General features: G+C 47.4%; 11 protein-coding genes, 2 long non-coding RNA genes and 2 pseudogenes across 22 annotated transcripts; 8 read left to right on the forward strand and 7 right to left on the reverse strand.

Annotated features, from left to right (window-relative positions):
* Positions 1 to 1236: 1236 nt before the first annotated feature.
* On the reverse strand, positions 1237 to 8933 carry LOC118723116 (L-amino-acid oxidase). Its single transcript, XM_045583834.1, has 7 exons — positions 8903 to 8933; positions 6701 to 6915; positions 5857 to 5969; positions 3714 to 3981; positions 2978 to 3040; positions 2637 to 2773; positions 1237 to 2179 (listed from the first exon to the last, which is right to left on the reverse strand). Exons 1-7 carry the CDS (start codon positions 8931 to 8933, stop codon positions 1237 to 1239), a joined length of 1770 nt encoding a protein of 589 aa, XP_045439790.1.
* Positions 8934 to 26279: 17346 nt separating this feature from the next.
* On the forward strand, positions 26280 to 27301 carry LOC118723117 (annotated as a pseudogene).
* A 6316-nt stretch (positions 27302 to 33617) lies between these two features.
* Positions 33618 to 35388, forward strand: LOC118723118 (sporozoite surface protein 2). Its single transcript, XM_036445174.1, has one exon. The coding sequence runs from the start codon at positions 33618 to 33620 to the stop codon at positions 35187 to 35189; it is 1572 nt and encodes a 523-aa protein (XP_036301067.1). The 3' UTR covers positions 35190 to 35388.
* Positions 35389 to 42362: 6974 nt separating this feature from the next.
* On the reverse strand, positions 42363 to 56162 carry LOC118723119 (olfactory receptor 2A12-like). The gene is made up of 3 exons (XM_036445175.1): positions 56060 to 56162; positions 55295 to 55342; positions 42363 to 43312 (listed from the first exon to the last, which is right to left on the reverse strand). Exons 1-3 carry the CDS (start codon positions 56160 to 56162, stop codon positions 42363 to 42365), a joined length of 1101 nt encoding a protein of 366 aa, XP_036301068.1.
* A 1753-nt stretch (positions 56163 to 57915) lies between these two features.
* On the forward strand, positions 57916 to 58860 carry LOC118723673 (olfactory receptor 2A12-like). Its single transcript, XM_036446241.1, has one exon. The coding sequence runs from the start codon at positions 57916 to 57918 to the stop codon at positions 58858 to 58860; it is 945 nt and encodes a 314-aa protein (XP_036302134.1).
* A 9258-nt stretch (positions 58861 to 68118) lies between these two features.
* On the reverse strand, positions 68119 to 69025 carry LOC118723120 (annotated as a pseudogene).
* Positions 69026 to 92559: 23534 nt separating this feature from the next.
* LOC118723672 (spermine synthase-like) lies at positions 92560 to 93918 on the reverse strand. The gene has a single exon (XM_036446240.2). The coding sequence runs from the start codon at positions 93916 to 93918 to the stop codon at positions 92806 to 92808; it is 1113 nt and encodes a 370-aa protein (XP_036302133.1). The 3' UTR covers positions 92560 to 92805.
* A 123-nt stretch (positions 93919 to 94041) lies between these two features.
* Positions 94042 to 103226, forward strand: FAM183A (family with sequence similarity 183 member A). 3 transcript variants are annotated; one of them, XM_045584699.1, is made up of 4 exons: positions 94042 to 94171; positions 96623 to 96682; positions 99117 to 99220; positions 103034 to 103226. In XM_045584699.1, the coding sequence occupies exons 1-4, from the start codon at positions 94075 to 94077 to the stop codon at positions 103142 to 103144; spliced, it is 372 nt and encodes a 123-aa protein (XP_045440655.1). In that variant the 5' UTR covers positions 94042 to 94074; the 3' UTR covers positions 103145 to 103226. The 3 variants fall into 3 exon arrangements, with proteins under 3 accessions (XP_045440655.1, XP_036302136.1, XP_036302135.1); XM_036446242.2 differs by lacking the exon at positions 94042 to 94171 and adding an exon at positions 94275 to 94534; XM_036446243.2 differs by lacking the exons at positions 94042 to 94171; positions 96623 to 96682 and adding an exon at positions 94271 to 94534.
* Positions 103227 to 109267: 6041 nt separating this feature from the next.
* Positions 109268 to 117363, reverse strand: EBNA1BP2 (EBNA1 binding protein 2). The gene is made up of 9 exons (XM_036446214.2): positions 117123 to 117363; positions 116951 to 117034; positions 116540 to 116709; positions 115858 to 115981; positions 114696 to 114785; positions 112549 to 112624; positions 112249 to 112342; positions 109639 to 109801; positions 109268 to 109511 (listed from the first exon to the last, which is right to left on the reverse strand). The coding sequence occupies exons 1-9, from the start codon at positions 117186 to 117188 to the stop codon at positions 109461 to 109463; spliced, it is 918 nt and encodes a 305-aa protein (XP_036302107.1). The 5' UTR covers positions 117189 to 117363; the 3' UTR covers positions 109268 to 109460.
* Positions 117364 to 117460: 97 nt separating this feature from the next.
* CFAP57 (cilia and flagella associated protein 57) lies at positions 117461 to 172691 on the forward strand. The gene is made up of 23 exons (XM_045584700.1): positions 117461 to 117598; positions 117756 to 117929; positions 121068 to 121384; positions 123002 to 123288; positions 124947 to 125154; positions 127084 to 127236; positions 130615 to 130754; positions 131529 to 131694; positions 133944 to 134057; positions 136916 to 137128; positions 139171 to 139344; positions 142406 to 142567; positions 142819 to 142974; positions 144504 to 144597; positions 145230 to 145420; positions 148245 to 148418; positions 149413 to 149571; positions 151843 to 151986; positions 154963 to 155079; positions 156360 to 156494; positions 156575 to 156718; positions 164685 to 164817; positions 172308 to 172691. Exons 2-23 carry the CDS (start codon positions 117773 to 117775, stop codon positions 172535 to 172537), a joined length of 3768 nt encoding a protein of 1255 aa, XP_045440656.1. The 5' UTR covers positions 117461 to 117598; positions 117756 to 117772; the 3' UTR covers positions 172538 to 172691.
* A 5254-nt stretch (positions 172692 to 177945) lies between these two features.
* TMEM125 (transmembrane protein 125) lies at positions 177946 to 181516 on the forward strand. Of its 7 annotated transcripts, none has more exons than XM_045584701.1 (4): positions 177946 to 177964; positions 178390 to 178492; positions 179984 to 180134; positions 180379 to 181515. In XM_045584701.1, exon 4 carries the CDS (start codon positions 180524 to 180526, stop codon positions 181175 to 181177), a length of 654 nt encoding a protein of 217 aa, XP_045440657.1. In that variant the 5' UTR covers positions 177946 to 177964; positions 178390 to 178492; positions 179984 to 180134; positions 180379 to 180523; the 3' UTR covers positions 181178 to 181515. The 7 variants fall into 7 exon arrangements, 5 of the variants coding, with proteins under 5 accessions (XP_045440657.1, XP_045440660.1, XP_036302897.1 ...); XR_004989479.2 differs by lacking the exon at positions 177946 to 177964 and having other exon boundaries at positions 178337 to 178492; positions 180379 to 181236; positions 181269 to 181516; XR_004989478.2 differs by lacking the exon at positions 177946 to 177964 and having other exon boundaries at positions 178337 to 178492; positions 180379 to 181235; positions 181266 to 181516.
* Positions 181517 to 190086: 8570 nt separating this feature from the next.
* On the reverse strand, positions 190087 to 193191 carry CUNH1orf210 (chromosome unknown C1orf210 homolog). The gene is made up of 3 exons (XM_036447005.2): positions 192872 to 193191; positions 190996 to 191079; positions 190087 to 190851 (listed from the first exon to the last, which is right to left on the reverse strand). The coding sequence occupies exons 2-3, from the start codon at positions 191012 to 191014 to the stop codon at positions 190529 to 190531; spliced, it is 342 nt and encodes a 113-aa protein (XP_036302898.1). The 5' UTR covers positions 191015 to 191079; positions 192872 to 193191; the 3' UTR covers positions 190087 to 190528.
* Positions 191185 to 205682, forward strand: LOC118724091. Its single transcript, XR_004989482.2, has 3 exons — positions 191185 to 191319; positions 201615 to 201619; positions 205672 to 205682. It is a non-coding gene; the product is annotated as an uncharacterized LOC118724091 (long non-coding RNA).
* LOC123652727 lies at positions 196051 to 202569 on the reverse strand. The gene is made up of 3 exons (XR_006742203.1): positions 202441 to 202569; positions 201858 to 201930; positions 196051 to 198174 (listed from the first exon to the last, which is right to left on the reverse strand). It is a non-coding gene; the product is annotated as an uncharacterized LOC123652727 (long non-coding RNA).
* Positions 205683 to 211076: 5394 nt separating the features above from the next.
* On the forward strand, positions 211077 to 231062 carry TIE1 (tyrosine kinase with immunoglobulin like and EGF like domains 1). 2 transcript variants are annotated; one of them, XM_036446995.1, is made up of 24 exons: positions 211077 to 211134; positions 211311 to 211464; positions 214672 to 214989; positions 215075 to 215185; positions 217218 to 217373; positions 217518 to 217649; positions 217814 to 217954; positions 218170 to 218298; positions 219275 to 219420; positions 219666 to 219810; positions 220876 to 221034; positions 221191 to 221328; positions 221536 to 221832; positions 222251 to 222541; positions 222902 to 223092; positions 225705 to 225915; positions 226086 to 226196; positions 226409 to 226599; positions 227760 to 227873; positions 227979 to 228049; positions 229256 to 229296; positions 229418 to 229514; positions 229597 to 229696; positions 230590 to 231062. In XM_036446995.1, exons 2-24 carry the CDS (start codon positions 211407 to 211409, stop codon positions 230659 to 230661), a joined length of 3420 nt encoding a protein of 1139 aa, XP_036302888.1. In that variant the 5' UTR covers positions 211077 to 211134; positions 211311 to 211406; the 3' UTR covers positions 230662 to 231062. The 2 variants fall into 2 exon arrangements, with proteins under 2 accessions (XP_036302888.1, XP_045440662.1); XM_045584706.1 differs by lacking the exon at positions 211077 to 211134 and having other exon boundaries at positions 211296 to 211464.
* Positions 231063 to 237516: the final 6454 nt, after the last annotated feature.

A 237516-nucleotide genomic window follows, 5' to 3' on the forward strand; every position in this document is an offset into this window, starting at 1 on the left:
GTATTGCCTTTGTTCCTTTGTCAAAGATCAATTGACTACATTTATGTGGGCTATTTTGGGGTTCTTTATTGTGTTCTATTGACCTATTTGTCCATTCTCTCTCCAATACCACACTGTCTTGATTATTGCAGTTTTATAGTAAGTCTTAAAGTTGGGTAGCATCAGTCTTCAAACTTTGTGTGTGTTTTTTCCTCAATATTATGGCAACTATTCTGGGTCTTTTGCCACTCCACATAAACTTTAGTATCAGTTTGTTGATATTCACAAAATAACTTGCTGGGATTTTTATTGGGATTGCCTTGAATCGATAGATGATAGTTATTGACTTAGTAAAGACAGACAAAAAATCATCTGCTAAGATCTATGGTAAGAACATAAAATTGTGTAGAAGGAAAAATAAATTTGTTTAAGGTTTGCTGTCACGCCTCACACTGTAACAGTTTGGACACAGTGTATGGCGAGTGCTTAGGTGAGATGGAAAGGTATTTACATGTGTGGGTGGGAGATATGAACAGGTAGAGACCACACTCACATCACTTTTTTACAGTATGTTGTCATAATTGTTCTATTTTATTTTTATTTATTTATTTTTAAGTATATTTTATTGATTTTTTAAAAATTAATTAATTAATTAATTAATTAATTTTTTTACAGAGAGGAAGGTAGAGGGATAGTTAGAAACATTAATGAGAGAGAAACATGGACCAGCTGCCTCCTGCACACCCCCTACTGGGGATGTGCAACCAAGGTACATGCCCTTGACCGGAATAGAACCTGGGACCTTTCATTCCACAGGCTGACGCTCTATCCACTGAGCCAAACCAGTTAGGGCTATTTTTAGTTATTTTTGTTAATCTCTTACAGCGCCTAATTTCTGGATTAAACTTCTCATCGCATGTATGTATGCATGTATGTATGTATAATATGTATAGGAAAAAACATAGTACAGGAGGCTTTGGTTCTATCTGTGGTCTCAGGCATCCACTGGGGGGTCTTTTTTTACCCCCTCTCAGAGCACCCTGACTCTGCTGTTTCTCCTCAAGGGCTGGCTGGGGGGAGGCGCAGAAAAAGTGATGATTTTCTTGTGGTCTCACCAGCTGGGTTCATTATCTGGCATTTGGGGGCTGCTTGAGGGCCAGGGAGACTAATGATGACCTGTCTCCTTCGCCTCCTTCACCTTGCACTTCCACCTGCCAGCTTGGGCCTGCCAGGTTCCCTTAGCGCCTTCTTTCCACGTTAGAAACTCTTCTGGGTGTTGGCATAGGTCTGCCTCCCCTGACCTCCTCTGGCCTTCCCTGGCCTCCGCTGACCTCCTCTGGCCTCCTCATCCACGGCAGCCTGGATGCTCCTGGCTGCCCGGAGGCCGGACTGGATGGCAGTGTCCAGCCAGCCTTGGGGCAGGCAGGTGTGCTCGCCCGCGAAGTGGACGCGGCCCTCTGGCTGGGAGAGGAGCCGCAGAGAGTCCTTCGACTGGAAGGGTGTGAACTCGGCGAAGGCGCCCGTGACGAGGGGATCCAGGGACCAGTGCTTGAGCGCAGAGGAGGGGCACAGGTGCCGCAGCGTCTCCTTGGGTACCCGGTGCACCGCCGCCAGGTCCTCCAGCACCATGTCCACCACCCGACCACGCTTCATGGCCGCGAGGAAGAGGGAATCGTTGCCCAGGGTGTAGGAGGCCAGCAGGGCCCCCTTGCCGCTGGGAAGGCGGTGGCTGGGGTAGAAGATGTAGCTGGAGGGCCCGTCGGTGATGGAGGCCCCGCCCTGAATGCCATCCCGCTCCCAGAAGGGCTCCGCACAAGCCAGGACCACCTTGGTCGCGCTGACGTAATGGACCGAGCGGAGCGCGTCCACCTTGCCCGGTGAGAGTGGCGGCTCGAAGGTGATGAGGCCGGTGGCGCCGGCTGAGGCGGAGATTACGACAAAGTCCGCTGTGAGGCTGCGCAGGGCAGCGCTGGACTTGCCCACCCGGTAGGAAACGCGGACCTCGAGCCCATCCCTCACCACCGTCTCCACCCTGGAGCCCAGGCGGATGGTGCCAGGCTTTAAGCTGGCACCGAGGCCTTGGGGAAGCTGGTCGAAGCCACCTGTGATCTCGCTAAAGCTGCAGAGGTGAAGAGAGAGGAGAGGGTCAGGGGGAGGGCGGGGGGCAGGAGGCCAGGCTGCCCAGTCTCCAGCAGGGCTCCTGGTCTGAAAGGGGAAGACACTAGCTTCACAGGCATACGTCATACACCATCTTAACCCATCTCTGGGAGGGAAGGGTTATCCTTGAATTTTATAGCTCGGAACACTGACACCCAGAGTAAAGGGGGTTTCCCACCACGACAGGCCCTGGATTCAGGCGCTGTGCAGTCTGCATCCGGGGAGGAATCCTGCAGACCCGGGTTTGGATCCAGGCTCCAGCCCTCGGCCCAGCTATGCGAACTGGGCTGTTTCATCATTTCGCTGGGCCTCGGAGGCCTCACCAGCTCTGAATAATATAGTACCTATCTTCTAGGTGATGGTAAGATTCAATGGGATAGCGTTTGGACCGTGCTTAGGGCAGTGCCTGGCACATAGTAACTGCCCAGTGATCAAAGCTCCCTTTCTCTGCTCTGATTGGAGGAAAGGGGAGATTTGAGTTCTGGTTTGATCAGTCTTACTCATCATCTTTGAAGAAGAGGATGTCAGATTTCCCGGATTCTAGGAACGACTTAAAGAATTCAGTATCCTCCTTCATCACGTCACTGATCATCCTGACTGCTCCGGGGTTCAGCATCCCTTCCTTCAGCAGGCGAGCCTGTGGGGAGGCAGAAACGCCGGACGGAGGGCCCCATATGTAGGAAGGGGCTTCAGCAGGGCCCAGGTCAGGCAGGGGGTGGGCCTGGACCCCAGGGAGGTACAGGCAGGGCAGCGGGAAGAGAGGTCCTGGTAGGCAGGGGACCACCTCCAGAAGCTACGCCAAACACACCCACCCCTCCATCTCTACCTCTGCCTCACTCACCTTGATGGAGTCAGAAGAGTTCATCAGGTGGCTGCAGTTGATATTTTTCAGACTTTGTTCGGTCTGCAATAGGGCAGGAAGGGGAAAGCAGCTTTAGATTAAAGCTAATTGTCCGGAAGCAGTATTCCTGGGCTCTCGGGATGTCCCTTTGAAGAGAGAGGAGACAAAAAGGTGGGGGAGGAAAGGACCCAAGGAAAGACCCTTCTGGGAGCTCCTAAATGCTTCTCTTTCTCCTAAAGTCACCCCTTCGTTTAAAGGTTTGTGGAGACTAAAAATCTTTTTAAATATATATTTTGTTGATTTTTTTTTACATAGAGGAAGGAATAGAGACAGAGGACTAGAAACATCAATGAGAGAGAAACATCAACCAGCTGCCTCCTGCACACCCCCTACCTGGGATGTACCCGCAGCCAAGGTACACGCCCTTGACTGGAATCGAACCTGGGACCCTTCAGTCCCCAGGCCGACGCTCTATCCACTGAGCCAAACCGGTTTCGGTGGAGACTAAAATTTAAGGTGAAGACATTTACTGAAACCTAGCGGGATTGATTCAATACCAAGGATTCCTTTTCCTTCTATTGCCACTGATCAAGCAACTCCTGGTCCACCCAGGGACGGAGGATACAGGGTTGGGTACCAGGGTTGGGGTGGTAACCTTCTTAGGGTGTGTTAGAAGGAAGGCAGACAATCCGGTGAGTATCGGATCAAAGTCAGGTGACTGGGTCCATCCACTAACTTGCATGGTGACTTCGGGCCAGACCCTGTTCTCTCCCAGCCCAGGGAGGGCTGAGGCAGGGGGCAAGCTGGCAGTGGGCTGGTGGGAGAGGTTCTCAGCATGGTCGCCCTTCTCTGTGGGGTTCCTGGAGTAGCCCAGAATTTCTGGGTTGGCCTTGACCTCTCTCATGCGATAGCGTTGTCCGTTGATGAGGTACCAGGTGTTGGCATTGTAATGGATGAAATTGTTCAGCTTCAGGCCCAGCTTCTTGACATAGGTGTGAACCAGCCTGGAGAAAATACAGACACTAACACGACACCCATCCCAATGGCACCGCCTTCCTGCTGTCTGCGCAAGAAGGAGCTATTTCCAGGAAAAGTAGTTTCTTCATGTGGCCCAGGGAACTCAGACAAACTCCTTCCTCATCTCTACCCCTATGTCTTCTTGCTGTGGCCTTAGTTCATTTCCTTCTGTTTTTGCAAGAACATAGACAATCATATTCTCTCTCACACTTAAGCAAATGCATACATACCATCCTCACTCTTCCCAACCCAGGCTAACACACACCCAATACACCCAGGCTTATACACACCCACACACTACATCCTATCTCACTTTCCCATATGGATTCATGTACACATTTATTTGGGTAACATACTGTCCTACAAACACATCCCCTCACATAAAATCACAGACAATGCACAATCATACAGGGCAACAATCACAAACTCAGTCACAGCAACTTATATCACAGACAAGCTCACACACAGGCACACACACCATCATAATCAGACATATTTAGTCAAATACAAATCTGTATACACTCATGATTTCCAATTGTGAAGACCCACATCCCTAGTGATTCAGGGTTCGAGCTCTAGAGAAGGGCCGCACACAAATGACTGAGACAAAACAAGAAATAATAATTTGGAAATTGGGGGCCAGGTGGTAGCCCAACACAAGAAGAAGGTGGGGAATAGAGAGGCCACCCATCACCGAATGAAGGCCCTTTAGGAAATATCAGTGTATAGGATTCAAATATAGGACCAGAGGCCCGGTGTTTCAGACAGTATTTGAAATCCCACTTTCCATTCCTAGGTGAGTTCGAGGCTGCATCTAAAGACTTCTAGTTTGGGTTAATTCACTTGGGTTTTGTTTTAGCTTTAGGTGGTGTTTTGAGGGAAATCTCAGGTTCTGTTTATACTTTAAAAAGAAGTCATATTTTCCCCAGCCTCACAGTTTTATTCCCAGTCAAGCAGAGCATGGGATGAGGGTTTGGGGCTTTGATCCCCAGTAGGGGGTGTGCAGGAGGCAGCTGGTCGATGTTTCTCTCTCTCTATCATTTCCTTTCTTTCTAAAAATCAATAAAAACATATTTAAAAAAAAAGAAGTCATATTTTTGGAGGTATGTGGGATACTAGCTGAGGGGTCTTTTTCTTAGAAGCCTCAGAATCGGGGTTCTAGGAGTTGGGTACAGTTTTAGGGTTAGGATTAGGGTGGGAAGTCAAGCATTTTCTTTTGTGTCAGTCATGCCCCTGATCTTGAGGAGCTTTGTCACTTTCTCCTGGGAGAGGCCTGGGTGAGTCACTTAATATCTCTGATCCCAGTGTCTTAACTTGTAAGTGGGAAACATCAGAGTATCAAATGGCAATAATGAAATAATACACATACCCTGTTTCCCCGAAAATAAGACAGAGTCTTATATTAATTAAATTTTTCTCCCAACTCCCTAGTTGCACCAGGTCTTATTTTCAGGGGATGTCTTATCTTTCCATGCGCTAGGTCTTATTTTCGGAGGATGTCTTATTTTCGGGGTAACATGGTAGTAAGGGTTCAACAAATGGCAGCTGTTATCATTGGAGAGCTAACTGCGGTATAATTGACATGTAAGAAGCTGCCAGTATTTAAAGCATACAACTTGATGAGTTAAAGGTAATGATCATCGTTATTCGTTTAGGATCTTCCACTTTCCCTGTGACCCTGGGCTCTGAGGATAGGGACTGGTCTCTGCCAAGTGGGAGACCAGTGCTAGTCCTGACCTGCAGGATCCAATCCGATGGGACAGTGAATCTGGACGGGCTCTAACTCAATGGCAGCAGGGCCCACCCTGCCTCCTCCTAAGCATCCCTCCTTGCCCTCCCTCCATCCCTTCCCCAGGACTTACCTGTGGGACTTGGGGATTCGCATGGGCCCCAGTTCGTGGTACCAGCCCTCCTTCTTGTTCCTGATTGTGACCACCCGGCCCCCGATGTGGCTGCTGGCTTCCAAGACGGAAACCTGGGGTCCCAAGAAGCTGCTGTCATTCCCAGGACCAGGCTCTCCCCACCCCACTCTGTACTCCTACCCCCACTCAGTCACAGGCCCTAATCTGGAACTCCAGCACTGGGTTCCTGAATGTGCGGGATAACCAACCGCGAGGGATAGGGAGCGCTCAGGGAGGGAGCGCTCAGGGAGGGAGCGCTCAGGGAGAGTAATGGGAGTGAGGCAGAAGAGCCCCACAGGGGCAGGGGACAGCATGCCTCTGGGTCTTTACCTGTTAGCAAACCCCTTCTCTACTTTTGTTTCTAGGAGAACACAGGTTGCAATTAAAGTCAAGTCTCAGGGGAGTTTTGAGAAACAAGAACTAAGGGCTGAGAGACCCAGTGGGTTATGTGCAATTGTTTTCTTTTCTTTTCTTTCTTTCTTTCTTTCTTTCTTTCTTTCTTTCTTTCTTTCTTTCTTTCTTTTTTTATATATTTTATTATTTTTTTTACAGAGAGGAAGAGAGTCAGAAACACCAATGAGAATCATCAATCAGTTGCCTCTTGCATGCCCCCTACTGGGGATGTGCCCTCAACTAAGGTACATGCCCTTGATCGGAATCGAACCTGGGACCTTTCAGTCCTCAGGCTGACTCTCTATCCACTGAGCCAAACCGGTTTCGGCTGCAATTGTTTTCTTTATCTTTTCCCACCCAAGCAAAGCAAACCCAGAGGCAAATGGCTGAGGCCCCTCCAAAGCCTGCTCACCTGGTGGCCAGCATCCTGCAGGGCCTTGGCTGCCACCAGGCCAGACATGCCAGCTCCCACCACCACCACACGCTTGGGCAGTGGGGAGGTGTGGAGGCCCTCCTGGGCTGTGACAACGATGGACTCGTACTCAGGGTCCAGGAAGCAGTTGGCCAGGTCCTCATGGTGGCCGAGGCAGCCGGAAGTAGCCAACAGGAGCCCCAAGACCAGGATTCCTGGAGCAGAGAAAGGAATGGGGGCTGTCTTTCTGGGGCCCAGGTGTTTTATCCCACCTGCCCAGGTGAGCTAGGCTGTGTGAACGAGTGGGGATGGTAAGGTCAGGCAGTGTCTGTTGAATGTGTGGTTGTAAACACTTCATGTTTGTGATTGTGTCTCTGGTGGGGTGAGTGTGTTGTGTGGGTATGAATGTGTGTGTGAGCCATGCTGGTGTTGTATGATTGTAAATGTGGACTGCAAGTTCCTGTGTTTGCATGTCATTGGATGTGGGAAGCTGTCCATGGTCTTCACGAGCAGAGAGGTGTGGACAAGGAGCCCAGAAGGCTGGTGAACCTTGAGCCCTGGCAAAGGTCAGAGCTATGCACTAACTGTTTAGTGGAGACAATGGTAGCTGAAGCAACTTCCCAGCCAGATAGTTAAGTAAGTCCTTACTGATAAGATAGTCTGTCTGTAACTGGAAATTGCCTGCCTAAGAGCTAATGGTGTATCCCAAACTGAATAAAACGATGGAAAGGCCTGAGCCCAAGTGGAGTCCTTCTTCTTGTGTTGGGCTCCCACCTGGCCCCCCTATTTCCAAATTATTATTTCTTGCCTTGTCTCTGTCATTTGTGTGCGGCCCTTCTCTAGAGCTCGAACCCTGAATCACATGGGATGTGGGTCTTCACAATTGGAAATCATGAGTGTATACAGATTTGTATTTGACTGTAAATATGTCTGCTTATGATGGTGAGTGTGCCTGTGTGTGAGCTTGTCTGTAATATAAGTTGCTGTGACTGAGTTTGTGATTGTTGCTCTGTATGATTGTGCATTGTCTGTGGTTTTATGTGAAGGAATGTGTTTGTGGGACAGTATGTTACATATGTGTACATGAATCCATATGGGAAAGTGAGGTAGGATGTAGTGTATTTGTGTATATGCCTGGGTGTGTTGGGTGTGTGTTAACCTGGGTTGGGAAGAGTGAGGATAAATGGTATGTATTGCTTAAGTGTGAGAGAGAATATGGTTGCCTATGTTCTTGTATTTAATTCTGTGTGTGCTTTTGAGTATAAGGCGGGGTGGGGGAGCCTGAAGGTATCTGTGTCCTTTGAGAATATGTATGTGAGAGGACGGTGTGTGTGTGCGTGTGTGTGTGTGTGTGTGTGTGTGTGTGTGTGAAGTACATCTGTCTTCAGGGAAAGGGAATAGGGAATTGTGACCAGTTTCTCAGTGATATCACTAGCCCTGAGGGACCTTGGTATCTCTTCCTCGGCCTCAGTGTTTTTTCCAAAGCTCTCCAGGTTTTCTAGCGTGCAGCAGAGATTGAAACCAGAATTGGTATAGAACATGCAATACATCCTATTGCCTGTTCTTAAAGGGAAAAGCCAAGAGCTGGGGTAAGGGTATATTGTGCCCCTTGCACTAGCTCAGGTGAGAATCCTTAGTCTCTTTGTATAGGTGGGACCTCTGAGGTTCACAAAAGAAAAGGGATCTTCAGGGGCTGCCCTTCAGAAGAGGCGGGGCACCCAGCTGCTCCCAGTGCAGGCCCTTCCCAATGCCAGGAGAGCCTCCTGCAGGGATGACTTCTCAGAAAAGAGGGGAGGGGTACCCATGTCCCAAGCCTCCCCCTCTTTCCCTCCCCGAGGCCTACTTCAGCCTCCCTAGCCCATTCTCCACCCCTGACACATTTTTCCATCTCCTTGAGCTGCCACAGTTCTCTCTCAGACCCCATGCCCTTCCTCTTGAATGGGCCCAGCCCCCAGGCTCATCCCTATATCCATTCTCTTGACTCACTTTCAATATCTGAAAGTAGCCCCTAGCCTAGTTCCTGTCACATCTCAGTCCCCATCCTCCTTCCCCTTGCATGGCCCTATATCCAGACTGCTCTTTGGGTCCATCTCAACTCTCTCAGCCATCCCACCCCTCAATATAGCTCTTGTCTCTGTTTCAGAGTTCAATCCCTCCTTCCTCTGCTGCCTCTCTCAGACCTAGAGAAAGGACTTCACTTACCCCTCATCTTGGCCATGGACTTGCAGCTCATGATGGGCCCTGGGCAGCTCTCCCTCTTTATGAGCAGCCAGCTCCACCTCAGCAGTAGCTGCCCTCATTCCACCAGCCTGCCCCAGGGCACTATTGGCTGGGCCAAGCAGAGAAGGAAGTGTGCCCTCAAGGCCTGGGCTGTCAGGTGAGGTGTCCACAGTGACTCAGTCCCATCCCCAGCCTCATGTGTGCATCCCCACCTTCTCCAGACCTGTCTCCCAAGGAAACCACTTCTCCCAGCCCAGATCCTGGCACCACACCCGAGTGCCAATGTACAGGAGGAACCTCGTATTTTTTCTCAGAAAAGATGTGTGGGAGGGATCATAGAGGACCAAGTCCTCGTGTGATTTGAAAACGACTTCATTTTTAACTGACTTTTTAAATTAAGTTTCATCTTGGTTTTTGTTTATATTGACTTGACTGAGTATAGAATTCTACCATTTTCACTGGAGCTTGGAAGGCTCAAACACTGTGCCCCTGGCCTCTTCAGAGAATTTGACCAGCAAAAACATTCTTATGTGCAGTTCATGTCTGTGCTCCCAAATGTCTTCAGTTTTTTTAGAATCCTGTGTTCTGGATAGAGTCTAATGCTAATTTTGTTTCTTGTTTTTGTATGTGCTTGTTTGTTTGCTTGCAGGTAATCTCTAGTCTTCCTCACAACTGGAAGCATATAAAGATTTTCCCTTTTTTATAATTCTGAAATTATATGAAGTCATGTTTGGATCTCCACCCCCCTCCCCACCCCCCCACCATCTGGATGGCAGACAGGGTTCTTTGGGTCTGAAAACTTAAGACTTTGCCAGCTCTGGCAATTATCTTCCTATTTTTATCAGTTATTTCTAGTTTTGTTCTAGAATTCCTATTGGAATCTTTTATTTTTTTCCTTATACTTTCGCTTCTTTATCATTTTATCTAAATTTTGAAAGTGACCGTTATATAAATTGTATTGTACTGGGTATATTCTACAACTTGTTTTTCTTTTATATATAACCCACTAGAATTAATAATTACTTAATTATTCATGGCCTGAGAGGGCAGTGGGGCTCCATTGTGCAGAATGATGTCTATGGAGAGATGACGAAGGGCCTTCCTTGGGTGTTCTGTGGAAGAAGGCCATGGCTAGAGCTGGGAGCACGGAGCTGTGAAATGCATGGCCCTGTGTGGTACAGGAGAGGCCAGGGCAGTGATCTCTTGTACTCATGCATGTCCCAACCACAACCCACCCCCAGATTGAGGATGAACACCATGTCCCAGGCCTCTAGCCCTAAGCAGAATTTGATCTGTAGAACTTTCTTGTGCACAGTTCATGTCTGCGCTCAGGATCACTTGAACAGACTGGTCTCCAAGTGGCTCTTGATGCAAGATAGTTCTGTCCACATCAACAGAAGAGGGGTTGATGTTGCCGGTGGCCATTTGGGAAAGGTCAAAGACTCCGGAAGCATCCTTAATGGCACCATGGAATGTACCCAGGTCCTCATGGTGCTCACAATCCCCTCCAAACACACAGAGCATGTGTGTGTAGTCCCACAGACCCGTGTCCCCACCTAATTTCACACTTCACTGGTCAGTGTGTGCCCCCAGGAACCATTCAAGAAACCAACCTGCCCTAGCTGGTTTGGTTCAGTGGATAGAGCAGCAGCCTGTGGATTGAAGGATCCCAGGTTTGATTCCAGTCAAGGGCACATGCCTGGGTTGTGGGCTCAATCCCTGGTAGGGAGTGTGCAGGAGTCAGCCCATCAATGATTCTCTCTCATCATTGATGTTTCTATCTCTCTTCCTCCCTCTCCCATCCTCTCTGAAATCAATAAAAATATATTAAGAGAGAGAGAGAGAGAGAGAGAGAGAGAGAGAGAGAGAGAGAGGGAAACCCACCCACCCCATTGTCAAGGAGGGCTGGAGAATGTACCCTGGAAGGATCCTTTGATAATATCCTGCCTGTTCACTCTCCCCCACAGCCCACCCCTACACACACACACACACACACACACACACACACACCCCTCTTTGTCCTTCACGCGGGGCAGTCCTGGAGCAGAACTGGGAGATTGGGGCCAGGCTCACTAGAGATCAAAGGCACTTTGGGAGGGAATGTCCTCAGAATGGGAGCAGCTGCCCTTCCCCCATCAACCTACCAGCAGCCCATTCCGGAGAGGCCCCCATTCCCCATCAGAGCATCCAAATGTGAGGCCAGGGACCACCCAGGAGAGCTGCTCAGGCCTTGGCAGAACTAGGAGCTATGTTGTGTGTATGTGTGTGAGTGTGTGTGTGTGTGTGTGTGTGTGTGTGTGTGTGTGTGTGAGGGTATCGGCTACCTCAGTTTTCTCATCAGTACAGTGGGGAACAGAGACAATCCTGTGACCTGGGCCCCTCCGATCCTGACTTCTGCTTTGGGGCTGACCAGTAGACCTAGGGAGTGTGTTCTTTGTGCTCACACAACCTCTGCCCGTGCAACCGGGCCCAGAACACCCGTTCCTGGAGAGGGAGTGCTGGGAGCAGCGAAGAGAAGCTGCGAGGCACCAGAGAGCCTGTGCAGCCTCCTCTAGCTCAGCCACGGAGGAGTGAGCCAGGTCCCTGCCCTGGGACTGTCCCGGCCACTGAGCAGCAGTCATCACACACACAGATCAGACACAGGGCTGCAGCCCCACGAGCTGAGGACTCAGGACTGGTGTTTGGAGACGAAGGGAAGGCTCCCCCAGTAAACACAGGCTGGGTACACACATGGCTCTCAGTACTGTAAGGCGACTGAATGAAAGCCACACAAGTGGGTGGGTGGATGGATGGATAGATGGATGGATGGGTGAATAAATGTTGGAGGCCATGCATTCATGTGGGTTGAAACCCTCTGCTTGCCCAGGCTGAGACTTCTTGGGGATTGTCCCTGCTCTGACCCTGGTGTGCATCCTTCCCCCAGCAGGCTGCAGCTCCCCAGGAAGGGGCCAGGACACCCTGTGACACAGCCACCAGGTGACCACGCTGTGCTCGGTGAACATTCCTGAGAGCGGAGTAGTGATGTCCACCTTCCCCTCAGACTGAGAACTCTTCACAGGCATCTTCAGTGTCTGGCTCAGATTTCTAAAAGATTAACTAAAGAAGGTAGCTAGAGACTGGGATGCCAGGAGACAGGCTTTTATTGGAGAGAAGGGTACCTAAGCCGGCTGCTTCCAAAAAGAAAGAGGCCTGAAGACACCCGGGGGGTCTACTTTTAAGGAGAGGATAGGGGACGGGACTTACAGTAGTAAGCACACACTGATTGATGATTAGGGACCTAAGGACTTAGGAATCGGGGGGCTTAGGATATTTGGCAGGTGCTAATTGGTGGGTCAGTGCTCAGGTATGTCTGGCCCCAGGTGGGGTTTGTGTCTGTCCATCAATTGGAGGAAGGGAGGATCTATCAATTTCTTCCTCCCTCCATCCCATTGTTCTCCAGAAGACAAGGGATTGCAGGCAGGCCGGCCACTTTCTTGTTATGTGGCCTTAGGTCATTCTTTCTGGCTCAGCCTCAGTTTCCTTATATAAAGTGCAGACAAAACTGCCTTCTTTGCTTTACTGGATGTGGGTTGTTACCATCCTAACTAGCTAGTTAATATTAATAACAGGAAGAAGGCGAAGGAGAGGCCAGACGTTGTAAGCATGCTCCTCTGGGCAGCTTCACCAGGAAGCGGCAATTTCACACTTCTCAAGGAGCCACCTGTCCCTTTTCTGCAAATCACGGGGGAAAGGGGTCCAACCAAGGGGAAGATGGGCGCATGCTCAGTGAAGTTGGGGTGATGTAGGGAAGGTTAGCTAGACATCTGTCAGTCTAGCCTGGGGAACAAAGATCATTGGCCAGCATGGCAGAGCCACTGCCAGCATGTGAAATCCGAAGGCTTAATTGATTAAGCTCCTGGTTATAACCTGAAACAAAGAGTTATCTCTCGCCAAAACCAGTTTGGCCCAGTGGATAGAGCGTCAGTCTGTGGACTGAAAGGTCCTAGGTTCGATTCCAGTCAAGGGCATGTACCCAGGTAGGGGGTGTGCAGGAGGCAGCTGGTTGATGTTTCTCTCTCATCGACATTTCTAGCTCTCTATCCCTCTCCCTTCCTCTCTGTGGAAGATCAATAAAATTTAAAAAAGGAAATAAAGAAAAAGAATTCTCTCTCTCTTGCTCCTCTGGCTTCACTCCTGCTTCCTTGCACTCACTTGCTCCATCACCCACACTAGTAGGCCACGTGGCCCTAGAAACTCCATACAGACCCCACACACAATGGACTGCAGCTGGGAACACAGGTAAGCTACCAAGTGCAGGACCGGGCTGTGCTGTGATATAGAGCAAAGTCTCCAGGCAGTGGCTTTAATTCTAGCTGTGCTACAGACAAGATGGGAATCTATGGCAGAATGGAGGGCGATGACACCATGGAGGGGAGCTCCCTTCATGTTACTGAGAGGGCAGGGCAGGGCGAGGATGAGCTCCCGACTCCGCCCCACAGGGCGAAGTTATCCCTAGCCCTCACCCAACCAATCAGGGTTAGCCGAGGCAGTGACATCACCACCGACCAGAGTAAAACCCCTGGACTGGGAGAAGTTCGCTCTCTCTTCCGCCATGCTGCCAGCATGGGTGGGAGGGGCCCATGCTAGCATGGAGAAGGCTCTTTTGTTTATTGCATCGGACTCGGCTCCCTGGTGGTCCTTGAGGATCACGAAGTCTGGGCATAACAATTAGAATATCTTTCATTCCCTTCTCCCTCTCGGAAGGTGAGGAGAGACACTTGGGGGAGGCAAAATAATCTCATTCTATATGAGGTTGGGTCAGATTTGCTTTGGTAAACACCACTCTATCTGTAGGTTCATTATCAAAAGAGGTCAATTTGTAGGCTCCCAGACTAGTGGGCTGTTTGATCTCTAAACATGGGCAATTTTGATATGAACTTCAGCTCTCAAAAGTTCTGTCAATGCTGGAGATTCTATTATCATATTTTTCACTGATTGATAGCCCCCTCCACTTTGTTAAACTTTCATGGAAGTCTGGGCATAACATTACGTCATCAATACAGCTTTCCTGGATACCTCATCCTGGGGAGGGAGGGAGGGTGCGGCGCTCAGGAAATTCTTGTTCCTGCTGCACCCCAAGAAGCCCACTTCCACCATCAACAGGCGGGGACACAGAGGGCACCTAACCCATAACAGGGTCACTACTCCTCCCTCCACATCCCCCTCCCTCAGAGCCCAGGATCTTCCTTCGCCTGTCACACTCTCACCCACTCCTCCCTTATGTCTGCCTCTATACCTGCACTTGCAGGCCTCTGAGAGCCGGAACTGGGTCTCCCTCCTCTCTGTGTCCCCTATTGCCCAGGATTGGCCAACACATGGTCCAGCACATGGCCTGGAAGGAAATGTTCACTGAATGGTTAAGTGATGAGTGAGAGCATTTGGTTAACCAGAAAGGTGTTAACCAAAAGTCTGCCACCCTGAAGCTGGTTTCTGGGATATGGATTTTTTTCAATGTTTATTAAGAAATAAATGACTCAGAATCGTTGACCCTCCCCCATTAATCCGCTTGAGGAAGGAGATCTTGGGAAAATGCCCCAGCCTAATGTGAACTAAGTATAGTGGACAAGGGAACCTCAGGCAGGGACCTGTTAGCTAGACACCCCCTGTGCCCCGTTGTTTCTGAGTTCCCTAGGAAGGATTTTCCTGCCACGTCTGCCTGCCTGCCGCTCTTCCTCAACGATGACCTGCGAATCACCCATATCCTCCTGAAATCTAATACCCTGTCCGCCGCCCCCCTTTCTTCTTTCCCCCAAAATGTCTTACACACCCAATGCTGACTCACTGTCTTTGGTATTTTCATGTATTTATTATGTCTATGTGACTTTCCCATGCACATGTATTACATTTTTATTTTCTTCCTGTTACTCTGTCTCTGTTAATTTGGTCATTAGCCAGCCAGAAGAACATAGAAGGTGGGAGGAAAAGTATTAATATTTTTTGGCTCCCTCTAGGGCTGTGCGAACATGAGGGCTTTTGTCAGCATTTTATATCATAGAAGTTCAGGACTGGAACATATCTTACAGATGGACTGAACACCCATTGCCATCAGATGAGGAAACTGAGACGATGGAACAGACTGCAGAGATCACTCATGGAGGCTGCCCTGCTTGCACCCCATCTAGAGTCTCCTGGCTCACTGCAGACAAGGGCTTCCTCCAGGGCCCCTCCCAGGTCACTCTCCTCAGACCACCCTCCCCCCTTGCATGGCTCAAGCCAGTGTACACACAGGGAAGACCAACTCCAGAGTCCCTGCCTTCCTCCTTCGGGTCACTGCCTTCCAAAGACACCTGGGAGCCATGGGGGCTGGAGATGGGGCGCTGCTGTGAGAGGCTGTGCAGTCTGAGTGCACGTGGAAGGCAGCGGCAGTGAGAGCAGCCTGTGCAGGTTCCAGCCAGAAGCTTAGCTGGGGAGTTCTCAGTAAAGCCCTGGGCAATGCATCTAGCTTGGACGTCAGAGCCAGACTGGCCTGACTTTAACTTCTGACTCTGGTAAGTGAGTTACTTGGGCAATTACCTCTTCTATGAGCTTGTTTTCTCACCGGGAATATAGGGATGTTAATCCTTACCTGATAATATAGAGATGATTCAATAAGAACATAAGCAAAACAGTCTGTTATGGATTGAATGTTTATGTCCCTCCACCCAAATTTATATGTGGAAGCGCTGATCCTCGTGTGACTGTATTTGGAGATGGGGCCGCTAAGGTAGTAAGGCCATAAAGATGGGGTCCTGATCTGATAGGATTCGTGTCCTTATAAGGCAACTCATGAACGAGCTACCCCTACTCCTATACACAGAGGAAAGGCCATGTGGAAACACAGCAAGAAGGCAGGTCTATAAGTCAAGAAAAGGACTCTCACCAGAAATGGACAACCCTAGCATCTTGAATTTGTTATCAAACAAAAAGAGCCAAACTAGCAGAGCCAAACACCAAGAATTGCAGTGGAGAAATATTGGCTATTATGTTATGAACAAGGTGCCCCATGATGAATTTGTGCACCTTGAAAGGAAATGTGGGCTGTGAGGATTCAGTAGGCAGGCACAGGGGCGGGTTCAGGTCATCCTCCATGCCCCTGTGAGGCCCTCCCACTGTGGCCGCTCTCACATGCTGATGGCACTGAGTGATCAGGACCCAGTGCCAGGCACCACCATCGGGTGTGAGCAGCAGCTCTGGCACTCACTGGGGTGCGAGCAGGGTTGGCACTGGTAGTGGTGTAAGCACTGGGCAGGACAGTGGCACGTGAGAGCAAAGTATTTTTAGTAACCACCAGAGGCTCGCTCTGATGACAGCACATGCCCCTAGTGGTTAAAGCATGTCATAGTGACCAGCTGTTTGGTTGTTCCAGTTCCAGTTCTACCATTTAGTCTATTTGCACATTAGCCTTTTATTACATAGAATGGTGCCAGCTAGGAGATCGGAAGCTAATGCTCAAAAGCCCAAACTCTCTGATGGCACATTAGACACAGCAATATAGGGCAAAAGTCCCAAGTCACCCAGGGTGAAGGCTTTAGGGTTGTGTTGTCTCTAGCTGATTGGTCGGAGGTGAGTAAGGGTAATAAATCATTTCTTCAGATCTTGAGGACAGTCTGTTCTAGAGTCCCTCTGTCTTGTCTCATGGAAAAGTAGCCAGAGGGTCATTCCACCTTGGGCTCAGTTGCTGAAACATAACTTAGGTCACCATGTCATTTTTAGCCTGCCAAGGGTCTGTACCTTGTGATCATTAGTCAGGTCTAGGCAATGTCTTCTGCTGCCTTAGGGGTTGCTGATGATCTAAAGCTAAATATAGTCAAAGTCAGTTTCAATCTCAGAGTTCTAGCCTCCAGAACTGTGAGAAAATGCATGTCTGTTGTTTAAGCCACCTGGCCTGTGGTATTTGGTTACGGCAGCCCAAGCTAAAACAGTATCTAAATAAGTAGGAGGCATAATTGTTCTCTCTCTTGACAGCCTCCTGTTTCCCCTCTACTCCCAGGAGGACCAAGGAGGAATCCTGGCCTGCTGCTCCTTCCCTCACAGATCAGAGGCCATTGAAAGGAGGGTAGTGGCGAGGGCTGTAGTAAACTGAAAAGGGTGTCCCAAAAGATATCCATGTCCATCTCCTGGAGCCTATGAGTGTTACTTTTTATGGCAAAACATGAGATTAAGTTAAGGAACTTGAGAAGAGGAGCATATCCTGAGTTGTCCAGGTGGGCCCAAACGCCAGCACAAGTACTCTTTCTCTTTCTTTTTTCCCCCCTAATGAATTTCTTTATTGATTAAGGTACTGGTATCACATATTTGTCCTCAACCCCCATTCCAATCCCCCACCCCACCCCCACTCATGCCCCCACCCCCCTATTGTCCTTGACCATTGGTTAGGCTCATATGTGTGCACATAAGTCCTTTGGTTGATCTCTCCCTTTTATCCCCACCCTCCCTTTGAGGTCCAATCTTTTTCTTTTTTTAAAAATTGATCTTTGAGAGAGAGGAAGGGAGACGGAGAGAAAGAGAGAGAGAGACATCAACATGAGAGAGAAACATCTAGGGGTTGCCTCCTGCACTCGTCCTGAAGGGGGATCTATCCTGAAATCTGGCTATGTGCCCTGCCCGATGATAATCAACCTGGGGATCCTTCAGTGCACAGGACAACACTCAGCCAACTGAGCAACCAGAGCACAGTGTGCTTATAAGAGAGAGGCAGAGGGACAAACAGAGAGAGGAGACATGTGTAGGTGGAGAAGACATGCGTATGTGTGAAGATGGAGTCAGGGATTGGACTGACTAGTAGCCACAAGCCAGGAACACCTGCAGCCACCAGAAACTGGAAGAGGCAAGGAAAAGATTCTTCCCAGAATGCTTTCAGAATTCTAAACTACAAAACCCTGAAAGGACACGATTTCTGTTGTTTTAAGCTATCCAGGGTGTGGCAATTTGCTACAGCAGACAGAGAAAACCGATCCAGGTTTATTGGTCTGGCTCCAACTCAGCCAGGCCCCTGCCTCTGTGTCTCTCATTTCTCCCTCCTCCCTTCCAAGTCCTCTCACCCTCTTCTCTACTCATTTACAGTAAGAGCTGAAAGGCCCAGAGAAATCATGCTCTCCAATCCAGGCATCTAGCAGGTGAGAAATCTCTGGGCTGGAGAGCTCAAGTTCATAGAGAGGCAAAATATCAATATATTTTCCCATGTTAGTGCTTCCTCTGCCAAGTGGTACTTGGTCCCAGCAGGCATGCCACCTCCTACTCCCACTGGGCTGAGACCCCGAGGCCCTCAGCACTAAGCCCTAAAGCCTGACTCTGGGTGATGGGACCCCTGCCACCCACAGCCTTGTCTGGGTCACAGTTGCCACCTGCTCCTTGGCCCTGCCTTCCTCCATTGGACTGCAGCACACATTTCCCTGCCCATCAGACCCCAGTGGGTCCCAGGATACAGCCAATATTCTGAATCCAATTATATTTCTATATATTGCAAATAAACAACTGGACATGGAAATTCCAAAAACACTTCAAAACTTCATCAAAGAAACATTACATACTTAGGGATACATTCCACAAAATAGATGCAAGATGTGTGTACTAGTTATCTATTGTTGCATAACAAATTATCCTACACTTAGTGGTTTAAAACGACAAACATTCGCTATGGACCAGGAATTCATGAGCAGCCTGGCTGGGTGCTTCTGGCTCAAGGTCTCTCATGAGGTTGGAACCCAGATGCTAGCCATGGCTACAGTCATCTGAAGGCTTGCTGCAGCTGTTAGCAGGAGGCCTCAGTTCTTCACCACATGGGACTCTCCATAGGACTGCTCCTAGTGTGGCAGCTGGCTCCTCCCACAGGGAATGCGCCACAGTGCTGACTATGACCCAGTCTCTGAGGTCCCACACAGTCAATTTGCTTTATTCTACCTGCTACAGCAGGTCAAGGAACTAAGTCCAGCCCATTCTCAGCAGGAGGGGAATTAGTCTCTACCTGTACAAGGAAGGTGCAACAAATAACTTGTGAATATATTTTAAAAACCAAGGTAATCTGTACACTGGAAAAGAAACATTATTGAGAGAAATTTTAAAATAGAAAGGTATAGCATGTTCATGGATGGGAAGACTCAATACTATTAAGATGTCACTTCTCAAATTGACTTGTAGGTTCAATAAAACCTCAATCAAGACCCATGCAGAATGTTTTTGTGGAATTTAACAAGCTTATTCCCAGATTTATGTGAAAATGCCAAGTTCCTAAAATAACGGAAACAATTTCATGAAGAACAAAGTTTGAGGATTACACTACTTGATGTCACGATTTAATATAAAACTGAAGTCCTTGAGTATTGGTGTAAGGATAGACATAAATCAGGAGAATATGAAAGAGTCCAGAAATAGACCCACACCTATGGAATCCATTAATTTTTATAAAGGGGCCAAGTTAATTCTATAGGAAAGGCTTTTCAACAGAAGAGGCTGTGCCCTGGCTGGGTGGCTCAGTTGGTTAGAGCATCGTCCTAATGTGCCAAGGATGTGGGTTCCATCCTGGTCAGGGCACATCCAAGAAGCAGCCAGGGAATGCATACGTAAGTGGAACAACAAACTGATGTTTCTCTCTCTAAAATGAATAAATAAAAAAATTTTAAAAGAACTATCAGAACTAACCCTTCTTTCCTTCCTTCCTTCCTTCCTTCCTTCCTTCCTTCCTTCCTTCCTTCCTTCCCTCCTTCCTTCCTTCCTTCTTTCCTTCCTTCCTTCCTTCCTTCCTTCCTTCCTTCCTTCCTTCCTTCCTTCCTTCCTTCCTTCCTTCCTTCCTCCAGAACATATTCTTGGTGTTGGGGAATGAGCTACTAGAGCCATGGGGAAAAGGGGTGCTTGGTGGTAAAAATTGACAAATACCCCAGGACTCCAGGGTCCAGATAAGAGTTCCAGGAAGGTGTTGGCTTTCATCAGACAGTGAATTGTATTTTTATTTTATTTTTTAAAAATCAGGATAAGGAGGAAAACATCACACTTTGTGCCCTGCCCCCACTTTTCAGGACTTTGCCTGGAAACAGAAAAACCACCTATCTGAAAGCTGTTCTTTCTTTTTGTTTGTTTTTTACCGAGAAGACAATAAGGCACATGTGAAGATGTAAGGTGTGTGTGGTAGGGGCACACATTTTTATGTATATTTTTTATTACAGCGGTAAAAATACTCCCTTCTTATGGATTTAAAAAAAAAGTATGGAAAATAAAAATCATTAGATGTGTTAGGACTTTCAGGATGTACAGAGATGGACTGAAAGCTATTGAAGTTTTGTTTTCCATAAATATGGCAATGTTTGTATAATCATAAGAACAGATCCGACCAGCATTTGCTTGAGGGGTGAACGCTGGGGCTGGGGCTCAGTCAGGTGACATTTCCTGGGGAAAGTGACTTAGCCTCTCTGAGCTTCAGTTTCCTCGAATGTAAAACAGACAATAACAACAGCACCGCCTCACACGGCCTGGTGAGGTTAAGTGAAAATCCCTCACAGCACTGAGCAGACAGCGCCGCGTGCACGGCAACCGCCAAGGGGCCCTGGCATTCGCAGGAGGACATGGCAAGGTGCTGGGTGAGGACCACACCGCGCAGCTGCGCAGAGCTGGCCTCAGGGCTGTGAGCAGCTCATTGGGGGGTGATGCACACACGGTAAACAGCACACGTTTAAATGATGCTATTGGGCGGTTTGACACATGTATACACACTGGAAGCCAGCACCACCGCCAAGATAAGGCGCGTATCTCTCACCCCAGAAGTCGCTTATTCCCCTCCATCAACCCCTCCCTCTTATCTCCCCCGCCCTCCACCCCACGCAGCCATGGCTCTGCTCCTGGCACCGCAGATTAGTTTGTGTTTCCTAGAACGTCACAGAAACGGAGCCCTGCACATTACGAACGCTTCTTTTGCTCTGGCTTCTTTCATCCGGCTCGTTCCCCGTCCACCCTGTTGTTGCATCAACAGCTCATTCCTTTCACTGTGCGCGGTGCCCATTGTGTGACTCTCTCCACTCACCTGTGAGCGTGAGTGTTGTTGCCAACTGTGGGCACCACAAAGAGAACTGTCCTGCCTGAGCTTCCCCTTACAGACCTCTGGGCGGACTGTGCTGTCATATGTCTTCAATTGCCGTCGTAATGTAAAGATGTCACTTTATAAGAAACTTTCTGGCAGGGAATGTGGCATTTTGAGTGTGGGTCTCCCCTGGAGAGGGTGGGAGGTGGGGGTCAGAGTCAGGGGACTCTCACATGCCCTCCTCACCTTCTCAAGCTCTTGCTCAGATCCTGGAGGTCCGGGGTTCTTTCTCTGCTAAGAGACAGCCTCTCCCCATGCCGGGGTTCCCATACCCGGTGGGCACCCGAATTTCTCGTGAGCTTAAACAGTATAGATTCCTGGTCCCGCCTGAGACCTACCACTCAGAATATTGCTGGTGGAGCCACAGAACCTGTGTTTATAAAGTCCCTCGGGAGATGCTGCCATGCAGACAGGCATAGACACTCCCACTCACTGGAGCCACTTTAACCCCCAGGCAACACACTCTGAGCCCTCTGCCATCTGAACCCGGTGCCCCTGTGCAGCCTCTCGCCTGGCCCCTCCCCCCAAACACCCAGCCTCATGGAACCGCTCCGTGGTCCCCAGACACGCTCAGGCTGCCTCACTCACGTTCATCTCTCTGCTTTCTGCCTTCTCTGCCCAGGAGCTTCTACACATCCTCCCAGGCCCAGAAAGCCCCCTGCTGCAGGAACTTCCACCCTGTCCTCCTCCCAGCCAGGCAGAGCTCGGCTCCTTCCTGTGGGTCTCACTGCTCCTCCCACCACCTTATTCAGAGCTCCTGTCACTCTGCCCAGTCGTTAACCAGTAATGCCTGCACCAGTGGCCTGTGAGAGCCTCCCAAGCAACTGCCCTCTAGGTCTCTCAATAAGAGTTTTCAGACTTGCTGAATTTAACAAGAGGGTGCTGTTCTCATAATACCCACTAGAGGGCTTTATTGCAACTTATTTCTTACTAGGGTGCTGTTCTCAGAATGTCCACAGGTGGGCACTATTGACTGAGCTACATCTCCTTAGGAATTTGTGTCTGAAATCCCGTTTCCTAAAATGAAGGCATATCCCAAATCTTTTTACTTGATTTCATGTTCCCTCCACCTCTCTACCAAAATCCAATATTTTCCCCAGAGGAGCCGAGTTTCCACTCTTGGGTGGGTTTTTCTTAATTACCTGAAACATTTCCCACTTTGATGTTGGGACTGCAGTGGTGGCAGAGTCATTGCAAAGACTGTGTAGAAAAGGGCACAGGTGAGACAATGACTGCCAGAAGGACACACAGGAGATGGTTCCTCTTAACCCTAGAGTGAAGTGGATACTATATAGCAACATATCTACCATAGACCACAGCTGCAAAAATCCAGGTCTTAGTGATGTGCAAGGACAGGAAAACATCATCTGGACCACACACCCAACACAGAGGATGGTTTTATTCTTGCTTACAGAATTGTCCAACTTCTGGGGCACGGTGGTGGTGGGCATAGCTGAGATCCAGTAGAGACAGGATGCTAAGGAGGATGTACATGGGTGTGTGGAGGTGTGCATCTACTCTGATCAGGGTGTTAACGATAAAAACAACAACATTGAAACCTGTAAAGAATTTTTTGTGAGTTTATTTGAGCCTTACTGTCGACATATGCTGGGAAGCAGAACCTCAACGGATTGAGATAATGCTCCGGAGAATGGTGGATTACATTTCTATATTTATACATTGCAATCAAAGGAAAGGGACGTAGGTTAGTTACAGAAAATTTATTGTTGATAGATTAGGGAGGTGGGACAAAGCGAAGGGGGAAAACCTCTGGGATAGGGTAAAAGGTTAAATGATGGACATGAGCTTCTTTTACAGAGATGGATACAGGATAAACGTAATTAACAGTTGACAATTAGCTTGATAACAATAACAATGAGGGAATGTCTCCAGGCCATTTGTTGTGCCCTGGAAGGTGGGGGGGGGGGGGGGGGAAAGGAAGTTACAAGTTACTCAGACATCTCACAGATAAGTTATCTCAGATGCAGGAAGGCAGAGGGCTCAGTAAAAGGTCAAAGTTGATCTTTGTCAGGTGAAATATCTGGGACATGACTACCTACTATAACCTGTTAGATATTTAATTTTCAAACTATCTTTTGTAGTTATCTTAGGTCTCTGGGTTTGCAAGACTGCCACAGGCCTTCCCTGAGCTTGTCAGGTCAGCATGTGGCTCTTTTCTTTCACAAGGGTAACAGGAATCCCATTGTGTAGAGCACATGTGTCAAACACAAGGCCCTCGGGCCAAATCCGTCCCGCGAGGCCTTGCAATGTGGCCCACACCGCGCTGTCATCACTGCACTCCGCTGCGTTTCCATCGCAATGACAGTTTATGACTGTTCAGTAAACCATTCGGCCCGCGATTTAGGCTGGATTTTAGATTTTGGCCCCTTCTCTGATTGAGTTCGACACCCCTAGTGTAGAGGAAGAGGAAGAGATTAACAGGCCACCAAGCACACAATAGGTGCTCTTCAGGCCACATTTGAGAGAAAACCAACTTGTGTATTAACACTTTTAGATTGCAGAAAGAGCATAATGTGCAGCATTGAAAATTGCCAGGTTTTATTTTTTCATAGAGAATCCCAAAATCTTGGATAGATATTGCACTGATAATGAAAATACAGTTAGCTATCTGTTTGAGTTAAAATAGCACCATGTAGCCAGCCCAGTTTGCTCAATTGTTGAGCATTGACCTATGAATCAGGAGGTCATGGTTCGATTCCCAGTCAGGACATATGCCCCGATTGTGGGCTGGAATCCCAGTAGAACCAGTGTAGGAGGCAGCTAATCAATTATTCTCTCTCATCACTGGTTTCTTTTTTCTTTTTTTTTTTAAATAAATTTTTATTGTTCATATTATTACAAATGTTCCTTCCCCCCACCACCATTGCTCTCCAACAGGTTCCCACCCCACCCTCTGCCCTTTCCCCACTCCCCATTGTCCTCATCATAGGTGCACAGTTTATGTTCAGTCTCTTCCCACTCCCCCCTCTCCCCTTTTCCCCAAGAATCGTCAGTTCACTCCCCTTCCATACCTCTGATTCTATTATATTCAACAGTTACTATTATTCATCAGATTTTTTTTTAATTTCCTTGGTTTTTAGATTCACTTGTTGATAGTTACGTATTTGTTGTTCATAATTTTTATCTTTATTTACTTTCTCTTCTGAAAGAACCCCCTTCAGCAATTCATATAATTCTGGTTTGGTGGTGATGAACTCCTTTAGCTTTTTTTTTTTATTAGTGAAGCTCTTTATCTGACCTTTGATTCTGAGTGATAGCTTTGCTGGATAGATTATCTTTGGCTGTAGGTTCTTACTATTCATCACCTTGAATATTTCTTGCCATTCCCGTCTGGCCTGCATGGTTTCTGTTGAGAAATCAGCTGACAATCGTATAGGTGCTCCTTTATAGGTAACTACCTGCTTTGCCCTTGCTGCTTTTAATATTCTCTCTTTGTCTTTTGCTCTTGGAATTTTAATTATGATTTGTCTTGGTGTGGTCCTCTTTGGATTTCTTTTGTTTGGAGTTCTGTGCGCTTCCTGGACTTGTAAGTCTAATTCTTTCACCAGGTGGGGAAAGTTTTCTGCCACTATTTCTTTCAGTATGTTTTAGATATCTTGCTCTCTCTCATCTTCTGGGACCCCCATAATTCTGATGTTGGTTCGCTTGAAGTTGTCCCAGAGGTTTCTTACATTATCTTCAATTTTCTGGATTCTCTTGCCTTCTAGCTTCTGTGGAGGAGTGTCTTCTGGCTCTTTATGTTCCAAATCTTTGACTTGATTCTTGCGATCTTCCATTCTGTTTTTAGGACTCTGTATAATATTTTTTATTTCAGACAATGTATTCTTTATTTCTTGTTGATCCCTTATCATTTCTTGTTGACTCCTTATTAATTCTAGTTGATCTTTTTTCATATCCTCATAGGTCTTATCAATCTTTTCTAGGAAATTCTTAAAAAACCTTATAAGCGTAGATTTGAACTCTATATCCAGTCACTTTTTGTCCTCCACTTCTTTCGTTTGTGATCTATTTCGTTGTCGCATTTTGCAGCTACAGATGGGGCGGGGTTTCAGGGTGGAGCCTACAGCCTTGGCTTCCGTCAGCCCCGCCCTATGTGGCTCCTGGGTCTCAGGGTCCTTCAGTACTGCTGCAAGTGCCTCTGAGAGAAAGGTGCCCTCGATTTTCGCCTGCTACCAAACAGCCTAGGCTTTCCCCCAATGAGCTCGGTATTGGGGTTCAGTTCAGTTGGAAGTGGAGTTGGAGGTGGCGTTCAGAGCAGTCTGGAGCCCCTGTCTCCTTCCCGTCAGGGCAATCCTGTGGCACAGCCAACCGTCCCTTCTCTGCGCGCAATGTGCGCACCTCCGGGACCTCCTTTCGCCGCTCTCCCAGGGTTCGGCCTTACAGCTCAGCTCCCTATGGATGAGCCTGGGTCCCCCAGGGTCTGCCTAGAACTGGGGTTCAGAGCAGTCGGAACTGGGGTCCAACACAGTCGGAGTTTTTATCTCCTTCCCACTAGGGAATGCCAGCCAGGCACTCAGCCTCCCTCCTCTCAGGCTCCATCCTCTCCATGCGCATCGCGTGTCTCCGTACCTTAGGCTTTTACAGCTCCTCCATGCTTCCTTCTGGTTTTCTCCTTGCTTCTTGTTGTAGAATTTCCAGTCAGTCGACTTTCCTGTAGTTCTGGGTAATGTCCATTTTATATTTTAGTTGTATTTTATTGAAATTGTTGTGTGCGGCTGCGGCTAGGTGTTTACCTGGGCAGCCATCTTGGATTCTCCCTCATCACTGGTTTCTATCTCTCCCTCTCCTTTCCTCTCTGAAATCAATAACACACACACACACACACACACACACACACACACACACCACATAAAGCCATGAACAGGACTCAGGCTCAAATGGATGAGAAAAATAATATTATGACATTATTACTCAGGTTATAGGCAGTATGCAATACTATGAGAGTTAGCAGGATCTGAATTTGGGTACAACCTAGGTTTTAAATATTAGTGTTTGCTGATAAATCTGAAATATATCTCCACTCTAAATCTCTTAATTCATCTATCCCATTGCCTTCTTGATAACTATATTCATGTGAATATCTAATAGGAATATTAATATTAACAGTTTCTAAAAGCAAATTTCTAATCCACTATAAACTTGATCCTCTCACAGTTTTCCTCAACTCAGTTAATGGCAATTCCATCATTTGACATGTGAAGATTGAAAAGAAAACTTCAAAGTCTTCCTAACTTCTCTCTTTCTACTTCCCCCATGCACATATTGCCAGTTTCCTTTAAAATATATATCCCCCAGGCGCTGCCTGCTGGGTCAATTGCCACCGTGCTGAGGGCGGAGCGGAGGGTACTGAGTGCCTTCGGGACTCAGGTCCCACGCGAGAGGGAGGGTGCGCCGGGCTTCCTTCTGACCCCCGGCTCCTCCCTTCCCCTCCCCTTGGTCTCCTCCCGCCCCGCTCCCTTCCACGCTCCTCAAAGATTACCAGATGTCCCCGGAATTGACAAGGTTGATGATGTCATCAAAAGGCTCTTGTTTTTGGAAATGGGGAATCAGGAGAAGCTAAAAGTCAAGAAAGAACAGTTGATGGCCGAAACCGGTTTGGCTCAATGGATAGAGCGTCGGCTTGGGGACTGAAAGGTCCCGGGTTCGATTCCGGTCAAGGGCATGTACCTTGGTTGCCGGCATATCCCCAGTAGGGGGTGTGCAAGAGGCAGCTGATCAATGACTCTCTCTCATCGATGTTTCTAACTCTCTTATCTCTCTCCCTTCCTCTCTGTACAAAATCAATAAAATATATTAAAAAAAAAAAAGAACAATTGATGAACAAGGTTGTGGCAAACCCCGAGGACTCGAATTGTTGCCTTGACTGTCAAGATCCGCAACTATGAAGAACACATGCAGAAACATCAGAAGGACAAAGCTCTCAAGCGCTATCTGATGATGAGCATTGACCAGAGGCAAAAGATGCTCAAAAACCTCCGTAAGACCAACTACAAAGTCTTTGAGAAGACGTGCAAGGACCTGGGCATTGAGTACATCTTTCCCGCTATGTACTACCAAAAGGCCCACCGCCGCTGGGTGGCCAAGAGGCTTTGTGCATTCGGGCTTACCAGGAGACTCAAGAGCCAAAGAAGCAAAAAAGGGCCTTAAAAGCAACAGCAGCAGCCAGGAAACAATGCCCGATGAACCCAATAAGCTCTTCCCAAGCTGAACCAGAGGTAATGAAGGAAAACCAATAAATTTTGTTCAAGTTTAAAAAATAAATAAAATAAAATAATAAAAAATATATATCCCCAAAAGATCACTTTTCATCATCTACACTATTACTGTTCTGGTCCAAATAATTATCTTTTTTTCACCAGGAATATTGCAATTTCTCTAACTAGTTTCATGGCTTCCATTCTCTTTCTTCATAGTGTATTTTTTTTTTTATCCTCACTCAAGGATATGTTTATTGATTTAAAAAATATTTTTATTGATTTCAGAGAGGAAAGGAAAGGAGGAGAGAGAGAGAGAGAAAGGGAGAGAGAGAGAGAATCAGTCACTGATTAGCTGCCCCCTGTATGCCCCACACTGGGGATCGAGCCCAGAACCGCTCATGTGCCCTGACTAGAAATTGAACTGTGACTTCCTGGTTCATAGGTTGACACTCAGTCACTGAGCCACGCTGACTAGGCATATTATTGATTTTTAGGGAGAGAGAGAGAGAGAGAGAGAGAGAGAGAGAGAGAGAGAGAGATGTCAGAGAGAAACATCAGTCAGTTGCTTTCCACATGCACCCCAACTGGGGATCAAACCCACAAGCTAGGTATGTGCCCTGGCCGAGAATCAAACCCTCTTGGTGTGTGGGATGACACACCAGCCAACTGAGCCACCCGGCGAGGGCCTCCATAGTCCATTCTTAGAACAGCAGTTAGAATGGTCCTTTTACAATTCACACACTGTGAATCCTCTTTTCAAAACATTCTAGGGGCTTCTTGTAGTGCTCAGAAGGAAAGCCAAAGTCCTGATGAGCTCTAAGATCCACATCACCTCCCTGGTCTTATATCCTATAGCTCATCTCTCACTCCAGCCAGCCAGACTGCCTTTTGCTATTCCTCATTTTACTTCAGAATTTTTTACTTACTGTTCCCACTTCTAGAAAGTCTCTTTCCCCAGATATCTTTATGGCTCGCACCCTCATCTCCTTCAAAAGTCATTTTTTTTCTGGAATGAGTTGAGTCTTTCTTAACCATCTCGTTTAAAACTGAACTATCTCACACTCCATATCCCTGTCTTCTGTTTTATCTTTCTTCATGGTAGCTAACATCTCCTAATGTCCTATATAATTTTTCCAATTATCCTTCACAAGAATGCAAGTATTTTCATCTTTTTTTATTTATTGTATGTCACTAGATTCTAGAACTGTGGCTGGCATATATATAGTAATCATTATAAATATTGGATAAGCGAGTGAATTGAATCCAAATGGGCCCCTGAGGGGCAAGCAACTGGTGTTACTTGTGGTGGAACTATCCTTGGTGCTGAACTTTGCTTCCTATGGAGTTAACCGTTCTGAAAACTCATTCTGAAGCTTTCCCTGAGATATACATAGCTCTGAACAGATTTCTAAACACAGAGAAATCCAGAACATTTACAATACACTAATCATAATCATCCTGAAATGCTGCCCACAATTTAATACCTACTGTTAACTGCACTTACAACTGGGAAAACTGATATTTATCAAAGTTAAATGAGGAGAGAAACCCATATGGTGGCATAGGTAAGCACCTAAACTGCTGCCTCGCACTACAATTTCAAAACTACAACTAAAAAACAGAATGGACATCATCCAGAACCACAGGAAAGTTGAATGAATGGAAATTCTACAACTAGAAGGAAAGAGGAAAGCTCACAGAGAATCAGAGGAGCTGCAAAAAGCTGAGGTATGAAGACATGCACCCAGAGAGGAAGGGTAGCTGAGTGGTTGGCTGGCTTTCTCTGGCGGGAGGGGAAAGGAAGCCCCCGACTGCACTGAACCCCAGTTCTGACCCCACTACAGTCCAGGCCAGGAGCCTAGGGCTCCTCCTGGAGTCCTGGCCAGCTTTAAATTCGTCTATCTGTACCCTTCACATGGCACCTTCACCCTCTCTCTCCTGAATGTTGCCCGCATTATTCATCGAATGTGGAATGTTCGTGGATCAAAGACAGAATTCTCTCGGGCCAAAGCAATGCTTTCCTCCAAGCTCCTCCCACCACCGAGCCCGGAAACACAGCAGCTGCTCCCATCCCCTGGGAGCCTGGGTGTAGGTTCCAACCGCATGCATATGTGCCCAGCGGGGACGGCCACTGGGTTGTGCCACTTCCGGGGAATTCCCGCCCATACAGACAGGAAATCCAGCCTTAAGGGCAGATGCAGCCCAGGAGTGCTGGCAAAATCCCCGAATGCAGCCCAGGAAGTTTGAGTTCCCTTATGACTTGGTCATTAACAAGCATAAACCACCCCTGGAACCCAAAGCCCTCAACTGCTAGATTTTGAAAACAAGTTTAGTTTAACTGTAGTGCAAAACAACTCTTTGAAGGTGCTTACCGAGACTTCCTGGGCTGCACGCTCCGGGACTTCTGATGCAGTGGTCCTGGGGTGTGTTCCTGGGGCAAAGAATTTGCCTTTCCCACAGATTCCCCAAGGAATGCCATTGCTCCCAAGTCACAGACCATTAGCGGCTCAAATGTCCATCAAGAGTAAGGTGAGCAGACGTCCCGCTTTAGAACAATTTGTCCCGCGTCCCTCGGCGTTTTAAAAAAGTTCAGCCGAATCTCCTGCTCACTGGAAACAAAAGGAACAGCTGACACAGCGCCCCTACTCACCTCTTTCCTGAGAAACCCCGGAGCCGTGCGGCCAGGGGCCGCTGCCAGCCCGACCGGCCGTGGTGGGCGCTGCCCTCCGCCTCCCGCCCTGCGGCTCCTACAGGAGCCTCCATAACTCTGTTCATTTTGTGAATGGTATTCCTTATGGCTGCCAATCTTACTTACCTTTAAGTACTTTCTGAAGTTTAACCCTTTCAAACATATTCTTCAAACAAGATAAAGATTGCCACTACCTTTTTATTTATTTTGTTTTTAAGGAAACATTGTATGCCACCTAAGTTCATTCATGTATTCTGATAAAACGTCTTAATCAGACTTATTTTTAATTAATATTTCTTAGAAGTTTTGGGACAGACTTTATGTAATCTTTCTAAGTATGATTTCTGAAGAAAAAGCAAATGCATTAGTATGTTTGCCTTAAACTTGTAGACTAAACCAACTATTGTCAAATAAACGGTGATAACAGTGAAAAAATAAATAAATTTTAAAAGTCCCGCCGAGGGACACGGGACAAATTGTTCAAAATCGGGACGCCTGTCACCTTAATCAAGAGAGCCCCGATTTAAATATAGTTCCGAATAAAGGAATACCATGCAGCCCTAAAAATGAGAGTCTTGAGTACTCCCATTTTTAGGGCTGCATGCTATTTTGTAAAAAGGGACAAAATGAGCAACCACGAGGTTAGGAGACAGGGGCAGAAGGCAATAGTTCCTTGCCCTCTGTCACCATATGAAAGCGTTGGGCGTTTACTCCTATTGACATGCTGAGCCACACCTTCGCTCAAGACACGCCTCTAAGGGGCATTCTGGTGAAAGCCCCGACCCTGCACCAACTTAAAGCGCCTGGTGTCTCCCCAGGCGCTTCCCACAGGGAGATGGCGCACTGCCCGCCCCGCGGCCCGCCCGCGGCCGCCGCGCCTCCTCGCCGCCTCCCTCGCTCCCTCCGCGCGCCCAGCGCTGGCCGGCGGCCGGGGCGGAGGCCCGAGGCAGGGGGAGAGGGAACGCGGGGCCTGTCGGAGGGCGGGCGGCGGGCTTCGGGGCGCCGGGCGCGGGTCTATATGGCGGCTGCGCTGTCGGCCTGGCTGTCCGCCTCTAGCGCTCGGCCGCCGCCCGCTCCTGTGGGGTCTTCTGCAAGGGGCTGACCCGCACGCTGCTCATCTTCTTCGACCTGGCCTGGCGGCTGCGCATCCACTTCCCCTACCTCTACATCGTGGCCTCCATGATGCTCAACGTCCGCCTGCAGGTTCATATGGAGATGCACTGAGGACCTCCCGCCGGCTGGCACCGCCGTGTCCGCGGGCCCCGCCGCAGAGGCGCAGCATGAGGGACCGGACCGGGCCCCTGGGCACCTGCCTCGCCAAGGTGCCGCGAGGGGACTCGGCCAAGCCACCGTGCAGCCTGCGAGCACGGGAGAGCCCGCGCCCACCGGGCGGCCGTCCCTGGGCGAAGGCGCCTGCGGGGGATGGCCACGGAAACGCACAGAACGAGACGGTGTCGCTGGAAACGAAGCGTGCCCCTCCGGAGGCCTGGCTTCCCGGCGGTGCATGTTTGACAGAATCACTGAGAAGAAATTCGGCTTCCGCGGTGGCTCCGGGCAAGACTGCGGACCTGTCCTTTGGGCCTGCGGAGGAGCGCCTGGCTGGGGTGCCCTGTGGTGTCGGGCAGCCCCGGTGAAGGACTGGCTGGAAGGGCCCCCGGCCGGTGCCGCAGAGGAGAGCCTGGGGGGCCAGGACTGCCACGCGGCTCGCAGTCAGGAACCGGTGTCTCTGCGGGGGCACCACGGGCCCTCCCGGAGGGGAGCGTCTCCGCGTGGGAGCCCCCTGGCCGGCTCCCGGTCCTGTCCACGGCGCTGCAGGTATGGCCCGAAGTGCTCCCGAGTGACACCAGCGCGCTTCCGCGGCCCCTCGGAGCCCGCGCTGCCTGGGCACACAGCAGAGCGCGGGGAGGTGCTGCCCAGCGCCCCCCGGACCTCCGCGGCCCGCCCCGGCCCCTGGGCCCCGCAGGCTTGTGAAGCAGCCACGCCGTGATGCCGCGGTGGAGGTCCAGGCTGCACACTAAAATAGGTTCATCTGTCCTAGAACGATTTCCTCCCATTCTGCCTGGTGCACGCAGTGCAGCGCGAGGTCCCTGCCTGGTTTCTGTCCTGACAGACTCAGCGAGCGGGACTGGAACTCATGGGAAGCCGGTGACGTGGGAGGACATTACTGATCGTGTTTTAAATTTCCTCGAAAGCCGTTCAGGATCGGGAGACCATTTCGGTGAGAACAGGATCATAACCTGCATAGATGCCAGACTAGACCATAAAGATGTGACTTAAAGTTCCTTACAAACCATCACCCGTCCTGGCTCCTGTCCGGACGCTTTCTCCCCGGCCGGCTGACCATCTCCAGGATGCTGCGTTGGTGATGTGCTGTTATCATTGCTGCGTTTTTGTAGAATCATTGTGGTCGGAGAAACACTTGATTTCTTTTCTCACCTTCCTTTCCTTCTGAAATGAAATTTTAGCAGAGGCCCTATGGTGAAAGCTGCAATATCAAGCTCACCTTTAGAATAAACCTTTCTCAAACCGGGACCCTGGCAGCGTGGCCTGAACTGGAAGCGAGCGTGAGACCACGCAGAGAGGCAGCTGGCGGGTCTCTGAGGCAGGCTGGCAGCTCCAGGAGTCCGGTGCCTCTTGGCGAAGGTTTTCCTGCGGCCACTCCTGCTTTGTTGTGTGTTGATAACTTGGACAGAGGTCACTGAGGAGCGTACATTTGTAAGGATGATGACAGCCATTTCCAGGTGACGGACTGCATAGACCAGTCTGTAATTGTGTGCGAGGTCACCATGCCATGTGCTCTCGTAGTGTTCTGGGGAAATGAGAAATAAAATCTGCTCTTTAGCTCAGAAAAATAAAATAAAATAAAATAAAATAAAATAAAATAAAATAAAATAAAATAAAATAAATAAAATAAAATAAAATAAAATAAAATAAAATAAAATAATGCAGTTTCCCCTCTCAGACCGGCTCTGGGACAAAATCCTTCCGCGTGGTGTTTTTATCTGCAAATTGGGCTCAAAACAGGTACACTTAGCTGCTGCAGTCTGGGTCCAACGCTTTGGTAAGTTTATCGTACGGAGGCTGCTAGTCACACACTCCATTCTAGCAAGACCGAAAGGATCTGACAGTAGTTATAACTTAGGCAAGCAGGAAATAATGATGTGACCCAAAAACTCGCCCCACTCCCAAAGAGAAAAGCGCAGGTCACGAGGGCATGAGGCTCGAAGGGGAAGACAGTCTTACGTGTCGGTAATCGCGTTTGGGTTATCCTGTTCTCCTCATCCAAGATCAACTCAAAAAACAACAGGAGCCACACTGGAAATCCGGCCCAGAGCAGCATGGTGGCCTCCTAACGGGATTACAAACTACAGCCTCGGATATTGGCGGGAAAGTTGCCCCCCTCTCGGCGGGGCGGGGCCTCGGACGGGGCGGGGTTTAGCCCGGAGCCGCTGTTTCTGGGCACACAATTGGAGGGTGGGTGTGGGTGGGGTCAGCACGGGCGGATAAAGATTGGAAGCGGGGGCGTTGGCTCCCACAAGCCAGACTGCGCGCCTGTGGGGCGGACGCCCAGGAGGTCCGAGGACTTGCCCTGCAGCTCTTCACCCGCCCACCCCGCCCGCTTCACCTGCCTCGCCTGCCTCCGCCCCGCCTGTCCCCGCCCCGCCTGTCTCTGCAGCCGCCGCTGAGTGACCCTCCGCGGCCAGGATGCTGGGCAGACGCCCGCTCAGCCCCAGCTCCTATGCCGCGCCCTGGTGGGAACCGCAGTCCGGGGGGCCCGGCCCTGCCAAGCGCCGCCGAATTGAGGAGCCCGCGGGCCCTAAAGACCGAATAGCGCCCGAGCCCATGTCGGTCCTGCAAGTGTGTGCGGGAGGACACACCCTCGTGCTGGTGCCCGAGGCGCTCTGGGGCTCAGGATGGGGGGCGCACTCGCCTGTGGGCCTGGAACCCCGCGCTCTCCGGGGGAGCTTTGCCACCCAGCAGGGATTCTTCTTCGCATTTGTCTCAGAGATCGCCGACCCAGAGATTGCCGTCCCAAAGGAGGCCGCCGTCCCAGAGGTGCCCTACGACCCAAAGGAGGCTGCCGTCCCAGAGGTGCCCTACGACCCAGAGGAGGCCGCTGACCCAGAGGAGGCCTACGACCCAGAGGAGGCCTACGACCCAGAGGTGCCCTACGTCCCAGAGGTGCCCTACGACCCAGAGGAGGCCTACGACCCAGAGGTGCCCTATGACCCAGAGGTGCCCTACGACCCAGAGGAGGCCTACGACCCAGAGGTGCCCTATGACCCAGAGGTGCCCTACGACCCAGAGGTGCCCTATGACCCAGAGGTGCCCTACGACCCAGAGGTGCCCTATGACCCAGAGGTGCCCTATGACCCAGAGGAGGCCTACGACCCAGAGGTGCCCTATGACCCAGAGGTGCCCTACGACCCAGAGGTGCCCTATGACCCAGAGGTGCCCTATGACCCAGAGGTGCCCTACGACCCAGAGGAGGCCTACAACCTAGAGGAAGCCTACGACCAAGAAATGCCCTGTGACCCAGAGGTGCCCTACGACCCAGAGGTGCCCTATGACCCAGAGGAGGCCTACGACCCAGAGGAGGCCTACGACCCAGAGGTGCCCTATGTCCCAGAGGTGCCCTACGACCCAGAGGAGGCCTACGACCCAGAGGAGGCCTACGACCCAGAGGTGCCCTATGACCCAGAGGTGCCCTACGACCCAGAGGTGCCCTATGACCCAGAGGTGCCCTACGACCCAGAGGTGCCCTACGACCTAGAGGAAGCCTATGACCAAGAAATGCCCTGTGACCCAGAGGTGCCCTACGACCCAGAGGTGCCCTATGACCCAGAGGAGGCCTACGACTCAGAGGAGGCCTATGACCCAGAGGTGCCCTATGACCCAGAGGAGGCCTACAACCTAGAGGAAGCCTACGACCAAGAAATGCCCTGTGACCCAGAGGTGCCCTATGACCCAGAGGAGGCCTACGACCCAGAACAGGCCTATGACGAGGACACGGCCAGCAGGTTCCTGACTCGTTGGATGTTCGATGCACTCTGCTTAGTCGCTGGAATGGGATTAGAAACCCACCCGCCTCGAGCCCCCACGCCTAGTCCAGAGAGACGCCCACCTGGTCCCTACTACAACCTGGACTTCCGCCTGTGGGAGCCCTTCCCCAGCTCTCCGCTCCACCCTCTGCCTCCGTCGCCCAGTCCAGGTCCTCAGGTGCGCCCCCGGCGCCCTCTGGGGCCTTCTCCCAAGGCCCGGAAACGGCTGTTCTAGGAAGAAACTGCTACAATCCCGCCCCACGGGCCTCAGGACCAGGAGAAGGTATTCTGGTGGCGGTTGTGTGGATATTGCACAACCTACAAGAATGGATCAAGACAGATACTCTCTTGATGCAGGCTGCTTTGCAGAATTTTCTATCAATGGTAGACTAAAACATTTGGAAGAAAGATCACAAAGCAGCAAAGAAATGCTCTTGAAATACAGGATTCTTGACTTTGGGTGGTGAGCAATGCTATATACAGATGATGTATTAAACATAATTGTGCACTTGTAACTTATGTAATTTATCAATGTGATTTTTCTGATGTCCACACTTTATTTACCATAGAAAAACGCGTTCAGTCGCAGCATTAGTTCCTGGTAAGGACAGTGTGTATTCCACAATTCTAACAACTGATCAACAATGAGAACTTTAATAAGCAGTTCGCGATAATAAGTTCTCAACAATCTTTTGTTATTATTAAAGTTTAACATTATAGAATTAACAAAAATAACATAAAACTCATATCCTGGCTAAATAGCCACAGGGCCGCAGAAAACCGTATATTCCCTCCCCATTCTCCCGCCGTTCCCTAGCTTGTCGTGCATTCTCTCCAAAAATCGGGACTTTTTTAAAACGCCTCAGGACTCGGGACAAATTGTTGAAAATCGGGACTGTCCCGCCAAAAGCGGGACGTGTGGTCACCTTATTTTAGGGGGCAATGAAATAGCAGCTCTCCATTTTCAGAATCGTTCAAGGAGTCCCTAAGGATGCAGCCAAATAGCTCCGTGTCGCCATAGGAGCCTCCCAGTCCTAAGGGATCCCATTACTCAGGAGAAGATTCAGCAATTAGGGAGCAATCAGGAGAGAAAGAAGGGCTGGCTGCATGTGCCCCGCAAGGAAATGTAGGACTTTGGGGAATGAGAACTCCATAAGGACGGTGTAAATTGGTCCTTTAACTCACATCTCCCTTTAGGAGATCTTAGGTGAGTGCAGCCAGGAGGCCAAAACCAGGACTCAAGTTTTAGCTGCTCTGCTGGCCTTATTCACTTAGGTTCTTCATAGGGAAAAACTGTCAGAATTGGAAAGCTCTTAGGTATTGATCCCCAAACTCACATTGTAGATGTGGACAAACTGAGGCCTAAGTATCCTGAAATAATTGTTAAAAGTCATACAGACAGGATTAAGATAGGAGTCAGGTATTCTGGTCCCATTATATAACATTGTCTCGCTTCTACTGTTATCGGTGTATTCCACTGAATTCTGAGCTGATGGCAAACCTGCCTTTGGCCTCTTCCCATTTTTATACCTGCCCCACCCACTTTGAGCTCTCCTTTCTGGGGCCCTGGAAAATCTCTTCCCATCTTTGCCCTTATTGACTAAAGCACAAAGTAAAGTATTTGAGCAAGGTGTGTATTGGTTAGAAATGGGGTCAGCAAAGGATGGGAGATTAGGCTGGAGAAATGATTAGGGCCAGATCATGGTGGGTCTTATAGGCCAGCCTGAAGAGTTTATAGTATATTTCGAGGGCATCAAAGATCTATTGAGCTGAAACCGGTTTGGCTCAGTGGATAGAGCGTCGGTCTGCGGACTGAAAGGTCTCAGGTTCGATTCCGGTCAAGGGCATTTACCTTGGTTGCGGGCACATCCCCGGCTGGGGGTGTACAAGAGGCAGCTGATCGATGTTTCTCTCTCATCAATGTTTCTCGCTCTCTGTCCCTCTCCCTTCCTCTCTGTATAAAATCAATAAAATATATATATATATATTTTAAAAAAGATCTATTGAAATGTATTATTTGTGGTTTAGTGGTATTTTGGAGCTGACTTATGAGAGCAAATTATGCTCATTTCTTTCCATCTCTGTATTCAGTGATATTACATTGGTAAGTTGAAATTGATCATGGTAGGAATATTTACACCAAAGAAATTGACAAAATACAATGAATTCAGAGCCTTTTATTTCCCCAAAAGCTGATCATTAAATATTTAACAGTATATCACTGGGTGGTCAGATGAATGTTTTTGAAAGATTGGTAGCCAGTTTGGCTCATAATACTAGAAGGAAGAAGGCCAGTAGGGGTATTAAAAAGAATCCAAGTAAGCCCTAGCAGTTTGGCTCAGTGGACAGAACATTGGACTGAAGGGTCTCGGGTTCGATTCTGGCCAAGAGCATGTACCTTGGTTGCAGGTTCCCCGGCCCTGGTTGAGGTGCATCAGGGGACAACCAATTAATGTGTCTCTTTCACATGGATGTTCCTCTCTGTCTCTCCCTCTTCCTTCCACTTTCTAAAAATAAATGGGAAAAAATATCCTCGGGTGAGGATTAACAAACAAATAACAACAACAACAACAAAAACTAATCCAAGTAAGTTTTTTAGGTATTGGCCAGGTATAGTGGGGATGGGACAAAGGGGATGTTGAAGAAAATTAATGAGGTTTAGTGATGTGCAGCATTAGTTGCCTTGGTTAATTGGGCGGATGGTGGCATCATTTATTGAAATGGGAAACCCATGAAGGAAACAGGTTTGAAGTGAATGGTAATACATTTCTTTTTGGGCATGATAAGTTTGAGCTGCCTCTGAGATAGAAAGTTGAAATATTAATCAAGTAGAACACAGATGCATGATTATTGATTTGAACATGAGAGAGAACTAGTATCTCTATAACAAATCCCAAAATTCAATAAAATTGGAATTTACTTTGCTTAATGGTATAGGACTATAGAATTTCCTTCCATCGACATCTCCTCGCCCCATCATACAAGATCTAAAAAAACCCCTTCTAGCCCCAGGGGTTCAGTGCTCTGTAGTGAGTATGTTTACTTTTATTAAATTTAGGGGTGGCCAGCTTTGTCCTTTCAGACAGTTTCGCTTTTCAGAATCACCTCTGTCTCTCCAACAAGGACCTCAGTTTACCTGGGTAGGTTTAAGTTGGCCTCTGCTAAGGAACTACTCATCCAGTTCCATAATGTTTACCGGGGAGCCAAGGAGAAGAACAAATTTTAAGCAAGAAGCATAAAATAGAGCTGAGCCAAAACCGGTTTGGCTCAGTGGATAGAGCGTCAGCTGTGAGCTGAAGGGTCCCAGGTTCGATTCTGGTCAAGGGCATGTACCTTGGTTGAGAGCCCATCCCCAGTGGGGGGTGTGCAAGAGGCAGCTGATTGATCACTCTCTCTCATCGATGTTTCTGACTCCCTGTCCCTCTCTCTTCCTCTCTGTAAAAAAATAAAAAAATAAATAAATAAAATAAAAATAAATAAAATAGAGCTGAATACCACAGAGAAGATAACTGAAACTCTTGAATTATCTTTGAAGCAGATCATGCTGCATCAAAAAGGTTTTCTATCAGCTGGAGACATTTGATGTTATATCTCTGCTTGTACCTCACATGGATTCAATCATTCTTAGATCTTGATATTAGTCTTGTAATGGGCTTGAGAGAAATCTCAAAAATCAAATTTCATGTCTTCCAAATCACATTTTCCATAGGCTTTCCTTTTGGCTCTGAGTCCTATTCAGATTATCTTATCTAATAAAATAGTAATATACAATTGATCATACCTCCGCTACACCCACAAGCCACCCCCATAAGCCATACCCATCATCCAATCAGAGCAAGTATGCAAATTAACCCCAACCAAGATGACTGCAGCCACAGAGAGCAGGAGGGAGGCTTGGGTTTCCCAGGCAATGGAAAACGCCAAACTTTCTGCCTGCCCTTGCTGGCCTAAGCCTCCACTCAAGGCTACAAAGTTTCAATTATAGAAGGTAAACAAATCCAAACAGAAATGACTGTTGGCCAGGGAGCAAGCAGAAGGCTTGGCTCTGCTCCAGGCTATAAAGTTTCAATTGCAGAAGGTAAATAAATTCCAGATACCAGGGCCTCCACTTAAGTTGCTGGGGGTGTGCTGGCCTGCAAACCACCACAGGACCCTCGCCCAGGCTGCCCCACACCCCAAGGGAACCCCTAACCTGATCTGGGACACCCTTCAGGGCAAACCAGCTGACCCTCACCTATGCACCAGGCCTTTATCCTATCTAATAAAAGAGTAATATGAAGATTGACTATCACTCCAATACACAAGATGGCTGCCCTCATGAGGTCAAAGATCCTTCCCACATGTGGAAGGCCTCTAACCACTCCCATGCAAGCCTGATTGATGTCTAACTGCTCCCCTGCCAGCCTGTTTGCCCCAACTTCCCTCCTCTGCCAGCCTGGTCAACCTTAACTACCCTCCCCTGCAGGGTTGATCACCCCCAACTGCCCTCCCTTGCAGATCTGGTGCCTCCCAACTGCCCTCCCCTGCTGGCCATCTTGTGGTGGCCATCTTGTGTTCACATGGGGACAGGATCTTTGACCACATGGGTGCAGCAATCTTGTGTGTTGGAGTGATGGTGAATCTGCATATTACTCTTTGTCAGGAAGGATGTCCATAAGGTCGTCCAGAAGATGTCTGGTATAATTAGCATATTACCCTTTTATTACTATAGATAGATAGATTACCCTTTTATTACTATAGCACTTGTCTTAGTGCTTCTAGTCTCTCATACACTACACTGGGACTTATGTTATCCATTTTTGCATCTACAGGACCTAGCATTAGGCCTGCCATACAGTAAGCATCAATGGACATTTGATGAATAATGAATGATACCAATATCATGGCTAACTTTCTTTTTTTCTGACAGGACAACAAATATTTTAAAGTAATCTTTATTTAAAAAAAAAAAAAAGACAAGATATGCTGATTGTAAAAATTTTACAAACTAAAATATGACCAAAAATAAAAAATTACTTACTATCTTACTACCTAGAGGTATCCAGTGTTAACATGTTAATATACAGTTGATCCTAGTCAACTGTATAACACATATGTGAACAGCATGGGTTCACTAATACATGGATTTTCCCAATAAGTATAGTACATGGATTTTTCTTCCTTATGATTTTTAAAACAACATTTTCTTTTCTATAGCTTACTTTATTATAGGCATACAATATACAATATACAATACATATAACATACAAAATATGTTGTTAATTGACTGTTTATGTTATCAGGAAGGCTTCTGTTCAACGGTAGGCTATTAGTAGTTAAGTTTTTTGGAAGTCAGAGTTGTATGTGAATTTTCAACTCTGCAGAGATTAGGGCCACTAACTCCTGCATTGTTCAAGAGTCAACTGCATATCCTTTCAGGCTTTTAAAAATGAATGTATGGCCAAAACTGTTTTTGGCTCAGTGGATAGAGCATCGGCCTGTAGACTGAAAGGTCCTGGGTTCGATTCCGGTCAAGGGTATGTACCTTGGTTGCGGGTAGATCCCCAGTAGAGGGTGTGCAAGAGGCAGCTGATCGATGTTTCTCTCTCATCAATTTTTCCAGCTTTCTATCCCTCTCTCTCCCTCTCTGTAAAAAAACAAACAAACAAAAAAAAAAAAACCTCAATAAAATATATTTTAAAAAAATGAATGTATGAATATTTTCTAAAACTTGGATTAACCTTATATACACAATTTTAAATATTGATTTTCTCCACCTAAAAATTATATCATACTTTTCAATGTAATGAAATATTGCTTCAAAGCATGATAGTACATAGTATTGGTTACATAATATTTACTAAAATTAAGATAACTTATTTACAGCTGTTTCCAATAATTCTTTGATGAACACACTTGTAGATAAAAACTTGCATTTCTGATTTTGTTCTTAGGACAAAACCTTAGAAGTAAAATTTCTGGACCCAAGTATATAGACCCTATAAAGGTTTATGGTATCAATATATACTAGAACCAATGATATTCTCCTTAGCAATGAAAGTGCGGGTGGCTCTGTCTCACTATATCCTTCCCAGCATTAAGCATCACCATTTTTCTAAATTTTGCTAGTTTGACAAATGATATTTCATGTTTATTAATAACAAAAGAAAATATTTTTCTCATATGATTATGGCTGAATAACATTTAATCCTTTTTGCTTCCTCCCCTTTTTGTACCTGCCACTACTTCCTGCGTTTTGATACACCTAATTTATCAACTCTCCACTCACAGCAGTCAACTGGATAATCATGGTCCCTGCCTCATAAAACTTGCTGTCTAGCAGAGAACCCAGGTGTTACACCTCATGTCTTTATTATTCTGAGGGAGAGGTATGGGATGGTTTAGAAGGTTAACTCACTCTGAGGGCTCACAGAAAGGCTTCTTTGAGGAGCTGCAGTTCAATCCAAGACCTGAGAATGAACATGAGTTAACAGTATAATTGGGTAGGATAGAAGTGGGATGGAGCCAAAACCGGTTTGGCTCAGTGGTAGAGCGTCGGTCTGCGGATTGAAAGGTCCCAGGTTCGATTCTGGTCAAGGGCATGTACATTGGTTGCGGGCACATCTCCGGTAGGGGGTGTGCAAAAGGCAGCTGGTCGATGTTTCTCTCTCATCGACGTTTCTAGCTCTCTATCCCTCTCTCCTCCTCTCTGTAAAAAATCAATAAAATATATTTAAAAAAAGAAAAAAAAAGAAGTGGGATGGAGTTAATGGTGACAAGAGAAGGAATAGCATGTGTCAAAGCCCTGAAATGGGAAAGAGTATGGCACCTTCAGGGCAAAGATGGAGTTCCGTTTACTTGGAATGAGGGGAGGACAGAATGACCTGAGAGGAGTCTGGGAAGGTCAGGTGGGGGCAGATTGCACCTGGCCTCAAGCCTTCCCAACTTGTTTCCATATGTGTATCTGAAGAAGCACACAAAGCCACTGCAATGACATTTCCTTGCTCTCCTCACTGGGCCAGGAATCCTCTGAGGTCAGTGCCCTTGCCCTCCTCTCCACCTAACCTAATACTATGTGTGCAGTTTCCAGAAGGTAATGAGCCTTTCTCAAGATTCAGACACTAGCCATACCCCCAATCTCATTCTCTTTGTCTCAACAAAAAATTTTAATATCTGCACACCCATTTTTTTGTTAACTACTAAGACTCTAAAAAGAAAGGGAACTGAAAGACTGGTGCACCTGAAAGACATTTCATGGTGTCCATCTAGCAGCTAAGTTATGCGCTGTTCCCCAAGGACCAGTATAGAGTTGAGATCAAGGCTAAGGGGAGTGTGTACTGGTGCTACTGAGTCATGTGAATGAGTGTTTGGGCATTGGCTGTGCATCATGAGTCTTGTTTCTCTGTCTCCAAGCTATCCTCCCAGGGCCTCATTCTGGGTCCCTACCCCAGCCTGTCACCTTGAGGAAAGCCCTCTTCACATCCTTGTTTCGGAGGCTGTAGATGATGGGGTTGAAGAAAGCAGAGATGACATTGTAGAACAGGGCCAACTTTTTGTCCTCTTCTGGGGAGGCCTCAGAGCCAGGCTTCATGTACATGACCATGGCCGGCACACAGAACATGGTGACCACAGTGATGTGGGAGGCACAGGTGGAGAAGGCCTTCAGCCGCCCTTGGCCTGAACGGATCCTCAAGATGGCAATGAAGATATTGGCGTAAATGACAAGGATAAGGGAAAGTGGAATCAGGATGACACTGAAGCCAAGAATGAAGTCTATCCGATCATTGACTGAGGTGTCTGCACAAGCCAGCTTTAAGACGGCTGGGACTTCACAGAAGAAATGGTTGATCTTATTGGGGCCACAGTAGGGAAGACGCATGGCAAACACAGTGTAGACAAGAGCAGAGATGACACCCCAGAGTCCACAGAAAATGACCATGACCCCACACAGCCATGGGCTCATGATGACTTTGTACCTAAGTGGGTGGCAGATGGCCACATACCTGTCTATAGACATGATGGCAAAAAGCCAGGACTCGGTGACACCTAGAACCAAGAAAATGTACATTTGGGCTACACAGCTGGCAAAGGAGATGGCCTTCTTCTGGCTGGCCATATGTGCCAACATCTGGGGCACAGTTGTAGTGGTGTAGCTAAGATCCAACATAGAAAGGACGCCAATAAAGAAGTACATGGGCGTGTGGAGGTGCGAGTCCAGGCAGATGAGGATGGTGATTAAGCTGTTGCCCAGAATAATCAGCAGATAGGTCATCAGGAAGGCTGAGAAGAGCAGAGGCATGAGCCTGGGGTTGAAGGAGAAGCCCAGAAGGATAAATTCAGTCACATAGGTCAGGTTAGATTTTGCATTGTGTTCCACTTCTAAAGGAAAAAGAAAGGCACAATTCAGACAGAGAGAGGTTTAGCTAAACTATGCACCAGGGTGAGGGCTACTGATGGGGTCAGGGTAGTGGTCAGTATCTGGTTATGATGAAATACCATGATCTCCCTCAGCATGGCAGCCTGTTTCACCCACTCTTGTCTATTGCCACCACTCCCAGGAAATGTGAGAAGAGAAAAGGGCTTTCACATCTAGGTTAGACTCTGCCTCTGACCCATCAGCAATTACCCATCTAAGCCTCAGTTTCCTCAGCTTGAAATAAAGGCATTGGACTAGCTGATCTCTATTTCCCCTTAATATCCTCTTCTCTGTAGTTAAGCAACCAGGTGTTCAGAGATAAATATTAGTGAACATATTCTATGAAATTTGGCAAATTTTAGTGAGATATCCTACTTGGTCCTGTTGAAGACATCAATTTATTTTTCCACTCAAATTTTACCCATCACAGGCCGTGGTGTGTTAGAAGGAATGCTGAGTTCTAAATCCTTGGCTCTATAATTTCCTGAATAAATGACCTTGAGCAAGCCCTTTACCCAGCATTCTATCCATGGGAGACTACTTCCTTGAGTACAAAATGAGAGTAATGGTTACTTTGCTACAATTTTGCTGCAAGGACTGGGTGATACTTTGGCATGAAAAGCATCACACAGAAGGTCTAACATGTGGTCGATGTGTAATAAATGTTAGCTGCATTTCTGGATGATTCTCCACACACAGGACTGAGATTCAGGTCCAAATTAGGCCAGGAAACATCCAGAGATACTCCATCATATACGATGACCACAATTTTCATTCTCTCAGGTACCCACGTTCTGTTGCTTCTCTGAGCATTTGCTGCTAGGATTGGCCTCTTACTGACTCTTAGGTCTTTATCAACTTAAGTGCCCCGCGCCTTCTCCCTTCCTGAGTAATAGGGGGAGGACAGCCTTACTGAAGAGATGTCATGTGCATCATCAGTACTTAGGGAATGGGAGCAATCTCAATGCTGTCAGTGTTATTCCTTTTCCAATTTATCTGACTCAGCCTACTTGTTCTGCAGTATGCTTGTTCTCCTCTGGAACATCATGAACGAGTCTTCATAAAAGGGAGAGATCAACCAAAGGACTTATGTGCATACATATGAGCCTAACCAGTGGTCTAGGACAATAGGGGTGTGAGGGCATAAGTGTGTGGGGGGGTTGGAGATTGGAGTGGAGGGTTGAGGACAAATATGTGATACCTTAATCAATAAAGAAAATTTTTTAAAAAAAGAACCTGTGTCTACATTTAATGCATCAGATGGTTTCTTGACTTTGGCCAAAAGACTGAATACACTTTGAACTTCCTATATATCCTAGATATTTTTCTAGGACCTTCTCAGAGATTACTCAACAGCTTTCAGTTAGCTGGCAGAAACTATTTTTATTAAATTCCTACCTTTAACCAGAGGTTGCATTGTCTCCCCGGGTTGGCATTAGTTTCTGTGAAAAGTACAGTGGGTTGGGTTTGGTAGTCTCGACAGGAAAGAAACTACCCAGCAGCATGGAAAGGGCTTGGGGTTAGAGACGGCAGGTGCTGCTAGAATCCCAGCTCTGGCTTTGTGTGCTAAGTGACTTTGGGCTGTTAGCTCACTCTGTAGGCCTCCGTTTCCTCACCTGTGAAACAGAAATAAAAACACCTACTTTGAAAGCCACATTCTTCCTGGGAAGAAGAATCCCAACCATATGAGAATCTTCTACGTGAGGTCCAAGAATCAAAAAAATGTGCTGCCATTTCTAACTTTTTTTCTTTTTCTTTTTTACACACAGCCAATGAATGGCTTGCTCTTTAAGAGTCTGATGATAAAGGTTGTTTGACCTGATTGAACCACACACGAAGACTGAGGGCAAATGGAGCACACTGTCTCTAAACCGGCAGCATGTGTCTGAGGGTGAGAAACTGGGGTTCCCTGAAGTCCCGGGTTCCCATCATCCTTCCCCCAACTCTCCTGAAAGTAAAACACTCTTCACTGGGAAGAAATTACCCGACTCTCAGGTCTAGGGACCAGAAATCCCATGTGAGGGAAAACAAAGGGTGACATCATTATCCACCCTGATGAGCCTGGCTTCTGTACCTCCATTTGGGCTAAAAATACAGAATTCAGCTTTGGGCCTGTACTTTATAATATACCTTCACACTCATTTTCTCTTTGAACCTCATGAGCAAGCCTCATGATGACTCTGTGAGAAGAATAGGGCAGAGATCATTGTCTTTATCTCACACATGGAGAAAGGAGACTCAGAGAGGGAACCTGTGGGAGAAATTGAGTATCGCTCATTCTTTAGCTGCAGGAGGGTTTCTCACGAGCAGCTAAACCATAGCTATCCAAACCAGAGCTCAGCTCCTCTGAGTCCTCAATGTACTGAATGTTTTCTGGCTTTGATTCTCAAAAGGGGGGAAAAATCACGAGGGCAAAGAATTTTTTATTGGAAGAAATTGATGGCATCTCTAAGATCAATGCAGTCATAGCAGCCAGAAACCTGGGAAAATCTCCTCATCTTCTTTCTCCCCCCCCCCCCCCCCATCCTATCTGTCCCCAGGTTCCATTGCCACCACCTCCAAAGTGCCTCTCATACCCATCCGTACCCCTACTCTCTGGTTCAGGCACTGGCATCTCTCTCTCACTCGAATTTCACCTCAGTCCTCCAGCTGGGCCTTTGGTCCAGCTCATCCTGGGCACTGGTTTGCAGAACACTTTTTCTAAAACAAAAATTTGATGGAATGACTACTTTAATCTTTCAATGGCTCCCTTGCCTACAGGACCAAGTCTGAGAAAGTTAGATCACTATCCTGGCTTCGCTCCTTAAAACCAGACCCAGTTTTGGTCACCAGCCTGCAAGGCAGGCCGGGCACTTAGGAAAATCTCCAGCTACTGCAAGAGCTGAAGCAGAAAGCATCACACCGCCCCAAGATGCTACGTGCAGAGAGGAGGCCTAGGAAGAAGATGGATCCCAGGCCAGCTCCTTGGACTCGGTCTGAGCTCCAGGCAGCAAGCCCACGTTAACTTGGAAATTCCACAAGTTGAGCACATCCTCCCTGAGCAGCTCAGCTTGAACATGCATGGTTTGATTGTTTCCCACTGTAACCTCATCACTTAACACAGAACCTGGCACTTATTAAGACCCAATAAATACTTACTGACCAGGAGACGCTGTGGGGGGAAAAAAGAGAGAGAGAGAGGAAAGAAAAGAGTATAGACATTCTCTTTTCCTATGCTTTTCTTTCCTGTGCCTCAGAGAGCTGGAGAAAATGATGTGTCTGGAGGTCACAAGTCCCAGGAGAAATCAGGGCACAGGTTGGTTGAGGGGGGAAGGTGGAGAGAATTGGCACCAATTGTCGTGAATCTCTCTAGCATTTCCCTCAACTTCTATCCAAGCCCATAATAATATAAATATAAATATTTATATTATAAATAATATAAAATATTATTTTGAATAGTAATATAAAATATTATTTTGAATAATACATTCAGCAATTTAATAACAATAATGTGCAATTATATATAATAATGTAATTACTTTAATAACTCAACACATTGTAGTATTATTGTTGCTGTAACAGCTTCCTATGTGCCAAGCACTATGACCTGCTTTACTTTATTTTATCCCCATAACTGGGGTGCTGGTTGAAATATTTAACAATAACTGTGCGCGCCCTCCAATCAGAACAAACACCTGTCATAGGAAACAGAAGTTGTACCAGAATGCCTACAAGCTGACCATGAGCCTGCACAGAGCTACCCTGCAATGCAGACGTTATTGCTGCCCCCATTTTACACGTAAGGAAAGCGGGGACACAACTAGCCCGGGGACACAGTGGTAGCCAATTGCAGTGCCTGTGCTCATAACCACCAGCTGACACTGTCTCTGAGCCTCTATGCGAATGTGGCTGGACTGACCGCCTGAACACAGGTCCTCCCTCTTCCTCTGCCACCTACTTCCTCATGTGCTTTCTTGTTTCCTGCCTCCTCCAGGGTAGAAGCTGAAATAAAAGGGGGCAAGAAGACCAGAAATTGTGACCAAAAAGCGAAGTGACAGCTGACCAGGCCCAGCAGGTGCAAAGAGACAATAACGCCAAGCTGCTGGTGCCCACTCCGTGCACAGCGACACAGCCATATGCTGGCCCTCCCTGAGGCCGCTTGCCGCCCGCTGCCCTCCATACCATGGTCTCCTTCTTCACGGAGAGCTGCATGAGGGGAAGGTCAGAGGTCAGGCAGGTGACGCCAGAGCTGGCTCTTCCCCGTGGCCTGCCATGTCCAGCAGCTCCTGGAATTCTCAGTGCTGCCTGGGAAGAGGAGAGAACATTGATTCCGGGGTAACCGGGTGTATCCTCCTCTGAGGGCCAGGGGTCTGTCTACTGGGCCAGGGGACAGACGGGGTGAGCCATGAAAGCCTGGCAGGATCCAGAGATCCTGGGAGACTGAAGACAGAGCAGGTGGATAGGGGGTCTGAGGTGTCAGATCCCCATCTACGGACAGAAAAAAAAATGGACTGGAGCATAGACCAGAGACCCAGACTGGGCAGAATAGAGACAAAGGAACACCAGGAGGGATCAATGTACACAGAAGGACACAGAGGATCAGAGCGGCAGGACAGAGTAACTAACACCAGACTGGAAAGAGATGGAAACTGAAGATAGAATCCGAGGGTCAGAGAGGGGCCTGGACCTGGGTCCAGGGAGCAGGAGCACCTCTGCCGCCTTCACTCACCCACTCCTGCCAGAGCACACGTTACATGGATTGCTGAAATGTACAGCCTCCCTAGCACCCCATGCAGATGCTGCCTTCAGAATAAGATCTTGCCCCAGTCCATGGCACCCCCAATCCTGGTTGTCACCTCCCAGCCGGTCTTGTACAGAGCTATTCGCAAGTACTGGTCTCTGTTGACATCAATGACATGCTCTCTAAAGCTCCCCCCTGCCCACTATCTGCCCCTTCACCCTCCTATTTCTCTCTTCTCCAGAATCCCATCTGCATTACAAAAATCCCTTACCTGCGCTGCTTTTCCTCGTGAGGGTGTGCGGGGTGGTCTGAGCCGCCTTCTCTCCTCTTGATAAGCCCTTCTGCCCTGATCCTGCCCATCTTCCCCAAACTGGATCCTCACCCTCATCCTCATTAAATAATATCTTTAATTCCAGGCTGCAGCCCCAGCAGACACTTCCCACTGGCAGCTCAGGGCGGCCCCGCCCTTCTGCTCAGCAAGAGCAACCTCTGGGGAAGCAACTGTGCACCAGAGACCCAGCGATTGTCATCAGACAGACCTGGTCACTGCGACATGGTCGAGTCCCTTAGATTCCCAGAGCCTCCGCGGCCTCACTGTAACATGGAGCTGTGCTCCCGAGAGCGTAATAATGCCAGCCATTGTGTTTGTTTTTATTTTTGAGTAGTTATTATGGTCCAGATATTTGATATACACTACATCCTCATAGCAGCACTATCCCTATTTTACAGAAACAGAAATGGAAGCTTGGAGCCTTAAGGAGGCTGTGCAGAGCTGGGATGCTGAACGCGGTTTTGTCTGGCCACACAGGCTGTGCTTCTACCCAGGGCTGAACCCGGGGTCATGATCTGGCATAAGTCAGACCAGAGGCCAGGAGGCCGCTTTGGTGGAAAGAAGAGAGATACATATGGAGGGGGAGGTCCAGACATAAGAGCAGCAACTTTTTTGAAAAAAAAAAAATATATATATATATATTTTTTATTGACTTCAGAGAGGACGGGAGAGGGGGAAAGAGTGAGAGAAACATCAATGATGAGAGAGATCATTGATTGGCTGCTTCCTACACATCCCACACTGGGGATTGAGCCTGCAACCGAGGCATGTGCTCTGACGGGGAATTGAACTGTGATGTCCTGGTTCATAGGTAGATGCTCAACCACTGAGCTACACCAGCCGGGCAAGAGCAGCAACTTTTGAGGGCAGCAGACTCGTTGGGGGCTTCTGCCTGATACACATTCTTCTGGGATTAGGGAAGGAAAAGGGGGAAGGGACCGGCGTTTATTACACACCTTCATGTGCCCGACTCAGGCATTATTTCACTTAATTCTCCATCTGCTCTGGGAAAGAAGCATGTTATTTCCACTGAGTGGATGGGGACACTGACGTTCAGAGGTGAAAAGACTTGTCCAAGGTCAAACAGCTGTTAGAGGCAGCTGAGACCCCCATCTAGGTCTGCCTGGTTGCAAAGTGCCTCCCACACACTTTGCTTTGCAGGGAGTAGTGGGGGGTGGGAACAGGGTGGTGTGTGGGTGACAGCCAAGACCACTCCAGTCCCTAGCCTGGGGATGGGGCCCCTCCTTCAGTTTTTCTGAGCCCCTCAAGTTGGACTCCAGTCTTTCTGGGAGTGCGGAGTTGTTCACGAGGCCTCTACCTGCAGAGTCTGAGAGAGAAATAGAGAATCACGCTTCCCAGTCTGGAGCCCATTCCCCTGTGGATTCTTTGAAACCCAGGATAATTCCTGCTGGAGTCTTCCCTGTTTTCTGAGCAAAGTAATCCATGTTCATCAGATAAAATTCACAGTGGCAGAAAGGTAGAAAGAAGAACATAATTAACCTCTCTGGCCAGGGTGGCTCAGTGGTAGAGGGTCGTCCCACTCACTGAAGGGTCTCAGGTTTGATTCCTGGTCAAAGGCATGCACCTGGGTTGCAGGTTTGATCACTGGTCCAGGTCGGGAGACAACCAACCAATGGGAGGCACATTGATGTTTTTCACTCTCCCTACTCCATCGCTTCCACTCTCGCTGAAAATCAATGGAAAAAGTATCCTTGGGTGAGGATTAACACACACAAAGAGAGAAGAATTTAATTACCCTGTAGTTCCTCAAATGTAACAAAGAACATTTTTGTTATAATTCTCTTATTTTTTTCTATACGTAAATGAAAGTGGCTGCTTTCCTCACCCCACTGACACTACACTTCACATAGAATTTTAGTGTGACAGATACTAGTTGGTTGACTATTCATTTCCCCCTTCCTTGCTGATAAAATCATTTTCTTCCTGACAACACTTGTTTGGGGTAATCAAGTGTTGAATGGTCCAAGCCCAAATGGCACTTCCATTTCTCCCTTACCCAGAATCCCTTTCAGCTGGGGTAGTCCTGGAACCTGGTCCTGTTCTGGGAGACAAAATGGGAACTCAGCTGAAGAGCTTTTTTGAAAATACTGAATTTCCTAACAAAGGGATAGAGTGACTGTGATACAACCTCTTCCCCTGAGTCCTCTTTCTCTTACCAGGAATGCAGGCGTTGTATCTGGAATTGGACAAGCCATCTCAAGTAGACCATGAGGAGACAGGCTCAGAGAATCATGGGGGTTCCCTCACTAATGTTATCCAGTTGTGAACTAGCACAAGTAATTGCTCACCTCAACTGCCTATGATGTGGAGAAAATTAATTTCTGCATACTTAACCACTGTTAGTTGGATTTTCTGTTTTCAGCAGGAAAATCCTAATGAGTTAAGCATTCTGCCTTAAACAACAACAACAATGATATTATATGATGAGCATTTCACCCTGATCTCAGGTTTCAGTCTTTAGAACTGTAAGAAATAAATGTATGTTGTTTAAACCATCCAGTCTGTGGTATTCTGTATAGTTGCTCATGTTGACAGAGGCCAAGATGATAAGAGTGCACAGAGCAAAGCCTTAGAAAAAAATCACTGCAGAGAAAGAGAGAATGAGAGCACGCTGGAGGTCTGCAGGTGAGTAGGTGAGTACTGATCATTCGGTGCATGTGTGTGAGGAAACCAATTAGAAGGATAATAAGGGAATATTATAAATAACTTTACTTCAATAAATTAGATATCTTAGGTAAAACGATCAAATTCATTAAAAGACATTATCAAAGCTTATTTGAAGAGAAATAGATAACCTGACTAGTCATATAGTTATTTTTTCAAGTTGAATCTGGAGTTGAACCTTTTCACAAAGAAAAGTCCACACCTAGATGGATTAAGTTGTGAATTGTAGCAATCTTTTTTTTTTAAATATATATTTTATTGATTTTACACAGAGAGGAATTGAGAGGGACAGAGAGTTAGAAACGTCAATGAGAAACATCGACCAGCTGTCTCTTGCACATCCCCCACTGGGGATGTGCCCGCAACCAAGGTACATGCCCAGAATCGAACCCGGGACCTTTCAGTCCGCAGGCCGACACTCTACCACTGAGCCAAACCGGTCCCGGCAATTATAGCAATCTTAAGGAAGAAAAGCTTGCAAATCTGCATTATCTCCCCTAGAAAATTTAGGAGGAGGGAATAGTTCCCAACTCTTTCTGGGAGGCCAGCACCACTCTGGTATGAAAGCCAAAGGTACAAGAAAAGGAAATTGCAGACCCATATCCCTCATGAACACAAATGCAAAAATTCTCAACAAAATGTTAACAAATTGAATCCAACCACAATTTATATATATATCATGGCCAAGAGGAACAAGGTTGAGAGGCAGAAAAGCTTGCTGGAATGAAAACAGCTTCAAAGGGCACAGGTCTGGGTTCCAGCCCCATCTGGACCACTTCCCATCTGTGTGACCTCAGAGGATGGTGGTGATGATGACCAAGGCGGTGATTTCTCCCATTTCTTGAGCACATGCTATGTTCGGTGTCATGTGCTTAAACACTTCACCTCATTTAATCCTCAGAACAATGTGAAGTTCATATTATTATCCAAATTTTACAGTTTCAGAAAATGAAGGTTAGGAAGGTCAAATAACTTGCTTGAATTTCTAATAGAGAACAGACTGGGATTTGAACTCAGATTGGGATTGAATGAGACAACTGCTAAATGGTTGGCACAGCACTGTTAGACAAACTCCCTTACCTGCGTATTTATCTATGGACTAGAGGCCCAGTGCACCAAATTCATGCATGGGGCTTGGCCCTCAAAGCCCCAGCTTTGTCTGGAAGGTCATCTGGATGTGTGTTCTGCTGTTCGGCCATCCAGTCTAATTAGCATATTATACTTTTATTATTATAGATGTGCAATCCCCTCTTGAACATGAAATCTCTGCTTCATGTTCAAGAGGTTCTTCCTTTTTTTGGGGGGGGGAGGGGGAGAAAATTACCACCACTGTTTCCTCTCACTTGCTTGAGGCATGTGTGGCCTGGGCAGGAGCCCTCCACTGCAATCCAGGCATTTGGGTTCCTGCCTCTGCTGCTGAGTGTTTTCTCCCCCTCTCCTACCCAGAGAAGAACTAGGCTGACCCTTAGGACTGCTCAATTTTTGCTGTCAGTATAGGACCTGCCGTTGACTGAGCCCCTTCTGGATACCAGGATGTGCGCTAAGCACCTTACATAAACTTTCCTAACCCTCACAGTATTGTTCTCTGTTGTGATGGGATGAAAGTTAGACTCAGAGAGGGATAATGACTTGCCCAAGGTCATATAGGGAGAAAGTGGTAAAGTAAGCATTCAACCACCAAACTGGCTTTTCTCTTCTTCTTCTTTTTTTCTTCTTCTTCTTCTTTCTTTCTTTCTGTATAGCACAACAAATCCTGGCTCTGTGTCTTGGGAGTTTCAGAACCTAAGTCTGGGTAGGGGAGCGATATAGAGAATAGACAAATAGTCAAGAGAGGAAATACAGCAAGATCTATGACCATCCTGTGAAATCTCTTCTGCCTGTGCCCACTCCCCTATATCTAGAGACCACAGAATGTCAAAACTCTGACACATTTTGAGAGTGAAGGGGAGTATTTAAAATAATTACAGGAGCTAATTGATCTACAACAGGAATAAACCAGAGCTGTTTCATGAAAATTAAGATATGAGATCATCCTACCCAATCCCATCCTTGGCTGCCCTGCTGTCTCCCCACAGTTGGGGCTGACCACCACAGCTGATACTTGTTAGACCTAAAAATCCGAGTTGCCTGAGTGAATGTGCTATGTTTCTGGGGCCCTAAGCAGGCACAGTCCCACATTCTGGGGAAGCATCCAGTCCTGCTCAGCTGAGGACTTGCTCATCTTTTTGCTCCGGCTATACTAATAGGAATTCTTTGGACTTTGCCGTCAGAACCTGTCCTCTAAAATGACTTGCTGTGGCCGAAACCAGTTTGCCTCAGTGGATAGAGCGTCTGCCTGCAGACTCAGGGGTCCCGGGTTCGATTCCGGTCATGGGCATGTACATTGGTTGCGGGCACATCCCCAGTGGTGGGTGTGCAGGAGGCAGCTGGACGATGTTTCTCTCTCATCGATGTTTCTAGCTTTCTGTTCCTCTCCCTTCCTCTCTGTAAAAAATCAATAAAAAATATATTAAAAAAAAAAAAAAAAAAAAAAAAAAAGATGACTTGCTGTGTTCAGGACCCCTCCACTTCCCAGGACTTAACCAGTTCATCTCACATCCCATCAGTAATCCTGCACACAGACACTCTTTGGCCCTTGATTATCACTTGATCTGGATTCCTCATCACTGGCCTCTACCAAGGTAAAAGTATTCCCCATTGGCCTGAAGTCCCCCAGTTCCTAAACTGAACTTCACCTTGCCTTGAACTTGACCTTTGTCACAACACCCTAAAGAAGTTAGATTCTACCTTGTTGGACTGGACCATCTCTCATAGCTGGTCAGTGCCTTCCACCCATGAGGCAGGCCCTACCCAGTGAGCTCTGTCCAGCAGCAGTTAATGAGGCTGAGCCAGTCTCCTGCCTTGGGGATTCCAGGAGCCAAGAGCGTACTTAGTTGGAGACAGTGTCCTCCAAGTGGGTCTGAGGAAGGCTGTGCATCTGTCCTGGCCTTTGACCACCTGGCTCCTACACCAGCCTTATGGATGCCCTCCAGCCTGACCATACACACCTGTAAGCCAGGACTGCACCTTGGCCATGGAGACGCTGCAGTAGAACCCTTTGGAATCTGACTGACCTAGGTTCAAGTTCAGACAACACAACGTATCTGCCATGTGGTGTGAACAAGCCACTTAATTCTCTGAAACTCTCTGTGCCTCCTGATCTAGCAAATGGCTTGCTGACCTTGTTGTGAGGATTAATTGCCTGGCATAGCCTCTGGTAGGAGAAAATGTTCAATAGTAAGTAGTTAGGCTGCAGTAATAGGTTTGGGAGCATTTATATCACCATGAGGTGTGTGGCCTTGGATAACAGATTTCAATAGTGGTAGTTATGAGGAGATTGATAGCTATTGGCACTATTTACAATATATAATCTATGGTCAAACTATAAGTGTACCTCTAGTCGGTGTGCGGCCTTGAATAAAATGCTTGAGGACATAAAAGGCACACGAAGGTGCTAGGAGAGGACACAAAGCACGCCTTAGTATTATCACTTTGTCACACAGAAACGTGCAGCGCAGCCATAGGACTCCTCCCTCCTCCAAGTCTCCGTGGGAAGAAAGTTCAGTCCCCAACGGAAACTTCACAAGGATGTCCAGCTCATTCGCTCTCGGGGCCACTTCGGAAATGCCTTGGGGACATTAACTTCCTGGCTGTGTTTTTCATCTTCCCAGAGGCTCTGTGCTGCATTTACCAGCATGGACAGGGAATCCTCAGGGCTTCTCAGGATTGGAAATCCACTCTCTAACCCCATTCTGATAAAAGAGGGCCCTGGGTCTGCCCACTGGGAGCCCCTCCTTCCAGGGCTGCTGCGCCCACCACACACAGGAGAGGCGCACATCTCCCAGGTAGGGCACCGTGCCAAGGAGCGGGGTGAACTGCTTTCTGCCACCGAGCACAGATCAAGAGAAACCAGGCTGATGCTGCCACAGGAGTGAAGGAGGTGACTCAGGCAGAAGAGCAGGGTGCTGGTCATTTGTAGGTGAGACTGAAGGAGGGGACGGGAGAGTTTCCTTTCCTGGGCATCCCTAAGAATGAACAAAAGATCCCACCCTAGACTCTGCCCACTCTCTGGGGGAGGAGAGAAGGGTGCGTCCACCCTCACTGAGCAGGAGTGGGGTTGCCAGCACACTTCCCCAAATTTGCACACACCCTTCTCAAGAGGACCCTCACCTCTGGTGCACCCTGATGAGGAGTCTGCCCCCTTCTTCTCTACCAGAACTGCAGAGGCAGGGAAGGAGCAGGGACGCAATGGCTAATGGAGAAAGGAGAGTGGACATGAATATGTCAGTTTCCTGGTGTGAAGTTTTGATGTAATTGTTTCTTCATGGGTGCCTTTAAGAGGATGGCAGAGCGCAGTGGTTAAGAGCCCACAGCCAGAGACCCAGGATTTAGGCCTGGTCCTGCCGTGCACTAGCTTGTCAGAAGGCAGAGCAGAATTTGGTGTTGAAGCAGAGAAAATTAGCACTGAAACAGGACTTCAAAAGTGGTCTGTCCATCCCTGTTAGATCTGTGGAGAGATCTAAGTGAGGCAGCCTCTGCCTACAACCTGGCAGAGAAAATAGAACACAAAATCTACAAGACCAGGCTGGTGGGTAAGGAGGAGGAAACCCCGAGCTGAGCCTTGAAGGTTGGTGGGATGTGAAGCAGAAGAAAGGATTATGGAGACATTCAAGCAGATAAATATTTTAGGGAAGAGTGGTGGAGATCTGCCTGGCATACCTGCCGGAACTGAGAAAGGTGGCTTGGGAGGTCTTTGGCTCAGAGAGGAGGCCGCCCCAGCTGCCCAGACTGGGATCCTTTTGGTGGTTGTGCTCTTAACAACATGGCTCAGAAGTTTCAGGGGTTCTGATGCATCACAGATTTGAAAATTGGTTAGAACCAGATGGGAAAGGCCTGAAATTCCAGCCTAAAGAGGCATGAGAGATGAAACAGTACCTGCTGATGGGTGCACCAGGAAGGGGGGCAGTAAGAGGCCACTGAAAAAATCCAGGTCTGGATTGTGAACTGGTGGATAGGAGGGTGTGAGCAGCCCTGTCATCCTGGATTCAGGGTTTGCCATTTGCACTGCTGACCAATCCTTATTTCTTTAATGTCTTCTCAATGTCTAAGACTCTGAGCTTCCCTAGTTCTCCTCCTCCCTTGATAAACATTGCTTCTCTGGGACATTTTTTTCCATCCAATTATTGTTTCCTAAAGCTCAGACCATCTTCTTTTGCCCATACAGCCTCAGACTGTCACAACACCCTGCAGCAATCAGTCCTCACAATCATGTTTTCAACCCTGTCTCCTAGAACCTCAGAAACTTGAAAATGCTATGACAGCTCCTCCACACTCTCTCTACTCTTCCTTCCACTCAGTTTCTTATGACCTAAATTGCTACCATTCACTTGGCACTTTCAATAAACCAGGTATATTTCATGTACTTTCTACTATGGAGAAGGTATTATAGATGGCAAACATGAGACTCTGAGAGGCTAAGTGACTTGGGAGTAGGTAAAAAGGCTTCAAGACTCGGGTGCATTGACCCCTGAATCTATGCTTGATGCACTCTCCTGTGCTCTGGTTGCTCATCTCCAGCTCCCAGAAGGCATCTCCTGCCAGCACAATCCTGTTCAGCTGACTGCTCAGCTCCCCTTGGTACTCATGGCATTGATGCAGTCATAGGTTACAGCCTGGCATTACTGCTATCAAAGAATAGCAGAGCCAGAAGGGTCCTTTGGAGTGGTCAAGTCCAACAACCTCACTTAAACATGGGGCTTTGAAGTTCACAGAGAGCTATGGAGTTACCCAAGATCACACGGCAAAATCAGGGCAGAGTCAAGACCAGCCCCCATACTAACCCTTTTCCTTGCTGTGTGTGTGTGTGTGTGTGTGTGTGTGTGTGTGTTGCAAAATGTCCTGACCTACAGTATTTCATATGCTCCTTGCCATTCCTCTGTGCCATAGATGTGTTACCTCTAAATAACAGATGGTGAGACAAGCCAATGGAGGTGAAGAGACTTGCCTGAGGTCACACAGCTGGGTAAGTGACAACCATGGGACACTCAGGAAGAGCTGAATTTAAAATGTGGTCCTGGGTGGTAATTGTAAGGACTCAGAAGAGAATCCCACAGACATCTAAGCTTAAGAAACAAAGTTCAGACAGGCCTTAGAGGCTGGAGGTAGCAAGTCTGGAAGCAGAGTCACGCTCTCTGCTGCTCAGCTATGTGAGGTCTCCTTCTCTGCTTCCCAGAATGCCTGCTATTTTATCATCAATGCAAGACCTCCCTTTTTCTTCTCTATAACTTCAGTTTCCCTGTGATTTTGAATTACCATCACACCAGCTTTGCATTGTCAGTATCTCAGCCCACCTATAGCTCACTGACAGACTTTCAGTGTCATCATTTTAAATTCTCAGCAGAGAATTTTCTTCCAGCTTGGGACAAGTGTACATCCTTAGCAGAATTCGGAGTGGCTGGGGGTTGGCTGGGTCCCCTGCTACAAACTTGGCCACCTGATGCCTTCTGTGGACGAGGGTGGTTTCCAGGGAAGGGTCTATGGGCAGTCAGACAGCCTATCTTCTATTAAGTCCGAATCCAGAGCTTCTGACTTATTTCCCAGTGCCAGGACTACCTTAACTTTCTTTCCCTTTTCATCCAATTCAACAAAGGTTTAACCAACTCTTTTTTTGTGTGCAACTTTCTGTGCAAGATGCTCTGTGTGTGATTCAACTTCTATCAACTCTGTCCTCCCTCCCGCAAGGCCAAGGACAGAACAGGGACGTTCTGTTTGTCTTTAACAAGTAGATCACCATGCAGAACCTTGGCAAAAAGAACAACAGCTCAGTATCCGAGTTCATTCTCCTTGGCTTCTCCAGTGACTCAGAGGTCAGGATGACCCTGTTCGCTTTCTTCCTCCTCCTCTACCTCACCACCCTTCTGGGCAATGGACTCATCATCACCCTGATCTACCTGGATTCACACCTCCACACGCCCATGTATTTCTTTCTCAGTATCCTCTCCTTGGTGGACATGAGCTATGTAACCACCACCATGCCCCAGATGTTGGCTAATCTGGTGTGTCCAAGGATGACTATCTCTTGGGGAGCTTGTGTGGCCCAGATGTTCATCTTCCTGGTCCTGGGCATTGCCGAGTGTGTCCTCTATGCCATTATGGCCTATGACAGATATGTAGCCATTTGCTTCCCCCTTCACTACACCCTACTCATGAGCCGTCCTGTTTGTATCAAGATGGTCACAGTCTGTGGGTCCATCAGCATAACTGGGGCCCTTATCTACACTGTCTTCACCATGCGCCTGCCTTTTTGTGGTCCCCACAAGATTAACCACTTCTTCTGTGAGGTCCCTGCTGTTCTGAAGTTGGCCTGTGCAGACACATCCCTCAATGACCAGCTGGATTTCATCTTGGGTTTCATCCTGCTGTTGGTCCCCCTCTCCCTCATCCTGGCCTCTTATGTTCGCATCTTTATCTCCATCTTGAGAATCCGTTCATCCCAGGGGAGGCTCAAGTCCTTCTCTACATGTGCTTCCCATGTCACTGTCGTCACCATGTTCTATGGGCCAGCCATGATCATGTACATGAGGCCTGGCTCCTGGTACAACCCAGAGCGGGACAAGAAGCTAGCCCTGTTCTACAATGTTGTCTCTGCCTTCCTGAACCCCATCATCTACAGCCTCCGAAACAAGGATGTGAAGGGGGCCCTTCTGAAAGTACTTGGAAGACAGATGGCTCAGTGACCTTTCAGAGTTGTCCAGACTCATGATGGAGCACATGTGGTTTCATAAAAATATAATACATCAGCTCTGAACACCCTGAGTCTTCCTGGGTTTGTAAGCAGCTGGGAGAGGGTGTGACATCCCTAAACTGAAGATCTTCCCGTTGGTTGGAAAACTTTCAGCTGCCACCACCCACTGACTCAGTTAAGTAGTGAAAGCAAAGGATTTCTTCTACAAAGATTATATCTTTATGGCTCAAGGCCATTGCTTTATTACTTTATTGATTTTCCTGGTTATTTTTCTTGCCTTTGAAAATGTATGTCAGTGCAATATGATCACAGCCAAACGTTTAGCATGTGTACATGCTTTTCCACAGGGTAAAGGATTTGGGGATGAAAATGGCATAAAGAGTAGACAGATTGTGCAGGAAGACAGTCTTGCCTTACTGTCTGCCATGCATTTACAGATAATATTTAGCATTGCTCTTTGCACTAGACGTTATAAAATCTAAGCTACAGTTATTTTAGACATAGCTGTGTAACTGTTTGGCAAATAATTTATCTCAACTTGTGAAACTGAGTCTGACCTGACTTAATTTTTAAATCTTTTTTTAAAGGATGAAATAATTACAGAGAAAATTGAAGTGGTTCTTCGAATATTACCAACCCCCTTGAATTAATCACTATGATTAAACTGAAGTTTATTCAATGTATTTTTAAGTTTTTGCTACATACAATTGTATCAATGAACAATATATAGAATTATTCTTGTATAAGTTTAATTTTCTTAATGGTAGTGTGAGGTCAGTATCACTGACAAAATTTTAATTCAACATCATGATTCTGACATCCACTCATTTGATAATAGGCCTCGCTTATTCCCTTTGACAAGCATTTGAATATATCACACTTTATTATCTACTATTGAACACTGTTTATTTCCAATTTTTCACTGTTTAAATAATTCTGCAACTAATATCCTTGGACATTTTTTCATATATAATTTTTTTCCTAGGATTTATGTATATTGAACTTTGAAGATTGTAGGAAAAAAAAGAAAATTTAAATTTACTAGATATTCCTAAATTATTTTTCCAAGTAATTGCACCAATCTACACATTTCATTCCCACCAATATTTGATATTGTGTATGTATCTCAAACATCCTAATTTTCTTGTCTATCACATAAATGGAAAGTGGCAGCGTTATTTTTTGTTTCATTTGTATTTCCCTAGTTGCTGGAGAATCTAACTTCTTTTGGTAAGATTGTTTGTAATATTGTCAAGAGTGTATAGTTAGTTCTGAAGTCAGACTTATGTGTTCTAATCCCAACTCTACCTACCCTTTAATAGCTCAGTGATGATGGGAAAGGTACCTCATTTCTCTGAGTTTCTGTTTCCTCTTCTGGTATGGAAAGAAAATACCAGGTAGTATACACTTCAGAGAGTTACTGGAAGTATTAATAAGATAATACATGTAAAGCACTCATCACAGTGAGTAAAAAATGTTAAGTGTTCAATAATATAAGATATTGTTTGCCCTTTTTTTGACTTGTAGTTTGTTATATACATTTTGGATATTAATTGTCTATTACATGCATTGAATATGTCTTCTTTTAGATATTTATTTGTTTTTTCTTTTTAATTGCAAAAGTCAGAGGCAAACAAAAGGAAGAAAATGAAAAATGACCATTACCTTAGACCTGGAGATAACTACTATTAACATTTTAGTGTTTATGTTTCAGGGTTTAAAATTTATTAAGTGTTTGTATTATATTTTTGAAGTTATATATTATAATACAATTGTTAAACAATTTATTATTTGTTTTCATGATTTTAAAAATTGAATTATAGCTGAACCAGTTTGGCTCAGTGGATAGATCGTCAGCTTGCGGACTGAAGGGTCCCAGGTTCGATTCCGGTCAGGGGCATGTACCTTGGTTGCAGGGGCATCCTGAGTGGGGGGTGTGCAGGAGGCAGCTGATGGATGATTCTCTCTCATCAATGTTTCTAACTCTCTATTCCTCTCTCTTCCTCTCTGTAAAAAATCAATAAAATATATACTTTAAAAAAATTGAATTATAAAGTATGTATTTTATAACTTGATTTAATCACTCAACAATAGGTTTGGGTATATATTCATGTTGGTTTATTTTTACTGCTAAAGAATATTTTTTATTTTCTTTTGATATATAGAATAGAATAATAACTTAATAAGTAGAATTCTTAATGAACTTATGAACTTTTTTCTTTATGTTTTTTTCTTCTCCATCAAAAATTTCCCTGAGCCCATTAATTCATGAAGAAACTCATAAGACATTAAGATTAGTTCAAGGGATAATTTGACTTATAGAAATTTATGTTTTCTACTGAACATTTGCATTGGTGTGAGTATGAATCATTTCATTACTCTAGATAGGAATAATTTGCATTGCTATAGTTTCCTATAACTTCACAACTACACCTGCAGAGCTGTTAAATGACCTAGTCCATATAAGGTCAATTAAAGAATGCACCCTTATAGGTCAGATAATCCTCAGAGGATCTGCTAGGCAACACCAAGAGGGCCTTTTTGCAAGTCTTAGATTATGTTTTTCTGACAATATTCACTCTTATGATTTAAATAATCTTCAAATATTATCCCTAATCACAAAACAAAGCTGGTCTTTGCAAACACATTTTAAATAGGATGAATAAAAAGAGAAATCTACAGACAGATACCGCAAAGAGAATCTTCAGACCATTAAATTAAAGAGACTATCCTAAGTGTAGCCAAAGGAGGGGGGTGCCAGATTTTTTTTATTTTTTTATTATTTTTTCCCAGATATTTTTAAAAGAGCTAAATGACAGCCATCATTCTTCTGAATAACAACAGTGGAAATGTGCTAAAAGAAAACAACTACCACACATGTTTTTCATTTATTTCTCTCTCTTTTTTTTTTTCTAACTTAAATTATTTTGAAAGTCATTTGAAAGACATTAAGACTCCACGGATATAGATTCCAAATTCATATTTTGTTCAACCACTGTCACTGGTCTCTGTCATGCCAAAAAGTTGATTTATTTGGTAATTCCTATTATTAGCTTCCTGAAGAAGAGATCTTTTCTCATAAGCCATCTTATTATTATTATTGTTGTTGTTGTTATTCCTTTTTTTTTTTTTAAGAGCAGAACTTAATTTCCAGAAATAGTATGTTTGTTGGAGATCAGTATTTAAAAAAATATTAAGGTAGATCTAATATGTTCAATGAAGTGAAGGTTCAGCCAGAGAAATGGAGAGATTCTCTAGTGTTTGCTTATCAACTTTTTTCTAATTTATTTATTTTAGAAAGAGAAAGAAGAGAGAGACAGAGATTTGCTGTTCCACTTATTAATGGAGTCATTGGTTGATTCTTGTATGTGCCCTGACTAGGATCGAACCCATAACCTTGGTGTATAGGGACATGCTCTAACCAACTGAGCTACCCGGCCAGGCTATTTGCTTATCATCTTGCTGCCCAGAAATATGCACATGGAAGTGGCATTCAGGAATACAGTCCTGTACCAAGTTGTTCTCTCTCTGCATCTTAAATAATCATCATTGGTCCTCCTGGTAAAGCTCATGGAGCACAAGGCTCCTCTTCTGGGCCCGATCTTGGAAGGCGGCTCTGTAAATTTCCAGTTTTATGTTGATGGCAATGCCATACAATATTAAATATATATATATATATATATATATATATATATATATATATATATATATTATTTTTTACAGAGAAGAAGGGAGATAGAGTTAGAAACATCGATGAGAGAGAAACACAGACCAGCTGCCTCTTGCACGCCCCCTACTGGGGATGTGCCTGCAACCAAGGTTCATGCCCTTGACCAGAATCGAACTCAGGACCCTTCAGTTCGCAGGCCGACGCTCTATCCACTGAGCCAAACCGGTTTCGGCAATGCCATACATTATTTTGAAAAGTGGTTTTTATTTTCTTTCTGGTCATTAAAAAAAATTATTTTGTTAATTCTCACCTCAGGATTTTTTTTTTTTCTTTCTCTCTTTTTTTTTTTTTAAGAGAGAATGAAATGGAGGGAGGTTGTTGAATTCAGGCCCTGCCACATGGAAAAGTCCCTGAGCTTTCAGCCTGGGCAGACAGGGAGAGGGTGTCCCAGTCAGGGCCAGGGAATGCTGGGAAAGGAACAGCTCTCCGGAGGTAGGCGGTTCGCTCTGGGGAGGGTCTGAGAGAGAACCTGAGATTCAGCTGGACACGGCCCACCAAGTCCTGAGCGCCCCGTGGGCGGAGAAAGGGGCCTCCACGGCCCGCCAAGTGCTGCAGCGGACTCCATGCTGGGGTCAGGATCAGAAGGGCAGGCAGGGAAGAGAGAGACCCTGCCATCAAGGAGAACGTGCCACGCCCTCAGTGTCGCCTCAAGAGTGGCCAGTCAGAAGGAGAGGGAGGGGACTTCATCCAGGGAGTGCAGCGTACAGCGAGGCTCCAGGACTCCAGCTCTGACTTCCCGCTACCTATGGCGCCCAGGAGGCCGGCCAGTATGAGCCGGGATGGCCCCGCCTAAGGAGCCCTCCTGTCTCAGAGGCCAGCTCTCACAGGCCTCTCCCACTGTGGCTCTCAGCTTCCTGCCCAAGCCCAGGCTGGGTCCTGCAGGGACATATTGGGCCAAGTTCCAAATGTAACTCCACTCCCCCCGGGGCTGGTGGTAGGGCCTTCTCACACTTAGAAAGGATGGAGCCTGAAGTTTATCCTGCCCTCCAGGCAGGACTGAATCCACTTCGGCCAGCAGTTGCTGCCTCACCGTCTCAGGACCGCAGGATGCAGGTGCTTTCTGTCACCTGTCAAGTCCTTGGTGCTGCAATCCTTAGGGAGTGAGGTGCCTCAGCCAGAGACTGGCCCCTTCTCTTCTGCTTGAGGAAAGCTTCTCACCAAGGGATTTGAAATGCCGGACAGAATACACCCTCCAGCCGAAACCGATTTGACTCAGTGGATAGAGCGTCAGTCTGCGGACAGAAAAAACCCCAGGTGCGGACTGAAAAATCCCAGATTCGATTCCCGTCAAGGGCATGTACCTTGGTGGCGGGCACATCCCCAGTAGGGGTGTGCAGGAGGCAGCTGATCGATGTTTCTCTCTCATCAATGTTTCTAACTCTCTCTCTCTCCCTTCCTCTCTGTAAAAAAAATCAATAAAATATATTAAAGAAAAAAAAAGAAAAAGAAAAAGAAAGAAAGAAAGAAAGAAAGAAAGAAAGAAAAAGAAGAAAGGAAGGAAGGAAGAAGGAAGGAAGGAAGGAAGGAAGGAAGGAAGGAAGGAAGGAAGGAAGGAAGAAAGAAAGAAAAAAGAACACACCATCCAAAGGCTGAGACCTGAGAGGCCACTGGGCAGTGAAAGACCACCATGGGCACTGTGCTTTATAAGACATATTAAAATGTACCCATATCCCACATTCAATATAATGAACCTAGCACTATGTATCTATATAGCAAGTTATAGACTTCTATATCTTATATATAATCTTACCATTCTATAGCTTATATACATGAGTTTCCATTGACTTTGAGGTTGACTGAAATTATCTTAGAAAAGGGGAAAATATTATTTCATGGCCACTTGTTTCTGTTCATTTGTGTTTTTTATACCTTTTCATTTCCCTTTTCCTCTTGTTCCTAATAAAAATCCATTTTGGAAAACCACCGCCTGTCTTGGGCGATCTCAAGGAAGAAGGACTCTACCCTGACCACTTCAGGTTGAGGAAAATTTGAGAGGGGAGAGTGGGCCTACTCTTACCCCCAGATGCAAAATTTAGGTAGTCCAGAGAGAGGTTAAAACTCAGTGGGGAGTTTTGTGCTCTGTTCCCTCTTGCTTGGAGGGACCTTCCCCAAAACTCTGTTTATTCCTAATGGAATCTTCACAAAGGTACATTGTTTTCCCACAGGCTTCACCAATCTGCAGGTTCCTGTTACTGGGCATCACCCATAGTTACCGGCTTTTGCCTTGGCTTGCTGGCGCAGGAACTCCAGCATCCAACAATGCACTCCCCATGACGTTCTCTGGACAACTCCCATAAGGTAACATGCGGCCCTTAGGTTCTTCTTACCCAGCCCCTTGCTAATTAATGCACATTCCTATGAAACTCCTTGCAAAAAAAAACACCCCTGAATTTTCCTGGCCAGAATTATTTAACACGAGTGCCTGTGCCTTCTGCAAGAAATCAAGGCTAGCCGAGACCGGTTTGGCTCAATGGATAGAGCATCGGCTTGGGGACTGAAGGGTCCCGGGTTCGATTCCGGTCAAGGGCATGTACCTTGGTTGCGGGCATATCCCCAGTAGGGGGCGTGCAAGAGGCAGCTGATCGATGACTCTCTCACATCGATGTTTCTAACTCTCTATCTCTCTCCCTTCCTCTCTGTACAAAATCAATAAAATATATTTTAAAAAAAAGAAAAAGAAATCAAGGCTACAGGTTTACATCGTCCTCAAAGGTATTATATCCTAGGCCACCGGGAATGCTGGAAAAGGAAGTCCTCCAGAGGTAGGAGATTCCCAACAGGACAGGCACAGGCCACCAGCGCTGAGGCCTCCAGCCATCGTGTTGTGTAAATAATGAAGCAAAAGCAAAAGGCAGATAACAAAACAAGGTATATAACTGCAATATGCTTGCAGACATCTGAAGAATATCGTTAATATAGAAAGGGCTTTTGTGAATTTGCAAGAAAAAGTCAGTCACCCTGGAAAACTGCCAACAGATATGAACAGTTCATAAAAGAAATCCAAGTAATCAATAGGCATATGGGGAAATGCCACCAAAGACATGAACACTAAAATACCAATGCCATACCAGCTTTTCACCTTTGAAACTGGCTAAGAGTTTTTAAGCAATCAGGGGTGACCAGAAGACAATGAATCATCGACCTTCACACATTGCCGGTGGGAGTATAAATTGATCTTTTTTGCCAGAGGATCTTGCTTTAGGTATCAAGAACCTTAAATACTTTGGCCTAATGCTTCAGTGTTAGGACATTTTAGGGACTAAATATCAGAAGTGCAGGAAAAATAACACAACAATTTTCATTGTGTTACCTAAGATATGGGAACATTGTAACCAAGTAAAAATACTTTTGTAATAGTGAATGACTTAAATATATTACTTAAATACATAACACAGGGTGGGGAAAGTAGTTTTACACTTATAATACAAATAAATAATATAATAATTAATACATAATGCAAGAATAAACTGTGTTTTGCATACTCACAACTTTAAGCCTATTTTCCCCACACACATTGTACATTGAATATTTAGCATATTTAAATTAAAAAGTCTAAAGTTTATACTACAGGTCTACTGAGACAGGTGGTATGATATTGTCCTTGCAGTTGGCTAAATCTTTGTTCTCAAACTGAAGAGTACTTAGAAATCACCTATAGAATCTCTTCAAATGCAAATTCTGATTCCATAGGTAGAGGGTGCCAAGATGGCATTTCTTAACCACTCAGAAGTGATGCTGATGATGCTAATTCATAGATGACTACCTGATTAGCAAAAGTCTAAATCACAAGGGAGAAACATTTGGCATGAACCAATGGCACCGCATCATGATAGTCATGCCCTTATAATCCCCTCCCCTAGAATTTGGGCAGGACCTAGTATTTCATTTCTCTTAATCGCAATACCCCAAAAATGAGAGGGCAGTACTTTCAATATTAGGTTGCAAAAGACCCAGGTTCAGCATTGCTCTCAATCTCTCTTGCTTACTCTCATGAAGCCAACTGCCACATGGTGTGCTGCTCTAGGGAGAGGTTCACGTGGAAGGAACTGCTGGACAATAGTCAAGAAGGAAATGAGACCCTCAGTCTAACAGCCTGTCAGGAGCAGAATCTTAGCAACAGTCAAGTGTGCTTGGCAGCAGTCCTTTCCCAGGCGAGCCTTAGGATATCTGCAGCTCCAGATGGCACCTTCATTGCAGTCTTGTGAGGGCCCATAATCCAGAGGACCCAGCTAACCACTCATATTCTTGATCCACAGAAAGTGCAATAAATAAATAAATAAATAAATAAATAAATAAAATATATATACAATATATGTAATAAATGTTGTCATAAACCATGAAATTGTGGGGGTAATTTGTTACACAGCAATAAATAACTGATGCAGAAGAACTGCAAAGAGTTATAAGGAAACTTTGAGAAATGATGATGATAATGATCTTGATTATGGTGATGGTTTTGCATATATATATATATATATATATATATATATATATATACACACACACATACATACACACACACACACACACACACACTAGAGGCCCGGCGCATGAAATTCATGAATGGGTACAGTCCCTTGTCCTGGCCTGCAATCAGGGCCATCTTCCCTGGCTGCTGGGCAGCTGGCCCCACCCCCTTCCACCACCCTCCCCTGGTTCTCCAATCACCCAAATCAGAGCCTGCTGGCTGGGAGAAGGGACCAAGAGGTTGGCTAGCAGGCTCTAATCTGGAGGTTAAGTCCTGCTGGCTGGGGGCAGCTCCTATGTTGAGCGTCTGCCCACTGGTGGTCAGTGCACATCATAGCTACCAACTGCTGTTCAGTTGATTTGCATATTACCCTTTTATTATATAGGATATATTTCAGGACTCATCAAATTGTATTCTTTCAATGTCTTTTGTTCACTGTATGTCAGCATATTTCAATAAAGTTGAAAATGCATTATGGAAGTATCTGGGTAGGATATTTTCACCCAATTTTCACTCCTTTATACAGACATCATTCCAGAAAAACAAAGCTTCTTTCTTTAATGACATGAGGGCTTATGTGCCTTAAATTCATACTCTAGTACTGGTTGAAAAATGACCCATATTTCACTTCCCTGAACTCTATTTTATATGCTTCCCTTTTATTTATCTCAAATTGTTCTTACATTTTTCTTAAGTTGAGCTACAGTGGGGTCACTGATCTAGGAGTTAGCATATGCCCACTACTTTGAATTTGTTTTATGAGTCCAGAGCTCAATCACTCAATCTCCTATTCATTTAGTAATAGAAAGATGACGATTATGCCAATTCTTGGCCAGATCTTACAAACTGGTAATTAAACAATGAATTAAATGTATGACTTGCCTTCAGTAAGTCAGTTCACTGTCTGGTGTCATCAAGCTTGAGGAACACCTACTGCCACAGCCTTCTGAGAGTTCTCCTTCATCATCTCACTGAATCTAGCCCATTCAGGTATCACATGTGCTCACTGACGTTGGGAAGAATTTGGATGGAAAAGTCATGTAGGCTGTGTCCAAGGTTTGTTGCTGGTACCCATGTTCCTGAGACTTCATTCTAGTGTTTTGCCCCCGTCTGTCACTCCTAGGAAAGCCCTCTTCACATCTTAGTTCCTAAGACTATAGATGATGGAGTTGAGGAAGGCGGAAATGACATTGTAGAACAGAGCCAGCTTTTTGTCCTTTTATGAAGAGGCCTCAGAGCCAGGTCTTATTTACATAACCAAAAATCGAATAGAGAACATAGTAACCATGGTGATGTGGGAAGCAGCAAACTTTCTGATGTAGACAATGATGATAAGGAAAAGTGGGACCAACAGAAGGATGAAGCCCAGGTTGAAGTTCACCTGGTCACTGAGAGATGTGTCCACACAGGCTAATTTGGAGACTGCAGGTACTTCACAGAAGTGATTGATCTCATTGGGACTGCAAGAGGGAAGAATTATTAGCAGATGATACCCCAGAATCCACAGATGGCCACCACTCACCCACATAACAACAACAAAAAAAAAAAGCTCAGGAAGACTTTATATATCAAGGATGGCAAACAGCCACATACCTGTCATAAACCACCATTGCAAAACATCAAGACTCAGTGATTTCCAGCGTCAGGGAGCTGTACATCCGGGCCATTCATCCAATGCAGCTAACGGTCTTATTCTTGCAAACCAGACGGACCAGCATGTGGGACACTGTAGTAGTGACATAGCCCGTATTCAGAATGGATGTGACTGAGGAAAAAGCGCATGGGTGTGTGGAGGCAAGAATACATGCACATCAAGATGATAATAAGCCCATTTCCCGGAGGGAGATGAGGTAACGGAGAGGAAGACAATAGAATAACACTTATCTCTATGTTAGTGGAGAATCCTAGCAGAATAAGCTCAGTAAGAGACCTGTGGCTTCCCCAGAGGAAATCTTGCATCCCTCTCCTATTGCAGAGAAATAACAGAACCATCATTAATCAGGTGAAATCTCCAAATCTAGTAGCAAAGTAACTGCATCTTAGGACCCCTGCAAAGTTGGGGACCAAATTTTTAAAAAGAATTTTTATTTCATATGAAACAGTATGTTCATATTAATACTATTTAACCCCAATTTATTCTGAGACCACAGATATAAATTCCACACTTCAAAATGTAGAACTTGCAAGAGGAGGGTCTAAAACTGTGCCTTGTGTTTCATGGATAGTTCATGAAGCTTATAAAAGATTTCAAAGAGGTCAAAGAAAGAATTGAGTATTTGAGAATATTTACTGTGAGTTTCATAACAAATGGGGATGTCTGCCCCCTTTGAAGATCCTCCCAAAAGGGGTTTCAGTGGGACCACTGAATAGCTTAATGGATACTCTGGAGTATACAGATAGCTGACTCAAGCCAAAAAACAACTATTATTTGTAAATAAGTTGTATTCCACGAAGAGTCAACATCATGTGTTTCTATGGATTAGAGTTGGGTGATACATCAGAGAGAGAGAGGGGGGAGGAGAGGTGAAGGGAGACAGAGAGAGGGAGATGTAAAATGCAAAGAATAAAAGAAGAGAAGAGGGAGGGAGGTAAGGAGGGAGGGAGGGAAGGAAGGAGGGAGGGAGGGAGGGAGGGAGGGAGGGAGGGAGGGAGGGAGGGAGGGAGGGAAGATGGCAGGAAGGAATGAAGGAAAGAAGGATGGCAGGAAACTTATTCTAGGATGCTATACATTCTAGATGCATATATTCTTAAGAAATGAAAGCTGTTCAGTCTCAAAGTAAAACAAACAAACAAACAAAAAAACCCAGATAATTAATAATCAAAAGATTCACAATAAAAGAAATATTAAAGAACCTCTTTAGGCTGAAGGAAAATGATCCTTGATGGAAGTGTGCAATTGAAAGAATGAATGAATACTAAAAATAGTAAATGTGAGGGTAAAACGATAAAATACTGTTTTTTAAAGCAACAAAAATAGCATTATTTTGTAGAGCATTAAATTTATACCCAGAAGTAGAATAGTGACAAAAATAGCCCAAAGAGTAGTAGGAGGAAATGGACTTAAGCTATTGGAAGATTTTTGCATTATTTGGGAAAGGATAACATAAATGAGACTGCAATAAGTCAAAGATGAATAGTTTAGTCTCTAGATCAGGTGTTAACCCACTTTTCTGTAAGGGGTCAGACAATAAATATATTAAGCTTTGAAAGCAATATGAAATTACTGTAACAAACTTTTATTTGCTTTTTCAGCCTTTAAAAAGTGCCAATCCTTCTTCCTCCTTCTCCTCCCTCCCTAGCCTTCCCTGCGAACAGATGTAGCAACGCCTCAGTCTCACTTTTTCTTATTTTTCTTCCCTTCCCCTTCTTTTTGTCTCTCTCTCCTTTTTTCCCCCTTCCTCCCTTTCACCATTTCCCAAATAAATAAATAAATAAATAAATGTCAATCCCTGTTCTGCAATGCCAAAGGAATAATAAAAAATAATAAAACTCAAAATGTAATACAGAATATGAAGGGATAATCAAAAGTTCTCAGTTTACCTTTAAAAAGGCAGGAAAAGTGAAATAAAGAAACAAAGAACACTTGGAACAAATGGAAAACAAGTAGTAAGATGATAGACAACCTAATTATAACACTACTAGAGGCCCAGGGCATGAATTCATGTACGGGTGGGGTCCCTCAGCTTGGCTGGTGGTCAAGGGCCTGCCGGTGCAGGGGAAGGACCATGGGAGGTTGGCTGTGAGAGTGCACAGACCACCACAGGGCAGCTTCTGCACTGAGCATCTGCCCCCTGGTGGTCAGTGTGCATCTGTCATTCAGTCGTTCAGTCATTCAGTTGTTTGGTCAGTTAGGCTTTTATATATATGGATGGCGGTAGAACGATGAGAGGTGATTGACACCTGTCTTCTCCAGTGGGGCAAACACATTTGTAATGTAGAACTCACACCTCTGATATATATCTTAGAGGGTGTGTGGACAAGTTGCAGCCTGTAGGAAGATATATTACAACATGGTAAAGAAATAAATCTAAGCTACTGGTGACCTTTTCTCTGCAGAAATTTCAGCTAGGGGAGATGCTGTGATCTGTATACAGAAGTATCCAAAAAGCTGTGTTAAAGAAGATGGATAAGAATTGCTCCACAAAGCCCCAAATTTAGAATTAAGTGTAAATTTCACCAGAGTCACAAGCTTCAGATTGACTAGAGAAAACATTCTGGCACTCAAAGCTGTTCATAGAGAGATGCAATGAGCTGCAGGCTGAATCTAGCTGACCATATATGTCAGGGATGCACTGGGATAAACCTGGACTTAGAAATAAAGAACTACTCCTGCCGAAACCGGTTTGGCTCAATGGGATAGAGCACATGTGTCAAACACAAGGCCCACGGGCCAAATCCGTCCCGCCAGGCCTTGCAATGTGGCCCGCACCGCGCTGTCATCACTGCACTCCGCTGTGTTTCCATCACAATGACAGTTTATGACTGTTCAGTAAACCATTCGGCCCGCGATTTAGGCTGGATTTTAGATTTTGGCCCCTTCTCTGATTGAGTTCGACACCCCTAGGATTGAGGACTGAGGGGTCCCGGGTTCGATTCCGGTCAAGGGCATGTATCTTGGTTGCGGGCATATCTCCGGTAGGGGGTGTGCAATAAGCAGCTTATCGATGACTCTCTCTCATTGATGTTTCTGACTCTCTATCTCTCTCCCTTCCTCTCTGTACAAAATCAATAAAATATATATTTTTTAAAAAAGTACTGTACTCCTGAGGCCCATCCCATCTGGAAGAACTTTTTAATCTTCTCTGTTCTCTTTATTATCTAACTTAACTTGTTCCTAATGCTTCATGCCCACAGCATTGTAGCAACCTGCCACTTGCGACTTCCATCCTCCAGTCCCCAATCACTCAGTCCTATAGCATTTGCTGGGAGCAATTTTAATGAGATAGCATTTTCGCTGTAATCTCTGTCTAATCAAGTATCCATAACACGGTGCAGGATGTAAGTGGGAAAGAGCAGATGTGCTTACAGGGGCGGAGGCGGAGGGAATGGGAACGAGGGATAGGTGAGCAGGCTTCAAAACCACACTCAGCCCACCCTCTCTGGTGGCTAGCAGGGAGCATCCCGGGACTGCAGGTATCTTGGTCCTATACATCTGCCTTGCTAACCCCTCCTCAATAACAGAGCCTCACGGGAACTCCCAATTTCAAAGTGGTCCCCCAAATTTCCTGGCAACTCCCTCTTTCCTCTCACATATCCTAATGCTGTCCTGTCAACTTTCCCCGCTTCCTTCTGCCACCCCCTTGTCTTGCCCACCTCCAAGGGTCCCACTGATTGGGAAGGGGACACCGGAGAGCCTAGCTCCCTCAGGCTCTCCAACAACAGTGCCTCCTCCTTTTTGTGTCTTCACCAGCACCTGAAGGCCAGATGCCTTGAGGGAGATGTACACATTACGTCAGATAAAAACAGAGAGGGGGATTAGGGCAGTCAGATAGAGGTAAGTAAACAAAAAAGCAAGTCAGAGAGATAGAGAAATGAGCAGAGGATCAACGGACAGAGCAGGAAGCACAGGCAGGAGGGATACACAGATGTGAGGGTTTACAGACAGTAGAGGGAGCCCCTGCTGCTCTTTACCTGCTGTTGGCTGGGCTCTGTGTGAGTGTGGGCCAGGAGTGTGAGGAGCTCTCCTTTGAAACTCCACGCCCAGGGGTCCTGATTCCCTGGGCAACACATCTGGTGACTTCCCAATGAGCTCCCAGCACCTCTGAATTTTCTGAGGTCTGAATATCAAGCGTGAACGTCATCACCTAGTACTAAAGACTGTATACAGCCAGTCTCCCGAGCCTCCCAGCCAAGCCTCAGCTGCTCCCCAAGGCCCTTGTTGCTCTGGTCAGGCCAGTCTTCTGCTTGTCCATGCCCTCCCATGCCCCCATTTCTCTGGATTCGTGTCAGACTGCATGGATCCCTGATTTCACACAGTTACCAGCTGTGTGATTTTGGGGCACGTTTCAAAAACCTGTCTTGGTCTCGAGGCCTGTGGACAGTGAAATAAAACCTGCTTAATAGGGTCTTAGGTGAAAATAAAATGAGTCAATAAGTATAAAGCTTTTAGGACTGCCTGGGTTATCAAAAGTGATCTATGAAGTTATTAATCTCCCAATTATGCACCTGCTATGCTCCCCACCTAAAGATCTTCTTCCCTCATTTCTTCAAGTCTCCCATAAATTCCAGATTCACCTTCCTCAAGAAAGCAGCTAGGAATACGTTGACCCTCTCTGCCTCCTGCTATGCATGACTCTCTATCACTGTTCTTGGGATTCCTGAGTGACCTATGAGGAGCGCTTCCCTCTAAGCCTTAGGAGTCCAGCTGCACCCTCCAGCCTAATACAACTGAATGACTTCTGTCTCAACATATATACCAGCTCCCTTGGGCACCGCCACTTTCTATCTTCCAACACACATTTCACCTCTCTCCCCTGGGCCAGATCTGAAGAAAGATAATTTAGAGCCAAGAAGAAAATTTTTCCTGTGAATAAGCACTTACAAACCAGTGTTTTCAGTGTGTTCAATGAGGTTTGTACTCAATGCAGGGGCTCTGAAGATGTCGCAGCTACGTTTTTCCAAGGGAGTGACATTTACATTAGGCCTTCAGCATGCAATAAAATATTCTATAAGGAAAGGAGTGAGAATCTTAGACACTGCAGGCAAACAAAGTCTGGGTAATATCAAAGTACACATAGCATGTCTGGGAAATAGAAAACTCTTTGGTGGGTTGACCTGAGAGTGGACATCTGAGTTGGAATTAGGAGAGAAGTTGGAGGAAAGCAAGAATAGGTTTAAAAATGCTCTTAAACCATAAGAATCTATTACCCTACTTGGGCAATGTGGAGCTCCTAGATTAAAAAAAAATAGGTATAGGGTTGAATACACATTTTTTTCTAAGAAGATATACAAATGGCCAACAGGTATATTAAAAATTGCCTCAACATCATTAATAACCAGGGAAATTGAAATCAAAACCTTCATGACACATCACTCACACCTTTTAGAATGGCTATAATGAAAAAGACAAGAGATGAAAATATTGCCAAGGATGTGAAGAAAAGATGATCCTGGTGCACTGTTGGTGGGAATATAAATTGATGTCTCCACTAAGGAAAACAGTATGGAGGTTTCTCAAAAATGATAAAAATAGAACAATCATTTGACTCAGCAATTTCACTTTTGAGTGTATAGTCAAAGAAAAGAACACAGGATGTTGAAAAGATATCTCTACGTCCATGTTTAATGCAGTAATATTCACAATAGCCAAGATATGGAAACAAACCAAATGTCCATCAACACTTGAATGGGTAAAGATGTGAGGTACACACACACACACACACACACACACACACACTGGAATATTACTCAGCCACGAGAAAGAAAAGAATCCTGCCATTTGCAACAATCTGGATGAACCTTAATGGCATTAAGTGAAATAAGATAAATAAGTCAAGAGGAAAATTTAGATCCCACTCCTATGTGAAATCTAAAAAACAAAAAGAAAAAATTTCAAAATCATAGAAAGAGAGGATAGTGAAGTGGTTGCCAGAGTGGGTAAGGGAAATAGGGAGAGGTTGGTAAAAGGATATGAAATTTTAGCTATTAGATGCATTAGGTCTGAGGAGCTCATGTAAAATATGATAATATAGTCAGTATTATAACTCAACCCAGCTGGTATGGCTTAGTGGTTAAGCATTGACCCAGGAAACAAGAAGTCACCAGTTCAATTTCCAATCAGGGTTCATGCTGGGGTTGCAGGTTCGATCCCCAGTAGGGGGCTTGCAGGAGGCAGCCAATTGATGTTCAATGTTTCTATCACTCTCCCTTCTCTTTCTCTAAAAATCAATAAAAATTTTTTAAAGATTATTATAGAATTGAAATTTGCTAAGACATTAGTACTTAAATGTTCTCGCACACACACAAAAAAAATGATAAATATATGAGTTGATGGATGTGTTAAGTAACTAGCTGGGGAAAATCCTTCCACAATGCAAATGTATATCAAATCACTAAAATGTACATTTAAATATCTTATAATTTTATGTTAATTATACCTCAATAAAGCTGAAACAAATTAAACTATATATACCTTTTGACCTAATAGTAAAAACGTGATTAGTATCATTATTATGTTATGATATCATTACATCCCTCCACCTTAGGAAAAAGAGAACAAAATTACATTTCTGTATGTCCACATTATACAAAGCTAAAGCATATTTTTTAAAAATCTGCAAGCAGACGTAACTCTGGTGTGGGGACTCGTATTGAAGGGAAGGTCAAAGGGGACTACTTACCTATATTATTTGAATGTTTATAATGAGTGTATTAATGTTTATCTGATAATTAGAAAAAGATTGTAAAGAAATTACAAGTAATAGCAATGGAAACACTTTAGGGGATTCTGATGTAACCAGGCTATCACTGTCACCTTTAGGGACCTACTAGCTCTGATCTTCAGTAACTGACTTGCATGCCAAGGTTCGTTCAAGGTGGAGGAAAACTTCTCAGGCAGTGTTGCCACCTGAATTCAAGGCCTGCCTTAAGATTGTGAATGTGGCTTTCCAAGAGCAATAGGAGAATTCCCAATGAGCTCTGTGTTAGTTTGCCACTTCCCAGGAGGATATAAGAACTATCAATTATACAGAAAACTACACTCTCCTTATCCCAATTAAGCTAGATACACTATCTTAATCGCTTTTTCTCCCCTCCACCCCCTGCTGTGAGTTTCCAAGTTTAGTCCCCAGTTACTGAGAGCCACTCTTGGGTGTCTCTGCCCCAGAAGTCCTCCTTACTGGCTATGGCCCAATTAAGCCACAGCTGAGAAGTCCTAGGAGACTTGTTAAATTCGGTGCTTAAGAATATGAAAGAAGCATCATTAAGAACTTCAGCTTATTACTCAGCTGGGACAGTATCAGGAAGTGGCTAATAACTAAGTGGCAAAGCAGGAAGATCAGAAGTGACTCAGTGTCCCTCAGAGGCATCTCAAAAAACTTGTTTTAACTTTTATCTAATTTTATCCCAGGTGTGTGCACTAGCTACTAAGCACATACCCAAAGCACCCGCACTTTCACCACCAGCAACACCCTGTTATTTTCATCATACATTACATCAGTGTTTTTCAACCTGTTTTGGGCAAAGGCACACTTGTTTCATGAAAAAAATCACGAGGCACACCACCATTAGAAAATGTTAAAAAATTTAACTCTGTGCCTATATTGACTATATATAAAGTAATTCTCTTGAATAGGAATCAAATAAACACAAAGAAAGTATTTTATAATTACTTTATTATGAAATATTAAGTAAACAAAATAGTGAAAAATTATAAAATTCTTGTCTTGTCTGCACCTACGGCACACCAGGCAACAGTGTGCCGCGGAACAGCGGTTGAAAAACGCTGCATTACATCATCATAACCTTGTCGCCCCATTAGTGTAGTCTCACTTTTATTCATCATCAGCGCCTAAGTCTCACCCTTTCTCTACTGCATTATCATTCTCAATATTACCACCTAACTCATCATCTCACCACCACCATCATCATCAGTATTGTGATTATCCCCCTTATCACTGCAAAATCATTCATGCCTTTCACCATTAAGTATAATTTCCACTATAGAGTTTTCATGGATATTCTTTCTCAGGTTTAAGTAGTCCCTTCTATTCTTACATAGGCTGAGAGTTTTTTTGAGAAATGGATGTTGAATTTTGTCAATGCTTTTTCTACATCTATTGAGATGGTCATATGGTTTTTAGTTTGTTATTATGATGAATTACAGTGATTTATTTTCTAATGTCAAATCAACTGAGAATCTCTACAGTAAGTCCCACTTGGTCATACTATATTATACTTTTGTGGTTGGCAGTTAGACAGACATGAGCAGAGTAAGGATGATAAGCCAGGTACAACAGGTCACCAGGACAGAAAGCCCTGGGTGCTCAGCAAAGGACAACTGTAGGGTGTGACCTCACCCTCAGGTGATTTTTCCTCCCCTAGTATATCATAGTCATGCAGTTTGGACCCCTGACCTTTCCTCCCTAAAGATAACATCTAGCCTCTGTTGTATTTCAGCTCCAGGCCCGGAAAAGCAGCAAAACCAGACAAGCAAAGCCAAGGCTGACCTCAGGATGAGCTGCATTGAGTAATGAATGACCTCCTACCTGGCACTCACCAATCAATCTGTGGAGACCCTTATCCTGAAAGGACACACTGGAAAGCTGCTGAATATTCTATTGAGATCTTCCCCTGGAACCTCCCCTAAGAGCTCCACCCTGAAAACCCTGAGGACGAGGACGAAGGGCAGAGAGCTCTCCCTTCAGAGAGCACACCGAGCCTTTCCCTTGTTCCTCCGTCCCTTCCCTCCTCCCCCCTGTTCCCCAGGCACATTACCATTAGCTTCCTCACTTCTAAGTCCAACGGCCCTTCCTTTACCTTTATATTTTGTTTACTAAATCCATTTCTTCTGTGAATTACTTCTTCTACCTCTGTGATTTTTCCAAATAAATGTTCTCATAAGTTGTGTGGGCTCTGAATTCTTTCCTATCGAGAACTCAAATGCCGAGGTTGCTGAGCCCAGGTCCCGTCTGACCCCACCAGTCTAACACTTGGTGCTGTCCTTCCATCCCTCAGTAGTATGATTGTCTGACCACTATGCTATACACTATATGTTAGAAAAAGAATAATAAGTGAAGAATTATATTAACTGGGAAAAAAATGAAGAATTCAGTGTGTGTCCTGAATCTGAGGATTGAGTTTTATCATTTCTGGAACAGACTTAGTTATTATCACTTCAAATATTTTTCTTCCTCATTCTCTCAAGTTGCTCCTTTTTGTACTTATTAGACATGTTAGACTTTTAAATTTTGTTCTACATACTTCTCAATATTATTGTCGTATTAAATGGTTCTTATAATCACATTTTAATATGCAGGCCAGGAGGGCCAAGGGCTGTTCACCAGCTAGATGTCCTACTGTGGAGTTAGATGGGATCAGGCAAGGGCTGGGAGGAGGGAAGACGTAGATAAGGATAGAATGAGCCAATGGTCAGAATGTGAGCAAGGTAAGCACAATGTACCAGTCAACCATGGAGCACCCTTCTCCTTGAATCCATGAGTAGGAACTAAAAGTGGGGAGATGAGGTCAAGAAGAGGTTGGCTGGTGTTTTTCTGAAAGAGCCAATAGAGGACAAGAGCAGAAAAATATAAACCCCTAGACCAGTGAGCTTCTCAGGCACCCAGATCTTTGTTACTTTCACTGTAATAAACTTCACTTCCCTTTGCTCACCCCTCCCTTTTGTCTGGGAATTCATTTTCAATTTCTCCAGACCCATGTCTCACTACCATTCAACTCAATTCTGACACTATCTGCCCGGAGATGGCATCAGATTCCACAGGTAAAGTATTCAGTCCCATAAGAATGCCTTCACATCTGATGCCAATTGCCTGTCCAGGTTGTCACCTGTGCTTCTGACCCACTGGCTATACATCAGCAGTTCCCACAACCCCCTTCTTGAGTTCAGTTAACTTGCTAAAGAGGCTCACAGAACTCAGAGGAACATTTTACTTATAAGATCACCAGTTTATTATAAAAGATAAGTAACTTGAGAACAGCTATATAAGAAAGGCCACAGAGCTTCCAGGCCCTCTCCAGACGTACCACCCTCCCAGCACCTCCATGTGTTCACCAGGTCAGAAGCTCTCCAAGCCCGGTCCTTTGGTGCTTTTATGGAGGCTTCACTGCACAGACATAACTTATTAAGTCATTGGCCATTGGTGACTGATTTAATCTCTAACTCCTCCCCCTTCCTTGGAGGACAGGGTGGGTAAGACTGAAAGTTTCAACCCTACTCTTATAATCACATGGTTGATTCCTCTGAAAACCAGCCCCCATCCTTAGGTGCTTTCTCAAAGTCACTTCATCCCTGACTACCCAGTTGTAGTGGAAAGGGTTATTTATCTTAAGTAATAAGACACCTATTTCACTTTTATGGTTCTGAAGGGATTTCAGGAACTAAGGTCAAGACACTAAATGTTAGAAAAGGTGTTCCCATTGTTCTTATTGCTCAGGAAATTCCAAGAGTTTTTAGGAATTGTAGACAAAAACTAACTACATATGAGAAATATATTTGGGTCATCTGAATGGTCAAATATATGTTTCTTTTAAATTACAACATCACACATTTTTTTCTTTTTTAAATCTCTTTGTGTTATCTCTTGATAATTCTCTCACATTTATCCTGTGGGAGCTAAAAATATTAATACTTTTCCTCCCACCTTCTAAGTTCTTCTGGCTGGGCTAATAACCAAATTAACAGAGACAGATTAACAGGAGAAAAATCAAAGTTTAATACATGTGCATGAGGAATTCACATAGACACATTAATTCCATGAAAATTCCTATTTGTTTTATAGTGTTCTATAGTGAAGCATTAGGTACATAAGACATTTTTAGACAAAGGGGGAAAAGAAGGAAGAGGGAATAGTATTAGATTTCAGAAGTGAAAATGGGCAATTTATAGGGAGAGCAGAACACACATGGCAGTAAAATCCTTGCTAAGATACTCAGAAACAATGGGACATTGTGGGTATCCCAAAAATAAAACATCCTCTGAAAATAAGACCTACTTACAGGTTTCCTTCTGAGTGAAATATAAGGCATCCCCCCAAAAATAAGGCCCTTCCTAGGCTCTGTCTCAGAATGAAAATTAATTTACCGTAAACTGGTCGCTAGGGCCGTCCTGTCTGGCATCTAGCAACCAGTGACGTTATGCGGAGTCCTGACGTCACTGCTGTGTGGAGGCGGAGCAGAGGGCGGAGTGAGCAGTGAGCACAGGGCAGGAGAGAGGAGGAGACTTTCGCAGATGCGTGAGAACAGGAGGATTAGAGCGGAAGGGATGCAGCCAAGGTGGTGAGTGCTGGTCTCTGGTGATACTACCTGATGCTTGCGGCCGCCCTCATGATGACTGAGGGTTCTCAGTCAGTGGCAGACCCTGCTCCAGCCCAGATCCAGGCCCCAGCAAGCCCAGTGACAGTCCCCAGGCAGGCCCCAGGGGTTAAATGACTGATAAAGGGGTAGGGGGAATGTCTGGTGAAGGTTTTCAGTGGCACAGGGGTTGGGGGAGGGGGATCACTTAAAATGACACAGGAGGATCAAAAGGGGTTACTAAAATGGTAATCCCCCCTCTGATTCTCCTGTGCCATTTTGATTCCCCCCTCTGATTCCCCCTGTGTCATTTTAAGTGATCCCCCTCCCCCCACCTTGATACCCCAATTCCTTTTTTTTACCCCTAGAAATGAGCACAAAAAGAAAAAGCTACTCCGTGGAGTACAAGAAAGGAATCGTGAAAGACTCTTGGGGCCAAAATCTTACTGCTTTCTGCAAAGAGAAGATGTTGAGTATCCGATTGGTCCGAAAATGGCGAGCAGAGTATGGTAACCTCATTGAACAAGTGGACAAGGGAAATGCTAAAAAGCGCCAGTGTGGATCAGGTCGGCAACCATATTTTCCGAGCTGGAAGACCTGATCTGTGAATGGGTTGTTGACAGGAGAGCAAATGCTTTGGTTGTGAATAGGGCTCAGATTCAAGAATTTGCCCTTGCAATGGCACCACAGTTTGACATAGCCCCCGAAGACTTCAAAGCATCACAACACTGGCTGGATAATTTCCTTCAGTGAAGTGAACTGTCTTTAAGAAGATCTACCAGTACAACATTGTTTAGGTTGGAAGATACTCAAGTTATTAAGCGAGCACTTGCATTCAAGTCCTTTACTGATGATGCTGACTTCTCTAAATACAATCTTTCCAACATGATTGCTATGGATGAAACTGCAGTGTTTATGGGCCAATCATCTCAAACAACAATTGACCAGCGGGGTGCCTCCTTAGTGTACATTCCCTCCACTGCTTACGAAAGTGCACGTGTTTCCTGTATTTTGGCAATTCGTCTGGATGGCACTAAAATCCCACCTTTAATCATTCCTAAGGGCAAGAAGGAAAAGGTTGAACGTGTTTTGGGTGTTTTTATTCTTGAAACTGAAAAAGCCTGGGCCACACAAGCTTTTATAAGGTAGTGGGTCGATTTAATGCTGCCGCTTGTTATGCGAGGGAGCCAAAGAGGTCTGCTAGTCTGGGATGCAGCCAGCACTCACAGAGCTAAAGACATGAAGATATTTCTTCACGAAAGAAAAATAGATCAGATAATGATTCCCGTAGAAATTTGGTCTATCTCCAGACTCTTGATATTCCAATAAACAAGCCATTCAAAGACAATTTGCGCATGGAAATTAATGACTACATGGAAAATAGAATGGAGAGAAATCAGTGTGGAAACTTTGTGAAATCTAAACTGCATGAAGTTGTGACTTGGGTGAAGAATTCATAGGAGAAAATCACTGACAGTTGCATTGCAAATGCACTGCGAGCAGGCTACCTTGACAAGAAGTACTCCATTTAAAGACAGTGCTATTGCTAAACATGAGAGATTTGGTCCACTGATTCTGAAAGAAATGGAGTCACAAGAAATTCACCAGGAAATTCAGGAATTGGATTGTTTGATGATGTTCCAGAAGATGATGACATGATTGTCATCGAATAAATGAGTAAATTCTTGATACTGTAGGATTCACAGTTTGTCTGGTTTGTGTTGACAACTACCGTACTACCATATCGTATACAGGTAATAAATCTCCTTTATTTTCATTTAACAATAAATGTGTACCGTATTCTTCTTCATGGAAAAATAAAACATCCCCTGAAAATAAGACCTAGCACATCTTTGGGAGCAAAAATTAATATAAGACAATCTTATTTTCAGGGAAATAGGGTAACAGGCACTGCCTGAGCCCACTTGTGGTTTTTAGTTTTGTTTTGCTTTGTTTTTGTTTGTTTGTTTTTTCCCCTCTTGTAAACTAGAGGGGGGAAAAGTTAGGTTAAGGCAAACATTCTAACACCTTTTGCCTGAAGCAGTTTTCTCAGTCTGAAATTTTCCGGCAGGAAAGGGAGAGAGTTAAAAGTTCTTTCTTAATCTTTTGTTTATAATAAACAAGCTTAAAAACAATATCCTGAAAAGTAGCTTCAGGGTGACAGAATTTAGGTCTCTTCAGTCTGGGCTCTGAAGTTTTAAATAATAAAATTTCACATTCTAGAAGCTAAGTTGGTATATTGTCCCATGTTTCATTGATTGGATCATTCAGTCCTATGAATAAGTCAGTTCAGTTAAATTGTTAAATCTCATTTCAGGAGTCAGTGATGCATCTAACCTCCCAAATCAAGACTGACATTGTGTAAGCAAGCAATCAGGTAGTTAACCAGGGGTATGTCTATGAAAACAAGAAAAAAGGCTAATTATCAAAGCAAATTATAAACCAACTAGAGGCCCGAAGCACGAAATTTGTGCAAGAGTGGGGCTTCACAGCCCGGGGCAGCTGCCTGGATCCCGCGGCTGCAGCCCTGGCTTCATCCCAGAAGGACATCTGGTCTAATTAGCATATTACACTTTTATTATAGATTTCTAAGTCTCTAAGGCTGTCAGTGGAGAAGAGATCTGGATGTTTCCATTTCTATTGCTGGGCTGAAGGCAGGCAGTGACTATCTGACTCGCCTGGTCTGCAATTTGAATGTCTCTGTGATGTCATCAGGTTCTCAGGGAAATTCTGCACCACATTAGACACTGAGATTGTTGAAGCATGAGCAGTTGTGGCAATTTCTCAAATCTTAGCTGCAAGACTCAGAGAAAAAAGCTATAGTTCTCAATAATTCCAAGTCAAAGGATGAGAAAATAATGAAATAGTAGTTTAAAGGGGTATAGCCAAATATTTAAGAAAACTAGAAAGATTCAGAATCCAGTCCAGATTATAGGTTAAAAAAAAATAATAATAATAATAGTAAAACTTTAAAGACAACGGACTGAACTACAATCTAATATCCACAGCTACTAGTGTATATTTAGTTTCTATTGAAACACAATTTCCCCCTAATTTTGATCAATGATGGCCAAATGAAGACTAATTTATTTATTTATTTATTTATTTATTAATATATTTTATTGATTTTGTACAGAGAAGAAGGGAGAGATAGAGAGTTAGAAACATCGATAAGAGAGAGTCATCAATCAGCTGCCTCTTGCACACCCCCTACTGGGGATGTGCCCGCAACCAAGGTACATGCCCTTGACCCGAATCGAACCTGGGACCCTTCAGTACCCAAGCCGACGCTCTATCCATTGAGCTAAACCTGTCCCGGCTAATTTATTTTTTGCATAAGCACAGTTTCAATAATTTTGGCTTGGTTACTTTCATAAATAAAATAAGTTTAATATTTGATTAGGCTTTCTTAAATTAGCTTTGCTGGAATCTCCAGATTGAATTTTTTTTAATCCTCATCTGAGGATAATTTTTTCCATTGCTTTTCAGAGAGAGTAGAAGGGAGGGGGAGGGGAAGAGGATATGAGAGAGAGAGAGAGAGAGAGAGAGAGAGAGAGAGAGAGAGAGAGAGAGAGAGGGACAGAGACAGAGAGAGAGACAGAGGCAGAGAGAGACAGAGAAAGATACGAAAGACACATCTACTGGTTGTCTCCTGCTCATGCCTTGACTGGGTGCAGGGAGTGAATCCACAACCCAGGTACGTGCCTTTGACCAGGAATCAAATTCAAGTTCCCAAAATGTCTTGAGATTCTTCCTTTGCCATCTCATAGGAAAACAACCTTCATTCTATATCTGGAAATACTGCTATGATGCATATAAGAATGGTACCAGGCTCTTTGCCCAAGGGGCTTTTATTGGCTTCCAACGTCAATCAATTCCTTAAAACTTTCTGGTGACATCCAAGTCTATGCATATGTCTCTCAAACATGATATTCCAGTCAAGCCCTGGTTAATAAAACCAGTCTCAATTGTGTCCTGTTTTAAATATATATACTTTATTGATTTTTTCAGATAGGAAGAGAGGGATAGAGAGTTAGAAACATTGATGAGAGAGAAACATCGATCAGCTGCCTCTTGCACACTCCCTACTGGGGATGTGCCCGCAACCAAGGCACATGCCCTTGACGGGAATCGAACCCGGGACCTTTCAGTCCACAGGCCGATGCTCTATCCACTGAGCCAAACTGGTTTTGGCAATTGTATCCTGTTTTAAAAAGAACCTTTTATTATTGAACTTATGCAAACAAACATTGCCATGAACATAATCATACTCATTTAGAGTTTTCTAAATTCTGAAAGGATCAAGTAGAAAGAAAAATATTACATGCTTCAATATTGCTTACAAAGGTGTAATTTACCAATTGCTCTAAGAAAAAACAACAACTAACGTTTCCTATATCTGGAAAACAAAAAAATTAAAAATCAGCAATATTTTCAACAAAAAGACATAAAATAATAATCCTCAGTTTAGTACCATATAATTAATTCTAATTTATCATAATCTTCTGCCAACATTTTATGAATCCAATTAATTCCTTAGAGTTATATAAATCTTCATCCAGCTTAAAGATATAACCTGAAAATTTATTCTCAGAAAACTCTATTTTAGAATAAGTCAGGATCCTTCCCATGGATCATTACGATGAGACATATTTACAAAAGCATCAAAGTAAAACAATGAGCTGAACCCCGTTTGGCTCAGTGGACAGATCATCGGCCTGCGGACTAAAAGGTCCCAGGTTCGATTCTGGTCAACGGCATGTACCTTGGTTGCTGGCACATCCCCAGTAGGGGGTGTGCAGGAGGCAGCTGATCAATGTTTCTCTCTTATCGATGTTTCTAGCTCTCTATCCCTCTCTCTTCCTCTCTGTAAAAAAAATCAATAAAATATATATATTTTAAAAACAAAGTAAAACAATGACAGTTTATAAATGAAAAAACTTAAAATGACACGGTTATAGTCCTGGTCCATGTTTCCCAATGGTTAGAATATTGGCACACTGAAGGGTCCCAAATTCAATTTTGGTCAAGGGCGCGTACCCGGGTTTCTGGTTTGAGGCAACCAATACATCTGTTTCTCTCTCCCTTTTCCCCTCCCTTCCACTCTCTAAAATGGAAAAAAATATACTCAGGTGAGGATTAGCAACAACAAAAGTGACATGGTTACAGATTTGATTATAATGCAATTGACAAAGAACATTGCTTTCCCATAACATATAACACTAGAGGCCTGGTGCACAAATTCATGCATGGTGGAGTCCAGCCAGCCCACCCCGATGGGGGGAATCAGGGGCGGGGCCAGCTGGCCAGGGGGAGGGGTTGTGAGTGGTTGGGGGACCGATTGGAGCCCTGATCGGGCTGGTTGACCACCGCAGTGCGTGCCATAGTGATGGGTTGTTACAGACATTCTGGTTGCTTGGTTTTTATATATATATAGAGAGAGAGTCCAAGGGGAGGGCAGGCGCTCTGCTGTGGATGCTGCAGATGGCTTGGCTCCCTGCGGATGTAAGGTGCACAGAGGACCAAGCAGGGACAGCACCCTCCTCTTCAGAAGCCCCTGCACTATCCTGAGAAGAGCAGCACCCTGGGCCCTCGAAGGAGGAGCATGTCCCATGGTTTCAAAAGAACCCCAGGTGCTAGTCTGCTTGGCCTGGTTGCAGAGGGAACAGGCCTGGGGCTGGTGGTTTCTAGAAACGAGAGGGCCTACCGAGCAGAGCAGGGCCTGTGGAAGCGAGCCGGCACCAGGTGCCACCACAGCCCAAAGCCCCACGCACCAGCCCAGGCCAGCCCGCACCAGGAGCCCAATGCCAGTTCCCCATCAGCCCCTGTAGCCTTAATAGAATATTCATCAGCATTCCTGGTGTGCTCTTTCAAGGGGTCATTGTCAATGTAGCTGATCCTCGGGTAGCCATGGGCCACCTGTCTGGTTTTGCTGCTTTTCTGGGCCTGGAGAGCTGACATATGACTAAGGTCTAGATGTTATCTTTAGGGAGGAAAAGGCCAGGGGTTCTAAACTGCCTGTCCAGAGACATGAAAGATCCAGGATCAAACCACATGACCAGTGATAAGCTAGGGGAGAACAGGTTACCCTGAGGGCAGGGCTCTTATTTTTACCATTTTGCCTCTTCCTAAGCATCCAGCACTTTCTGCCCTGGTGAGTTTCTGTACCTGCCCAATGTCCTTGCTCTCGGGTCCAGCAGGCAGAGATCAAGAGCAGATATTTCTCGGGTTTGTCTTCAGAAGCTGCTGAATGCCCTCTTTTCTAATCCTATAATGATAATTTATGTGGGAAATGACAGAAATTATTCAGAGAATTGAAGATGTCCTGGATGCACATTGCAGCAGAGATGTAAAACAGATGCTCTTAAAGCTTATAAAACTCCAGTCAGTAACTGGGGCAGAGTCCATGAAACCTCAGCATACAGAGGAGCAATACGTGAAATGATCCTATTTTATGAATGAAACAACATTTTTTTAAAAATATATTTTTATTGATTTTTTACAGAGAGGAAGGGAGAGGTATAGAGAGTTAGAAACATCAACGAGAGAGAAACATTGATCAGCTGCCTCCTGCACATCCCGCACTGGGGATGTGCCTGCAACCAAGGTACATGCCCTTGACCGGAATCGAACCTGGGACCCTTCAGTCTGTAGGCAGATGCTCTATCCACTGAGCCAAACCAGTCAGGGCATGAACCAATATTTCATACATCTGATGGTGTTCCTTCAACTGCAGCTGATGCAGATTACCAAGAGAAATATCAAGAGTTACTTGAAAGAGAAAAAAATTCTTTTTCCAGATTATGAAGAAAATGGAGGAGATTTATCAGGGGCTAGTGATCCATATTTGGATGATATTGATAATGAGATGGGCCCAGAGATCAAAGAAGCTTATGAAAAGTTTTGTTGGGAATCGGACCGTAAGCAACAACAGCAAGTTAAGTTCCAATGTTATCAGTTTTATAAAATCAGAATTTTGCTAGCAGTTTAGGTTATGGTGATTTAGGAAATGTGAAACACTTATGCCAAATTAAGGATGTTCAGTTATTTTACTAGTGTATGCAACTTTAATTTTGCTTCACGCTATTTGCCAAAATAAACTTTATTTCCTATAATTTAAAATGTGTATATATAAAAAATTGTATGTTATACACAATTAATTCCACTGTTTGGGCTACAATAAAATTGATTCTAAAATAAATGAAACATTGAAAGTGATGCTAGCTGGTTAGAAGTTTATCCTTTAAATTCAGCTTTCCTTGAAGGAAAACGTCTTTGCCTGGAAATACATATTATTGCAGAAATGTAGCATTACTTTTGAAGATGTGAGTACATACAGTAGCTTGCATTTAGTTTTACATTTAGTGTCTCAAAGAATTGGTTTTAAAATATGAATTGCAATCATAAAAATCTCTGGCATTAAAGTCTTAGAATATGTCATTAACTGATTTACGTATCCAGGTGTTATTTGATACCAAGGACTTTTAAAATGTCATTAAAAGAAAACGTTGGGCCCAGCTGGCATAGCTCATTGAGCAGCCACCTATGAACCAGGAGGTCACAGTTCAATTTCCAGTCAGGGCACATACCTGGGTTGTAGGCTCGATCCCCAGTGTGGGGCGTGCAGGAGGCAGCCAATCAATGATTCTCTCTCATCACTGATGTCTCTCTCTCTCTCCTTCTCCCTCTCTGAAATCAATAAAAATATTTTTTTTAAAAGAAAAGAAAAAGTTGGAATTCTCAACTAAACAACCAAGACTCTTTACTTAGGATTTATTGCAATTTGAAATTGTTCAATTTCACTAACCTTATTACCCAAAAGCCTAGGACATTATTCTGCTCTATTTATATGGCTTTCTTATTTTTATTTGGTAGCATGAATTGCATTTGACTTTTTCACTAAAGAATTTTGCTAGATCTTTGTCACTCAAATTTTCATCTAGCTTATAATTGATACATCTTGAGGATCATATTTCTAATACTTTTACTATAATGTGGTACCATCTCAGTCCTATTTTTACCTAATGTCAAAATCTTCTTCCCCTAAAAATAAAATGCATGTAACAAAAGGATGGCTTGAAAATGTGCAGGTAAAAGCCTTTACATTTGGCATACCTACAGTTAGCTTTCTCACTTTTCTGCTTGCTTGTTCAGTCTGGATTAAAATCAGACTTTGAAAAAAAAAAAAGGAAATAGTTTTATTTGCTCTGAAAAAAAAAAAAGTACACGGAGCCGGAATCGGTTTGGCTCAGTGGATAGAGCGTTGGTCTGGGGACTGAAGGGTCCTAGGTTCGATTCCGATCAAGGGCATGTATAGTGGTTGCAGGCACATCCCCAGTGGGGGAGGGAGGTGCAGGAGGCAGCTGGTCAATGATTCTCTCTCATCGATGTTTCTAGCTATCTATCCCTCTCCCTTCCTCTCTGTGAAAAATCAATAAAATATATTTTTTTTTTAAAAGAGTACACAGAAAAGAATAGGGAGCCAAAGGGGTTTATGATTTGGGTGATGCTCAAAGGAACCAGGAGTTTTCAGGGGAGAGAATTCCCACAGACAAAATAGAGAGGGAGGGTGCAATAGCCCATAAATCATCAGACATAAAGTAGGCGTTGTGAGCAGTGAATAAGAAAGCCAAAAACTGCCACTAGGCATCAGGAATGGGCAGCCATCCTATGGGCCTTGGCCCTGTGTTTCTAGTACCATTAGGGTCAGGCAACAAATCAATCTAGGAACCACAGTCACTAACCAAAAGTACACTGTAAGATTCTGCTCTGAAGCACCCTTACAACATCCTGTCCAAAAATGGAAGGTCATGCTTCTTCTCAGTGCTCTGAGCCATTTTCTGCCTCTTCCTACATGCCCCCTACTGTTAGAGTTTTGGCCCAAGTTCTGGTCTGCTGCCTTGCTATACACTTCCCTCTCTGGCTTCAACTTCCTCATCAGCATATTATGGACATAGAGGCTCAGTGCATGGAAATTCATGCTCTGGGGAGTTGGGGGTCCCTCAGCCGGGCCTGCCCTCTCTCACAGTCCAGGAGCCCTCAGATGTCCCACTGAGATGGCTAAGCCACAGTCTGCTAAGCCTCTGCAGGAGGCAACTGGGCTGATCAGGGGAAGGTGCCGCCCCTATCAACTCTGCCTCGGCTGCCGGCTGCCGCTGCTGGCCACAGCTGGCCACAGCAGCTGCCTGTCCTCGGCTTTTGCAGCCACCACAGCTGCCTGCCTTTGGCCCTTGGCCCTCGCAGCCACTGCGGCTTTGTCTGGAAGGACGTTCAGCTGTCAAGTCTAATTAGCATATTATGCTTTTATCATTATAGATTATCTCTTCTCTGATGCCTCATATTCATAGAGTGATATAAATTATAGGAAAAGCCTTTGAAAAATGTAGTAAGTAAAATGGAATATTGAGTTCTCCCCACTTTGTCCAATCCTGCCTCGGATCCATTCTCCTGGGTCCCAATGCCCTAACTCTATCTTAGCCCTTTGATCAATCTTTGCCAACTGAGGGGCATAGGTACACGTTTTCCCAGGGAATGTGAACAACTATTATAGTCCCATTCCTGTTATTTTCCCTGATCACCAGAAACGGGGACCATCTCTCTGGTTTCATGGGGCCTCCTGACTTGCCCAACGCAGAGCTGTGTGCGTGTCATAATGGGCATTCTGCCGCCAGATGAGGCGAGGGCTAGTAGGTGAGATAACTGCAGGCCAAGGTCAGAGCTTATGTGCAGTCCCTCCTTTTGACAAGATGAGTACTATTTTGGGAAAATGAGACGCAAGCTACCTCAAATTTCTTCATCTCAACTCCGGCCTCCTTATGTTCCTAAAAAAATTCATCTTCTAAGCAACCTTCCTAAACTGGATCTGAATTCGCCTGGCTCTCCTCCCATGTGGCACTCACCTCTTTGTATTTTCTGCCCTACCACTCTCCCTCCTTTGGATGGTGGGAACTCTTTCCACTACCCCATCCATGTTATCTACCTACCCAGTTCTTATGTGCCTTCCAGACTACCCTCTTTCCACTCTGTTCGCAGTGATCTCCCTACTTATTCCTCTATCTTTGCCCTTTCTCCTCCCAAATAGCCCCTCTTCCTAATATGTTGGTCTCTGCTCCTCACCAACACCCCAGCTTGCTCCCCATCCAGACCTCCTAATTCATAAATATAACCCTAGAGAGATCCTTTCCCTACCTGTGGACAGTTCTGGTGCAGTTCAGAATTCCTAGGACAGTGGATTACATTAGCCTGACCTGGCAGACATAAGGCATTCGAGAAGATGGCCTACCAACATTCAGCTTAGAGGGTAAGCTCAATTACTTATAGGAAGCCCCGTTTTCAGCCATGACCAATCTTGGTTGTATTGTGTCCTCATCCTCATCCTATCAATCATCTCCAGATGTCCAAGACACCTTTAACAAATTTTCATTTCCATAGTCTTTTTTTTTCCTTTTTTTTTTTTTTAATATATTTTATTGACCTTTTACAGAGAGGAAGAGAGAGGGATAGAGAGCTAGAAACATCGATGAGAGAGTCTCATGGATCAGCTGCCTCCTGCACACCCCCTACTGGGGATGTGCCTGCAACCAAAGTACATACCCTTGACCGGAATCGAACCCAGGACCTTTCAGTCCGCAGGCTGATGCTCTATCCACTGAGCCAAACCAGTTTCGGCTAGAGTCTGTTTCTTTCCTCGTTTGCCTGATCACTCAGCCTGCAGAGGCCTCTATCTTTGCCATTAGCTTCTCCATGGAACTCCGTCTGGTGACCACAGAGAAAACAGCAGGAACAGTGAAGAGTGGAAAGCATCTAATCTGATCTCTAAAAGAGTTAAGTACAATAGATTTACCCCAAATTAAACTGGAGGCAAGAGTGGGTGGCCCCTGAGAACTCACACACAAGGCACAAAAGTCCCTTTCATCCATATAGAAGGACTCAAGGTTCTTTTAGGCTGGTTTCTCTAAAATGCCTTTTTTAAAATTATTATTTAATCTTAAAATTCTTGAACCTTGGAATTCTATAAAGTTCTGCTCTTGAAAAATGCGATAAAGGGAACGGTCCATTGTTTTCTGCACAGCCCTGAAGGTGGCGCCTCTCTCAGTCTGCTGCCTGCACTCCGGATTGCGGCAGGTAGCAGAATCCACAAGGAAAGGACGTGTACAGACTCTGCCCAGATGACAGCATCAGAAGAATACCTGGTATGTATTTTTTAAAGTACTCTCCTCAAACTGATATATAGCTTCCATGCAATTTCAATCAAAATTCTAAGATAGAGTTTTGGGTAACTTCACAAGCTGACCATAATTATAGAGGAAAAGTAAAAGTGAAACAGAGGAGCTATGACTCACACCCCTGTCATGTCCAGCACCGTGTCTCCCAGACCTAAACACTTCCTGGAGCACACGGTGTCATGAATGAATGGGTGCAAGAAAGAAGGAAGGAAGGACTGGGGGAGAGCACGGGCTTTGGAGTCAAGTGTTGAGATGCTTACTTTTAAAACCAACGGTGGCTCCTTTCTTTATGCGAGGCCTGTTTTTGTTCTTTTAAAATAAACTATGTTATATAAGGTATCTAAGAGTAGACATATTCATAAAAGAGAAAGTGATAGTTGCCAGAAGCTGGGGGGTAGGGAAAATGGGGAATTGTTTATTGGGTAAGAAAAAGTTCTGGAGATGTTCGCACACAATGTGCATACACTTAACACTACTCAACTGTGCACTTGAGAATGGCTCAGATGGTAATCTTTTATGTATATTTTACCACAATTAAAAATAAACTATGAAGTCCCCCAGTTACCTAAGTTAGGAAACGGTTATTCTGTCTATATTATCACATGATGATCTGGGTCAGAATGTCTTCTTAGATATGAGGCCCCTGCTGTTTTCTGAGACAGGTAGAGGGTTGGATTCTGGGCATCAGCTTTAAAGTGACATAGGTTTCTTTGTTTCATATTTTTTTCTCACTTGCAATTTTAATCAATGCATTGCTAATTCATTCCTTTTTAACTATTTCTTATAAGCATCAAATATATATATATAAATTGATTTTAGGGAGGAAGGGAGAGGGAAAGAAAGATAGAAACATCAAGGATGAGAGACTCACTGATTGGCTGCCTCCTGCACACACCCCACTGGGGATTAAAACTGCAACCTGGCACGTGCCCTGACCAGGAATTGAACAGTTACTCCCTAGTCATAGGATGACAGCCATTGAGCCACACCAGCTGGGCATAATCACCAAAGTTTAATGTCTTAAGTTAACTTTTTGGGAAACATCATAGAGACTTTCCTCCAGAACAAAACAATGATGTTCATTCCTCCAAACAAGCAAAGTCTAACAAAACAAAACAAAAAACACAAGAAAAGCCCATGCATTTTTTTTTTTTTTTCTGCTCTGGGAATTGAGAAGCAAACTTCTTTACATGTAAACTTGCCCTTAGGCTATCAAAAGGTGTAGCCAAGCCCATGCATTTTTAAAAAGTAACAAAGTCATATTCTAGGGGTTCATTGAGCAGCCTTCTTCCAAACTGTCTCATCTTCAGCTGGCTTTCACACACAAAAGCACCCTAGCTCATAAAAATATACTTTTTCCATTTGCTTTTTTAAATTAAAAGTAATAATTAGACAAAAACAAAAACAAAACAACAACAATAAAAAAAAAAAAAAAAAAAAACCTTGAAGAAAATCACCAGCAATTGCCTGACTCCATTCCATGGCATGTGCAGCCCATGAAGGTCAGGAAGACTATTTGCAACATACGGGATAAGGGCATGTCGCTCTTCAAGGTTGAGCTTTCTTCCAAACAGTGTAAAACACCCACAGCTCCAAGTATGACGGGACACAGACCACTTCCTTGGAGAACTCCACAGGGCAGTAGAGGCATCCAAGCTGTTGTTCGTAGACTGACAGGGCTTCCGTCAAATTGACACAGTTCCCCTGCGTAAAATACTTCCCATCCTGCTTCAGTACTCTCATCGAGAGGTCCAGAATCAGCCTGAGGAACTCCCACGTGGACTCTTGCTCGGGAGATGTGGAGATTGGAACGGCGGTCAGATCATTAATCACGTAATCAAACGCTCTGCCTTCTTCGGCGTACCTCTTCAGCACCGGGATGCAGTCTTCGACGAGAACCTGATAGCAGTCTCCCGTGAGGCTGTCCAAGACGTCGCCGCACGTTTTCCGCATGTATTTCCTACACCCGTCGATCACCATCTGGTCGATCTCTACCATCGTGGCCATCTTTGGTTTCAGTTTGACTATCTCACACAAGATGCCCCCGTCTCCGCCTCCCAGGATCAGCACGTCCTTGCCGGCGTAATCCTCTTTGCCGCTGCCCATGATGGCGTGGGTGTAGACCCAGTCGCTCTCGGCCAGGTTGACGTCCCCGCTCAGGATGAGGATATTCCCATACTGCTTCGAGTGCAGGATTTTGATGTTCTGATAAGGCGAGTCTTCATCGTACACCACCGCGTCGATGTCGTACTCCACCAGGCGGCCGTCCGCCGTGGGCCAGTAGCGGTCCACGGCCCCTCCCCGGACCAGGGGTGGCAGCCGCTTCACTTTGCCGGGGCCATCCCGGTTCAGGTCTTTCATTCTCGCTTCTACCTGGTCCAGAAGGCTGTCGTCCCCCTCCTGGGCCTGCGCATCGCCATCGCCCTCGCCCCCATAACTCTGCAGGTCCAGCGACACCAGCCCGTGAGGGTAAATCCTCACGTTGGCGAAGCTGCCGTTGGCGCTGACGTAGGTCGCTAAGCAGCCGTGGTCCGGCCAGGTGTGCAGCGACTCGGCCATGCCCCGCTCCTGGAACACGGGCCGCAGGGCCGCGAGGACGGCCTCGCCGCGGGCCGGGCCGCCCAGCAGGAAGTCCAGGGTGCGGTGCCGCGCAGCGGCCATCCTGCGGCCCGGCCCAGAGGGAGCGGCCGCCGGGACCTCGCAGCCGCTCGGGGCGGCGGCGGCGGGACGCCCGGACGCTGGAGAGGATTCCGCGCGACCCCTTCCAAAAACTGCCGCAGTCAACGACGGGCCCAGGTGAGTCGCAATCCTACGTCCATGGCCGCCCCGCTCGGCCGCGTCGGGGAAGGTCCTTTTCCGGTCGCATCCAGGGGCGGTGCCCGTCGCCAGGCTACGTCCAGAGAAGTGGCGGAAGGTGAGTCCGGCGCCCCAAGGAGGCGGGGCTTGGGGAGGAGGCGGGGCTTGGGAAAGGGGGCGGGGCCGGCGGGCCGGAGTGAGGTCTACGGGGCAGCGAGTCCAGGACGCTGTTGCCTCGGAGACAGCCTGGGGCTGAGAGCCCGAGGGCGCGGCGGGTGGGGGCCCGGCACTGCGCGAGCCTCGGGGGCGGTGAGGGGAAGCCGGGGCAGACCCAGCCGGGCCAAGGCCATGGCCGGACACCACAAGGAAAAGGTGATGCTGGATGAGGTGCGTCACAACGAGATCTTGCAGGAATTGTACATCAAAGAGTTGCGAAGCCAGAAACTCTACACGGAGTATCACGTGAACCCCCTGCGCAAGGGTGAGGGGTGCGGCGGGGTTGAGGAAGGGGAAAGAGGGAGGTGGGACGCTGGGAAGAGGCCGGAGTATGGGGTGTGTGTGGGGAAAAGAGAGGTCGAGGGTGTCTCCCCCCACATCATATCAGATGTATTAGATATATTTTTGTTTAAATAGGCATGATGAAATATTTTTTGTTGTTGTAAAAAAGTTGAAAGGCTCTTTGTAATTTTGTGTTTGAAATATTGTGTTTGGCAGGATTTTATGTATTTTGTTTTGCCTGTAATTTTAGTTTGTTTTTTAACAGAGCAGACGTTTGAGGGTTTGTTTGTTTTTTTTTTTTCCAGGTTTCTAAATTGCCTTAGACTCCACATCTCAGTCCCTACAGTCCCGGTTATTAACGTTTCTATCACCCTCCCCTCCTGTGTTCCTTCCTCAGTGAAACACACCACCGTGCACATGGAGACATCGCACCTCTCCTCACTTAATTCTGCCCTCTCTCCCCATGCTCATCCCCAGGCCTCAAAGAGCCTCCTCACTCTGCCTGGCCTGATCTGATGGGCTCCTAACTACTCTTTTCTTCCAAGCTCCCCTCTCCTCCAACCTCTACACACTGCAGGCTACAGAGCTATGCTAACACGCTAATTTGTTCCCGCCATCCCTCTGTGAAACCCTCAGGGGCCCCACAGCTTCTGAGCTGAGGTTTGAGCTGATCTGTGGCTCTGCCTCTGTGGCCCACCAGCTTCATCCTCGCTCTCCTCCCCACCCATACACTCTTCCTTTGAGAAATAGTTCAGTGCCTGCTCTGCACCAGCCACGTGCTCCCTTCTCTCCCATCGTCTAAATAAATGGATTTCCTAACACATCCAGTCATCCCAAACCTCTTTACCTTATAAAAATGGTTCCTTCTTCCTGAACTTCTACCCCCAACTTCTAAACTAAATTAACTCTAGTCCCTTGCAGCCCATAGAGAAAAATGTAATGTCATTTTTAACTTTAAAATTGAATATATTTAAGGCACATTATGGGATGTTTTGATATACATAGTGAAATGATTACAACAGTCAAACAAATCTAATGTCTTCACTTTTCTTACAGTTTAACCTGGTTTTCCAGTGGAGTCCCTAACCACTAAATTCAGGATAACATTTTTGTTTAAGTTTGGTCCATTCCAACAATTTAAATCCCTCAGGGGAAAGCATTACTCTCCTAACTCCGCCCCTTGAAAACGTGACGAATATGGTCCATTGTGGTACAGTGAGAAAATACTAGAACTTGTATTTATGTTTACTTTTATGTAGAAAAAAAGAAATTATGCTTTATTAATATACTGATAATCATAGGGATGTAGGCTCAGGAGTTTTTTGCTAGGAGTTTGAGATAAAATCACTTTGGAGACCACTGGTTCTTTCTGGCCTCTGTCATTTCCTCCCACTCTCTACCTACACCCCTCCTCGCGAATTACTCTGGCCTTTTAGATGTTTCTCAGCCCACCAGTGTCACTCTGGATTCTTCCCAGATCTTCACCCAGCACACTTTATGCTGGGCTCTGCTTTAATGTATCTTCTATCCCCACCCCACCACCAACTCTATCCACAGAACCTGCTTTATTGTTCTGCATCTTGCTTGGATTTGCCTAAAATGGTTTATTTGTGTATATCACCACAAATAGAATGGAGACCTTCCCTGTCGCCAGGGCACCAGTAACTACCAGCTGAGTAGATGTCCATGGATTCTGTACCTCTGTCACCATGTGGCCTCACTCTGGTTTACCTTGTTTGCTACATCCCCGAACAATAATGTTGTCCAAGAGAATGGTCTGCAGTGATGAAAATGTACTGCCCAAAATGGTAGCCATTAGTCACATGTGCTATTGAGCATTTGAAATGTGCCTAGTGTGACTTAGGAATTAATTTTTAATTGTATTTAAGTGTTCAAATTCAAGTAGCCACATGTGAGTTCCTTGAGGGCCTTATTCCCTCATGTCCAGCACCATATCTGGCATGTGACAGTCACTGAGAAAATACTAAGTGGGTGTCTGGCCTACTGTGGGTCTTAGAGAGGGCAAGGATTAGTGTTTTAACGTGAACTTGTGTTGCTATTTTCTCTCTAGTTCACACAATCACCAGAAAGCCCATGTCTTGGCATGATAACCTGGAGGAACCTGCAGATGGTAGGTCCTGGGGTTTGAGAACACCACTGAGATAGAACAGAGAGGGGCAGGTGGCTGCACAATCCTCTCAGGGGGGTCTCACCTGGGAGCAAAAAACAATCCTCTGCTTAGATCATCTGAAAACTGGAGTCATCTAACCCAGCTCATAAGAGGTGGACATATTCCACCACAGTTCCAGTTTATTCACTTTCAAGCCAGCAGACATGTTTCTAATGACCATAACATTTCATTCATTCATTCATCAAACATTAGCTGTTATAAACACAAATTTTGGAATCATATTTAATTCAAATCCTGGTTCTGCTGCTCATGAACTGTGTGACTATGGACAAAGAATTTTTCTTTTAATTTTATTTACTTATTTTAGTTAGAGAAAGGAAGGGAGGAAGGAAAGGGAAGGAAAGGAGGGAGAGAGGGAGGGAGAAACACATTGATTTGTTGTGCCACTTATTTATGCATTCCTTGGTTGATTCTTATATGTTCTCTGACTGTGGGTCACCCCTAAACCTTGGTGTACCATGACCACACTAACCAACTGAGCTACCAGACCAGGGCCTGGGCAAGATTTTTATGCCTCCCTGAGCTTATCTCTTAGGGTTGTTGTGAGGATTAAACAAAATACTTCAAGTGTTTATCTGGTACATGGTGATCAGTAATTGTAGATTCATGTAATTATTTTCATTATTACTAAGTAATAGTCACTGTGTGATAGCACTATGTGATGGGACTGGAGAGGAGATCTCATATCACAGTGAAGAAGAGACGAATAGATTAGAGACTAGGCATGGGATGGCAGCAGCATGGAAAACAGGTGCCTAAGTCAGGCAGTGTGGTTTTGGAAAGTCTTCTTAAAGGAGGTGGTAACAGGGTGACGAGGAAAGACATTCCAAGGTCCATGGAAAGGCACAGAAACGAGACACATCACCATGGCCATAGAACTCTGAGTAGTTTGGCAGGGCCACAATACATAGGTGGACACTGGCCATGTGTGGGAATGAGGGAAGAGAAATATTTTATGGAAAGCTTCTCTCCTTCCCCTCTGTGTTCTCAGAGTAAAACATGATGGAGAAAGGATGTAGGACGTGTAGGAGGGTGGGGCGGGAGGTGTGGGGTCGGGGAAGCATGAATGATCACACAGCAGCGTGGAGACAGACAAGTAACGTGAACTATCAAAAGAGCACAATTAAAAGGTATGGCTCTTATCTGTAGGGAAGACACCAGCCTAGGTAAAGGACAGGAGCTGGGGACTGGTAGCAATAAGAAAAATGTCAGGTAGTGAGGTCTTGAAAGCCAGGCAGAAGTTCACTACTAGCTCCTTTTTGCTAAGGATGAGCTTGGTCGATCGGATGCACAGGCCCTTCATTCACACTCCTTCCGTCCATTCCCAGTCACCTTGTTGAAGTGGGTATTTGACTCCCATTTTACAGAATGAGCAAAGTGAGAGCCAGAGACGTTAAAGCCCTTGACAAGCTAATAATAGAAGATCCAGAATGTCCCACTATAAACCCCCGTTTCTTCCTGATGTCAAGCTGCCTCTCTCAAATTGAGATTTGATAAGGTATGAATTAAAAATGGAAATTCTTTGATTCTTTAAGCTGTGGAGCTTCAAATATACCTGGTGTTGGCAGCCAGACTTATTTCAATACAAAAGAATTAGACCTTAATTTTGTTGGTTTGTTTTTTATTTTTTAATCCTTGTCAGAGGATATTTTTCCCCATTGATTTCTAGAGAGAGTGGGAGGGAGGGAAGAGCGGGAGAGAAGGACACATTGATTGGTTGCCTCCTGCACCTGCAACTGACGTATGGTATGTACCTTTTACCCTGGAAATTGAGCCCATGCCTCTTTGGTCTGTGGGCTGACGCTCTAACCATTGAGCAACCAGCCGGGGCTGGCTTTACTTCTTACAGCCCTCCTCACCCTTTGGCCCACAGCTACATTGTCCAAGCTCATTCATGCCTCAGGCCTTTGTTCTCATGCCAGCAGTGGTGTACTCTTTCTCTGCCTCTCAGGGCTGGCTCCTGCTTGACATCCAGAGAGGCATCCTCTGAAGATCTCGTAGACTTCGCCAGCGGATCTCTGTGGGCCCCTTCGACTGCCCCCTTCTTCACAGTTCACCTCACTGATTGCCACTGTCGCGTTTGCTTGTGTGCCTGTACATTGTGTCCCCTGTCCCCTCTCCCAGACTGGGGGCTCCAGGAGAGCAGGGACCATGTCTGTCTCACTCTGCTCTCCCTCCAGGGCCCAGACAATGCCTGGCACAGTTTGTGCTGAACATACATTTGTTGAAAAATGAATGGAGGAACCAGACACCCTTGGCATGAGGCCTAAGCAAGCCTCCGGGCCCAGGTGCTCTGCCCCTAAGGAGTGAAAAGGGCACAAGACCAGTTTTCATTCTCAAAGACTGACTTTCTAACTCCTGTCCTGTCCTCCAGACAGGTTTCTGAATATTATTCACCATACCTCCCAGGTGCCCAGGAAGAAATACCCCGAGACACAGACTGAAAACCAAGAATATGGCTGGTTCTCAGAGCCCTTGGTAAGTGTCTCCTTTCCTTAGGAAGCTCGAAGGCAACAGAGCTTGGGGGCTGAGAGAGCAGAGTATGCACCCGATGCCTGGCTTTGAACTCCGGCTACCATTTGCTAGCCGTGTGACGCTGAATAAGTGACCGAGCTATTTTATAACTCCGTTTTCTCCGTGTAAACGAGATAGCACAGGACACATCTCAAGGTTATGAGGAATAAATGAGGAAGGATTTGTAAGGTGCAAAAACAGTGCCTGCCACATAGTGAGTCCTGTGTGAGAGGTTCGGAGTGGGCCTGGGTCGTGCACCTATGACTTGAGGCCATCATGTATCAAAAGAAATTTTATGCCAGGCACGTGGGTGCAGGTGGGCCGAGTCCAAGAAAGGAATAGGCGGAAACAGAAGGGAGAGGAAGGTTTTTATTAGTCCTTGCTGGCGGCAAGCCATTCTGCTGACGTGAGGGTCCGGTCCGTCCTGGGCTTGTCCCTGTGCCAGATGTCTAGCTGTTATCTAGGCTACGTGGTGTTCAAGGCTGCAAGCTTTCTGCAAGATATCTGCCAAGCACAATACGTTTTCTCTGCCCCGTTTTATTCTCTCTAACCTTTTCACCGTGAAAGTGTTGATTGAACAAAGGTTGCTGAAAACTGCCTGAATTTGCTCTACCAGTACTTAGTAGTCTGGTCTTGGCCATGTCATTTAACACCTCTAAGTTCTCCCCCTTCCCTGTAATGTGGGAATGATGGCAACAGTACTCACCCCCTGGATTGAAAGGTCCCCACTACCTGCCAGGAGCCTTAGCACATCGTCACCCTAAATGATACAGGGCTTCTGTTACTAAGGGGAAAAAATGTAGACTTTTAAATAGAAAGTTTTAAAGTTTCTCGAAGAACTTCCTGCCAGTCTTATCTTTTAAACCTGCTTTGTCTCCATCACATAGAGATTTAGTTTTGTACGTAGGCAGCATGCCAATGTTTTGCATTACGGTTTCTGGGTTTTGTGCCTTGCTTAGGAAAACCTTCAACATCCCGAGTTACAAAACAACTAACTGTCCTTTTGCATTTCCCCCTAAATGTTGTGCTTTTTAACACGAGGATTTTAGTGCATCTGTGTATTTTGTGGGTGGCATGATGTTCCACAGCTGTACTGGAACTTCCTTCATGGCCTCGAAGGTGCCACGAGCTTGCGCTCCCTGTATCTCCACATGTGCTGCTCCTGCAGCCCTGCTCTGGACCCCCAGCCACTACTTGGGGAAGTCCTGCTCATCCTCCACACAGCTCAGGAGTCACCTCTTCCATGAAGTCCCACTAAGGGATTTCTGCCCCCCACTGGCAGAGTTGGGCACTGCCCTGGTGCTTCTGCAGCACCCTGTGCCTCCTGCTATTACAGCTCAACTCAATTCAGTGGAACATGCTGGCTCTGGAGCCAGACAGCCTGAGTTCAAATCCCAGCTCCACCACTTTCTAGCTGTATGAAGTAAAACTCCAAGAATCCATTTATTTACTATCAAATGGGGATAAAAACATCAATACTTGAAGGTTTGTTGTGAGGATTAACCAGAAATGTATGTAACTTGCTAGGATAGTACCTAGCACGTGGTAAGTGCTCATAACGATGGGCTATTATGCTGTCAATGAAGAATAGAAAAGAAGGCACATGGCCCCACCGAGAGCCATCAGGGGCGTCCCCTGACCCCTTGGCTTATTCCTGGTTGTCTTTGTCTACTGAGTAGTTACGTAGTGTACAGCCTTCCCACCACTCCCCGGACCCGGTCCTTCTCTTCTTTCTCTCTGGGGGCCTGGCCTTCTCCACCATTTCTACACTCCAGCCCAGGGCAAGTGGCTCTGCCGCAGGACGACTGCATGGGCATGGGCTGAGTGTCTCCGTTAGTCCGTCCTGCCAGTGCACTTGCAGCAGCTGCTCTTCAGACACGGGGCATCGCCGTGCAGAGAGGAGACTTGGGGAGGCAGGGTGAGGGTTCCAGCGGGAGCCCCACCACACTCACAGAGGGGCTGAGTCTAGAGGGAGAGGCTGGGGAAGAGACAAATGTTCAAAGGGAAGTAGGGGAGGATGTGTGCATGCAGGCGGGGAGGGGTTCACTTACAGTGAATAAAAGAAGAGGAGGATTGTGAAGGAAAGAAGGCGAATTAAAAACCATCCAAGTTAGATAATTTTGCAACATCTAAAATTATGACGAAGCACAGTAATCTAGCTCATTGTTCTTTGTTGTTTTTTAGAGATAAAGGCCTGGCTCCCTGGGGTACAGAGTGTGCATGTGGAAATGTATCTTGGAAAAAGTACATCTCGCAGCAGGCTCCCATGCAATGACAGTCACAGGTGTGACTGCAGTGGCCAGCCTGCCCTGCTAAACCTCCATAGCCTTGAGGATGACTGATTGTGTGGCCCCCACATCAGGTCTCCACCATGGAGTTGTGAAGGGTCTGCAAATAAGCTAACATGTTCATCTTCAAAATCCAGAGACACTACCACAAGATGGCGCTGGAGGCAGAGTAAAGTATACCCCAATACCATTGCATCCTTTGTGCAAGCATAAAGTTAATTGCATGGGAGTTTCCGAGTGATGCAATGGAGGGCAGAAGAGGCTTAATTGGCCCCAGATTCGCTTAGGGCAGGACCCCAGCCTACACAGGAAGAGAACTCCCACCCCCCAATAATAGGACACTGGAGAAGCACACTCAGGGAATACCGTCAGCCTCTGGTCTCCTAGTAACTTGTGCTGAATGAGTGTCCTTTAGGTTAATTGCACCGTGGAGCTTCTATACCATTTACATGCCACTCTTACTTACTCAGTTCTGGATGTAATTACAACACATTCATTCATTCACAAATATGTACAGATTATTGTGCTTTGTCATACTTTTAGAAGTTACAAAATTATCTACCCTCTTTCCCCGAAAATAAGACAGTGTCCTATACTAATTTTTGCTCCCAAAGATGTGCTAGGTCTTATTTTCAGGGGATGTCTTATTTTTCCATGAAGAAGAATACAGTACACATTTATTGTTAAATGAAAATAAAGGAAATTTATTACCTGTATACGATATGGTAGTACGGTAGTTGTCAACACAAACCAGACAAACTGTGAATCCTACAGTATCAAGAATTTACTCATTTATTCAACGACAATCATGTCATCATCTTCTGAAACATCATCATAACAATCCAATTCCTGAATTTCCTGGTGCATTTCTTGTGACTCCATTTCTTTCAGAATCAGTGGACCAAATCTCTCATGTTTAGCCTAGGGGGGCCTTATTTTCGGGGGGATGCCTTATATTTCACTCAGAAGGAAACCTGTAAGTAGGTCTTATTTTCAGAGGATGTCTTATTTTCGGGGAAACACGGTAACTTAGATGGTTTTTAATTCGCCTTCTTTCCTTCACAATCCTCTTCTTTTATTCACTGTAAGTAAACCCTCCCCTGCATGCACACATCCTCCCCTACTTCCCTTTGAACATTCACTAGTGTGTGCTGCATACTGTTCTAGGTGCAGGAATAAGCAGTGACTAAAACAAACAGCACCTGCCCCTGGAGCTCACGGTCCAGTGGGGGAAAGAGTCCATAGGCCTCCAGTTTAGGCAGTGCAAAGAGGAGGGCAGCAACTTTGCCCAGGATATTCTCCTCAGTCCTGCAGCTCTTTTGATGTCAGTGTTGTCTTCATTTCGCAAACTGGGTTTTGCAAGGAAGAGAACCAGGGGGTGTGCATCAGCAGAGTGGGCCTTGATTCAAGTCCAGGCCCATCAACTTCAAACCTCCCCCAAGTCTTCCCCCTTCCCACAGGCCAATCTCTGACACATTCTCCTGTCTAGGTCAACCCAGAACGTGATGACACCAGGCTGAACCACTTCAAGGTCTACAATGACATCACTCTGTACAAGGCTAAACTGTGGAGCTTGGGAGAAGATGATCGCCACAAGTAGTTTGCCAGCAGTGGTGTCTGACCACCTTTCATGTCCAAAGTGCGTGCTGCCCAGATAAATAAAGGTCCTTCCCTTTAAAGTCAGCATTCTCCAGTCTTACCTTTTCCTTTCTGCCCATGTCCACTGGTTCAAGTCCTTAACCTTATAAACTAGTCAGAGAAGTTCCATTAAAGATGGAAAACTAACTGCAAAAACATCTCCTCTGCCTTCCCAGACCCTAGTAAAGGAAATAGAGATACCAAAAGTATGAATCTACAACAGAGAGGAGAGACATTGGTAACCAAGAACACTGATGGGGCTAGAAAGGTGGTGAGAGGGTGTGAGCCGCCAGAAACAAGCTCAATGGGACACCTCTCAGCACAGAACCCACGTCCCAGTCCTCCTCGGACCCTTAGACAAGGCGGGTGTGAAGCAGGGAAATGACCATGGATGTTGGTGAGGTGACTCTTGGCAGCTTCTAGATCCATGGTTCTCAACCTTTCTAATGCCGCGACCTTTAATACAGTTCCTCATGTTGTGGTGGCCCCAACCATAAAATTATTTTCACTGATACTTCATAACTGTAATTTTGTTGATGTTAATGTGTCATAATGTAAATATCTGTGTTTTCCGGTAAGTCCACTCCAGCATCCAGGCACTTAACGTCTCCCGTGCTGGAGGGTCATTCTTAGGGAAATGTGGGAAGCCCAGCGTTCAGGGAACTAAGGAAAGCACAGAATAGGAAGGAGGTATGAAAATCTGAAAGAAGATTGAATCCCTAGCCCATTCCTATACTGCATTCTTGCCCAGGGTTTGAAGTTAATGGAATCCTCTGGAAAAATAAACCAGCTCTAAAGAAAAGACCCCACACAGACTCATTTAAAGGTCCTTTCTAAAAGAGCCAGGGAACGGCCAGCCTGGCAGCACGGGAGGTGTTGGGAGAGTGGTGCACCCAGGGAGGACATGGAGGCTCCATGCTCCCTTCCCAGCCTAGCCCGTCATTATGCTGCAGTTTCAGCGAGGCGCCCGTCTCTCTCCCACTTGGCTGCTGAAAGGGTGAAGCCATCTATGGCTGCAATCACTTCTGCTCTGGGCAGCCTTCTCCAGGAGACACCTTCATACAATGTCATGGACTAGGCCAGTGGTTGGCAAACTCATTAGTCAACAGAGCCAAATACCAACAATACGATGATTGAAATTTCTTTTGAGAGCCAAATTTTTTAAACTTAAACTTCTTCTAATGCCACTTCTTTAAAATAGACTCGCCCAGGCCATGGTATCTTGTGAAAGAGCCACACTCAAGGGGCCAAAGAGCCACAGGTGGCTTGCGAGCTACGGTTTGCCAACCACTTGACTAGGCTAATTATTAATGCCCATATGGCGATCTAGAAATGGGCCAATATCCTTTTGCTACAGGACAGCAATTTCCAACCCTTTTCACCTCATGGCACACATAAATTACTGAAATTCTGCAGCATACCAAAAAAGATCATTGTTGCCAATCTAACAAAAAATAGGTTTAATTTTGATTCGTTCACACCAGACAACTATGGATGTGTTGACTGTTGTCATTTTTTAACTTGACAACCTAAGGGAAAGTCAGGTGTTGCATTTTTTAATTTTATTTTAAAAAAATATATTTTATTGATTTTTTTACTAGGAGGGAGAGGGATAGTTAGAAACATCAACCAGCTGCCTCCTGCACACCCCCCACTGGGGATGTGCCCACAACCAAGGTACATGCCCTTGACCGGAATCGAATCTGGGACCTTTCAGACCGCAAGCCAACGTTCTATCCACCGAGTCAAACCGGTTTCAGCTCAGGTACTTATTTTTAAAAATTCTTGTAGGACACTAGTTGAAAATCTCTGCTCTAAGGGATCCATGGTCAAAGATTAGTGGGTGACATGGTATCATAGATGTTTCCTTTCTCTGGTTCCTAACACAGAGCTCCTAAATCCTGAGCAGTTTCATATGTAACAACAGTGACAGGAATGCTTTTGTTGTAATGAGTTGACTCTTGGCAGCCTCTCCAGGTAGATCCAAAATGGGGGCTGCTCACCAGAACAAGGTCTTGCTTCTAAGTCCCTAACTCTCAGTCCCACCACCACCTTCTGGGGGGTGAATAAGGGTTGCAGATTGACTTTCTCACTAATGGTCATGGTTTATTCAGTCATGCCTACATGATGAACCTTCCATAAACCCTGCCAACTGTAAGGTTTGAGGTGCAGGAAACTGATCACCAACGAGTTTTAAAGTAAAGTTTATTCCCCAGTAATGAGCGGGACTCATTACAGAGGTAGAGAAATCAGAATTGAAGGAGTTGGGAGTGGCTGGTCTGGGGTCTTTTTAAGGGGAGGAACAGGAGAGGGTTGGACCCAGGGCAGAACAGGAAGGGCTCCAGGACACTTTTGGCAGGCGCTGATTGATGGCTCAATGTCTTAGAGATGTCTCTGTGACAGGTGCCAGTAATGTCATAACTACGCCCACCAGTTGGGAAGAGTGAGAACCTTATACTAACTACAGGGCTTCTGTATTTGCAAACACTTCCTGGTGCTGGGAGGATGGTGGGCCGAGAGGCATGGAAGCTCCTTGTACAACCCCCAACATTTAAAAAAATGTTGTCAAAATTCATTAAAGTCACTTTGCATGGTTCCAGGAGGTGGTCACTGTGTGGTCCTGCCCTACTGTGCAAAGTGAAGATTATGTCTTTTTAGAGAAGCCTGTGTACAAAGTAACGCCCCCCTCTCCCCTGGTGATATTGGGAAGGTGAAAGCAGATGAAATGTAGCTGCGCTATTTAAAGAAACACAAGCAGGAGCACCATGAGCACTTCCACTTTCAGAGCTAAGGACATTATGATGAAAAGACTCTGGAACCTACTCCTACTATTTACATCTATTAGTCCACTTTTTATGCTTTCTTCAAAATATATTCATGGTTTTTCAATTTCTGTCGAACTATTAAACATCTTGTTAAATGCATAAGAAAATGAAAACAAAACATTGAGAATCAAATGTTTCTTGTAAAAAAAAGTGCTTGCCTTTTTTGTTTTTATACATGACATGGAGCAGGCATCATTTCTACACCCCAGCATATTGCTTTGCTTGTTTCTAAATTTGGTTTCCAACATTTCATTTCTACTTTCAATGTGACAAAGTGTCTCCTAGTCCCTTCTATATTTTTGCCAGTGCCGCTATTTCTGGGACACCCTCCTCACTATGTCTCCCAGTGCTTGCTGCACAGTCACTCTGGTATGACAGCAGAGTCCCCACACCCACCTCAGTGGACTTCAACTCCATTTGCATGCTTTTCAAATCTTGCTTCTAGCCTTATCATTTTCCATTCCTTTACTGCACTTTCATCTTCGTTCACCCATTCTCTCAATTATATACTTTTGTAAAATGCCATGTAGGTTCATTGCTGGGCAAAACAGAGGCAACACAATTCTACACATTGCTTGTCTATGCGGTGACCAATCACCTAGACTGTGTAATTGTTACCATCTCATCTGTAACTCACAAAGTGACTTGGGACTGAAAGGCTAATAGAAGTTACTACTTTCTGCAGGTTCTCACAGTTAACAATACTTTGACAATTGCAATTTGAAGTGTTGTTGAAAAACTATGATTTAATTGCACTTGGTAACAAGAACCCATGGATATTGGAACTGAACCAAGAACAGCCTATCTATCCTGGGTACTGGAGACTGCTAGGTTGTTACCTTGCATTGCATGAAGCAGTATTCTAAAGAACATGAGGAATGACAGTGCCTGCACCCTGACTACACTGAGGGCCGAAATGTACATAGCAGTAATGACTTACTTTTGGCCTTACCTTTGTGAAATGCTATTAACCTATGTTGTTCTTTCTTAAAACTTTCAACATCTTCCAAACATAATTCAAAGTTTCTAACAAATTCAAGACTCCTTGGTTTGAAATCCTGTGCTTTACTCCACTTGCTAATATTGTAGAGTCATAAATAAGTCGAGGGAAATAATTTCATCTTCACTCAGAATTTTATGTGAAATTAGTTTACAAAAGCTAACTAAATTCACTGTTTTTGTTCTAGAAACTCAACATAAAAAGGGAAACACAAATGCACAGAGGGGTTCAGGGAATTCCAAGGTAATAGAATGAAGGGAACAAAAGAAACCTCTTCAAAACCAAAACTATAATTCATCTTCTGAGAGAGATGACAGTAGCCCATAGCTATAGAACGAGAGTAAAATGATGTGAGAATCAATTAGAAACGAAGAACTCTTGGGTATAAACTGAAAAGTGAATGCTAAAGTAAGTATTCAATAAAATGATCAGAAAAAAAGAATCAAAGAAATCTTCCCCCAAAGGAGAATTTAAATATAAACACAATCAGATTTCAACATCTAAAGAAATTGCAGAACAAAGAAAATAGGGGGAAGCTATCCCTTATGAAATTCACCAGAATGGAAGAGCGCATTCTTGCGAACACCGTTCAAAGGGGCCACCAAGGCATGGCCAATGGCAGTTCAGATGACAGGCTGGAAAAAAGCTTCAAAGAATGAGAACTGGAAGGGATATGGCCTTCTCAGTGGCAACACTAGAGCCCCGGGACAAAGAAACATTCTCAGGGAAAGGCCTACCCACCAAATTAAAAGTAACTTGAGAAATGCAGAGGTAGAAAATTCACCTCCCATGTTCCCTTTCTTAGATACTAGAAAATGGTAGGAGGCATGGGCTAAGACACAGGGGAGTACGGTGCCGGAAGCCAATTCCAGCAAGTCAGCAGGGCTGAATCATCTGGAAATGGCTGAGGGCATTTCCCCAAACCTGAAATGGATGCATAAATGATTGCTTGCTGCCAGACAGCTGAGGGCATTTCAATCTATATGTTATTGCCTCCTACTGGCCAAACATCTGAACTGCCTTAGGCAATTCCTCCAACCTGCCAATGGATTCTGATATACCAAACCTTACCATTTGATATGTATACCTACCTTGCTTTAGGACAATTTGTGTTAATAAAAAGCAAGGAGTCCACGTCAGCAGATGATTGGATCAAAAAAGTATGGTACATCTACACAATGAAATACTATGCTGCCATAAAAAAGGAATTCTCATCATTTTCAGCAACCTGGATGGAATTGGAGAACATCATGCTGAGTGAAATAAGCCAGTCAATGAAAGAGAAACACCACATGACTTCATTCATTTATGGATAATAAAGAACATTATAAACTGATGAACCAAAAGATAGATATAGAGACAGTAAAACAACAATCAGACTGTCAAATTACAGCGGGAAGGGTAGGGAGATCTGGGGGAGATAATAGATCAACCAAAGGACTTGTATGCATGCATATAAATACAACCAATGGACACAAAACTCTGAGGAGGGAGGGTATGTATGGGAGGGGGGGGGCAATGTTAAAATATGTACACAGACAATAATTTAATAAAAAAAATTGTTTTTTTTTTTTAAAAAAGCAAGGGATCCAGAGAGACAGGAAAGCTTGGTTTCTTTAGCCAAGCTCCTCTGGCCCCCCAAATGCCTTCCTAAATTGTTTCCTCTTTGTTTTTTATTTTATTTTTACTTTTAATTATTTTATTTTATTGCCCCCCCTCCCCCCACATACCCTCCCTCCCCAGAGTTTTGTGTCCATTGGTTATACTTATATGCATGTATACAAGTCCTTCGGTTGATCTCTTATCTCCCCCATGTTTCCTCTTTGGTCTCTTAATTTACACAAAGAACCTTCTCCAGATTCCTGAACCCCTTGCAGATGCCAAAAAATACACATCAGCATTATGAGATCCAGTAGATTCAATCTAGAAAGTCTAAAAAAGGAATAAGGTGACAGCTGTATGACAGACCTGGGTTACAACGGGAAAATTATATGGATAAAATGAAATGTCTAGAAAGAAAACAATATAGAAGGAAAATTTGGTTCACAAATAAATAAGGTGACAACCCAAGAAAGAAACAAACACTGTACCACAAAGGAAATAATATCATAGCTCATCTAGCTCTCCAGTGATTACTAAAGGATATTAATGATATAAACACTGATAGCTGATTTATCTCAAATCATGATGCAACTATTTGGGAGGATGGGTAGGTATTAAATCTTCATCTATCATAAAAAGAAGACAACTTGGACTCGTCTAAATTATCAATAAATAGAGGTGTTATTTAATATGTAAAAGTAACTTCTAAATCTTTTAATCTTAACTGTATTTTCACCCAAGGGTGTATGCTTCTTTGATATTTTTTTGTTTATTGAAAATTTTTTTTACAAAAAGGGACTCAATTGTATTGTGAAATCCCAAGTCTTCATCCTTTTTCTTAAAGATGCTGCTTAGCGTGCTCTGCTCTTCATTTTCTCTCTTGTCCGTTTTCCAGGTCTCTTCTAAAGAAAATAAATACCACATGTGGTCACAAGGCAGCCTGTCCTGCCCATGGTCAGGGTGCACAGAAAAAGGATGGAGCAGATGGATGTGAGTCCAGCCCCCCACCTGGTCCCCACGCTCACTTACATTTGATCCTTTCTTTCCTGGCCTCTTGAGGCCCTTGCCATGAGCTGTCTTGGCCCGGAAACTGGATACATCATCGTAGCTCTCACGAGTGTTCCACTTGGTGCCTTTCTTCTTACCACCAAACCCAAACTTCTGGTTTTTATAGCGTCGTTTGGCATTGGGACTGGAGAAAAAGTGGCTTTACAGGTTACTCTCAGCCCTGCAAATCCTGATGACTCTTATGCCCCAACAACATCCTCAGTATTTTGTCTGTAAGTAGACATTACTGTCCCCTAGAATCTCATCATTGGCCTTACATTCCCACTCAACAAACTCCCCAGGCAAGCTCATCTATTTACAGGTTTAACTACCAGAGCAGGAAAACAAAGCAAGGACCAGGAAAGCTTTGAAAAGCTTCCTTATTTTAACTAAATCTTGGTAAATCATCCTCATTTGTTTCTACTCCTCTTGGGGATATACACATGCAGTTAACATTCAAATGTAATAAATCTTAAAACTGGTCAGCCTCTCTCAATACTATCATTTATACAAAAACCACAATTTTTTTTTTTTAAACATGACTATGGGGGATATCTGTAATACTTTCAATAATAAAGATAAATTTTAAAAATAAAATAAAATGTGACTAGGACCTGCACATTATTTTGAGGAAAATCCATCAGTCTCCCAGCTGCTTATTGGCTAAAACCCAGGCTTTTCAACAAGACAAACAATCTCTGCCTCTGTGCCTCGGCCGGGTCCCCTCCAGCTATGTCTTGCTACTCCTTGTCTCATACTGTATTCCCAGTGATACCAAATGCTGCTGCTCCTCACAGGCAAAGCTGTTCTCATCTCTAAGCTTTTGCTCATCCGTGTTCTTCCATATTCCCCAAATCTGAGTCTCTCCTATTCTGATTAATTCTTACTCATCTTTCAGACTAAGCTCAGGTGGGATCCTCCTCCAGGATCATCACCCTGGACCTGGTTTCCAGGAATGCATAAAAGTGAACTAAAAGTAATAATATCAATAACCAATATTATTCCTTTTAATTTATATAAGAGCATGAGGCACATATGTTTTTCTCATTTTTATAGAAGAGGAAATTAACATTTAAAAAGATAAAATAACTTGCTGACAGCGACCCTCCCAATGAGAGGCAGAGTTTGGATCAGAACCCTCAACCGTAATCTTAACCATCACACTGTTTTATTAAACACTAGGGGCCCGGTGCACGAAATTCGTGCATGGGGGGCGGGAAGGAGAGTTCCCTTAGCCCAGCCTGCACCCTCTCCAATTGGGGGCCCCTTGGGGGATGTCTGACCGCCGGTTTAGGCCTGATCCCACAGGATGGGGCCTAAACCAGTGGTTGGACATCCCTCTTGCAATCTGGGATTGCTGGCTTCTAACAGCTCACCTGCCTGTCTGCCTGATCACCACCCCTAACTGCCTCTGCCTGCCTGATTGCTCCTGTCTTCCCCACCTCAACTGTCCTACCCTGCCAGCCTGATCTCACCCCCAACTACCCTCCCCTGCCAGCCTGATCTCACCTCCAACTGCCTCTGCCTGCCTGATCACCTCTAAACGCTCTCCTCTGCCAGCTCAATCTCACCCCCAATGGCCTTCCCCTGCCAGCCTGATCTCACTCCCAACTGCCCTCCCCTGCCAGCCTGATCGCCCCTAACTGCCTCTATCTCAGCCCCCACCATGGCTTTGTCCAGAAGATGGCCGATCAACTTGGTCTAATTAGCATATTACCCTTTTAGTAGTATAGATTATATAAGATAGGATTGCTTAAATGGGGGGAGACAGGGGCAGGGAAGCCTTTTTCAGGAGATGCTCTCGGCAGACAAAAACACATAATCCCTATATTTGGACTGATAGCCAGCCATATGCACTATACTACCAAACCAGTCATGAAAAAACTGAAATGCTTTCTCAAACCATACACCAAAAAGCTGTTGCCCTTAAAACCCCTCCTCAACCCCCACCTTAGGTTCTGCCTTCGCAGTTCACCCAAATTAGGTTCTGAATGGTCAGTTTTTATGTCAATCAGCATTAAAAGCTCCACCTTCTAGGCAGCCATTGGCAACTTGCACTTCACCCAGATTTAGTTCCGATTGGTTGGTTTCTATGCCGGTCAGCATCTCCAGGCCTATCTCTGGGCCTGATCAAAGAGGCAGGGCTGATTAATAGCCCCTCAGGAGGCCCCGAGAGAAAACAGAGGCGCCACTTCAACAGCTGGCCAACAGCTGCCAGAGGCTGGGGATCAGACCCTGCCTCTCTCTGCAGGCCTCTCTCTGGGCCTGATCCACAGCCCCCTTGGCAGTCAGTGCTGGGTCACCATGGCAACCCAGCACTGACTTCGGGTGTTTGGTTGAGGGTCATTAAAGACCCTGGCTCTTTATATATATATATACAGATTCACTCAAATGTGCAAATCCTTAATCACCTTACTTTAACATTCAAGGACATATGGCTGAAAGGATCATCACACAGCCTGGTAAGTCTGGGTCGCAGGCAGCAGTGCCATGCTCTGGAGCCCTGCAGATGCTCCTATGGGAGCCTCTGCCATACTCATGAACTGCTGCCCAGCACACACCACAAAACAAAATAAAACCAACACTTCATACCCCTTCTTCATCTGCTGGCCTTTAGCTCCTCCCTTCGAGCTCTGTGCAACACGTTTCTGATCTCCTTCAAGGAAATCCAGTTTGTCAGAGAAGCCTAGGAGTGAAGTGTATTTGATTAGTGCCATGGCATTTTAAGAAAACCTTAAACTTCAAAAGAAGATTGTTGCTTACTGGATTTTAAGAGGTACAACTTGTTCCCCAGACCCTTCCCAAACTCTATGAACAAATTAATTAATCCTCCAGAGCACTGGTGTCAGAGGTAGCAGGGACCCTGTATCCTTAGGCGAGAGAAATACTGACCTTTCTGGTATTTCTTAATGGCATTCATCATGTGTGTTTTCTCCCGCTGCCTCTTCTGAAGAACCTCTGTTTGCACCTGGGACATGGACGCAGGTCTGTTACCCCCACTCCAAACCATCACAACAAGTGCCTATATTCTCCCAGTATCAACACTGTGATAATACCACCACTACTGAATATTTACTGTGCGACAAAACTATGCAAACACTCAAGTTTAGCTTCTCAACAAACAACCCAATGAGTCAGAAATTCTGAAACATCCCTGAAACTAAAGCAAGGAGAGATAAAGTCACTCGCCTCAGCCACACTGCAGGAAAGCAGGGAGCTGAGGTTCACCCGCAGGCAGTCTGCAGTCTTCCCCCAATACACAACCCTGCCTACAAAACTGTAGCCAATTATGGTTAGATCCACATCCAATTCTCCCCATTAATTATATCTGGGTCAACTAAATACCTAACCTACTGTTGCTAGGCATGAAAGTACCAACAAGAAAAAAAACAATCTTCCCAAAAGTCAGAAAGGAAAAGCATTAAGGACAAAAGGAGATGCTTTTACTGTAAGGCAGGTTTCTCAATCTCAACACTACTGACAGTTCAGATAGGAAAGCTCTCCGAGAGGGATAGCCAGGCTGTCCCGGGCACTGTGGATGTTCAGCAGCCTCCCTGTCCTCTACCCACCAGATGCAGCTGTACATTCCCCACCAAGATGCAACCAAAAATGTCTTCAACATGGCCCCAAAACCCCTGGGAAGCAAAATCATCCCCAGTTCAGAACCAGTACCAAGATTCCTCCAATTGGAAAGAGTGAGCTAATTAGCCTGAGCTTTTCCTTTTTTGATAATTTGTGTTAAAACCAGCTGCCCATGTTTTTGAGCTGATCTCAGCCATTGACCACCAGCTCAATGTAATAAATCCACAGCTGCCCGTTTGCAAAGGACAGGATGCTAATCTACCCTTTACTGTTACTCCACTGAGGACCTACCAGTGAAATGATTCCCAAGGAAGAGAGCAGCTCAATACCCCAAATCATTATGTTTACGTACAAAAGATAGACAAAGTCTTAACACCCATGCTGAATCTCCTCACACACATCTCTTCCCACACCCCTTAACTTTAATTCCTATCATCTCTTTAAGTGACCATGAAATAAACAAGAAAAACTAAAAGAAGTGTCATGGTATGCCTGCTCTGGTTTTATATTAGAACTCAAGGCAGTCATAGTTCAAACTCGCAGGTGCCATTTGCTTTTTCTGACTGAATGACAATCCATATGATTTCTTCAAGGACTTCACAATCATGTAGGCTAGTGATCATCTGAGAGTTTTTTGGGGGAAGAGAAGAAAACATAAACAGATTCCTAGATACTAAAACCTAGAAATCTGCTTTGAAAAATTTCCCCAGGTGATTCTGCTGTGAGATTGGGTTTGGAAACCACTCATCTGGATCCCCCCAACTCTTCACTGTATGGAAGTGCAAACTGAAGAGATAAATGATTTGCTACAGCTGAAACTGGCTTGGCTCCATGGATAATGCGTCGGCTTGCGGATTGAAAGGTCCCAGGTTCGATTCCCATCAAGGGCATGTACCTTGGTTGTGGGCACTTCCCCAATAGGGGGTGTGCAGGAGGCAGCTGACCAATGTTTCTGTCATTGATGTTTCTAACTATCCCTCTTTTTTCCTCTGTGTAAAAAAATCAATAAAATATATATATTTTAAAATGATTTGCTAGTTATCAGACTACCCCATGAAGGAAAGACTGTGCTCATGAATACTAGCACACATACCCCTACTATGAGATAACAAACACAAGCCCTAGCCAGTTTGGCTCAGTGGATAGAGCAGTGGCCTGTGGACTGAAGGGTCCCTGGTTCAATTCCAGTCAAGGATACATGCCTAGGTTGCAGGCTTGATCACCCAGTAGGGGGCGTGCAGAAGGCAGCCGATCAATGATTCTCTCTCATCATTGATGTTTCTATCTCTCTCTCCCTCTCCCTTCCTCTCTCAAATCAATAAAAATATATTAAAAAAGAAAGAGATAACAAACACAAGATCAAACACATACAAGTCATGGAATCAAACCAGACCGAGGCAATCTGACCTGACACACACACTCAGCATCATTCTACCCCCTGCCACCTTCCTTCTTACCTTCTTTCCGTATTTCCTAAGTGCTCGAAGTTGCTTAGCCTTTTCTGACTTCTCCATGGCGGCCTGTTTAGCCTGCAGCTTTTGTCGAATCTAAAACATAAAATGTTGTCAGCTTATGTTATTTGACTCTGGGATGACTGATCTTTTGGGTGCCCTGGGACAGGAAACAAATATTCCCTGTTCTGCAAACTATAGAGCTTAAGGAAACCTTGTAAAGAATCTATTCCAAGACCTGCGTTTTATACATGAGGACAATGCAGCCCACACACTGAGCACCTTGCCCAGCATACCGAATGTATCTGTGGCGAAGCAAGAACTTGAAAGCAGCCTTCCCACCGCTGGTGTGCCATTTGCTCCCTTAAACAAAACTGCCTGCCCACAGTTTTGCCGAGAGAAACTAACTTCTGCCCATCCCTACTGTCTACCGACTGTTAAAACAGCATGCAGCCCTAGTTCCCTTCTCCAATATACTATATGCATGTTAAAAACACCAACAGATATCAGGCACGTAGCCTTTTCTATCAAACAAACACATTCCAGTTAAAGGATAAGCTGCTTCAGTGTGAATGTACAGAGATGTGTCTGCGCTCATCTCTAGACTGGTTTCCCTAAGTACCTCCAAGACAAGAGCTCCCTAAAATCCGGCTTGAGTACCAAGGGAACTATTCAGTACACCTTGGACTAAATTTTGGCAATTCCTCCCAGAGTCAAACAAGGACCAGTTCTACCTAGCTCTAAATTATACTGCATCTGAGCCATATACGAATCCCTCACTTTACAGAAGCGAAAACTGAAGCCCAGAGGAAAGGAACTGTCTACAAGTTACAGCACTCTCTCCAAGCAAAAGCAGGACAAGATCTGTAATTTTTCTACGCACCATGCCATGACCATGCCAGCTAGAAAGTGGACCTCATATCTTCCTGTACTTTTCCTCCCCTTCGCTGTTTAAATTAGGAAAAAGTCATCCTTATATTTATCTAATTGGTGGTGACTGGCATGAGTCTGAAGTAGACAATAGAGAGAATAATTGTCTTCTGACAATCAGTTCCCTATTATTAGGTTTAGTCTTTTTTTTAAACATTATAGGAGATTAGCCAGGTAAATATATTTAAAAGGACAAAGCCTCAGCTTTCCAGGAAAAAAACAACATCTTGTTTCTTACCTTCTGCATCTGCTGATCAGACTTAGCCATCTCTGCAAAATAGTCAGTGGGCCGCTTAGTAGGGACTTTGAGCTGATGGAGCCGAGGTAACACTGCCAGCACTGCAGCCTGGGCCTGCCGGTAGCTGAGGATAGAGGACAAAGTGTGAAATCAGCGAGGCCGGAGAGGCTTACATTCCTTCTCACTCCGTTCCAGGAGTTATCCAAGGTCAGCGGGACTCTCAACATCTGACCTCCACCAGCAAGAAGACACACACAAACAAAAACTGTAATAAAACCTCATTAACTTGGCACCTGGAAGAAACTGAACTATACACTCTTTTATTGGGGGGGGGGGGGGGGGACGGGATAAAAAGGAGAGCAAGGGGTACTGCTGAAAATAAAACAGTAATTTCAGAGAACGGCCACTCTAAAAGTACCTATCAATTTACAAACTAATTAGGAATTCTTATGTAGTCACTGCAGAAGTCTACATAAGGACCTTCCATAAGAAAACTTTTGTTCTAATAACCGAATACTCACACATGCAAAAAACAAGACAAAACCCACAACTTTAGCTCTTTTTAGTCAAAAGAAGCCTTGCTCCCTGCTCCTACCCTTAGGATAACCTCTGTGGAGGACAGGCTCACTATGCCCCCCACACAGGGACCACAACTTCTCCCCACATTTGAAAACCAACATACAAGCTCATCTCCCGCTGGAAGTCATCTTCGGGATCAACAGCTTTCCGATCCTTGTTCTGAGGTGTTGTGTGAGGTCCACTGACTTCTGGCACCGGACCGAGGGTGACATCCAGCCTTTCCACCCATTCCAGATCCCGCCTGAATTCTGCCAAACACTGCTTCAGGCCGTTCTAAAAAAAAATTCAGACACGGAGCTCCTAAGAAGGGAACCCTTACTATGTCTCTCCCAAGCCCCAGGGGGCTAGCTAGGCCCAGGGACAAACTGCTAACTCCCATACCCCAACAGGTAATCGACCCTCTTGACAACGCACAGGCTGCATCCTTCCTAGAACAAGAACTCAGCCACCCAAGCATAACAGCTCCTGGTGCTCATCTCACCTCCCAGGACCCCGACCCGGCGCCCGAGCTCACCACGTTGTTCACGGCTTTCTTCGGACCCTCGAGCACGACATTGAGGCCTGGCTTCAGAAGCCCTTGGGAAAACGCATCCTGCAACTGCAGGGCACGATCGGCGTCAGTCACAGGGGAGTAAGGACGTCCCGCCCCCCGCCTGCCCAGCCGCGCGAGCTCGGCGGACACTAACCTCTCGGTCTGTGACAAGAGATTCTTCAGAATCCGAGTCCGAGCCGGAGGGCAGGGGCGTGTCCATCTCGCAGCACGCGCGTCCCACACCTACCAGACGTCCGGGGTGGGCCCGGGCCCGCGCGGCTGGGGGAGGGCGCCCTTCGCCGCCGCCGCCTGCCTTCAGCCCCCTGCCCTCACTCCGCGGCTCCACGTGGACCTGAGCCGCTCCGGCGCTCACTGCTAACACACCGCCTCAGCCGAACTTCCAGATCAGACTTCCGCTTCCGGCCGCGGACCCGCACTTCCGGTTTTCCGTTGCTATAGGAACCGCTCCAGCGTCGGAAAGTGCCCTAGTTGCTTGGGACCCGTAGGGAAACTGCCGCTGGATACACGAGTGGTCTGGTGACTTGGAGGAGAAGCGTAAGGTGGGAAGGGGTACCCGGGGGTCGTCCGGAGGAGCTGGAAGCCGCTAGGGCGCAGAGGAAAGGGGAGAAAGTAAGCCGCGGTGGGGATGAGGGTGAGGGGTGCAGGGGGGGGGGCGGGAAATGCGACCCAGCGGGACTCCGGGGGCGGGGTCAGGGGTGTGTCCTGGGCGGGGTGGGGCGGGGCGATGTGCTTCCCCAAGCTCACCTGCTGCGCTGGGTCTTCACAGAACTCTGACCAGGGACCATGTCGGCCGTGGTAGCTCAGTCGCTTCATGCTTTTGGTCTTCGATCCCACGTGGCCAACAATATCTTCTTCTTCGATGAGCAGATCATTATATTTCCTTCAGGGAATTACTGTGTGAAGTACAATATGGATCAGAAATGGCAAAAATTCATTCCAGGTAAAACCCTTCCCATCCTGACACATTAACCTCACGTGGCAAAAATAACCTCATAATTCCAACTGAAGATTGAAAGGAAAGTTTTCGGGCCAACTCAAACGTATAGTTCTCTAAATGTAGACATGTATATACATGCAAAAAAACACATGTAAAATGATATTAATTTAAAAGCACTTTTTCACTGTGACTTAATGAAAAAATTATTTTAATGAGTCTCTTTTCATGCCTGTTCAATATCATTGTCTTTGTCATCACCGAGGCCAATTTTTGAGTTAACACAGTTTTCTAGAGCACCGTTTTTCAGCCGCTGTTCTGCGGCACACTAGTGTGCCGCGAGATGTTGCCTGGTGTGCCGTAGGTGCAGACAAGACAAGAATTTTATAATTTTTCACTATTTTGTTTACTTAATATTTCATAATAAAGTAATTATAAAATACTCTGTTTGTGTTTATTTGATTCCTATTCAAGAGAATTACTTTATATATAGTCAATATAGGCACAGAGTTAAATTTTTTTAACATTTTCTAATGGTGGTGTGCCTCGTGATTTTTTTCATGAAACAAGTGTGCCTTGCCCAAAAAAGGTTGAAAAACACTGTTCTAGAGCATACCACCCTCATTCCAGCACCTTTTGAATTCATGTGTGATGAGGACACTGGAGATTTTATCCCAAGTCATAAATATAACTATTTGTATAATGTTACATTGTTTTTGTTCATATTGGTTCTGCTGATGATATACATAATTTCCACAACTTAATCACTTCCTTTTCCACTCTTTGTTGCATATAGTGTGACCATATACGTGTAGCCCCATGTAAGATATAGTTTTGTTTTTGCTATTTACTAACTTTATATGAATGGAATCATAGTATATGTGTTCAATGACTTGCTTCTGTTTTCAACATCAGGCTTTTGAGATCCTAAATATTGCATCTTGAGTTCATTTTATTGCTACATCTATGAATCTAATGTCTCAAATAGATCTGTCCATTCCAGTGTTAATGGACTTTTTGGGAAACAACAGTTTTTTGGTATTATAAATCATGCTAGTATAAATGTATTGCATTCATATGTGCTTGTCCACTTGTGCAGAGATTCTTCAGGGCACAGACAGGACAAAAATCACTGGGTAATATGGTGGTACCAATTTACACTCCCACCAGGAGTACATGAGACTTGCCATTCCTCCACAACCTCACTGACCCTTGATATTATTCAAATTTCTATTATTTTGTTTGTTAATCTAGTAATTGAGAAAGGGTATCTTATTGGTTTTAGTATTATATTTCTCTATTACTCATGAGGATGAATTTTTTTTTCATGTGATTACGGGCTATTCCTATTTAGTCTCCTATGAAATGCCTTATTCACCTCTTTTACCCATTTTTTTTTTCCTATGGGAGTTTTGGGGTAATTTTCTTATTGATTTTTGGGCACACTTTCTATATTCTTTATGCCAATCCTATGTATTGCAAATACTGTCTCCCAGTTTGGGGCTTGTGTTTTCTCCCTCCTTATGGTATCTTGATGGACAGAAATTCTTAGTTATAATGAAGTTCATCAACATTTTCTTTTTTGTGTCTTCTTCAGGAATTGTTCCCTAACTCAAACTTATGAATATCTATACTATCTCCTTTATGCTCATACTTTTGTCTTTCACCTTTGAGGCTCTGAGTTAGGAGGGTGCTTAGTGTGTTAGGAGACTAGCAAGGACATCAGTGTGGGTGGAGTGGAGGGAATGAAGGAACAGGGAGTGAGAGGTGAGGCAGAGAAGTAACAGGGAGCAACATCACAGGGCTTTGTGGGTCATAGGCTCTTACGCTGAGTGAAATGAGAAATCATGGGGGCATTCTGAGCAGAGAGAGCAGCATGATCTGGCTTACGTTTCAACAGGTTCATTTTGGCCATTGGGTAGAGAATAGATTTAAGGAGGGACAAGGCAGGAAGCAGGAGACTAGGTGAGAAACTGTTGCTACAATCCAGGTGAGAGAAAATGGTGTCAAGGAGCAGGTTGTAGGTAATAGGAATGGTGAGAAGAGATCAAATCCTGGATATATAATATTTTGAAAGTGGAGGTAACAGATTTTCTCAGAAAACAGGTGTAGGGTGGAAGAGAAAAAGAAGCAAGATTTCTGATCTGAGTAAGTAGAAGGATGGAGTTTCTGTTAAGTGAGAAAGAGAGCTTAGCCACACAGAGCCTAGGAGCCAAGAAAATGTCTTAATTTTAACTTATTCGAAAATCAGGAAGAAAGTATAAGAATAAATGTGTCATAATGAATCTAGCCTGGCTATATTTCTCTTTATATCAATGCAATCACAAAATATACTTTTTAACGTTCTTTAATGGAGGGAGGGGCTCCTGAAAGCAATAGTAGCTAGGGCCCATCAAAATCATAACTTGATTGCATTTCCCAGATAAAGTATGTGTACTTCAGTGTTGCCCCAGGTGCTGCTATGTGGAAGACCATAACTTGCATTTTCATGTATGTTATCTCACGGTTACAAGATGACTGCTGTAATTCCAGATATCACACCTAGATTCCAGGGAAAGGGGGAGAGATGTATCCATCCCTGGTTTTCAGGAAAGCACAAGCTTTGCCACAAAGCCAGCCCAGCAGACTTCTGCATCTATCGCATGGCCAGAATGTCAGATAGATCACCTAACTGCACGGAAGGCTGAGGAATCCAGTAGTTAGCACCCTAGCCTTGAGAGCAGAGGAAGAGTGCTGAGTGCTGCCCACTCAAGGCCTAAAGGCCTATGTAGCATGGCCCTATTCCACTGCCCTAGACTTATCTAATAGTGATCAACCCTGGCTCCCATGAGATGCTCCAGCAATATCCCACTTTCTCACATCCACACATTTTCTCTTCCTGTCACCTGCCCCACCCCTTCCCTGTCCCATTTTTGTCCTCCAGGAATTGATCCCTGACTTCTCCTCCTACCTTAGCTTCAAGGAGGTGCCCACCCTAGCCACTGTTATAATACCCCAGACATAGTTGTGCCAAGGAGCTTCACAGGTTGACAATTACCTATTTCTGCACTTTTCTCCTATTGTGTCAGCAGTGCCGACCACTATGCCTGGCTCATATTGAATCTTGGCGATCTATCCTCATTATTCCGTTTTACCTGTTTGCAGGCTCAGACAAGAGTCAAGCCATGTTAGCCTTGTCCATCAGTCCCAATCGGCGATACCTCGCTATCTCTGAGTTGGTGCAAGAAAAACCTATCATCACCATTTATGAACTGTCAGCCATCCCTTGCCGGAAGCGTAAAGTCCTTAGTAACTTTGACTTCCCAGTTCAGAGATTTACTAGCATGGCTTTTTCTCCAGACTCCAAATACCTATTGGCTCAGTCATCGCCTCCAGAGTCCAACCTTGTCTACTGGCTATGGGAAAAACAGAAAGTAATGGCCATGATCAAAACCGACGCTCAGAACAACACTGTCTACCAGGTACCTCCCAACATAACAAGTATTGTGCAAATTATAAAAAAAATAGCACGAGCTGTATTTTATGGGATGTTTTCTATGTACTAGAAGCAGTGCTGATTTCTTAACACGCATATTTAACTTCAGTCTCACAACAATCGTATATGGTATTCAGAATTATCCCCATTATACTGATGAGGGAACTGAGGCTCCAAGAGGTTAAGTGACACACGTAAGATCACAGAGGTATGGAATGGCAGGGCCAAGGAGTCCCGTGCCTGTCTTCTTTACTCTGGCCTGGAACTGCCTTCTGGTCACAGGTTCAGGCCAGAGGTGAAGTGTTCCAACTCGCTCTCCCTTTCTGGTTCTGGCCTCTCTTCAGCATCATTGCTAGGCAATGCGAAGATTTCAGGGAGTAATTCGAAGCGGTAGATCTTTAAGAAGCTGTCAACGGAATTGTAGTTATATGGGGAGCAGAGTTCTCTACTGTGGTTTGAAGGCAAAATAAAGAGCACCTGTTAGGAAGCTGGTTCACTGCGAAGACAGGGGGTCCCAAGGAGTTCTATCTTGGTGCAGTCAACCCAGTGCAGGATCTAGAACTCAGCTCTGCAGGTTTTCAGGGACTCAGCTCTATTCAGTGGACTCAGTCATTCTCACATGACCGTTTGGTCGGCAAACAACAGAACCAAGTATCAACAGTACAACAATTGAAATTTCTTTTGAGAGCCGAAAACTGACTTCTGCGCATGGGCCACGAAGTTTCAATTGCATTGTACATGCATGCCCGCACGTGTTATTTTGTTGAAGAGCCACACTCAAGGGGCCAAAGAGCCGCATGTGGCTTTCGAGCCGCAGTTTGCTGACCACAGGCCTAGTGCATAAACCAGCACCTCAAGATCAGAGAGCACTCACATCATTTACCTAGTGTATTTCCATACTGGGAGTGGAGAATTTGGAAGAGAAATCAGCAATTAGAAGGCTCCTCGGTGACCACAGAATCAGGGCGAGCCGAGGGTCATTTCCCCCAGGCTCCAGCGAGGCCTGTGCAGCATCCCCACTCAGAGCAGAGAGCACCTGTGCTCCAGTAGCCTCGTGCACATTTATTAGATGTTCGCTGTGAACCCAGCTCTGGGAAAATACAGAGATGGAAAAGCCACAGCCCCTCAAGTTGCTCACCACCTAATGGGGGTGACAGGTTGACTGCCTGTCCCTGTACGTGAGGTTGAGGAGGGTACAGATAAAGGAAGCTCCGTTGGCAAGGAGACCACACAGCAGTCCCTGGCATTAGGTTCCCTCCCCCTGGACAGGCCACATAAACCTGCCAGACCCTCCCGTTTCTGTGTTTGCAGCTGAGCCTTCATTCCTTTTTGTTGACACAGCGCTCGGCCATTGTCAAGACCTGCTCATTTTGCTTTTGGCTTTGGTAAAATGACTTTTGTAGGTTTCCTAGTTTAAAACAACTGGCCCCACAAATATAATGGATGCAGATCTGTGCTCTTATGGTATCAAAGTTATATGATGTAGTGGTATTTCAAGGGTACTCTGAGTTACCTGGAATACATATTAATTGGTAAAATGGGAAGTGATTCCGTTAAGATTAGTTTCATAAAGCTTTGTCTTTCCTTCTTCCACACTCTACAGGTGAGCTTCAGTCCTCAGGATAACACGCAGGTGTGTGTCACTGGAAATGGGATGTTTAAGCTTCTCCGCTTTGCCGAGGGAACCCTGAAGCAAACCAACTTTCAGAGGGGAGAACCCCAAAACTACCTTGCCCATACCTGGGTGTCTGATGACAAGATTGTCGTTGGCACCGACACAGGCAGGCTCTTCCTCTTCGAATCTGGAGATCAACGCTGGGAGACAAGTATTATGGTCAAGGAGTCCACCAGCGTGCTGAAGAACCTGGAGATGATGCACGAGTCAGAGAGGTAATGGCATACTCCTCCTACTGATAGCATCCCATGAAACCAGCGCTCTCATCACCTCTCTGCCTTAGCAATCAACTCTTCATTTTCCTTCTGCCTTTCTAGCGTTCATCCATATTCGAGCACAAATTTGACAGTTATGACCTTAGCCTACATACATTTATTTTTATCTTTATACCTAACCTCATTTTATAAGCATTTTAGTATGAATAGTCTTCCAAATTACAGATTTTCCATTTGGTTCCCTCCCCCTGGACAGGCCACATAAACCTGCCAGACCCTCCCATATATTTTCTGATGGCTGCCTAACTTACTGAATCAATTGAATAAATGTCCACCGAGCACTTGCAGTGCGCCAGGCATCTTGCTAGGTGCTGGAGACACAGATCCCCCGGGACCTTACAATTCAGTAGGAGGCAACAGACCAACAAAGAAGGAAATGTCAACAAAAGCATGTGGGGTAAATTAGAGGCTCGGAATGGAGCTATCAACCTTACCTCTGCCAATAGCCTCTCACCCATATCAGACTGTACCATCATATGTACTGCAGCTGCAAGGGCCTCTAGATGTTAGAGGAATGAATGAGAGGAATAGAGAGAGGGAGAGAAGGTGGAAATGGATACCTTGATGCAAATCTTAGCTCTTCTACTTACTAAGTGTGTGATTTTATTTTATTTTATTTTATTTTATTTTAAATATATTTTTATTGATTTTTTACAGAGAGGAAGAGAGAGGGATAGAGAGTTAGAAACATGATGAGAGAGAATCATCAATCAGCTGCCTCTTGCACACACACATCCCTCCCCCCCACTGGGGATGTGCCCACAACCAAGGTACATGCCCTTGACCAGAATCGAACCCAGGATCCTTCAGTCCGCAGGCCGACGCTCTATCCACTGAGCCAAACCAGTTTCAGCTAAGTGTGTGATTTTAGAAAACTCAAATCCTTGAGCCACTTTTTTCTAAACACCAAAATGAGGATATTAATAATATACTACTAACTAGAGGCTCAGTGCATGAAATTCATGCGTGGGTAGGGTCCCTAGGCCTGGCTGGCAATCAGGGCCAATCAGTGGGTGACTGGCAGGGTGATTGAGGGGGCCCCTGCTGGCACCTACCTTGACCAGCCTGGCATCACCTGCTTGCTGGCCCCACCTGTTTGCCAGCCAGCCCCATCCCCCTGATTGCCTCACTGCTGCTGCTAGTCGCCTTTCTCTGTGGGGCAACCAATGGGGCAATTGAATGGAGGGTAGGGCCTTCTGGCACCCACCTTGGCTGGCCAGAGGCCATGCGAGCTGGGGGCAACTCCTGCATTTAGCACCTGCCCCCTGGTGGTCAGTGTACGTCATAGCGACTGGTCGTTCTGCCATTCGGTCGATTTTCATATCAGGCTTTTATTATAGAGGATAATGACAATAATAATAGTGACCACACAGAGTTGTGAGACTTCCAAATAAGTGTGTAACTTTCCAGGCTTCCTGTGGAGTTTGTGCAGCATTCCCAGGACAATGGGTAGTGTTTTGGCAATGGGAAAGGGGTTCACCCTGGGTGGTTTCTCCCACACCCAAGGACAGCAGCCCTTCTTTCTCATCCCTAGCAGAATCGCTCTCCTGGGGATTGTCTCTGTAAACCTTACATGCTGTGTTGTTGTTTTTTTCTAGCTTGATCGAATTTCCAACACTCAGCTCCCCAGTCCCTTCCTTTGAACAGATCCTGGAGACCAATGGCCACAGCCAGCAGTCCATGCCCCAGGTGTTTGCCATTGCATCCTACTCAAAGGGGTTTGCCTGTTCTGCTGGGCCAGGGAGAGTTCTACTGTTTGAGAAGATGGAAGAGAAGGATTTTTATCACGAGAGCAGGGAAATCCGGGTAAGGAGAGAAGGAATAAGCAAAACCTGGGGTCCTGCTGACCTTTGCTCTCCAGCAGCAGAGCCCTGACAAGGAGTTTGATGAGGAGGAGGGGGTGTAGCACCGAGCAGCAATGGGGATTTGAGCAGTTTGTCCTGAAGAAGTGTTAGGATGGGTTGGACAGAATTGGGGTTTAGAATTAGGATGATCTGGACTTCAATCCTGGGAGAGAACTTTGGCAAATTCTATTTCTCTTTGAAGCTTAGTGCTCCCATAAAAAATTATATTATGGCCGAAACCGGTTTGGCTTAGTGGATAGAGCATCGGCCTGCGCACTGAAGGGTCCCAGGTTCGATTCCGGTCAGGGGCATGTACCTTGGTTGCGAGCACATCCCCGGTGGGGGTTGTGCAGGAGGCAGCTGGTCTATGTTTCTCTTTGATTGATGTTTCTAGCTCTCTGTCCCTCTCCCTTCCTCTCTGTAAAAAATCAATAAAATAGATATTTTTAAAAAATATATTATGATGATACACATTGATATTTAATGCCCAGCATACTACCATGCACACAGTGAGCATTTAGTAAATGTGTGTGGACTAAATGATACACACTGTTTTGAGGAGAGAGCACATCTAGTTTGGGAAGAACCAGGAAGGCTTCTGAGTGTTTGATTGTAATTGTTGAAGAAAGGCCTTTTAGAGGATGGGAGCACTTAACAGAAAGAAACAGATTAGGAATTCCAGGGGGGAGGAACAAATTAAGCAAAGCCACCACTGACAGGGAGCAGGTGGCGATACCTATGTTTCCCAATAGAGAGGGCCTGACATCACTTGAACCCATGCGGGTGAAAGATCTCCAACCCGAGGATTGTGTGTCAGGCAGCCTGTTCCTGAGTGGAGAAGCAAAAGCTCAAGTTCAGTGCTCTGCCTGCGATAGAGGGTGGGGCCATGGCGGGGCCCTGGACAGGAAGCAGCTAAAAACACATTGAATGAGTCAGGCATGACTCTGTTGCTTAAGATGAGCATCTGAATCCAGCAAAACCTGTGTGGGAGACAGCACTGGGGCAGCACACACAAGGTCCTAGGCCTGCGGGCTCCCATTCGACTCTACACAGCGTAGTGTCACACCAATGGGACAACAGAGGGAACTATCCTGTGCCACGGGCACATTGAGGGAATACCATGGCTGCCCAGCCCAGCGCAGTGCAGCGCAGGTCAGGGGCTTCTCAGAGCCTTCATTGTCCTGCGGAGCAGAGGCAGTTGACTATGTGAAGGAGGGTGAAGAACTCCAGGCAGAGGGAGGGAAACAGGAGAGGGGACCTCCAGGGAGCCTAAGTGTATTCTGCAGGCTCTAGAAAAGTCCAAAGGAAGAGAAGACGTATGTGTAGGCCAACCTTTCAGGAAGCTTGGTTGTTAATAGAAGAAAAGCAATAGCAGAGAAAAGGAAATCTAATTTTATAATGTCTACCTGGGAAGTACAGCCCCCCTCAGAGACTGCTGGCAGGAGCTGTGTGACCCCTTCTCTCTTCTCTGCCCTGGCGCCTACCCATGTGGAAGAAGGGCTGTCTCCTTCCCCTCTGCCGCCCTGAAGCGCACGCTGGTATCCTCGGTGCAGGTGGGGCGCCTGCCCTGGGGTACACAACATACCCCAAGTGCATACAGAGTGAGAGTGAGTGGGAGTTAGACTAGCACTTGTTTTCAGAGGAGATCTCAGCTGGGCACGTGCAGATTGATCATTTTTATGTATTTTTATGTTGTCGTCTTATTATTCAGCCACTAATGACTTACAGGTGAATAACGAAACCCACAGAAACAGAGGCAACTCACGCCCTCTCTTCCCCACCTCTGAGGGGGCCCAGACCATGCTGGTCTGGGAGTCCTAGTTCATTACACCTGCGAGGACCCACCGGTGATGCGAGCACACCACTGACAGCCGTCTTGTGTCGTGGGCAGATCCCTGTGGACCTGCAGAGCAACGACCCGAGTCAGTCTGACAAGCAGGACATCCTCTGCTTGTGCTTCAGCCCCTCGGAGGAAACCCTGCTCGTCAGCACCAGTAAGAACCAGCTCTACAGCATCACCATGTCCCTGACGGAGATCAGCAAGGTAAGTCTCTCCCAGCAACGTTTCTGGCCAGTCTTTCCTCATCTGTCTTCGCAGCAGAATTGGTCTCCAGTGTTTCTTCTTGATGCCTGTGTCTGCTTTTGGTCTCAGGGTAATACCGACCTCCTAGAATGAGGTGTAGAGATGAGGCTGAAGAGAGAGAATTGTTTTGTTTTTAAGATAAACGAGATCTAAGTGTATTTAGAAGCTAACAGGCCCACATATCAAATCATGTTGTATATCCCAAAAGAATACAATGGTATATGCCAGATATATATCAGGATTTTTTTTTTTTTAATGTGCTATGCAGAAGAGCATTTTGAAAGTATCACACATTAAATTGAGTTTTCAAAGTTTGGGAACTGCTACTTAAAAGTTATTGCGTGACTTTGGATAGATTACTTCGGATTAAACCTGTCTGGGCATCACTTTCCACATATTCTCAGCAGGAGGTTGTAAGACATAGCCTCTTTTTATTTTTTATTTTTTTTGAGGTAACATATAAATTTCAGGTGTCTAACATTATAATTTGACATTTGTATATACTATTGAATACATCGTGCTTACCACCGAAAGTTTCCATCCATCACCCTACAATTGAACCCTTTTCCCCATTCTGCCCTCCTGCCCCTCTTCACCCCAACCACCAATCTGTCATCTGCCTCTAGGAGCTTGTTTTTGCTTTTATTTTGCTTGTTAGTTGTTTTTTAATATTCCACATACATGTGAAGTCATATAGTATGTGTCTTTTCCCTTGAGGGCACCCACCTGACTTGTTTTACTTAGCGCAATACCCTCAAGGTCCATCCTTGTTGTGGCAAATGGCAGGATTCCACCTTTTTTATAGCTGAGTAGTAGTGTGTTGTATGTGTATGCCACATCTTCTTTGTCTGTCTGTCTAGGTAGTTTGCATAAGAAGTAGGTAAAGGAGATAATGCTGTCTGACCAGTGATCTCAGGTGGGGCCTTTCTGGCCACCTACACTAGTGGTACCATGAATCCAGAGCCGTTTTTAACCTGCAGATTTAGAAACTATTTTTATCATTTCACCTGGGGGAACTGATTCACTCAAAAAAGACTAATCTGATGGACGGATCTCTTTCACTTTCTCTGTCTGGTGGGTAAGCTCATTGCAGATCCTCTCCCCCTCCAGGTGGCAGGGCCTCTGAGAAGGACGTCTGCCAGGGCAGGAGAGAACTAGGCCAGAGAAGTTGGCTCTTCTATGGAGGGGAGCATTTCCATTCTCTCTCCTCCGCTGTCAAAGTCTTCTCCCTGTGCCTATACATACGCTGTACCTTCCAGCCCCTGAGTTATACTCCACTTTGATGCTAAAGTGGTCTTTTCAAAACCCATATCTGGTCATTGCAAGAAGATACAACTTTCTCCACCACCACCACCGTCATCATAGCTGTGACCATCATAGCTGTGCTCTTGAGAAGACCAAATTTGGCTGCCCCAGCCTACCTAATAAGGCTGACCTTTCCAATCACCATGAATCTGCATGTTCATGGCTTGTGCAAACACTGTGCATCCGCCTGGAACACTCTTCCCTCCTCTCTTCCCCATATTAGTTCTTGCTCATCCTTTAGCAAACAACAACAAAAAAAAAGCAAATAGAGGCAAGCGTTTGAAGGTACTAGAGAAAGAAGGGGCGACAGATGGAGAAGAATGGGAATATCTGTGCCTGCCCCCCACCCGCACAGCACCTCTTTCTCTGAGGTAGTAGGAAAGGATGGAGTGACTCGGAATGTGAAGGAATTCGCATCGCAGCTTTTGCTTTGTCTTATGAACAGACCCAAAATATGTACACCTCATTAAATTTCCCAGTCATCACTCCTCTTGCAGGTGTCCCAGGCAAAATGCCTCTGATGGCAGACATCTGGAATGTATACCAGCAGTGTGATAAGATACATTTTATTTTTTATTTTTTTAATATATTTTATTGATTTTTTACAGAGAGGAAGAGAGAGGGATAGAAAGCTAGAAACATCGATGAGAGAGCTAGAAACATTGATGAGAGAAAAACATAGATCAGCTGCTTCCTGCACAGCCCCTACTGGGGATGTGCCCGCAACCAAGGTACATGCCCTTGACCGGAATCGAACTTGGGACCTCTCAGTCCGCAGACCAACGCTCTATTCACTGAACCAAACTGGTTTCGGCAAGATACATTTTAATTTAAAGTCATTCACCCAAGTCTCATTGCTGCTGGCCTCCCTGAGGAAAAATTTGGCAGTAGTTATCAAGATTCTTAAAATCATTCATACCACTTTCCCTACATTCCATTCTAGAACTGTGTCAGTCCCAGCCAATTGATAGTCATGCTATCAGCTAGGACAGTGGTCAGCAAACTCATTAGTCAACAGAGCCAAAAATCAACAATACAACGATTGAAATTTCCTTTGAGAGCCAATTTTTTTAAACTTAAACTTCTAATGCCACTTCTTCAAAATAGACTTGCCCAGGCCCTAGTATTTTGTGGAAGAGCCACACTCAAAGAGCCACATGTGGCTCAAGAGCCTCAGTTTGCCGACCACGGAGCTAGGAAAGCCCCAGGCACTGGCCCAGACCTGCATGTTTCCCCCACAGGGCCCAGTGTTGTAGCTGGACTGGCCTTTGTGGTTCTTTTGATTGCAGGATGCACTCCAACAAAAACCATCAGGGAACGTGGAGGAACAGGTCTTGGTGGGTACACGGCATGTGTGCCTATGGCCTCACAGAGAGGTCACAGGTAGAGAAAGGACACAGACCTGGGGCTCTCTGCCTTTAGTAGGGCCCACGGTGGGGTGTCTAGGGTTTTTCCAGTTCATTCTTTAGTGCCTAGTTTACAGTCTAAGAGTGAGAATTGGGGCATGGAGGAGAGAAGCGTTATCACTGAAGTCATCCGTTATCCAGGGTTTTCTGAAAGAAGGGGGCAGTGTGGTTCCTTATCTGGCTGCTTTGCTGGGCTTAGACAGCTGGCAATATGTTTCTTCAAGATGCTGTTCTCAAACAGATGCCTCAACAATCAATGCAGACCGTCAGGCACTTAGTTATAATAACAAAGCTTAATGTCGGCAGTATCTAAGGAAATAATCAGAGGTACACACACTTACCTGCAAGGAAATTAGTCTGGTTATTCCCAAGTTGCAAAAATTGGAGACCCCTTAAATGTCCTCCCAATGGAGGAATGGCTAAATTAAAAATTCTGGTATATTCTTGGAATAAAATATTTTATTGCCATTGGAATAATGTTTTAAAATAATATAGGCTTAGGGAAATATGCATAATATTAACGTGACTGGTTCCCGGCCTGACAATGTCCTTGGAGAACATGAAAGCTGAAATGCACAGCCAGCCTTTTGGGCACTTCGCCGGATCTCATTCTCTGTGATTTCCCCAGGGAGAGCCTGCCCACTTTGAGTATCTGATGTACCCATTACACTCAGCACCCATCACCGGCCTGGCTACTTGCATCCGCAAACCCCTCATTGCCACCTGTTCTCTGGACCGATCCATCCGCATCTGGAATTATGAGTCCAAGTAAGGAATGCAAAGGCTTTGTTACTTTAATATGCAGGATTTGGGTTGCTAAATTTTTCATGTGAGTTATTTTAGAGAGTTTTAAATGTTAATTATGCAGAAGCTTTCAGCTGGGGAAAAAAATTTTTTTTAAGTCAAGTCAGTCAACCTGCCTCCTCTTTTTGCTCTTACACAAGCTAGAAAATTACTTTGTGCTTTATTGGATGCTTGATCCATGCCAGACACTGTGCCAGACTCTAGGGACTCCAGTGTCTCACCTTCTTCCATGACCTCCTGTGTCCTTCCAGCTCTCCTCCCCCCTGACTCCCAGTAGATCTGCTTTAGACCTCAGAGAGTTTGCCAGACTTGTATTTATCCCTTTTCCCCTCCTCATTGCCTGCAACCCACCTCAACACCCTAGTGGTATTTTTTTTGCCTCCTGGCATAGCTTCACCAAGAATCTATGACCTAGATTTGCCCCACAGTATAATTTCTCTGTTCTTATACACAGTTGCTGGGGCTGCTGAAAGATAAAATGTAAAATCCTTCTGATCTGGGAAATCTAAATGGAGCTGCACCTTTAACATCACTAGATAAGCCCCTGATGGGTCTTCTTACTTGGCATACTCATTGCTTCTATCTTCAAACAATCAAAATCTAGATAAGAGGGAAAGCAATCATTGCAAGCAACAAAGTATCTCAAATGCTATGATAAAAATACATACCAAATACAGGGGAGGGCTCAAGGGATTTAGCAGGCTAGACTTATAATTCAGTAATTGACCTTTCTCACAGCACTCTGGAACTCTACAAGGAATACCAGGAAGAGGCCTATACAATCAGCCTTCACCCTTCTGGTCACTTCATTGTAGTAGGGTTTGCTGACAAACTACGCCTCATGAATCTGCTCATTGATGATATACGTTCATTCAAAGAATACTCTATCAGAGGATGCAAAGAGGTAAGAACTGCTGGAGATAAGGGTCCAGTTTCTTGGAAAGCCAGGGCTGAAATATCAACTAACCCGCTCTAGGGAGGTGGGACCAAAAGGTGTCTTAGAAAACTTTATTCCCTAGCTGGTTTGGCTCGGTGGATAGAGGGTCGGCCTGCGGACTGAAGGGTCCCAGGTTCGATTCCAGTCAAGAGTATATGCCTGGGTTGTGGGCTCGATCCCCAGTGTGGGGCATGCAGAAGGCAGCGTATCAATGATTCTCCCACAACACTGATGTTTCTATCTCTCTATCCCTCTCCCTTCCTCTCTAAAAATCAATAAAAAAAATTTTTTAAAGAAAACTTTAGTGGCTTTACAAAGAAAATAATCCAATTCTTCTCCCAACAAACTTATTGAGTATAAGGCTCTATTGCATTTTTTCTTATTCTCACCAAAATATTTCATTGAACCAAACCGTGTGAGATCCCACCTGCAATAGGCCTCCCTGTGATTGTGGAGTAATACAAAAGCACTGAAAAAGACTTACCTCAGAACCAGAGTCACAGCTGGGAAGGTGAGGCTGGAGACTGGGAAAAGCCCTGAAGTCAGCAGAGAGGCAGTAAGGAGTCCATCAGCCTTCCCGGAGATGACCTGTAGGAACAAGACAGTGGTCCCAGGAATCACTTCCCTACTCTGCAACTTCTACAGACAAATGAGTGCTCTACCCTGTGAACCAAGCAGCTTCATACTTAATGCACATAGCAGTGAGCTACAGGAATAGTTGTCAGCCAATTCTCAGTATGTTTGTACCTTGCCCCACCCAGTTCCCACCTCCATACATAGTTTCAGCCTGAACTCTTTAAATATATATAAATATATAAATATATAAATATATAAATATATTCTCTCTCTCTGGCCAGATTATTATAATCTCTGAACACATAATAATCTGGCCACTCAATATATATATATATTAGAGGTCCAGTGCATGAATTTGTGCATGGGTGGGGTCTAGCCAGCCTGGCCAGGGGGAAGGGACATTAGCAGTTGGCTGGCCTGCCTGCTGGTCAAACTCCTGGTTGAGGGGACAATTTGCATATATGCTTTTTATTATATAGGATATACACTGAGTGGCCAGATTATTATAATCAACTGACATTTGTAGGCAAATTGGCTGTACACTGCATTGTATGGGTTATGGAAGCTGAAGGGCTCTTTGAACACCTTTGCTGTCTGCAGTTATGAAGGTAAAACATCTCCAATTCACATAGGAACATAAGGATTAAATAGTCTTGCATTGGAAAAAAGTCATGTGGTCCGATGAATCACATTTCCAGTTGCATCATGCAGATACCAGAGTGAGAATTTTGCAGAAACAGCATGAAACCATGCACCCCACATGCATAAGTACAACCCTTCAAGCTGGTGGGGGCAGTGTTATGGTTTGAGACATGTTTTCCTGGCATGATTTGGGCCCTTTAATTCGTGTGGAACAATGTCTGAATATTATAGCACAACATACCTAAGTATCATTGCTGATCAAGTTCATCCTATTATGTTGATGGTGTATCCCAATGGATGGCTTCTTCCAACAAGACAATGCGCCATGCCACAGTGCTCATATTGTGCAGGAGTGGCTTCAAGAATGTGAGGGAGACCTTACCTTGCTTAGGTGGCCCCCACAATCACCAGATCTCAATCCAATTGAGCATTTGTAGGACTAAGTTAAAAGAGCCATCAGACAGCTGGTTCCACTCACAGAACTGGACAGTGCTATTCATCAGGCATGGTGTCAGATTCCTCACGTCACCTTTCAACATCTCGTGGAGTCATGCCAAGAAGAATCGCTGTAGTATTGAAGGCAAAAGGTGGCCCAACGAAGTAGTGATGGGGTGGTCATAATAATCTGGCCACTCAATGTATATTTATTTTTCCCATTGATTTTTTAGCGAGAGTGGAAGGGAGAGGGAGAGACAGAGAGAGAAACATCGATGTGAGAGAGACACATTAATTGGTTGCCTCCCACACATGCCCTGACTAGGAATGACTAGGAAGGCTTGGTCCTAAAGGAATGGGTAGGGGTTAATGACACATATACCTTCAACTGAGGTATATGCCCTTGACCAGAATGAACCCAGAACCGAAGGTCAACACTCTATCCACTGAGCCAAACCAGCTAGGGCTCCGCCTCAACTCTTTGAGAAAAGGAGGATTCGACAGTAACGGAACGAGATTGCTCACTTTTTTCATGGTTGCTCTATGGCTGTATTTCCTTGTAGAGTGCCTTTAGCAATGGAGGTCACCTGTTTGCTGCAGTCAATGGAAACGTAATTCACCTTTTCACCACCACAAGCCTGGAGAATATCACAAATCTGAAAGGGCACACAGGGAAGGTAAGTTCGTGTGGAGGAGCACAGAGTCCAGCATTGTGCTATCCAACGGGGAATAAGTGATGAAAAGAGAAACAATTCCTTTCCTCATGGAGCTCCTTGTCTACTTGGGGGAAGGGACAATAAAACAAATGCACAGACAAATTTAATTACTAGTTGCAATAAATTCAATGAAAGGAAAACATGAGGTGTTATGAGAGGAAATAATGAAGGAGTTGGCATAATGAAGGAAATTTGGTGTTCACAAAGGCTTGGTCCTAAAGGAATGGGTAGGGGTTAACGACACAGAGCTGGTGGGATAGTCATTGCAGATAGGGCTCCAAAGACACTGAGGTTGGCGATTGCACTGTGTCAGAGGAACTGAAATGTCAGTGGGGCTGGAACATAGGTATCAGGATAAAACTTGGGGTGAGCTGAGACTGGAGAGGTTAGCAGAGTCCCAACTACATAGAACCTCGTAGGAATTTAAGGATTTTTATACTTTATCCTTGTTCCTCAAAATCACTGAGGACTCTCAGGGTAGAGAATGATATGACCAGATTTTTATTTTAAAAGCTTACTTTGGCTACAGAGTAAAGAATGCATTTAAAGAAATAAGAATGTCTACATGATAAAAGATAGTATTTTGGACCAGGATGGAGGTGGATGAATTCAAAAGATATTTAGGAAGTAAAACCAATAGTTCATGAAGACAGAGTGGATATGGGGCATGAAGAAAAGGGAGGGACCAAAGATTAAAAGGGCTAAGATGTCAGCAGATGAATTTGGAGAGAAAAAGCAATATAAAAAGAAAGGCATTCTAGACTCAAGGATGTGTTAAAGATGATAGAATGGGAGTATAAAATAGGATGGTGGCTTGTGATTTCTATGGCTGGCATATTGGGCATACTTGAGGAGTGATAGAAGAAAAAGCTGGAGAAATTGCCTGTATCATAGAGTGTTGTATGCCAGGCCAAGGAACTGGACATTGGTCTGTAGGTGATGAGACACAACTGATAGGATTTAAGAAAGGACGAAATGGGTTCAGATAGGTAATTCTTCAGATGGCATTGAGATTGACTTAGGCAGGAGGAACGTTGAATGATGGAGACCAGCTAGGAAGTGAGGGTGAAAGATGAATTAGGAACTAAACCATGGCTTTAGTAGTAGGGACAGAGAGGGGAGAAAAAAAAAAGATAGTAAGTCCCATTTGGACATATTATATTTGACATGTCCAGGAAGTATTGAGGTCAGGAAAGAAGTCAAGGCTGAAAATTAAGATTCCGGGCATTAGGGTGGAGTAGATTAGATCACCAGGGGCCTGTGTGGAATCTGAGAAGAATCTTGGGCAAGAGACAGATATCCAACATTTAAAGTAGGAGTGTCGAACTCAATCAGAGAAGGGGCCAAAATCTAAAATCCAGCCTAAATCGCGGGCGGAATGGTTTACTGAACAGTCATAAACTGTCATTGTGATGGAAACGCAGCGGAGTGCAGTGATGACAGCACGGTGCGGGCCACATTGCAAGGCCTGGCGGGACGGATTTGGCCCGCGGGCCTTGTGTTTGACACATGTGATTTAAAGGATTATTAAAAAGAACAGAAAGACTCAAATGAAGGTACAAAGAGAACCTGGAATCAGGGACTTGTATCAAAGAGGCCAGGGAACTAGTTCCAAAAGCATAAAGCGGTCACTGGCATGGAATGTTAGAGAGAGGTCCTGCAAAGACTGAAAACTGACCACTGACTGTAGCCATGGAAGTGCTATACACACGAGCGTTACTGAGAGCTGCTTTGCAGTGGGATTGGTCTCTAAGCTACTGTGGAGATGGTCACTTGACGCTGTACACTGTGCTCTGCTCCAAACAAAGCAGTCCCCTCAAGCAGAGGTGGAGAGCTCTTGTTTTATGGCCTGCCCATCCCCTGGGCAGAATCCCTGCTCTACTTTTTCAGGAGTGAAACCTTCAGTCTGAGTGGCACTTGCAGAGGGAAGGAATGAAAGCTCCTGGTCTTTTCAGCTCTCCCCTCATGATTGGGGACCAGCATCCTCAGTCCCTCCATATTCGTGGTCTCCCACACTTGGAGCAGAACTTCCACCAACAGTGGGGACTGGCTGGGGGAAGGGAGACCAGCCTCTCAGCCATGCCTGCCTAGAATAGAGCTTCTGAGTAGGGATAAGAAACACTAGCAGTCTGCCTTTCCCAGGGTGACACCGTAGCCAAAGACTGAGAGCTGGAGGGAGAGGGAGCCCCATCTTTTGGCCACACCTGCCCAGAGGGCACAATGATAAAATTCTTGGAGCAGAGGAAGGTAAAGGAGCAGGTCATGGCTCAAATGCCACAGATTCTGTTCTTACTGAGGCTGAGTAGGTTTATTTGAATGAATGTTTCTACATTTGCTCTATGCCCTTAGGACAATTTCCAGAGACTTTAAATGATCACTTCTATTATTTTTAACAGTTAACTTATTTGAGGGGGGGGGGGGCAGGAGGAGATTAGCTAAGTGACTTACTGTGCTATTTCAGAGGTACTTCTCTTTATACTACTTTTGTAACTTCCTGTGAATATATAATTATTTCCCCCCCAATAAAGTGTTTTATTAAAGTCATAATTGAATAGTTGTAGCATTATAGGAACCATCACAATTTAGTCTTGCCATTCTAAGGTAAAAAGGGCATGGGAGTATTTCATCTACCATATTTTGCAAACATCTTGGCAGACAGAAAATTAATAATCTGTTTTGTGCTTGCTGGAGGGTGCATACCGGGAAATGACATTCTGCCTCAGTCTATGGAACACCTGAAGAGTTCATCCGCCTCTTCCATGTGAGGGCCGTGCATGTGTGTGTGTACCCTTCACTGGGCATGTCTTCATCCCCTGCAGATTCGTTCCATTGTGTGGAATGCAGATGACAGCAAACTGATTTCTTGTGGCACAGACGGTGCTGTGTATGAATGGAATCTGTCCACAGGAAGGAGAGAGACGGAGTGTGTGCTCAAGTCCTGCAGCTACAACTGTGTAACCGTCTCCCCTGATGGCAAAATTATCTTTGCTGTTGGATCTGACCATACCCTCAAGGAGATCGCCGATTCTTCTGTGAGTCTGCCTGCCCCCTACCCCTGCCTCTGGCCCGCCTCTGAGCTGCTGAACTGACCTGCTGGAGGCAGCCCCTACGGTTACAGCAGAAGGAGGGTTGTGAGAACAGGGTCTCTTCTTCATGGAGTCACACCTGGCTCCCCATTCCTTTTCAGTCATCTCAGTTCTTGTTACTTCTCGAGTTTTCTGCCCCAGTGCCCTACCTGACTGAGCTAAATTATGGGACCCTTTTCCACTTGTGTTTTGCTTGCTGTCTATACCTTCTCTCCACCCTCTAGGCATGGAGCTCTGCAGAAGTTCGGATCTGCACTTACTCTCCTGGGTAAAAGCAAAACTGCAGTTATTGCTGTCACCTAGGCTTGCCACCATATTCATTTGAGACTCCCCAGCTCTGAAATGGTGGCAACAGCTCCCAATAGCCGAGGGAGCAGAGAAGAGCCCAGCAAGGACGCCTCCTACTCCAGGAGCCCAGGGCAGCTGGTCTTCACTGATTTCTCGCACTTTCCTTTGGTGCTCGTCACTCTCTGGGTCCTGAGATCTGGGGAAGGGCAGAGATACCACGGCAGCAAACTGACCTGAGGCAGGTTTCCCCATGATCGAAACAGCTTGGAGCAGGGTGCCTCACCACTGTGCCCCAGGCAGCTTAGTCCTGGTTCCGTGGTGGCTTTCACAGTGCGGCATCAGAGCAAAGCTCTGGGAGGGCAGAGCCATGGTTCTCCCTTCTTCTTCTTTTTTTTTTTTTTTTTTTTACATTTTTAAAAATTAAATTATTATCTGTGTACATATTTTAACATTGCCCCGCCCCCTCCCATACATACCCTCCTTCCCCAAAGTTTTGTGTCCATTGGTTGTACTTCTATGCATGTATACAAGTCCTTCAGTTGATCTATCATCTCCCGGTTCTCCCTTCTTGATATGCCTACCAGCCAGCATCCACTGCATGGCCCAATGCAAACATTTGATCAATGTCTGGTGGATAGGCACATGGGCGAGTGGGTGTGGGGGTGATTTAATATGTGCAGGAATGAATTCCTTGATAGTATAGCTTTGTTTATGTAATGGACATGAATGAATGCTTGCTGAATGCATTTATGATCCACTTCCTGTTCTGCATTTGAGGTGCATGGTAATATACTCTGGGCAAATACTCTGGAACCCCATGCCACTTTCTAGGTGGGTGAGTTGAGGCAAATAACCTACCATTTCTGTGACTCTTTCAGGGGTAACAGTTACCCCACCAAAGGGGTTTTGTGAGGATTTAATGAGTTACAACATATAAAAGCCATAGAATGATGCTTGGTATCTAGCAGGTGCTGTTTGAAAGTTTCTCTTTATTAGAGTTATTCCTAACTTGAAGAACTGTTTATTATCAATCAAGCAGCCAAGAACTATTTAGTTTGTGCCTTTTATGTGCTGAGCACTATTGCAGATGCTATCAGAAATAGGAGACCCTTTTATTTAAATCCTCACTTGATATTTTTTTCCATTGATTTTTAGAGAGAATGGAAAAGAGAGGGAAAGACAAATAAACAGCAATGTGAGAGAAACACATAAATTGGTTGCCTCCTGCACGTGTCCTGACCAGGACCCTGGCCAGGGGGGAATCTGCAACCCAGGTACATGCCCTTGATGAGACCAAACCTGGGACCATTTGGTCTGCAGGCTGATGCTCTATGCACTGAGCCAAACTGATTAGGGCAACACATTTTTTAAAAAAAATAAGTTTTTATTGGTTTCAGAGAGAGGGAGGGAGAAGGAGAGAGAGACAGAAACATCAATGATGAGAATCATTGATCAGTTGCCTCTTGCATGCCCCCTACTGGGGATTAAGCCCATAACTGGTGCTCTGACCTGGAATTGAACCTTGACCTCCTGGTTCATGGGTCAAGGCTCAACCACTGTGCCATACTGGCCGGGCAGAGATATGTTTTTTAAATATAGAGCTTTCTCTAACATTGCTACTAGAGGAGAGGAAGAGAATGACTTGGGAACCTGGGGACGTGGCTCACCCCTCACACTGAGCAGAGCTGTCTTTCCTCTAGGTCCTTCGGGAGATACCAACATTTGATGTCGTCTACACAGCCATCGTTGTGTCTCACTCGGGGCGCATGATATTTGTGGGTACATCCGTGGGAACCATACGTGCAATGAAGTACCCTCTGCCTTTGCCAAAAGAGTTCAATGACTACCAGGCCCATGGCGGTCCTATCACCAAGGTGAGAGAGTCCCCTCTCTTCAGGGGCCCAGTCCCAAACCAGCTGTCAGTAGGTCCATTTGATCCTGTCCCCACATACTTTCTTTACTCCATCAACCCGCAGTGTCTTTCCTGTCTTCTTACTTATTCATATAGCCATCCATTCAATAGACACTTATCGGCTATTAATATTCTCTGTTTAACCTAATCACAGAAATTTATCCTAGGAAATAATTGGATGCACCTAAAGATTTATGCACAGATTGTTCACCACAATATTATGGATAATAAAGAGCCATGTGAGAGATGCTGGAGGTGTCTCGCCCAGACCTCCTCTCCCCAGCTAGGGCATTCCTCCCAGCTCTGAGTGTTGGCTGATCACAGCTCTCCATCTCCTCCACAGAAGTGCCCTGGACTAAAAGGAGATAAGCCCTCCCCCACCCTGAGACCTTCCTGGGGGTAACAACATGAGCACACATGTGTAAATTGTCCCTTCATTCTCCCTTCTAAAATAGCAGTGTTTCTATTTACATGGAGTTCTGAAGAACAGGCACTGGGAGAATGTGCAGCTCCTCCCCCGACCCCCTCTTACTCCAGATTGAATGCCATCAACACCTGAGGCTTTTTATTAGGTCCCACATTCTATTGGCTCACCTTAGACACTATTAGGAAAGGATTTTTCATTATAAACTGAAATATTCCTGTATTGAGTCAGTTCTTGTTCCAAAGCAAATTCCTATGACATAGTCCCTCCCATCTTCCCTTCAGATCTACTAAGTTTTATGGATAAGATGTTTAGTTTTCTGATTATAAAAGCGATGCATGTTTACTTTAGAAATAAAAATTCTCATAATAATATCATTGTTAATAATTGGGTGCATTGGAAACGTCTACTCTTTTATGCACATTGTGTGTGTGTTACAAAAATTGAGTTTATACTATATATATACACTCTTTTTTAGCCTTTTTAAAAAACTTAATGCTATTATAAGCACTTTGCCATATTCAGTATTTGAATTGTCCTCAAAAGCATGATTTTAATAGCTACACAAATATTCTTTCATGTGATGAACCATAACTTATTTAATTCTTCTCTTATAACTGAGTATTTAAGTTACCTTATAAATGCTAGTGAGTGTCGTAGTCTACAGATTTCCAAGGGCATCTCTGATTATTTCCTGAGGCTAAATCCCTAGAATTCCTGAGGGCAAGAGCATGGCCATTTTTAAGGTTTTTGACAAATGCTACTAATTATGGGATGATATTTTCATAGTTGGCTCTTTTGTTTTTTTGTGTCTTATTTTGAAACTAGTGGCCTGGTGCACAAAATGCGTGCACTCGGTGGGAGGAAGGGGGAGGAAGAAGGGAGGATCCCCCAGCCTGGCCTGTGCCCTGTCACAGTGTGGGAGTCCTGTGATCCATTGCCCCAAAGAGGTAGGCCCCGCCCACCCATCCAGGGCTCCTAAATGGATTGCCCCAAAGAAGTAGGCCCGAGCCAGGAGAGACTGGGGGTGGGCCCGTAGAGGAGGCCTCCCTCTATATGCACCTACCTAACCACCCCCAATTGCCCCACCCCCAAGGCTCCGCCCCTGAGTACCTGCTGTGCATGCTGCCTGCTGAGCAGTCGTGATGTTATGGCATCCCAGACAATTTGCATGTTCCTCTATTATTATTTAGGATAGTAATAGGTTCACAGGAAATTTTAAAGACTGCATAGAGGTCCTGTGTACCCTTCACCCAGTTTCCCCTAGTAGTTACATCTAAACTGACTATAGCACAATACCAAACCAGAAACTTGACATTGGGGCGATATGTGTCTGTAAGTCTCTACCGTTTTATCTCATGCATAGATCTGTGTACCCACCACTGCAATCAAGATACAGAACTATGCCACCATCACAAAGAGCTCCCTCATGCTGCCCTTTTATAGTCACCCAGCCCCCTCGCACCCCCAACCTAATCCTTGACAGCCACTCATTTGTTTTCCATTTCTAACATTGGGCATCTTGGGAATGTTACATAAATGGAATCACATGTATGTGGCCTTCTTAGAGTGGCTTTTCCCTCTCAGCCTAATGTCCTTAAGATCCCTCTAAGGTATTTCATGTCTCCATAGTTTATTCCTTCTCACTCCGAGTGGTGTTCCACGGTAAGGTTTTTGCCATAGTTTTCCCAACCATCATCTATCGTAGGACAGTTTTATTTCTCCCAGCTTTGGGCTACTACAAATAAAGTTGTCTGGACTATTATGTACAAGCTTTTGTGTGGACCTAAGTTTTCATTTTTCTGGGATAAATGCCCAGGAGTACCATTGCTGGGTCATATTGTAAATATACGTTTAATTTTTTACGAGCCTGTCAGCTATTTTCCAATCCCACCAGCAGTGCACGGGAGAGTCAGTTTCTCCACATCACTGCCAGAATTTGGTGTTGTCACTGTTTGTAGTTTAGCTGTTCTAATGGATGTGTGATATCTCATCATGGTCTTCACTTGCAGTTCCCTAATGGCTAATACTGTTGAATATCTTTTTGTGTCCTTATTTGCCATCTGTACATTCTCTTCTGTAAAATGTCTCCATATCTTTTGTCCATTTTCTAGTTGGATTGTTTGGGCTTTTTACTGTTGAGTATTGAGAGTTCTTTGTATAGTCTAGATCAGTGGTCGGGAACTCATTAGTCAACAGAGCCAAATATCAACAGTACAACAATTGAAATTTATTTTGAGAGCCAAAATTTTTAAACTTAAACTTCTTCTAATGCCACTTTTTCAAAATAGACTCACCCAGGCCATGGCGTTTTGTGGAAGAGCCACACTCAAGGGGCCAAAGAGCCGCATGTGGCTCGCAAGCCGCAGGTCTAGATAATAACTGACTCTTAAAATTTCAAATCTACAGAGATCTAGTCTTACTTCTTTTATTAATTATCAGGAACCCATGAGGGCTTCTGTGTCATAGGTTCTTACTCAGCATTGCATTTTCCTCCCCGTGAGCTGTGCCTGGGCTTGCATGGGGGGAGGCCTGGCACAGTAGCCAGTCCTGTCATCCAGGGCCTCAGAGAGCCTCCTCTTCATGGTCTTTTGCTCAGATGTTTCTCACCTTCGATGACCAGTTTCTGCTGACAGTCTCCGAGGATGGCTGCCTGTTCACCTGGAAAGTCTTCGATAAGGATGGTCGGGGAATCAAGCGAGAGAGGGAGGTGGGCTTTGCCGAAGAGGTGCTCGTTACTAAAACAGACATGGAGGAGAAGGTAAGAATTGGATCTGATGAAGAGGGATGTGGGAATTCCTTGCGGATTGCGTCCAAACTCCTGGGCTGGCATTCGAGGCCCTTTACAGCCTGGCTGCACCTGTGCCCAGAGCCCACTGCACAGTCTCTGCCCACATGGCCATGCTGCCCTCCACACTGGCCCTTGGTCTGTTCCCACAATACCTGCCTGTCATTCCACCACATGATCATCACTCTCACTGTCAGTGTTTTTGATCCTGTGTCCTCCCAAAGGCTCAGGTCATGTTGGAGCTGAAGACTCGTGTGGAAGAATTAAAAATGGAGAATGAGTATCAATTGCGACTAAAGGACATGAACTATTCTGAGAAGATTAAGGAGCTAACAGACAAGTTCATCCAGGAAATGGAGTCCTTGAAAACGAAAAACCAGGTCTGTTTGAAAGACAAAACCAGCAACCTCAAATATTAAGAAATCTTCTTTTCACTTCCATGTACTCAAGATAGAACTGGTATATGCTCATACAATAAGATCCATGACAATGTGTGATTTGAAAGCATAGCTGATTACGACAAAGTGCTAAGTGAAAAACAAAATATAAAAACTCTATAGTGACTAGTGTTAGATAAAATAAATATACATGGAACATTTTTTTTTAAAAAGATAGTTAATGGTGTGATTATCTCTGGAAATTGGAATTATGAGTAATTTAAATGATCTTTATACTTTTATATAATTTCCAAATTCTCCTCAATGAGAATATATTACCTTTATGACCAAGAGAAACTTATTTTAAAATAAATTAAAAAGGTCATAAGAAAAAGTAAGTATAGAAAGAAAAAAGCTAGCAGAGTACTGATCTCCGGATTATCAGTAGGTTAAATAAAATTAGTCCAAATGGTCTTCCTCTGGTTATATTTGGTCCAGGACTCTTCAGTATAGTTTCTTTGTTCTGCACTAATCTATCTGGCCCTTCATCCAAAACTCAAGGGATATTTGTTATTTTAAGTTATCTCTGTGGGTCACACAGATTGGCAAAAAAACAAAACAAAAAAACCCCACACACACAACCCACAAATCTGGCTGCTGATTTTTATTATTTCATTCAGTTGGTCAGCACACTGATTTGGTGCCCTCCATGAGCTAAGCACAAGCTTAGGTGCTGGAGATGGCACCTCCCCTGCCTGTGAGGAGCTTCCTGCTCTGTGAAAGGAAACACTTCCTTAGTCGCTGACACATTAACATATCCAAGGATTATGTTTAAAAACTAGAGGCCTTGTGCATGAGATTCATGCACGAGATTCATGCATTGGAGCGTGGAAGTTCCCTCAGCCTGGCCTGTGCACTCTCCTACTCCGGTACCTTTTGGGGATGCCTGCCTGCTGGCAGTCAGACATCCCTCTCTCAGTCCAGGGCTCTCACAGCCCAGGGCCACTCACTCCTTACTCCCTGCCTACAGCAGAGGTGGGAGAAGCTTCCGCCACCACTGCTGGGAGCACGGCTTCTGGCTGAGCAGCGCACCCCCTGTGGGAGCTCACTGACCATCAGGGGCAGTTCCTGCTTTGAGCATCTGCCCCCTGGTGGTCAGTGCGTGTTATAGCGACCAGTGGTTTTGCTGTTCAGTCGATTTGTATATTAGGCTTTTATTATATAGGATGTGCTGACAACAGAATTCCATTGAATCCTTACCTTTTTCACCCCAAAATGCATTTGCTGCATGTCCAAAACTGAACTCATTAAGACCTGCTTAGTAGAAGCATATAGTGAAAGTATAGAACTTTCAGAGCAGAATGTAAATAAAAAGGGAATAGCTTGGTCACTGCTCATAGAGCAGTGCTTGGAACAAAACACGGGCTTGGGAAATGTGGGTGAAGGTGGATGTCACTGGTAAAATGTGTTCTCACCTCAGCAGCGCCTTCAGCAGATGTGTAGCAACAAGAACATTTGACCCTGTGTTGTAGGTTTTAAGAACAGAAAAAGAAAAGCAGGATGTATTTCATCGGGAACGCATGGATGACCTCCTGGACAGACAAACGCGGGAACTGCAGGACCTGGGTGAGTCCACAGGGGAGGCCATGTGGGCAGAAGGTAGCAGATGTCTGAGAGTCCCCAGACCCGGCAGAAGTCTTGGATGGTGAGGCTTTGTCTATAAACAGGCTGCCTTTATCCCCTGGAACTCACCGTGGTTTTACTCCTGTATATTTTACTCATCCATTAAACACAGATTAAACACAGGCCAGTAGGAGATACGGAAAAGTGCAGGTTTAGAGCCTGATCTACTGTCCCAGACTCACCATGTACTTGCTGGGAGTCACCTAACCTCACCAGACCTCAGTTACTCCTCCGTAAAATGAGGATACTATATTTTGCACACTCAAAGTAGGTAGTAAACATTTCTTCTTAGCCCTGAACCCCCAAGCATCCCATCTGCACTTTCCTCAAAACCTAGGCAGCAAAGGGAGTAGGGGGTGGCTGTCTGGTGAGATGCTGGAATTGTGGTCAAGAGAGGAAGACAGGCAGGCTCTGGATCTTGGCTTTGGAGGCAGATGTTCTAGCAAACTCCCACGTCTTACAAAATGAAGTCAGTAGCTGGTGCTGGAAGCAGGTGGAAAGCACCCAAGGCTCCTAGGTGTCCCTGAGGTTGGTGCCACTGTCTCACCTTAAATACCTTCCTTGCTTCTCTTCAGAATGTTGCAACAACCAGAAGTTGCTTCTGGAATATGAGAAGTACCAGGAATTGCAGCTCAAGTCCCAAAGGATGCAGGAAGAGTATGAAAAACAGCTTCGGGATAACGATGAGACCAAGAGCCAGGCCCTGGAGGAGCTGACGGAGTTTTACGAGGCCAAACTACAGGAGAAAACCGGCCTTCTGGAAGAGGTACTCACAGGAAGCCACACTGTGCCTCCCTCCCACAGCATGGCCTGCAGGCCCAGCCTCTGAACAACCCAAGAGTCGTGGGGAACTTCACCTGACCTCCTCCCCCAACTTCCTCTCAGCGTGTGTGCCCTTCGACCACTGTTTCATACATTTGTTTGTCTGTAGACCAGAGGACTCACTGAGCTCTGGTTTTGAGGCTAAGATGCCTTGGACAGACTAAGTTGCATGCCTATTTCTATCTTAGCTGTACCCTCAAGCCTTAAGAATTGGGGGCACCTTTCTAGAAGAAGCTTAAAGAACCTGGAGAGGAACAAGGGTCCGGAATGATGGGGAAGGTGGCTGTCTGAAGCCCCTTAATAACTTCTGTGTCTTACAAAATGAAGTCATTCCTTTGCTGGCCTAGCAAAGACAAAGAGTGTCTTATTGGTTACCAGCCTGAGTGCTGGGTGACCAAGAAAAATAAAACATGAGACCTGGTCCTCAGCTGGGCGAGGGAGGTGGCCACTCATAAAGGTGTGCACACAGATGAAGGGCACTGACCATGCTGGGAGGTCAGGGAAGGATCGCAGGAGGTCACAAGATCCAGGGGGGATGTGATTTAGCATGACCAGAAGTCTGGGAAACCCAGGAGCAAAGGGCACCCGGGAAGAGCAATGGGGTAGATGCTCAGGCACTGTGGGTTGCTAAAATACCTAGTTTCCCCAAATGAAGAGAAAATCGAGAGAGGCCAGATGGCCTCCTTTTGGCATGAAATGGTGGCAGGTGGTGTGCTGAGAGTGAGGGGCAGGAGAGTCCTGAGGCATGGAGTAATTTTTGAAGAGAACGAGTCAGATAGCTGCCTCTAGGGATATTGAATCCACCCCAGAGGGAAGAGAGGCTGGCCTTCCTCCTAGCCCCTCCCACACTGATCACAATGCATTTCTTCTTTTGAATCAATAAGATTTCAACTTAGAACTTTCCTAGGAGCCTCCACCGGCACACCATCTTAACTAGCCTGGCTGGGCTGCTTTGATGCCTTAGCAACATCTACCAGAAAAAGAGCAGGTGTTTGTGGGCCACATAAGGCTTCAGGCAGAGCTGGCCCTGCCAGGCTTCTGTCTGGCAGGGGTGCAGTAACATGCAATGGGCAAAGAGAAGCCTTTCTCAGGAGGCCGTTGAGCCCAGCTTTCAAATCATCTTGTCTCTCTCAACCCTGGAAGCACTATCCAGGGATGGCATATGCAGCCTGGGAGAGTGAGTGCCAGGATCGGCCTGGGAGGAAAGCAGTCGATTCTGATATAATCGGAAATTTCCACCACTTGATGGCAGTGGGCAACAAGGAGTCATGCCCTAGTCACTTGCCAAACTTCACCAGGCAGAGCTCGTTTTCCCAGCATCTGAACTCTCTGGGCTTTTACTCATTCAGCACCAATTATGAACCAAATGCTGTGCTGGGTGTTCACAGCAGTGAGCAGAGAGATGTGGTTCTGCCATTGAGGAGCTTCCATTCCAGTGCAGGACTCTGTCATTAGGCAATTCCAATATAACCAAGTGATGGCAGAGTGGCAAGAAATGATGGCTGAGCCAAAAGCTAGGAGAGAGTCACGGGAAGAGGGCTGAAAACAGGGACAGCGTGTGCCAAGCCCAACAGCTGAGGAACATGCATGTTTGGGGGAACTGAAGTTAGTTTACTCTGGCAAGAGCTTGGGGTGGGAGTGTGAGCTGAGGCTGAGAGGTGAGCTGGTGCTATAACTCATGCATAGTCTTATAGACCCACCTCAAGAGTCTGGATTCTATTCTGAGGACAAGGTGAGCCATGGAAGGCTTTCAAGTTGGAGGTAGCATGATCAGGTGTGTGAGTTGGAAAGCTCTCTGTGAGTAGAGAGTGGGAACAGATGGGAGGGAGGCATGACTGGAGATGGGAGACTGGTTAGGAGTCTGAGACAGCAATCCAGGCAAGTGGGTTGGGCAGTGGTGGAGGCATAAAAGGAAGTGGATGGATTCAAGAACCATGTGGGAGGTGAAAGATCAGGGTTAACTGGATTAGGATCTGCGCGGGGGGGGGGGGGGGGGGGGGGAGGGGAAGGCAGAATTAAAGGTTCACTCATTCATTCAGGCATTTTCTGCAAACCTGCTGTGTGCTGGTGGTATGTGTTATACACTGGGAGTTCAATGGTGGGCATGATCAACAGGGAATTTATACTGAGTGGCCAGATTATTATGATCTCTGAACGCATAATAATCTGGCCACTCAGTGTATTTGTGTCTCAAATGGGTACCAAAAGTATTCTAGATTTTTGATGGAGATCAACCACTTATTTGCCCTAAGCTTTCTATCAGCCAGTGCAAAGGGGAAAACTGATCAGGTGTATGATTTATGGTCTCTTTCATATCAAATAAATGAGGTACTCAAGAGAAGTACACTGAGTGGCCAGATTATTATGCGTTCAGAAATCATAATAATCTGGCCACTCCGTGTATATCTAATGAGAGAGACAATCAGATAATTTCACAAGTGTCCCAAGTTCAGAGTAGGAAAGGCAGAGGAGGCCTGTGTGTCCATGTGAAGGCTAGAAGAAGAAGAGTGTTGGGGGTGTTGGTAAGACAGTGGTTGAAGTGATGGGGCCTGAGATCTAATCTGGTAGGAAAAGAAAGGAAGGTAGGACAGACAGGAAGAATGTGGAAGCATCAAGGGACCCATAGCCTCCGTTTCCATTTCTATAATAACCTCAGTCTCCCATTCCCCACACGGGGCCCCTGTGCTCATCTCGCCCCAGGCCGTCTTAGCACAAGGTGTCCTGCGCCCCTTCTCCCCGAACACACTCTCTCCCTCTCTCTGAACCAGGCTCAGGAAGATGTCAGGCAGCAGCTTCGGGAGTTTGAAGAGACCAAGAAACAAATTGAAGAAGACGAAGACCGAGAAATCCAAGATATCAAAACCAAGTATGAGAAAAAGCTTCGGGATGAAAAGGAGTCAAACCTTCGGCTCAAAGGGGAAACAGGCATCATGAGGAAGAAGGTACGGGCTGTTCCCTCAGAGGCCTGGCGGGGGCAAGGGCAGCACTGCAGGGAAAGCGAGGGGCAGCGGGTAGACGGCAGGGAAGCCTGCCTGGAGGGCCTCACCTCCAGCAAGTGGGTTAGGAAAGGAGCGTGGCCTGGTGTCAGGGTTGTCTCGGCTCTCCGTCGGGCAGACAGATCCTTACCGCGTCCTCCAAAGGGGTAGTCATCAGGGCCTCCCTTCTCTTCTCGGGGATAGTGAGGTTCACAGTGGCACTGATGGGTGCACTCTGTGCGTTCATCTATTGGCCAGTAGGATTTAGTCATCAGAGCTAACCCCTTGGTAGGAATGGAAATGAGGTCTTGCGGAGGTGAGACAGCTGGCATTCACGTGGAGAAGTCCTCAGGCTCTTGGTGCAGGGAGTCCTGGGTGGCTCCAGTTTAGACTCCATGGGTGGGAGAAGGCTTGGGGATGTAGGGTGCTTAGTTTACAGGGCATGGCCAATGTGTTTAGCCACTAATGGTTGGGGTTAGGAGGGATTCAACTTATAGATCCTCATAGAATTGCCAGTTTTCCCAAAATGTGTAGTGATAGAGAAGATTAGTAAGCAAGCCTGTGTTCCTTCCTATTAGAAATTACACTACCACTACTCAGTCTGGGGACCATCATGTCTTCCTTCTTGGACATGGCTAAGAAGACTTACCAGTTAAGGCCCAACCTTTGTGACCCCAATGAGGCATGGATTCCAACCTTTCAGGGCTGGTGTGGTCATGGAAAACTCTGGGTCCACTCAGGGGAGCTGGTCTCCAGAGCCTCCCAATGAAGACAGTCCATCCTCGCATAAAGGGATGGAACTGGATCTTATCAGTCAGAACTCTACATCCTCCACTTGGTCTGGGAAATTCCAGACTGTCCCCAAATCTGATGGAGAGCTCTTTACATTCACAGACAGTTGGGAGGAATGGAGACAACTCAAAGCCATTGATGTCTTTGTTGCTGCCATTTGTATCTTTAGTTCAGCAGCCTGCAGAAGGAGATTGAAGAGCGAGCCAATGACATCGAGAGCCTGAAGGGAGAGCAGATGAAGCTGCAAGGAGTCATTAAGTCCCTGGAGAAGGACATCCTGGGCCTCAAACGGGAGATCCAGGAAAGAGATGAGACGATTCAAGATAAGGTGAAGGCTCCTCTCCTGTCCGCCCTCAACTGCAGCCTAGATGGACCCCGACAATGAGGACAGAGTCCAGGAGAACATATTTATTTAACTTGATGAGGGATAAGCAGTCAGTAAAGTACCTACTGTGTGCTTAGCACTGGGCTAATTGCTATAAACGCATCACATTGAATTCTCCCAGCAACCCCAGGGGCCATGAGCAACCCCGTTGTAAAGCTCAGGAAACTGAGTTCCAAGTGGTTAATTACCTTGCCCAAGACCATACATCTAGTAGCTGACAGACTTGGGATAAGAATCTGAGTCAGCTGATTGCAAGGCCCCTGATCTCCACCGCTCCAGGTATCCTAGCAGGGCCGTCCCCATGGACTGGGGGCAGCTCACCTCATTGCCCACTTGGAGCCCCTGGTCAGAGAGGAACTCCCTGGTGTTGGCCTCATAATTGCTGGGCACCCCAGAAGACTTGAATCACATTTTAGGATACCCTTTCTTACAAAACACTTAGAAGACAGACCCATTATATTTTGTAAAACATACCACCTCAGTATCCTCCTGATTTTATATCATCATCCTCCTGGGCAAATCTAGGCTCTACCATTGCTGTCAAATGTTTGAGAACGCCTGGGCTTTAGCCTGGTTAGCTAGGCTCTTCTATTATCAGCCAAGGGATCCTAAGCAAGCTCTCTAAGCCTTGGTTTTCTCACCTGTGAAATGGGGGCCTATCAGGGCATCTGATGGGATGAAATGACAGTTCCTGCATGTAATTTCTACATGTGAGTGTTTATGTATATATCTGGGCATTTTTTAGAGGAGGGTTTAAAGCTCTCTTCAGATTCTCAAAGAGGGTGAGGGGTTGACAAGAAAGAGGTTAATGCCTTCTGACCTAGAAAAGTACGTCAGCCTCCTGCCAAGTCTAAAGGCCTTTCTTCCCCCCTCCCTGCCACCACACTCTGTAATTATGTCACTCTTCCTCTTAAGATTCTGCCCTAGCTCCCCTGGCCTATGGCAGGGGTCAGCAAACTTTTCTCTGTAAAGGGCTAGTAGTAAGTAGTGTACTCCTTGCAGGCAGTATAGTCTCTGTCACCACTACTCAATCCTGCCATCCAAATCAGCCATAAACAATCCATAAATGAATGGGCTTAGCCATGTTCCAGTAAAACTATGGAAACAGACAACAGGTCAGAATTGATCTGAGGCCCGTAGTTTGCCAACACCTGGCCTCCTGGATAAATTCTGAACTTTTTATCCAACACGCAAGACCCTTGCCTCCTTCACCTACTTCCCACCAGCCTCATTCTTCACTTTCCCCATGAACCACCACCTTATTTTCAGCACCCTCAATACACACGCACCTTCCACACCTCCTTTTACCACACCTGTCACCGTGCAGGGTACATTGGTTGATACACCTGCTTCCCAGCTAGTGTTTTCTCCTTAAGGGCAGGGTCTGTGTCATTTTTGTTTAGTATCTCAGACCTTAATAAAAGGTCTTCATTTGGTAAATGTTTGACGGATAAATAGACCTACATTTTGGTGGCTGTTTCCTTGCAACAAATTACCCCAAAACGTGGTGGTAAAAGCCAACAACTCTTTTATTATGCTCAGAGGTTCGGTGGGCCTGGAATTAGACATGATGGCTTGTCTTTGTCCTCAGGGTCTGGGACCTCGCAGGGCCTCAGTCAGGGGGACGCAAGCAGCTGGGGTGGGAAGATCAGCATATAAGGTGGCTTCTTCATCCTCATGCCCAACCGGGACAGCTGGGAGGCTGGGATCAGCCGAGACCATCCACCAAAGCACCTAATGTGTTCCCCAGCCTGGAGGTCTCAGTGCAGTGGGGCTGCTTACTTAGCACATGGCCTCCCCCAGAGAACCAATGGCAGCTGCTCGGCCTTTTCTGACCTAGCCTGGGAAGCCACACAGCATCATGTGATCTACACACTATGGGTTACAAGCGAGCAAGTCCAGCCAGGTGCAGATCCTACCTCCTAATGGAGGAGCATAAGGTCGTATTGTATAAGAACACGTGGGACGATAAATGCTCTCGAGGCCAGCTGTGGGAAACTGTCGGCCACAGCCTGTACTTGAGTGAGTGCGCGAATGCACGCAGTCCTGGCTCAGAAGCCACGGAGTGAGAGCCACAGCCTTTGTATCCCCAGCGAGGAGAGCTGTCTGTGGCCTCCTCAATCAGGGGGGGGCACAGGATGGATGTTCTTTGCCTAACAGGATCCCATATCCCGGGTCTCCTGACACCTCGCTTTTCTCTCAACTCACCTGCAGGAGAAGCGAATTTATGACCTGAAAAAGAAAAATCAAGAACTAGAGAAATTCAAGTTTGTGCTCGACTACAAAATAAAGGAGCTAAAGAAGCAAATAGAACCTCGAGAGAATGAGATCAAGGTGATGAAGGAACAGATTCAGGAGGTGAGAAGGCATCTGCCACACCCTGCCCTCCCCAAACCATAGCCACCTGTCCAACTTGTCCTGGCCAAGCTGGAGGGACCGAAAGAAAACTCTCCTCACAGTCCCTCCTTGCTCCCCGGGTGTGCAGAGGATGCCACAGAGAAGGCCCAACCGGGTGTTCAGTTGTGCAAGAGCGAAATGCATTGGGATTTGGCTTTCACCGGTCCTGGGGATGGACTTTGGCCCCAGCAGCACCTCAAGGTGCATGCTCTAGACCCTCTAAGGGAACCGTGGCTTTGGGGCCTTCAGCCACCAGGGGGCGATGTGTACTCAGCCACCAGCCTTGAGTACGGGAAAGTACACCCCTCCAACGTTTTCTTCTCAGACTGGAAATGTCGGTTTGGGCCCTGTGTAAAGCCATGTTTGGACTTCATCTGATAGGAATGGGAAGTCATCAAAGGTTCTTGGGCAGGGGAGTGGCATAATTAAGTGTGTGTTTTGGAAAGCAAACAGGATGAAGGTAGCTAGGAGATTAGAAACAAGAGCAACTGGAAGAGGGCTTCTGAGAGTCCAGCGAGGTACAAGTGTCCCATGATCCTCCCAGGGGCTTAAGGTACAAGTGTAGATAGAAGTCTTCTTGGTCCTTCCCTTCCCTTGACCCCTATATCCAACCATCACCAAGGCCTATCTGATCAATCTCCAAAAGATCCTTCAAATCCAATCCTTCCTCCTTTCTGCTGCCATCACACTGGTCCAAGCCTTCGTCATCTCTGGTCTGGACCTGACTCCAGCCTCCAGTCTACTCCCACATAGAGGCCACAGCAAACCACAATGGAGTCCCATCCCATTTGAATAAACTCTGAGCTCCCTACTGAGGCCCAGGGGCTTCTACCTGCCTCTCCAGCCTCATCTCCAGGCTCCCTCCCCTTCTCCAGCCCACAGGCTTTCTGACAGTTCTTAGGGTAAGCCAAGCTTTTCCCATCTCGGGACCTTTGCAATGCTGTTTCAGAGGTTCCAGGTCTTCACATGACTGGCTTCTTTTCATCTTTCAAGGTCTCAGCTTATAGGCCACCTCTTCAAGGAAGGCTTTCCTGACCACTCTATGCAAAATGACCTCCTGTTCCCCCTCCATTTTCTCTAATTGTGCCGAACAAGGATAGTAAGTAAAAGGGTGTCGGAGAGCATTGGTGACCTAACTAGGATTAGATGCACAAGAGTTATGGTGGAGAAAGCAAAACCCTTTCTCTAGGAGGCCCAGGAAAAAAGCCAGGCATGGCATCAGTCCAGGGCTAGGGCACTCCAGAGAACATATGTCCTTTTGGCAATGACTTTCTCCCTGGCCTCTGGGATAAGGAAGGATGTCTCCAGCTGACCAGGGAACTGCCGCCTCTGGGCCTCCTGCCATTTTTGAGTGATTTCAGGGCCCCAAAACGGTAGCCAGAGAATATGAAAGAGAGAGCTGAGGTCCCCCTGCCTGGAATCAATGTGCTGCAGGCCCTGGAGATCACTGCCTGTTTCTCTCTCCTCATTGCCATATTTATGAACTGGATTTAAGACTTAGTTGGTTACTTCCCACCCCAACATACCTGAGAGCTTACTCATTTCCCTTCAGTATCTGCGCCAACCATGGCATTGATTCTTGGCAGGGGATGTGCCTGAACCTGGGGAGTGATCAAACAGAGGCCCTCCTACCCCACCCTGGTACCAGTTGCTGCCAAGGCTGATAGCTGGCCTGACTCCTTCCGTGAGGTCCTTTGACCTCAAGGATTACCTCGGGAGGGGGGCAGGGGAGGTGCAGAGACACATTTGGGCTTCTCTGTCTATACAAAGTGCTTTCAATAATGAGGATAAAGTTCTAAAACCTGCCCTTTTGTGTTCACAACGTGAGTGTGGCTCATGAAGACCTCCTGGTGTCCAGAAGGTGGCCAGGAGCCTTGAAATCTGAGCAGTGGGCCGGAAATAGATTGAGGGGCTATTCCATCCAGCCATGAACAAACCCAGTGAATGTCCCAGCCTCCTAAACAGCGAACCTCTCTATTGAACACTAGGGTCCTTCACTTCTCCCTTTTGATTAGAGTGAAGCCCTACTGCTGGCTTCACTCTAATCAGAAGCTCCAGGTGTCAATCACATCTTTGGTCACTGCAACTGCAACAACTAATAAATCTCTCAGAAGCTCCTGAGGGGTCTGCTTTTCCTTTTGAAGATGGGACACTCTCCTCAGTTGTACTTTTTAAGACCCTTTCAACAGGGCGGTGAGGCAGAGGTTCCTCCTCAGCTTCCTCTTTCCTGTCTTATGCCTTTGGCTGGGGATGCCTACTTGATGGTCCTCAAAACTTTCTGCTTTAGAATCGATTCTGATGAGTTGTGGCCCCAGAGGGTCAAGATTCACTCACACAATGTCACAAGGTAGGCAAGGAAGGTGCTTCCTTGTAGGACCCTGCCTCCGGGTGGAGTTGAGGTTCCAGAACTTGAGAGTTATCGGTTTATAAGGAATGTAAGCGAAGAAGGTAACCAGACAACTAAGAGGGGAAAATTCATGGCCCAGCTATAGAACACGTGATCTGGGTTAACATGTCAGCCCAGGGGGTGGGGGCTTTAGAGGAGACCAAGAGTAAGAAGAAAAGTTTTTTATTTGTTTGTTTTAAAATATTTTTATTGATTTTGGAGAGAAAGGGAGAGGGAGATAGAATCATCAATGAGAGAGAGTCATTGATTGGCTGCCTCCTGCACACCCTACTGGGGATTGAACCCACAACCTGGGCATGTGCCCTTGACAAGAATCGAACCCGGGACTTTTAGTCCGCAGGCTGAGGCTCAATGCACTGAGCCAGACCTGGTAGGACAAGAAGAAAGGTTCTGCTCCAGAGGACAGGTGGGCGCTAGAAAAGACACGTCCTGGTTATCAGGGGAGACATTCCCACGGGAAGACTTCGGTTCAAACCTAATTTTCATTCTCTCTCTTTCTTATTCTCGACTCTGTTGCTCGTTCTCTACAGATGGAATCTGAACTGGAGCGTTTCTTTAAGCAGAACACGCAGCTGGAGCTGAACATCACAGAACTGTGGCAGAAATTGCGAGCCACGGATCAGGAGATGCGCAGAGAGAGACAGAAGGTGCGAGGATTTTCAGCGTCTGGCGGTTCTTGGATTCAGGATCTGGCTGAAGCCTGCCGTGGGCAGCTGGCTTCTAAGAGGCAGAGCCGGCCCACTGCTAAGACACATTCCCATTGTAACTTGCATCCTTGCTCACAGCCCTGCCAGATTGCAGGCCCTTGCAAATTCACATGACTGAACCCACCTGAGACTATACAATGACTTTGGGTAAAGTGACCTGAGGTGGGAGACCAGTTTCGTGGGAATGCCCTCAGCGTTGGCTTGTTTCTCCTGGGAAGGAGCATGCTCAGAGTCATTTGTAGTCAGTGCTTAATGTCCTTGACTATCAAATCAACACTGCAGCTGGGCGGATCTCAGAGAGCACCTATTCTAGTCCCTCTTTGTAAGAAATAAGGAAAGCAGTGCCAGGAGGATTAGGAAGTTAAGAAATTTCACCTGACACCCATAGTTCACACAGAGCCGAGAGCCAATACTGGGAGCCAGGTCTCCTGGCCCTGGGCCAGGACTTGGCTGCCCTTTCACCCACTGGCTGCAGTGCTGCTTGGATCGGACTGGAGTTTTCCATTCCCCACAGTGAGTATTGGCTCTGTACTAGGTAATGCTAGAAGCTACTACAGAGCCACCGACATGAACAGACACAGATCCTGCCCTTCACAAACTGAAAAGGTTGACAGGGGATTTGTGGCATGTGCATAAAAGTTATAACGCACAGCGGAAAATCGTGGAATGTGAATAAAGGCCTATGGGGGCCAGAGGAAAGGAGGGACTCGCTATGTCAGAGGAAGATGGGTATCAGAGAAAGCATGATGGAAGATCTGGGGGGAGAGGAGGAGGAAGGTATCTAGCCCAGTTTTATCAGATTTCTCCCTACCCACTCACAGCAGTCCTCAGGAAGGGTATAAACCCTGGGTGGGCTTTTGTAATAAGGGGGCCTAGAAGCCCTGGAACCTGCAGGAGAGAATGGATACTCCAGTTTGGCTCAGAAAGGAACAAGGGTGACTACTGGGCTTCCTCTCCTCTTTTAAGGCCCGTGGTCCTGACGGGAACCCGGAGCCAATAAAGGAATCAGTCTGTGCTGCCCTCTTAAAGCTGACGCCGTTCAGGCCAGGTGCACGGGGGTTTGGTCCTCCACCTCTGTGCTGTGTGCCCATCTCCGTCTCTGTGCCCGGTGTGGTCCCAGATGTGGTGCCTCCTGCCCCCTTCTGCAGCCATTCGCCTGCAGCCCCTGCCCCAGGAGAGCCCATCCCTTCAGCGCCAGAAGTAAGCGACTCTGATTGCAGGAGCGGGACTTGGAGGCGCTGGTCAAACGGTTTAAGACGGACCTTCACAACTGCGTGGCATACATCCAGGAAGCCCGGGCCCTGAAGGAGAAGGTCCGAGGTCTCTTTGAGAAGTACGTGCAGCGGGCAGACATGGTGAGCTCTGCCTCCCTCCCCGCTCTCCCCCCTCTTCTCTCCCGGTCTCCCCTCGCTCAGAGGCCCCTGTGCCCCGTCAGGTGGAGATCGCAGGGCTGAACACAGACCTGCAGCTGGAGTACAGTCGCCAGCGGGAGCACCTGGAGCGAAACCTGGCCACTCTCAAGAAGAAGGTGGTCAAGGAGAGCGAGCTGCACCGCACCGACTATGTCCGCATCATGCAGGTACCTGCTCGCTCCGGGCAGCTCCCTCAGGGGCTGAGCCATCCCCGATGAGAGAGCCTGTCAAGGACCCCTTGAGACCACCTAATACTCAGGGCCCCCAAGGGTCCAGGGGACCCACTAGCTTTCCCTAAAACACTATCTTTGACTCCTCTCCTCTGACCTCCCAGAGCTTGTCCTGGCTGTGATATGGCCCAGAGCCCGCCAAGGAGGTCTCCTAGGCATCTCTATGCCCAGGCCTGCCCCCACCAATGCCCAAGCACCCCCCAACTTCATCCGTTTCTTTGTTCTGCCCCGTCTTTATCGGAAGCACGCCTGTGTCCTGCCTCACTCCTCTTGTCCTGTCCCCTCTGGACCTCATCCCCGTGATTTTTAGCTCTCCTGAGTCACACTCTCCTTTTCCTTCCCTCTGTTTCCAACTCGCATGTCACCTACTTTGTTCTGCTGCTTTTTATTCTGCTACCGGTATCACATGATCCCTGCTGGCCAAGCTCTCTCCTCTGAACACGCCTGCCTCCGCCCACCTGGCCTGACTTTTCTGGTGCCTCGGGTCCCTGCCCTTATCTCCTGGGTGCAGAGCTAGCCACACCCACCCGGAGAGGTGGCCTCGCTCTGATTTAACGAGCTCTCCACACCCACCTCCCAGATCCTCCACGGTCTGCGCAGAGAGCCTGACCCCATTACTGCCGCCTCCAGTAAGCACGTTATCAGGATTGCCGGTCGGCCTTCTCCTGCCAGATTTCTGTTTGGGTATCAGTATCGTCTGAGGCAATTAATGTGAATTAATCAGAATCCCATATATAAGGCACATACCTTTTAATGCTTATGTGTCCTTAACGCCATAATTAAAATACTGGGATGGGGATGGGCTGCAGTTGGATGGAAACAAGCCAGCGCTCAGCTTGGCCAGCCCACACACCACTGGGCAGAGGGCACTGTGGTTCAGGCCAGGCCCTGACACGGTAGGTCTTGCTCCATCTTACAAACAGCCCCGGTTTAAAAGCAGGGTTTAAAAACAGCCCACACCGTCAATAACCACTACCCCCTGCCCCCTGCCCTCCCCATTCCCCTCACCCCCCAGGCAGGGCCCTGAAAGCAGTCAGAGGCCCAGAGACAGGAGTGGTCATTGGTGGGACCCTTAGGCACGAGCAGCTGACACACAGAGCCGTGGCTGAGGGTCTCAAGTGCCCCCGTGCGCGAAGAGCCCTCCGGGGAGTGCAGCGTGCTGGGCAGTGGGGCAGTGGGGACTGCAGAAGCAGCTGTCAGCAGGGGACATTGCTGAGCTCTCAGCGCACAGGCCTGGGGTGGGGAGAAGGGGCGATGGGGGCGATGGGGGCGAGGTGCCTGTCTCCGTGCCAAGCAGACGCCCAAAGTAAGTGTCAGTCCAAGGAGAAGAAGGAAAAGGAAAGAAAGTGAAGACCGCAGGCCAGCCGGGAGCAAGCATCACCGGAGGCAGCTCGGGGTAGCATAATGTCCTCTTTTGCTCCTCACTACCCCAGGGGCTGTGTGCCCACTCCTGCTAGGCCAGAGTGCAAGCTGGAGTAGAAGGAGCAGAGGAGATCCGGGCAGGGCTCCTGCCCAGCCTGCCACTCCCCACGGCAGGCAGAGGGAAACCCCTGGAAGAGCGCTCTCTTGAGCAGCATCGTAAACCCATGTGCCCTGGAGCCCGCAGAAGTGCCCCAGGCAACTGCAGGGAGCAAGAGGGGGGCCGCCGGGAGGCAGGGTCCCACCCTCCCCCCTCAACCAGGGAGACCTCCTTGCTTATTACAGCAGGCTCTGTAAACTTTTGTTTGGGAGATTTTTTTTTTTTTTTTAAGGAAAACTTTCAAAACCATTGGTCTGGGTTTTAAAAATTGTTCCTTTCTTTAATCTTGAGTTGAAGGAGAGGGGCCGAGCCAGGGTCAGGCAAGGAGTCGGGCAGGCACTGGCGCTGGGCAGACCCTGCTTGTCCTGCCTCAGCCACTCTGGTGCAGTGGGCAGACATGGTGACACCATGAGTAAATTCCTTAATGTCTTCAGGAATGCCTTTCCTATCTATAAAATGGGGAAGAAAACACCAACTTCAGTGAGGTTTGAATGAGAGATCTAATAGGATGCTTTCGGCACTGGCCAGGTCCAGAACAGGTGCTCCGAAATGCTCTTTCCTTCCTGTCCCCGAGCAAGAGATCTAGTTACAAACCAAGGAGATCCTGAGGGAGCGCCTGGACGGCCACCACACGGACCAAGGGTACCTGTGGGCTGAGAGGACAGGAGAGGGGGCCGCTCCACTGACCCAGAGCCCCAGCTGGTGGCCTGGATGCCTAGTGCCTTGGTAAGGAGCCGTGTCTGCAGGTTCCAAGGCCCTGACACTTCAGTCAAAAAGAGGGCAAGGGCCGAGACCGGTTTGGCTCAATGGATAGAGCGTCGGCTTGGGGACTGAAGGGTCCCGGGTTCGATTCCGGTCAAGGGCATGTACCTTGGTTGCGGGCATATTCCCAGTAGGGGGTGTGCAAGAGGCAGCTGATCGATGACTCTCTCTCATCGATATTTCTAACTCTCTATCTCTCTCCCTTCTTTTCTGTACAAAAATCAATAAAATATATTAAAAAAAAAAAAAAAAAAAAAAAAAAAAAAAAAGGCAAGGAAGGCCAGGGCGGACATGGCATCTGAGAGAAACTCATTAGAAAACAGAAAATGAGGTCACCGTCTCATTTGCACGTTCAGGCGGGAGCATGGGGCCTCCCTACTCATTCTCCAGGACACGTGCAGATGTGAAAATAAGAGTTGCTAGGGAGTACAACTATCTAGGACACATACTTTGCTCTCTCAGTATACATGCTTTGAGGGCTTCTTACATGGCAAGTGCTGGCCGTCCATGGAGAATTCCAAGATGAGTGTGATAGTGTGCCTACCCTCAGGGAGCTCATCGTAGGGAACTCTACGCCAGGGAACGTGAGCAAGATACAGTGAGCACTGCTCCACCGCGGGTGTCCGGTGCTGTGAGCTCAGCTCAGAGGTGGGCTTCGGTTAGGGAGTGTGGCATTTGAGCAGGCCATGAAGGATGAGCAGAGAGTGGCCTGGGAGCCAATGGGGAAGAGCCTTTCAGGCAGAGGGCACTCCCCGAGGACAGGCAGAGAAGAGAGGGGCCTACAGGGCGGTTGGCACTCAGGAGACCTTACTTTATTGCACGGTGTGGGGGCAGGGAGAAGGGACCCACTGGAACAGCATGGAGCTTGGGGTCCCATTGAAAGGGCTTTCCATGCCACACCAAGAATCATAAAGCTTATCTTATAAGCGGGCTCCATCTGAGGTTCCCTAAGTGGGAGGGGGTATTACAGAGGTCAAGTCCATTGGCAGGTGGAAAGGCTGGTGGAGAAAGGTGGGCTCAGGAAAGACAAGAAGCACTTGGAAGGGGAAAATGTCAAAAGCCATTTCAGAGTAAAAATGACGAATAGAAATGTCAGATTGCACGTGAGAAGGTTGAAAGAGGAGCAGAGAAATGGCTCATTTGCGCAATTAGGCCGATGGCGAGACCTGTGGGCTCCAGAAAAATGCCACCAATGCAGGGCTGCCACGTCCACAGAATGCATTAGTCGCCTGTTCTTGCCACCCAGACACATTCTTAAAGATGTCAACTCAAGCTTAAACCTGTTTGGCTCAGTGGATAGAGCATCGGCCTGTGGACTGAAAGGTCCCAGGTTCGATTCCGGTCAAGGGCATGTACCCTGGTTGCAGGCACATCCCCAATAGGGGGTGTGCAAGAGGCAGCTGATCCGATGTTTCTAGCTCTCTATCCCTCTCTTTAAAAAAAATCAATAAAACATATAAGACGACCCCCTAATTTTACAGTTAAAACATAGGTTTAGGCCTATATTCGCTGTATAAGAAAAGACTTACTTTGCCGTCAAGATCTGCAGGTAATTTTTGTGCAATTTTGGTCTTTTGCCCCGATTTTCGGTTGACTTTTTTTTTGTTTCAAAAGTCGTCTTATATGCAGGAAAATACGGTGGGTTTTTCTTTTTTTTTTTAAGTTGTCTACTCAGGAAAAGCCAGTAGGGGGTGCTCTAGGCATTCCTTCCCTTCCCTGCCCAACATGGGTGTTAAAACTGCCAGTCTGTTCCCATCTGTGACTCTGGCGTCAGTCTCCACAAACGGCAAACCTGGCCGGCTTGATGCAGCCCTTTATGTGGAAGGTTTTGCAGATAGATAGATAGATAGATAGATAGATAGATAGATAGATAGATAGATATATTGTAGATATATATATATCATCCTCAGCCAGTCTCTCTTACATACCCGGTGACTTGGCACCTGATGGGCCTGAGCCGGCGTTTCCCTGCCAGTGCTGCTGAGTGGGGACCTGGAGAATTGGAGGGCTTTTGTAGGCCATGCTGACTGAAGAGGGATCGGGAACAGAAGGTTCAGCCAACGGTTGTGTCCACGTTTTAAATTCACCGAGCTACTCAAAGCTCACACAGGCATGCCTTGCTTTATTGAGCTTCACAGACACTGTGTTTGTTACCAATTGGAGGGTTGTGGCAACCCTGCATCAAGCAACACTCAGTGCCATTTTTTTCCAATAGTTCAGATGAAGGTTAGCATTTTTGAGCAATGAAGTATTTTTTATTTAAGGTCTATCCATTGTATTTAGACATGATGCTATTGCACACTTAACAGACTAAAGTGTGTGTAAGAATAACATATGCACTGGGAAGCCAAGAGGATCATGCGATGTGGGTTGTGTTATTCGCTCATTGTGGTGGTCTGGGACCAAACCCATACCATCTCCTGGAGGTGTGCCTGCCTGGACAGTTGATTTCGGTGTGACCTCTGGACTCCTCGAAGCATGAGCCACCCCAGAAAGTACTCCTTAGGGAGCCAAATCAAACCTGGAAGTTATGATTACCCTTACTATGTTACTCTTATTATTACTTTCATCAGGTATTTAGTGCCTCACCTCCTGCTTGCTCCCTCTTGACTGCAGGCCTGAAACACTCTTCCCTGTCCCCTGCCACCCTATGGAGCTTTCCTCACATGGGTGAACACCCCTTTTCAAACTCTCAGGGCATTTCTTGGCATTGGATCTAAGCTGAACCTCCTGTGTCTAGCACCATGACCAGTGCATAGTAGGTTTTCAGGAACTTGTTCTTAAGTGATTTTTTATGAATGAATGAGTGAGTGAATGAATGAATGAAAGAACAAACTCAACAGGGGAATCAGGCTGCATGGGTCTCGGTCACACTCTAATAAGGACTGAGCCATGAAATGGAAGTGCCCAAGTTCTAATGATGTACCTCGTCCACGAGGGAGGGAAGAAGAACTGACCAGCATCATGGAGGTGCCCAAGGCTGACAGTGGGGTCAGAAAGAGGCATTCACACCTAAAGCTATCGGGAGCCAGAAGTCCCAAACATGTGACAGGGTTGTGGAGGGTGGGGTCGGGGGGAAAACCAGGGCAGGGCCATTACAGTAGCAGAAGGGAGAGATGCTGAGAGCTGGTTAGGAATCACAGCAGGAAGGATAGACACGAGATTCCGTTCAGACACAAGATCCACAGGGTTCCGTGACCAAATGGATGGGGGTGACCAAGAAGAAGTAATTGCAGATGTTTATGGAGAGGACTGGGGAAATGGTACCCTCAGCCTCTAATTTTTATTCTGCTGACTGTCATTCTGTGGAATGAGGCAGGAGAGTGAAGCCGAGCGGCACCAAGTGAGCGAAGTGGAGAGCCCCCGAGCATGCCAGTGGCCCACGAGCTCACTGCAGCTCTCCCGAGCCTCCTCTCGGTCTGCGCTCCCCTGCCTGACCTTTACCCCCTGGTTTATAATTTCCTCGTTAGTAAGAATCTCTTATTCAACTTGGTATCCACTGCATTCGTTATTCATTTGCCTACCCATTCCACAAATATTTATGGAACACTTCCACGGGCAAGGCAGAGTTCAAGGTCTTAGAACCCCATAAATACGGGTACACATTTAATTGAACGTGTCATGATACAAAGTCAGCGTAGAGAAGTTGGGGGGATGGGGAGGGGGCGCTGGCAGAGCACCTGGGAGGAAGTGTGGCCGGTTCATCACCGAGGCCTGGGTGGGTGAAGAGGGTGAAAGATCAGATGGAGAACAGCTGCTGACTGTAGCAAAAACAGGCACAGGGCCTGGCCTGAGAACAGGTGGTTGGCGATGATTGGGCACCAAATCCATGAGGGAGGGAAGAAGAACACTGAAATTAAGTGATATCCTGAAAATCGGAAGGTGTATCTGACGTGCTCAGACAAAGAGGCTCTGGGGGGAAAGACTATGATGGGGTGTTCCTCTTGGGCCCCACGGGCATGTCCCCATAACCCAGACGAGCTGTCAGAACTCTGAGAACAGTGCTTGGGACCACCCCATTCTCTGGGCTCAGACTCCACGCTCACCGTGCCCCTGTGGAAGCACAGTTTGCTCCCGGCACAAGTCCGTTCCGTGTAGGTTTGGCCGCATTGCCTTTTTTTGGTAGTCAGCCCTGCCGGGCCTTGCTCCCCACTGATGGCCTGGCTCACAGGGGACCTCGTTAGAAACGGAGGCTTTCAGAACTAGCTGCAGAGCTACCGAGTCCGAAGCCGCATTTAACAGGATCCTCAGGCCATTCCTTTGCGTGATCAATGGGAGGTGCCGCTGTAGACAAGCCAAGTACTGTGGGCTCAGAGCGAGATGGCCAATGTCTCTCTGGGCCCGTGGTGAAGGGGACACCTCCGCAGAGCCACCCTTGCTGCCCTCGTGCTGAGGATGAAAAGGAAGGCGGTGATCTGAGGGGTGGGAAGGGAAGAGTGCTCCCAGGAGCAGCGCCCCACCCGGCGCCCAGCAGGCTCTTCGTCCTCACTCCTCGCCACTCCCCTCTCTCACTTGGGGTTCCGGGATGCAGAACGGCTGTGAGGCGCCCGCCCACCCTCCGTGTCCTACTTCTGTGCCTCTCTCTGGCTGTTCCAGTTGCCTAGGACCCCCTTACCTTCTCCCTGGCGGCTCCTTCAAGCCTCGGCCCTCGGACCTATTCCTGGAAATCCACCCTGGTCATTCAGGCAGAGCTACGCACCTGAGCTCTGGGCCCCACTCCTGCATCTCAGCAGGGCAGCCACGCATCGCACTGTGCCAGGTCCCCCACGAAACCTCAACCTCCTCAAAGCCTGGTCTCACTTTCTGAATACCTCAGGGTCAGTGCAGTGCCTGGCACATAATTAGCACTCACACATATGGGGTGGGTGATGCATGGATGGGCAGGTGGGTGGGTGGGTGGATGGATGGATGGATGGATGGATAGATATTATCCAACACAAGAAAAGTGAACTTCAGATGGATGTTGGAAATGTTAATTATCCACATACTTTTCTGGGTTCTTAACTAAACAGTATCCTGTGGAGAGGGGGGGGGGGGGGGGGGGGGGAAGAAACCATGTCTTTTTCAGTCTACATCTCAGGGCCATGGCAGATGCCCTAAAAACATAGGCTCAACAATTAATGACCAAAAAATGAATAAAGGTCAGCACTGTACTTAAGAGCTTGTAACTCTGGAGCCAGGCTGTCAGGCTCAGAATCCTGACACAGTCACTTACTATCTATATAATTTAAGCAAATCACATAACTTTTCTGTGCCTCGGTTGCCTCTTTTGTAAAGTTGTGATTGTAATAGAATCTACTTACAGGGTTATTATGCTTCTTCAATGCATTCAATTCATATGAAGTTCTTAGAAAAGTGTTGTTGTCGCTGTTGGTGTTGGAAAGAGCCTGGGTGGATGGAACCTGTGTGTACTGTCTGTATCTAATGTTGCTAGAGTCCACCTGAAGGGAAATGAGCTGATGCCTCGAGGCTGAGCCATGAACTGGGACAAAGATTCATACCCCAATAGAGGCACCAGGACCAATCGCACCCATTCCCCACACCCTCGGCCCCTAGCCAGGGCGTGCCCTGCGCCCACTGGTCACTCATCCATATTCACTCTCTTTCCCTCCTTTTACGCAGGAAAATGTCTCCCTCATCAAGGAGATTAATGAGCTCCGCAGGGAGCTGAAGTTCACCCGCTCCCAGGTCTACGACCTTGAAGCAGCTCTGAAACCGACCAAGAAATTCCAACAACAAGAGGCTCCAGAAGCAGGTACTGTCCCCAGTGGCTAAAGGAGATGGACATTGGGACAGACAGACCAGTGGCAGCCATGGGCAGGTCACCCTTTGGCTTCCGAGGGAGCCTCTCCTAAGTGTCCTCTGGTATCAGGTCACTTCCACCCCATGGCCTTCTGGGAGCCTCTCATGCCACACACCTGCTCTCTACAGGGTCTGTGAGGACCTACCACATTCAAGTATACGCAGGTCCAAAATCCTTAGAGTTAGCCACAGTGTCAGAATCTTTCAGGTCTTAGAGCAGCGATTTTCAACCTTTTTTTATCTCATGGCATGCAGAAACTACTAAAATTCTTTGGTCCATCAAAAAATATATACTAGTATATTTTTCTGATCTGACCAAAAAATAGAGATAATTTTGATTTATTCACACTAGACAGCTATTTTTTTTTAAATATATTTTTATTGATTTTTTTTTTTTTTTTTTTTTTTTTTTTTTTTTACAGAGAGGAAGGTAGAGGGATAGAGAGTTAGAAACATAGATGAGAGAGAGAGACATCGATCAGCCACCCCCCGCACCCCTCACAGGGGAGGTGCCCGCAACCAAGGTGCCCTTGACCGGAATTGAACCTGGGACCCTTCAGTCCGCAGACCGACGCTCTACCCACTGAGCCAAACTGGTTTCGGCTAGACAGCTATTTTGTTGGCTCTTGTCATTTCTTTTATTTAACAGTCTAAGGGAAAAGAGGTCAGTGGCCCTGACTAGTCAGGTATTTCATGTTTAAAAATTCTTATAGCACACCTGTTAAAAATCATTGTCTTGCCGAAACCAGTTTGGCTCAGTGGATAGAGCATTGGCCTGCGAACTGAAGGGTCCCAGATGCGATTCCAGTCAAGGGTCTGTACCTTGTGTTGCGGGCACATCCCCAGTAGGGGGTGTGCAGGAAGCAGCTGTCGGTGTTTCTCATTGATGTTTCTGACTCTCTGTCCCTCTCTCTTCCTCTCTGTAAAAAATCAATAAAATATATATTTTTAAAAAATCATTGTCTTAGAGCATACTGTACACTGTATATTACATGGAAGCCCTAGAATAGTGTTTCTTTTGTGAAACAGCTGAATATTTACACTACACTTTATAATTTTGTTTATTTATTTATTTATTTATTTGCATATTATCCTTTTATTACATAGGATTACATAGGATATTCTTTTTTAAAAAATAAATCTTTATTGTTCAGATTATTACAAATGTGTTTCTCTTCCCCCCGCCCCCTTCAATTGCTCCCCTCCACCAGGTTCTCACTCCACCCTCTGTCCTTTCCCCATCGCCCATTGTCCTCATCCACAGGTGCACAGTTTTTGTTTGTTTGTTTGTTTGTTTTAAATATATTTTATTGATTTTGTACAGAGAGGAAGGGAGAGAGATACAGAGTTAGAAACATAGATGAGAGCGAGTCATCGATCAGCTGCCTCTTGCACACCCCCTACTGGGGATATGCCCGCAACCAAGGTACATGCCCTTGACCGGAATCGAACCCTGGACCTTTCAGTCCCCAAGCCGACGCTCTATCCATTGAGCCAAACCGGTTTCGGCGGTGCACAGTTTTTGATCAGTCTCTTCCCGCACCCCCACTCCCCTTTTCCCTGAGAATCGTCAGTCCACTCCCCTTCCATACCTCTGATTCTATTATATTCACCAGTTAATATTGTTCATCAGATTTTTTAATTCCTTGGTTTTTAGTTGCACTTGTGGATAGTTACGTATTTGTTGTTCATAATTTTTATCTTTATCTTCTTCCTCTTCATAATTTTAAAATGCATTTCATTTTTAGAGCTTTGTGCCTCTTAGAACTATGGATAAGAGATGGAAGACCTATATAGTTAAAGACACATAAAAAAATCAGAGACTATTAAAAGGGAGAGGGGGAGATGATATTAGAAATTGTAAATGAGTTATGACTGTAATTATATCCTAAAGTTCCTCTGAATTTCTGACAACCAAGGCAAAAAGAGAAACAAAGAAATATGATTATTTACATAGTTTTCATTTATGGATAAAGGAATTTTCTTTTTCTGGAGAAAGAAACCTTTCTTTGTTACTAAATTATATGAAAAGCTTATCACATGGATGCTTATGAAAGAGGTGTTGAATAATATAACTGCTAGTCTATAATTGTAGGTTTTCGGGCAGTTTAAAAAAAAACATTCTTTAGATGTCTGTTTCTTACCTAGACAGTCAATAAAAACCAAGAGGGTAAGGCATTTCTGTGGGAAATTAAGCCAACGTGGTTCAAGTATATTGTGTTCTGGTGGTTTACATTCAGGAATAAAGCTTAGGAACCTTGAAAAAACATCCCATTGCTGAGGCCTGGGTCTTCCAAATATGATTTGTCTCCTGTACTGTGGTTATATAAGATACTACCATTGGGGGAAAGGTAGTGGGAGGACACAAAAGAACTCTCTGTACTGTTTTCACAACTTCTTGTAAGTCTTAAACTACATTTATAGATAGATAGTGTGTGTCTATATTTATAGGTAGGTAGATAGGTAGATAGATATAGATAAATGATAGATAGATAGATAGATAGATGATAGATAGATAGATAGATAGATAGATAGATAGATACCCTGTTTCCCCAAAAACAAGACAGTGTCTTATATTAATTTTTTCTCCCAAAGTTGCACTAGGTCTTATTTTCAGGGGATGTCTTATCTTTCCATGTGCTAGACTTATTTTCGGAGGATGTCTTATTTTCAGGGAAACACGGGTAGATAGAGTGTGTGAATCTTCTGTGCCCTTGTCATTAGAGTTGATGAGAAATTAACACAATAGTAAACTCTCTGAGTGGCACTATCAGATCTGAAGAATGACTTAAGAGCACATGTATTACAAAGACCAGGCACTTGACAATTGCAAAACTTCACTTTAAAAAACATTTCGTTGGCCTGAGGACTTAAGGTTCCCAGGTTTGATTCCAGTCAGGGGCATGTACCTTGGTTGCAGGCATATCCTCGGGGGGAGGGGGGGGTGGCGCCGCTTGGGAGTAATCTCTCTAGCTCATCTCTTCTCCCTTCCTCTCTGTAAAAAATCAATAAAATATTTTTTAAAAAATGAATATGCCTGAGAGTCCTAGCAAATAATTCATTGAGACATCCTCAGGGTGATGTATGATATATCTATCTATGGTATTCTTATTATAGTCATGGACATTTTCAGACATATTCAGAAATTGAGAGAAAAGTCTAATGAATCCATCCTCCAACTTCAGCAAGCATCGATTTCTCACACTCTTGCTTCATTGGTGTCCCTGCCCCTCAGTAATTGCCCCCACACCCACCATGGATTATTTGTAAACAAAGCGAACATCATAGCACTCATGTAATATAGTTTTCTCATGGGAGATATGTATAGTTCATAACAGTTGGAGACATATATTACCAACTGCTTACCTTGATCATGAACAGTCTAAGTCAAACCTCTGATTTTTTTTTAAAATATATTTTATTGATTTTTTACTGAGAGGAAGGGAGAGAGATACAGAGCTAGAAACGTCGATGAGAGAGAAACATCGACCAGTTGCCTCTTGCACACCCCCTACCGGGGATGTGCCCGCAACCAAGGTACATGCCCTTGACCGGAATCGAACCTGGGACCTTTCAGTCCGCAGACTGACGCTCTACCGCTGAGCCAAACCGGTTTTGGCCAAACCTCTGATTTTGAACATGGGCCCACCAAGACAGGCTAACTCAAAATTTATACCCTCAAGTTGTTTAAGGAATTGACCAGTTTGATTGGCTTTTAAGAATTTTTTTATCCAAACAGGAGAGGTTGCCATCTCCAAACCACCATTTTAGTTTTAGCAGCATTTATTATTAAGTTTTTATTCACATAATTAACTAACAAGTCTGCTAGACACACCTGCTTGTTTTCAATTACTAAAACCACATCATTCAAACTTCTGATTAAAGATGGTTAATTGAAAACCTACTAAAATAGCACAAGTCATAAGATGTAAAAAAAATAAAATAAAATAAAAAATAAAAACCAGCCGAAACCGGTTTGGCTCAATGGATAGAGCATCGGCTTGGGGACTGAAGGGACCCAGGTTCGATTCCGGTCAAGGGCATGTACTTTGGTTGCGGGCATATCCCCAGTAGGGGGTGTGCAAGAGGCAGCTGATCTATGACTCTCTCTCATCGATGTTTCTAACTCCCTATCTCTCTCCCTTCCTCTCTGTTCAAAATCAATAAAATATATATTTAAAAAATAAAAACCAGAAGGAAATAAGACACACAAAAAATTGAAAGCTGAAAATGAGTGGTAACTCCACTTCATAGGCACACGAAACCTGACTCCTAAACCAGGTTTGGGAAAACGAGAGGAAATATAATCACAGAACTCTCAAAAGGCTCAGAAATTAGCAGAAGCTGGCATCTCTGGAGGTGGGAGTAAAGTGGGCCTGAAAACAAAAGGGACATTTTAAAAAGTTATTTGATCCACCCAGTGTCTAATAGAATGGTTAAAGATAGACCCTCACCATCCCTAGTTGGTTTGGTTCAAGGGATAGAGCATTGGCCTGTGGACCTAAGGGTCCTGGGTTAGACTCCAGTCAAAGGCTACGCCTCGGTTGCAGGGTCCTCTTTGGCCCAGGCCCTGGTCAAGGCACTTTCAGGAGGCAACCAATTGATGTCTTTCTCTCACATTGATAGTTCTCTCTGACTTTCCCTTTCTCTTCCACTCTCTCTAAAAATCAATTAAAAAGTATCCTCAGGTAAGGATTGAAAAAAATGATAGACCTTCAACAGGGCCATCATCATTAAATGTTAGCTTTCCAAAGAAAATAAGGGGAGATTTCATGCAAAGGATCAAAAATTCCAATTACAAAATACAAAATCAACACACAAAAATCAGTTGCATTTCTATACACTAAAATAACATAACTTGTTTTCCTTTTCTATTTTTTTTTAATATATTTTATTGAATTTTTACAGAGAGGAAGGGAGAAGGATAGAGAGCTAGAAACGTCGATAAGAAAGAATCATCGACCAGCTGCCTCCTGCACACTCCCCACCGGAGATGTGCCTGCAACCAATGCACATGCCCTTGACAAGAATCGAACCGGGGACCTTTCAGTCCGCAGGATGATGCTCTATCCACTGAGCCAAACCGGCTCTTTTCTATTTTTAAAAAACAATTCACTGTCAGCCCAGTTCTTCTATCATTGTAACTTTTTTTTTAACATAAATCTTTATTGTTGAACATATTACGTATGTTCCCTTTTTTCCTCTCATTGACCCCTTCCAGCCCTGCCTTCAGTCCTCTCACCCAAGGCCTTCAGCACCCTATTCTCTGTGTCCATGAGTTATGCATATATGCATACAAGGTCTTTGGTTGTTTATCTCCCCCACCTTCCCTCTGAGATTCCGCACTCTGTTCCCTGCTTCCACGTCTCTGGATCCACTCCATTCATCAGTTTATTTTGTTACGTAGATTCCACATGAGCGCAATCATGTGATACTTGTATTTCTCTGACTGACTTATTTTACTTAGCATGATATTCTCCAGGTCCCTCCATGCTGTCTCAAAGAGATTCTTCTTTTTTACTGCTGCATAGTATCCATGGTATAAATATAACACAGCTTTTTTATCCACTCATCTCCTGGTGAGCATTTGGGCTGTTTCCAGATCTTAGCCAATGTAAATTGTGCTGCTATGAATATAGGGGTGCATACACTCTTTCTGATTGGTGCTTTGGGTTTCTTAGGATATATTCCTAGAAGTGGGATCACTGGGTCAAATGGCAGATCCATATTTAATTTTTTGAGGAAACTCCATAGTGTTTTCCACAGTGGCTGCACCAGTTGGCATTCCCACCAGCAGTGTGCTAGGGTTCCCTTTTCTCCACATCCTCACCAGCACTTGTCATTTGTTGATTTGTCAATGGTAACTGTTCTGACAGGTGTGAAATGGTACCTCATTGTTGTTTTGCTTTGCATCTCTCTGATGATTAGTGACTTTGAGCATTTTTTAATATGTCTCTTGGCCATCTGTATGTCCTTTTTGGAGAAGTGTCTATTTAGGTCCTTTGCCCATTTTTTAATTGGATTATTTGTCTTCCTTCTGTTAAGTTGTATGAGTTCCTCATATATTTTGGATATTAACTCTTTATCAGATGTATCATTGCCAAATAGGTTCTCCCATACAGTGGACTCTCTTTTCCTTTTGTTGATGGTTTCTTTTGCTGTGCAGAGCTTTTTATTTTTATATAATCCCATTTTTTTTTTAGTTTCTCCTTAATTTCCTTTGCCTTAGGAGATGTATCTGTAAACATAATGCTATGAGAGATGTCTGAGATTTTGCTGCCTATGGTTTATTCTAGGATTTTTATGGTTTCACAATTACTAATACATTTAAGTCTTTTATCCAGTTTGGTTTTATTCTTATATATGGTGTAAGTTGATGGTCTAGTGTTTTGTTGTTGTTTGCATGTATTTGTTCAATTTTCCCAACACCATTTATTGAAGAGACTCTCTTGCCTCCTTTGTCAAATATTAATTGCACTTAATGGCTTGGGTCTATTACTGGGTTCTCTGTTCTGTTCCATTGATCTATAAGTCTGTTCTTATGTCAATACCGGGCTGCTTTGATTGCAGTGGCTTTGTAGTGTAAGAGAAGAGTACTTTCCTTTTTATTTTTTTAAGTACTTTTCAATGTAAATGTCTTTTGCCTCCTTGGTTAAGTCTACTCCTAAGTATTTTATTCTTTTTGATGCTATTGTAAATTGATCTAACTGGACAGAAAAGAGAATGAATGTAAAAGGATCCCATCTGGTAGGTAAGAAATAGAGTTGTCCAAGAAGAAGAGGTCCAAACTCAGTCAAAGAACAGGTGCCTTGAGCACAGGGCAGAAAGATGGGAGGATGGAGACCTCGTGTGTGCTAAGGGAGGGGAAACTACAGGAGTGGGTGCTGACACATCGTGGAAGCCAAGAACATTCCCACTGAGGGTCCAGCCCGTGTGGTTAGATAATGGATGAGCCCTGGGCCCTGGTGGACACCAGCTTTGCCCAGGGTGATGGCAGCATCTGAGGATGACTGGGGACGGGAGAGTGAAGGGAAAGTCCTCAAGGAACATGAATGAGTGGCCACACCAGGAGGAGTAGAGAGGGGTCTGTCTCCAGGAGCAGGGGTTTTACCCGAGGAGGAGCACTGGAGGTTTAGAAGCCAACCAACATCAACAGGACAGCGCCACCCTGATTGGGGTGGGGAATGGGAGAAAAAGCAGCCTGCACGGGAGGGGCCTCAAGGCCAGCAGCAGCCTGGGGCTCAGGAGAGGTGCTGGGCTGAGGTCTTGCCCCGCATTTGGCTGTCATTCTCAAGTGTGTCTCTTCCCATCTCCATCTTGTATCCCCAGCATCCGGGATTGAGTAGGTGCTCAATAAAACTTAGAGGGGGCAGGGAGGTAGGGAGGGGGGACATGCTGCCGTCCAATGACAGGCCCCCATTCATCCTGCTCTGTCCCTTCCAGGGCCCAGCGAGGCCACCCACCGCATCGCTCCCACCATGAGACTGAACGAGCAAGAAGAAATGGGGAGAATTATTGAAATGCAACGGCGAGAAATCCAAAGCCTCAGAGACCAGATCCAAGAGCAGGAGCAGGTTCCAGGGTTCCACGCCATCGGTGGAGTTCGGCTTCCTTCCCTCGGCTCGAGGATTCAATCTATAGTCAAGCTGGACACTGAGGTGCCCAACAAGTGACTCCCTCTGGTGAGCCACCTCCAGCCACACTAGAGGAAGCGCCGCGCATCTGTCCCCAGGCCTTCTCGGGGCTGCCATCCCTGCGGCACGCACCGCCCCAGCCTCTCTCCTGCCCTGGGGAGTTTGAGACTTGGTCAGAATAAAGGTGTTTGCCCACAAACTGTGTCCAACTCTTGGGGGAGGAAGAAGGGAAAGCAGGGACCCTGAGGACTGGGGGTGTCTCCGGCTCATCCAAAGCCACCTCTCCCTGTGGAAATCACACCGAACTTGGAGCTGGGTGCTGCCTCCACGTTCCTCTCTGGGCCCCACAGATGGGCTGCCTGCTCCCACTTTAAGTATCGCCGCCCGCGTGTCTGACCTGGCTCTCTCCTCTGCCAGCCAGAACAGGACCCGACACAGCCTCCTCCATCTGTTCTCCTTTATGAAACCTAAGGAGGTTTTCCGAGGATTTGTGTAGAGATCAGAGTAAAAGAACATGGCAAAGTTCCCTCAAGTGTCCCTTATCTGCTGACCCTGTTGTTAGGATTAGAAGCGGAGCCCCACCCTTATTTCTCTCACTTCCATGCCACTCTGGACTTGTTCCCCAAGGTTAAGGTGACCAGATATCCCGCTTTGGGCGGGACAGTCCCGATTTTCAACAAGTTGTCCCGTGTCCCAGAGCATTTTTAAAAAGTCCCAGTTAAAAATTAAAATTAAAAAAAAAAAAAACGCTGCGGGATGCGGGACAAATTGTTAAAAATCAGGACGTCTGGTCAGCTTACCCAAGGCCCTCCCACTTCCCCCGCCCCCACGATTCTGGGGGACACCTCTTCCTCTCGGACCCATATTCCACTGGGTACCCAGCCACACATACCAGAAAAGGCCACTTTTATGCACTAAAGAGCAAAGCAGTATACCCAGACGCCCCTGTCCTCCCAGCTGCAGAGGCCGGGCACCCTTCTATACCCTGCTGGTCTCGCTGCCTCTTAGATCTGAGTCCCCAGGGCACCTCCCCAGCTCCCCCCATCTGCTCTGGGCACTGCTCTCGGGTTAGTTTCCCCAGTGAGTGCCGAGGCACGGCCATCACACTTGGCAAGGCTCTCCTTGGGGCTGGGAAGAGCAGAAAGAAGGCACAGGGCAGAGGCTGAAAAGCAAAGTGTACCCGGGACTCTCTCCTTGGCAATTCCTCTCTCCCACGCAGCCCACACCCGCCACAGTGGCCAGCTTATCTCCTCCAGACCAGGCCCAGGAAGCAGGACAACGTTCGGGCGCCCTGAGAAATTCGCCCTCTAGGACCACAGACGGCCACGCTGGGTAGGCGGGCTCTCTGGGAGTCGGACTTCTCCATTCCCCGCCAGCCTTGCCGTGACCTTGGTAGAGGAAACGGACTCAAAATGAGTTTGGGGAGGTCAGCGGGGCCCAATGGTGCGGGCGGTGAAGGCACACACAGAGGCCGGTGCTGAGCCTGAGTCCCTCCCCTCCCCCTCTCAGGCTCTTGACACACTGGCCTCCTTCCCATTCCTCCAAAAAGCCACGCTCTTCCCTGCCTCCAGGTCTGTCCACACCTCACTCAGCAAACTGCCACTCATCCTTCAGGTGATAACTGAAATGTCAGGGGACTGTCCCGACCCTGCCCTTCCCCTCCCCCAAATTACACTCCCCAAGGCTTCCTTTCATAATCCTCTGAGACAGATCCGTTCAGGTGTAGGTGCTGCCTCTCCTTCTAGGCTCTCGTTCCCTGGGGACAAGGCTCTGTAGGATTTTAAAGTTCACTTGGGTACCTGGGTGGGTCACTGATTAAGGGAACTAATCGTGGGGGCAGGGGGACCAGTTAGGAGGACAATGTGGCTGACCACATGGGAGAAGACAACTGCTGGAACCAACATGGTGGCGTTGGAGATGCGGAGAAGTGAATCCTGACTTTAGGACGGAGGGAGTTGGAGACTGGGGGTGGGGGTGGGGGGGAGGGTGGTGCGGGGCAGAAAGACCTAGTAAGAAGGAACATGCCAAGGAAACGGGCCCTTCTCAGGGCCAGAAGGAAATGAATTCGCTGTGGCTATGAAGTAGCAACATTCAAATGACAGACTTTTCAACCTAAAAATGCCTTTGAATTGGCCTAACTGGTTTGGCTCAGTGGATAGAGGGTCGGCCTGTGGACTGAAAGGTCCCAGGTTTGATTCCGGTCAAGGGCATGTACCTTGGTTGTGGACACATCCCCAGTGGGGGATGTGCAGGAGGCAGCTGATCAATGTTTCTCTCCCATCGATGTTTCTAACTCTCTATCCAGCTCCCTTTCTCTCTCTAAAAAAAAAAAAAAAAAAATCAATAAAATATATATTTTTTAAAAATGCCTTCAATGGGGGGGGGGCAATGTTAAAATATGTACACAGATAATAATTTAAAAATAAAAATAAAAATGCCTTCGAATCAAGATATCACATCTCCCCTATAAGATGAGCCTTAGGTTACAAATGGAATGAAGTCACCAGCGCAGGGTCACGCGATGGAGCCAGGATTGCAGGCCGTCTCCCCAATGGCCTCCACATCCCGTGATCTTAAGCCTGCCCCGGAGACACGTCCACACAGAGCACTGGGCCAAGTGTTGGCGGTCTTAGGAGTGTGACATGTGGAGAGTCCCACCCAGAAGGGAAAGGCGCTGACACCTGCCAGCTAGCTTACCTCAGCCTGAGGCTGGCGGTGGCCCAGCTGGTGCGGAGGAGGTGGAGGAGAAAGCCCGGCCAAGGAGAGCCCGGCACAACAGGGCCTGGCCCCGTGGCCAGCGCGTCCACGATGTTTTCTCAGCTGCACAAGGTGAGCACAGCCTCTTGCTAGCAAAGCAGGGGCCGGAGGAATAGTCTTGCTTTCCTCTCCACGTCTGCCTCGTGTGTTCCTACATCCACCTGCTGGGTGGCATGGATTGGGTGGCTGCTGCACCTGAGACCTCGGTCCACGTGGCCTATGCTGACCCCAGGGGGAGGGTCTCACCTCATGGTGCCAACGCCTCCTTCACAGGGTCTCTTCGGCCAGTTGACGCCTCACTGAGGGGCCTGGCAGTCCCTCCTCCCGCAGCCTCGGGAACCTTGCTGGTCACTCCAGTGGCCGGGCATTGGCATATGGACTCCACTCTCACTCTTTGGGTTGCAGTCCCTCACGGAGCTCTGGGGACCTGTGCAATGCTGGGGTGACCGTGGGTGCCTTCGGAGGCTGCCCTCTGCCTGGACCCAGACTGCCAGGTGCTCTCTTCTAGACTCTAGAATCTAGAGTCAGCGCCAGCTCTGGCCACACCACGTGGGTTCCCAGCTGAGCCTCCTCTGCCATCCTGTTCTCCCAGCACCGAAGGCCCTGCCCCATGGGAGGTCCCGGCATCAGTGTCCATCTTTCCCCATAGAGTGTGGGCAGCCATCACCAGCCGGCTGCTCCCAGGCAGTGCCTGAGGGACCCTGGTGAGCACGGGGATGTCCGTGTGTCCAGGAGGACCCCCCCTGGCACTCATTGCTCTGGATTTGGAGTGGGAGGTAAGAGAGAAGACATGTCAGGACAGGGATTGGGGAAAGGGAGGGGAATTTTCACAAGTTCCCTGCCCGGCTCTCCCTGGGACAGCTGGACCATGAGTCTGCCCGGGATTGGCCCCTCCTTGGGACCAGGAGGATAAATAATAGTAAATGTCAGACAGGTGCGAGGGGAATACACAGCCAGCAAGCCTGCCAGGCCGCCTGCTCCCCTGGGAAGGGGACACCTTTATAATGCTTTCAAAGTGGCAAACCCATGTGATTCCCGCCCCCCCCCCCCCAGACCCTGCCCTACAGTAGGCAGCCTACCCTACCCTTTCCCAGGGACAGGACTGCCCAGAGCTGCACAGTCCAGTAAGAGAGCGGCAAGCCTCCTGGGGCGATGGAGCCCTTGAAACAGGGCTAGTCTAAGGCACACGGCTCATCTTCAACAACCCATACAAAATGAAAGACTGAAATAGCTCATTCAATCATTTGCATATTACAGTGAAAACATTTAGGGTTAAGAAACAAGTTTCATGTATTATAGTAGCGTCGGTTTCTTTTCACTTTTTTGACGTGGCTACTGGAAGCTTACATTGCATACGCGGCCCATGTGACGTTCCTCCCGGACAGCACTGCTCTCCAGCTGGGACTGACCCCCTACCGCCTCCACAGCACGAAGCGAAGAGAAGCCTGGACAGGTCCGGCAGAAGCCCTTTGTGAGCTGCTGGTGGGAAGGTAACTTTGGTTTTGTTTTCTTGTCTCTCCCAAACACATCAGGAGGAGAGAGCGCAAGAGGCACTCATTTCAAGGATCTCCGTCCAGGAGATGGGTGGCGGCCTCCAACCAGCTCCAACCGGCAACCGCCTCAGCCCACCCAGAGCGCATGCGGTGCGTGGTGCCAGGCTCACGGTGAGAAGCAGAGCCCTGACCATGTCCGCTTACACCTCAGGACCCTCCGTCGGTACCTCTGATGAGACCCGGTACCTCCCATGGCATTCAAGGCCCAGCCAATCTTTTGCGCTTCATCTCACATGCTCCCTGCTCGAAGCCCCGTCAGCTCACACTTCATTCAACAAACACTTACTGGCCACTGCCTATGTGCCAAGCACAGTGCTGGCGGCTGAGGCCACGATGGTTAGTGAAACAGGCATACACGTGTACCCTTTGGGGACCACGTGTCTAGTGGGGGCTAACAGGTAAGTGAATAAGGAACATTACAGCACATGCAATGTCAGCAGTTGTGGAGGAAGCACAGGGACCGTGGGCACATCCAACAGGCACCTCCACCAGGCTTGAAGTCAGGGAGGGCTTCCTGGAGGAGGTAACTCTCGGTTAAAGAAGTCCTGTTGGCCAGACTGAGGCTGGGGCGTGGTAAATATCCAAGGCAGAGGGAACTCTGGGTTTAAGAATTAACCGGAAGGGCAGAGCAGAGGGCAGAGCATGCTGAACGGAACTACATGCATTCTGGCAGGAGGGCAGGGACCAGAGGCAATTAGCTGGCCTTGTGTGTGTGGCAGGGGCTTGTGAGCCTGGTGAAGGAGTGTAGCATTTATCTGGAAGTTTATTCTGCAAGTGTTTTAAGCAAGGGAGCTCCTGTTTCCCACCGAGTGCCTTTTCCCCTCCTTCCTGTGCTCAAATCCTGCCTCCTCCTGCCCCACAGCGGGATCCACGAGGCTGGGGGAGGGGGGACGGTGATGGGGGCAGGCAGACCTGCCATAGTCAGGCACTAGATGGAATTTTGAAGGAGAATGAGCTTGTGGGGGCCTCGGCCCAGGGAAAGTGCCAAGGGCTGGAGGGACTGGGGCTTAGGGACCAGCTGGGGAATTTGGGGCTGAGGCTCATTCTGAGTCCGGATTTGGGATTTGGGGGCTGGATTCAGGAACAAGAGGCAAAGCTGGCACTGCGGTGAGAGTGGGATCCAGGACCTCATCCCAGAATTTGGAGCTGGGGTCAGGTGAGGAATTTGAGCTGAGGTTCCAGATTCAGGGCTGGGTTTGGGAGCTGGGATAGGAATTCGATTTGGAAATGAGGCTGGGGGGTGGGACTGGGTTTCAGGGTTCCGGGTTGGGCCTAAGATGTGGGGTAAGATCTGGGGTTGGCGCTAGGAGTTCTAGTTAGGGCCTGAAACTGCAGCTGGGACTAAATCTACGATGGGGTTGGAGCTGGGGGAATGGATTAGGGCTCAAGCGCTGGGGCAGCATTTCTCCTGCTGCCCAGGTCGGGGAATTCTGCCGGAGCCCTAACAGCAGCTGACAGAAGCCCCTCCCTCCCCAGGAATGCCTCTGCTGGAGAAGGAGTGCCACGTCAGCCAATCAGCTCCAGCCCGGGACTAGGAAACACCTGTTGTTGATCTCCCTCTCCTCCCCACCCGCCTCCCAGGGCGCACAGGGTGCAGGTTAGGCAGGTGAGCACCTCCCCGGAAACGGAGCTGGAGCGCTCCACCTGCCGGGCTCGGATTGGATCCAGCTCTCCCAGGCTTCTCGTGAGTGTCCCTGCCCCCCCCCCTCCCCGCCACCCACCCACCCACCTCCGTCTTCTCCCACTGGCTCGGCACCTGAGCGCCTGCCCGCCCCCCCCCCCCCCCCCGCCCCGTCCCAGCACACCTGTGCAAGCACTTTCAGACCCGTGAAGACACCGCCCTGGGGAATGTGGCACTGACACCAGCGCCCCTCCCACGGCCCCTTCTCCATCTCCCTTAGGGGCTTTGACACCTGCCTCTCCTGCCCGGTGCCGGGCTGCCCTGCAGAGGGGTTGTGGAGGGTTGATGCCTCACGTGGGGTGTAACCCTTGTACAGCCTCTTAGTCACATTCCGGAAGTGGCCCAGGGTCTGGGTCCTGAGTATCTAGCAGGAGGCCCCTCCTGAACTGGAGGAGAGAGCGGATGTTGAGTTTTTTTCTTCAAAAAGCATGCTCTGGGCATCTGTGCGGGCCCCAGAATTCCCCCTGAAATTCTGAAATTGGGATATCAAATGACTCACCCTCCCCACCGCTCAAGATAAAGGTTTTGTCCTCGATTTTTGAGATATGGAGCCTGACCTAACCGGTTTGGCTCAGTGCATAGAGCGTCGCCCTGTGGACTGAAGGGTCGCAGGTCCCAGGTTCGGTTCTGGTCAAGGGCATGTACCTTGGTTGCTGGCACATCCCCAGTAGGAGGTGTGCAGGAAGCAGCTGATCGATGTTTCTAACTCTCTATCCCTCTCCCTTCCTCTCTGTAAAAAAATCAATAAAATATATCTTAAAAAAAAAAAAAAGATACGGAGCCTGGGGCTCTAAGAGGTGAACGCAGGGGAGCTTCCCTGACCCTCCCCCAAACCCCTCTTCTGATTAATCCACACCCAGCATTTATGGCGAGAACCTGCTGTAACGGAAGCTCCTTGAGGGCAGAGACCCTGGGGTCTCGGGGACATGTTAAATGGGGAACCGCTCTGAGGTCCCTCACCGAGTTCCCATGGTGTAAGGACTGCAGCTGGGTTTCAGGTCCAGACCATCTTTCCCTTTGCACAACTTTAGAAAAATCTTGGAGGAGAAGGATGGGGAGGGGGGCAGGGGGGGGAGAGCTGGGGGACAGGAAGTCCGTGAGGAGGGGGTGTTGAGGAGTCGGGAAGCAGTGGGGACGGGGCAGGGACTGGGATGGAGAAACGTCTAGAGGTGGCCTCCCTGGGAGGTGCACACGTGAGGAGGAGCAGGTTCGGGTGAGATGATGAGCTCGGGTGGGACCTGTTGCGTCAGAGGTCACTATGGGGCATGAAGGTGCCAGTGGCTTATGGGTCAGGAGCCCAGGAGGAAGGTTGGGATTTGAGGGCCACGGCTGGGAGGTCGGATGGGGTGTCGGGGGAAGGAGGGTGTTAGAGGTTAGATCCTAACCTGCGGAGAAGGGACCACAGCCCTGAGAGAGAATATTCAGGGTCAGGCTGCTGGTTCCAGAGGGTTAAGTCACCCCCCCTCCCCTCTCGTCCCCTCCCCCTTCCCCTAGGAGTCAGTGGTGACAGCTGAAGCCATGTGAGTTGGGTCCTGAATGAGGCTTTATCTCGGGCTCTTCGTCATCGGCCACCGGCCACCGTCCACCATGGCACCAGCTCCCTCGGCCAGCTGGGATGGGACAGGCAACTGAGAGAGCCAGAGAGGTCAGCTGGGGAAGGGGGTTCCCCGGAGAGGTGGGGGTGCTTTCTATGGGGGAAACTCTCCCGGGGTCACTGGGGAGGCTTTCCCAAGCAGCAGTGCCGGGGAGGGGGATTTCTTGGGGGGGGAGATATTCCAGGGGACCTGGGAGGGGTCTCAGGGACAATCCCCACAATCACCACAGCCTCCAGGAGAGACCACGGGGCCCAGGCGGGCTGGGGAGCTAACCACAGTGACTCTCCCTCACAGACGATGGTGACTGTGCCCCGGACCGCGAGAGGAACAGGACTCCGGGCTTCCAGCTGCCAAGCAGGTGGCGGGCGGGGGCTCCAGGCCATGACCCATGCCCTCTAACCGCCGGTGCCCTCTGCCCTGACTCCTGCCAGACCCGGCCATGTCGGAAGGAGAGGCTCCCGCCCCACGGGGCCGGGCGCTGCCCCCGGACGTGCTGGCGGAGCAGGTGGAGCTGTGGTGGTCCCAGGAGCCGCGGCGATCGGCGCTCTGCTTTGCCACGGCCGTGGGCCTGGTGGCCGGCTGCGGGGCGGGCGGCGTGGCGCTGCTCGCCTCCACCAGCAGCCGCTCGGGCGAGTGGCGGCTGGCGGCGGGCACGGCGCTCTGCCTGCTGGCCCTGCTGGTGCTGGTGAAGCAGCTGATGAGCTCGGCCGTGCAGGACATGAACTGCGTGCGGCAGCCCCAGCACGTGGCCCTGCTGCGCAGCGGCGGCGGCGCGGACGCCCTGGTGGTGCTGCTCAGCGGCCTGGTGCTGCTGGCCGCCGGCCTGACGCTGGCCGGGCTGGCCGCCGCCCCGGCCCCCGCCCGGCCGCTCACCGCCATGCTGTCCGTGGGCATCGCCCTGGCCGCCGCCGGATCGCTCCTGCTGCTGGGCCTGCTGCTGTACCAGGTGGGCGTGAGCGGGCGCTGCCCTGCCCTCCGCGCCGCTGCCCCCTCCGCCCGCGGGGACCACGGCGGCAGCATCTTCAGCATCTCAGGACGGCTCTCTGCCGGCCAGCGTCAGGAGACCACGTCCAGCATCGCCAGCCTCATCTGACCCCCCGGCCGGAGCCCTTGCCACAGCTGCTGCCTCAGCCTCCTGGACCTGTGCTGGCATGAGAGTGCGTGCGTGCGTGTGTGTGTGTGTGTGTGTGTGTGTGTGTGTGTGTGACTATGTGTGTGCACGACCCCAGGCCTGTCCAGCCCTTCTACGGGAAGGTGAGTGTGTGTCTTCTTGGAACCGGGTGTTGTGTCCGTGGAACTGTCAGCGGCTGCCTGTCTGCATCGGGGGGGTCTCCAGGCAGACAAGTGTCTGGGGGCCCCCGGAGATTCTCGGCTCGCTCCTATTCCCAGCACCCCTCCCAGCGAGCACGCATCGGGCGCGTCCCCCAGAGCGACTGCTGCCCACCCCGGACACCACACCGGCGAGTCTTCGCGGAGGAGAGCCACGGGTGGCGGAGCGGGCTCCGGAGCGTGTGGGCCTGCGCTGGGATCCCCCTCTGCCCCTTCCCAGCTGGGGAAGCTGGGCAAGTGACTCAGCCTCTCTGCGCCTCCGTTTTTGAGAGCCATGGCTGTGGTCGACGATGCTGAGGGTCGCGTGTGGAAGGACTGGGAACAGTACAGATGTGCATTAAAAGTGGAGGCTGCTGTTACTCTGACTGTTACTGTCTTTCTATCCCCATCTCACCTAGAGACCTTCCTTCCCCTTTCTCATACCCCCTCCCCCACTCAAAGTGAACACTCGTGCTTATTCTGTGCCAAGAGCACCTTGGAGGTGTCCTCAGTAAGGCCTGGGTTCCTCCTCTCAGCTGCTGTGAAGCTGAGGGGAGATGGGAGCTGAGGGGCACTGGCTTCGGGAAGATGGTGGGTTTCTGGTCTCATTAGCTCATGTGCTGGCTCACAAGGAAGCTTCGGGTTTGAGGTTTTGTCAGCTGGTGACTGGGGAGGCGGTAACTCCCTACCCACCCCTGCAACCGGAACACCCTGGTCCTGGTTCTGGTCCTGGTCCTGGTCCTGGTCCTGGTTTGGTCCTGGTCCTCGTCCTGGTCTTGGTCCTGGTTCTGATCCTGGTCTTGGTCCTGGTCCTGGTCCGTGTCCTGGTCCTGGTCCTGGTCCGTGTCCTCGAGGCACTGGCTGGCCTGACTCTGGGCTCCTGGGCACAGAAGGGCTGCTTGAAACCCCCTTGGGTGGTAAGAGTCACTTCCTGCTTGAGATCCACCCGGGAAGGGATCTCCCCTTCCGGTGCAGGAACACTTCCTGGGTGCCCAGTTTCCCCAGAAGAGCGTTTCATCACTTCCTGCTTCGCAAGGTGCAGATGTGGGCAGCACCTCAGCGAGCAGAGAGGTCGGGACCAGACGTGTTCGATGTAGACCTACCTGCCAGGGCTCCCGCAAGGGAGCATTGCTTCCAGTGCCAAGATCGAGGCCGTCCCTGGAGACTACACCGAGCTGCTGGAGGAGGTCAAGGGTGTTCCCACCCGGGGAGAGAGCTCGGGAGCAGAAGGAATAGGGCGTGTCCGGGAGCACCAGGTATCCCAAAGGGCCTCAGACTGCCATATATTCAACGTGGAACCCCTCTTCTCGCTCTTACACTAGCCCCTCCATCTCCCCATTCACGCAGCATCCAGTTAGAACCCTCAGCCGGCCCAGACAGCACCTCGCTCTCCCTCACCCTGTGCCCAGCACACACAGCAGCTCCCGCGGCCCTCCTCTGTAGATGGTCCTGTGATACTCAGACCTCCACACTCACCGCCCAGACAGTCCGCTTCGTCCCGGCCTGTGTGGACAGCGGCCTCCCTGCTGTTCTCCCTGCTTTTGTTCTTTTCTCCTCTTACATGCAACTTCCCCTCCCCAGCTTCCACGTGTACACATGGAGCCCCAGTGACTGTGTTAAAAAAAAAAAAATGCAAATTACCTTGAGATCCTTCGATGGCCCCACCTCTTGCAGGCTGACGTGCAGACATTAGCAGATTTGGTCTCTCCCTTCTCGAATCATCCCATGAGCCAGACACACTCGACTCCTGCTGGACCTCACCATGTTCTCTCCCCTCTCCCGGCCTCTCTGTGTTCTTTCCTTGCCTTCATGACCTTCCCCAAGACTCAGTTCTCGAAGGCACCACATTCTCTGGGAGTCTTCCCTGACCCTCTCCCCTAAACGAGAGAGTTGCCCCTTTTCTAGCCTCAAACCCTCAATTGTAGACACCAGCCTGCAATTCTTTCTCTGTGCACCTGTCTCCTTAATTGGGTGGTAAACTCCTCCTGGCAGGGTTTGGGTCTTCTCCCCTGTGTGTCCCTAGTTCCCAGCACAGGCCTGACACATAGTAGGTGCTTTGTTGGATGGCAATGTGTGTGCAAGGATCAGGGAGCGACCAACTATAATTGGGAAGGATGGGGAAGTTAGGCTGCTGTCCACTGTTGGCCCTGACGCTCCTGAGGCCCCCCCACTGCCTGCCCAAGACATCCTGGCTCTTCCTGGAGGGAGCAATCACTGTCACCAACTCCTGGGCCATTCAAGGACCACAGAACACCTCTCCATCCCGTAACATGGGGAGGAATCATGTTTCTTTTTGGCCAAGCCTGCGTTAGACTCTTCCATAATATTTATTTTAAGAAACAAAAGGAGCCAAAACCGGTTTGGCTCAGTGGATAGAGCGTCAGACTGCGGACTGAAAGGTCCCAGGTTCGATTCCGGTCAAGGGCATGTACCTTGGTTGCGGGCACATCCCCAGTAGGGGGTGTGCAAGAGGCAGCTGATCGGTGTTTCTCTCTCATCGATGTTTCTAACTCTCTATCCCTCTCTCTTCCTCTCTGTAAAAAAATCAATAAAATATATTTTTTTTAAAAGAAAAGAAAAAGAAACGAAAGGAAAACAGAAAACAGAGGCCAGAAAATGGGGAGGGGGCAGGTTACATGGCACAGATGTCTGGATGAGCAGCTACTCAAGGCAAGGCCTGTGCCAGGCATGAAGAATATAGTTTGTGCCCCCAGATGGCCTGCTTCAGAGAGCAGTGGGAGTAGACATCCGCATACCCATCTGGAACAGAAGTTGGGAGGGTAAGAGCTGGGTCAAGCACAGGCAGGGCAGAAATGCTACTGTTTCCTCAATTACTTCAGCCCACCCACCATCTCCCGTCTCCAGCCTGTTTGCTCAAAGCACTTCACAAAACCCCATCTTGGTCCACATTACAACCAGCTGGCCACCGGCCCCTCTGCTCTCTCTCTAAAGCTTCCCTTCCTGCCCTAGCAGGTTTGGCTCAGTAGGTAGAGTGTCAGCCCACAGACCAAAGGGTCCCAGGTTCGATGCAGGCTCAATTCCCAGCCCCGGGTTGGGACGGGTGCTGGAGGCAAATCATCAATGTGTCTCTCCCATGTTGATGTTTCTGCCTCTCTCCCTTTCTTCCACTCTCTCTAAAATCCAATGGAAGAATGTCCTCAGGTGAGGATTAATAAAAAGTAAATATAGCCAAAACCGGTTTAGCTCAGTGGTTAGAGCGTCGGCCTGTGAACTGAAAGGTCTCAGGTTCAATTCCGGTCAAGGGCATGTACCTTGGTTGCGGGCACATCCCTAATAGGAGGTGTGCAGGAGGCAGCTGATCGATGTTTCTAGCTTTCTATCCCTTTCCCTTCCTCTCTGTAAAAAATCAAGAAAATATATCTTTTTTTAAAAAGTAAATGTAAAGCTGCCCCTTTCTCTCTAACCTCCCCCTCCTGCCTTTTCCTCTTTTCTGGAGATGATTCTTCAACCCATCATTTCGCCCACTCCTTCACAGCATCCTCAACTCCTTAGCCACTTGCCCTTTGGTCTCCCAGGAAACCACCTCCATGGACTAATCCACGCACTGGCCTTCACTGCACCTGCCGCCTCTAAGTGAGTGGTTAGCAGAGAAAGCCAGGGAGCAGGTGTCACCAGGAATTCCTCACCACCAGTCTCAGCTCGTGGGCAGTTTCCTTCGTCAGCTGTACCCACAGTGACCCTCAAGTTACCTCCATTCCCTTCACATCCTAGCATCCCCTGACATCCCCCTCTGCAGGTGGCTTGACCTTCCACCTCATGAGACTGAGAGTCCTATGGAAAGAAGCCTTCACATGGCTCCCACCAAATCCCTCCTCCTTACTCCCTTCCGGGCAATGACCTTGGCAGCCCAGCTGAGGAATTTGGACTTTGTCCTCAGGACTCTGAGAAAAACACAGGACGAACGTAATCAGGGTAGTGAGGATAGGGTTTGGGACTCGCTGGCTGCATATGGAACCAGGGTTAGGTCTCCAAGAAAAGAATAAGGAGAAATGGCCAGACAGCCCCAGAAGTGATGTCGCCGCTGGCCCAAGGGGTGGGAAGAGTGCCCTAGAAAGAAGAAATAGCAGAAGGATCTAGGGACAAAGGAAAATAGCTCCTTCAAGGAACTACAAAGGGTCTGGCCGGTGTGGCTCAGTGGTTGAACATCGAGTTATGTTTGATTCCTCATTAAGGCACATGCCTGATTGCAGGCTCGACCCCCAGGGGGCACATAGGAAGCAGCCAATCAATAATTCTTATAATTGATATTTCTATCTCTCCCTTGCCCTTTCTCTCTGAAATCAATAAAAATATATTTAAAAAAAAAAAAAGGAAGCACATCCTACATGAGACCTCGGGCCTTCTGGGGTCACTCAGGTCTCCCCCGAGGAGCTTCCTCCAGGCTGCAGGGGACTGACACGTGCCCCTCACCTCAGCACTCTGCACAGGACAGGGGCCGCCTTCCTGACTGTTCTCGGACCGGAGAGACTCCCCTGGGAGTAGCCATGGAAGTCAGCCCCAGGGCCTGGAGGGACTCTCAGGGACGGAACAGACCATTCTACCCTCACAGCCAGCTCCCAAACCAGGAGCTTGCACCCCGACACTTCTCGGCCCCCCTCACTCAGGGAGGGAGGGGTGCCAGCCCCGGCAGGATGAATGCATGCGGTTCCTTCTCTGGGTCTGTGATCATTACTTCAGACTCAAATAATGGCACTATTGCTGAGTAAAGAAGCAAGTTACAGTTCCGTGGTTTGAGCCTCAGCTTCTCGGTGTATAAAATGGGGGTGCCTTCCCAGCAGGACTGTGGTAAGAAGCTCTAGGACATCGGTGCTATCGTTTTTGTTGTTCTATAGCAGTGGTCAGCAAACCATGGCTCAAGAGCCACATGCGGCTCTTTGGCCCCTTGAGTTTTTAGCAAAGGCCAACTTAGGAGTATACTCTAATTAAATTAATAACAATGTACCTACTATATAGTTGAAGTTTAAAAAATTTGGCTCTCAAAAGAAATTTCAACCGTCGTACTGTTGATATTTGGCTCTGTGGATTCATGAGTTTGCCGACCACTGTCCTGTAGCATCAGAGACTCAAGTCCTTCTGTCCTGACCAGATCTGAGCTGAGTTCTGGGAAACAGGGGAGCTCAAACCCCAGCCCAGAAAGTGAGGAGAAAGGGGGCGGGGCAAGCTCCTCCCTTAGAGTTAATCCTGGTTGTGGGAGAACCACTTGAGGAATGATTGCTCTGGGGAAGAGCCCACAGGCAAATGGCTAACAGAAGGCTGGCTCAGTTCTACTTTACTTATATAACTCATTTAATCCTAACCTGGTGTGCCAAGTACTCTATAATCCCCTCTTTACCGAGAAGAAATTAGAAGAAATTAGTGCAATGAGGGAGTAACTTGCCCAAAGTCACACAGCTCACTAATGGCAGAGCTGGATTTGAATCCAGGGAATCTAAGCTCTCAGCTCACCCGCTCCTCTGCTGGGGCTCCTTAAACTTCACGCCTGTGGCTTGTGTGCACCCTGTCTTTGGCCTCCATGTATGAACAAGGGATCTGGTTCTGCTTTGGGGGACAACAGAACAAGACAGCTGGGAGCCGGGTTGTCCTCCACAGCCAGGTCTGGGTTGGGGTTCCCAGGACAGAGTAGGAAGAGAGAAGAATAGAGAGTTAGAAACATCGATGAGAGAGAATCATCAATCAGCTGCCTCTTGCACCCTCCCCTGCCCCTGGTCTCTGCCGCTGCTGGGGGTACAGGACAGGGTGCAAGGCCAAGGCAGAGGCAGCTGCAGCCAGGGCCTCTACTAGAGGAGGACAGACCAGAGCCAGGTCTGGCTGAGTCCCAGGCCTCCCAGCACGTTCAGCATCCCTGGGCTCCTGCAGCTGTGGGCCCAGGTCACGCGACCTATTTGTGCACGGGGCCAGGCATGTGAGCACATGGCAATGATTCCTCAGAGGAATCCAGCAAGGCCACTCAGGACAAGGTTCTCGTGATCCCCCCGTTCCTGCTCAGCCAGGCTTGCCCTCCAGCAGGTTCTGAGAGGCGGCTCTCCCTGCTGACCCGGACTGGGGGCGGCGCTCAGGAAACACACGGACCAGGCCCATACCTTCTCCTGGATCCCTCAGACATCTTGACTCAGGTCCCTGGGAATATGTGCACACAGGGCCAGCTGAGCTGCTTTCTGGCCCAGAACTGCAGGCAGGACAGCTCCTTCGGTTGGGCCTGCGGGAGCATTCGGTCAGGGGACAGACCCACTGTGTCCGCAGCAGCTCTCCCCTCGGAGCCAGGACATGTCCTTGGCCCCTTATTTCTGCCGCTCGGGGTCCTTCTCCAAGTCTCCGGCTGGGGCAGGTGCGACCATCTCGGGACCAAGGAAAAATCGCTGGAGTTGGGGCTGTGTGTGCTGGGCGTCCCTCCTCCCCGGCCTCCTCTCCCCTGCCGGCAAGTCCTTAGATGTCAGTGTTTCCCTACTCTGTTCTCAGTGCCTCTCAACGCCACTTCCAAAACCTAAACCAGCCAAAACCGGTTTGGCTCAGTGGATAGAGCGTCGGCCTGCAGACTGAAAGGTCCCAGGTTCGATACCGGTCAAGGGCATGTACCTTGGTTGCGGGCACATCCCAAAGGGTGGGGGAGGGTGCAAGAGGCAGCTGATTGATGATTCTCTCTCATCGATGTTTCTAACTCTCGATCCCTCTCTTCCTCTCTGTGAAAAATCAATAAAATATATTTAAAACAAAAACAAAAACCTAAACCAAACCACTCCCAGGGTCTCAGCAACCCGACGCGATCAGGCTGACTGTTCCCAAACCCATGTCTGCTGACAGGACTTCTCCCCAGTGAATCCCAGCTGCCCCAGGGCACCTTTCCCTGGAAATCCACATCCGGCACCGAGTCCACATTCCCAAGAAACCTGTTCCTCCATCCAGCCCCGAAACCAGGGCAGCTCCCCGGACTCCTCCCGTCCCCACAGCCGGTAGGCAGCCAAGCAGAGCTATCAGCCCTGTCCCCTTCCGTGTGTGGAATCTGTTCCCTGCGCATTAGTCTCATCTTAGTCACTTCTCTCCTGGTCTCTGTCCTCCAACCCAGCCCTGCGCAGCAGCCACAGTGACTTTCCTGTCATCATCACATCACTCCCTTGCCCAAAAACGTCACAGATGAGCCTAGGTTGCTCTCAAATTGAAGAGCAAGCTATCTTGGCACCAAGGCACTACCTCTGTGGTCGGCAAACTGTAGCTCACGAGCCACATGCGGCTCTTTGGCCCCTTCAGTGTGGCTCTTCCACAAAATACCACAGCCTGGGCGAGTCTATTTTGAAGAAGTGGCGTTAGAAGAAGTTTAAGTTAAAAAAAAAAATTGGCTCTCAAAAGAAATTTCAATCGTTGTACTGTCGATATTTGGCTCTGTGAACGAATGAGTTTGCCGACCACTGCTCTAGCTGATCTGGCCCACGCTTGAGCTTCATCACTGCCATGAGGCTGGAAATTCAATACATTTTCCAAGTATTTATTTAGCATCTGCCTTGTGCAAGATTCTGAGGACACAAATGAGACATAGCCTGTGGCCTCATGGCACCCCTCAAACCCTATGCTCCAGCTCCAGCCCTCCTGCCTTTTTCTCAAGTTAGTCATCCCTCCCTTTCCTTCTCTGCTAGCTCTTTCTAAAGGCTAATGCAGCATCCGGGTGGACACAATGTGGATGGCTGCCTGGTTCATGACTTCCCCTTGTCTGGGATTGACCTGGAACAGACAGGTGGGCTTCCAAATCACATATGTGCTATAGGTAAGGTGACCAGATGTCTCGATTTTTAACAATTTGTCCTGCATCCCGCGGCGTTTTAAAAAAGTCCCGATTTTTCCAAAAATTGGGACTTTTTTAAAATGCCGCAGGACGCGGAATTGTTAAAAATCGGGACTGTCCCGCCAAAAGCGGGACATCTGGTCACCTTAGCTATAGGAGCCTGCTCTCACTGGTCACAGCTGGCTGGACCTGTGGTGGATACTGGATCCACACCGGGCCAATCAGATTCTCTCACCTTTGTTCTTAAAACTCGGAACTGAGAGTTTCGGAGTCCCAGGCTCGGAGTCTCATCGATACCCATACATGACAAAGCATTAGAGGTACCATGCCTGACCTCGGGCTGCTGGGACTACCTGCTTCCTGTCCTCCCAAGTCAGCTGTCCCTTTAATTCTGTGCAAAAGCCAGGATTCCTTTCCATTGCTTGCAAAAGAAGCAAAGGATGAAGCTTCACTGTCTCCCTTGCCCCAATATTCCACCAGCAGCTGTGACCCTAATCTTTTCCTGACAAGTGCTTAATCAAGTTTTTCACAATCAGCTGCACTCCCTTACCCTTCTCACCTACGTACTCCTGAGTCCACAGTAATTCAATAAACTTTCCAAGTATTTAGTTAGCATTTGCCTTGTGCAAGACTCTTGAGGACACAAATGAGACAGAGCCTGTGGCCTCAGGGAGCTCACAGTCTAGCTGTAAGGACATGCACAGTAAAAAAGAAGTGCAAATTGCAATAAAGATTAAGGTAAAATGTGGCAAGGGTGATGGGAGAGAAGCTCACAGGGTGTTATGAGAGGGAGGGGCTCACTGGGGGTGGGGCAGGGCCCAGCAGTATCTTCCAGCTCCGTAACAAAGAACACTTTGATGCACCAGTTCCAGGTCAGGAAAATCAAAAACGAGCAGCTTTTAATTTTTATTGGAAATAAAAATAGATTTATTAATACCTGTCAAAAACAGAATATGTTATAACTATTTAGATTACACACTTTATTGATAGGGGAAAAAATTCAATAAGAAACTTGGCACACTGATTTTCGTCTGCTAAATGTTTTATCAACTGATATATAATAATAACTAGTTAAGCAGGAAGGATGCAAACCAAGAGACGGACAGAGGCCTCATTTCCATAGTCAGGTCCTTGATAGGCTTTATCCTGAGAATAGCAGGGAGCCATTGAGAGTTATTGAGCAAGAGAGGGTCATTGTCACTTTGGTGGCTTGTGTCAGAGATGGAAGAATTGCTCAATCCCTGGTGAGCCCTTAAATCCTAGCCACCTCCATCCCTGAGGTTCATTGTATTATAGTATTTACAATTCTAAAGCTGTCCGGCAGGGGTGTCCAAAGGTCAGGGTTCAGAGGGAGAAATGGTGCCTGCTACCTTCTGTCCCCAGCTCGCTGGCCCCAGGCTGAATGTAATTGTCCTCAATGAAGCCATCATCATCATCATCTTCACCGGCCTCCGGACAGATCCCCTTCCTTGTCCTGGGCAGTGGGCGGTGCTGGTAGCTGATGCGGTACTTGCGGCAGAGGTGGCATTTGGCAGCAAGCGCAATGAGGAGAGAGAGGACCACAGCTCCCAACACAACCCCCACCAGCACAGGCCATGCCCGGGCCCCAGAGCCTGGCCCAGGGGTCATGGCTGATACCGTGGGGAGTCCCGAGGGTCCCACAATGGCTGCAGAGAAAGGGACAGCATTATGAATGGGCTCCAGATGGGCTCCCTAGGGAGACCAAGAGGAGTGGGGGCAGGGTCCTTCCTCGAACCCCAGCATCTAAGGGGAAACCGCCCCCCTCTTCAGCTTCCCTCACTGCTACTCACTCTGGTTCGTGTCACTCATGGAGTAGCTGGAAGACACTGGCTTCAAGCAGGTCCCAGGTGACAGGCAGCCCTGGGGCACAGATCCTGAAACATACACACACATGTGTGGCTGTCAGGGACGGCCACGGGGCACACGTAGCACGCCATACTCTCAGTCGCAGGAGACTGGACAACTAACAAGGAAGTGGGGTGGGGGGTTAGATTGGTGCTTTAGGCCCATCACTCTGGGGAAATGGACTAGAGATGGGGCCAGACCAGCTGGGCGGTTACTGTTAGAGTTAAGGTACAAGATGAAGGCACCTTGGACTGGGGAAGTGGTAGTGGGTTGAGAACCACTGATCTAGACTCAGAAATACCTGAATGGGGAAGGGGGGGTGGGGGAAGCAACACCAGAATCTAGGGAGTATATAGAGGAAGAGCACCTGGGTTAGGGAAGTACCTGTTGGAGGACCAGCTGGGACTAGAGATTATCTGCAGGTGAAATACTTAAATCAGATACTCCTGGGGAGAAGTATCCAACCTAAGTACCTAGGACAGTGGTCGGCAAACTCATTATCAACAGAGTCAAATATCAACAGTACAACAATTGAAATTTCTTTTGAGAGCCGAAAACCGACTTCTGCGCGTGGGCCACGAAGTTTCAATCCCACTGTACGTGGCATTTTGTGGAAGAGCCACACTCAAGGGGCCAAAGAGCCGCCTGTGGCTCTCGAGCTGCAGTGTGCCGACCACTGACCCAGGAGATAGGCACGTAGTTTAGGGGCGTACTCCCCCATAGTCTTTTATACCAATACTTTAACGAGACCTTCCCTCCTCACCACCAACTTGTCACCACGTCCATCAGTTCTTCTAAATACCCCTGGAATGACTAGTCCCCTCCTTGGCAACCCACTGCCACCTCCCCAGTCCAAGCTGCCTTCATCTTGTATCTTAACTCTTACAATAACCTCCCACTGGTCTGGCCCCATCTCTCTAGTCCTTTCCCCAAGTGATGGGCCTAAAGCCCCAATCTGACCCCCCTCACTCCCCTCCTTAGAAATCCTTCCAGAGCTCCCCACACCCAGTGCTGCATGCAAATTCCTCAGCCACGCAATCCAGCTCAAGGCCCTCAGGACAAACTCTTCTTCCTCTTCCCACAGCTCCCTCCCACCCCCACACAGACACCTCCCACCTCACCCATCCTCTTTCCCAGTCACCCCCTCCCTTCTCAGTTTTTTTTTTTGTGTGTGTGTGTGTGTGTGTGTGTGTGTGTCCACCATCACCAATGCTAAATCAGGCCCCACCAGTCGATGGTGAGGTTGTACAGAGCCCCTCGGTGTGACCCCTTTCACTGGCCTCAACTGTGAACTACCAGTCAGAACTGGCCAGTTACTAGATGGGCAGCTCCCTGGGGGCAAAGACGGGCTGATGAAACCTGTGCCCGGGACTGGGGACTGCCAGAGAGCTTGGCACTCGGCTGCTCAGAGCCAGTTTGTGAGTTGAGTGAGGGACAGAGCTTAGAGTGAAGCTGGGAGTGGGGGAGAGGGCAGGGACAGAAGAAATCAGAACGGAGGGGAAAATGAATAACATTCAATGGGTGCCTCCTGTGGGCCCCACACTGTGCACTGGGTCCTCAGAAAAATAAGATTCCGTTACGTTGAAATGAACTGAGCTCCACTTGACCTTTCTTTTACTCTTGTTCCTTTCCTTCCTACCCTGACCCGGTGGTTTCTTCCCAAGGACATTTCCCCACACCCACAGGCAGTCCCCACACCTCCTCGGATCCTCAGACACACACACACACCCTGATTTGTAGCTCCTCTCCTGCTCCCAGGAGCCCTCGGGGATTTGTGGGCCCCTCCTCCCAGCCCCCCAGTGCTTCCCCTCTGCTCCTCACCTGTAGGAACTGTGCACAGCCGGTGGAGGAAGCTTCCGGCTGGGCCTGCAGATAGTGGGCGGGCCAGCACCGCGCCTGACTCACCTGGGGACGCAGCCGGTGGGGCAGAGGCTGCCGGGGAGGGCGGAGGGCAGGGCAGCAGGCAACGCCCACAACGGGGAGGCTCACTAACTACATCTTCCCCTGCTTTTGCGGAGAACCTGACAGCCCAGGCCTCACCCCCACCCCCATCCCTGGGGAGAGGGGGGTGGGCTGGAGCTGTTGGGATCCTGAGAGGAAGGGGTGGCCCTATGGGCCCTAGAAGGGGCGGACACTTCAGCGGGCTGCGCTCAGGCCCAGGTTAGCTGTGACTTTCCCATGACAGGTCCAAAGTCCGGAGCTGAGGAGGAAGCTTTGCAGACCTGGGAAGGCGGTGGGCCGGAACCGCGAGGCAGGGGGGTTGGGCATTCTTTCCGGGCAAAGCCAGAGAGGCCAAGGACACACTCAACATTGCCTGCAAGTGTGTGTGTGTGTGTGTGTGTGTGTGTGTGTGTGTGTGTAGAGTGGATGTGCAGGTCCATGGGCAGTGTGAGTTCAGAGGTCTTTTGGGGATGGTATATGTATCTTTGCGGGGAGGGGAGGTTATGGTGTGTATGTGTTTAGAGGTTTTAAGCCTTTCACCTGGATCTCAAGGATCCTGTGACCCCACAAAGCCAGGCTCTGAATCTCCCTTTTGTTCCACTCCTTGTCCTTGAAGATATGGGTTCAGGAGTCACTTTTCCCTGAGCCCCCAGTCTACCACTGCCTCAGACAAGCTCGCTCCCTCCAGGTGGCGATGTCCCAGCATTCTCTCTCATCACTCTCTCTCCTGCATGCCCTGCACACCCTCTGTCACAGCATTTCTCTGTGTATCTTGTAATGATTTCGATAGGGGCAGAAATAGAATACTGGGGCCCAGCTATGACTGTAAGAAATCTTTTTTAAAAAATATATTTTATTAATTTTTCTTACAGAGAGGAAGGGAGAGAGATAGAGAGCTAGAAACATTGATGAGAGAGAAACATCAACCAGCTGCCTCTTGCACACCCCCTACCGGGGATGTGCCCGCAACCAATGTACATGCCCTTGACCAGAATCGAACCCGGGACCTTTCAGTCCGCAGACCAACACTCTACCGCTGAGCCAAACTGGTTTCGGCTGATTGTAAGAAATCTTAATCATCGCTGCGATGGTTCTGTTCCGGTGAAAGAAGGCGCGTCTAACCTGGCTGGGAGTTGCACGTGGGACCTGGGAGCTCACCTGGACATGCGGCCCATGGCCCACCCTCCCCGTCTGTACCCTTTTGCCTACTTCCCCACGTAATCTTTGTCCTTCTACCCAATATAAGCAGCTGGCTTATGGTGGGGGCAGAGCAGACTTTTGTGGATGACCTGCTGCTCTCCCATACTGCCGACAGTTTTGGAATAAACGCTCATGTGATTCAACCCTGTCCCTGCTTAATTGGCTCAAGTAGGGACTGGCAGCACGGACTCATTGATTGTCCGGTTATAATTTCTCCCTGTGCTGCCTCCCCATTAACCCAGCAGCTCTGTAGGGTGGAACCAGGTTTTAACAGTCTCCGGGCTGCCGGCGCCTGGCACAGGGCAGGCTCTCGGTGACTGTGTGAGGGAGGAAGGATTGTGTGAGCTAAGTCATGAGGGCACAGGACTTCACGGGGTCCCTCGGGCCACAGCCCCAACAGGGGCTGCGCCCAGGGGTTGCAAGCGGGGCAAGCCGGAACTGTGGCTACAAAGTGGGGGACCTTGCAGGACTTTGGAATTTTTAACATGGAATCTGAACTCTCCCAATGGCTCCTTCCTAGGTCTCCCACCTCACCTGGTGCTTACCTTTCATGCTCTCTCCTCCAGCCTCACCAAACTGTTCTCTGCTCCTGGAACCCACCAGGCTCTCCTCTCCCAGGCTCTGCATGCCCAGCTCCTGGGGCCCCTCCCCTCTCTCCTTCAGCCCCTCCCCCAACGTGTCCATCATCTCCCAGGATAATTTTCCCCAGACCTACTCCTCACTCGGGCCCTAGTTAGGTGCCTCTGTGTATAGATGGCCTTCCCCTACTCTCCTAGTCTGGGTTCCTCCTCCCACCCTCGGTGCCTCCTCAGACCTGGCGCTTCTCTCCCTTTGCCCTGACCACCACTATTGCGTTTTTCTCTATTTGGTGGGGCCTCTTGTGAGCTTGGAAACTCTGGGGCTAGGGTCTGCATCTGTCTCATTCCTCTTCAAGTTACCAACATCTAAAACGGCACCAATAACTCCTTCTGAAATAATCAGAGGAGAGTGAATGAAAGACGAGACAGAGGGCCGAAATCCAGAACTACAAGCTTTATTAGAGGAGAAGGATGCCTTTGAGTGGAGGAATGGGGAGGGATGGGCTTAGGGTTACTTGGCACGCGCTGATTGATGGTTTCATATCAGGCACATGATTAGGCACTTAGGTGCTTAGGAACCGGGGGGGCTTAGGGTATTTGGCAGGTGCTGATTGGTGGGTCAATGTACAGTCCATATAAGGTGCCTGGTTAGGTGCTCATGAATGTCCAGGCCGCAGGTGCAGATTACATCATGCTCCGTCCATCAGTTGGGGGAAGGGAGGATCTATCAGTGAATACTACCCGTAATGGGACAGTGAGAAGCCGGGAAGTTTTAGGGTTTTGCTTTTGATTTTGAAGCAAGGAGATCGTGGGATTCAAAGGGTATTCATTGAACACCTGTACTGTTTTGTCTGTTTGTTTTTAAAATTGAGGTATTTATAAAACATAACCTAGTTCACATCACACAAATTTCACCATTTTAGTACACAATTTAGTGGCACTGAGTATATTCAAAAGGTTGTATAGCCATCACTGTATCTAGTTCTAAAATATTTTTGTCACACCAAAAGGATACCCCTGCCCATTAAGCACTCACTCATTTCCCCTGTACTCCAGGCTCCAGCAAATCTGCTTTCTATCTCTATGGATTTGCCTGTCCTGGATATTCCCTACAAATGAAATCATACCTGTGCCAGCTTTTTATTGAACTATTTCATTTAATCTTCATAACTAAACTATTAGATATTAATTAGCCCGACAATCGATGAAGAAAACACAGCCATAAGAAGGAAATTCGCAAAACGTTCCACAGAATAAAGCAAGGAATGGTTTGCACATCCATTTATTTTATGAGTTTTTATTGATCACCCATCACAGAGCCACAGCCAGCCCATAGACACACATTGGAATACAGCAGAGGACAACCTGTTGGGTCCCCCACAGCACGGCGAGCAGAGATCAAGCTGGATCTCAGCACCACTGGCCCCTCAGCCAGAGCTCTGGTGCAGGGAGCAATCTTTACCACCTCCCATGGCAGCCCTGGTAACTTGTGGTAGGCACTGTGCTAGCTGCTGGGAACAGAATTCCCGCCACCATACAGCTTTCATTCTGGAGGGGAAGACAGACAATACACAACAAATAAATAAGATCATTTCAGATCCTGGTGAGGGCTATGCATAAATCCAATAGCTTCGGGTGATAGGGAGCTGTGGAGGGGGCTGCTACTTTCCATTCGTCAGAAAAAGGGAGGACTCCCCGAAGAGGGGATGTTTGAGCTGAGATCTGAATAAGAGGGAGACTGCAAACATGCTCATCTAGGGGAAGAGCATTCCAGAAAGTGGAAACAGCCCTGATAGGCAGGAGCAGGCTGGCTTGTTCAAGCAACATCAGGAGCCCAGCTGGATGGAGCACAGTAAGTGGGGAGACATGTGAAGAATAACTGGGGGGGCTGTCAGCTCATGGGGGGCCTCATCAGGTCCTTCCCTCCACGAGATGGGAAACCACTGATGATCTAAGCAGAGGACTGGGGGAATATTCTTTGGCGTCTGTGTAAAGAATGGACTAGAGGAAGCCAGGGTAGAAGCAGGGAGGCCAGTTAGGAAGCTGTTACTATCGTCCAGGAGAGAGACTGTGGTCTCAGGGTGCTCTGGTAGAAATGGGGAGAAGTGCTCAGGTCCTCGATATTTTTTGAAGGTGAAGGCTAGGTGATTTGCGGACTGGATGCTGGGTTTGAGAAAAAGGAAGGGACCACCAAGAACTCCAAAGTTTTGTCCTGAGCAGCTAGTAGGATAGAGATGTCCTTTACTCAAGTGGAAAGACTCCAGAAAGGAGAGGTTTGGGAGGGTCACCAGGATCTCATGTTAGATGTGAGATGCCTGAGAGATATCCAGGCAGCATCCTAAGTAGGCAATAGCATAAATTTGGCCATAATGCAGGGGGAGATTAAGGCTAGAAATAAAAAATTTGGGCAGCAGCAAAATGTGGATGATTTTCGAAGCCAGTTCTCTAGGTGAACAGAGAGAAGGCTGAGGGCTGACTTCTAGAGCACAGCAGGAGGGAGAGAGGGGCTGAGGGGGAGCAGAAAAGGAGACCGAGGCATGGTGGGAGACAGACGTGAGAGAGTGTCCTGGAGACCAGAGAAGAAAGTATTTCAAGGTCAAGAGCTTGGTCAGTTATGTCAAATACTGGTGATAGGGCAACTGAGATACAGATTGAGAACTGACCTTGAAATTGGCCAGGTAGAGGTCACTGGTGACTTGGGTAAGAGCAGTTTCAATAATGTGAGGACGAATGCCTGACTGGAGCAATAGAGGAAGTGGTGATCACTTCTTCAAAGAATTTTGCTATAAAAGCATCAGAGAAGTCCTGGCTGGGTAGCTCAGTTGGTTAGTGTTGTCCTTATACAACAAGGTCGCAGGTTTGATTCCCAGTCAGAGCACATACAAGAATCATCCAATGAATGCATATGTAAGTAGACCAACAAATTGATTTCTCTTTCTCTCTCCTCCTCCTCCTTCTTCCTCTCTCTCTCTCTCTCTCTCTCTCTCTCTCTCTCTCTCTCTCTCTCTCTCTCTCTCTCTCCCTCTCTCTCTCAAATAAATAAATGTTTAAAGGAGCAGAGAAGTGGTGCAGACACTAGAGGCGAGGGTTCAATCATGGAGGATTTTATTTTTTTAGGCTAGGAGCTGTTATACCATGTGTGTAAGCTGGCCTGAATAATTCAGGAGAGAGAGAAAATTGATGATGCAGAAGAAAGAGAGAAGAGTGTGAAGTCCTGAAGGACATGAGAGGTATGGGGTCAAGTGCTCTGGTGGAGGGTTGACCTTGGGCCAGAGCAGGGAGAGTCCCTCTGAGGAAGGCGGAGCATACAGTGAAATGATGGGAGCCTTAGGAAGCTTTCTTCCCAGGACTTCTGTTTTTCCAGAGAAATAGGAAGCAATGTCATCAGCTGAGAGTACAGTGGCTCTGGGTTCAAAGAGAAAGAAAAGGTGTGAATTGGTCATCCAGAGCCTGCCAGCATGGGATAGGCTCACAGGTAGCACCTTGGAGTGAGTGGTCAGTTAGGGTGACTAAGTGTCTTTGTTTTCTAGCCACTCCAAGTGCAGGTGGGGGAAGATGGAGAGAGGGTGGGATTTGTAGGCAAGCTGGGCCCAGTAATGAGGGAAGTGAGGAGAGGATGGGGAGGTGTGAGGAACCCTGAAAAAGTGGTAGGATCAATGGATTTTAGGAGAAATTGCTGGTGGACTGGAGAGAGTATGTTGGAAGAGTAAGAAGTGAAGAGCAGATGGCGGCATAAGGAAAAGGAGGTTACCAGGAGATGCAATTCTTGATAAAGACAAGCCCAGGGATATGAATCTTCGAGTGGTTCTAAGGTGGAGCCTACAGACCCATGGGGGTCTTACTGTTATCTGAAGCGTGTGATTAACTCAACCTTCTGCATCAGATATCATTCTCATGATAACATGCTAGCAGGCGTCCTCAAACTTTTTAAAGTGGGGGCCAGATCACGGTCCCTCAGAGAGCTGGAGGGCCAGACTATATGAACTACTAATTCCTACTGTAACACCTCGGCTGCGCTCACTGCCCAAAAAACCTGGCGGGCCGGATCAGACTCCTCTGCGGGCCGTAGTTTGAAGACGCCTGTGCTAATGGCTCCACTAATACATGGCAGAGTCAGTATTCAAACCCATGTCTTCTGACTCTAGGCCCAGCATCTTTCCAGTTATATATCCCAACGACATCCCTCTGCTCTGTTAAACTAAAAATGTTTAACTTCCACGGCTGTAAGTCTTTTATGAGAAAAGTTTTCCCGAGCCAAAATGCTAGCCCAAGGTGGATCCTTAGGCATGGAGTCTAAACCACCAGCAGCATGGCTGCATAGAAAAGGCAGCACGTCCCCATCCCTGAGTTTTGCAAGCCTTTTATACATCAAGTAGGTGGAAGGGAGAAGACAGGTATACCTGCCTGAAAGAACTTCCCTGAGCTATAGGTAAAGGGGTGGGGGAAGGTAAAGAGGGCCAGCTTTGGGATAGCTAAGTCCTCATGAAGAAATATCCATGTCTAGCCAAAACTGGTTTGGCTCAGTGGATAGAGCATTGATCTGCGGACTGAAAGGTCCCAAGTTTGATTCCAGGCAAGGGCATGCACATGGGTTCCGGACACATCCCTGGTGGGGGGTGTGCAGGAGGCAGCTGGTCTATGTTTCTCATCGACGTTTTTAGCTCTCTGTGGAAAATCAATAAAACATATTGAAAGAAAGAAAGAGAGAGAGAGAGAGAGAGAGAGAGAGAGAGAGAGAGAGAGAGAGAGAGAGAGAGAGAGGAAGAAAGTCTATGTCTATACGTCACAGGGGCATCAGTCTGGAAAGCCCTTTTGTAAACAAGTGGGTAGGAGTGGAGGGCTGGGAAGGGGGGATGCACTCCTGGCATGAGATGGGGCCTAACTAAAATAATTTTGGGAAGTAGCCATCTGGAAATTAATCCAAAATTCCAACAGGCGAAACAGGAGTGTGAGAGTCTCTTGTTAGCCGGTCTGCAGCCATTATAATAGACTAATACAATAGTTCCTTCTCTTTCTCTCAGTCTCCGGACACTGTGAATTAATTTAGAACATCTCAGAATTTCTTTCTTAGTGGCTCCCATGAGTAAGATTTGCAATCAAAGTGTTTGAATCCTCACAGTCATTTGGAGTGACAGAAAGCTATCACTGCCTTTCAAAGATCTGATTATATTTCCCGAAGGAAATGGATAGTGAGCAAGAGAAAGAAGGGGGTGCCTGGATTCCCCGCCTCGCACCCACTTCCTCCCCCATCTGACCCAGCACCTCCCTGCTGTGGACCGGGGTCTTCGCCTTAGGGGTAGTGTAGCTCCCTTTTGAGAAGCTGATGGGAACAGGGACATGCACATGTACATCCAGTCACAAATAGGCTCACAGGCCTGGCATGTACAAGGTGCCCAATAAAAACTGTCTGATGAGTGGTTAGATTTCCACGGGGCTCACTCACTCCCTCTGGGTTAAGAACTGGTGTTAACCCTTTGCACGCTGAGTGCAGGAACCTCTCTTCTATTGTGAACAGGTGCTCCTTTGAGTAGATAGAGGACTCCTTCTTCTCTGCAAACCTCTGAAGGGACCTGCCTGTTTCCAGCCACTTCCAGCCACTTCTTCCAGCCACTTCCAGCCACTTCCAGCCTCCTGGCTGTAGAGTCAGCAGCTCCCTAGGGCTCCCTGCAGTTCAGCCCCACCCTCCCCAGGGGCTGGCCTTCCCCATTCCTGCTCTGCCATTGATGATGTGGAGATGCCCCAGCATTTAGCAGGGACTGGGCTTGAAACTTGATGGAAACATGCGGCCCACAACAAATATTTTTGTGGCCCAGCCAATATAACGGTATGTAAGAAACGTTTTAATAAAAGCTCTGTAACTTAATTTTTACAATATCCAATTACACACAATTATGAATAACAAACTACAATGTTCGCTAATGACTGATGACTATAATCGTGTTGCATTCGTTTCCCTTACACACCTTACGCGCAAGCGTACCATGTCTCTCCACTAATACCAGCAGCGAATATTTTAGCAGTCGACGGCCATGTCATTAGTCTTGTGTTAACTTGTTTGGTGTGCGCAACAGGAAATATTTCGCTTTTGGAGAACAAGAAAAATGGGTTTAGCCGAAACTGGTTTAGCTCAATGGATAGAGCGTCGGCTTGGGGACTGCAGGGATCCGGGTTCGATTCCAGTCAAGGGCATGTACTTTGGTTGTGGGCATATCCCCAGTAGGGGATGTGCAAGAGGCAACTGATTGATGACTCTCTCTCATCGTGTTTCTAACTCTCTATCTCTCTCCCTTCCTCTCTGTACAAAATCAATAAAATATATATATTTTTTTAAATGGGTTTATTTGTGTTACGCTTATTCATTTGTGCAGTTATTCAGTGTCTGGTAAGTTAATGTTCAAGAAAAAAGATTAATTTTTGTTAAAATTTTATATTATTTTAATGTTAATGATTACTCATTTATTTCAGCCTTTTATATTCAGCATGTCTCTCGAAATAAACCTACATTTCTAAGAAAATTAAAGCTCTTATTTTTTTTGTTGTTTTTTTTTTTGCAGCCCACATAAACTTAAACCTTGTTTATTTGGCCCGTGTTAGCCTATATATATATATATATATATATATATATATATATATATATATATATATATATATATATGTAATTTATTGATTTCAGAAAGGAAGGGAGAGATAGAAACATCAATGATGAATCATTGATCGGTTGCCTCCTGCACGCCCCCTACTGGGGATCAAGCCTGAAACTTGGGCATGTGCCCTTTCCCGGGATCCAACTTGGGACCCTTCAGTTGGCAGGCAGACAGCTCCATCCACTGAGCCAAACCGGCTAGGGTGCGTGTTAGCCTTTGAGTATGACATGCATGCACTAAGGTAAGCTCAAAGGTTATATCCCCGCAGGAGCTTCCCAGACCCAGGCCTGAGACTGAGGAAATGCCTTGAGATTGCAGCTTCTAGGGTTTGCTCACTTCCTCAAGGCGGACGAGTCTGTCAGGTATTCCATGAAGCCCCGAGGGAGAGCTCACCAGGCCGCTTACAGCCCCAAACACACCACCCTGAAACTCCAGTGTCATTACCTCAAATGGTTACCACATCAGATCCAGCATCCAGGTTCACGGGACAACTTCGTCCCCAGCCACCAGCTCCATCCTGCCACCGTGGATACACAGACACCAGGCGCACCCAGTGTGACGAGGCAGCAGTCGGTGCCCCTCCTTGTTCAGTTATCTCTGGGGTAACTGGGTCTAGGAGGATCAAAGCTCAGCAGACCTGGCAGGGGACTGCCACACCCTCAGCAGACGGGTGTCATGCCAGGCAAATGGCCAGAGGTGGCCAACCAGCTGGGCGGTGTCCCCATTGTGGTATCCCCTCCCCGCACAATAGGAATAGTCATCTCTCCCACAGTTATGGGAATCAGAAACGTCCTTCCCCACCTGAAACCCCTAGAGTTTGGGGAGATTCCTCTGGTGGCAGCACTACGTAAGCCAGGAAGGAGGCATGTCTCTCCATGGGGCCCAGAAGCCCACTTTCTCCTCTTGTTGCCCCAGCACCCCTTCATCAGGGTGGAGGCAAGAATGGAAATGGCAAAACCCCAATATATCTTTAGGTCCAAAGGGTGGGAGTTGGGGGACTCTGCCTTCAGAAGTTTCCCTCTCGTACCTGTGTCAGAGGACTGAATCATGAGGTTCATTGTGCTGTCGCTAGCTTTTATCCTCACACAACATTCAAAGTGAGACTGGCCAACCAGGAAGCAATCCTGTGATTCACCCAGCCTGTGGATGCTGCTGGAATGTGTGGCTATGGCCTGGGGTGGCAGCTTTCTCTCATAAAATGTGCTTTGTATTCTAAGTAGGCTTGCTGCGGTTTGAAGCAGAGAAACAATGAGTCATTTGTGTCGGAGGCTATTGGTTCTAGGATTTCAGAGTGACCCGGGGTGAAGCAAGGACCGGGTGTACCTTAAAGGCAAGACACCCTGAAAATTGGTGCCTGCCCGTCTCTGCTGGTCCGTCTTTGCCTTTTAAAGGGGCCCCGCTCCATCATAGCACAGCACAGAGTTGGGCTTATTATTTTCCCAGAATAAAATCTCTAGTGCTTTCTAAGTACATACCGATTGGCTTTCTGAAATCATTTTTAAAGTTAGGAGGATTACATTCATAGCTGCCTCCTATAAATGCCAGCAGAGACTTTTAACTGCTTGTTGTCTAGGTGAGACCATCGAGCAGGCCTGGGATCAGAGCCGAGCTCCACCACTTAACTAACCTTAGAAAGCAGCAATGTCTTCTTCCGTAAAATGAGGAGAATAACAATGAAACCTACCTCAAACAGCAGAGCGTCCATGAGGCGGCATCAGGAAAGGTTCCCGGCACCTGCGAATGTTCAGTAACTTATTCCTGGCAATGGAGGTGTGTTGGTGTTCCTCGTAAGACCTCTGCTTGCTTTATCAGGCACGTTTCATGCTGACCAAGGCCAGTGAAAGTCTGCTGTGCTTTAAATAGGTCCTGAGCTTTGAACCTCCTGAGCCCTCTGTGAGGTGTTGATTCCAGCTTCTGGCCTCGAGGGGTTCCTTGGGGCCAAATGGTCTTTGTCAAGCAGTTTGTGCCAAAGGGAATGCATTCAGAGCTTTGTTGGATTAACTGGGGCTTCCTTTACATAAGGTAGGGGTGTCGAACTCAATCAGAGAAGGGGCCAAAATCTAAAATCCAGCCTAAATCTCGGGCCGAATGGTTTACTGAACAGTCATAAACTGTCATTGTGATGGAAACACAGCGGAGTGCAGTGATGACAGCGCGGTGCGGGCCACATTGCAAGGCCTGGCGGGACGGATTTGGCCCGCGGGCCTTGTGTTTGACACATGTGACATAAGGGCTTGTTTTCAGGAGTTTTCTTTTCTCAACAAGGAGAAAGAGCGCCATCGCTTCCCAAGTCATCTACAGTCTTCCTTACAGCTCATCATACACGCCTGGCACCTCTTTTCAGCCCGGAGTGAAAACACGCATGCTCACCCGCTAACTTCAGGCACAGAGCTGCAGCCCACGTCCCAAGAGCATCTGCTGACAACTTCCTGTCCCTAGAGAAGTATTTCCTGAAAGAACAGCAAAAACTGTTTTTGAATTGACATGTGGCTTTAGCTGCTCCTGAAGTTAAGTGAAAGTGCCATTGTTACCAACTATGAACCTAAAAATGAAAAGGGAAAAGTATTACCGGTACTTTTTCTTTTATTTTCCTTTGCTGATCAACATGAACAATTATTTCTTGGTAAAGTTGATTTCAGGCAAAGACAGGACTTAAGAATTGTTGCCTATTTTATTTCAATAAAAAGAAAACTTTGTAATGTTGTTTGAGCAACATTTTACAAATTTCTTCACAAAGAAATTGTGACAAACAGTAGGGAGTTAAAGCATTTATGAAATATGTAAAGATACCCACATCTAGGGTTGCACATAACAAAGAAATGTCTTAAATACTTTTCAGAATATTCTAGGAGCCAAGACACAAGGGCATGCTTTAGGAGAACATAGGAATGTAATGGGGGAGGGCAGGCATATTGGGACTACCCATTTCCTTAAAAATCACCAAGGAAAACAAAGCAGCATTCAACTTCGCATACTGGTCTTGCACAGTTTATAAATAATAGCATGACTTAAGTCCAAAAAGCAAAGATGGGATTCTCACTTTGTTTATTTTGAGAAATAAGTGCATTGACACCCAGGTAGTCTACTCTTGTCTGACAGGCTTCCGTGGAAGGAGTCTCTGCTACTTCAAAGAGGACCATTTGACACTTCTTTTCAGGTGGCCTTGATGTCAATTTTGAGGGACAACTTAGAGAGCTTAATTGTCTTCCCCTAAGTCAGTGGTCGGCAAACTCATTAGTCAACAGAGCAGCAAACCTCAGCTCACGAGCCACATGTGGCTTGAGAGCCAGTTTGCCGTCCACTGCCCTAAGTCAACCAGCCTTAAATTTCACCAGTGTGTGTGTGTGTGTGTGTGTGTGTGAATAATTTGCACAACAATTTCACCCAAATGGGTATCAATTCCACCATTTCTGCAAATAACAAGTGATGTGCAAATAACGTTATCTTTTCCAGAATTTTTGCCCATTGGATTTTATGTTTTTATTGATTCCTAATCTATGAATTATAACTATTTTTGACATTGTCTCTTATTTTTGCCTCTTAGGGCTTTTCTTTTATTTGCTGTAAATTTCATTAATCTTTTGTTTTAAGGTCTGTGGGTTTTGAGGCTTTGTTAGAGAGGTTACCCATTCCAAAGTTATAAAGTAATTCACTGATGTTTTCTCATTCTTTTATGGGTTTGATTTTTTAAAAATATATATTGATTTTTTACAGAGGAAGGGAGAAGGATAGAGAGCTAGAAACATCGATGAGAGAGAAACATCAACCAGCTGCCTCCTGCACACCCGCTACCGGGGATGTGCCCACAACCAAGGTACATGCCCCTTGACCGGAATCGAACTTGGGACCTTTCAGTCCACAGGCTGACGCTCTAACCACTGAGCCAAACTGGTTTTGGCTGATTTTTTTGGTTTAAATCTTAAACCCATTTGGAGTTTATCTTAATATACATGATGTAAAATATAGATCCAATTTTATTTTTATAGACAGGTACCAGTTGTTGCAACATCATTTATTAAAAAGACCAACTTTTCCTGCTGATTTGAAATGCCACTTCTCATGTATGCTAAATTCCTATGTGCATTTGGGTCCATTTCTCGTTTTTCTCTTCGATTGGTCTGTTTTGCTGCCAGTACCACATTGCTTTAATTATTGAGACTTTATATATAATATGTTTTATGTTCCAGCAAATCTTGGTGTGAAATAAACCACCCAAAGCTTAGTAATTTTTTAAAATATATTTTATTGATTTTTACAGAGAGGAAGGGAGAGAGATAGAGAATTAGAAACATCGATGAGAGAGAGTCATCGATCAGCTGCCTCTTGCACACCCCTATTGGGGATATGCCCACAACCAAGGTACATGCCCTTGACCGGAATCGAACCCGGGACCTTTCAGTCCCCAAGCCGACGCTCTATCCATTGAGCCAAACCGGTTTTGACCCAAAGCTTAGTAATTTAAAACAACAATTGTTTTACCCAATATTATCGCTCACAGTCTCCTTAAGTCAGGAATTCAGGAAACTCTTGGTGGGGAGATTTTCTTTCTCCTCACGTAGCTTCAGTATTTCTCAGGGTGGTCTCTCTGCATGAGTTAGTCCGGGCTTCCTCTCAGCACGGTGGCTTCAGTGAAGTCGGACAGCGTAACATGGCAGCTCAGAGTTACCGTGCAAGTGCTTCCAAGGACAAACTAGAAGCCGCCTCACCTTTCTGACCCACGCAGCATCACATCCTCTATATTCATCTGATGACGAGACAGTGCCATCCAAATCCTCTCAGTGGGACAAATGTCAAGGTCACATTGTAAGAAAAACATGTGGCACAGAACACACTGTTGTGGCCAATTTGGAAAAAAACAACCTGCCATATTTCATTTTTTGATAGGGCTTCGTTAATCTATTTCAGAGTTTTCCAGGCTATTCTGACCAGAAGAAAACTCTTTTCTTTCAAGTAGCCTTTTTATAAATCTGATCCTTGAGGTGAATTCACTGGTAATCATGTGTTAACCTTTTTTTTCATTTACTTTTGGCATTAAAAAATAACCTTTTTTATTTTCAAAAACTACATTCAGGTCTAATTATGAATAAGTTGTCATTATCAGATGTGATTCATTTCTGAAAATATGTTTTTAAAACAAATAAACAATAGGGATGGATGTTGTGTTTGGTGGGGAGAGGATGGCTCTGAGATTAAAAAAACAAAACAAAAACAAAAACCCACAAAAACAAAACAAAACATTGCCCCTGCCTGAGATGCTTTGCTCAGGTAGGGGTATCGAACTCAATCAGAGAAGGGGCCAAAATCTAAAATCCAGCCTAAATCACGGGCCGAATGGTTTACTGAACAGTCATAAACTGTCATTGTGATGAAAACGCAGCGGAGTGCAGTGATGACAGCGCGGTGCGGGCCACATTGCAAGGCCTGGCGGGACGGATTTGGCCCGCGGGCCTTGTGTTTGACACATGTGAAGCATTGGCCTGTGGGATGAAGGGTCTAGGGCACATGTGTCAAACACAAGGCCCTCGGGCCAAATCCGTCCCGCCAGGCCTTGCAATGTGGCCCCCACCGCGCTGTCATCACTGCACTCCGCTGCGTTTCCATCACAATGACAGTTTATGACTGTTCAGTAAACCATTCGGCCCGTGATTTAGGCTGGATTTTAGATTTTGGCCCCTTCTCTGATTGAGTTCGACACCCCTAGTCTAGGGTTTGATTCTGATCTCCTTCTTTGGTTGCAGACTTGGTAGGGACACATGTAGGAGGCAAGAGACACGTGTGGGAGGCAACCAATCAATATCAATGTTTCTCTCTTTGTGTCTTTCCCCCTCCTTTCCACTCTTTCTAAAAATAAATAGAAAAAATATATTTGAGGTGGGGGATGGTGGTGGTGGTGGTGGTGGTGGTGGTGAGGATTAACAACAACGACAAAAACTGCCTCTGACCATGTGGTAATGAATTAGAATTGGAGACATCTTCATGAACTCATGTTAAGCTTAATATAAATTGTTAAATAAAAAATATTTACAGATATGTGTATGTTCACGCATTAGTGTAAACATATTTATTTCTTTGCTCCATCAGCTAAGAGGGCCTAGAAGCAATGACATTCTAGCGTCAATGAGCAGACCCGGCACCCTGCTTTTGGTTTCTAATGTCATTTTTAGAAGAAACCAGAGCTTCTTACAGAGATGACTGATTCTAGGGTTGAACAGGAAGGATACAAAATAATTCTGGAGTATCTTGTTAGTGCCAGGAAGTAAGGAAGTGCTAAAGAACAGACAGACAAACAACAAACCAACATTGGTGGGATATGTCCAATGTGTTGGCCATATAGCTGTTCATAACATTTTCTTATAATCCCTTGTGTATCTGTGGAATAAGTTTTCACTTCTCCTTTTTCATTTCTGATTTTATTTATTTGGGTCATCTTTCTTTTTTTCTTGATGAATGTGATGAAAGGTTTGTCAATCTTGTTTATCTTTTCAAAGAACCAGCTCTTGGTTTTATTGGTCTTTTGTATTGTGGGGGTTTTTCAGACTCTATTTCATTTATTTCTACTCTGATCTTTTATCATTTCCTTTCTCCCACTAATCTGGGGCTTTGTTTGTTGTTCCTTTTCTAGTTCCTTTAAGGTTTAAGCGTAAAGTTAGATTGTTTATTTGAGATTTTTCTTGTTTTTTGAGGTAGGCCAGTAATGTTATAAATTTCCCTCAGAGGACTGCTTTCACTGTATCCCATAAATTCTGGGATGGTTGTGTTTTCATTTTCATTTGTTTCAAGGTAGCTTTTGATTTTTTCCTTGATCTCATTGTTAACCTACTCATTGTTTAGTAACATATCATTTAGCTTCCATGTCTTTATGGGTTTTTTTTCGGGTTTTTTTTTCTTGTCATTGATTTTATTTTATTTTTTTTAAATATATTTTATTGATTTTTTTACAGAGAGGAAGAGAGAAGGATAGAGAGTTAGAAACATCGATGAGAGAGAATCATCGATCAGCTGCCTCTTGCACACCCCCTACTGGGGATGTGCCCGCAACCAAGGTACATGCCCTTGACCAGAATCGAACCCAGGACCTTTCAGTCCGCAGGCTGATGTTCTATCCACTGAGCCAAACCAGTTTCGGCTTTTGTCATTGATTTTAGTTTCATACCATTATGGTCAGAGAAGATGCTTGATATAATTTCAATCTTCTTAAATTTATTGAGACTTGTTTTGTGTCCTAACATGTGACCTATCCTATAAAATTTTCCATGTGCACTAAAAGAATATATTCTGATGCTTTGGGGTGAAATGCTCTGAAGATATCAATTAAGTCCATCTGATCTTCTGTGTCATTTGAGGCTGCTGTTTCCTTGTTGATTTTCTGTCTAGATCTAGCCATGGATGCCAGTGGGGTGTTAAAATCCCCTATTATGATGCTATTACTGTTGCTTTCTCCCTTTATGTCCATCAAGATTTGCTTATATATTTAGGTGCTCCTTTGTTGAGTGTGTTATGGTTTAAGTATTGTCCCGACCAGCGGGAGATCAACGTGGGGGCGAGGAGGCACCTAGAAAGGAATGAGGGAGGACAGGAGACGCGAAGAAATGGAGGCAAGACAGGGTTCTGACCAAGCCTCGAATTTTATTGTTGAAGCTACAATATATATAAAGGCTGTAGGGGGAGGGTTGCCGCGGGGACATTCCAAGGCGGGATGGGAGGGAGGGTCGGGGAGGGGACGTTGTAGGGATCTTCCGGAGCTGGATGTGTCGTTAAGCGATAAGTTATCTTTAGCTTCTGGCCAAACCGCCGGACACCTCATGATCTCTGGTGACTGTGAGTTGTAAGAGGAATTGGAAACTTAACTCCCAAGATGGAGTTGTATTTTCTAAGATGGAGTTGCTTGTATCAACTCTGATGCCTCCCAACAAAGTATTCCCATTGCAATGGTGATTATACACGCAACCCACCTTGTTGTATTGGGATGAAGCTCTAATCAACTGACTACCCAGCCAGGGCTGAATGAAGTATCTGTCATTTTCAAGAAGAGATGTTGCCCAAGTGCTCTCTTTACTTTTATAAAATAACATCAGCCCCAGCCAGTTTGGCTCAGTGGATAGAGCGTTGGCCTGCAGACCGGGTTCAATTCCAGTCAAGAGCATGTACCTTGGGGGTGTGCAGGAGGCAGCTAATTGATGTTTCTCTCTCATTGATGTTTCTAACTCTCTATTCCTCTCCTTTTCTCTCTGTAAAAATCAATAAAATGTATTTAAAAATAAATAAAATAAAATAACATCAGGCCCATCAGAACCAAGGAGAAAGTTCCACAAAAGTGTACTCTACCTTCAACCCTGCCAGAAACTGCCCCAGCATTTTCCTGCTCCTTTCTCATGCCAAATTCAAAGATCTTGGCACCAAGACGCGCTAAAGTGTAAGGTATCAACCACGCCTTTCCATCCCCATTCCCCACAGACCCAGGAATGGGGTGTCTGTAGGCCTATAGAGTAGGGGTCTTCTCTGGTCCTTTTTCATGCTATACCAGGAGTAAAAGATTCCCCTGGGTCTTTTTGGGGATTTTCAGAAGAGCCCCAGGACTAAGGCAGTTCAACCCCCTGTCGGAACTCAGTTTTTTCCAGGACAGTGATTTGGAACCTGACAGATACAAACAAAAGTCCAGTCTTCACCCAGGAACAGACTCTGGGAAGCTGTTCCAGTGCCACAGCAAGGGTTGGACTTCCAAACCCAAGTCACCTAAGCTGGAACCAAGTCTCATCCCCACCCCAACCACTCATTCCAGGCCAGAGGCGCCATAGGCCTCATCAGCAAGCCTCAGACATCTGATGACTCTGAGACCTCTCACTCTGCTCCCTGCAAGGACACACCACACACACACACACACACACACACACACCCTGCAGGCATTCCACACCTGCAGGTCATGGTCTGTTCTAGAAATTGTCAGTGGTGGTGCCAGGTGAAGCAGTGGTGCCAGGGCAGTGAGAGATGAGGGGCACAGCAGAGACAAGAGCCATGGGGATTTGCTAAGGGGCTGGAACTGCCCCAGGCTGTTGTCAGCCCTCAAGAGTGCGTGTACTCCCAGGGAAGACTTCTGCGGCCCCAGTGTTCAGGGACAGGCAGGGTTTGCTATAAAACCAATGACAGCAGGCAAAGAGCTGAAGAGTCTGTTAGTGGCTTCAGCTGAGGACTGTCAATGCAAGACGCTCTGGGTCTGCTTAATGCATGCCAAGGAGGAGTGACTAAATCAGAAGTTCAAGTCCCAGCTTTGCCATGACCTCAGAGTGCCCTCAAGCACTGCAGGCCTCAGTTTCCCATCTGTAAAATGAGAGTTACACAAGATAGAATTGAAGGTCCTTTTTTGTCCTCGTGTGAGATCTTTTGTCCCCCTGAGGGCATACATTCATGGGCCCACAAAGATCCTTGTGTTACATACGTGAACTGCTCTATAGGACATCCATGTAAATTGTCCTGGGGTGCATGAGGAATCACTGGATTGTAGTGTGTGTGTGTGTGTGTGTGTGTGTGTGTGTGTTGTGCGCGTGCGCACGCTGAGTGGGAGGGGAGACCCCAGAACAATATCCCCTCCCCCCCAATCCCTCTTCAATAGGCGGAAACCACTGGCTTCCTCCCTTTCCTGCCTCCTGTGTGCTGGCAAGATTGAGAACCGAGAGGAGAAGAGGGGATGGAAAAATCCCAGAGAGGCCCGAACAACAGTCTCCAGGTCTGTCTTTACCACACCCTCCCCCCACCTCTACACCCCAATCCTGGGTCTTCTAGGCCACACCCATCCTCAGCCTGTGGGACCTGGGGGCCCTGAAGCAGGATAAGTCCTTCCCACCCCTCTCCCCGGCCACCCCTCCCACCCAAGCCATCTCATTTCCTCCTCTTCCTCCCCAGCACAACACTCACTGACGAGCACAGGCTGAACAGCCAGACTCAGAGTCACTGACCGTGGGCCCAGCTTGTCCTGGTGGCCTGGTCAGCCTCCAGAGTATGGTCTGGCTGGGGCCCCCTTTGCTGCTCCCCATCGTCTTCCTGGCTTCTCATGTTGGTAAGTCTTCCCCAAGCCATGACTCACCCAGCCCCCAAGGCCCTGATTCTATCCCAGTAAACTCTATCATCACTGTCAACAATGCCATCCAAATTGTAATCAGCTAGAAAGTGGGATTGAGGCCAGAAAAACCTGGAAAATAGGATCAGGCACTAGAAATCACTGTAGCTTGGGGCTAAAAGGGAGGAGAAGGGAGGGATGAGAGGGGAGAGGTGGGGAGAGGAACATTAACTGTGTTGGATCTTAAGATCAGCGGGGAACAGCTGGGCCTACAAAATGTTCAGTGAGTGATCATATGGTTCTTGTGTTGCGTTCATTTAATTATTCACTTGAGAAACATTCATCAAGAATCAGCAATATTCCAGGGGCTGTGCTAAGTGGTGGGCAGCCATCAGAGCTGCACAGTGACTAGCTGACACCGACCTCCTACGGCTGTTATGGGGTTTAAATGAAGTAGTTTACACAGAGCGATGGGTACAATGTGTGCACTTGGTAGGGGCTTCTGAATAAGTGTGCTGGCCAGAGAACGCCGAGGCTGTCTTTGAGTGGTTCACAGTCCAGAGGGCTAAACACACAGGCATAAGGAGCTCCAGAGTGGCGCTTGCTCTGCCTCAGGCAATAGATAAAAAGGGGGTCATGCAAGACTTAACTGAGACCAGCGGGCCTTCATTCCAGGCAGCCAGCAATTGATGCACGTCTCAGAGGCATGGAGGTACCTGGGAGAGGAGGTTCCTAAAGGGAACAAACACAGCAGGAGGGACAGCGTGTGAGCAGCAAGGGGCTCAAGAGCTTGCACTTTATCCTGAGGGCGATAGGGGCCATGGAAGGTGGCAGGCTAGAGAGACACCGGGTCTTAGCTGGATCACTTTTGGAAGATGTGTTGAGAAAGTAGGGGTGTAGCTATTGGGATTGTCAAGGTGAGTAAGGGTGAAGGCTAAGCAAGGATGGGCTTGGAGATGGGGATAAAGTCAAGAGGCTTTGAGGAGACTGGATTTGCAGAATCTTGTGACTGATTAGGGCAGACAATATGATGCTTAAAGGTGTGGACTTGAGAGTCAGACAATCTGGTTCCGCCAGTCACTAATATTATGACCTTGGGCAAGTACTTCTCTGAGTCTTCCTTCCCTGGCTATAAAACTGGGGTAATAACACCTACCTCCCCAGACGGTTAGTATGGTAAAATGAGAGAACATAAGTAAAGTGCCTGGGGTACAACTGACCTCCAATAAACATTAATTATTATGTCAGTAGGAGTATAAGATGACTGAAGTTTGTGTCTCAGGTGGCTGCTGCCATTTGCTGAGTCAGGGAGCACTGAAAAGTAGCAGGTTTGCCCTGGCCGGTAGCTCAGTTGAAGGGTCACCTCGTACACCAGAAGGTTGTGCGTTCAATTCCTGGTCAGGGCACATACCTACGTTTCAGGTTATATCCCTAGTTGGGGCACATACAGGAGTTAATCGATCAATGTTTCTCTCTCACATTAATATTTCTCCCTCTCTCCCTTCCTCTCTCAAATCAATTATATATGTAATCTCCTTGGGTGAGAATTAAAAAATATATATATTTACCAAAACAAAAGAAGAAGAAGAAGAAGAAGAAGAAGAAGAAGAAGAAGAAGAGGAAGAAGAAGAAGAGGAAGAAGAAGAAGAAGGGGGAGGTTTGAGGAAGGCTGATGGACAAGTAGGCCCAAGCTGAGAGGCTGTCCCAGGGTTATTGACTCCGAGGTGCCATTAAAGCCAAAAAAAGAGAGAATTACCCTAGCCAGTTTGGCTCAGGTGATGAATGTGGGACTGAAAGGTCCCAGGTTTGATTCTGGTCAAGGGCACATGCCTGGGTTGGAGGCTCAATCCCCAGTGGAGGCAGCCAATCAATGATTCTCTCTTATCATTGATGTTTCTATCTCTCTCTCCCTCTCCCTTTCTCTCTGAAATCAATAAAAATATATTTAAAACAACAGCAAAGAATGAGCTGCTCAGGGAAGCCTGTAGAATAACTATCACCCTCCTCTGTAAATGGAAAGACATCAGCTTCACTGACGGGTGTGAGGATTCCCTGGAAATCAGACACTTGGCACATGGCAGGCAGTCACCGAGTGCTAGCTTCATTTCCCCCTGTAGACTTAGGGAGGACATTAGTGGATAAGCTAAGAGGTATTTAAACTAATTACTTGGCAGTTAGCAGGCAGGGATGGAGAAGGAAGGGCTCAGAAAGGTATGGGGTCATGAGGCTGAGAGTCTGAACATAGTCTCCATTTAGTCAGGCCTGGAATCTAGCTCTGCTCGGATTCCCCCACTCTCTGCCTTACACTGCACGCCCCAGCCGCACTGAATTTGGACATTGCCCTTTCCGTACCATCACATTTTTCATTCCATGTCTTTACTCAGGCTGTGCCCTCTGCCTAGAATACCCTTTCGTACCACTGACCTCTCCCCTGGCTATTCTCCTCCCCCTTCTCTGTCCTCCTGCTCAGCTTTAAGACCCTCCAGGGATGTCTCCATCTCCCAGAAGGCATCTCTTCCTCCCCTGCAGTGGGTCAGGCACCCATCGTCTGTGCTTCCCTGCAAGGCGCCCTGCGTTTGACAGGTGTGTCTGTGTCTGTTCTCCAGCAAGGCTGGGAGTTCTACGGAAAGCAAAGGCCTGGGGCCCATCTGTGTCTCTGCGCCTCGGCCGGCGCCTGCCCCAGCCTGGCCTCCGTCTCTGGCTTTTCGCTGGGCCCACAGCTCTCTTCCTTTCTGCCCCACAGCCACCTGGCTGCAGAACCCAGCCTTTCCGGCCTTAAATCCCAGCCCTGCAGACATGTCTAGGTTTCTCCCAGCGCTCTGTTCTCCTAGGCGCCTCCAGCCTGCACATTCCAGCGGGGGGCAGGGAGCGTGTGGTGGGGGCAGGGAGAGCAGTTTGAGAGGTCAGGAAAAGGGGTCTGACAGGGAATGAAAAGGAAAGGGAGATAGGGAGCCTCCATCATTCTCGTCAAAGCTGGGCTGCCACGGGAAGCCATCTGGCAGGAGGAGGAAGGGGGCTTTGTTTTCGTTTTTGCTTTTAGGAGGAAGAGGCCGAAGGGGAAGGGGTCAGTGCACCCGGGAGGGTCAGGAAGGGCTGCGGACGGAAATGCCTGCTCAAGTGCAGAGCCTGACGGTGGGGAAGAGGGGGCGGGGAGGGAGGGCGGCTTGGGACCCCGTCAGAGCCCAGGCCCGCTGTCCCTCCCCCCAGGTGCGGCAGTGGACCTGACGCTGCTGGCCGACCTGCGCCGCTGGGAGCCGCACCGGTTCTACCTGACCTGCGTGTCCGGGGAGGTGGGCGCCGGCAGGGGCGCGGATGCCTGGGGCCAGGCCCTGCTGCTGGAGAAGGACGACCGCATCGTGCGCACGCCGCGGCCCCGGCCCCCGCCGCAGCTGGCCCGCAACGGCTCGCAGCGCATCACGCTGCACGGCTTCTCCAAGCCCTCCGACCTGGTGGGCGTCTTCTCCTGCGTGGGCGGCTCGGGGGCCCGGCGCACCAGCGTCCTCTACGTGCACAACAGCCCTGGGGGTGAGTCTGGCCCGCTGTCGGGAGAGAGAGGAGGGGCTGCCCTTGACCTCTGAGCGCACCCTCCATCTCCCCCGCTCCCCTGCAGCCCAGCTGCTCCCTGACAAGGTCACACACACGGTGAACAGAGGGGACACGGCTGTGCTTTCCGCGCGTGTGCTCAAGGAGAAGCAGACAGACGTGATCTGGAAGAGCAACGGTAAGGGGAGCATTGGAGCTGGTCTGACACCCCAACACCTCCACCATGGCCATGGGGCATCCCCAACTTTGGCCCCTTACCTACCCATTGTTCCCGTATACCTGTTAGCCCCCCTTGGCCAATCTCCGGGGCCCTCATATGTCCTGGACCAGGTCCAAGAAAGCACCTGCATCCATCTCTAGCTCCACGCTGTCCTCCTGCACCCAGAGGATGGGAGGTATCATGGTCACCTGCCTACACCCTTGTCACCCTCAAATTAGTATTATGTTAAACCCTTGCCGAAACCCGTTTGGCTCAGTGGATAGAGCATCAGCCTGTGGACTGAAGGGGCCCAGGTTTGATTCTGGTCTAGGGCATGTACCTTGGTTTCAGACACATCCCTAGCAGGGGGTGTGCAGGAGGCAGCTGATCGATGTCTCTCTCTCATCGATGTTTCTAACTCTCTGCCCTTCTCCCTTCCTCTCTGTAAAAAATCAATAAAATATATAAAAATAAAAAATAAAATGAAAAAACCCTTCCCATATGACTCTCCCCTAGGAGCTAGCAGGTACAGAGCCCAGAAGGCAGGGAGCGGCAGCCCCAGGAGGAAGGAAACTGTAACCAAGTCCTAGCACAGGGAAAGTCCAGATCTGTCCAGATGTGTGCCGGGGCCTGGCCACACCTGGGGAGCGCAGCCATCCCGTGGGGGGAAGCTGTTTTCCTCGGTGGCCCTAGACACCCTCAGACCCACAGCCTTTTGGCTGCCTTTTGGGTCCTGGACTCGGGAGGTCAAGGGGCTTGCCTCCTGAGCTCCATGCCCTCGGAAGTGATGTGGAGAGTCAGGGAGACCTGGGCTCCCCAGAGTCTCCATTCAGTCCTCAGCAAAGAGCCAAGCAGGGCCTGGGGCTGGCGCAATTGTCTGATATTAGAGTCTGTGGGCCCCGGAGGGAGACCTCCGGAGAGACATCCCAGAGTAGATAACACCCGAACTGTGCCCTAGAGGAGGAATGGGACTTGGCCAGACAAAGAGGAGGGAGAGCAAAGGTAGGAAGAGAAACCAGCAGTTAGGGAATTCAGGAATGTGAGGAGTCAGGCAGGCTGTGGAGCAGTAAGGGGCCTGTGGGCTACATGCAGTACAAAGGGTGAAGAAAATGATGGGCTAGGGCTGTGGTCGGCAAACTGCAGCTCACGAGCCACATGTGGCTCTTTAACCCCTTCAGTGTGGCTCTTCCATAAAATACCATGGCCTGGGCGAGTCTATTTTGAAGAAGCGGCGTTCGAAGAAGTTTAAGTTTTTGTTTTTTGTGTGTTTTTTTAAAAATATATTTTATTGATTTTTCACAGAGAGGAGGAGAGAGGGATAGAGAGCTAGAAACGTCGATGAGAGAGAAACATCGACCAGCTGCCTCTTGCACACCCCCTACCGGGGATGTGCCCGCAACCAATGTATTGTACATGCCCCTTGACCGGAATCGAACCCGGGACCTTTCAGTCCGCAGACCGACGCTCTACCGCTGAGCCAAACCGGTTTCGGCCAAAGAAGTTTAAGTTTTAAAAATTGGGCACTCAAAAGAAATTTCAATTGTACTGTTGATATCTGGCTCTGTTGACTCATGAGTTTGCCGATCACAGGGCTAGGGCCTTGGATGTGGCCCTGAGGACCGTGGAGAACTACTGGAGAGGTTGAGCAGGGAGCTGCAGAGGGCTTTGTTGCAGAGAAACACACACTGGCTGCTGAGTAGAGGGCAGATAGGAAAGGGGGAGACAGGAAGCAGAGACCGACCACTATGGAAAATGGGGACCAGGGTGGCAGGTGGCAGGAAGCCTGGAGAGACGAGGACGCTTGTGGAGGTGAGAGGAGACAAACTGAGCAGGACTGTGATTTACTGGGTGGTGGGTGGATCTGATGAGAGAATGCTCCCCAGCTCTCTGGCTTTTGGGTATAAACACTCTATGCTTTCCCCCAGGCGGGATCACAGAGTGGAGATGAACGGAGGGAGGGACACCAGCTCTCACGTGGTACTGAGGCCCCTCACCCGCTTATGCCCCTCAGGATCCTACTACTATACCCTGGACTGGCACGAGGCCCAGGATGGGCGGTTCCTACTGCAGCTCCCAAATGCACAGCCAGCAATGAGTGGCATCTACAGTGCCACCTACCTGGAAGCCAGCCCCCTGGGCAGCGCCTTCTTCCGGCTCATCGTGCGGGGTTAGGGGCTGGGAGCAGGGGTAGTGGCTGGTGTGGGAGGTTGGGAGCCCTGTGGGTACTTCCTGTGGGTCCCCGGGCTGCCCCACCCCTCGGCAGCAGTGCGCAGGTGGGCGAGGGTCACCTGTTGAAAGCACGCTCCTCCAGGCTGTGGGCCGGGGCGCTGGGGACCAGACTGTACCAAGGAATGCCCAGGCTGTCTACATGGAGGTGTCTGCCATGACCAGGATGGCGAGTGTGTATGCCCCCCTGGATTCACTGGCACCCGCTGCGAGAAGGGTAAGGAGGAGGGGGAGCTAGGACCTGGGGAGGAGAGGATGCCTGGCTGGGAGAAGGAAGATCCTTGAACCATGGGGAGGGAGCTGGAAGGATGAGAGAGTACCAAGTAGGTCCCAGGCCCTGGGACCTACCAGAAACCTCTACACCACCTGTCCTCTTTCCAGCCTGCAGAGAGGGCCGTTTTGGGCAGAGCTGCCAGGAGCAGTGCCCCAGTCCATCAGGCTGCCGGGGCCTTACCTTCTGCCTCCCAGACCCCTACGGCTGTTCTTGTGGATCGGGCTGGAGAGGAAGCCAGTGCCAGGAAGGTATACACGAACCCACTCTCTGCGACCTCTGACCCAGAGAACGCACACGAGCGTGGCCTGAACCCTTTCCTCTGGCCCTGCCCTGCACACCAAGCCCTCCACAGCCCCCTGCTCACCTGACCACCCTCTCCACCCAGCCTGTCATTACCCAGGCCCAGCCGTGCTTTTGTTGCCCCCTGACCTGTGCCCCTCTAACATACCCTTTCCGTTTCCAGCCTGTGCCCCTGGTCATTTCGGGGCTGACTGCAGCCTCCAGTGCCAGTGTCAGAATGGCGGCACCTGTGACCGCTTCAGCGGCTGTGTCTGCCCCCCAGGATGGCATGGAGTGCACTGTGAGAAGTCAGGTAGGAACACAGGGGTCTCAGATCCTTCAAGAGAAGCCAGCCTTCACCAGACACATCGCCCTGTGAATGCTCCAAGTCCTGCCCTCAGGGAGCTCATGGTCTGGGAGCAATTCTCAGCCCCTAGTCTGTACCATCCATAGAGAGACGAGCAGAAGCTGAGTGAGTGGTAGCCAGGCGGTCAGAGAGGGCTTCTTGGAAGAGGTGTGATCTGAGATGGAATCTGAAGGACAAAAGGGAGATGGCTGGGCAAAGAGCATGGACAGAACCTTGGGGACTAGGAGAGTGGAGTAAGGGGAGGCTGGGTAGTGGTCAGAGGAGGTCACATCTTGGGGACTTGGAATGGCGGGCAATAGTTTGCACTTAGTATGATAGGGACAGGAAGGAATTGTTGAAGAGGCACAAGGTCGTCAGATTTGTGTTTAAGAAATGACTCCAGCCAAAAGCGGTTTGGCTCAGTGGATAGAACGTCAGCCTGCGGACTGAGAGGTCCCAGGTTCAATTCCAGTCAAGGGCATGTATCTTGGTTGCAGGCACATCCCCAGTAGGGGGTGTGCAGAAGACAGCTGATCAATGATTTTCTCTCATCAGTGTTTCTAGCTCTCTATCCCTGTCCCTTCTTCTCTGTAAAAATTCAATAAAATGTATTTAAAAAAAGAAAGAAATGACTCCAGCTCCTGGGAGACCCCAGATGATCTGTGCAGGGCCTGTGTTCTAGTCATGAGGCTGAGGCTGTGAAGGCCTGGTTTGGGTATGAAAGGATCTTTGGAGGTGGGGGGTGCAAGAGGTAGACTCTGCGGCTGACCAGAGGGCCTTAGAGGACTCACATGGGACGTTGCTGGCTTTCAGGCTTGAGTGAGTGACTGAGCAGATGGCAGTGCCTCGGCTGAGATGCATGACACAGGATGAAGGGCACTTTGGCGGTCATGTGTCTGCCCCTGGGATAAGGCTCCAGGATAAGTGTCCTTTCTCTCCCCAGACCGGATCCCCCAGATCCTAGATGTGGCCTCAGAACTAGAGTTCAACTTTGGGACGATGCCCCGTATCAACTGTGCAGCTGCTGGCAACCCCTTCCCAGTACCAGGCAACATGGAGCTCCGCAAGCCAGACGGCACCGTCCTCCTGGTCAGCCCCGCATCCCAACCCAGGGCCCCTGACCGCCAGCCTTAGCGTTGGCCCCTCAGATCTCTGACCTCTTAAGGCTTTCCGCCAGCTCTACCCACTGGCCCGAGGAAGGTTCAAATGGGGTCTAGCTGATGGTTGAGGAGCTGCCTCCTGGCCTCTGTCCCCTCATCAGTCTAAACAGATGTGTGTCTGCCACATGGATATACATTCGTCTTTGGTTTGTCCCCTTCCCCCGTCTCTCTTAGTCTACCAAGGCCATTGTGGAGCCAGATAGGACTACAGCCGAGTTTGAGGTGCCGAGTTTGGCTCTTGGGGACAGTGGACTCTGGGAATGCCGCGTGTCCACGTCTGGTGGTCAAGACAGCCGGCGCTTCAAGGTCAACGTCAAAGGTCAGTGATGCCCATGGAGAAGGGCAGCAAGCAGAGTAGGCACTAGCTGGTGCTGCTCAGACTGGGCATCGTAGCAGGAAGGGCAAGGGCATCTACGGTCACAGCCCAGGCAAAGAAGAAGGCATATGGACAGTGTCAGAGTGGGAGTCCCACTCAGTCCCACCTGGAAAGGACATCCTATGCCGCCAAAATGGGACACCCCTGGCCTCACCCAGCTTCCTGCCTGGCCCTGCTTGCCCTCTCCACCTCCCACAGACACACAGTGGCCTTTACCTCTGCCTCTGGGATGCTACTTTGCCCTCTGACCCACATCATAGGGCACTCGTGTCAGGAGAAGGTGATCTGCTCAACTTCCCAGAGGTGAAATGAGGAGGGAGCTGCCAGTGCCCAGGACTGCTCAGAACAGAGCATGCCCACCTGGTCCACGTGTTCCTTCACCTTCTCCAGCACGATAGCCTTGAGCATTCACACCCCCTGCCACCTCTTGGTTCTTCTTTCCCTCTGGCCCCTGAACTCCCTCCTCCCCACGGAAGTCCAGACTCCTCTCTCAGGTCCCCCTCCCACTCTTCCCACTTGTTCACCATCGCCCTCCCACCACTCTGCAGCTCCCCACCACCAGGAAATATTAGCATGGCCCTAGGGCTCCACCTCCAGCCTTTCTCTTCTCACTTCCCCCAGGCTTTGTACCCAGACAATTTAGGTTCTAATCCTCGCTCTACAAATTCCTAGCTTCATGCCTTAAGCAGGTTACTTAGCCCCTCCTACCTTGTTTCTCTCTGTAAAGTGAAGATAACAGCGCTCACTTGACAGGGTTGCTATGAAGAGTAAATTAAATGATGCGCTTAACCACGTATCATAGTGCTAGATCCTTGTGCCCATGCTGCCCGGGGGGGACAGAACTCTGTCGTCCTTGGGCCCTGGCCACTCTGGTCATCTGTTGACGTTGGCCTCCCCAGTCCAGATCCAAACCGAGACTCAAGGTGTCTTTGTTGGCCAGAGTCCCCTCATGTTTCTGAGGACTGGGTGGGCTTTCTGGGCCATGCCTTACCCTGCGTCTCCTGGCAGTACCCCCGGTGCCCCTGACGGCTCCTGGGCTCCTGGCCAAGCAGAGCCGCCAGCTTGTGGTGTCCCCACTGGTCTCCTACTCTGGGGACGGACCCATTACCTCTGTCCGCCTGCACTACCGGCCCCAGGACAGCACCAGGGCCTGGTCCTCCATTGTGGGTGAGTGGGGAGAGAGCTGGGGTGGCACAGCAGTTTTGGGTAAGAATGTGGGGAGAATGAGAGGAGGGAGAGTGGCATAAGGGGAAGAAAGGGCCAAAGGAGAATAGTGGCTTCTGGAACAACCGAATGATGTATGCTTTTGCATCCCATCCTCAGTGGACCCCAGTGAGAATGTGACCTTAATGAACCTGAGGCCGAAGACAGGATACAATGTCCGTGTGCAGCTGAGTCGACCAGGGGAAGGCGGGGAGGGGGCCTGGGGGCCTCCCACCCTCATGACCACAGACTGTCCTGGTGAGAGGCCATGAGTCATCCTTTCCTGTCCCATAGAGATTACTATCCCATGCACTCAGGGGCTGTCAATCTTATCACATCCCCCCTCCCCCCTCCCCGGGCCCCTGCCTTTCCCACGGGAGGTTGTCCCAACCTGCCTGAGGATCACTGCACTGTCCAGCCCCAAGGACTCACTGGACAGTTCTGACCCCTGACCTCTGGCCCCAGAGCCCTCGTTGCAGCCATGGCTGGAGGGCTGGCATGTGGAGGGCCCTGACCGGTTGCGAGTGAGCTGGTCCTTGCCCTCGGTGCCTGGGCCGCTGGTGGGCGATGGTTTCCTGCTGCGCCTGTGGGACGGGGCACGAAGACAGGAGCGGCGGGAGAACGTCTCATCCCCCCAGGCCCGCACCACTCTGCTGACGGGACTCACGCCTGGCACCCACTACCAGCTGGATGTGCGGCTCTACCACTGCACCCTCCTGGGCCCTGCCTCGCCCCCCGCACGCGTGCTCCTGCCCCTCAGCGGTATGCTCGAGGAGGGGAGAAGGGCTCAGAGTGAGGAGAGGACCGGGGAGGTTACAAGACCTGGATGGCTGTGGAGAAAACCCAGGGCACATGGAAAGCATGGGCATAGGAGGACCTACAACATCAAGCATACATGGACATGGGGAGGACGTGGGACAGGGGCAACACAGAGCATAGGGGGACATGAGGAGGACCTAGGACTCCTGGGATGTAAGGAGAGTAAGGGGAAGCAGAAACTCAAGGGTGAAGGAGATCATAGGGAGAGGAAGTCAGCCCAAGAGGGGAGGAGAAGGTTGGCAGGGTAGCTCCCATTCTGGGGTCCTCAGAGGGGACACCACTAGAGCGGATGACCTATCTGGCCCACAGCTCCCTAACGTGGTCCTGTCTGAGCCCTGCCTTTCCATCCTCATCTCTTCAGGACCCCCAGCGCCCCGACATCTCCATGCTCGGGCCCTTTCGGACTCTGAGATCCAGCTCACGTGGCAGCGCCCAGAGGCTCCGGCTGGGCCGATATCCAAGTACATCGTAGAGGTGCAGGTGGCTGGAAGCTCCGGAGACCCGCTGTGGATGGATGTGGACAGGCCCGAGGAGACAAGCACCATCGTTCGGGGCCTCAATGCCAGCACACGCTACCTCTTCCGTGTGCGGGCCAGTGTCCAGGGTCCCGGTGACTGGAGCAAGATGGTAGAAGAGTCTACCCTGGGCAACGGTGAGAGAGCAGGACCCATGGGGACTTCCAGGCTGTGGGGTCAGACTCAGTAATCCCTCCCTCCTCAGATCCTCTGCCTTGGAGCTAGGGTATCCCAGGCCCTTCCCAACAAGTGACACAAGTCCTGGTACTGGGGACCCTGGCCCTTCCCTTCTGATGACCTTCTATCCCAGTGCTGGGAAAATCATGTTACCCCAGTCACCCATGGGCCCTAAGCCTGACATCCCTGATCCCCCCCTCGTACTGGGATCTCTGACCTCTCCTCCCTGTGAGCACTGCCTCTGTCCCTCTGACCCCACGGTGGCCTCCTGGTTTGCTGACCCGGGGGTCCCTATGATCTGCCCATCTTATTATGTCCAGGGCTGCAGAGCCAGGGCCCAGTCCAAGAGATCCGGGCAGCGAAAGAGGGCCTAGATCAACAGCTGATCCTGGCTGTGGTGGGCTCCATGTCTGCCACGTGCCTCACCATCCTGGCTGCCCTCCTAACCCTGGTGTGCATCCGCAGAAGCTGCCTGCACCGCAGACGCACCTTCACGTACCAGTCAGGATCGGTCAGTCACCTACCTGTCCCAGCCTTGGGGCGCATGCATGCAGACTCTATGTATATATGTTTCTACTTATATACAGACAAGTACTTGTACACCCAAGCACGTGTGTGTGTGTGTGTGTGTGTGTGTGTGTGTGTGTGTTTTGCAGGTATAAAACTATACCTAATGACACTTAAGGGCATAAAATGCCCATTTCTTTATTTCTCCAAAACCAAACTCAGCTTATGAGCTATTAGTGGTGAAACATTTGCTATTAGTGGTGAAACATTGCTATTAGGGGTGGAACATTTCATATTCCTAATTCAAAATAACTTGGTCATGTCTAGTATATTTCACTGTGGTCCTTTTAGGATTCGCCCCCTTCTCCATGGGGGTGATCTAAGCCTACGTAGCATGGTGATATCGTGGAGGGGCCCCCGAGCTTCATGCTGGCCTCTGTCCTGACAAGCCCTCCCCAACTCTGGAGCTGGCTTCCATGTGCATACAGCTGTGGCTGATGGTCTCAGCCCTTCTCTGGCCTCCTGCCAACAGACTACTCATTCTATGAACCACTCATCCCGTCCTCCATCTTTCAAATCCCAGGGCTTCCTTGGGGAGGCTTGAGGACTCTGGGGTGCATCCCGATACCCTGCAGAGGACAAGGTATCCTATGACCCTCAGCCCCATTGTTACTACCCTTTATTCAGCCATTTCTACCACCATAGGCTTGTGCTGGGCCCGTAGGCTCACCCATCGATCCTTGGGAAAGGAAACACAAACCTCCCCTCTTCCTGGCTTCCCTGCACACCTGTCTGAGTTTTCTGTAGTCCTTAGGAGGGAGGGGAGGGTGCTGGCTCATCTTAAAGGACCATGTCCACTCATCTTGTCACCTCCTCCATTTCTCACCTGCTCCCACCTCTCTCTCTCTCTCTCTCTCTCTCTCTCCCTCCCTCCCTCCCTCCCTCCCTCCCTCTCTCTCTCTCTCTCTCTCTCTCTCTCTCTCTCTCTCTCTCTCTCTCTCTCTCTCTCTCTCTCCCCCCTTGGTCCTGTCTCCTCTGAGATCTTTGCTACTGTTGGAACTTACGCCCTGAAGTCTGCCCTTTTTCCTCCACGCCTGGGCTCTTGATATTCACAACCAAGCTTTGGCATTTCAAAAAAAAAGAGCCTCTTCTTTCTCAAGGGCTGATCCTTGTGATAGAAAGCCTAGTGTCCGAAGCTATTGTCTCTGCCATGCTTTAAAAACTCCTTTCAGAGATTCAATCGGCTTCTTTGTTCAGGCTGCGTGGGCCCTTCCTCTTCGGTCAGTGTGCACCAAAAGCCGTCACTGCTATAGTGGGGAGGGTAATGGGTACAAATGTTGGGAAAAGGAGGTAGGAAAGCAACTTTTAACATATGTGTTATGCTAACATATACCAAGATATACTCCTGCTACATGTGCCTGTGTGGGTGTGTGCCATGTGTATATCCCCATGAGCACTGTCTCTGTCCCTCTGCTTGTGCTCCTCCATGTGCACATGTCCATGTGGACCTCTGCATGGATGTACCTGCATACAGTACCAGCGCTAGAAAAAATGCATGTGCACGCTGGTGTGTGTGTTCAGCTGCCTGTGTCTCATGCAAATCAGTGTGACCCATGTCCCCACCCCTTCTCCATCAAGCTCGGAGCCCCTATCATGGCTGTCTTAGCACCTCTTCCAGTTCTCATATTGGCAGCTAACCTGGTCTATTCTGTTTCTTTCTTCAGCCTTACCCAGGTGGTCCAGCTCCTACTCAGATGGGGGCAATGAACATTCCTCTTTGTTATGGTCTCTCTATTTTTTAAGCCCCAGGGTAGTTCTAGAGCAATGGGTGAATGCCAAGTGGGTGGATGGTGATAACTCTGCTTCTACTGCTATGGAGAAGAAAGCTCCTCCACTGGCTTAGAACTAGGAATGTGTTCAATAAATGAAACCTAACCCTGGCTAGTGTGGCTCAGTTGGTTGGGAGGCAGGAAAGGCTTGCTGGTTTGACTCCCAGTCAGGGTACATGCTGGGGTTGTGGGCTCTGTCCCCAGTAGAGGGCATGCAGGAGGCAGATGATCAATGTTTCACTCTCACATCAATATTTCTCTAAGAATCAATGTAAAAAATAATTAAGGAAGGAAGGAAGGAAGGAAGGAAGGAAGGAAGGAAGGAAGGAAGGAAGGAAGGAAGGAAGGAAGGATCCTAGCCCACTGCCTTAGGCTGGAGTCCTCTCCAGGGCATCCTTGGTGACAAAAAAGCCTGGTTGTGGGATCAGCTCACTGCTTCCCAACACAACTCATTCCAATTCCTTTCTGTTTCAAATGTTAGATATATCATCTTCCCATTGACTTAGATTGTGGCTTCTAGTGACTTTGCCTATTCCTTGTTCAGTGCCCCACACACCTGACCCCCAGGCTACAGCCTCTCTCAGTGGACATCTGTCCACCCAATGGCCCACCCAGGCTCCATCTCCTGTGACTGCCTCAGTATGTTCTCTGCTGTGTGTGTGTCCCTAGCTGGCCACCAGATGCCCTCTGTCTGGGTCTCCATTATCCTACCACTCTTTGTCAGGGCCTCTTGCTGACCCCGTGTCTCTTGCATGGACTGTCTGCCCATTTGTTCCATCCTATGAAGGGTGAGGAGACCATCCTGCAGTTCAGCTCAGGCACATTGACACTCACCCGGCGACCAAAACCACAGCCCGAGCCGCTGAGCTACCCGGTGCTGGAGTGGGAGGACATCACCTTTGAGGACCTCATCGGGGAGGGGAACTTTGGCCAGGTCATCCGGGCCATGATCAAGAAGGACGGGCTCAAGATGAACGCAGCGATCAAGATGCTGAAAGGTCTGCTGGGAGTGATCTTGGACCCCACACCCTACTTCTGACCCTCTCCTTTGGCCGACAGATCTCAGGCCCCATATTGCTCCTTCTGGTAACTGACCTCAGCCCTTACCAGCTCATGCCCTTTCTCCAGAATTATTTCTGGCAAAAGTGATACTGGATTCTTTATACAGAATACGCCTCTGAAAATGACCATCGTGACTTTGCGGGAGAACTGGAAGTTCTGTGCAAATTGGGGCATCACCCCAATATCATCAACCTCTTAGGAGCCTGTGAGAACCGAGGTGAGCCCCCATCTTATCACCTACCCCTTCTTCGAAACCCCCATTATCAGCCATCACCTCCTCACATCAGTACCTTGCTGGGAGCTTCAGGTTACCTAATCATCACTATTCATTCTCCTCATGCCTTATGCTCCCTGTCTGCTATTGGTGGGTACTTGCTGCCACCAGCTTGCCTGTATATAAACCTCCACCATGTATCTCCCCACCTCCAGGTTACTTGTATATTGCTATCGAATATGCCCCCTATGGAAACTTGCTAGATTTTCTGCGGAAAAGCCGGGTCCTGGAAACAGACCCAGTTTTTGCCCGAGAACATGGAACAGCCTCCACCCTCAGCTCCCGGCAGCTGCTACGTTTTGCCAGTGATGCTGCCAATGGCATGCAGTACCTGAGTGAGAAGCAGGTATGTGTGTGTGTGAGTGTGAGTGCAGGGAGGGAATGTGTGCCTGAGGGAAGAGGGGGTGCCAATGGGCTGACCTCAGGAGATAAAAGAAGCAGGCTCTGATTGGATGTAGGATTGAGGAATTGAGAAAAGGATATGACCCCAAGGTGCTGGCCTGGGGAGTGGGTGAGAGGACAGGACAAGAATCAGGTCTGGAGGAGGTATTGCATTTGAAGTATTTGAGGAACATTTTTTAAAATATATTTTTATTGATTTCAGAGAGGAAAGGAGAGAGAGAAAAAAACATCAATGATGAGAATCATCAATCGGCTGCCTCCTGCATGCCCCCCATCAGAGATCAAGCCCACAACCTGGGCATGTACCCCTGACTGGAATCGAACCTGGGACCCTTCAGTCCGCAGGCCAATGCTCTATCCACTAAGCCAAACCAGCTAGGGCTTGAGGAAAATCTTGATGGAGGTGTTGAGTTAGCAGTTGTAGAGACCAGCCTGGGCTGGAGACAACAATCTGGAAACTGTCACCATTAGGTGGTGATGCTAATAGTAAGGGAGGGAGGGAGACCCATCAGGAGAAAGTAAAGGAGGAGCAGAGAGTGGAGGCTGTAACGCAAATCCAAGGATACCCTAATTGAATGAAAGGAGAGAGGAACAGCAGTAGTAGTGGGAACATAAGACTGAGGAAAGGCTTTTTAAACGTAGTAAAGTTCTGAGTATCTTTGAAAGCAGAGGGACACAGCACAGAGGGAGGAGTTGATGGACAGAGATCTCTGAGGAAGGTGGAGGGTTGAGTAGAGACTTGGAACTCAAGAGAAAGGGTCAATTTGGGAAGAGAAGGGCCTTCCCCACCCTCATCAATTAAAGAGAGGAAGATAGAACCATGCAAAGAGGGAAAATACCCACCATTGCCCCAGGAAGAGGGATACACCTGAGCTTGGCCATGGACATATCACAGAAAGGAAGGAATGGCAGCAGGCAGCACTGTGATTTTTCTCAGGCAGGAGTTGTTCCAGAAGAAGACCTGGGTGTGGGGGAAGAAGGGTAGGAGCTACTAAAGGCTCTGAGGGTGGCCATGAAAACTGGCTATGGGGTAGGACCCCTCACTGGCCCAGGAGTCCTGGGATCACTCATTCCATCTTCCCTGACTTCTCACTGTGCCTCCAGTTCATCCACAGGGACCTGGCTGCCCGAAATGTGCTGGTCGGAGAGAACCTGGCCTCCAAGATTGCCGACTTTGGCCTTTCTCGAGGGGAGGAGGTCTATGTGAAGAAGACAATGGTAAGTCTCAGCCCTCCCTCAGGTTCTGTGCCTGGTCCTGCTCCCCAGAGCCCTCTAAAGTGGCCCTTCCTCCTCACCCAACCCCTCAAACCCACTCTCTCCCAGGGGCGGCTCCCTGTGCGCTGGATGGCCATTGAGTCCCTGAACTACAGCGTCTATACCACCAAGAGTGATGTGTGAGTGTGGGGCAGCAGGAAGGGGTAGGAGGGCTTGGTGTCCTAAGGTTGCACACAGGCATAACCTGGACACATTTCATACATGTCTCAGGTAGTCCAAGGCATGACTTGGCTGCCCCTAGGCTGTGTTCCACATGTGGCACAGGTGTGATGCAGGTGTATCTTGGGTATACCTTGGTGATGCCCAGCATCTTAGTGTGAAGGTAGGGGACCCAGCTGGAAGGGAATTTTGTCTTAGAAGGTATTTCAAGGATATACTACAACTCCCAAGTTCAACATAAATACAACATAAATCCATGCTGTGTGGATTGGGGTAGGGTAGTTTAGGGCAATGCTTGTGTTAAGAGATAGGGGGATGTCTTAGAGAGGTTTGGGGGTGCTGGTGGATAATGCCCAGGTCAATGGGGGGAGACCATTCAAGAATGTTCTGACCTTCCTCTCTAAAGGGCAGGGTCACCCCCATATGAGGGCCTAACCAACATATGACCCCAAAGACTCCTTCTCTGTGCTCCCCACCTCCAGACAATCATATTGGCAGGCTCCTCCCCTCTCTCTGGGAAAACTAGTCTGCCCAACCCTCCAGCCATGGCTCTGCCTATTTGCTCCAAGCCCTGGCCTGCCCGGCTCACTGTCCACCACATGATCACCCCTCTGACCATCACTTGCCTACTCCCTTCCTCTGCTTCCAAACCCTCTAGATCCCCTCCCCCCACCAGAACTCCTCCCCTGGCCTCCCTTGGCCCTCACATACACAGAGGTTGTTACACTATAAGAGCCAGTTCAGAGCAAGGGCTTTGGAGTCAGGTTACGAGGGTCTGATTCCCAGTTCTGCCACTTACTCTTTGTGTGACCTTGGGCAAGCCAGCTAGCCTCTCATTGCCTCAGTGTTGCCATCTATAAAATGGGGATAAGGACAGTACCTATGCCATAGGGTTGGTGTGAGGGTTAGATATATTAACATATACATTAAATGACCAGTGCCTGGCCCATAGTCAATGTGCGATAAAAATGTTAGCTATGATTACATCGAGCTTGGGCGGAACCATGAAGGAATTTCAATGGAGCAGAGACCACAGCTGGCCAAGACCATGTGTCACAGAATAGACACATGCAGAGGCTGGGATGGGCTACAAACCTGGGGTAGGTAGACACTAAAATGCTGGCCCCAGGGCCTAAAGGTAACTAAGTGCATCCTCCTCATTTCAGCTGGTCCTTTGGGGTCCTCCTCTGGGAGATCGTGAGCCTTGGTGAGTCCCACACCCCCCTCCCCAGGGTGCCCCACCTTACCCCTTCTGGGGTGAGGGAGCTTTGTCCCTCCTGCAGGGGGCACACCCTACTGGGCTGAGGGAGCTTTGTCCCCTCCTGCAGGGGGCACACCCTACTGTGGCATGACCTGTGCTGAGCTCTATGAGAAGCTGCCTCAGGGCTACCGCATGGAGCAGCCTCGGAACTGTGATGATGAAGTGTGAGTTGCCTCAACCTCGAGCCTTGTGACCCCATCACCCCAGCTGGCCCAACCCCTCACCCCAGTAATGTCCCATCTGCAGGTACGAACTGATGCGTCAGTGCTGGCGAGACCGCCCATACGAGCGACCCCCCTTTGCCCAGATTGCGCTGCAGCTGGGCCGAATGCTGGAAGCCAGGAAGGTGAGGAGGCGGGGTGAGGAGGACTAGTGCTCACCAGGCTCCCAGGACGGCCCTGGCATAGGAGCCAGCATCAGCCTCTGGGTGTCCGTCCTCACCACTAGTTGCCACCGCAGCTAGACCAGGCCCCCTTTCCAGCTCTCAATAGGTTGGACATTATTAGGTCCTTCTAAACTTTTCCAAGGCCACTACTAGCCCCAGCAGCAAATCCCTCTCCGGGTCCAGCTCCCAGACTGCTTTGCCTGTCCTCCTCTGCTGACACCATCAGCCCATTCTCATCTAGGACACCTCTCCTCACCTGTCACAGAGCCAGCGTGCAATGCATGGGTGGTCAGCTGAGAATATGGATGAATGGATGAATGGTACAGGAAATGAATGAATAGAATTAGTAGCTAGATGATATATTCACATGATATAATCATATGAATAAACACAAAGTTAAATAACTGAATCTTACAACCATGTAAATATACACATTATCAAATAAATATAAATGAAGAAATAGATCACAATCAATGTAATACATTTGTAAACGCAAAGGGTTCTCCATATGAATTAATGACTAAATAGTAATAGGAATTAGTAAAGTATCTTAAGAATTAATGGATGATCAAAATAACCATGTAAATAGGTAAATTGTCAAAAATAGCTTGATAAATAAATGAATAAGTGAATGAATGAATTGAATGAATAAATGAGCAAAAGGTTCATTGGTTGAGTGCATGAAAACACTAACAACTGTATCAAGAGCCTCTTACCTGAGCCTCCAACTGTGGTGGGAGATTCCTGAGTGTCCAGAACAAACCAAGGTCTTTTCAGATACCCCAACCACAGGAAAGTCAGGGACCTCCAGGCCCCCATCCCTGGCCCCCACTAACGTTTGCTCTGCTCCCCAGGCTTACGTGAACATGTCGCTGTTTGAGAATTTCACTTACGCGGGCATCGACGCTACAGCTGAGGAGGCCTGAGCTGCTGTCCAGGCAGAACCTGGCTCTGCTGGTCAGAGCAAACAGTTCTCCAACCTGTGACTTCTGGTCCTTGTAGCCTCTGACCTGAGCTGCCTCAAGGATTTTTTTTTTTTAACTTAAGGAAGATAAGAGGGGATCCAGGGAAGGGGTGGGCTTAGGGGAATTGGGTCCTCATCCTTTGAAGTTGCTCCCCTGCCCCCTGCATATCTCTTACAGCTGCCTTCACATCCTCTTTCTACTTCACCTGCTCCACGTATGTGCTCCTCTCCTACTCCCCACACTCAAACCTCTACTTCTGCTCCTCCACCCAAGCCAGCACTCGCATTACTAATATGCCCTATTCAGCTGCTCCCCATTCCTGGCCTTATAATCAGAAAAAATAAATGTTCTGAGAAGCTCCACCCAATGTGCTCCTTTTACTGCTGACCAATCCCAAGGAAAAGATGAACCAAAGACAGAGAAACTAGACTTTCCAGGAAAAGAAACACTGTGGTAGATCTGGTCCCTCTGTTGGGATTGCTTCTCCGTGATGGGAGGTGTTCTGGAAGAATTACCGTATTTTTCGGACCATAAGACGCTCCGGACCATAAGACGCACCAGTTTTTAGAGAAGGGAAATGAAGAAAAAAAGATTCTGAAACAAATAGTGTCCTAAAATATTTTATGTGCATTAAAACCCAACATCACAGTCATAAACACATGTAATCAACCCTGTAAAGTAAACAGCAGCATTTAGAACCATTTTAGAGCCGGGCAAGCACACAGAGACCACACAGAGCCGGGCAAGTAAAAAAAACTTTTTTTTTAAAGTATATGTGTAGGCTATATTTGGACCATAAGACGCAGGGACTTTTCCCCCCCACCTTCTGGGGGGGAAAAAGTGCGTCTTATGGTCCGAAAAATACGGTATTTCATACCTATACCAACCCTACATTGTAGCGGGCCCTCTGGGAAGGCACATGGGCATTCTTTAAATTATTGTCAGCTGAATTCAAGGCGACAGATCTTGAATACACATTCACCAAAAAGGATGTGTTATCAGCACTGACTCTTAGCTTTACCCAGGTGTCAGGGAATGTGACTTTGATATGTAAATCCAGTCAAGCACTAGGAATGCTTGGGCCTACTCAAGAATGCAAATAAGCACCTTTGGTCCTAAGTTCTGGTGAAACCCCTTGGTATTTGGGGGTATAAAACAAACTTGCTGCATAGGCCCTGGGTCCCTGTCCCTCCATCAGAGAGGACAGAGTCCCACCTGGCTCCCAGCTTTTTCCTTCAATCTTTGTGTCTGATCTCTTTCTTTCTTTTATTTCTTAATCCCCAGCTCCTCTACTCAGGAACTGGACCCACTCCTTTTCCTTGCTGGACACGGAAAGGAGAGAAACACCTACACTACATCTTGGCCATATGAGAAGTCCAGTTTTCCCCTGATCTCTTCGCTACTCTCCTGCCCTATCACCGACATGTCTCCCTGTATCTCTAGGTAGCTGCCAGCCTAGCATTCTTTGCTCTGTCCAAACAGTCCATGCCAGGGTCAGCTGCAGCCCAGCCTCAGCTCAAACTGACATCTCAGCACCAAACAGATTCTAGCCTGTCTGGAGTTCCCATTTTTCTTTATGTCTCTAGGCAGCCTTTCCTGGCTTGGTAGCCATCTTACTGTCCAGCATATGGGCCCCAAAGGAGGAAGGCATTTTCAGCCAGCCATAGTAGAATTCCTATGCCTCCCTCGGGGTCTCCAAGTGTGTTGGGAGGTGCTCCCTGTCCTGAAAGCTAGTCCATGTCCTACTCCATGTCCTACTCCATGTGGCCTTCAGGCTTGCCTATCCTTTTGGTTTCTCGCTGCTGGCCTCTCACTGGTCCTTAGGAAATAACACTTGTCTTGCTTCACACATTTTTTTCATGAAATCAAAGAATGAATAATGTGACATGGTGTTATAATTAAGAGCACAGACTCTGGAATCACACAGACCCATGTCTAAGTCCTTGCTATATCATTATCTGTGTGAAATTGGTCAAGTCGCTTAACCTCTCTGAAAAATGGGGTAATAGCTACCTGACTATTGTTAGCACTAAATGAGATCACACGGGCACAGCTTGCACAGCACTGGGCCTAGTACATAGTGCTCAATATCAGCAGATAATACATACAAGTGCAGGAAGATAAATGAGGTGGGTTAGGGGTTATCACATCTGTGTTCCAAAAAGACCTGGATGGCTGGCGTGCGGGGCTGAATTTAAGAAGAAATTAATTGGAGTAAATGGAAAGCTATGCAGGATGAGAGAGATGGAATTTGCTAAAGTTAAATTTCATTTCAGATACACTGCAGGGATATTGCCAGGTCCAAGGTGTGGGGATTACAAAGTTGTCCCCGATGGGGACCAATAAACAAAGATGCCCCTGTGGGGAGACGGATATGTAAATAAACATAAAATAGAAGAGTATGCTATAAGGGAGGGAGGTACCTGGGTAGCACATGTAGGAAGGAGATGGGGTCAGGAAAGCTTTGCCAGAGAAATGGACATTTTAATATGGGCCAGGAAGAAGTAGGGGCTCACTTGAGGAAAAGATCCAGGCAGGGGAAACAGTACCTGTGACATGTGTGTGTTCAGGAGCTGCAAAGAGTTCCATGTGGCTGGAATAAGGGGAGAGCATAGTCTGTGAAGGTAATGAACCCAGAGAGGTGTCAGGGGCCAGCCTGTGCTGGACTCTGTAGGCCTGGTCCTGGGTAGGGGGTGTGTGGGAGGCAGCCCATCAATGTTTCTCTCACCGCGATGTTTCCCTTTCTCTTTCTCCTCTCCCTCTCCCTCCCTCTTTTCTGTAAAAATAAATGAAAACATTTAAATCTTAAAAAAAAAAAAAAAGAAAAGCCCTAGGCAGTTTGGCTCAGTGGATAGAGTATCAGTCTGCAGACTGAAAGGACCCAGGTTTGTTTCCAGTCAAGGGCACATGCCCAGGTTGCGGGCTCAATCCCCAGTAAAGTCATGCAGATGGCAGCCAATCAATGATTCTTTCTCATCATTGTTGTTTCTATCACTCCCTCTCCCTTCCTCTCTGAAATCAATATTATATATATATATATATATATATATATATATATATATATATATAATATGTTATATATTATATATATATTATAATACTATGCTAACTGAAAGAAGCTAGTAACAAATGACCACATATTATATTTGTATATAACTTACATGAAGTGTCCAGAATAGGTGAATCTGCTGCTTTAGGGTGGGACAAAGATGGGGGGATAGGAGGGCAAGAGCTAAAAACTGGATTTCTTTTTGAGTTGATAAAAAAGTCTAAAATTGTGGTTGCATATATATGTGACTATATTAAAAGCTACTGAATTGTACACTTTAAATGAGTGAATTATCTATAATAATAAAAGTGTAATATGCAAATCAACTGAACAGCCAAACAGCAGAGCAGCCATTTGGACAATCACACTATGACATGCACTGGCACCAAGCCAGCCAAGGCGGGTGCAATGTGATTGGTTGGGGGGTGGGGGCTGCCATTGCCCCACCACACCCCACAGAGGGAGACCCAGGCCACCAGCCAGTGATCAATCAGTCGGGATGGGGGGCTCTGCAGAACCGGGGAACCAGGGGAGTGTGGCAGTGGACGTGGGCAGTGCCAGGCCAAGCATGGTGCCAATGGCGGGGTGGGGCCACGAAGCGGCAGCCAGGGAAAGGAAGGCCTACCCTTGCACAAATTTCATGCATCGAGCCTCTAGTATCTCAATAAAGCTATTAAAGAAAGACAGAGTGAAGGCAAGGAGATCAGTGCAGGTGAGAAATGATGGTATGGTGATGAACTGGAAGAAATACATGGGTTAAAAATGGACAGAGGTTAAATATGGAAATAGAAGGAAAGGGTAGAGTCTATCTAGGTTTACTGACAACTTCTGTTTAGATAACTGGGTTGATGGAGATGCCAGTCACTAAAAGAGCAAAAACAGCTAATACTTATATGGCACTTGATTGCCAGGCACTGTTCCAAGCACTTAGCCTGTATTTATTCCTTCAATCTTCAACAACATTAGGTAGGTACTATTATTAGATAGGTACTATTATTATCATTCCTATCTTACAGAAGAGAAATAGGCTCGGAGAGGCTAAGTGACTCAGCCAAAATCTGACAACTAGTAAATGGCAGAGCTGGGATTCAAACCTAGATATTCAGACTTCAGAGTCCCTCTCTTAGCCACAGTGCTATGCTACTTCTCTGGTAGAGTGAAAAGGGATCAGATTGGGATATACTACAACTCCCAAGTTCAACACAAACACACTGATCTCATACTGCACACCAGGTCCTGGGCTAAGGGCAGGACCCAAGAAGCACCCTCTCCAAACAGAAGATTCCCACATTTCCACTGCAGTCCCATCACAATCACAGCCTCACTACACACAAGGCAGCAAACTGCAGGTACAGGGCTACATATTCCGCCTCACCTGCCCACACCTGCCTAGCTTCAGGTCTCACTGCTTCTCTCTACAGCTATATTTTCACAGGCAACGGTCTGGGTTAGGCAGGGGGGTTTGGAGCAATGGACCAGTCCATCAGCACAAACTTGTTTCCAGAGAAATGATGGAAAAGAGGAGGAAAGGCCAAGATACATCTCTCACAGGCTCATTAGGCAGGCAGCTGGGGGAGGCGAACCTGAGCATGCTGTCCAAGGCGCCTCACTGCAGCCAGTCCTGGCCCAAAAAAGGGAACTCCCACCAGTCAGCCCTGAGTCATTCCCTTTCAGCCCCCAAGGAAGGAGCGATTTCCTGCATGGCCCTCTGGGCAGCTCAGGCTTCTCCTATGAGCTGTGCATCCTCTTATCTCACTCCCAGCCTCCCTAGTGGGGCAGACCAACCAGAGTTTGGCTGGAGTAGGCTGGTCCTCGACAGGAAACATGGATTCAGAATTCAGAGAGAGCCTGGCAGCTCAGTAAAAGCAGCTTAGAAACCAGGAAGTCTCATGGAAAATGAAGGAAGGAGGGCTGACCAAACGGAGTCCCCTGCAACTCTCTCGCTTGGGGTCACTGCTAGCCATCTACTGGTCCTTTTCCCATTTACTTAAATTAAGTCTCTCTGGATGCCTATTTTGAATTAGCCTCGTACTGTGGGAGAGATTCATGCCAGGCCCTGTGCTAAGCACATAATGTTAAACCAATGCATAACATGGAAGTATCAGAAGTCCTAGTCAGGGTATCTAGGTAGTAGTTAAAGAACAGACTTTGGAGTCAAACAGACCTGAATTCAAATCTCAGCTCTGCTCCTTAGTAATGACTTAGACAACCCATCGAACCCATCACAGCCCCTATTTTTCTCTTCTATAAAGTAAGGAAAAGGGCATCCACCCGAATCATTGTGTGATGAAATGAGACATGCAAGTGTTTATTAATGGTAGCTGTTAGAATAATGGTAGGATAGGAAATCAGGGAAGAAGAGCCTAGCTTTTACCCCAGGAGGAGTGAGTTAAAATGACAATTCCCACTTGTTTAGCCAAGGTGAAGACAGCATGGCTGTTTATGTATGAAAGCACCCCAACAGGGGCACAAAACTGTTGAGGGGGACACAGAGGAAGGACAGATTGTAAGTATGCAACCCAAATGTCCTCAAGGCAGCCTTTGGAGTAGCCGTTTCCATTGATATTCAATTAGAACAGCTCAGTGCCTATACCACATTCTCAGGGAAGTCCACACCCTTCCCTGTTTTTACTTGAGACTCTGCAAGGGTTTACATCCTCGTGATCACCTCTCAACCTGAGTCCCTGCTTTTGCTAAATTCTTTTTATTTTATTTATTATTATTGACAGTACTACAGATGTCCCCTATTTCCCCCCTTCACCTAGCCCTGGCCCCTCCCCAGACCTTCCCACACTATTGTTTGTGCCCATGTGTTATGCATCTATAATAATGAAAGCGTAATGTGCTAATTAGATAGGACAGACGAACAACCTTCCAGACATCCTTCCAGATGACCTTCCAGATGAAGCCGGGCTGTGAGGGCCAAGGCAAGCTGCTGAGCCCCTTGCATAAATTTCATGCATCAGGCCTCTAGTATATGCATATATGTTCCCCTCTGAGATCTGTCAGTCGGTTCCATGTATCCATGACTCTTGCAAAATTCTTGATCACTAGGTTGCTCACGTTCCATGGCTGCCATCCTTTCTCAACTCCACAGGTATCAGAAAAAGTATTTCTCCCTGTTCCCAAATCACCCTGACTATCAGGGATTGTGTATAGGACTCTTTCACGGAATGTCTGGGATGTTCATGGGGAAGCTAAGCATTCTCAGAAGAGGGTGTAAAATTAAAACTGAATATTAGACATCACTGGTGTAAAATTCTCCCCCAACGGTCCTCCTACTGGAATTTCTCTCTGATGAAGCGTCTTCTCAGGTTGCTGTCATTTACTAGCCCTCCTCTTTCTAGGGAATTAGCACAGGACATGCCAAAAGTCCATCAATTTCATATGCAGCAAATGTACCATAACTCCGTGACACCTTCCTATCAAGGTCATGCCCAAAGGCTCACCATGTTGTTTCTGATCACAAGAGCTGTTGAGGCCTCTGAAAGGAATGTGAAATTGCAATTCTCTTTTTAAATTAGCTTTTTCCTCCGTTACATATAGTTGGGAGATAAGAAAAGACTCTCGCCGAAACCGGTTTAGCTCAGTGGTAGAGCGTCGGTCTGCGGACTGAAAGGTCCCAGGTTCGATTCCGGTCAAGGGCATGTACGTTGGTTGCGGGCACATCGTTGGTTGCGGGCACATCCCCAGTAGGGGGTGTGCAAGGGGGCAGCTGGCCGATGTTTCTCTCTCTTCGACGTTTCTAGCTCTCTATCTCTCTCCCT

Source organism: Pipistrellus kuhlii, unplaced genomic scaffold, assembly GCF_014108245.1.
Source record: "Pipistrellus kuhlii isolate mPipKuh1 unplaced genomic scaffold, mPipKuh1.p scaffold_m20_p_2, whole genome shotgun sequence".
Classification (NCBI taxonomy): domain Eukaryota; kingdom Metazoa; phylum Chordata; class Mammalia; order Chiroptera; family Vespertilionidae; genus Pipistrellus; species Pipistrellus kuhlii.

Coding starts and splice junctions, on each gene's coding strand:
- LOC118723116 (XM_045583834.1), bottom strand. CDS start 8,933: ATGAGCTGCAAGTCCATGGCCAAGATGAGGG. Junction 6,916..8,902: donor GTCCATGGCCAAGATGAGGG/GTAAGTGAAGTC, acceptor TCTCTGCTCCAG/GAATCCTGGTCTTGGGGCTC. Junction 2,180..2,636: donor CTCTTCTTCAAAGATGATGA/GTAAGACTGATC, acceptor CTTTCAGACCAG/GAGCCCTGCTGGAGACTGGG.
- LOC118723118 (XM_036445174.1), top strand. CDS start 33,618: ATGCTGGGCAGACGCCCGCTCAGCCCCAGCTCCTATGCCGCGCCCTGG.
- LOC118723119 (XM_036445175.1), bottom strand. CDS start 56,162: ATGACAGGGCTGCTCACACCCTCCTATCCACCAGTTCACAATCCAGAC. Junction 55,343..56,059: donor CCTGGTGCACCCATCAGCAG/GTACTGTTTCAT, acceptor CTGCCTCTGCAG/TTCTGGTAGAGAAGAAGGGG. Junction 43,313..55,294: donor CTCATCAGGGTGCACCAGAG/GTGAGGGTCCTC, acceptor TTTTTCCTTTAG/AAGTGGAACACAATGCAAAA.
- LOC118723673 (XM_036446241.1), top strand. CDS start 57,916: ATGCAGAACCTTGGCAAAAAGAACAACAGCTCAGTATCCGAGTTCATT.
- LOC118723672 (XM_036446240.2), bottom strand. CDS start 93,918: ATGGCCGCTGCGCGGCACCGCACCCTGGACTTCCTGCTGGGCGGCCCG.
- FAM183A (XM_036446242.2), top strand. CDS start 94,402: ATGGCCGGACACCACAAGGAAAAGGTGATGCTGGATGAGGTGCGTCAC. Junction 96,683..99,116: donor CCTGGAGGAACCTGCAGATG/GTAGGTCCTGGG, acceptor CCTGTCCTCCAG/ACAGGTTTCTGAATATTATT. Junction 99,221..103,033: donor GCTGGTTCTCAGAGCCCTTG/GTAAGTGTCTCC, acceptor TCTCCTGTCTAG/GTCAACCCAGAACGTGATGA.
- EBNA1BP2 (XM_036446214.2), bottom strand. CDS start 117,188: ATGGACACGCCCCTGCCCTCCGGCTCGGACTCGGATTCTGAAGAATCT. Junction 116,710..116,950: donor AGAAAGCCGTGAACAACGTG/GTGAGCTCGGGC, acceptor ATTTTTTTTTAG/AACGGCCTGAAGCAGTGTTT. Junction 115,982..116,539: donor TTCCAGCGGGAGATGAGCTT/GTATGTTGGTTT, acceptor CTCTATCCTCAG/CTACCGGCAGGCCCAGGCTG.
- CFAP57 (XM_045584700.1), top strand. CDS start 117,773: ATGTCGGCCGTGGTAGCTCAGTCGCTTCATGCTTTTGGTCTTCGATCC. Junction 144,598..145,229: donor GCGGGAACTGCAGGACCTGG/GTGAGTCCACAG, acceptor GCTTCTCTTCAG/AATGTTGCAACAACCAGAAG. Junction 164,818..172,307: donor ACAAGAGGCTCCAGAAGCAG/GTACTGTCCCCA, acceptor TGTCCCTTCCAG/GGCCCAGCGAGGCCACCCAC.
- TMEM125 (XM_045584701.1), top strand. CDS start 180,524: ATGTCGGAAGGAGAGGCTCCCGCCCCACGGGGCCGGGCGCTGCCCCCG.
- TIE1 (XM_036446995.1), top strand. CDS start 211,407: ATGGTCTGGCTGGGGCCCCCTTTGCTGCTCCCCATCGTCTTCCTGGCT. Junction 221,833..222,250: donor CGTGCTCCTGCCCCTCAGCG/GTATGCTCGAGG, acceptor TCATCTCTTCAG/GACCCCCAGCGCCCCGACAT. Junction 223,093..225,704: donor TCACGTACCAGTCAGGATCG/GTCAGTCACCTA, acceptor CATCCTATGAAG/GGTGAGGAGACCATCCTGCA.